Source organism: Typopeltis vanoorti, chromosome 17, assembly GCF_054136105.1.
Source record: "Typopeltis vanoorti isolate ZY-2024b chromosome 17, IOZ_Tvanoo_1.0, whole genome shotgun sequence".
NCBI lineage: Eukaryota > Metazoa > Arthropoda > Arachnida > Uropygi > Thelyphonidae > Typopeltis > Typopeltis vanoorti.
Window position 1 is genome coordinate 17,579,941 of NC_143565.1, and position 252,000 is coordinate 17,831,940.

Below are 252,000 nucleotides of genomic sequence, written 5' to 3' on the forward strand. Positions count from 1 at the left end.
ATGTGAATTAAAAATCAGAGTATTTGAGAGAAAGAACACTACTTACCTGTGCCTGAGATTAGCTAGAACTTATAATCATTTTTTTTTTCAGACAGTCTTGCGATATGGAGACGAATGCAACTGCCAGAAGAATACACGATACTTCTTGCTGAAAAATTGTTATCATTTTCATAATTATTATTTCATGCCCATGTAGTTTCATAGTAATTACAGAAACCCTATATGAGTTGGAGAACAGTTACAGGTTGTTAGATTCACGCCATCTTACAGAACATGTTATTATTATTATTATTATTATTATTATTATTATTATTATTATTATTAAAAATAAAAAATAAACACCCTTCATTTCCTAAGAGAGTATGAGGAGCTCTTATCACCTTTTTTGAAGAAAAGTGGCATCTAGTCTCCAACCTACAGACTTCACTGAGAGTTGTCTGAGGGTTATCAACAAATCAAGACATTTAAGGGAGAGGCAGCAAACTGCATCAGGCTCTGGATTTAATTCCATCCTTCATATTTCTAACTGTTGTTAGTTGGCCAATACGTTTCATCGTCTGGTTGGTGTGACACCATTGATTTTCTTACTGAAAGCCAGAAGTGGGTTGAAAAGCTTCATGTTTGATGTCTAGGACAGAGTTTCCTGCTTATTTTATTTAGTTTTTACATTTTTTTATTTTTATTTCTTAAAAGAAATCAGCTAACGCCTAAACCGGCTTTGCATACTCCCTATATGCATTCACGTATAGGGAGTAGACGAGGCCGTTTTAGTTCTATCTAACTTTTTGGAAACTGAGTGAGTCAGTTTAATGTCCAATGGTTGCCAATCAGAGATAGCTGGCCCAAGGCTACCATTAATTAAGCGGCACGCAGTGCCGCCATCTCGTGGTACGTAACTCTAACGCAATATTTTTAATATGTGAAAATAGTGTGGGTTTACGAGACGAAAAACTCGAGTTTATGGAGAAAAAACCCGCTTGTCCGTGAGAAACTAGATCGACTAATTCCGGAACCGATCGAATAAAAAGGCTTAGAAAAAGTTCCTGTAGTCGGGAGACTAGAACCAATCACACGGCGTTCTTTCTCGGGTGGTTTAATGGGTGTTTAACGCTGGGAAGTGTAGACACCACTTCCACTGAGCTACACTGGCTCTTTTTTTTTTTTTAATTTCTATTTATTGTTTAATATATTTTATTTGCTAACTACAGTACCGCGGTGCTCCGCGAGTCGGAGCACCCCGACTGCGACGCAGTCGAAACTCTGAGAAGCGAACGCGGCAGTGGCGAGGCCGGCCGCGTTCGTTGCATTCGAACGTTATCGAATTGAGCCTGTGTAGCTCAGTGGATGTGGCGTTTGCACACCATCGCGCTAGGCCGCACGAAGGAAGTCTTGGTTTCGAGTCTAGTCGGCGACTAGAGGAAATTTTTCTAAGCCTTTTTTCGACCGGTTCCCGAGTTAGTCGATCTCTGGCACGGGCAAGCAGGTTTTTCCTCCCGGAAACTCGGGTTTTTCGTCCTGTAAACTCAAGAAAATCGACCGTAGAACCCACATTATTTCAGACATTAAATATATTGTGTTAGGGTTAGAGACCACGAGATGGCGGCACATTTGAGCCGTCTCTCTTCACTGCGTACCGCTTAATTAGTGATAGCCTTGGGCCATCTGTCTCTGATTGGGTACCAGTGGAGATTGAACTGCCCACTCAGTCTCCAAAAGTTAGATAGGGCTAAATGGCCTCGCCTACTCCGGTATATACGGGAATAAAAAAAGGCGTTAGCTGATTTTTTAGCTGAACTACAATAAAGAGCCAAACGGCTTTAGTTCAGCGATGTAAAATTATATGGTCAAGTGGATATTAGATCCAGCATTACTTCAAAGCCTAATGCAGAAACTATGAAAGTTTCATAAGGTAAGTTGACAGACTACATTACCCCGCAATCACTATTGCCATAATGATGGAGAATGTATTCCTGTAAGCTCTCTGGTCAAGTTACCTTAAAAATTTTCATAGTTTCTTCATTTGGCTTTGAAATAATGCTGAATCTAATATCCACTTGACTCATATAATATTTTATTTATTTTATTGTTTACTTTTGTTTGTTGTTTGATTTATCTTCACGTAAAAGGATAAAACCTTTCCCTAGAGACCAAAACATGGAATTCTTTCAAGCCACTTCAGGCTTAGATTAAATTGGGTAGTAGTCTCCCACCAGATGATGAAATTCATCTCATAACAAATAATAACAATCTTAAACCTCCAAGTTGGATTTAGATCTACAGCCTGATGGTCGGAGAGCACATTTGGCAACTGCTTGGCCAACCAGATTGCATATGCTGAGATAATTACAAAAAAGGTTAATTCGAAAGTGACTAATATCGTAAAATATTGTAGAAAGTTTAATAATTAGGATTTACAATGGGCACATCCCCGAGTAAGGGGCGTCTGCATATATAGCACTAGGCGATCTGAAGAAAGAAGTTATGAGTTAGAATCTAGTTGCTTCATCACCAAAAACAGCTGTCATACTTTCCCCTTAAACTTTTTCTCACTGGATGCACTCACTACTTCAACAGGCAAACTATTCCACATAGTCAATGGTCTGTAAGATAGAGAACTCTAGCTCTTTCCCGTTTCTTAACCGCAAACAAACTCAACTTCCATAGATACCGCCATCTTCTCTCACCCACTTGCTGTATAACAAAAAATTTCATCACACAATATCCTATAACACCATTGAGATGTTTACAGGCCTTCATCATATCTGCCCTCTTTCTTCTATTGTCTATAGTCTAGCATCCTATTAATCTGTCCTGATAATCTAAATTCCATAATCCCGATATAATCTTTGTAACTTTTCTTGACATCCTTTTTGACAGCTTCTTTTTTCCCTCGGAACCCAAGAGACCAAAATCTTCACATCACAGTCCAGATGCAGTCTATTAAGACCTTATAAAGAGGCAAAATGACGTTCTTATCCTTACATGCCAAGATTCGCTTCAACATAGCAATTATCTTCTTATTTGTATTTGCAATATTTGACGTAACCTTTTACGGAATACCAGGATAGCCAGCCTCATCAGTTTCTTATATTATAATCCCGCTAATATAATATATCGTGGAAATCTCATCATGCCAAAGTGCATAACTTCATTAAATCAATCAATCGGTTAAACACCATTTATTCCTTTATAGGTTCAATTTTAGCCCTATCTAAGTTTTGCAGACTGAGTGAGCAGTTCAATCGCCCACAGGAGCCAATCAGATATCATTGGCTCTAAGCTAGAATTAGTTATACGCGGCATTCGATGAAGAAGCGACTGACAAGTGTCGTCATCTCGTGGTCCCTAACGCTAACAGGATATGTTATTGTCTGTAATAGTGTGGAATAGTGTGAAATGAAATTTATGGAATGAAAAACCCGAGTTACAGAGAGAGAAAAAAACCTTCTTGCCCATTTCAAAGCTCAACCAACTTGGGACCTAGTCAAAGAAAGACTTAGAAAAAGTTCCTCTAGTTGGCAACAAGAATTGAACCTAAGCCTATCTTCTGGGGGCTTCACGCTTTGGAAGCAACGCCACTTCACCAGAGCTATGTATGCCTTTAGTGCATAAGTTTACACCTACTAATAATAAACTGATAACGTTTTTCATTTTCCCAAATTCCAGCCTATTCAAATCATCTGAAAATGCTAGATATCATTAGCATCTCTGATTACCCTGCTTATCTTTGCACAGCAAACAATGAAATCTCCTGTTACATCTTTCCAAATGTCATTAAACAAAAAATCGAACAACAAAGGTTTAAGGATGGAGTATACCACTAGTTACCTTAAATCTGACAGATTCATACCCCTTGTATACCATTGATGATACCTGTCTGTCATCCATTTACTTATTTAAGACGAGTTTATTTATATTCCATACTAGAAGCATCTCAGGATCACAGCATGGCACCAATGCTATTTAACTTATGCCTGGATGAAGGTATTGGAAATTGAAAAAGACAACATAGTAAATTTCATATATATATAGCTTCCATAGCTCAGTCGGTATAGACGAAGCCCTTGGTCGGAAAAACCTGGGTTAGATTCCCGTCCAGGAGGTCAGGAATCTTTACCTGGTCCCTTTCGACTAAAGGTGAGTTAGCAGGATCATACGGAGGTATGGGTATTTTCACCCGGAAACTCGGGTTTTCGTCCCACAGAATAGGAAAACGTGCGCTATAAACACACGCACCTACAGACATAGGGCACACCAGGAGGCATACGGGCGGTCGCAGTTTCAAATCGTAATAGGCCATGCCTAATTGAAATGTAACAGGCAACTAGGCCTAATATATGTATAAGGAGGTGGAGGATATATGTGTGTGTATATATATATATATACAGGGTGTTCGGGATAAATTTGACATATTTATAATTAATTATATTTTTCCGTAAGTTACATGTATTAACACACACTTCTCTTCATTTAAAAGTTTGGACCCTTCTTCATTCATATACAAGATGTCAGAAAGGATGGATAGCTGGAACCCACCTGAATCATGGAAGAGAATAACTTGTATCATGATGATTCGTGCCCGCCATCAAAATAAGGATATTACGATTGCTGCCCAATGCTCCCTGAATACAGTAAAAACAATCAGGCATGAACTAGAGACTTGCAATGGTGACTACGAGGATGTAGCAAGAAGAAAGATCCCTAGCAGACGATCTGATTGCGTTCGTACAGCAGAATTCCTCGCAAATCTGCAGGAACAGGTGTTGAAGAACCCTGGCATTGGAATTCGGGCTTTGTTCGTGGAGTTGCTAACTGTAGTCAAGCCCTGGATAACAAGGGTAGCCAATGGTAGGCCGTATGTATGGCAGCAGGATTCGGCCCCTTGCCACACCTCTAGGAAAAGTCAAAAATGGTTGTCTGAAAATTTCTACGACTTCACCAGTCCAAATGTTTGGCCTCCAAACTCCCCAGACCTTAACCCCATGGATTATTTTGTATGGGGCGCAGTTGAAAAAGACACCAATCGCACTTCCAGTAATACAAAAGCCCAGTTAATGGATAAAATTAAAACAGTTTTTGCGGCCCTTCCCAGGGAGACTGTAGCATCAGCTTGTTCGAGGTTCCGAAGCAGAATTGAAGCTGTGATCGATGCTAATGGTGGTTATTTTGAGTAAATCTTGTTGATAGTATTGTAATTAACTCTGCCTGTAATGTTTTTTTGTCAATTCATTAAATTTAATAGATACAAAGAAGATTTTCTTTTTCCTTACGAAACTGTCAAATTTATCCCGAACACCCTGTATATATAAGCAAGGCCGTTTTAGCCTATCAAACTTTCTCTGGTGACTGAAGGGTAATTCAGTCTCCACCAAATGCCAATTGAGGATATCTGGCCCAAAATTATCATTAACAATATTTGGTATTTGGTAAAGAGAGGCGGCTGACAAGTGCCGCCATCTCGTTGTGCCTAATCCTAGCGACTATTATTATTATTATTATTATTATTATTATTATTATTATTCCTGATACCTCCAAGGAGTCCGAAGACTCATCGTGGGAGGACATCTACAATTCTCTCTACACCTAACCTCTACTACGAATCATCTCCATCAACGCCATCTACCGCCCACATCCAACACCACCACAACTAGTAATTTTTGTCAGTAAATTGCGTGTGTTCTGATGGGCCGATTTGTATGTATGCGGGATGAAAAACCCGAGTTTCCGGGAGAAAAAACCCTGCTACCTCCATATGAGATCGGCTAACTCTATAATTCTTTTCTGAGATAATGAGGATTCTATGGTCCATTTATTTTCTTGAATTTATGGGAAGATAAAACCTAGTTTTCGGAAGAAAAAAATCCGCTTGCCCGTGCCAAAGATCGATTAACTCGGGAACCGGTCGAAGTAAGGCTTAGAAAATGTTCCTAAATGTTCATATATCTGATTTTAAAATTTAAAATGAATTTTAGAATTTATTTTGGTAGGTGACTAAGCAATTTTGTAAAAATAAAATAAATAGATCTTCTAACTTCTTTTAAACCCCAAAGCGAATAGGCAGTCAGGCTTCATTCTTCATATAATTACTGATAGTGAGTCCAAATTATCAAAAAATTACAGCTTTTACAAGACGAAATTAGTGCATAATGGCTCTAAATTCTAACACTAGCATTATTGTGGTATGATAGTGTGAGTTTTACAATACGTTTTCTGGAGATGGGCGATTAAAAACAGAGTTTTCGGGAGAATATCCTTATTTGCACATACCAGAAATCGACTAACTCGTGAACCGCCGAACCTAGAAAAAAGTCCTGTACAAAGTGAATAGAATCGAATTTAGTGTAGACTTTCATTGGTGCTGGTACTTCTATGCATGCACGTGCCATTTTTATTACTACGTAAGCACCCAAGAGATTTTGTCTATGCAAAGTGGTATATTTGTTCTATATAAAATAAAATAAAGACTGAACTCAAAGGTGTTCACTTACTTTCAAAGTTGTTCACTTTGAAATTAAGTGAACAACTTAATTTCAAAATTAATTTCAAAAATAATTTTGCAAGAAGGGACTGGCAAATTTCAAATTTGAAATGGAACAGCAAGCAAATGAATATCTCAATTTCTTTTCATTAGTTACTTTCTGCTGTAGCTCAAGTAGTTCTGGCTTTAGGAAATATAAAGGAAGAGGTTTAAAGGTTTACAGAACAGTGCTACCCGTGTTTAGACAACTTTGATTTGTTGGAACTCATTTCCATTGTAACTGTGAAGGACATGAATACTCAGATCTAAAAATGATGGGGGATTTCATGTATAGAATGATAATTTCATAGGACCAGCTTTCTGCACTTCTTAATGCAGCTGGGAATCTAAATGTGAAGGATTTTAGATACTGTAAGTTGTGGGTCAACATTGGAATGCTTTCATGTGTTAATCTATAGGATGAGTGCGATTATCGCTTGAGTACACAGGCCTCGCTTCTTACTGGGGTGCAACAAAACAAACATGGGCTAGAATTGTTACCACTAAGCAGGTGGAACAGAAGGAAGCCTGGAAAATGTTTTTTTTTCTCTCTCTTCACAACCAAGAATAAAGTAGCAAGGGATCCGGTGATGACAAGAATCATAGGCCTAGACATATCAGAGATGCTTCAGGGTTTTAGTCAGAAGACATTGACGATTACAAATGAAAGAAGTTAACAGCACATAACTTTCCAGTAACTATTATGGTTTCCATTCTGCATTCAATTCAAATGTATACAGTAGTGCAAATCTGAAATCACTTCCATTTCTACAAAGTTCTGTTAAAGTAAAAGGATCGCCAGCTGTGACGATACAGTAGTTGAAATGGTAAGATGATGAACCCAGATTGTGCATCCATATCTTCCGACTTTCGGCATCTAGGTGGCTCATGCGTTTCGATTAATAATAACTAGTTCATTCAGAATGGTGTTGGATTAGTTGACACTTAATCTCATCTCATAGAATTAGAGTCATGTTGAGATAGTCGAGCATCGGTTTCTTGTACTATACTAACCATGCACATCAAACAAATTTCTTCAAGTATACAGTACACAAAAATAAAGTTCTAGTCTTATTTGAAGAGCTTCATGTTGCAGCTTTTTCTGATCCTTCATAACCAAAATATTTCTGTAATGAATGGTATATGAGCCTAGTAATAATCATTTACATGAACAATAAACTCAACTACAAAGTTCGAATGTTGTCTCAGAAAAAGCTACACAAGTTATTTCATCATTCTTAGAAATCCTACTCACAACATTAGTATCAAGTTTGCTACAGATGTTATGCCATGAAATCCAACAATGAAAAAACGTCTGAATATTATATCAAGATGAATGAAAACAGAAGATACGCATCTTCGTGTCAGATTTCGAATCAGAATAAGCTTTGTGGCAGTGAGTACTTTAGGGCAAAGCCTTGATGCTTGGAACTGCCATCTTTTTCTTCCACTCCCAGAATTGATTCTATAAAACTGTGAAATTAGGAAGACAAGTAGACCATGCTTTCAAAAGAGGATTTTGGAAAGAATTCGCGCTTGCCAGCCTTCTCTTGTGAGGACGATCTGCTGTTGTTTTCTGTCCCAGTACTATTAAATTTTATTCCAATTTATTCCAGAGAGAGAGAGAGAGAGAGAGAGTCAGCCAGAAAGGAGACAGAAGGTAAGAGGTCTAATTTGAAGACTGTGAATGGAAAGATTGGGAGCTTGAAATAAAATTAGCTGATACAAGAAAAAGTCATGAAAATTAGAGAGAGAACAGGGAAGAGATCTGGTGGAATATAAAATAAAGGGCATTGAAGTGCAAGGGAAAGAGAAGAAATGAAAATGCATTCAAGGAAACATAAGATTAAAGGAAAACGGTATGAATGGAAGACATGAAGACGTGTGGCCAATTCGAGAGTATTAGAGAGGGATGGGCATTCTAGTGGCATGAATTATGTAATAAAAAAGTTAGCTGTCCTTCATAGGACGAAGCACGGGCTTATGAGATTGCAGAAACTTTTGGGGAGTGGTACTAGTGAGAAGAAAAGGAACTAAGAAGCGCAAAGGAAGAAACAAAAAAGTTCATCTAAGTGGGAATAAGGAGAGATTTTAAGGTGTTTCCATAACAATAAGAGTGCTTGGTGAGAGCCATACTTCTAACATGCGAAGACAAATGATGTTAGTGATTCTATTAAGATGCCGAAAGATAAGTCAGTTGGTGGTGATGGCAGGTACTGAATCTGCAAGGAGACATGATCGTACTTGGGATGATATCTACACCCTGGCCACTAATATATAACTTCTACATTAATGATATAGGAAATGGTATGAGGGAAAATTTTTTTTGTTTTTGTTTGTTTGTTAAGCTGGGTAGAACAACAGTTAATAATGATGATGTAATGATATTGCATGGTAATTCAAATATAATAACAGTCTGGGCAAAAGATAATGAATATACCAGTTTAAAGTGTAGTGCTGTTCATTTTGAGGGTGAAATATTACCAGCTATGTGCTGCATATGCAGAACATGGTGTTTTCCCATTGGATGCTATGACTAGTGTTTTAAATTCCGTATTGTGCTAGCCAGATTTGTATGATTTGATAAGCTAGATGTGGTCTTAATGTTCAGAGGTATGTTTATTGACAGTCTTCCTGTTTGTTCATAGTAAGACAAGTTGCACGAACAACACCAGGTAGCATCAGTGGAGAGAGCTTGTCTTTTAGAGAATATAGGTTATGCATTTAGGTTAAAGATTTATAGGTAACGGCGAGTTTATATTTTTTCATAATTTTGCCACCCCTTCAGAAATGCCTTTAATACTTGGTATATGAATCCTAGGCGCTTCTTTTTGTTTGTTTGCTGTATGGGAGACTGGTTAGTTGTTTTTTTCAGTTATTCTAGGGGTATAGCGACTTAGCAAGGCTCTTTCTGTGACAGTTTCAAGTTATTGTTTTAGAGATTCTTCGGAAGAGTCCTTCTAGATCAAGAGCACACAAGACTTGTTCTACTCACCACTTTGCCTATTTTGCGGATGAATAAAAAAACAAACAAAAAAGTTCCACTTTCTAGAGGAAATCCTCCCACTTAAGTATAAGACCAACTGTTTACTTCATCTGAAAAGTCCTTATGAAGGTTCACTTCCAGGTCTTTTTCTCTTTAAATAAAACCCATCGTCATTGGCTACTTGTTTGGAAAGTAGATCGGTTCACTGAGCAATGAAAAGATGAATAGATAAAATCATCATCCAAGACAATAGAGAACCAGTATTATAAATTTAAAGTTAAATGTAACCATCATAGATCTGTTTTTTTGTTGTCTTTGCAAGGATAGATGAGAATCAGGGTAGTTCACTGAATTTAAAGTGAGCTTGAAAGTAAGAATACTCACTTGGTTAAAGTGAGTATTCTTGGAATCATAAGGCCATCCATATAATGATCAACTAGTTACAGATCACTTAAGCGTAAGCTGACCATATTTCCTTGAGACAAAAACGGAACATTAGGATTGCAAAAACGGGACGGAAGTTATGTAATATTCTGTATTCATGAAAAAGTAATGTATGCGATAAAAAAGTTTTACTTTGCCCGCTATGTATGGTGATAAAATGTTGGTCATTATTGCTTCTGATTTGATATGTGCTGAAAAAAATGTTGGTTCATAAATTTCATTTATCAATGTCGACAACCAGTCATTTGCCCAAAAACTTTGTCCGTGATGCACAGCATGATAAGCAACAAGAGCTTGCCTTGCTTCAATTTTATCGTTTTCACTATCACCATCACGTCTCTCCATAAACAAGCTAATGTTTTTAAATTGAAGCCTGAGTCTTTTCAGCATTCTTATGTTTTTGGCTACGTAGATCTTGGTTGAAGTCGCTTCTACCAAGGGGCGTGCCAGTAGTGTCCAGCGCCTGTGTGCAAAACGTTAGTTGGCGCGCCTATACCCAGTAGCACTTCAGTAGTGTCCGGCGCCTGTGTGCAAAACTTTAGTTGGCGCCCCTACCTCCCCACTCCAATAAAAAAATCACTTTAAAAAAACGTTTTTTTTTAAAGTTTTTCCTCTTCTTTGGCGCCTTTACTATCCTGGCCCCTGTGTGCGTCGCACACATTGCACATGTGGCCGGTGTGCCCCTGCTTCTACCTCCATGAGCAACGGAAAAATGGACATTGCAATGTTGGCACACTGCTTTTGTTCCATCATTACACAGCTTATACAGTTAATAAATTGGAATTCTTTTAGGAGATCGTCACTAAAACTGCAGTTTAGCCTCTTTGACATTGCAAGTTTAGACTTGAAGCTTTAAAAAGCTTCAAGTCTAAACTTCAAGTCTAAACAAGTTTAGACTTGAAGCTTTTACATTTTATTACAAATAAAATGTAAAAAATTTAAAAACTATGAAATATAAACCACCCGCATTAAATAACAAAGCCACTGGTTAGCATACAGGCAAAACAAAAACTAACGCAACAGCAGGACAGACGCCGCGTCTGAGACGCGCAAGTCTTGCCAACATGTGTGTGTGTGTGTGTGTGTATATATATATATATATATATATATATATATTTTTTTTTTTTTTCCTGAATAAATCCTTGCAGATATCAATATTTAGCATCGAACAATGCGACTGCATGGTTATACAAATGAATGGGATCCATGACATTGATATAGGATTATAGGTTATGAATAATAATTTATGATTGACCCAATATTAAAGTATATTTATAGGTTTTATTAAAAACAGGACAAAATTGATATTTTTATTAAAACGACGGGACGGCCGGGAAATAAAAAAAAACGGTACTGTTCCATTCAAAACGGTACGTATAGTCAGTCTACTTAATTGAGAATGAACAGGACGCAATTAAAAAACATCCAATTAGAAATTGCAAGTTTTTTAAAAATTAATTTTACCTATTAAGTTTTTTTTATTGTGACTGTGTATTAATTATTTCCACTGGTATCCCTGTGGAAAATACATATGCTTCCATAGTGCCAAATCTTCAGAAGAAAGAAACTGATTCTAGTTTCTAGCTTCTGATCAGAGACACTTTTTTCTAGGCTTTCTTTCTGCCCTTTACAGATTTATTCGATCTTTGGCAATAGGAAAAGTAGGGTTTTCTTTCTCTCTCTCTCACCTGAAACTCGTATTTTTAATCAGGTAACTATTTTTCGTGTTAATTGAAGGTTACAGAATGAACTGTCAGTGATAAACTATACAAATATCTTGTAAAATTTTGTTTAATATCTAACACACAATACCAATGTCATAAAAATAAAAGACAAGGATGACTTCGTGATTTTCTCAATTCGAGTCTGGATAAATAGGTAAAGAAACAATTAATTTTTTCAGTAGATGTTGATTTTTCTTAACTTTTCACACCACAGAACATTTCTATTTCCCAAAGAATTAAGAAGCCAGTGAAAGAGGAGGAATTTATGAACAAGTACTTTGCAACTTCATCGGAAAAGATAACTCATGCTATATATTCCATTTATTTTAGTAACAAAAAATAGGATACAGAGTAAAATAAAGTAAAAAAGCCGAACTTGACTGAAACATTTCATAAAGTGCATTTACTATATATATACTCATTCATCGTTTTTTGTGAAGAATCTATCTCAGCTATATATATCCAATTTTACCAGCTTGCAGACGATGCACCATTCATATCCATACACAGAGCCTTCAGTATTCATATATCGTTTACTTTAATTCCAGTTTTGTTTTTTCACATCTCTCTTATAAATGGGAAGTCACTACCTTTAGATACAACTACAGGAATGAAAACAGTCCTCCTCATGCACATAATTTAAATATCATATCACAATTATATTATGTGTGATATGATAACAAATAAATAAATCCTCTAAGACTTTTTATTTTCCAACTGGAGTAGACGGATGTCCTTTAGCTCTAATTAATCTTTTTGAAAAAAAGCAAGAAACAGTCTCCATCCCTCAAGGTTTCACTTATATTGAGCACAAGCTATCAACGAATCAAAGCATATTGAGAGAGAGAGAGAGAGAGAGAGAGAGAGAGCACATCAGAAAACTGCCGCCATCCCGTAGTCCTAAATCCCGAGTTGTAATTGTCTGTGATAGTATGAGTTCTACGGTCGATTTTTTGAGATGCAGCATTAAATTCCGAGTTTTTGGTGATGAACCTCACTTGGTTGTTCCACTGATCGACTAACTCTGGAATGGGCTGAAGAAAGCCTCAGAAAAAGTTTCTCAAGTTGATTACTAAAAATGAACCTATAACAGTCTTTCTTCATGCAGCATAGGGTGGATGCTAACTCTATTTCCACTACGCAGCTGTGGAGATGGAGATTTCCAAAACTATAATATTCTTTGCTCATTCTCGATTTGGAGAGTTATGATTTAGATGCTCTAAGAATTCCGCTCTTGAAATCGAATATCGAACTTTTTCAAGCCACGTGAGGTGTTCAGTAAGCAGCGTGGTGTTCTTACACTGGCGATGAAATTCAACTATCAATTAACGTCCGCAGGATTCGATCCCACGACCTAGCTATCATATCTATTGGCCCAACCAGGCTAGCAGTAGTAAAGAGAGAAAAATTCTTCGTTCTGCTGTCGGTAAAGACAATGCCCTTTGGTTGGAAAGACCTGTCTAGGGGAGAAAAGAAATTCTTTAAGGATTTTTCTCATCTGAAGGTAAGTTAACTGGGCAAGTACAGGTGGTAGCTTTTCCCCTTCCGAAAACGTTTTTTTTTTTTTTTTTTTTTTTTTTTTTTTTTTTTCCCATCCCAGAAAAGAGGAAACCGTACAGATTGAAGAATTCCGCACATAAAACACGGCCTAATTGCTTCAGTTTGCTTCAGCTGCAAGTGACAACATACATTAAACAACATGTAATTTAAAAAATGAGTTTTTTTAAATCAAGTGGCTATTAGATCCAGCATTATTTTAGTAAATAATAAAAGTTATTTATAATCAGAACCGGGTAAACAGGGCCTGTCGCTTGCACTGAAACGGATGTGCAAAATATTTTTATCTCGCGTTATTACTGCTATTTCACGAGCAGACGTTTGTTTGCGAATGCTTGGAGTTCATTAAGAACGAAAATAAGAATATGATTTCTTGTCAAATATTTCAAAATCTAGGTTCCGGGTAGATTTTTATTTTCATAGGTGGCGGTACAGAACTTCTCTGTGTATTTTGAGGTCAGAATTTTTTAACACCGTGTTTAAATTATAAGAGTTTATTTCGTTAATCGTTGTTCAGTTTCATTTCATTCCTAGCGTTAAGTGTTATTTGTCTGGAGCATTAGTAAATGGAAACTGTAATATTAATATCACAACCTGCTTCCATAAACCTGCTAGATAACATTACGCAATTACTCAGACAGAAATAAGTCTTGTGACTTCACTAATAATAACTCTAATAATGACAAAAACATTTTCCACCCCAAGCCTCTGAAATCAACGCTTTCGATGTTACATCATGTTAACGTACGATGTAATATAATATTGTGCGTTACTAAAATCATTGGATTTTCACTTTTAAATGAAAAATTTCGGTTCTTTAAATAACACGTAGTGACACAACACTCCGATTGTTGAGGTAGTCTAATAATAAAATTGAATTAATTCTCTTATTAAAGTACTTTACCATCAGTAACCAGAAAGTACTGATGTAAAAGAATTTTAATAAGAAAGTTTAGGAGTTTTATTATTAAACTACTTGCCCTCAACAGTAGTGTTGTGTTATTTAAAGAACTTTTTTTTTTGTTGTTTAAAATTAAAATCCAATGATTTTAGGTTATAAGTGTAAGAGTTATAAAATCTTAGCGAAACGTGATATTTTAATTTGGAATAATTAACAACTCGCAACTCAAGTTAATACATTGTGTTCCCCCCCCCCTTTTTTTTTGTTTCTTTCACTTGTGATGACTCTTTACAAAAAACTGGGAGACTTCACTACAAAAATAGGAAAGGTAGAAATATATATAAAAAAAATCATTGGAGGCCAAAGTTTTCATGAAGAAATAGATATTAATGGAAAAGGACTGATTGATTTGGCCATATATAAAAATTTAATATTAAGTAGTATGTTTATGAGGAAGCATGTACACAGACATAGAAATTACTTGATGGATTTACATTTAAACAAAAAGGCCATATTGTAATTACTAAGTCATTGAATTGCATCTAGAATATTCAGAGGTGCTGAGTGCAATTTGATCATTTTGTAATTGGAACCATTTCTAGTTTCAAAATATAGTAAATATTTTTTCAGTACATATGAATCACCTGAGATCCAACATTAGCAAACTCGATAAAACAGAGGACAGAAGAAACTTTTAATTTTAAATTGAATTTAAAATTTTAAAAAAATGACAAAGAAATAACTGAAAGAGACTGAAAATATTGAAAACATTTGGAGCCACATCAAGGATAGTACATAAGTAGCAGCAGAAAATTCAGTTGGATCCAGAGTGAAATATAAAAAAAAATGATTTAATGAAGAATGTGAAATGGTGGTAAAGGAGGGAAAAAGTAACTGGCTTAATAACTCATCTGATATTCATACTGCTCAAGTTATTTTAAAAGGGAACAGAAAGGAAGCCAATAAAGTAATCAGACAAAAAATAAAATTTTCACATGAACATATTGGAGATGGAAACTGTTTATAATAAATAACCAAAGAAAATTTTCATATGAAATTAGAAACCAAAAAAAAAAAAAAAGGTCTACATATGAAAGCAATAACAATCAGCAATATTAGTGAACAGATATTAACTTCTAAAAATGAAAGAGCAAACAGGTAGAGAGAGATTTAACCATCTTCTAAATTGCAAACTTGCTGAAACTTTTAAATAGAAAACTTATCATACTTGTAACCTAGGGGTACTTGAACTACTAGTTGAAGCAGAAGAAAGTATAAAACAACTTGAAAATAAAAAATAAATAAATAAAAAATACCAAGTAGTGCCAAACTTATCAAATATGGGCAATGAATTAACTACAGAAATATAAAGACCAATAAATTTAATATCAGAAAATGAAGAAATATCCTCAGAATGGAAGGAATCGCAGTATGTATAAAATAAGAAACAAAATGAATGGTAAAATTACAGAGGGATATGACAGCTGTCTGCAGTTTAAACAAAATTTTATCTATTATTATAATAAAAAGAATCTTACCATAAGCTGAAGGCAACATAGGCAAATATTCATCCAGAATTCCAAAGAAATAGGCTCACAGTTGACCAGATTTTTACATTATGATAAATTTTAGAGAGAGAGAGGAAGAGAATATAATTATTATTATATGGGTACCTCCATGGAGTCCGAAGATTCATCACAGGAGACACAATCTATGATACCCCCCTTCTTGAACCCATTAACAGACAAAGCACTCACAGCTTGACTCTGGCAGCCCATTCCACTCATTCACAACTCTCCAAAGCAAAAAATGCAGTCCTCACACTCCTACTAACCACACTTTGTTCAACTTCCAGAGATGACCCCTTGTTCTGGTCTGCTGAAACATTTCTCCTGCATCTATCCTATAAAACCGTTTAAGCAACTTAAATGTTTCTATCATATCCCCTCTTTTTCTCTTATCTACCAACTTCTGCTATCCACACACCTTCAATCTATCCTCATAAGGAACATTTCACAGGCCACTCACCATCTTGGTCACTCACCTCTGAATCCTCTCCACTGCTTTCTCATCTCCAACAAACCCAGGGGACCAGACTTGAGCACAGTAATCCAGATGTGGGCATATCAAGGCCTTATAAAGAGGAATAACAACCTCCTTCTCTCTACTTGTTAATGTGTTCTTCAATACCCAAGTAATCTTATGGGCAACCTTAGCAATATGTCCTCTAAACTTTAACTCTCTGTCTACCACTACCTCTAAATCTCTGGCTTCATCTATTTCCCAGAGTACAATGCCATGAATGTGATGCATGGCTTGTAATCTATTTATCCCAAAGTGCATAACTTTACGTTTCTCGACTGACCCATTATCTTTTGCCCATACTGACAGCCTATTTAAATCATCCTGCATGCCTTCATATTGCTTTGATTAATTATTACTTTACCTAATTTTGCATCATCAGCAAACAACTAAATATATCCTTTCAGGTTATTTCCTGTATCATTAATGTACAAATTAAACAGCAATGGTCCCAGCATTGAACTTTGCAGCACACCTGTTTTTGCCTCGATTCTGTCCCTCCATACAGTGCCGTAACGAGGGTGGCGAAAGAGGCACCTGCCACAGGTGCAACTAGGTTTCGGGTGTGCAACGTAAAAAATTAAAAAAAATAAAAATAAATTAATTAATTAAAAGTCTGCTAATTTTATGTTATATTTTTAAATTTCGGCAATACGCCGCTTTAGACGCACAAATTCTGCAACACACTGCAACTCATTTTGATGGGGTTAATAGTAAGTATTTGCCGGCCTGGCTGGCCGAGTGGTTAGTGTATCCGCTCTTCAGTCAAGAGGCTGCGGGTTCGAATCCCGCCTAGGCATGGATGTTTGTGATTGTCTTTCATCTTCATACATACATTTATACAAGTGAATAAACACTCCCCATGGACTGGGTCACCATGGGGGTAGTAGACCCAACCCTCCCGCAATGGGAGAGACCTTCCCCCCCTGCAGTGGGTAGAAAACAGGCTGAATATCATCATCAATAGTAAGTATTTAACATATTGCATTTAGTAAAATTAACTTGTTACATTTAAATTTTTCAAAATTTTTGTCATTTTTGGGTTGGGGGGGGGTGCAAGTTAGACACTTGCCACAGGCACTTCGAACCCTTGTTACTGTACTGCCTCCATATACCACTTTTTGATATCTGTCCAGCAGCCACCCTTTTATCTACTTATTCAATGTCATATCCATCCCCATTTGTTCTAATTTGCATAATAGAGTTCTATGTGGTATTCCATCAGATGCCTTTGCAAAATCATCATGTAGCCATTTCCTTTATCCAACTCAGATGTTACTCTATTATAAAAAGTTAATAAATTACTAATGTACACTAGTGACCAAAATTGTGGAAACCTTTTGGAAAAAGTGTATTTTTGAAGTTTGATGGCTCATAACACCACTTTTTTTTGGTGTAATACCATAAAATTATATATCAATGGAAAGATAATTTAATCAAGAATGTAACACAACAAAGTTTGTTCGGTTATCTGTATTATAGCCATATGTAATATCTGTTATAGCCAAATAACCAGAAAAAAGAAGCACATCCTGCTTAGGTTGATATGAAGTAGCTTTCCTTCATTTGAATGTAGCCAATGAGCATGAGTGTTTAGAGAGCTAATCAGGCATCATCTTGTTTTGGCAATGAGACAATAAGGTCACAGTAGGATTTAGCTATTGATGTCATGTATTGAAGCTGAGAGGAAAACATTTGTCAGTGTGTTATGTGATTGCTATCAAGTTGGTTGGTTTTTTTGTGTTCTTTCATTTAGTGAGCTTGTAAAACGTAATACAATTAAAGAAATGACACAAAGAATTGACTGGTCACCCAGAAAGCGATGTAAAATAGTACTATTAAGTGAACAAGGCTACAGTTATGAAGAAATTAGAAGCAAAATTGGTGGACTGGAAAAGGTGCACAACAGCAAGTGATGATAGAAGAATTGAGAGACTGTGCCTACGTGACAGAAGAAAATCATCTGGGTGTATACAAGGTGAAATGGTGCAATACAATGTGAAGTTGAATGCAAAGACTGTTCGGAGCAGACCGCAGGAATTTGGTCTAAATGCTAGAATTCCACGAAAAAAGCCATTTTTATCTCTCAAACGAAGGTTGAAAAGATTAAACTGGGTTAAAACCCATGTTACATGACAGCAGAACAATGGAACAGTGTTATTTGGAGTGATGAGACCAAAATCTCCCTGTTTGGTAGTGATGGCATAAAATATGTAAGGAGAAGAATCAGAGAAGATTTGCATCCTGATTGCCCGTGAAACACCCACTTAGTGTTATGATCTGGGGTTGTATGACATCAAAAGGTGTGGGTAGAATTTGCGTGATTAATGGGAATATAAATGCCCAAAAATACATAAAAGAATTACTTGAGCCAAAACTGAAGCCTTCCGCACGTGATCTTTTCCAAGATAATGAAGCATTTATATTTCAACAAGATTCATATTTCAACAGGATTCAGCTTTGTGTCATGTTGATGCTGTGTGCAAAAAAGTGGTTTCAAAATAATCATATTCCACTGCTGGAATGGCCTGGGAATAGCCCAGACCTTAACCCAATCGAAAATCTGTGGAGATGACTAAAGAAACTTGTTAGTCAGAAGCAACCTGCCAATAAAACCTACTTAATAGATGCAATAATTCAATCTTGGTTTCACATTATAACAGCTGCAGAACTAAAAAAACTTGGTTCACTCCATGGGAAGGCGTTGTAAGGCCATAATTAATGTCCAAGGTTACCCAGCTAAGTATTAACTCACATTGTGAGAATTTTTGTATAATTCATTTTTTCTGTGTGTTTCAGGTTTCTTCTTTATAACTGCTGTTCTAATAAAAAATCCTTCATAAAAATTATTGCATTGCATTCTTGATTAAATTATCTTTCCATTGATATATAATTTTATGGTATTACTCCAAAAAAAGTGGTGTTATGAGCCATCAAACCTCAGAAATGCACTTTTTCCAAAAGATTTCCACAATTTTGGCCACTAGTGTATGACTGACCCTTCACAAAGCCGTAGTAGCTTTAACATGATCAGCTTGTCATATTTATATTTATAAATATGACAAGCTGATCAAATAAGACTATAAATATTAAAGGAAAAAAAAAAAAGGCTATTAGACTACTGGCAGCTGAAACATAGTATTAGCTAATGGAATTAGATTTGAACCTTTCATTCAGTGGTGCACCCAAGGAGGGGGCCAAGGGGCCCTGGTCCCCCCCCCCCCCAAAAAAAAAGAAAAAGGAAATAAACACTGAAAATTTTCCAAAAAACTTTTCCTAATTAAAATTCATTTTTTATTTATGTTGTGTCTTCTATTTCTATACTACTTATCATGTATTGGCGATCATTGCAGATGCTCAGTCATAGGTCGTATGCAATGCGTAGTGTGTATTCGTAAATCATCTACTCAACTCCCCCCCCCCCCAAGATTATATCTTGAGTGCTTGGCTCCCCCCAACATTAAATCCTGAGTGCACCACTGCTTTCATTATTAGGACAGGAAGGACAGGTTTGAAACAAGCAAATGCTCTTTCATGCCTATTTAATTTAGCTTTAGAAAAATATATTGGGGAAAATGTTAAAGATAACGCTAGTTCAAAAGCAATATTAGATTAAATGTTACGGTAAGCATCTGCTACATTACAAATCAACTAGGTTAAAACTGAATATTTAAAAGCATGGAGAAACAATAACCAAGGGAAATGATCAGTTTATTACTGATAACCAGAAATTTAAAAATGCTACTTCATCCAAATATTATGGAACATTAATTACTTGAGATAATAAAATTAGTACTGGATATACAAGTTAGAATGCATGCATCCAATAGTTATTATCATTTACTTCACCACTTATCTTCCAAAATTCTCTCAAGCAGAGTAAAATAGAAATATACAGGGCAGTCATTAGACCTATAAATATTAAGCAGTAATGTTTCATGCTATGCTCCACACACACACACACATATATATATGTTATGGTTAAAGTGATAAATCCGGTTATTATTAATAATAACCGGTTAAAGTGAATAATTTACGAGAATTAATCACTTTATTATTATTATTATTTTAACGGTGTCTACATGGAGTCAAAAGACTCATCGCGGGAGACGTGACATTGACACGCTAACCATTATTTACACAATACCTGTCATACCTCTCCTTAAATTCATTCACAGTTGAAGCATTCACAACCACCTCTGGCAAAGCATTCCACACATTCACAACCCTCCAAGTAAAAAATCTAGTCCTAACACCCTTGTTAACCACACTCTTACACAATCTCCAGGGATGGCCCCTCGTTCTCTCACATCCTGCACTGGTCTTAAAAATATCAACAGTATCAATCCTGTAAAATCCCTTTAACAATTTAAATACCTCTATCATATCTCCTCTCCTATGTCTATCAGCTAGTTTTTGGAGCCCACAGATCATCAATCTATCTTCATAGGGAACATCCCACAGACCTGCAACAATCTTTGTAACTCGCCTCTGAATCCTCTCCACCACTTCCGCATCACCAAGAAATCCTGGTGACCAGATCTGTGCACAGTAGTCAAAATGAGGTCTTATTAATGCTTTATAAAGTGGGACAATCACTTCTTTATCCCTGTTTGTCAGTGTTCTCGTACAACACGAGCTGGTATACCACCCAATCCCACAGATGTATTGACATTGAGGTTATGCAATAGACTACTCACCTCCACATCATTCACCACAATTCCTGTATAATTTACTGGTACATTTGTTTCTGTAATGTCACCACCTGGATGATATATTCTTGCAAAGTGCTCACTCAGTAACTCAACTATATCAACTGATTCAGTTATCTCCCTACCATCGGCATTCTTTAAAATCATTCTGCCATGTACATTTTTCCTTTTACTTATTACATATCTAAAAAACTGTTTAGGATTCTCTTTAGCCTGCATGGCCAATGTTCTTTCGTAATCCTTTTTTGCTTTTCTTACCACACTCGTTACCTTTCTGGCCTGCGCTTTATACCGTTCGTGTGCCTGCCGGTCACCTTTCTCCTTAAATTTCCTCTATAGTTGTTTCTTTTTTCGCAGCTCAAGCTTAATGGTGTTATTCATCCATTTAACCCCTAGTTGATTTATTATTCGGACTCTAGGTATACAGTCAGCCATTGCTTCATGCAAACACTTCTTAACTACTTCCCATGCGCTATCGACTTCTAGTCCTTGCAGTTGTACATGCCATGGCACTGAACCAATCAAACTCCTAAGCTTGTCATACTTTCCAGCCCGATAATTCCACATGTACCCTGTCTTAATTGAAAATTCTACACCTTTAGCCACCTCCCAAGTCAAGACCCTATGATCACTCTCACCGATTGGTGGCAATGTGGTCATATTTGTTACAGCCAAATCCTCAGATGTAATTACTAGGTCAAGCACTCTCTGACCCCTAGTATTTTCCATTACATGCTGTCGCAGATAGTTATCCCTTAATAACCGCATAAAATCCAATTCCTTCCTCCCGTGTGTCCTCTCCTCACTCCAATCAATGTGATCATAGTAATCACCTTCCTTCCACTCATTTCTTCTATTTGCTTGTGCATACTGTCACCACCATCTTTTCCATCACCTGGTCTATAGCAGCACCCAATTGTATAATTAGTTCTGCTAGTCACAATCTCACACCAAATGGCCTCAAATGTGCTCTTTTCTCTATCCTGCAATTCAACTTCTATTCTCCTTGGCTGCAGCTCATCAGCTATCATCAACAATACTCCTCCCCCCATTTTATTCTCCCTGTCATTCCTGAACACACTATACCCATCACATTCAATCCCACTAGCTATATCATCTACAGTCAGCCATGTTTCACTAATACCAATAACCTGTGGTCTGGAAGTGCCAACCATGACCAAAAACTCTTCTTTCTTGTTCCTAATACTCCTAGCATTAGTGTATATGAATTTAAGATCCCCATTAGCCCCAACCCTACCTTGATGCCTTATATTAACTATCCCACTCTGATTTGTTGTCCTTATTTGCTCGGGCATATTATATTCATTCTTACATTCAACTGCCTCCCTAAGGACTGTATATCTACTCCCCCCCCCTTAATAAATCTAGTTTCCCTGAATTTGCACATCTACCACATTCAGCAACACTTTCTCAAGTCTTCTTAAACCGTAACCATTCAAATGCAAGCCATCCATCTTATATAGATCCTTTCGCCCATCGAACTCACTCCACACATCCACAAATTCCACACCATTCATCATACATAACCTACGCATAAAGTCATTCGCAATTATGTCCCTCCTTTTAAACATTTCACTGTCATACCGTGGCAAAAGACTAATCATTCTAACTCTCTCACTCTTTTCTTTTGCTACCTCAAACAATTCATTCAGGTCTTCTATCATTTCTATTTGTCTTCTTTCAAATCATTCATACCTGCCACAACAATCATTTCTTTCACCCTTTCCTTTTGCTCTCTACTAGACTCAGTTACATCCTTTATGGTCACACCAGGTTGGTACGATTTTGTCAAATCCTCTACTATCACACCTCGTACTAACGAGTCTCCATACAGCACTCTATCCTTCATTTTGTTCATGTTCCACTCATACGCCTATTTTTCCTGTCATACTTTTTAATTATTGGCTGGTTCATTCAGTCGACTTTTGCTCATATGCTCTAGCTGCTGTTTTGCCCTTTGTATCGCACCATTCAACAACGCTATCTCACTCATTGCGTCTATCTCATCTTTTTTATTCTCAGTAAAACCATTAATACTATCATTCACACTTTCTACATTCACACTCTCACAATTCTCTGGTACAACCTCGCCGTTTCTTGTCATAACCCTATTTTCTTCATTCTGAAGTTTGACAAAAATATCACACTCACGATCCGAAATACTCTTCAATTTCTCATTCTACCTACATTTTCTAACTACATTCACTCCTTTATTATCATCTAACCACACTCCGACCACACTCCGCAAAGCGTACATTTCGCAGCTAGTACACTGAATCATCTCTTTTATACTACCATTCTTTGATAAAGATGGCGAACCATCATTACTGGCCGCCATTTTCCTTCATACTGGAGCCATACTTACTTGCAACATATTTTATCAAATTATAAATTATAACACACCAAAAACACACAAAAAGATGCACTAAGAGACGCAAGGCAAACAAAACTACGCAATATTAAATAAATTTATCAACGATAACTGAAAATAATACTTATCTTATCCGGAGCTTTCATGAACACTACACACTACAAATCCCTCTAGCAGCAACAGCCCCAATAAAATATGTTATAAAGACACACAAAATACTCTAAAAACACGAAAATCATTCTAATATACTATAAAACCAATTTTCTAAGGAAAAAAACACACACAAAAAACACCAAAAATCACCAATTTTACAAATTGGTGACTTTTGGTGTATACTACTAATACTAAATTACACCGACCACTGACCATATAACCTCGAACCCCAATTATAGCAACAACCAATTACATATTTAGCCTTGTTAATCTTTATCTCACACCAAACAGCCTCTAATGAACTGCCTCTACATACCTGTCACAGTGAGGTACTTCTATCTTTTTTGGCTTTAATGTTTCGTCTATCATTAATACCCCCCCCCCCCCCCCAGCATTCTGTCATCTCTGTCCTGCCTGAAAATACTGTACCCCTTACATTCAATCCTAATAACTATATCATTCTTGGTTAACCAAGTTTCGCTAATTCCTATAATTTTTGGCCATGTTGTACTAAGTAATGACAAAAATTCTTCACACTTATTCCTAATACTTCGAGCATTAGTATACATAAACTGCAATACTCCCTTCCTCCCATAATCTCCCTGTGTGCAAATTAGCCCACTCTGTATACTGTTAACATTCTGCAAACAATTAATCCCAATTTCACAGCGACCTTAGTACTATTTACAGCTGACTCTATCACCTGCCTCCCTAGCAAATCCCTTTAACCGGTTAAAGTGAATAATTCCTAGAGGAGTCTGGTACATGTAATAAAAACATGTTTATAGGTTTTCATTGTCAATAGAAATTATAACAGCTTAGGTTAGGTTAGGTTAGTTTATAATGAAAAAAGTAAGGAAAGTACTTCTTTTGCTCTCAATGAAATCAGAAATCATTATAAACTAACCTAACCTTTATCGGTTGGGAATCATAAACTAACCTGGATGTCGCATGTCGAACCAGAGTGTGGTCGTAGTTTGTCGTGGGTAGATTAATGGGGATGAAAGATTAATGTTGTTGTGGGCCGAGCTTAATGATTGCAGGCAGTTAAATGGGGATAACAAATAAACGTTGTTGTGGGCAGATGAATGGGGATAATAGATAAATGTCATTGCTGTACCTCTTTCCTCATCAATGGAGAAAAACACTGATCAGTTCCTCTCTGATTTATCTATCATCCCCATTCATCTGCCTACAACAACTTTTATTTGTTAACCCCATTTATCTGCCTGCAGTCATTAAGCTCGGCCCACAACAACATTTCGATACAAAATTAATAATGGAAAAACTCACGTACAAAGATTATTTAATAGTATAATTTTCACCTGTGTGTCACAGGCATCTTCAGTACATTAAGCTCAAATTAAATAATAACTGACAATTCCAAAAAGCACCACCTAAGTAGCTGGCGCTTTTTGGAATTGTCAGTTATTGTTTAATTTGAGCTTAATGTACTGAAGATGCCTGTGACACACAGGTGAAAATTATACTATTAAATAATCTTTGTACGTGAGTTCTTCCGTTATTAATTTTGTATCAATATGTCTACTCACGGTATACCTCTTTTAAAACTCACAACAACATTTATCTTTCATCCCCCTTATCTGCCCACGACAAACTGCGATTACACTCTGGTTCGACATGCGACATCCAGGTTGGTTTAGGTTAGGTTAGTTTAGTTTAGGTTAGTTTATAATGATTTCTGATTTCATTGAGTACAAAAGAAGTACTTTCCTTACTTTTTTCATTATAAACTAACCTAACCTAAACTAACCTAACCAATAAAGGTTTAGTTAGTTTATAATGATTTGCAACCGATAAAGGTTAGGTTAGTTTATACTGATTTCCAACCGAAAATGGTTAGGTTAGGTTATAATGATTTCTGATTTTTGATTTCATTGAGTGCAAAAGAATTATTTTCCTTACATTTTTCATTATAACCTAACCTAAGCTGTTATAATTTGTATTGAGAATGAAAACCTATATACAAAACCTATAAACATGTTTTTATTACATTTACCAGACTCCTCTAGAAATTATTCACTTTAACTGGTTAAAGTGATTAATTCTAATTATTCACTTTAACCGGTAATTATTAATAATAACCCGATTTATCACTTTAACCATAACACACATATATATTTAGGGTGGTTCAAAATTCCATGTATGAACTTTGAGGGGAGGTAGAAAACATCAAAAATGAATGATATTCACTTTGCAGTGCAATATTTCATTTAATAGGGAATCAAAATGGCCATGGCTCTTAATTCAATAAGACTACTACAATAATATATATTTAAGGAAGTTTTTTTTTTTTTTACCCTAGAATTTGACATAATTTTCTTTCTTTTTTTAATTACTTTTTTTTATTAATATCCAGGTGGATGTCCCATATTCTGAGGACATGGATAGCAAGTTTTCGCAAAAAGAAGTATTTTAATGATATTGGAAACTTTTGTTTACAGCCATCAGTTTTAAGCTTAATATTACCATCATCAACACTTAATAATGATAACAGAAATGATTCACAGTCACATATCATGGAAGAAAATTCTCTGCTGGAAGTATTATCAGGAGAAACAAATAATGTGCAGCTTCAGCAAGTTCCTTTAGTTAGCAGAAAGATTATTCCTGGTAAAGGTCCTCCTCCTGAGCCACCACAAGACTGTTGCATGAGTGGTTGTGCAAACTGTGTTTGGATAAAACATGCTGAAGAACTAGTAACTTATTATCAAGATGGAGGGACTACTGCCAGAGAAGCTATTGAAGAAATTCAAGATGAGAATTTGAAAGCCTTCCTTAAGTTGCAATTGAAATAGTTATTTAAACATGTAAATTGTATAGTTAGTTTGATAAGCTAGAGCAAATGCTTTTTTTCTCTAATTATGATTAGTTCTAGTCAATGGGTAGTCAGTCAAATGCATTTTCAAGCAAATCCGTAGTGATATTTTTTGTGATTGTAATTGCTTTCTTGAGAATTCCCTGAGTACTCTGTTTTAATGAATTTCATATATTTTGTCTTTAGTCATAAAAGTGTAAGCCAATATTATAAGTTATTTTTGACATATGATTATGCTAATTTATTGAAAAGTATATAACTTTTAATAAATTAAAAAATCGATTTGTCTTAATTGAAGTCTAATGTATTATTTTTTTATGATCCCCCCTTTCCCCCTCAAATGAAAAGGCGGTGAACATATAGTACATAAGTATCATAGATGGCCTGAGAGTTTTTATTTATTTATTTTATTTTGTTTGCATCATTATCTGAGCAATGAATAGTTAAGATCAAATTTTTTAAAAAACATGCAAAGTTGAAAACAATGTATTCTTTGTTATTGCATTGGTTCCACATAGTGCTTGATGAGAGATTGTATGATGCTTTTCCAGATATTAAGGCTTTAAATTAAAATACCAGCATCATTGATACAAGGACTGTTTATTAGTCATTAACCTCTAATAACATACAACATGTTCCAACAATTTTGCATACTAAGGACCAGTGGCTTCTTCAAGGTAATAGTTTAAGTAAAGATTGCAAGTTAAATTTAAAATCACTGACAAACCATTTGAGTATTAACTATCAAAGAACCGGTAACTAGTTATGTGTGCATTGCTTCACCTGTCTTTTCTGATTGTTTGAAAAGTTGAATGTTGAGAGAGACCTAATTAATGATTCCCAGACACATTAATAGAAAAGATCAAAAGAAGACAACTTCAGTGGTATGAACATGTCAAGAGAATGCCACCAAAAAGGCTACCCAACCTCACTCTGTATGCAAGATTAGAAGAAAAAAAAGGAAGACCAAGAACTAAACGGATAACATCAATAAAGGTCAACTCTGGATTACAAACCTATAGACAGCTCACCAGCCACACAAGAAACCTAGACTCCTGGAGGTTGTTGTGTAAACATGGAAGACTCAATCCGTCCCTGATGAAAGAGGACAGTAAGTAAGAAAGACATCACTTAAAGGGCCTTCTGAAAGAACCACATAAGTGAACGATGGCAGTGGATTTTTTGATTTCGATGTGAAAGGAAGTTTCTTCAAGAAAGATCATGGTGGTACCAATCAGTGGAAGAGAAATTAACAAGTACCAAATTTTCTTCTCATCTGTATGCCATATTGCTAAGATATTCCATCTTTCTTATTTTGAAACTTCTACTTGTCTAATCTATGAAAAGTAAACCAAAAGAACATGGAATTCTGTAAACATCCAGATGTGTACAGAAAGGGTTACTATCTTTTGGCAATCATATGAGGCTATGTATTGTTGCTTTCTGTTAGAATGACATCAGAAGAATCTTGAAAAAAATCTGGATACCAAAAAAGGCAACTGGTCCTGATAGAATCCCACCAGTTATGCTCAAGAGATATGTTAGTTCAAGACAGGTGTCTTGAGCTAACACCTGTTCTTTACCATTTTATCATCTCTACACTATATTATACTCAGCTTGCATCCATTCTATAGCACAGAGGCAAGCCCATAGACTGCCAGTTTCAAAAAACAAACCAAATACCAAGTACACCTCAGAGTTCTTCAAAGTAGTGGAGAAGGAGAAAAAAAAAACTTTTTCTCATATATAACTAAGGCAGATTATATATGGGAGTGAATAATTAAAGCTGTGTATGGCAAGTTTCTACATTATCACCATCAAACATATATCTGATCTGATCCTGTGGCTTCCTCTCTTTGAGAAGGTTGCAGCTGATTACTAGGGGGATAGTGACGCAAGGTGGTTTCCTGTTGCCTTCCCTGCCGTATTTTTATGACTGTAGCCTGTGTGTTCACGGGTCCAGCTTGCCTGTTTGTGGGATGAAAAACACCAGATAAACTGGTGGAAAACACCCTGGTGTCCATGCCCAAGACCGGCTAGGTTCGATTCCCGTCGACGATGGGAATCGAACCTAGGACACTCTTTCCCCAGGCATATGGGGAAGGAAAGCCACTCGGCTAACCGCGCGGACTCAAACATATATAAAAGTATTAAAAAAAATAGAAAAGAAAAAGAAAGAATTATAGAAGAATGTAATACTTTAAAGTATTACATTCTTCTATAATGTATTACTAAAATTCATGCATGAGAGGGTGATTAACCCTCCCATGCATGAATTTTTATATTCATTTATAAAAAATTATAATGATGATACATTACCATTTAATCTTAGAGTATTACCACAAATTCATTAATCTTGCTAAATTTGTGCTCTATATATGTTAAAAATGATGTCATCAGATGAGGACATCATTTTTATGTGTCTTCATATGAGCCCCTTATGCATGAGAGGGTTAAGGCCAACTTTAGGAATCAGTGGATAGAGACATGGTACTATGTGGGAACATCTTTAGCAATTATTAGCAATATCATAAGGGACTTTGTGGCATGCAGTACTTGTGGCATGTATGCGTCTCGGGAATTAAATATGTGGCTTGTGAAAGAGAGCGGAGAGCGTATATGTGCAAAATGCAGGCAGTTGGAGGAAATAAGTGCATTAGAAATATCGATATCCGACTTTGTTGCTCCAGGAACAGGGAATGAATGTAGGAAGACAAGTAGTGTGATAGGAGAGAATGAAAAAAAAGATATATATGAATGAGAAAATAATAGTTGATAGTGTGGAAGGTGTGAGTGACTGTGAAAGTTTAGGAGATGGTTTTGTTTGGGAGAGTGAATTTAGATTAAGAGTGACTGACCTGCAGAGGGAGATAGATGAGTTGAAAGAGGAGGTGGAATGTCTTGTGAATGAGAGCAGAAGTATGAAAGATAAGATTAGGAGAATGGAAGAGATAAATGCAAGTAGAATCAGAGTAGGAGAGAGAGAGAATTTAGGGAGTATGAGTGAGAGGTATGGGGGTGCTAGAAGAGGAGAGAATGGAAACAGTAGAAGAGAGGGAATGAGAGAGAGGTATGGGAATGCTAGCAGACAAGAGGATGGAAACAGTAGGAGAGATGGAATGAGAGAGGGATATGGAAGTGCTAGAAGTGGAGAAAATGGAAACAGTAGGAGAGAGGGAATGAGAGAGATGTATGGGAGTGCTAGAAGAGGAGAGAATGGAAACAGTAGGAGAGAGAGGTATGGGAATGCTAGAAGAGAGAATAACAGTAGAGGAGAGGGAATGAGAGAGACCTATGGGAATGAAAGAAGAGGAGAGAATGGAAACAATAGGAAAGAGGGAATGGTAAGAGGTATAATGTATGGCGACTCAATGATCCGTGGTGTTCAAGATAGGATGCGTGAGGAGTGTTTGCCAGGAGGAACAATAGAAAGGGTGGCTATGGCAATTAAGAGAGGTGAAAGGGTGGATGAGATGATTGTGATGGTAGGAACGAATGACTTGAGTGGTAATGTAAGTCGGGCAACGAGAGATATGAGGTTTTTGCTTGAGACTGTACGGAAGAAGACAGAGAGAGGAAAAATAGTGTGTGTGTTGCCTAGGTATGATAATGATGAGCTGAGCAGAAGAGCGGTGATATTGAATGGTATAATAGCAAGAATGTGTGACAAGAGAGAGGACTGGTATAATGTGGATGCTTGGAGTGCGTTTGAGGAAAGAGAGGAATTGTATGCGAGAGACCGTTTACATTTGAATGAGGAAGGACGTAGGCATCTGGAGAGATTGCTGTTCTGAAAGAGTTAGTGTGTCCCAGGGAGGATGATAGCAGGGGTGACCTCTTGTGGGAATGGATACTTGGGAGAAGGGAGACGATGTCAGGTAACACTGAGCCCAGTGGAGTCTAGAAGGGATAATGCTGGGTATAGAAACAATGGCATTTATATGCTTTATACTAATGCCAGGAGTATCCGGAATAAGGGAGAGGAATTGGTGGCGCAGATAGCATCAGCCTGGCCAAAAATTATTGGGATCACTGAGACTTGGTTGACAGAAGGGGATATAATAATAGGAATAGAAGTCGCTGGGTATAGCATTTTTCGTCAGGATAGGAGGGGAAAGCGTGGTGGTGGGGTACTGCTTATGACAAGTGATGACCTATGTCCTCTAAGAGTGGAGGCTTTGGAAGGAAGTGAGACAAATGATTTTGAGAGCGTATGGTGTGATGTAGAGGTAGGCAAGACAGGATATTTAGTGGGGTGTTGCTATAGACCCATGAGCATGGAGGATGGGGACCAGGAGATGTTTAGACAGCTTAGTTTGGCAAATGCAAGAAGAATGATTGTTATGGGAGATTTTAACTACAGTAGTATAAATTGGAGAGAGGAAGATGCATGTAGCAATAGGGGAATGGAATTTCTAGAATTCTTGAGGGACAAATGTCTTAGGCAACATGTAACAGAGGGAACAAGAGGTTCAAGAGTTTTAGATTTGGTTATAGCATCAGAAGAGTTGATAATAACTGAGATGACATCTCTCCCACCAGTTGGAGAGAGTGACCATATGGTTTTGACTTGGAAAATGAATAGACATGCAGGAGTATCAAAGAGATGAGAACTTATATGGAATTATAATGCAGGTGATTATAATAGTCTTAGACGTCAACTTCGGGAAGTTTCATGGAGGGAGGAATTGGAAGGCCGGGATATCGTTAGTGCGTGGGAAATTGTGAAAGAATATTTGTTAGCAGCAATGGTAAGTTGTATACCACGAGTGAAGAAGAGGACACAATTTGGAGTAAAGTGGATGACAAACAATATTAAACAGGAATTGCATGTGAAAAAGAGGCTATGGAAGAGATATAAGGAGACAGGTGAAGAGAGGATGCGTGAAGAATATAAGACACAGGCCAGAAGAGTGACTAGTGTGGTAAGGAAAGCGAAACTGGAATATGAGAGGAGATTGGTCCTAAGATCCAAAGAAAATTCTAGGGAATTTTTTAGCTATGTGGCCTGACTGTGGAAGAATGTATTGTGGGATAAAAATGGGAATAGAGTGACTGATGCAGAGGACATAGTGGAATTGTTCATTGACCACTTTATTGGAGTATTTCATCCTGGAGGAGTCAGTTTTAATGCTAGAGGGATAGGGCAGGTTCAAGGTTTAGAGGTACAGGAGGAGAGTGTGTTTCAGATACTGAGAGCTCTGGATGTCAATGTATTTCACCATTAGTTTTGAGAGAATGTGCTAGGGAACTGACAGTGCCTTTAACCTGGCTTTTCAATGAAAGTATGGTTTCGGCAAAGGTGCCCAGGGAATGGAAGGAAGGTAAGATAGTGCCATTGCATAAGGGTGGTAACAGACTGGAAGTGTCTAATTATAGACCAGTCTGTGTGTCATCAGTAGTTGTTAAGATCTTGGAGAAAGTAGTGAGGGACCGTATACAGCACTGGGCAGATGAGGGTAATATTATCTGTGAGAGTCAACATGGATTTGTGAAAGGGCGCTCTTGTTTTAGCAATATGCTAACCTTTTATAATAAAGTTACAAGAACATTAGATGAGGGAAAGGCATATACTGCAATTTTCTTAGACTTAGCAAAGGCATTTGACAGGGCGCCACATGATAAGCTGATATTTAAGTTGCAACACATGGGTCTGGATGTCAGATTGGTCAACTGGATTCAGGATTGACTGTCTGATAGGTATCAGAGAGTTGTGTATGGTTGAGCAATTTCAAGGAGACAGAAGGTTACAAGTGGGGTCCCACAGGGCTCAGTACTAGGACCTATATTGTTTAACCTTTATATCAATGACATTGCCAGTGGATTGCAAGGGGATATTCAGTTGTTTGCAGATGATGTGAAGCTGGGAAGGATTATTAGTAGTGCAGATGTGGTAGCCCTGCAAGAGGATTTGAATAAGCTAGATAGATGGTCAAATGAATGGGGGTGTCAGTTTAATGCAGCAAAATGTAAGGTCTTGAGGTTTGGGAAACATCGATGGGATGCTGCATACTCTATGGGAGGAGTTATACTGGAGGAAGTTGGGGAGACAAGAGATCTGGGGTTGATGATTGATAGAAACCTGAAGTTTAGGGGACATATTGCAAAGGTGGTGAAGGTAACACAGAGGATTGCTGCAATTATGAGAAGGACACTGACCTGCAGAGATAAGAGGGTTATCATTCCATTGTATAAGTCTCTGATCAGACCAAACTTGGATTATTGTTCTCAGATTCGGTCCCCAGGATTTGAAGGGGATAAATTAACTGTGGAAAAGATACAAAGACGGATGACAAAGATGGTCTCAGGACTGTACAAGGATAGTTATGAGAATCGGCTGAGGGAATGTGGAGTTTGGCGGATAGAAGAAGGAGAGGTGATATGATTGAGACTTTTGTGATGAGTTTGCACTCCATGGAAATACCTGTGTAGTAATATAATCATAATAATATCACTGCAGCATAACAATGAGCCAATTAACAAACATTTAGGGTAATATGCTACTCACAGGCTTCATAGGTTTGACTCAAACCATCTCATTACCTTTTTACCGAAGCAAAACAGATTCCTTTTCCAAAAACCAGTTCTTTGAAATAATTTCTACAATATAAAAAAATGCATGGACCAAATCAGCATGGATCTAATTTCTGTTAGATCTGAAGTTATTCAGTGTAACTTCAAATAGATAGTTCAATACAATGTGTTTTTCTAAAATACATTAATAACATGATCTTTCAGACTACATATCCAAAAGAGATATCTGTAAACTCAGTTGGATTATCAGTGTGATAAGGAATCAGATAAATTATTAGAATGACTAATGTTTATTTCACTTGCAATCTCTTCAAAATTCTCACAGTAACATTAATATAAAAATGATTAAGTTGGTTAGGATACATTCAACTCTCACTGTAGCAAGCACTGATATAAACTAGCTCAGACAATCTGTTGAAAAAAATTCTGACCAAAGTTACATGGGTATAATGCTAAGCTAACAGAAATTCTCTATAGCAATTGAGTAATGTGTTTTCCAACTAACAACTGGTACAAATGTTTGTGAATATCTTTAATTAGACAGTTTTTGTCACTTTGTGTGGGATATTATCCTGCTTACTTATTGGAAGGTTGAAGTGGCTCGAAACACATTACTCTTTAGTCATTAGATGTAATCAGGGTTACAGATTATGCATTCTTATCCCAACCATGAGCACTAAGTTGTTGACAACATTTCATGAATAGGATAAACATGAATAAATATTGAATAAAAAAAAATAATAAAAAGTCTGTTCAAACTATTTCAGATAACTGGAGTAAGGAACTCACATAATTGAGATAACAGTAGTAAACTCATATCTTGCAGTTTGGATCAGCAAACTGCAGGATATGAACAGGAATCAGTGTTTCCTTTTTGGAATTGAAAAAGCATAGATGTTTTTTACCTTGAAAGTGAGATGTGCTCAAGTTGAATCCTTGGGAATTCTAGTTATTTGCACAAATGAAGGTTCATAAGAAGCAGAAAAAAAAAAGACAAAATAATACCTCTCTTTACAAGCATTGTTCTAGTACAGAGGTTTCCAGTTTTTGACAAGTCTGTATATCTGCAGTTGTAGTCAAGGTATTAGAGAGGGTGGTTAGGAGTAGAATGCAGAGTTAATGGATATAGGATTCTTTATGATGTTCAGCATGGGTTTCTGAAAGGCAGGTCTTGTTTTTGCAATTTACTTGCATTTTATGAGAAGGTAATGAGTGTGTTTGATAAGTGATATTCTTGTGATATAAGTGATACACAGTGATATTCTTGGACTTTCCAAAAGCATTCAATAGGTTACCTCATGATAAATTAGTTTACAAGCTGCAGAGTAAGGGAATGGATAGAATATTAACTTTCAGAATGATACCTGATAATGATGAATCAGTGTCTCAAAAAAAGGACGGTAACCAGTGGTGTTCCCGAAGATTCTATTTTTGGGACCCCTGCTGTTTAACTTACAGTATTTGTTAATGATATTTCATGTAGATTGACTTGAGATCTTCAGTTGTTCGCTAATGATGCAAAGTTGGGAAGAATTACAAGAAGTGCTGCTGATGTTGATTCCCTTCAAGAAGATTTGAATAGACTTTTAGCTGAACATTTTAGAAATTAAATTTGATTCTAGTCTATGACTTATTGAATACCAGTGATACGATAGAACCAAAAGCTCATGTAACAGGTTGTTACCTCTGTTTGATGTGCCTCTGGATTTTTTATGAAAAAACAAGCCTTTATATCATACTCAAATTTGGATTCCCTAAAAACTGCCTCACTTTTTAGATCATCCAGTTCCTGTTCCACTATTGCTTCAAGTCACTGCAGTACTGATGAATGATGAACCTTTTTTTGGGGATGAATTTTCTATGAAAAAACAGACCTTTGATATCATACTCAAATTCAAAATTTGTTCTAAAACTGCCACACTCTTTAGATCTTCCAGCACCTGCTCCACTACAAATGAATGATGAACCTTCATTTGGTATAGAGAGAAATCATCTTCATCAGTTGAAGCATTTATGAAGCCATCACCAGACCTCATCTAACTGAACAGAAGTAATATGATAATTGACAGAAGAGCAAAGGCTTTAATTGGCCAAATAAAACTCTTTAAAGAAAGGATATGAAATTTCCAAGCTTATGCAAGTAAAACCTTTAGCATTGGGGTTGCCTAAATATTGCACTATTCAAAAGACAATTGAATAGTGCAATATTTAGAGTGCTTGATTAAGGTTTTACTGACCTGATTTGAAACTGCTTGATTCTCCTTGGAAGCCAGGTAGAAACCTTATGAGGACAAGAATCCCCATCTCAGTACTGCAGCAGATCCATGCTGGAAAGTTGTATTGCTCATAAGTGAACTCTCAGACTATGCAGATGATAAACATTGACAAAAAGACTTAAATGTTAAGGCGCTTTTACTAAATAGTATTACATACCCATTCTTTTTTCAGCCAAATATATTGAAACTAAAGTTTCAAAAAGTGATGACAGAGAATTAATATTTAATATCCTTTCTTTAAATATTATTAGTTGGTCAGTTAAAGCTCATAGGCTCTTTTATGATGTGCATTCACCAGGAGTTCCTTATGTAAGATACAACCTCTGACATGAAAATGCTTTAGCAATTAGGTCAGTGAAATGAGAAGCCCATAGAAGATCTGGGCTTCTTCTGAACAAAGTCTCTTTCTAAGTAGTGCAGTAAGTAGGCTGCAAGTTATACTTTCAAAACTTGATGGTTTCAGTATATTTGAATGAAAAACATGAATGTTTAATATTCTTTCTTTAAATAGAATTAAATAATTTTTTACATGAATATGTCTAAACTGTTTAGACGTTATCTTCAAACAGTGGATCTTTCTTGGTCTACCATACCAAGTAATTTGACATCATGTATACTTAATCAAGTGCACAAACAATGAAGAGGAAAATTTGTCTTTTGTGCAGGATGAAAAACTGAAGTTTCTGGAAAACAAAATCCTGCTACTGCTAAATGAGATTTACTAATACTTCATTAAATAATCTTTACATCCTTGACAGGATTCAAACTGAAGTCTTTCCAAGTGAAGGGCATTATCATTAATGACTGAGCAGATGCTCATTATTAACTCCAGGAACAAAAATTTCTGTTTTGAGGAATAGACACAAAATTCTAGCTTGTTATTTTCAGATGAAGAATTCAATTAGTTACCACAGCGACAGTCTCTTTAGAGAAATAAATGAATTTCATCAGGTGAAAGATCTGGCCATTATTTGTGCACTTTATTTTTAGTGGACTCCCAAAACAAGCTAACTAATACATACTCGTAATAGTAATGAGAAGCTTTACATACCTCTTATACATGCAATAAGTATGAAGAAGGCTTGTGAAAATATGTCCACATTCATGGAAGTAATAAGGTAGAAGGATCACCATAGGAATATTTGTGGTGATTTAAAATAAAGTGCTGCACTGATGGAGAATATATATAAGGAGGATTTACAAAAAAGTTAATTCTTTTGGTGCTTATGGGATAGCAGGGCAATGACAAACATTGTCAAAAATAATATTGTTGTGGTTATAGCCTTTTGGCTGTTTAGGGGCAGCTATATATGCCGCCATCTAGGGAAATGACTATGAGCAAGGTGGTTTCCTGTTGCCTTCCTTGCCGTACTATATCCTATGACTGTAGCCTGTGTGTGTGTTCACGGGGCTGGTTTGTGTGCTTGCAAGATGAAAACCCCCAGATAAACTGGTGGAAAAAATCCTGCTGCCCAAGACCGGCTAACTTGTCTATGGCTGAGGAAGATCCTTAAGCTCCTCATGTCATCGACAGGAATCAAACCTAGGACACTCCTTCTCCAGGCATATGTTGTGAAGCGCAAAGCCATTAGGCTAACTGCGCAGACTCCAAAACTAATATGGCCTTTCAAAAATAAAAAAAAAAATCATACTAGGAAGAGAAAAGAAATGAAAGATCCCAAGGAAATATTTCTAGATGGGGCAATTTTTAGCTTCTAGAAACACGTTGAACAAAACTGAACCTACATTATACATAATTCAAAAGTTTAAACATTTCAGAAACCAAACTCCATTCCGCAGCATGTAAGCAAGGTCATATTCATCCAATTAAAAAAAAAAAAAGATAAGTTTTTCATCAAACAACCATCTACCTATTGTTCTAAACCTCAGTGCTTTTTAAAGTAATTGAGGTCACCAATAGTCAACTTCAACACCTGGAAAGTCTCAACTAATTAACGACCTCCAGTAGGTTATCGACAGAGCCCACGTCAAAAACTGAGGTTAAGTATCGTCTTAACTTACAAAATACTTTTCTTAAGTTTTTCATTATTATTTCGAAAATACTTAAAAATATTCCCATTAATTCTACTGAATACATAAAATAAATTAATCTATTTACACAGTGTCTTAAACTCAGACCTTGTTGTTTAATTGTAGTATATAGAGATTTTCTCATAAATAAAATTTTTTGTACTTTAAATATTCTGATTTGATAAAATAAATATAAATTATAAACTGGATTGATATTGTAACATTTTAATTCCAGTTAATTGCAGTCATTTTAGCACAAGCTAATAACAATAGGTGGAAACCCAGCTTACCTATTTTTGATTAGTTTAAAATATTAGAGTAAATATATTTATTCCTATTTTTAGTAGCATAGAATGGAATTTCTTTAATTAGTAGGTGACGTCGTGGTAGGGATAACAAATCTTAATTCTGTGTCATTATTTCGTCTGCTTATTTTCTGATTTTTGTCGATTACATCTTTCGTTATCTAATGAATTTTATTTGGCTGTAGTGAGTTGCACTTGTTTCTGATTTCTTTTAGACTGGTTTAGGTGCTTAAACTTATTAAGTTGTATATTTGCCATATATTGTGAAATTCGAAAAAGAATGACATTTGTTTATTTTGCTGTGTGCTGACTCAAGTTTAGCAATTTAGTTCTTTCTTAGAATTATAATACTAAAATGGATGACTTAGACACCTTCGCATTATCTGGGATTAATTTGAAAAACAGAGAATTCGAAGTGATACATATTGTCAGGTTTGCTTGCTATTTTTTTTAAATTATATATATATATGTGTGTATGTATATCTTTTATTTAAAGTTTTATACAAACTCTAAAATTAATATATATCTATCAGCTTTCTTTCTTGAGCTCAAATATAAGAATATTAGTCAATGAACTAATTTTAAAATAACATTGGTTTAGGAAGAAGCAGCATTTTTTTCATTACGTACTGTGCAGATATGCTTAATTGTACAGCTACATTGAAACATTTTTCACGCATAAAGCGGGATGATTTTGAAGTCAAGTATAACGTATTTCAAAAAACATTGTCATTTAATTTTATTGTTACATTACATTTACGTATGTTTACGTTAAAATTTTATATTACAATTATATTCCAGAAAATTACAGACCAATCATCATCCCGGGAGTGGTGGTGGTAAAAGTATTGGAAAAGTTGGTTAAAGACGAATCCAGGAAATGGGTGGATAAAAAGAATATGATACTCTATGAGGGCAACATGGTTTTGTTAAAGGTCGGTCTTGTCTTAGTCATTTATTAACTTTTTATAATACAGCGACAGCTGAGTTGGACAAGGGAAATTGATGCTGTTGGATTTTGCTGTGTTTTGACAGGATACCAAAATTAGAACAAATGTGGATCGATTTTAAACTGGTGATGTGGATACGAGAATGGTTCATGGACAGATACTAAAAAGTAGTGTATGGAGGAGCAAAGTCCAGGATGAGTCAGGTAATCAGTAGTGTGCTGCAAGGCTCTGTGCTTGGAAACCATTATTGTTTAATTTGTACATAAATGATACAGGAAATTATCTGAAATTAGATATTCAGTTGTTTGCTGATGATGCAAAGTTTGGGTAGCGCAATAATTAATCAAGCTCATGTAGAAATCTTACAGGATGATTTAAATAAGCTGGCAGTATGGACAAAAGGGTTTGTCAGATGTGTCGATGTGCTGACATTAAAAAAGAAAACGATTGAAATCTGATGCCAAAGAACAAGAGAAAAGACTCATGCCAGCTCGGACATTGCCTGGTCAAACAAGGTATGCATCCCCAAAGAAAAAAAAAAATCAACTTCAGGCCTGTAAAGGATAGAATATCAATTGGTACATGGAATGTCCATACACTCTGGGCAACTGGAAAATTGCAGTTGCTTCAAGAAGAAATGAAGAAATACAGATGTGATATATTGGGTATTTCAGAAATGAGATGGACATTGTCAGGAGAATCAAATTGTGGAGGAGTTCTCTGGTCAGGAAATGAAAGCAAGCAAGCATGAAGCAGGCGTAGCTTTCCTGCTAAATAACAAGGCTTGTCAGGCAGTGATAGGATACAAACTTCTTCAGCAGCTTTCCCCACTTAAGTAGGGTCGCTGTTTGTGGTGAATCTCCTCCACAACTTCCTGTCTTGGGCTGTAGCCACATCCAAGCTTTTCATCCTCAAATCCTCCTCCACCATTTCCCTTCATCTCTTCTTTGGCCGTCCACACCTCCTCTTCCCCTGCGCATCCATCTGCATGACCTTTCTTCCCACATACTCTTCCTCCCTCCTCATTACATGACCAAACCATCTCAACCTTGCCTCCTGTATCTTTGCTCCTAAGTTCGTAACTTTCACCATTCCCGTTACATAGTCATTTCTCAGATGATCCTTTCTGGTCACACCGCACATCCACCTAAGCATTCTCATCTCCGCTACCTCCATCTCCTGCTGATGTTATTTTTCCTCAGGGCCACAGTTTCCAAAGCATACATCATAGTTGGTCTCACTACTGTCCTGTAAATTTTTCCTTTTAGATTGATCGGCACCCTCTTATCACATAGCACTCCAGCCATCTCTCTCCAGTTCCTCTATCCTGCATCCCACTTCCTTCTCAGCCTCACCATCCTCTTTCATTGTTGAACCTAAATATCTAAAGTCACTGACCTTCCTGATGACATTTCCTTCCAGCTCCAGATCTGTCTCCTGGCTGCCATCCACTTTGCAACACATATACACGGTCTTCTGCTCAGTCTCATACCTCTCTATTCCAGTACTTTCCTCCAACTTTCCAGTTTGGCTGCCACTTCTCTTGATTCTGCACACAGTACGATGTCATCTGCATACAGCATAGTCCAAGGTGCATCTTCTCTCACTTCCTCCATCACTATTAAACAGGAACGGACTTAATGCAGACCCTTGATGGAAGCCAACTGTCACTGGAAACTCTGTCACTCCCAGGTAGGTTCGAACACTTGTATTCACATTTCTGTACATCTCCTGCACTGATAGGATACAAACCAGTTAGTGAAAATGGTTGCAAGAGTCAGTGCCCAACCATTTAATATCATGGCCATTCAAATATATGCGCCCACTGCAGAGAGTGCAGATGAAAACATTGAGAGATTTTACAGGGATCTACAACTAGAAATTGATGAGGTGCCAAAGCAGGATATACTCATCATTAAAGGAGACTGGAATGCAAAGATTGTCAAAAATAACATAGAATGGGAAAAGGTTATGGGAAAATTTGGATATGGAGAAAGAAATGAACGTGGAGAAATGCTTCTGGAATTTGCCACAGATAACAACCTGATGATTTGTAATACCAAATTCCAACAAAAAGATTGTTGTAAATGGACATGGCGCTCTTTCGATGGAAAACACAGGAATATGATCCACATGATATTAATAGACTAGAAATGGAGAACCTCAGCTCAACAGTGCAGATCATTCCAAGGAGCTGATATTGATTCGGACCACAGCTTAGTGATTGCGAATATGACTAAAACAAACAGAAATACAAAGGAAAGTTTCAAAAAGCTAGAGACATCTCAAAACTAAATGAAGATAGGCTAAGAACAGCATATCAGAACATTGGAAACTAAGCTTAAGACCCCAAGTGAAAAACAAAATATAAATACAAGAGCAGAACAACTGACTACAGTGTTAAAAAAAGCAGTAGGGGAATTATTTCCTGAAAGAGAAAAGATCAACAAGAAATGGATAACTCAAGAAATCCTAAAATTGGTACAAGAGAAAAGAGAACTGAAACTTAAAAGAGATAATTCAGAGGCAGCAGATGAGTTTTACCGTCAAAAATGCAATGAAGTACAGAAAGCAGCAAGATATGATAACTGATGGTTGGAGGACCACTGCAAAGACATTGAACAGTACTATGGAGAACACAAAACTAGAGAGGTCTACAAACTTATAAGAAACGTCAATAGGAAGTGGCAAACAAGATCAGTAGCTGTCAAAGATGAAGATGGTCAAGTATTGATGGACAAGACCGAAATCATACACAAATAGACAAGATATTGCAGCGAACTATACAAAAAGCAACTAAATAATACTGCAACAGAAGCAATCTCTCCACCAGCAGAGATCTTTGAAAATGACAATTTGGAAGAGGAGGTGAATAAGGCTATAAAACATTTCAAGAATAAAGATTCCTGGAGTTGACAACATAATAGGCGAGATGCTAAAATATGGGGGAGAATCAGTTGTAAAAGAAATGCTTAAGCTGTAATGAAATATGGAGATTAGGGTATGCTCCCGAAGAGTGGAAAAAATCGGTCCTGGTTGTTCTTCATAAGGTTGTTCTTCAATAGTTCTGTAATTGGTGCATTAGAATGCACCAATTACAGAACTATTGCATTAATGAGTCATCTTGGCAAAGTGCTGATGAAAATACTAACAGAACGCCTGAAAGGTCATATGGAGGCACATATTCCTGATGAGCAAGCCGGATTTCGAAAAGATCGAAGTACAGTGCAACAAATACTCGCACTAAGACTAATAGCAGAGAAAGCTCGAAGAAAGAACAAAAAAAAATACTACTGTTTCGTGGATTTCCAAAAAGCATTTGATAATATTGACCAAAATATAACATGGATGTCTTGGAATCCTATGGTGTGGACAAAAAATTGATCTACCTGCTGAAAGATATAAACAGTGCCAAGCATAAGCAAAAATCAGGATAGCAGGTGCGACTGGAGATTGGTTTGCCACTAGACAAGGGGACCCAATATCACGTCATCTTCACCACACATCTGGGAAGAACACTAGATAAGATTAAAGAAGGAGGTGGAGGTATTTCAATAAATGACATGAGAATGAACTACCTCTGCTTTACAGATGACATCGTCCTGATTGAAGAAGATGCAGCAAAGCTGGAACGGACATTGCAAACACTATACACAGAAGGAAAAAGATATGGACTAAATGTCAACTTTGAAAAAACTAAAACAATGATATTTGCTAACAGGAGTTACTCAACAGAGTTACCATAGACAGATTTCAACTGGAAAATGTGGAACACTTCACATATCTTGGATGCCAAATGACGCATGACTTGGACCCAAAAAAAGATAAAAATTTGAATAGCCAGAGCAACAACTATTTTAAAAGCCATGGACAAAATATGGAAAAGCCGAGCTATAAAGATGCAAACTAAACTGTGCATTGTAGAAACCTGTATCTTCAGTAGCAAGCTCTATGGATGCGAGGCCTGGATACTCCTGAGAGAATCTGAAAGGAGGATATTAGCATTTGAGAGGAAGTGCTATAAAAAGATCCTGAGAATAAGCTGGATCCAGAAAGTGAACAATGAGGAAATCTACAGACGAATACAACCAAAAGAAAACCTGATCCAGGAAATAATCAAAAGGAAACTACGTCTCTTTGGCCATATACCGGGTGATTATAAAATAACGTCAAGTGTTCAGAGCCCTCTAGCGAGTAATGTATTGGATGAAGCACGCCAATATTCGGTAGACGTACACAGTGGAACATGGGGATTCGATTTAACGAAAAAATAGTAACAAAAGTTTGTTACTATTTTTTTCGTTAAATCGAAAAATTGGCAGCCAAAATTTTCCCGACAGGGAAAATTTTGGCTGCCAAATTAATTTTAGTAGGTGTGACTAATGAATGACTAAATGGCAAATGAGAGCACACATCAATTTCATGATGTTTATTGTTAATTACAAATGAGGTTGAATATGACCACCATTCTGATGTCCCAGGAACTGTATATGGTGCATGACATTTTCCACAGTGGCTTGCAACATATCAGAATTGATTTGTCTCACGTGTAACGTTATTCGATCTTTCAAAGTTGGAATATCAGGTACATGTCCTTGATACACAATGCTTTTAAGAAATCCCCACAGCGAAAAGTCACAACGATTGAGATCAGGCGATCTCAGTGGCCATGGCGTGGGAAATGCATGACTAATGATTCTTCTGTCAGAGAAATGTTGTCACAAAACACGCTGTACCTGAAGTCCGATGTGGGGTGGTGCTCCATCCTGCATCAAGATGGTCGAATCGAGACATCCTCTTTGCTGCAGTTGTGGAACCACAGAGTTCTGTAACATATTGGCATACCTGTTAGCATTGATGGAGCAGGTCACTGGTCCATTTTGGCGATTTTCCTCGTAAAAGTATGGACCGATGATAAAAGATGCCGTAAATCCGCACCACACTGTGACTTTGGGCGAGTGGATAGGCATCTGGCGGATTAGTTGCAGCCCAAATGCGACAGTTGCGTGTGTTAATATCGCCGTTCAAATAAAAGTGCGCTTCGTCACTCCATATAATCTGCCACGGCCATGCATCATCCACTTCCATGCACGCTAAGAATCTCAAAGATAAGTCGATTCGTGTGGTCGCATCACTAGGGCGCAATTCTTGAACATGACTGATTTTATAGGGGTAAAACTTCAACATCTGATTTAGGATTTTCCACCGTTGTGTACGCGATATCCGTTTGCCAGGATATTGCTCGTGCACTGCTGGTCCCCTGCACATTCGTCATCTCCTGTTCCACAGTAGCAGTTGCAACTTGTTCAACTTGTTGGTGATTGATTAATTTGCATCCTCTGCCTACCTGCACTGCTAGAGTTCCAGTAGTTTCAAATCGCCGAATCAGTTTTCGTAAGTTTGTAACGCTGATCGATCCTTTTCGTAAATTTTTCATATGCCGAAAATCACGAAGACAAGCACTGGCATTATTGTTCCGCTGATAATAGAGTTTGACTGAAAAAGCACGCTCGCATAAGGTAAGAGACATCAAAAAGCAGTTCGTCTACGAATGATAAGAAATCTCACAGGCTTTCCTTTTATTACATGATCGCTCACAAGAAACGCGATAATGCAAATTAATACATTTTACTCGGCAAACAGCGCCGAAATTTCCCCAGTTGGCGACTTTTGGTTCTTTTTTTTTTTCGTTAAATCGAATCCCCATTTTCCACTGTATACGTCTACCGAATACTGGTGTGTTTCGTCTAATACATTACTCGCTAGTGGGATCTGAACACTTGACGTTATTTTATAATCACCTGGTATGTAGAATGAATGGAAAATAAAAATGCTGCTGTTTGGGATGATTGAAGGAAACAACAAAAAAGGAAGACCGAACAGAGAATGGGGCATTGACATTGTCAAATGGTGCGGAAAACACTATACACAAACTGAGTCATCTTTCATAAAATAGAATGTAATGGAAGAATCATATCGAGATGGCATCAGACAGCTACGGGCATTGGACCCATGGTTGTTGATGATGATGACAGACAAAAGATAGTGGATGTCACTTCAATGTGAGGAAGTGTGTAAAGTTATGCATTTTGGGATTAAAAGATGTGTAACACTGATGGAACTGTACTCGAAGAGATTGATGAGGCTAGGAACTTGGAGGTGTTAGTGGATAGGGAGTTCAAGTTCAGAGGGTATATTGCTATGGTGTCAAGATAGCTCATAGGATTACTTGGCTTTGAACAACACACTAACATGAAGAGATTAAGAAGTTATTATTCCTTTTTATAAGGAGTTGATCAGCGTCCACATCTGGATTACTGTGCACAAGTCTAGTCGCCTGGATTCTTTGGAGATGAGGAAGTGGTAGAAAAGAATCAGAGGCGAGTGGTCAAGTTGGTGAGTGGTATAACGAATGTATCCTACATCGATAGATTGAGAGTTTGTGGGTTACAGAAGTTGGTTGATAGTTGGAGAAGGAGTGGGGTATGACAAACATTTAAGTTACTAAAGGTTTTTTTAAGATTGATTCAGGGGAAGTATTTCAGCAGCGGGATAGTGATCAAAGAACAAGAGATCATTCCTGGAAATTAAGTAAGAGTGTGGTTAACAAGAGCGTGAGGGCTAGATTTTTCGCTTGGAGAGTAGTGTGAATGGAATGGATTGCCAGAGTCAGTTGTGAGTGTTTTGTCTGTCAATGAGTTCAAGAAGAGGTATGATAGATATTGTGTAGATAGTTTGGGTCTCCTGTGATGAGCCTACTGGTTCCATGGAGATGCCCGTATGATAACAATAATAATTTTTTTTTTTCTAGTCATTAAGTTTATTATTTATACCTACTTATTTACATTATATACATGTGTGCATATCAACATACAAGTACTTTCACATAAATTATATGCATCTACATTGTAATCTTATGAACAGTGAATCTTGACAATTTTACAACCTTACAATTCTGTACTAAACATCTGTACAATTCAGTACAATAATTTTGTATCACTTTACCTTCACTTTTTATTACCTCTCAGAGAAACGACATATATATTTTATATTTAGCTAACAGCATATAATTTCTTATGTGATACATTTCACTCTTAATATCTTTATAATTTCCACAATGTGGAGTTCATATAACATAATAATGACAATCACAGTAATCCTTTGCAAATAGTTCACAGTTACACAAGGTAGATAATATGATTGCATGCTATATATATATATATATATATATATATATATATATATATATTATTTTTATTTTTATTTAAATTTTTTTTTAAATTTGACAAAGTATTATCGTTATCCTACAGGTTATTTACATTTAGACTATTCACATATTATATTTTCAGTTTAGTACAGAATGTTATATAATAATAATAATAATAATTTTACATAAACATGCATTCATTATTTATTTTATATACAACTAAGATAATGTAACATTATTTCGTCTCTATGGGATTAAGTGTACAATTCTGATTGTATTCTTTTTTGTTTTTTATAAATATACATTTCACAGAGAGAGATTATTATTATCATTCAGGCTATTTACAGTTATATGGATAACATATTTTTAGTCTCTTCGAAGAATTCAACTATGATAATGGTGATTGTAAGGATTAGTTGGTTGAGGCAGGCTAATCCCATCTACTTCCAAGCTAGAGTTAGATTTTATGAAGACAGTAGGGTTAGCATACATTATTTATGCTGTTTGGAACTTTTTATGGATGGAATGTAGGCGTTGAATGCCGATGATTTATGAAGTGTTGTATAGCTTCCACAATTCATGTTTTAATGTTCTGTAATTGTCTATGTGTTTTAAATTTTGTGGTAGATTGTTGAGTAGAGTGGGTATGAGATGTGCTCTCACAGAAGAACCGCATGAGTTGTTGAAGGGTCTAGGAATGTAAAGAGTTGTTGTGGGTCGTGTTATGTGATATGTGTCTGTTATTATGATAGATGTTGAAATAATTCCTTAGTAACATTATGTAGTGTTTCAGATTTTTAACGCTCACGATTCTGTGTATTACCATAAGCGTTCTGTTAATTGGCTGTTGTATATGAGGCCTCCAAATCGCTGTTGAAACAATTTTCCTATGTAATGTTTCTAATTTCGGTATAACAGTCTATGTTTGCATAGACTGTTATACCGTACCTAAGTAGATTCGCAAATTTCGCAAATTCGCAATCATCCAGTTTGCATGAAAGTACCATTGCAACTATTGAACAAGATAACAAGACGCATGATTTAAGTGAAAAACAGTTACGAGAAGATTTAGTTGAAGTTGACCACAAAACTAACACATTGTTAGTCTCTTAAAATTTAGAAGATCCAGGTGAATGGAGAAATATTGATGAAAAATTACGAGTTGTTTTAATTGAAATGGGGCCTGTTCAAAAGAAAAATATAATATATCCAAGAGATACATATGTCGTAAATTTGGCGACACGTATTATAATAGAACAATGGAAAACGGGCGGCTCGTGCCAAGAACATGGCTCAATTATTCCGAAACTTTAAATTCTGGTTTTTGCTTTTGTTGCAAACTTTTCGCACCTACTAACTTTGCATAGACATGAGACTAGTTTAACTCACATGAAATTTCCTTAAAATGGAAGGAACTTGATAAAATTTAAAAAACAAAACTACTATTGATTGCCAGTCTCAAAGCATGTATGAAATGGAATAGAAACATTGTACGAGTGTTTTAGAACGCTTGAGTGAAATTATAAAATTCCTTGTTGTTTTAAGGATACTTGCGACATAAGACTGAATGATATAATCACGTAATTGACGATGATGTGATTATATCATCGATGACGATGATATAATCACATCCAAGACGATGGTCTGCTATTTCCAGACCGAAATATTTGGTTAAATAAATATCTTTCTTGTGATTACGTGATTATATCATTCATAAAATTCCTTGGTAACCAAAATTTAGCTTTTCGCGGATCACCTGATAAATTACATGAAAGGAATAACGGTAATTTATTGTTTGCGAAGTTTGATCCCGTTATGGAAAATCACGTTGAAAGGGCCCTACAACGAAACAATAGAGTACACTATTTGAGTAAAGACAGTCAAAACGAAATATTGGAAACTTTAAGTAATGCAATCAGGGATACAATTTTATTATCAATTCGAAAATCTAAATGTTATTCCATAATTTTAGACTGCACACCTGATGCAAGTAAAACAGAACGAATGACCATTATTATTCGCTTTGTTTCCTGTGACAATGGAATTGTCAAGATCAGGGAAAACTTTTTAGGTTTTGCAGATATATCAGATTCCACAGGAAGTGGTTTATGTGCAACAATAATGGAACAACTGGAAAAATGGAACATTCCTATTGAAGACATGCGAGGGTATGACAATGGGGCAAATATGAAAGGGAAAAAATATGGGCTGCAAAATTTGTTTTTGAACAAAACTCCTCGAGCTTTGTACGTGCCATGTGCTGCTCATACTCTAAATTTAATCATTAACGATGCAGATACAATTAGTTTCTTTGCAATTATTCAAGAAATATACAATTTATTTTCATTCTCTTACAAACGTTGGGCAATCCTTTTAAAGTTCGTAAAATATTTAACATTGAAACAGCCATCAGAAACGCGATGGGAAAGTAAAATTAATGCAATCTGCCCTCTATTGAGACATGAGACTAGTTTAACTCACATGAAATTTCCTTAAAATGGAAGGAACTTGATAAAATTTAAAAAACAAAACTACTATTGATTGCCAGTCTCAAAGCATGTATGAAATGGAATAGAAACATTGTACGAGTGTTTTAGAACGCTTGAGTGAAATTATAAAATTCCTTGTTGTTTTAAGGATACTTGCGACATAAGACTGAATGATATAATCACGTAATTGACGATGATGTGATTATATCATCGATGACGATGATATAATCACATCCAAGACGATGGTCTGCTATTTCCAGACCGAAATATTTGGTTAAATAAATATCTTTCTTGTGATTACGTGATTATATCATTCATAAAATTCCTTGGTAACCAAAATTTAGCTTTTCGCGGATCACCTGATAAATTACATGAAAGGAATAACGGTAATTTATTGTTTGCGAAGTTTGATCCCGTTATGGAAAATCACGTTGAAAGGGCCCTACAACGAAACAATAGAGTACACTATTTGAGTAAAGACAGTCAAAACGAAATATTGGAAACTTTAAGTAATGCAATCAGGGATACAATTTTATTATCAATTCGAAAATCTAAATGTTATTCCATAATTTTAGACTGCACACCTGATGCAAGTAAAACAGAACGAATGACCATTATTATTCGCTTTGTTTCCTGTGACAATGGAATTGTCAAGATCAGGGAAAACTTTTTAGGTTTTGCAGATATATCAGATTCCACAGGAAGTGGTTTATGTGCAACAATAATGGAACAACTGGAAAAATGGAACATTCCTATTGAAGACATGCGAGGGTATGACAATGGGGCAAATATGAAAGGGAAAAAATATGGGCTGCAAAATTTGTTTTTGAACAAAACTCCTCGAGCTTTGTACGTGCCATGTGCTGCTCATACTCTAAATTTAATCATTAACGATGCAGATACAATTAGTTTCTTTGCAATTATTCAAGAAATATACAATTTATTTTCATTCTCTTACAAACGTTGGGCAATCCTTTTAAAGTTCGTAAAATATTTAACATTGAAACAGCCATCAGAAACGCGATGGGAAAGTAAAATTAATGCAATCTGCCCTCTACGATATCAGTTAGGAGAAATTTACGATGCACTTTTTTGAAAATATAAATAATCAAAATTTTTATAAAGAAACTCAGCATGAAGCACAAACATTATGTGCTAAAATAAAGGATTACAAATTTATTTGCTTTCTTATAACTTGGCATGATTTAACAGAATAAACCCTGTGAGTAAAATGCTCCAAGACGAAAATATGAACATTACACTTGCTTTAGAATCTATCGAAAACTTAAAAATATTCTTACAAGAGTATCGATCAGATACAAATTTTAAAGAAGTTCTAAAAACGGCAAAAGAACTGAGTGAAGAGGTGGATGGAGAACAAGAATTAAAAACTGGTACGGAAGTTTGACGACGAAAGAAGACACGACAATTTGACTATGAGCTTCATTACGAAACGCCACAATCGCCGGAAGATAAATTAGAGTGAATATGTTTTACACACTTCTAGACGCTGCAATGTGTTCGTTAATAGAATGTTTTGAACAACTAAAATCATATTATGATAATTTCAATTTCTTGTATAGATTACTACAAATTAACAACGAAGATTTACGAAAAAATTGTGACGATTTAGAGATTCTCTTGAAGGACGGCGACAATAAAGACGTAAATGCAATAGAACTATATGACGAGTTATGTGCTTTCCGGATATTTTTCGGAAGGATAATTTAAATATTCAAAACTCTTTCGATATTCTTAATTTTATTGTGCCCAATAATTTATCTTTCCCTAACTTTTCAATTGCTTTAAGAATACTATTAACCTTACCAGTTAGTGTAGCGAGCGGAGAACGTTTCTTTTCCAAGTTGAAATTGATTAAAACCTACTTAAGAACAAGTATGTCACAAAAAAGGCTTGTTAGTTTGGGGTTAATAGCTATTGAAAATGATATATGTGCGGAATTAGACGTTAAGACCATTATTTCTAATTTTGTGAATATGAAATCAAAAACCCTAAAATTTGAATTTAAAAAATTTTAAGTATATTTATGTAATTTAATTTATTTTCTGTTATTCTGTGAAGATTTTATTTTTCGAATACTTATATTACATGTTCTAATTATTTCTGAATTCTTTTCTTATTTTCTCATCTATCTTGAGTTTCTTTTATTTTCCTAAAAGATAGTTCCACTTATAAACATTATTAAAAACCTTTTACAAGTTACTAAGAATTTAATAACTTGTAAAATGCAAAAATAATTTTAACTTTAGTTCAAATAAATTTTAACTTTAATTAAAATTCATTTTAATTTTGTTAGCGATTCGGGTCGGTGAGAAGGCTATAATTCCTGTATCATTATATTCAACGATTAAAGTGAAGTGGCTTTATCAAAATTTGCTTTAAATTTGAGAATTTTTCGAATATTCGGGTTTTTAACAGTTATCCTGCCTAGCCAACACCCCCTTGTTCGTTACATTTAACGAACCAACGTGTGGCTGTTCTGTCAAAATTTATTTAAGAAATTTCAAATAATTAAAATTTTTATTATCGTAAAAGAACCACACACGCCCGGATAGTTGCAGGGGTGCTTAAATTGCATGCGGGCGGCAAAGACCCTAGCGTCGGCACTGGTCACCTGGATTCATGGAGATGGGGAAATAGTCGAAAAAGGTCCAGCACCTGCTACCCAAATCACATGTGGCTTGTGAAGCTTTGAATATGGAGACAGGTAGAAGAAGTATATGTTCTAAGTTTGAGAGAAATAGAAGGAGGAAAAGAAGAAGAGATATGATGAAAGCATACAAGTTAGTCAAGTAAGATACATAGAAAATTTTGTAGCTGATGGCGGGTAGGGAGAGAATTCAGTGTCATCCATGTAAGGTGTAGGACAGGAAGAATGTGAGATCCAGGTTCTTTTCATGGTGTGCAATGAGAGAATGGAATAAACTGCCCGTGGACATTGTGAATATTAATATTTTTAAGAAGAGATATGATACCTGTTATTACATCTTACACCTTCCAGAAGGTGCCTATATATTTTTTCCATCGATAATAATAATAATCGTCTTTATTGGTCTTCGAGAATAGGTACAAATACTACTACTAATAAAAATAATAGCACTGAGTATAACAATAATAATAGTATTAATAACAAATTCACATTAAGAAACATGCAATAAAGACATATTAACATGAATAACATGATGATGTGCAATAACATTTGCGTCGATAGTGTAGTTGCATTTTAACATTTGCATTAGAAATTATACAACTAATATTTAAATATATTAAAAGTAAAATTGTTATTTTTAAAGAGTGAAAAAGATATGCTATTACACATTTACAATATTTATTATATCTACACAGTTAACATGTTTTATCTTTTATTATACATTTATTCATTTCATTTATTTATTGATCTTTGCAATAATTACATATGTACAACAGCCTTGAGTAACATTCCAAGGTGTTCCTTTATAAATCTGATCTGTGATTTATTTTTTTTAATTAGTAAACTTAAAGAAGTTAATCAAAGAAGCCTTAATATATATCGGTCAAAGATTATCAATAAAGTATTTTTTTTTACGATGACAAACATGTGTTATCTTTCATATAAGCCAGCGTTTCTCAACCTTTCTAAGGCCAAGGACCAGTAAAATGCTGAAAACAATTCTACGGACCACTAAGTTATAGAGGCGTAGCTATGGGGGGGGGGGGGGGTTCGACCCCAGCGGCACACTTTTTTGGCGTTTATGAAATCTTGCCTTACTATCTATAAAACAGCAACTGAGTCATGAAATAGACTTCGACAATGTCATCGACGATTTTCCGAAAGAAAAGCAAGAAAAACAACATTTTAGAATGTTGGAATTAAAGTTTTACTTCAAAAATAAACATAGTGTTTTTAATTTATTTCCCTATACGTCATTTTGACTTTTCGTAATTTTTTTTAAAAACCGAAGTAGGAATTACCAATATTTCGGAAAAAGTGTGCTTTATAACATAATCAATCTAAAAGCATGTTTTGAATATAATAAATTTAGTTTAATCCTTTATCCAAGTGTGAGCAAACAAAGTTTGCGCCTGAAAGTATCTTCAGGACTGGGGTAAGGTGGTACAACACCAGGGCACTCCTTGCAAAGGTGGAGCAAGCTACCAACACTCCTTTCTCAGTATCTCCCATAATGCAAAACACATCTCCTTGCGGATATGTCTAATGTTATGCATTAAGGGATAAGAGTGCCCTGGTGTTGTACCACCTTACTCCAGTCCTGAAGATACTTTCAGGCACAAACTTCGTTTGCTCACACTTGGATAAAGGATTAAACTAAATTTATTATACTCTAACCAAGTGAAAAATAAACTTTCAACATGTTTTGAATACATATGGAAACATAATTAATTGAATTCGAAGTAAACGATTAAAAGTGTTGGAAGTAAACGATTAAAAGTGTATCATCATTGAACAAAGTTTTAATTTTTATTAAACAAATAAATAATATGATCTAATTATGTTACTACTTACTTTTAATGAGATGGTTGAGCTTCTCGGCCTTTGCAGAGTTTTGGTCAACTTCAGTTGAAGATCGACACACACACGAAGACGATTTCTGTATTTTGTTTTTATTTCAAGGAGCGATGAAAATCCTTTCTCACAAAGATAGGTTGCAGAGAACTGTATGACGATTTTCAATGCTGCATCAGATAATTCGGGAAATTCACTTCTCACTGATGGCGAGAACCAAACCAAGATCACGGAATTGCATTTTAAGTCCACTGCCACTTGAAAGCTCGATTAACTGTTCTTTTTTCGATAACGAAAGGTCGTTCTCCTGACTGCAAGCTTGAAATGGGTCGCAAACCCACAGAAATTCCTTATAAAAGTTATTCGGAAAATATGTTTCAAAATTCCGTTTCAGATTTTTGAGGTGGTCACAAACCCTTTCCAGAAACTCAGAATCAATAAAAATATCATTTTCCAATGTTGGAAAAGGTGCAAATTGTCTGTCTTTTACTTAATTAATCCATAAAACCAGTTTTTTTCTCGAATGCCTTTATTTTGTCGTAGACATCAAGAACAATTAAAGAATTTCCCTGAAGGGAGAGATTTAGTTCATTTAATTTCGAAAAAATGTCTGAAAGATAGGATAGTGTTGATACATGCTTCGTCAACAAGGAGTGATGCAAAATCAGAATTACGTTTACAAATGATAAAACTTCGTGCCTTAATTGAAATAACCTTGTTAGTACTTTGCCCCTGGAAAGCCAGCGAATTTCACAATGAAGCAAAAGTTGTATATATTCACTGCCCATTTCATCGCAGAGTACTGAAAATAACCTGTTATTTAACGGTCGAGCTTTAATAAAATTAACTAACTTTACAGCATTATATAGCACAGTTTTAAATTCTGGTGGTATTCCTTTGGAGGCTAATGCTTCCCTATTTATGAAACAGTGTACCCAATTCATATCCGGAGCTACTTCCTTGACTATAGAAACAACTCCACTATGCCTGCCTGTAAAGGCGCGAGTTCCTTCCGAACAGAAGCCTATACAGTTTTCCCACTGGACCCCTTTGTGTATTATGTAATTATTGAGAGTGTGAAATATTTCTTGGGATGGCAAAGTTCTACAAAACAATATCATCATGAATGTTGTTGTCATGCGCATATTAACTGTGCATCAGCAGTCTCGTCTATTTGTAACGCATAATAAGGGCTCTTCTTAACTCTTTCGATTAACTGAGATTCTACGTCACTTGCCATATCATTAATTCTGCGACCGACAGTGTCATTTGAAAGAGGAATCAAATCAGCATCTTTTAGTGACTTGTTGCGAAACATCGTTTTTATCACATCTTTTATATCTGGAAGTAGCAAAATTTCCCCGATAGAATGAGGTTCCCCTGTTTTCGCTATGCCAAACTTAAGAGATAGGATGCTTCCAGTGCCTTGCTATTAATGGAACCCATGGCCGAAACTATATCTTTCCCATGATTTAATGTCCCTAAACGTCGCTGAAAAAGTTCAATTGGCTTATTTTTCACATCACAATGTTTAGTTTCTAAATGTCATCATAGTTTCGCAGGTTTCATGCACTCGTTCGACAACACTTCATAACACAAAACACATTAAGGTTTCTGTTCACTTTCATTTCCACACCAAGTAAACCCGAATTCCAAATATGAACTGTTATATTTCCTACTGTATTTTTTCTTTGAACTGCTTGTTTCTTCTTCTTTAATGGTATCAGATTTACTCGCCGTTATTACAACATTTGTATCACAATTAGGGTTAGCATCACCTGCTTCATTTGCCCTTCTTTTCGAAGTCTAGTTCTAAGCCACTTTTCCATTATGAAAAAAAGTTTCCGAAAAATATATAAATATATAATACTGGGGTTAACTCAGGACACACTTTGTCCAAGTATCACTTAGCACTTCTCAAGATATACTGAGCATTGGTTGAAGGAGGGAAACCTTCAATAATAAAAATCAATAAATAACAAACCATTGGTTGAAGTGTGGTAACACATGTTCACTTCAAATCTGACAAAACAGCAAGGGAAGGCGGAAGGAATAAAACTATATTATTGTTCACTTCACCCCTCTTTTATTATTGTCATTCTGCTGCTACAAATTTAGCGGCAGAATGACGAATAATAAAAAGGGTGAAGTGGACAACAATATAGTTTTATTGCTTCCGCCTTTGAACATTCTGACGATATTTGTTTTTTTTAAGTCTCCATTTCAATAATTTTTACTTACTTATTAAATTTTAATTTGTTTAGATAATTTAAAAAATATTTATTTAATTAATTTAAATCTGCCTGCGGACCACCTGTCTTATCGTCGCCTTTAATTGCAACAAATTTATTACCGTTGTCGATTGGTAGAGCCTTTGCTACTAATGGCTCACGAAAAAAGTTAAGCAAGTTTGAGCGCGGTTAGTAGTTGGAAGGGTACAATCGTTCGATGTTGTTGGCACACTCTCCCTCGATGAGTCTTTGTTCTCCCTGGAGGTGTGACATAATAATAATAATATTTTGATAGCTGTTTGAGCTAACATAATTAGAGTTCAAAATACCGTGAAAAGTAGAACATAACTATTAAAACTAGACGAAGCGAGTGTGTTACAACATGATAGAAATGCAATTGCATGATTTTAACAGCAATATGATCTGAAGGTATAGAATGGTATATAATATATACTGTATATTACGTGATTTTTAACGCGCGCGCGTGTGTGTGTGTGTGTTTAAATTATGTATAGGATAAAAAAAGGAAGTGATAAATTTATGAAGTGAGTTGGGCGCTAATATTAGTAGTGAAAGGATGATGAGGCAGATTAATAATAATAATTCTGTTAGTGTTTGCAGTGGGATTCAAAATCATGAATCATTTCGTGGAGAGTGAAGCCCTATTCCACTCGGTCAAACAGATCTACAATTAAGTTCCTGTGAATCCCGCTAGTAAATCAATAGTTTAATTGCGCTATTAAGATTAAGCTTTTAATTAACTATTAAGATATTAAAAATTGTATTTATTTATTATTATTATTATTACTTTTTTTGTGAATCCTATCCACGAAACATTGTAAATATACTATAGTATAATATATTATATTATAGTATTAATATTAGTACTATGAACTAAGGGTTAGATTTTTTTTTCTTTTCTTTATGCTATTCCCACCCACGAAAGGTTGTAAATTTATACTGTGGGTGTAATATTATTAGTACTGTGGATGTGATAAGGATTTTTTTAAATATTTTTTATTATATATATGAATATTAATTATTTTTATACGATCCGTAAGCCAGACTCTAGGGCCTAAGATGGAACTTTTTGAAATCATTTCGGACCCCTCAATTAATCAGGGTAGTAGCCTCATAGCGATATGATGAATTTCATCACTGCTGTGACTCCCACCATTGGCATAGACATACATTTATGCCGATGGTGGAATTCGAACACGCAGACTCATAGATGGAGAATGGGTCACTATCCACTTTTCCAATTATAAGACAGTAATCTTTTTCTCTCTTAAATGTATTTGTCAAGTGGCACGGTTATATATATATATATATATATATATATATATATATATATATATATATATATATATATATATATATATATATATATATATATATATATATATATATATATATATATATTCAAGATACCAAGTAATTTTATATAAACTTGGTTTTTAATCCTATTTTCCAAGTAAGCAAACAGACAAGTATGTCAAGTTTGCGCCTGCACGTAGTGCAAGCCTAGGCAACTCATGGTAGTGCCACTCTACGCAACTCGTGGTAAAGGTGGATTAAGAACTGATCACTTTCCTTAGTATTTTTCCCTTAATGTAAAGCACATTCACATTTATATAATATTACTTGGTATCTTGAATACATAATATACCCAAGTTAAAAACTTTCTCTCTCTCTCTCTCTCTCTCTCTCTATATATATATATATATATTTTTTTTTTTTTTTTTTTTTTTTTTACTTCCATCCACGAAAGATTGCAAACCCGTAGTAGATTAATACCGTGATTAGTACTAAAGTACTATTTTAATATAAAAATAAATAAAATTTAGTTTTTAATATTTTTTTCACATAATCCTGAAACCACACTAGAGATCAAACATGAGACTTTTTTTTTTGGTCTTTTTCAAGCCGCCCCTTAAGGCTTCACTAAATGGAGGCATCGGTCTCACACCAGGCGATGAAATTCATCTTTTACTTAAAGAGAATCACATGCATCCCTGCCACCATGAAGAAATTCAAATCCACATACTGTTGTTTGGAAAGCGTTAATATTCTGGCTAACCAGGCCGGTTAGCTTCGGATTAACCGGCTAATCCAGACTAATGGATTCACCCAGCCGGGTGAATCCATTAGTCTGGTGTCTAATGGTGAATCCATTAGACACCAGAATCCAAACAACAGTCAAAACAGTGGACGGAAGCCGGTTGTTCAGCGCCAGAGAAAGCAACGTCGGTTCCATCAGCAGGAAAGGTCATGGCATCAGTGTTTTGGGATGCTAAAGGTATTTTGTTTATTAATTATCTTGAAAAGGGTTAAACAATAACCGGGGAATATTATTCCGATCTTTTAACCAGACTAGACGAAAAAATTCGTGAGAAAAGACCTGGTTTGCAGAAGAAAAAAAAATAATTTTTCATCAGGACAATGCACCTGCCCACAAAGGTGTTTTAGCAATGAGAAAATTAAGGGATCTACACTATGAATTGTTGGAACATCCACCCTATTCCCCAGATTTGGCTCCCTCTGACTTCTATCTCTTCCCAAAACTAAAACTCTTCCTCGCTGGTCTTCCTCGCTTCATTCTTCGAATGAAGAGGTGAATGCAGCTGTAGAGGGGTATTTTGCAGATCTTACTGAGAACCACTACAGGTACGGGATAATGACACTGGAGTATCCCTGGAATAAATGTATTAGTCTTAAGGGAGGTTATGTTGAAAAATAAAAATAATTTTGAAATTATAAATTCGTTTTTTCATTGTTAGGCTGAGAACTTTTCAGACCACCCTCATAAAAAGTGTGTGCATATGTTACTGTTATGATTCGAAAGGTTTTTACATTTATGTAAAGTAAGTCGTTTTCATTTCGTTTGATCAAATATTCCCTTCAACATCTAGTTATTGTGTGTGAAAATTACATCTTAAATAGTTTTTTTGACTAGTTTGACACGAGAATATATCTTCACAGCAAACCAGTAGACCTATAGTCGCTGCTCCAGCAGAACACTTGGAAATGGTCAACATTGGTCGGTTCACTTTTGCATAAAATTGAGAGATGATTGTGGCCGCAGAAATATTTTAGAACATGTCTCTTTAATTTTAAAAATATTTAATGTGTTTAATAAATATTAATATCACACACACACACAGCAGCCACCATCAGCATCGGCAATGAAGGGTAGCTTTTGCGCAAGGAATGGAAGACTATTCCTATTGCAGCATATCAGAAATTGGTTGAAAGTATTCCCCATATGATAGTTACTATTATTCAGACCAAAGAAAGCGGGAAGAGAGAGAGAGAGAGAGAGAGATAAAGAGATAGATAGATAGGTAAAGGATAATAAAGAATTTAAGTTATTTTATTCAAACCTTTATTGGGAAACGCAGGAAATATGCTTAATAATAATACACTTGGTTTCAGTATTTTGCAATTTTAGTCAAGAAAATAACATAAACAAAACAATGTTTTCATTTGTTTTTATAATGACCTGTCGTCCAAAATATTTCTTTCTTCACTTATCCCGGTATCTTTCACTATTATAGCTTTGGTTGTAAGGTTTTAAGACACTGTCTATGTTGACAGTGTCGTTTGGGTGGAGAGGCGCGTTTTAATCTTGTCTTGGATGCAAAAAAACTTTTCTGAAGCTGTTTTCATCTGAGTGTAAGTAATCCAGTCTTTTACGGAAGTGGCAGAGTTACGGAAGTGACTAAAAATTTTTATAAGAGATTTACAAATAGCAGATGAACTGGCTTGTCTAAAGCCTCCGTAGCTCAGTGGGTATAGACGAAGCTTTTTGGTCGATTCCCGTCCTTGACGTGAGGAACCTTTATCTTGTCTCTTTCGATTAAATGTGAGTTAGCCGGTCTCATACCTGCTAACTGGGGGAGAGTTTCTTCTCTCGGAAACTCGGGTTTTTCGCCCTCGGCAAACTGGCCGCGTACACACACACTTCTACAGACAAAGCCTGAGAAGTGTCTACAGACACTTCTCAGGATTTGCAACAAGTCGATTGGGGGGGGGGGGCGCATAAGGTCGCATCATGTAAGGAGGCCGACCCCAAATAGATGGAATAAGGCACAAGAGGAAGAAGAAGAAGATGAATTAGCTTGTCTGTTACAGCGATGATAGGACTTCATATTGCAAAACATTCGTCAGAAAACACAGGCATTTAACAAGACTTTATATACTGGCCTCATCGCTTTCGTTGTTTTGGTTTTAATTTTCCAGCCAATCCAACTTCCTATTTTCAGAATTTTAGTTGTTTTTTTTTTATATCAGATTTGTTAAAGCATTTATTTCACTTGGATTGAAGACTCCTGAAGACTTTTCGTTGGTTTATTTTAGAAGATAATGTCATATGCATAGAACAAAGCTTAATATTTTCTATTTGAAGTTTAATGCTACTTTTCTGAACGATATTATCTATAGATTCTAAATAATAGTGGAGATAGCGTATGCAGTCTTACCTTCTAGTCAATTTAATATAATCTTTCTGAACATTCTTATGTATTTTATAAGGATGTAATTATATATTAAGCAACTTAATATATATATATCAATCATACACGCGAGAGGTTGCGAAACCTATAGTACAGTAGTTCCATGTGTGGTCAAGAAGAAAGAAGGAACCTCTTGATACTTTTTTACTGTTTTTACCTGTACTTGATACTTTTTTTACCTGTTACTATTTTACGGTTTCGTTTTACACCATATGGAATTAGCGTTTTATCAGTTTTTCTCTTGGTATGTTATCATATGCTTTTGCGAGATCAGCGAAACATGCGTAGAGATCCTAATTTTATTCCCATATTTATGGACTATTTAAGGTAGAAATCTGGTATTTGGCAACTCCTGTTGCTCCTACATACAGCATGCTCTTCACCAATTTTTGTTTTCTTGAGTATTCTTGAATACTTGGGAAAAAGTATTAAGAAGTTCAGGAGCCGAGATTTAGTGTAATACTGAATAAATGGGCAAAGCTTGGATGCAGAGGCGTAGGAACGCTTTGGCCTGGGGCAGTTGCGGAGGGCGTTTGTGGCAGGATATTTTACCAATTGTCGAAATTGTCATACTATAAAAGGCGATTAGCTAAGAATTTGCCAAGGGCTCTAAAAGCCTAACGCCGCTGTATGGAGGTATATAACTATTATTGGAGACGACATAAATAATTGTCGAAATAATAATAAAGATCCTGGCAAGTAAAGAGGAATAATTAATGAAGTGTCAAGATTATGGAATGTTGACTATGTAGACAGCTTTAAAAAGTGTTTATTTTACACTTTTCAAAGGGGTAAAAGAGATTTTATAATTGGCAATTTTAGGTGAGAGATGAGGACCCGTTAACGAAGATAACGGGTACTGGGAGAACAAAAAAAAGTGATCTTTGGATATCAGCATTATGAATACGCAGTGAGAAGTAGATTTTTTGATGGAATGCCCTGCTGGAGAGGGTGGTGAATTTTGCGCCAATATTGAATGATATATGTATGACAGATATTGTGATAGTGAATCTCTAATGATGAGTACTATGACTTCATGAAGTCTTGAAAATATTAATAATAATAAAATAATGAAGGTTTTCCTTAATTAAAATATCAACTTGTGATAATCTGTCGTATTCCTTTGAGAATATGTACATACTCCTTGTTCCCATTTAAAACGAATATAAATTATATACATCCCATCCCCCATCTGCTGTATATGCTTCAGTCATGTCCACTGAAGAATAAGGCACGAGAGGAAGAAGAGGAGATGAATTGGCTTGTCTGTTACAGAGATGATAGGATTTCATATTGCAAAACAGGAATAATTCTAAGCTAGCCCTAGTAGTAAGAAACGGCGTCTTTTTAATTGAAATTCACGGTTGATAATTTAATTATTTTTTAATTTGGTTCATGGATTGCTGGTTAACCCCCATGCCCACCACTGGTAGTGGTTTTATTGATGATTGTCATCATATTTAAATGTTTACGAAACATTACATAATATTACACAATTTCAGATCTCTCTCCCTTCCTCTTTCTCTCTCTCTCTCTCTCCTTTAATTTCACGTCAAAATTAAAAAAAAGTAAAGTTATGATTTGTTTTGTTGGCATAAAATAGATCCTTGAATTAGCCTTCCTAGTTTTGTTTAAGCAGAGGTCTACATTAGCATAAACATACATCTGTGTCGGTGATTCCATTAAGGGTGTGGTAAATAAATAATTACCGGATTGTTTGGTATTCAGTAGTTATCCGATAAGGCTAAGGATAGAAAAATATTTTTTTAAGTTTTTTTTTTTTACTTTTAAAATGTTGAGAAGCTGCATTTAAAATCTAAAAAAAAAATCGCATTTTTTCTAAGAAAATACATTAGCTTCTTTGGGCACCATTCCAAATATCCCTGATCACAGTGTCATTCCCTAAGAATGACACTATTACAGTGTTTTTCCCACCAATCGTGTCAATTTAAATAACCTCCATTTCTAACTTGTTTGAAGATCAAGAGACGGTTACTACTGTTTTTCTCAAGTTTTCTCCTCCATCTTGTTATTTTTTTTCACCTCCTTCTCCATATGATATTCATCCCGGTTTTAAAAAAGTTAATATGTCCTCCTGCCACAAAACTCTAAGGAGACCAACTCCTTGTTCTTTTACTATCTTATAATAGCATCATTGACATTCTTAATTCTAGAGCTGGTATCAAGACTTCGTTTTTTTTTTTTTCAGTACTCATTAAAAACGGTCTGTTCACTTAAAATTAGGTGTTAACTTCATCTTAGCATATTACTACAAAAACTTTATATTTGGGTCTGATTTGATTTATTTTTCTTTCTTTGAATTAAAGGAACGACTTCAGGTTTAGTAATTAACATCTTCTAAAAATCTCGGAATCCGAAACTAACATCTTCTTTCGGAACATATGTCACAGATTCTGACTCTTGCCGGCTTTTTTTTTACCATACGAAAAAACATTGCTGTGTAGTTTTATTTCATTCTAACCTTATCTTAGGCCGTCCTGATATCAAAGGTGAGCTCGGTTGCTGAAATCCCGTCCAATATTCCACTGTTATAATATTGTAGATTCTATTCGTTAAAATATTATAGATCATTTTAAATTTTGTGTAGATTTTTCCAAGCATAAAGATTAATAAAGATTCAGTAAATATGGGTTATTAATTAAGCTTTTTTTCACCCATTATCTTGACACCGTATAAACTTCACAGCAATCTCAACTAGCTTTTTTTTTTCCTTTCTACAATCTGGTAATGAAACGTACTCGAAACCACATTGTCATCGATTCTGCTATCTTGTCACGTGTATTAGAAGTTTTTCTTTCCTAATCTTTTTATAGATTTTCATATTCACAGTTATTTTAAAATGTAATGTTTAATTCGTTTATATTCGTATTTGTTATTTCGAATTTCTAACTTGCATTTTTATGCCATCATCCATTTTTTGGTTCTTCACTTACCATATTATGTTTTCGATGGAAATGACTTCTATTGGGATTTATTGATCAAGTATATTTTGGAAACAAATATGTTATACCAACTAGTTTCACCAACTGAGGCTGTTGGCATCTTCAAGGTACATATATAAGGCACTTAAAGCTAAAAACTGTTACAAACTATAAATCAACCGATTCTAATTATGTTTGACAAAACAGAACGCGTACAATATATGCAAATGCATGACTCACTTGTTGTTATTTAGGAACGTTCTATAGTTGGCACTATAATTCAGTTCTGGCGAGTTGAGGGATCTAATAAGGGTCTTCCAGATCACGGGCAAGATTAGTCCTTGGTTCCTTTTAAGGTTTTGTATACAGCGGGCAACTGTTGTGGCTTCTGTCCTATTCTATTCGGGAGCGGAAATCCTCCTGTAAGGAATGGAGCTTTTTTCCCATTCTATGATATGGTTAGTTCTTGAGAAATGAAACGATAGACCCGATTTTTCTTCTCTGTTATTTTTTACGTCTCCGATGTGTTCCTTTTGTCTAATCCCAAGGCTTCTTGAAATCTAGCAGATATAATTTAAACCGCACGAGCACGGTATGTTGTAAACTCCAGCATATTTGAAGAAAGGATGGCTATCTTTTGGAGATTTTAAGAGTTGCCTAATCGTTTCTGTAGGTTTAAAAGTCACTCTTATTCTATGGGGCTTGAGGAATCTTGCAACCCTATTAGAAACTCTCCCCACGCATGGAATGACGATTGTATTAATATACTGTATGTCGTCTCGTTGTCTTTGTGTGTGGGGGGGGTCAGAGAAAAGTATCTTGTGGACGAGTCTCCGAGGGCAGCCATTCATGGTGAGGTTGTTAGATATCAGTGATAATTCATCTTGGAGATCTTGTTGATCTATTGTAATGCGGAAGGCTCGCTTTTTTAGCATGTGTACAATGCTAAGTTTCTGAGAAATGTGGTGGGAGGAGCTAAAGTGCAAATAACGTCCTGTATTTATGGGTTTTCGGTAAACTAAGAGGCTGAGACGACCATTCGTTTGCTTCTTAATTAGGGTGTCCAGAAAAGATAATTGGTTATCTTTTTCAAGATCTAGAGTGAATTTGATTCTATGGTGTAATGAGTTGATTTTGTTTAGAAAATCAAACAGGTCCTTTTTTGTGTGGTTCCAAACTATGAAAATATCGTCCACGTATCTTCACCATATTGTGGGTTTAGGGTCTACTTGAGATAAAAAATTTTACTTTCAAGATCTTCCATAAAAAGGTCAGCACAAGATGGTGAGAGAGGGCGACCCATTGCAAGGCCAGTCAATTGCTGATATATGGTTTTATTCCATAAGAAAAAGTTTGATGTTAATGACGGATCAGGGAAGTGATATCTTGCGGAAACAAACTTCAGTCCGGTGATTTTAAGCGATATAAACTCAATGCACAAAAATTCTTTCCATTCAAGGATGTTCTGGTATATCTCCATATTAGTATATCTTTTAAAAAATAAACTTCAGTTAGTAAATTTTTAACATTTTATTTGCCTTGTGAGTTGACAAAGTTACGATAGTTACTGGTATATACAGTAAATGCACATATAGTTTATTACTTTTCTATTCTATTCTATTATTTATTTTGGTTTCTTTAAATGGTCATTATATATATATGCATCCGATAAAACTAACGTAAGTGAATATTAAGCTTGAATTATGTATAGATTTTCAGAGAGAGAGAGAGAGAGAGAGAGAGAGAGAGAGAGAGAGAGAGAGAGAGAGAGAGAGAGAGAGAGAGAGAGAGATCTTTCGACACCTGATAAGCGATGTTTTAGCTTTAAATACTGTTCTATTAATATATTTTGATTAAAATAAACCGCTGAAACAAATAAGCCATGCATTTACGTGAAATTGATTTCTTGTTTTGTAATATAAAATGAAACAACAAGCATTTTCACAGCCCAGTACCCTTTATTTGATAATTAAAAACTTGATCCAAATGAAAAACAACAAAATATTACACAGCCATGGGTTAGTACACGCTGCCAACACAGTAGAACAGCAACTAGAATACTGTATTCCCACACCACTAATCTGTGCTAGATGCAGTACAAAATCACCCAGAAGCCACGTTTGTTCCCTGAAGAGACTACGCAAGCTTTGGAATGGGAAGGAAACCTAAGACTGTAGCAGTAAGCTTTAATAAATACAGCTAGAGCACAGATTATATTAGAGACAGAAATGAAACAAGTCACATCGTTTATACAGAGTAATTCACAGGATTTTTTATTTTCCTTTCGAAAATATCAAGTGAAATACATTCTCACTTCTTTACTCTGTAAGAAATGAATAAAAGCTGTCATATTGGGGCTGCTCCTCCCGTCGTCAACCTTGTGTGTCTCTTATGGATTCGATAATCGTTATGCAAAGATGAGCTTTTGGATTCTTTTGCTTTATAATACATAAAAGATGATTTTTTTTTTTTTTGGTAGATTGAGAGGATAACACTTTACATATATTCTACTCTATCGGTAACACCCATAACCAAGCGAACTAGTAGCACAGGCGAACACAAGGAACGGTGAAACGTGTGGATTGGATGAATAATTGGTAATGCCTGGCTGGTTTAAAAGTCGGTATCGTCCAGCAATTCATGTGAGGCTATTTTGCGCATTGAGTAAGGCATTCCATGGTAGCTTGAATAGGCATCGGGTATCTTGGTATGCAGGGAAGGCTAGAAAAAATAATAAAATAAAAAAATAAAATAAAATAAATTATCCACTGAATTATTATTAATCGACTATGTCAGTTCTTATTAATTCATTTAAAATCTCACCTCTAAAACTTTAAATTTCATTCTATGTTTATTGAAATACATCTGAGAAACCTGAAATCGAATTTCAAGTTTCTCGCAGTTTTAAGCATATTACACTGTACTGTTTTTTTCTTCGGTAACTCGCGTGGTCAATTGTTACCTAAATCCAAATGGTAACAGTATCTATAGGTGTAGTCATGAATTTTATTTTGTAGATGGTTTGAACCACGAACTTGCAGAATGTTGATCTTACAGTAGGTATCGTACAGTCACGAGGACGATGCGTTACTTGCATTTCGGTTATGGAAAGATCTAGATTCAAATGTCATCTCTGACTCAAGGAATCTTTATAAGGGTTATTCAACTGAAAGTGTCTTCCAGATGGATGGTTTTTCTTTCCCAAAATATTGGTGTTTTTTGATTCTTTAAAACATAAAAATCGGCCAGAGAACATAATAATTGGCCTCATGTCCTTAATTGCTTCTACCAGTTGACACTGCTAATACTATATCGTACTTGAATGCTGGACTATGCTTCTAGTATTGCTCGTTTAGAAGTCGAAACAGTTTCCAGTTATCTGTATAACATGGAAACGAGCTGTCTCGCACTACAACTACACTAGTGCATTTTACTTATCACAATATTGTTTTAGCAGGTGTGCCAGGCTCAAAAAATCGAATCAAGACGAGTGAAATGAAATTCGATTTTTAAATATTTCAGTACTTGGTTAAGATACAATTTATATCACTCTCAAGAGATTTACTGTCGTCACATTTCTAATACCTTCAGATTCGTTCTGATACACTTGCAGGTTTTTATTTATTTTTTTTTAAAATATGGGTTATAACTTTCCATAAACAGTAACCTGCTTTTCATAATCTAGAACCATAGTCTTTATATTTCCAGCAAAATATTTAAAATACCGTATATTCCGGCGTACAAGTCGACCTGGCGTATAAGTCGATATTGGAAATTTTTGAGTTTATTTGAGTTTTTATAGTATACTCGTCGCATAAGTCGACTCGAAAAATTTCTTTAAAAATAGAAATTATCACAGTTTTTAAGTAAAATGTTTATACAGGCGTCAACCACTAGGATCATAACTGCCTTTTTAGTCCTTCCATTCTTTGTTTTAGCAAAAGATATAAAATACCTAGTTGACAAAAGAAATTTTATTTAATATTGACCAGTTCACCAATAGTGAACTAAAGTGCAATGGCTTCTTTTAAAAGAATGAAATATGACGCGAGTTTTAAGTACAAAGTGATTAAATTTGCAAAAGAAAATATTAATTGTGTTGCTGCACGTCAGTTCGGAGTAAACGAAAAACTAGTTCGCGATTGGAGAAAAAATGAAACTTTAATAATGAAAAATGCCAAAAAATAAGTGCGCATTAACGGAAAGGAATTTGTAAGTGGCCTGGTCTGGAAAATAATGTTGCGGATTGGGTTCGAGAAAATCGCTAAAATGGACTCATAACGAGAAATAATATTCGTTTATTAGCTTTGGGACACGTTCAAATCTCATTTAACGGAGAGCACAAAATCTTTATTAAGAGAGAATAATACCAATATGGCAGTGATTCCAAGTGGGTTAACTCCACTAGTGCTACCGTTGGATGTTTGTATAAACAAGCCATTTAAAGACAGTTTACAAAAACAGTGGAATGCGTGGATGCAAGAAGGAGAGAAAAGTTACACAAAAAGGAGGACAAATGCGACATGCATCTTTGGTAACTATGTATGAATGGGTAGCGAAAGCATGGGATGAAATAAAATCAGATACAGTAATAAAATATTTTAAAAAAATGTGCTATATCTACAAATTAGATGGCTCGGAAGATGATTTTTGTTTACAATGATGACGAAATTGATGCTAAATCTGATGGAGAAAACGAATGCAATTAATATGACGATATACCGGAAGAAATTACAGAACCAGAGTACAATGAACTTTTCATACATTCAGACAGTGAAAATTAAATTTTAATTATGTAGTTACCTACCTATTTTCTTTTGTAAATAAATAATTATATAACATGTAAATAATTTTTTATGTAAATAAATTTGATATAAGTTATTTACCCATTTTGTATATTGCTAATAAATTTAACAGAGTATGATACATACTAGTTTTTTCTTGGAAACAATCAATTTTTGACCCAGCGTATAAGTTGACCTAAAAAATTTAGTATTTTTTTTTTTTTCAATGCTGAAAAGCCGACTTATACGCCGGAATATACGGTACTTCATCTCCAGCGGTATATTGTTCTTATCACGATAAACGAATTCAGAAAAGTAACTGTTCAGATTGACTAGTAGTATATTCTGAGATAAATAAAGCAACTGCCAACTGATTCGAATGAAATGCAAAATCAGCACTTTAATGTATTATGCTTGCAACTTAGGCATATCCAGAGATTCATTTAGAAGTTCACATAAATATATTAACTACAAATCATTGCCCATCAGATGAGGACATAGTTACCTTCTAAATATTTCTTTTTAGTATTCATTATCTTATCCAGTGCAATTTTTTTTTACATTTGATTTGTTTCTCTCGTGAAAATACGACCAAAGTGAGATCTTAGTTTTCAGAGTAAGTAGCATAGAGCTAAGATCTAATGAGGATAATGCACCTATGTGTGATTCTAGACCTGTCTCTCTTTTCGAGGCTTGAGAAAAATCTATAGGCTGAAAAGTTTGTTTGAAAATCCTGCTTTAGAGATCAAACATTACATTTTTCAGTTTAGCTGTTTCTGGCTTTCCAATAAGCAGTGCAGTGGTTTTCGCACTCCCACCAGAGCATTGAAAATCATCTAAATCATCTTTTGTTGAAGCAGTGTATATAAATATTACATATTCAGCAGAGAGAGAGAGAGAGAAATTAAACATATGGTATAATCAAAACCTTGAAAAATACAGCTTTAAACATACTAAAAAGAACTTTAAATCCTATTTAATCAATTCCTCCGAAATGGCCATTCAAAAATGTACTAAAGAGACTTTTATTTTCTGACGAACCATTTTCCTTGATAATGAATTACAAAAGCATGGTACCTTAAGCATGGTAATTCATACAAAAGCATGGTACTTTTGTATGAATTACAAAAGCATGGTTGATGTACTGCCAACTGTACGTTGGCAGTACATCAACAAAACAGCCAAATATTAAAGGCAGTCAACATCAGAACAGCCCTCAAACCAGCAACACCTTACGAAGCTTTCTATGCTGCCCTAAAGACGAAGTTTTATTTTATAAACATCCGGATATATACAAGATTCCTGTTCTTGTGGAAAGATGTATGTAGGTCAGAGGGAGAAGTTTTGAAATCCGCAACAAAGAACATATAGGCGATGTTGAAAACAAAAAGGGAAGGGAAAAAGAAAGCGTAGCGCATATCCTCAAAGAACAGCATACAGTAAATTGGTATGCATCCTCCATGCTCTGTTTAGAAGAGAATTACTTCGACTGGTTGTTCAAGGAGTCTTCCGAGGTCATTCTCTCAAAAGACACACTAAATAAAAACCAAGGAAGATCCTTCAAGACATTTGTAAGTCATTAATTAATATGTGTAACATTAAAGACGTCTCCTATGTCAGCAATGACATACAGAGTTTACACAACAATGTAGAGACTGTACATAACATGCCTAATGATTATGATGATCATCATCATTTATTTATATTTTTACAATTATAAATAGGGAACCAATCAAAACAAATAAATAGTCTGTGTATACTAAGATATTTGATAAGATATAAGATACTTGGAGGTTGTTATGACGTGAAGGAAAACCAAGCTTCTCTGTCATATGCTAATTGACGGATCTCCGATACAGAGAGTTGGGGGGAAATGGGGGGGGGAGAATATTGCTGATCTATTTCCAATATGGAGTTCGGGGTCTGCCTCTTTTTCTTTTTCCATCTGTATGGGCGTAGAGGACCAGAGCATCAAAGGGTACAGAGGGTGGATGTCTAAGTTGGTGGCCGAGCCATTTTATTTAATTTCTTTGAACAGTCCTGACTCATCATTTATTTATATTTTTACAATTATAAATAGGGAACCAATCAAAACAAATAAATAGTCTGTGTATACTAAGATATTTGATAAGATATAAGATACTTGGAGGTTGTTATGACGTGAAGGAAAACCAAGCTTCTCTGTCATATGCTAATTGACGGATCTCCGATACAGAGAGTTGGGGGGAAATGGGGGGGGAGAATATTGCTGATGTATTTCCAATATGGAGTTCGGGGTCTGCCTCTTTTTCTTTTTCCATCTGTATGGGCGTAGAGGACCAGAGCATCAAAGGGTACAGAGGGTGGATGTCTAAGTTGGTGGCCGAGCCATTTTATTTAATTTCTTTGAACAGTCCTGACTAAAGGATCTTGGTAGGTTTCATCTAGTATAGTAGAGTTGGAAATGTGGTTTTCCCAGGAGTAATCCAGGATATTTCTTAGACAAGTAGTTCCAAAGCTGTTTAAAATATTGGTCGTTGCTTTTGTTGAGATGTTCCAGGTCTGGGAGCCGTACAGAAAGATAGACTGGCTGGTGCACTTGTAAAGACGAATCTTCGTCTTCTTTGAGATGAGGCTCGACTAATGATACTCGTGATTAAACTATCAGTCCAGTCTTTTCAATTTAAGATATTAGTGGCTGTTGGAAAACGTTTATTTTTTTGACGATTTTTTATTCATGTTAAGCAATCTTCTGAAGATGCTGTTTGCCATATAGACAGCGAAACATGTCGAGGAAATGCATCTACTATAAATAAAAAAGTATACGAGTTAAGACCTGATTTTTTAATTATTAGATCAAACATAAAATTTATCAGCCTAATAAAAGATGATTTAAATATGTGATGTTTGTTGCTGCGAAATGTTCGCAATTTTTGTCACTCAAAAATTGCGAGCATTTTGACTTGGATGTTTTGCTCATCACTAGTTCAGAGTGCGAAGTTAGATGATCTCAAAGTTATTTTAATTCTTGCTCGAATGCAAAAGTGTGATGCTCTGAATATTGATCTCTGAATTACGATATTTGTTAATTGTATACGCAACTAGTTTTTGCCTGTTTTACGGGATGAAAACTCGAATTTCATCCCGAATGGAGGAAATCACCCTGCCACCACTATTGTTTTTAATAAAAAATACGGCACAAAACGATATTTGTCAAATTGCTTAGCTTTTCTTCCCCCCCTCCGTTACTTTTTTCTATAAATCTCTTTACACAATTTTCTGTAAAATTAGTAGAAATTCTTCTTCCACCTCTCACAATTTTTCATCTACTCATTCTCGACGGTAGCTGCTACCTTCTAAATTTCAATTTTCAGATAAAATTAGAGGTTTAGGGCACAGTTTTTCTTACTAAGTTGAAATTTAATTGCATTATCTGAAAATTTGGCTTACTTGAACAGTAATAGTTCTCAATTATATCGGATAAATCATTGGTATACTACCGAAAATATTTCATGCAAGAGATAGAGTAGTTGTGAACAAATATGCTGACATCAACAATCTCTACTGCTATCAAAAATACAGAAATTTCAAATGTTTTTCAATATACTGTTATGAAAATTTTTATTAGGTTGCTAAAGACATGCAGAAGTTAACACATTTAATCAGCAGCAATGTAAAAGTTGGCAAACATTATTAACTATAGTAACATTGCTTGAAGACAAAGTTCAAAGGACCTGAAATCATAGAATTTAACGATTATTTATTTATTTATAGGGAGAGAATCCGTGCGAGCATTTATTTTCTCTGTGTAGGAAATTTCTTTTTAAGATATAAGCTGTTTCGGTTTTCTATATTGGGATCTTATTACTTCTTTATGTTTCTGTCATACGCTTATTCATGTTTGTTTAAGTATATGCATAAAAGGTCATTCCAAGTGAAATCATCAGTGGCTGAAGCCGCATAATTTTTCATTTTGATGACAGTTCTTGTGATGCAGAGAATTTTCTCAATTTCAGAATGTTTTTAAATTAATCACAGCTAATTTCCAGATTGTTCAATTTATTATTCTTACTACAATTTTAATGCTCATGGTGTGCGTGCGTGCGTGTGCGCGCGCACACACCATGAATACTTTTTGATTTCGTATTTTCATTTTCAGACAAACTATTATTTTCAAGAAGGCAGCCACTTGCTTTACGTGTTCCGAGTGCTCTTCCCCCCCCCCCCCCCCCCCCCCAATTTTATATTCTATCCTGTAGTCCCTAAGCTGAATTCATAAGTGTGATGTTTTTTTTTTTTTTTTGTATGTTTTATGCATACTTATAGTACAATATGTACGTCCCGAATCACCTTGACAAGCGCTTCTTCTTTGAAATTGCCTCAAATTTTGCAGAAGATTAAAACCGGCTGACTTTTAAATTTCCTAAAAAACGTTATGTGGAGAAACAAATAAAACTTTGAAAATTTTATCACACATACTCTTGATAGGTGGCTATAAATTAAAAATAGTTCCATTATTTTCATTCCTTCGATCTTAGACAACTTTTTGAAAATGAAGAAAAACAATTTTTTGCTTCATCTTTATGCGTTTAGTACATCCATTTATCAAGACATAATTTTAGGTTCTCCTGACTAGTGTGAAGTAAGCAACTTGAGAGCTTTTAATTGTCACCAGCATTAATGTAAAAGTATAATAAAATATTAGAAAGTACTTTTTTATTTTTATCAGTATCTTAGCTATGCAATTTCATAACCGGACACTTGATGTTATGTTAGCGTTATGACGTTATTATTAGTGCATAAATGTTTATTTTTCCTTTTGAATGTATTCATTAATTTATTTTTTACTCTTCCATTTTCTGTTTTCATATGGTAACATCACCATTCATCATCCTAAAGAATATTTCCTTGATAAGGTGAATGTACACTGTATACCAAATTACCAAATATGCAACAGAAAATCGCCGTTTTCTTTATTTTCAAAATACTCAAGAGTTTTTCTTGTAAAAATTTCAAATTTTTATTTGCCCCCCCGTAACTTTTTTTTTAGGCTAATTTTTTATAAAAGAAATACTTTAATTTAGGTGTGGGACATTATGTGTAAATGAAACAAACGAAAATTCGAACTTGTGTATTCACCCTAGGGCCTGCAGAATGCAATGCATAATGGGTAAAATAACGCTTGAACACTTTAGTGGCCTCTATCATGAAAAATGTTTGTCTGAAAATGAAAATAAGAAATAAAAAAATCACGCCTTGGGCATTTCAGTGGTAGTAAAAATATCAGAGATATTGCTGTGACCCTCCGAAAATGAGAACATCCAGTGGATTCGCCAAATCAAAATAACCGCCATAATTAATAAGATGCCTGGAAAAATCTGAAAAAAAAACACAAAAAAGACATTTTCTTCCATAGAAATGATAAGGTAACTAAACAACTTACTGTCATCAAAATACAAAATTATTCAGCTTCAATTTAACTTTTAATTCGACGATTTCGCATGAATGACCCATGAACAAAGTTTATCAATAGTTAGAAATGGCAATTTATCCTACGCTGAATAAGTTAAAATTCTCTTTGATACACAAATTTAGACAGAAAACTAATATTAGTTATTTAGAGTTATATTCGAAGTAAAAGGTATTCATTTTAAATAATCTTTTTTTAAATCTAATTATTTCAGATTTTAAAATAATGAAATAAGTTTTTAAAATTATTTGATCTCTTTAAACAACTCTTTTTCTGAATTATATGAATTATAGATAAATAGTATTGCTAATTTTCCTTAGATTATATATATATATATATATGTATATGTATATGTAGAAAGTATTTTTACCTTGGGTATAAATATGTTAAAGATACCAAGCAATTTTAAACCTGGTTTTACTCCATTTCCCAAGTAAGCAAACAGACTAAAAGTCAAGTTTGCGCCTGCAATTGATGCAAGTCTAACTGATCCCACAGGTAGTGCAGGACCAGGGCAACTCGTGGCAAAGGTGGAACAAGCTCCGATCACTAATCTTAATATTTACCCTTAATGCCAAAACACATCTCCAAGAAGGGGATGTACGATGTTTTGTATTAAAGGCAAGGGGCCACTACCCAGACCGGTTTCGACCTTTATTGAGGTCTCGTCAGTGGGAGCTAGGCTTAGAAATACCAAGATTTAGTAATACCGAGCTTGTAAGTATTTCGCCTGGTCCTGCACTACCTGTGGGATCAGTTAGACTTGCATCAATTGCAGGCGCAAACTTGACTTTTAGTCTGTTTGCTTACTTGGGAAATGGAGTAAAACCAGGTTTAAAATTGCTTGGTATCTTTAACATATTTATACCCAAGGTAAAAATACTTTCTACATTTATATCTCCTCCAGAGATTTTTATTTAATAAGGTTAAAACACCTTATGGTAACTTGTTTTGGCGAAATACTTACAAGCTCGGTATTACTAAATCTTGGTATTTCTAAGCCTAGCTCCCACTGACGAGACCTCAATAAAGGTCGAAACCGGTCTGGGTAGTGGCCCCTTGCCTTTAATTTAATACAAAACATCGTACATCCCCTTCTTGGAGATGTGTTTTGGCATTAAGGGTAAATATTAAGATTAGTGATCGGAGCTTGTTCCACCTTTGCCACGAGTTGCCCTGGTCCTGCACTACCTGTGGGATCAGTTAGACTTGCATCAATTGCAGGCGCAAACTTGACTTTTAGTCTGTTTGCTTACTTGGGAAATGGAGTAAAACCAGGTTTAAAATTGCTTGGTATCTTTAACATATATATATATATATATATATATATATATATATATATATATCTTTTAATGTGGATATATATATTTTTAAGAAATGTTTAAATATTATGATTTTACGAATATAAGCAAATAGGTGAAATATTATACCTAAAATTATGAGCGCCAACTTGATTTCCATAATATTGCAAAATAAATATCTTTAAAACTTGGAATTGGTTTCTATTGTGATTAGAATTAGTCATAAACGTTATTTTTGTCATCAAATCGGAGCCTATCTCACTTAGTATTCACTGAATGTGCAGAAAAAATCTTTTAACTTACCATTACCTGCATTATTTCATGACCTTCCTCTGCATCTACAATAATAAAGATTCTCCGAAATTCCCAATAAGCTTGATTAAATAATTAATTCAGTGATACAGCGATAAATTATGACATTGTAAATTCCTTCACTCTAATAATGGGTTGACAACATATTGTCCATTGTCTCCAACTTCATATTCATAGAAACTCGTCACATACTGCAAGAGTTGTCCTTAAACATGGTAGGTGTTTCACATCTCTTCGATTTTTTTATTACTCTGTGAATGTTGGCAATGAAGTAAACAATATAATACTTGGGCTCTCAAAATCAGTGATTTTGGATTCATTTGATTTGATAGTTAAGTTAGCCAGGATGATCGACCACGAATTGAGATTTTTGACACATGACGAGATATTTTATTATACGCGGAATGTTCATCTTCTTATCTTCTGTGTAGGAATTGTAATGGTCATTCTCCAAAAATTAGTAAAACTGCAGTTAGTGTATTAAATATATTAAATAACTCGCTAAGCTCCTTGGAATAGCGTTATAAATTACCATGCTATTTTGAAATGACACACTTCTAAAACTATTAGAGTATTTTTTCCCTTTTAATTAGTTAATTTTTCTACTTTATAATGGCCGAGGTTAGCTTTTTCAGCTGAACTGCAAACTCTGCGATTTAATTAGGCGGTACAGGTAGTTCATTATGTAGAGCTCATTTAAAAGTTTAAAAAATTCCATCACCAAAATATCTGTTAATGTTTGTTAAGATAATGATATTATTATTAAAATATTTAACGCTTCGGTTGCATAAATATGATTATTTTTCACATTTTGAGCTGTTTTTAACATATCGTGGAATCAGAAACTATGCTAATCACGGATTTAAATTTAAATGAGCTTTTCGAATGAACTCCTTGTATTTGTTAGTGTCGTAAAATCAGCCTCGTGCTCTATATCCATGTTGCTGAGGACGGAAATGATGTCAATCTCACCTAGAGGAAGGCTACAATGGAAAGTTTATTCTTCGTCTCCTACTTTGGCTTTAGCTCGAGGCTTCATAACTGGCTGTAGAGAAAGAGAGAGAGTGAAGACAAGATTGAAAGTATACAGAATGAAAGATCGGAGAGTTGAATAATCATTTAAATTAAGAAACCGTCTCAGTCTGTGATTTTAGTAAAACATGATTCAAATATTTTGAAATTAACAGGATTTTACTGGAAACAAGTGACTTATTGCGACTCGGCGTATTTCTCTCTAATTATAAATGCACATCATTATGATAATTAAAATTGATAAATTTCGGTCAGTTGGCTTTGCGATTTGATTATTATAGTTTGTAAAGATAAGGTTTCTCTTAGCCTGAATCTTCTAGCTTAACGGTTTATTAGGATCTTACAAATATTGTACAGTTTGATGCTATATGATATGATATAATAATAGTCTGTTCGTCCCATCACAAAGATAATCAAACCGAGCTGGAACGCCTTTGGTAATTCTTAAACTTACTATGAAGATATGGTATAAATTATAAATTTGGACAGAGTTCATGAGTTTATGCTTTTGTCGTGCTGTAGAAGGATTTCATTGGCGGTAGGCTATAAATTATGTCGTGCAGAAAGAATAAAGACACATCTATATTACAGTTTTTTTTTTCCTAATAGTTTTTTGTATATCAAAGATTCTACAATAAATAAGAACGAAAATCATCGGCTCGCAATTAGTCGTCACTTGTTTAATTATATGTTCAGTTAATTTCTAAATATAAGAAACTGGTAATAAAATTTTGAGAGATTTCGAAATCGAACGCTTTTGGTTAATGATCTTAATAACATAAAGAAGGCACTCATTTTATTTTATTATATTCAAACTAGAAAGATAAACAGTTTATTGTCAATAAACACTTTATATTTTAACCCATCATTATTCAGTAATACAGCGCAGAAAATATCAGTGGGCTGATGTATGTTAAGGATATTTATTATTTTTAGAGGTCCATTTAGGAACAACGTACATTGGTTCTAAATCCAAGGTGAAGTTATTTTGTCCTGGAAATAGCTAGCTTGAGTCACGGTGCCATTTTCTTAGCAAATAAAAAAAAATAGTGACCTAGGCATGCTACTCCTAAAACAAACAAACAATATATATATATCAATATCAATTAGAGTGTGGTATCATGCAGGATTTTTTTTTCTTTTCTTTTAGCGAATAAATATATTGACAAGCAACTATTTTTTCTTACTAAAACAAAGATCAGTTGCCTATTCTCTTCTCGCTTTGAATTTTTAAACATTAATTTTTAAACTTTATTCACTTAATAAAGCATCATATGTAGTATTACACAAAGTAGAAACTTACCCCTGGACTCATACCCCTTCCAGCGGACGCTGAGCTGCGGTTCTTCGCTCTCAGTTTCGCAAGTGCATTCTCTGCAATGTCGGAACGTTCTTCGGCGTCTTCGAGTTCCTGTTGTACTTTCCTGAACTTAGCCAAGTTGAGAGCTGCGATTTCCTCCTAAAATAAGAAAATTATACCTGTTAATATTAGATGTTCGAAAATGTATACATCTTTATTATTTTCTTTGATTTTATCATTGACACTCTGTGCTTGGATTGGATGGACTTATAACAGTGTTCTGATGATTTATTATACCAGACTTATGCTCCAGTATTATTTTATATCAAAAGGCACTTCAGATATTTTAGGTAGATATTTTATATTTTTCTCATAATAAAATGCTTTTGTTCAAAGCATTTTACAGTTTTTTGTTTTTGGTAAGAATTTTATATTTTAGACATTACGGTAATTATTTTTCCACCCCAGTCAAAGCACTGTTAGAAAAAAGAGAGTAAGGATTTTTTCGCTTTTTCCTCGTATTATCCACGCTTCTTGTTAGCCTAAAGGACCTTTGAATAGAAGCCATGGACGTTTTGGTGAAATTCATGTGGCCGTGCTTGTTCTTTCCAAGTGTTTGCATAGCGATCAAATTACCGTTTGGTAAGTAGTTCGCCTACTATTTTCTTCACATTTGTACACCAATGACAAATTATTTAGGACTGTGCAGTGCTTTTTTTGGGGGGGGGGGGTATGTAATCGTACAACGTGCCGCACCTTTATTAACAGTGACGTGTGACATACGATTGCAATATACTGTATTTAGAAATTTGTAATATTCAGTAAATTTTTCAAGCTTACCTAGTCTGCAAATACGCTTAGTTATGTAATGACTTCCCATTAATCATAAAATTAACTTCCCATTTTAATAACATGTTATTAAAATTATTACATATTCTTGTAATTTTCAATTTTTCCCGATAGAAAGAATGAGTATCTGTACCTATTGTTTTACAAAAAAAAATACATTAATTACTTTCTTTCATTAACCTTATATCCTATCCACAGTTTTGCTAATGGCAGTATACTCTGTTTATCTTCTTCATTTGGCAAACATAGCTAAATGATCCAGGTCTCAAGATCTTCCATGACTGATGCCATAAACGATTTCCTTGCAATTCTCCAGTGAGGGAAAAGATAATTTAGTGAACGTCATTTTAACCAAAACGCAGTCTGTCTTATTTGTCATAAGAAAGATCTCACTTCACTTTTCCTGACGTTCACATCTTCAGTCAAGATTAGATGCCTCAAGTATTAAGATTAAATTTCTCTTCTCAGTTTGACTTTTCATCTCTAGCCTTTCTGGTGCAAGCACATCATATCTATATCCTCCCAAAACATTACTAAACACCTGCACAATTCTTACTTTTGACACTGCATAAATTCTAAATTTGCCAAACTTAGAATACTGTTCTGATATTTGGGATGGTGGATGCATCAAAACCTTCTCTAAAATGGTTGATGCTTTCCAGACAATCCGCTTAATAGATGATCTCTTTCACACACACACACACACACACACACACACACACACACACACACACACACACACACACACACACACACACACACACACACACACACACACACACACACACACACACACGCACTGATATTTGGGATGGTGGATGCATCAAAAACTTCTCTAAAATGATTGATGCTTTCCAGACAATCCGCTTAATAGATGATCTCTTTCACACACACACACACACACACACACACACACACACACACACACACACACACACACACACACACACACACACACACACACACACACACACACACACACACACACACACACACACTACTCCTATCACTTCCTCATAGAAATTTTGTTTTTACTTTCTATAGTTATTTTCATTGGCGGTGCCCCACTGAACTGGCTACCATCATCATTCCTTCTCTTTCCTCTAATGAAGCAAGAAAATACGATCACCTGTTTGTCAACAATCATACACAGTTAACTTCCCGAATGAACTTCTCTTCCACTTCTTTCATTTCATTTACCTCTCTTTTTGGAACAGACATCCTCATACTATTTCCACAAGAACTACGACTTCCAGCTGTTCAAGAAATATTCCTCAGATCGTCGTTCACAATTTTCTCATTCCTAATCTCTTAGATATCCAGGTGACTAGGGATGCACACAGTAATCGAAATATGATGTGATATAATGCTGCATCATCTTCCTATTCCTATTTGTGAGTGTTCGTTACCTTATGATTACAGTTTTCTGAGTCATAACGTTCACAAATTTTGTAATGTATCTATTACAAAATTAAATTAAAATAATTAAATAATTATTTAATTTATCGAATAATTAAAATTAAAGCAAAGTAATTCTAATTACCAGTTACACAATCAAAATTCTTGGTGGAGTAGTAGTGAAAAAGTTTATGTTGTAATTAGTATACCAAAAATTCATGTGGATTTCAAAAAAGTAGACTGAAAAATTCATGTAGATTTAACATGAATTATTACATGTAAATTAATAATGAAAATAAGAGAAATATGAAGCACACGGGAGACATATTCACATCGATAAAACAATATGGCTAAACATACGTATTTTCAGTTTAACCTTCTTTGCTTTACGATCTACTACGTTGGTTTCATGCCTAATAATAGCTCTCAAGTGACTAGAGAAGTTAGGATACATGCAAAAACAATATTCCTTTTTTTTTTTTTTTTCAGAATAATAATAGATAGTTTTGTTTGTTTCTGATTATGTCCTAAATTACTATTTTTTTAAGTTATATAATATAATATTAACTATTGACTTTGATGAGCTGTTTTGTTACTTACAGCCTCCTCAACTTGTCTCTTGTAGGTTTTAATTTTCTGCTGTAGTTTATCTACCAAGTCTTGCATACGTTCATGATTTTTACGATCTTCTTCAGCTTGGAACTGAATTTCTTTGATCTTCCTTTCGGACTTCCTGTAATTCTTGGCAGCATCTGCATGACGACGTTGTTCATTTTCTAATTCATTTTCTAACTCTCGGACCTTAAAACAAAAAAAGAAATATTTTCAATAAGACTAAGAAATTTCTTATTTTGGCAAATATATAAATATTAAGTTCTTATCCATAAAATAATTATTTTAGCTGCAGTTAAGCCGTGAAATATTTGCTGTATATTTCTGTGGTAAATGTTTCAGACATGCTATACATCGTTTATAAATATATATATATTGTGTATTTATATTCTGTATTGTGTCAGCAACGCTCATAATACCACGAACAAGTTTAGATCTCTAGCATGTCTAGGGTGCATAATCATTTAAACATTTAAGCCTTATTTTGGAACATTTTAGTGATTTTGTCTGCATAATGCTCATAAGCATAGGAAATATAGAAGGGAAATAAAGGAGGTAGACCACAAAATTAATCCTTGCGCCAAATCAAACGACACGACACTAAATCCTACTTTACATTCGCAAAAATGACAGTGTAGATGATTGGACGTATAGACGATCGTTGAATGCTAGCAGAGTAAAGGGAATGAATCATAGGAAATATTCCAAAGATATTCAAAAATCTCTACAAGACCTCAACAACAACAACAACAATATTGTTCATCATATGGAAATACACGCGCGCGCTCTCCCCTCTCTCAAAAAGGTGTGTTATGCGTACATCTAGTAAATATGAATATTTAGACCAATTTTCTTTACTGAGAAAGCAAACGCTAATACTGGAACATCAATCAACAGTTTATTTCTATACTTAACAAGACATGCTAATTCAGACATTCTAATGCATAACGCTGTTTAGTTTGGGTTTTTCATAACACTTATTCAATGGTTGTGTGTGTGAAGGTCCACAACAGTGCGCACGGATTAATTTTGTGCTCTCCCTTCTTTATTTTACTGCAGGTGAAGGTTTCAATATTAGTTTTCAATGATAACCATTTCCTCTTCCTCTCCAAAACCTGCTCATTATATTCTTTTAAAGCGATTAATATTTTAAGATATTAATATCTTAAGAAAATTAAAAAAAATGAATTTAAGATGTTATTTCTCCAATAAATAATCTACATTAACGATTTTAATCAACGTACCTTCTGTTCTAGTTTCTGTATAATCTTCTTGCCTCCTTTGAGTGCAGCTTGTTCTGCTTCATCTAGTCTGACCTGCAGTTCTTTTAGTTGTTGTTCCATACCTTTCCTCATCTTCTCTTGTTGTAATGCATGCTCCTGTTCTGACCGTAATTCATCAGCCAATCGAGCAGCATCCACCATTGCCTTTTTAGCTTTTTCTTCAGATTGTTTTGCTTCATTTAGCATCTCGTCCAGGTCGGCCTGACAAAGAAATAAAAACATTTATTCGTTTTCATAATGTAGAACAGATGCACTAAAGACAGTTTGATTAATTAAAAGCAGTTTATATTAAAAACATTAAATAATAAAAAATACTATATGTCTTACATGCAATGCTTGCATCTCTCCTTCCAGTTTGCGTTTGGCCATTGATAGGGAAGCGGTCTGAGCGACTAGTTCGTTCACTTGTTCATGAAGATCATGAAGTTCACCCTCGGCGGAGCGTCTTGCCCGATCAGACTGAAAAAATATATTAAATTTTTTAAATACATATTTTTGTTATGCTGTTCAAGAAAAATAAAGACTAGTTACTAAAGAAATTCGTGATGGGCAACACTATCTAAATAAAAAAATCTATCATAATTTTGAAGACTTTGCAAGCCTTCTTTAAAAGTCTTAAACTATTGAAAAGCATTTTCGCGGGCTGAAGTGACTTATTTGGATGCTTCTCCCCATTCTAAGTTTAATGTAAATTTTTACGTACAGAATACAACACATCTCCCGATGGAGAAAAAATAAGAAAACATTAAAACATTTTTCTCATGTTACCAAATGTATGTCTAGTCACCAAGAGAAAAACGGATTATTATTTTTTGTAAACTTTGTAAATGAATTGCTTAAAATTGGAAGAAATATACTTGGTGAACTTTTTGATTTGCTGTCATACAAACATAACTAGCATTTAATGACACAGGTAACAATACATAACCCTAGTAATTGGTCAACTGTGATCTCTGTACAGTTTTGTCTGTTTGAGGGAAGAAAACCAATCATATCCTCAGGAATGGTTCTGTTTTGTCACCTCTGCCTTAGATCGGTTGAAAGGGTATAGGAATGTTCTCCATATTAATGATGGAGAACATCATTAATATGGAGAACATTCCTTATGGTTTAAAATACAAGTGATTTCAACAAAAGACACAAATCCTACCGGTTCTTTTAAGGATCGCATCGTCTTCCTTTGTCGACAAAAACTTGACTAGCAAGAAATGCTTATAATTTAGAATTGTTCGTATAATGAATTTAAACATTCATTGGAACCTCCATACTCTAGTCGCAAGGATGTCTCGATGTTAGGCTCTTCGGTTGGAAGGACCTGTGTTCGAATCTGTTCAGCTTTGCTGGTTTCGAATGTATATAGGAATGAGAAATCTTATAGGATTTTTCAGTCGACGGTGAGTGAGCCGATCTCATGGGGAATGGCTGGTTTTTCTTTACTGAAACATGTGTTTTTTATCCTGTGGAAACTTCAGACCATCCTAAGTACACATGGGATCTAGAGATATAGCAGTCTATCTGGGATGGAAATTGGACTGTTAATATGAACTGCCCCTTGATCGACTAGAGATTTAATCAGTCTTTACCATTATACGGACAGAGCAGTAAGTAAGAACAGTATCATTTTTATCTAACACAAGCTCGAAATATATATCGAAATAAGAAAGGATTACATACAAATAGATAACAAGTAATCATTACTGTTTGGAGTTGCATACCTGTTCCAATAACTGTCTGCTTTCTTCTAGCTCGCCTCGTAATGCATTGCATTGCCTCTCAGACATGCCATACTGTTCCCTTAGTTCTTCTCGTGCTCTTTGTTCTTCTTCGAAAGCCTGCTGTAGTTCCTTCATTGTTTGCTGATACTTCTTGATATTCTTTTGGGCTTCAGCGTTGGCTTTGTTGGCATGGTCGAGAGCTATTTCCAGTTCGTTGATATCACTCTCCAACTTTTTCTTCATCCTCAATGCTTCAGCTTTGCCTCTAGCTTCAGCTTCCAGACTAGCCTGCATGGAGTCGATAGCACGTTGGTGGTTCTTTCTGTTAAATTAAAATGGCATAAAGTTAGTTGATGTCTTACGTATAATTTCAGACTATTATTTGTATTATTTATTTTGGTATTTTGGAAGAAAGCTGTTGTCTTAGCCAAATTAGTATCCGCAGTGTCCGAGAATGGGTTTATTGGATTTAAATGTATAAAATTAAAACATAAAAATATTGTTCAGTTTATATCAAAATATTAAGCGTAGTCTGATATAGGACTGAATGGTACTAATAGTACTAATAAAACAATATAAATTAAATATCTTTAGAGAGAGAGAGAGAGAGAGAGAGAGAGAGAGAAGCATTAATATCACTTATATAAAACAATGCATTATTTATATGTTAGATGATCATAAAAATTCTCTAATTATATTTTTATTTTTTGTTCAAGTAAAAAAATTATTGGGTACCTTCTAGGTGTAATTTAGCAAGTCAAAATTTAATACTATGAATGCGATAAACTATCCATGCATTATTACCTCGTGTTTTCAAATTCCTCTTCCTTTTCTTGTAGCCTCCTGTCGATTTCTTGTCTTATCTGAGAAAGCTCCAATTGGGCCCTAAGTACTTTATTTTCTTCTTGTTCTAAAGCAGCTTCTGCTTCCTCTAAAGCTGCCTGCAGCTCTTCCTTCTCCATTTCTAATCTCTTTCGTGCCTTTTCAAGTTCATGGGCACTGCGTCCACCCTCACCAAGTTGGTCCATAAGATCCTTGATTTCATCTAAAATAATGCAGAGCATTACTTACCACAGAGATATAATGTCATGCGCGCAATATCAGCGGCATTGCTACATAAACTATTGTATAAGAATAGTAAAATATAAGAAAAAGATACAGCCTAAGGTGGCATGGAGAAATTTCGACTAGCCATAGTATTTACATCGCTAATCTTGTTACATTAATTCACTGTGAAGTAGTCTGTTGAATTGTGCGTTAAATATTATATATTTTATGTGCATCACACCCAGGAAAGGTTGTAAATTTATCGTACATCAGTGAGGTGGACGACTAAGAGTTAGATAATCCAGTGATCAAGCCACTTTTAGCCTTTAATAAGCAGGATGGCTCACACTGGGAGATGAAATTCATCTGCCATCTCAGGTCATTCACAGAGATTCATTCTCACGTTTTGCTGTGTTTTTTTTTTTTGTGTGTTTGTGTGTGTGTGTGTGTGTGAGAGAGAGAGAGAGAGAGAGAGAGAGCTAATTACAACATAATTAGGATAAACCAAAATTCTTATATCTACCACAGGTTATATAATTATTAGCTAATTCGAGATTCGGAACTCCTACTAAATGTAATAGTTATTGGGAGAATTAAGTGTACCAAGAAGCATTAAGAGCAGCGTCTTTTAAACATAGTTTTATTTCAGCCAGAATGGAGCAGCGATTCTAAAATAATTACCCTCAATCTTGAAGTTTCATGAAAATGATGACTGGAGTAAAAAAAAACTGAATAAGGAATTTAAAAAGAGAAAAGAAAACGACTTGCAGCTTATTGTTATTACAGGTTATAACGCTAGGCTTGTAAACTGGTGAAACACCAAAGCATCAGCAAAATAAACATAGAGCAGAAACAACACCTGTGTACCAGGAGTGGAAAGAGTCGGTAACCGTTTTTACTGCCCTCTCTTGAACAAACTAACATTTTTACGGAATAGGTATGGAACACTATTCCAAATGTTGCAATAGTGTTCGATACCTGGGAAAATAGGATTTGCAGAAGGCAAACAGGTGCTCAAACTGAAAGTAGATTTGAAATAATGGAAAAGAAGCTGGGGAATTTTTTCTTTTTTTTGTCCAGAATAGATTAGATGTGATATGCTTTTGCCTAAAAAGTACCAAAGTTATCATTATTCTAAGAAATTATTCTTATTCTTATTCTTATTATTATTATTATTATTATTATTATTATTATTATTATTATTATTACGTGACACCTCCAGGGAGTCCAAAGATTCATCGAGGGAGGATACCTACTCTACAACTCTCTGTCTCCACCACTCAATCCACCAACTGCAACAAACCGTAACTACACCAACGCCATCTACCACCCACCACCACCACCACCATTATTATTTTCACAGACAATCACAAATAATAATAATAATAATAATAATAATAATAATAATAATAATAATTATTATTATTATTATTATTATTATTATTATTATTGAAGACCTAGGTGATGTTAAAAGTGAATTCAGGTGGAGTAGATTCTTTTTCGCAAGAATGAACGTCCGATTTTTGGAGGGATTAGATACAGGGTATATTTTCTACACTGGAGATTGACACCGAGAGTAGCACAATCAATGTTATTTTGATTGGAATAAAAATTAAGCAATTAAACGTCTCCCATTTGATCGTGATATATAATGAGACAATTGAGGATCGGATACTAGTTATTTAATTATGCCGATTAAATGTTCATTTAATCATTTATTTGTTCTCTTGAATCGAAATTAGAGTTGAGTTAGTAAATCTTATATAATCACACTGGTGTGCCTAGTTAGCCGAGTGGTTAGCGTATCCGCTCTCCAGCTCTCAGGCTTCAAGTTCGTACCAGGCCGTGGGTATACATATAGATATACTCGTATATAGATGTTTCTGATTGTCTTTATGTAGGAGATGAATTTCATCACTTATTGTGAAACCACCGTCCTTCTTATTGGAGGCCTCAGGGTATCATCAATTTCCTGATATGTGTCCTCAATAGTACTCCTGGATAGTACTACACGATTTAGTTTGCATTAATCTGGATGGTTTTTTTAAAAAAAAATTGTCTCTATTTAATTAAAATATTGTTTTAATTAAAAACAACATAAATAATTTTTTCTCAAAACAACACAAATAAATAAAAGTATAAAAATAAATAAAATAATTTGAAAAAATCTTCACCCTCCCACAGTATTAATGTACTATAGGTTTACAACCATATCGTCTATTTTTAAGAGTGATATGAAAGGAAGTTCTAAAAGTGAAATAGTATTGAGAGAAAATAAGAAAACCACACAGTGTAGAAGAATTAGTAATATATGATAAGTTATAAAATGCGTAATTCGTAAAACTAAGAAAAATTATGTATTTTATTGTTTACTTTTATTAGAGTTCATCATTACCTTGAAGGTTCTTGTTTTCCCTCTTTACGGATTCATACTGTTCTTGACTTTCTTCGTACTGGGAGCGAAGTTTAAATACTTCTGTAGAATAGTTCCTGCACTCTCGCTGTGAGGCATCCAGTTCAGCAGCAAGATCATCCACTTTCTGTTTCCATTCGGCAATGATCTTATCAAAGGATTTTTGCTTTTTGTCAAGGGCGTTTGCCAAAGCGTTTGCCTAGGTTTAATAATAAAAAAAACAGCATAAATGTCAGTGAATGAAATAGCAGAATATCTGTTATACTGTATGCTATAAAGAGGAAGCAGGATGATTTAAATATTCTCTTCGAGAGTGAGAGAGATAGATGGGGGGGAGCTGTCGTGTACCATGGGCCCGTGAAAATCATCGCGTATCGGTTATCAGTTTTCTCATCGCCAAACATTGCACGAAGAAACAACTTTCTCCGTAAGAATAAGTAATCGTAGCACCTCCTGGCAGTGAAGGTAAAGTCTACAATCCTGTCTCACTTCTAGTAACAAAATCATCACTGATTTAAAAGTCAGTTGAGGCCTTACGACTGCATGTCAATTGTTTAAAATTGGGAAAATATGTCACTGAAGTCTGTTTTGCTTTCTAATTGTTTATGAGATAGACCTTCACTGGAAATAAATTGGTTTGTTCACTTGAAATGGTTAGCGGTTGTACGCTGCAAGTCGACTTACAATTTTGGACCCCCCCACACACACATTCGACAACAAGAAATATTACTGCATGAACAATATTACAGAAACAATTCATTATCATCCTTCCCATCCACCTTAGGGGCAGTTGAGCTACCGTTATTTAACTTTTCGTAAGAGTTCAGACAATTCAATTTACAAACTACAAAGTAGCTGTAAGATAGGTTAAAGCAAAGTAATATTATTCCAAGTGGGAAATCCAAAGAACTAAAGAGAAAGAGAGAGAGAATCTAGGCATGAATAGATTCCCCATCACATTCATGTGCCCTCTCCTATCCAATAGGTTGACTACCAAGATGTGACTCATGGTTAACTACGAGCGTAACGACATGTGGTGAGTACCTTATCTCTTCCACATATTGTAAGTATTCATGGCGGTAAATCCGTGTGTTTACAGGCCTGGTTTGTCTGTCTGAGGGCCGAAAAACCCGTTTCCGGGTGAAAAACCCCCTCTACTTTCTTATGGCACTGGCTAACTTACCTTTAGTTGAAAGACACAGAAAAGGTACTAATTACGAACAGTTATCCAAACTGGTCACAGCTGTGAAATTTAGCATAATTTTGAGTTTAGTTTCCTTCAGAAGATAGGAGAACGAATTTTACAGAATTATGAATGTCATTGCACTCATAAGCTGAGTTAAGGAGTTTAATTCTTTGAAGATTGAAATCTTATGATATTTAGTTTATATCTTTCAACTGATCTAAGTTACGTATTGTTGCAGAATGTTTATTGCAACAATACGTTTTTATTTCGAAAGAATATGCGTTGCCAAGGACGACAGTTATTAACTGCATTTGATTTTTATTTATGAATAAATATTTAGAGTCTCAGCAGCTTGCTTGGTTTTAACGAAGCCCTTTGGTTGGAAAGTCCTGGGCTCGAACTCCGTCTAGGACGCGAAGAATCTTTATCAAGGTTTTCAATTGAGTGTGTGTGTTAGTTAGACAGTCTCATACGGAAGTGTAAAGTTTTTTTTTTCTTTCTCTCTCCCGGAAACTCGAGTTTTTCCTTCTACAAACCGACCGTGTTTGGGGGAGAATATACACAAAAATATAAATTTAGCAGCAGACTAACCACCTTATTCTAAAATTATGGTCACGAAAGTCAATCTGGGCAGGTTATGAATCTTAATGGCATGTAACTACTATCGGTTATTATTATGAGTAAAGATTGAGCTAAATTTAAGAAGTAACTAAAACTGTGAAGCTAATATATACTGTATTTCTGTTAATTTCGTTTATTCTTCTCGTCAGTTTGCCTGTTTGAGAGAGTGGGTTTGCCTGTCGGACATTTGCCCTTTAAGGGTTCCCAATCTACATTATATAGAGGCGTATTCTGAGTAAATTTCTGAGTAAATAATGCATGCATATCAAACAAAAGGATTGAAATATAGAAGAAATGAAATGGTATTTACCTTCTCTGCTTCGATGGACATGTCCTCAAGCTCTCCCTGAAGTCTTGTTTTGGTTTTTTCTAGACCACTGCATTTGGCATTTGCTTGTTCTACAGCTTCTTCGGCTTCTTGAAGCTTGGCTTGAAGTTTTCGCCTGAATGAAAACAAAAATGTTATTTTTTTTTCCTACGGGGGCTTGCCTTAAAATACACGCTGTATGCTGAACACTATTTTTCATATTCTTCACAAAAATGGATATGAAACAGCCGTTTTTGGACTTTTATGACTGATTAACTAAGAACTGAATAACGGATTGTTTATTTAGTATTAAAAAATGTTAACAACGCTCATCTTTAAGCTGAAGAATTTACCTTGGTTTAGGTTTGCAGAATGAGGATGTATTAGAACTATTTTTTGCTGGTATTATTACAAAGAAACAGATGGGATAGAATTTCTTTTTAATAATAATTCTCAGTGTATAGGTAGCCAACAAACACCAGACGGTATTTGCTAGCCACACCCTATCACTATTTGTGTTTCCTTTAGAAAACTAAAGGAAACACAAATCAGGACTGGCAGCACATCAAGTATCAAACAATGAAATCAAACATCAAGTAATAAGGCAACAAACAAAATAAGCATTATTCGTTCCATACGTGATAAAGCTTACAGGATCTCCTCTAGTACAGATAAAAGAAACCTACAGCTCGACTACGTATGCACTATCCTGCCAAGTTACAACAGGACATTAGTCAAGAAAATTGTACATCAACCTACTACACAGATGAACATGAAAAACAAGACTTCAGGAATATAAGGTATATAAGGAAGTTATTCTTCCTTATATACAGTCAGTCACAGACAAAATATCAAGGATACCACGTCAGCAAAATAGAATGGTGGCTTTCTATCTCCTCAACATCTCTAATCTCTTGAAACTTCCAAAACCATATCCTTACACCTCTCAAGAAGTTTGGTGTTTAATAGGTGAACTGTACTTGTGGTTTGTACTACATAAAACAGATAGACAGACAAGTTGGGAGTGGCGCGCAAATCCGAACACATCATGGACATAGAGAACTAAAGGAAACACAAATCAGGACTGGCAGCATATACAACGGAAATCAAACATCAAGTATTATGGCAGCAAACAAAATGCTTCACATAGATTACATTTTTTTTTTCTCAATAGCATTCAAGGAATCAGCTGTAATGATCAAATATCCTTAGCAACTTAACCCAAGGGTTGATTCTACATCGTCTGGTCTTTTTTAGTTCAACACGACACATACACGGCTAACAGTTCGCAGCAGACCATGAACCAGTAAATGCGCGATTTCCATTGTTATTCCTGTTTTTTTTTAAATATTTCGTTATGTACGTGATCTGTTATAACTTGTTTTTTAGTTTATTCACGTATTTCTCCTGATGATGTAAAATACAGGAATTTTTCACGAAACTAGTAAAGTGATCAATAAAAATTATTCCATCCCGTCTATTTATTTCATGTGGAATAACACTGGCAAAAAACATTTCTATAATATTTACATCTGGTCATTCCATTCCAGGAAACGAGTTTCTTAGAATTATTATTCTTTATTGAATGGAAAATTTATGCCATTTTCGTTATAAAGTAAAATCGTTTTTTTTTCTTTTTTTAATTATCAACTTTACACACCTGAGTAGAGCAACTGAACAGAGTAACTGAATTGCATAGGCATGTTTCTTCTTCTTCTTACCGATAATACTTTTTAAAAAAAAAAAACGGTTATGATTAAAACTGCAATTAACGCGTTAAATCTTTTTTTTTTTTTTTCATAACCTTAGTTGCTTACGTCAGTGGTTCCCAGTGTGGGTACCCAGCATACTGGTGTGCCGCCATGCTCATATTAGGGTGTTGGGAGGTTTTTTTCTAAATATGGAATATAGATATACCTGAGCATTTTATAAAACGTATAATGTAAAAAGATATCGATTGGTAAAGGTGGAATTTCCATCTGCAAGATGAAGAGTTTATTGATTTATGAAATTATGGAAGTTTACAAATAAAATGCGAATACGATGATAGCACTGAATGTTTTTGAGTATATGTTGCTAAAGATTTTCCCATTATAAAGACTGCCATGATAATCTTGTTGCAATTTTCCGCTATTTACCTCTGTGAGTTGGGAGTTTCAAGAATAACAAATATTAAAATCAAGAAGAGGGAAAGGCTACTGTTCGTTAAAGAATCAAGAGTACATTTTTTCACAGTTCGACCCCACGAATTAATAACTTGACTAAGAAGCAACAGGCACAAAGCATCACATTAAAATTGTATGACAGTCATTATTAAAATATATTTTTTGTTTTCAGTATAATAAACATTTTTAGACAAAAGTTTTTTTTGTCTAAAAATGTAAGTACTTATTAATATCATCCCTACAACAAGAGTTCACAAGACATGACACGGAAGTGCTGTGTGTGACAAGTGGTTAGAAGAAAGGAATTTCTTAATGTGTTTTTTGAAGAGTCTTCTTTCTGTGTGTCTCTAGACTAATTCAGTAACTCTTCAATATTGTTTTTCTAATAACATTACGTTACAATGACGCGTATGAACATATATTTAATGTTTTCTCGTTCTTCAAATGAGAAAACGTTCCAGTCATATTTGTGTTATAGAACGTCCCACACAGAAAAAGAAAAGAAGAATGAATAGATTATTCTACATGCTGACTTAGCGGAACTTGCATTAGTAGTATGACTAACGTGGAAGTGTTATACACCTCATTTGCATGAATCGTGTATTAGTACACGATTTATGAGCGAATGATACTTCAAATATGGGACGAGAAGCATAAGTATGAAAAGGAGTACGTAGCTCAGTCGGAATCGACGATGCTCTTTGGTTTGGAAAGACCTTGGACCAGGACACAAAGAACCTTTATAAGAGCTTTTCAGCTGAAAATATGTTGACTTGTTTCAGAGTTAACAGTAGCAGGATTTTTCTATTCATAAACTCGGGATTTCGCAAAACAGACAAACCGGCTTGAAGAACAACATTAACAGACATGATACATTCCTCATAAATTTAATTGCTCGGCTAATACAGAGCAACCCAACCCAACCCAACCCAGAAGGAGAAATTTCTTGGGAACTGCACAACGGAATAGAGTTGCAAGGCATCATACTCTCAGAAATATTTACCAAATGGAGACAGTATCATGCTGCACAAAGAAGAGGAATCAGATCCATGAAAACGGCTTTGGATTTCTGTTAAGTTTCATGAACACAGTGACCGATGGCCTTTGGGTTTATGAGGATTAATAACTAGTTAATCTGTTATGTCTGCTTCTACAGCATTCGAGCGTAGTTTTTTTATTTTAATTTTTTAAAATATTTTTTTATCAAGACCTGCATCCTAGGAGCGCACCACGAAGATCTACCAAAGAGGGTATTGTCTTAAGAAATTATTTGTTCCGAAGAAATGAATGCTGCGGTCTAATTGCATATCATTACTTAATTATGGCTGATTGATGATGAGAAGAGTGAAATTGTTTCTGGTGGACAATGTTGCTATTCATGAGACTGGAAATGCGCAGCGGGAGGGACCTTCTATAAACTTAGGAAGGTCTATTTTTTAAACTTAAATCCCACTGTAATACCTGCGACATCTGGAGAGGAATCTCTTGCACAAAAGTACCTGATATGGATATCCAATGGATCAATGCACGATGTTCTTGAATGAATGGTCAAGTTCATGTAAATATTTGATCACTTTATGGATTAGATGCCTCGCCACACGGAAGCTAATATTAGACATCGTGTCTAATAGCAGTACAGTCTCTCATTTTTGTTGGGGGAATCGATATAAATACAGGGGTCAAAAATGTCTCTATTTGCCTATTTTTCACATCGATTTATGATTATTATTTGAATAAAAATGCGTCAGAAATAAACTGATGGTTTAGTAATCCTAAACGTGTTATTAAAATGTGATACACTTGGCATTCATTATAACATACGATTGTAAAGTTTGCCTACCTTGCCTCTTCGATCTCTTCCAGACGGGCTAAACCTTCACTTTCGTATTTGGTTCTCCACAACTGAACTTCAGCATTCATTTTGCTAAGCTGTCGTTGAAGGTCAGCCTTGGCTTCTTGCTCTTCTTCTAGTTGTTCCCTCAGAGTGTCCATATCATGTTCTAAATTACGATACCGTCCCATAGTAGCAGCTCGTTCCTATTAGAAAATGGAGTTGAGTTTAATCACTATTGAACAGTGTTATCTTCCAACTCTAGCCTAATGATTTATGATCTAAGGCTTCATGCGTAATGTATACATCATGTCTCAGACTCGGGACAAAAGTTAAATCACCAGCCTAACACTAAAATTATACTTCATTGTTTCTATGAATGTGTATTTTTAATATGAGTAAGTAAGAGAAACAACTAGGGACTTTTAAAAATATGTCTAAAATAAAAATATTTACCCTGCTTTCTTCATCTGCCGACCTTTTTGACTCTTCAAGTTGGCTACCCATAGACAATTTAAATTTGCTTAGTTGTGCTACTTGACTCTCCGCTTCTTCAAGTTGCCTCTGTAGTTCTGCATTCTCATGAGAAATTTTTTTCTTATTTGTATCGAAGTCTCCCAAGGACCTGTTGGCTTCATCTAGTTTCCCCTGAAGTTCCTGCATCTGGACCTCGAGTTGCTTAGCCTGTTTTTCTGCATTGGCCTAATATACAAATTATAGAAAACATTTGTTTATGCTTCAAAAAATAAAATATTGCATCTTGAAAATAAACTGTGAAGATAATTAAGTAACGATAACCATACATTACGTAGCGGGATTATTTGTAGATTCAGACCATGAAAATAAATAACTGTTTATTTATTTCGCTGTCTATTAATAGTTTTGTCAGGAAGATTAACATATTATATAATACACTAACATATATATGTATAGTTACTGTTACAATATTGCATTCTCTCAATCTCTCTTATTCTAACTAATGGAGAAAAAAATCCTTACGATTTTCTTCGTTGTTCTGTACGCTAACAAACACAAACTACATATATCTGCGAGAAAAAAAGGCGATGTTTAATATTAATATTCCCACGGAAACTGAAGCGCTATTGGTGTGAATATGTGTATTTTTTTTTTTTAGTATGAAGGGAAAAAATATTTAGCTGAATCCTATTTCAAGATTGGTTGACTCGCTATCATAAATTTTATTAATGCACCATAGCAACATTCTTTCAGGAAAAATTGTTTTGTTAAACTTTGTACAGGCCTAAATTATAAACCATCTTTTATAATTGAGTAAATGCATTACATTTTATAGCGTACGTGACTCACATTTAATTAGCTGCGATGAGTATGAATAATGAAATGAGGGTTGCTAAAATCTTTCATTAATCAGTTTTACGCGCGCGCGCGTGTGTCCATTAAAATGAACAGCACTTCTATTAGTAGTCAATTACAAGATTCTAATGTGTGCGCGTGTGTATAAGCTCAAGTCAACTGAAAATTTTAATTGTTACAGCCAAGTGATGATATAACCCATATTCACACACAAAACTAATATTATTATCGCTACATACACACATACGCCTTGTGACGGTCTTTGAGCCGTTTTTAACATGTTTAAAATTCGGGAATTTATAATAATTTTTCAAATAATATTCATAATGCATTCGTATTAATTTAGACTTAAAAATGCAACATAGTGCTACTACACATTACGTAGAAAGAATGTGTAATACGATTGTGTCCCCCCCCCCCGCCTTACGACATTACGCTTTACTACGATACGCTCATGAGATTGTCAGTTATTCACTTATATGACGGTTTTAATGACATATGCTGCTGCACACAATTTTTGTATATTATTCACTACATCGTTGATCGCTGCATGTCTGTGTTTCCGTGTTTTGCCATGAATTACAAACTATTTATAACTATTATTTTATTTTATTGTTGTTAATAATGGCAGATAAAAAATAGCCATTATTAGCTAAGATTAAAATTATTAAATTTAGTGACGATGATGTATCGAACTAACAGAGATAATCCGCAGGCTAAACTTATTCCGTATTACTGTTGTTACAGTTGTTAAAAACAAAGTTCTTAGTGAAGTGACAAGACCAGTTAATACTACAGTTGTCCATAAACATGACAATCTTATTGCGAAATGGGAAAACTTTCTTATTTCTGCGAAAATTATTCTAACTTTTCGTAAATAAATAAAGCATTTACATGATTTATATAGTGAATAAAGTGAATATAGTGAATAAAAAGGCAATGATTAGCTGTACAACGATGCTCTGGATCCTAATGTGTCATATGACTTGGGTACGCCTGTACTTTATGTGTTATGCGTTACACTAAGTTGATGTATACTTTTTCATGAGAAGTATCTTCAATCTAGAAACTGTTCCTTGCAAATTACTAATTTTTTTTTTTTAACACGTAAGTCGTCTCGAAAATATTTCAGTACTAAATGAATTAAAATATCATTCGAGCAGTTCATTTGTTATCTTCATCTAAATATGTGCCTTTGAAAGAGAGATTGGAATTACAACCGAAGCAATAACTTAATTAGGGCTATGAGCCTAGTACATTATGCCTGTTAATTTGTGCATTATCCGGATTTTGCAGGTTTTAAAGGTTGAAGAAGAACCCATATAAGATTAGCTCCATATAAGATTAGCTAACTCGCCTTCGCTTACCTTAAAAAACTCTAAATATCTGCAGTGATACGCATGATTGTTATACCGTTGGTGCAATTTTGGAACATATTTCATGTCAAAACCATATTTGGCATGGTTTTCAGTTCTTTAGTTTAATTTTTTTTTAAATCACTTGCCACTATTGGTGAGTCTTGATGATGTCAGTATGATCGATACCAAAAGACAGTGTAAAATAACGATTACCAACATTAGCAAAGCAGCAGATAGCTCTATAATGAAAAAAAAAAAAAAACGTTCACCGTATTCTTTGATAATGAAAACATCATTGATAAAGAATGCATTGCGCAAGATCAAACGATTAAAGTCAGTGTTATTTATGTGTTGGGAACCAACTACTAACAATGATCCAAAGGGTGACACCAATATTTCATAACAGTAATCTGTTTTGCTTCTTTCCTTCATAAATGTTCGTGCACATGCAGCTACATTTGACACGTCATATTTTGAGTTAAAAACAGTAAACAGTACATTTTTAGCCATTAAGGGACTCATATTTGAAGATTAAGGACATTACGAGGGAAAACTCACTATCTTAAAAACTGGATTTTGAATTTATTTTAAATGTGTTTCAATTATAATTAAGTGTACAGCAGTCGAAGTTACATATTATGAAGAGTATCAAATTAATTTGTCAAACGATATTTGTTTTATTTTTTATCCTAGAAACAGTTCTAGAACAATTGCGCATACCTCATATGCATAGAAAATACGAGTTACACATAATAAAAGCAATGCAGAATTATTGTAAAACATTATCATAAAACATTTATTTTACGCATTATTCGAAATTAAACTGATAATATTGATTTTGAAAGTTAAAAAAACCAAACGCCTTCGAACGTATTATTATTATTATCGTCATCATCATCATAACGAGAGGTTCGAAAAACTTATAGCGCAAGAGTTCCATATGGAGAAAGAAATTAAGAATAAGAAAGAAGGACCATATGAATATATTTTCTGATTAGAATCCCATCCCTACATATTTTTAAATTAAGAATTTAATATTAAAAGGATGCTCAGTAATATCGTACTCATTACAAGAGATTTATATAGTAACAAATGAATCAAACGAATGATTATTGATGATCTCAGTAAATGTCCATCTGCCATTCCAAATTCGCAGCATTGAATTCTTCTGAATTTCAATTAGTCCTTCTATTGGAAGTTCAGCCGGAAGGAGAGAAATTTGTATTTTTCGATCAATACTGTGGCACAAAGGCTTGATGGGATTAAAAGGCATCGCCTACTTCCTATACGTGAATAAAAGGCGCTGACTGATTTTTTTTATTGATTGTGGCGCGCATCATTTTAAAGGATTTTTCCATTATGATTTCAAACCTTTTTGCCGCATATGTGTCGGACCTAGAAAGCTTTTAGCAGTCACTGAAGTGCCCTAAATAGCTAAAATTTTACTACAGTTATTTGTATTTCCCCTGACCAGCTGACAGTCATCTCCTGCTGGACGATACACCCTGATGTGTGTAAAGTATAGTATTTTTTTTTATTTGAACACCATCAAGAAAGGTTGCAAAACCTACAGTACTTTAGTGCTGAACATTAGGACTTGCTCTAGAGACTAAACAAGGAACTTTTTCAAGCTGCTTCAGGCCTCCAAATGAGCAGGTAGTGGTCCTGCACCGGGCAATAAAATAATTTAACAAAGGAAGCATTCGAGTTTAACTGGAAGTGTTTTTTTTTTATTATGTGTATAATAATGAGGTAGATTAACACATCACTGCAATTTTAATACACTGTTTCGAAATTGCTTTCTCTCATAAACTCGGGATTCTCCTCTTGCAGTCAGGCAAACCGGCAAACACGCAATTAATGTACAGAGTATATTTATTAGGCATAGGGCTAAACATCTTGATCTAAAATTAAGTTACGAAATCCAAGGATACTTAGAAGGCCGTGGGTGTTAAAGAGCCCGTTAGAATCACTAATGATGATGATATGCTTTTTTTTTTTTGCTTATAATTCGAAAATTACTTACTAAGTAGAGGTATGTATTGTTTATTTGTCTTTCTTTGATCCTTTTTAATTGCTCAATGATAGTAGAGTAAAAAAATACTCTCTGGCTCTTTCTTTTGCTGTATTCGCAACAGTGGTCTAGAAATCACGCATGATATAAAATTAATACTTTCATTTGCGGACTGTCTGCATTTAACTGTCTAGCCTTGTAGCTTTTGGATTGAGAAACACTTCTCTAAATATCTAGAAAACAGAGCGGGCTATTTTTGGAAAGGAACAATAAAAATCTATCACACTTTACAGAAACAAAACAAAAAAGCAAAGAAAAAAAATGAAAATATGCAGTTAGGTGTTGCGTTTATAGTACATAACATTTAACATTATTATACGGCACATTTATCATGCTTATAGAAATCACTTCATTTCTTACCTGTCCCTTACCGGTGTGGTCTAGAAGAGACCGCAGATCTTCATTTTCAGCAGCTAGGCTAGTACGTTCCTTGTCTAATCTAGGTTACATAAGGGAGGAAGGGAGATGGAGCGAAATTATTAATCACAGTTCTACACACTATAGTACATGCTTTATTCAGTGTTAGCCACAAATATAGGAGTAAAGAATGCGGCAGCACAATGTGTCATCAAAAATATCATCCTGAAAACAAAAATAAACAAAAAAAACTTCTTTCTATTCAAAATAAAATAAAAAATGCTGTTAAAATATAACAGCAGTAGCATATAAAAAAACTACTGGCGCTTATTGCTAGATTCAAAAACCGGAAAAATATACTCAATTTCGTCCAATTTGTTCTCAAAAAGTTTGAAATTTCCCCTTCTGAAACTCAGAATGCTGACACAATTTGTGCTCATGCAGTTTCCTGTGCTTCTGTCTGAGGTCTCCTATATTTTTACAAAAAAGAGTGCAGGTAATGACATGACGAAAGGAAGGGCACATTTGGGAATTCTGCTACTCTATAATCACATGCATGCGTGGGAGGTGTCTAGTTATTTCATGACACATAGCAGAGTCACTTAGGCTTTTACCTTCTCTTTATTTACATGGTCCACACTTGAACGGACATCGTCCAGCTCACCCTTCATCTGCGATTTCTCCTTTTCCAACCTGTAGTCAGTCAGACATTGGAATTAAAATATTCACATTATGTTACAAATCTTTAACTTCCTCCAATAAAAAATAAATAAATATCATACTCATTTTTTTACTTTAATAATTTAAAACGTGTTCGATTTTTTTTTAATTTAAAGCCGAAATCATTCTGGCATCTACCATTGCTGATTGTTTTTTCCCCCATAAAATTATGATTCTTCATTTACAGTTAAGCATTTTAATATTATAAAAATGTATTTTTCAATTATATATAGCATCTTTTTTTTTTTTTTTTGGATCCAATCATTAGAATAGTTTGTCATTGAATGAATTTTAATGGAATTTAATATTTAGGATTTCTGTTAAAATTTATGTTATTTCAGTTTGCATGGACACATTAACCACAACGGCTCGAAATGATATAAAATTATCTTTTATGAATAACAGGATTTCTACAGTCCATCCTAAGACTGTTTATGGTGTAGATTCATATCATGCTGTCCTAAACTGTCTATAGTATGGATTTATACCAAAATACCTCTACGATATTTTGTACACATCTGTATGCTGCTGTCATTATCTCGACAGAGTATAATCGTCATCATGCTCTCTGTGTGACATTTGTCTCAGTACAGCAAGTGCAACTGATGAAAATGCCATACCATGCTTGCAGCATATGTCAGTGGTTCGTCCATGTGAAATGGCTGTCTTGACAATCTCTGATGTAATTCCACAATGAATTGTTAATGAGTTGAGATCTAGCCTACTCGATGGCTATTGCAGTGGCGATGGAGATATTTGAGTTTTAGAGGACCAACCAATTGTCCAGATATGTTATGTTGATTTATTTGATTAGCAAGGTGATATAAAGCCAACTATTAACTCCTGTCCACGTCATCACATAAGCCAAATTGTGTTCGGTCTCTTCAACAAAATGTGAATTTTCCTTGGACTAGAAGAAGAAGTGACTACATCGCGAATCACTTCATTACATCTATAATTAAATGACCGATGCGACATGCATTTTTCACTTAAAAGAACTTTTTCTATGAGATGTCATGTCAGCATTATGAAAGGATTGAACATTTTCTAATAACAATTCATCTGATATCTTTATCCTTCTGTATGAACCCAACTCATTGACAATTGAGTTTATCGCCGACTATGGTTTAATGATTTCGGGAAGGGAATGCAGCATACGGTTGCTTCCATCTCTTGTTTCTAAGCCTTTGTGTTCCGTGATCTTCAAAGATAATAGAGCCATTTATACTCTAGAGCAGTGATTTTCAACCTTTTTCATAATACGACACACCTAGACTAATTATTAAAATTCTGCGGCACACTAAAAATAGATTCTTTTAATTTTTTTGATGATCTGGCAAAACAAATAGGCATAATTTTGATTGATTTACACACACACAAGAAGATGGAAGCCCAGACACTAATAAATAAATGTGCAAATTACGACATTATTTCTTTCAATTAATTTGTTTTCATAAATCTCGCTGCACACCAATGTTGCCGCGGCACTCCGGTTGAAAATCTCTGCTCTAGAGGAAACTGCTACTCATGCATTTTTCTGATGTAAAGGTCTGTTGAAGTGGTTAAGAATCCATCGCAGAAGACGTACTATACGATTTTCAAGAATTCACTTTTGATCTCAGACTCTTCTGAGAAACTAAGAAATCCAAAGAAAACTAAGAAAATTTGAACTGTCTTCAATTTGAGCAAGCAATTTGTCAGCCCATTGCCTTTCTTTTTATCCTCTTCAGAAAGTTTCTGCTTAGTCTGTATATGGTATGGGTATTTCTTGAGATCACCAAGAGTCGTCCTGTACGTTTCTCGGGCGATTCCAAATGATTGACTTTTTCCAAAGAACTGTTTTTATTCTATAGGTTCCCTTACTATTTCGACAACCTTTTCTGTTCGTTTCTTGGAGCATCCCGACTGGCTTATCGATTATATTTTGAATTAAGGTTTACGACGGTCCCATATTTCCTGAATTTGTCCAATAACTTTTGCGTCTTTCAGGGGACGTTTTTATTTGTTTAGAAATTCGCAAAAACACAACTTATTTAATGCTACTCTGGTCATGAATCGTCAAGACCCATATCGGAAGTAATTTTCGACACATAAAACATGATGTTCCAGTTTCCATTTAGGCTTTGATGTGCTCTTTTTCTTTTGTTTCTAGTTTAGCGAAGAAAATGATCTGAAATGAAAAAAAAATAATACTTATTTCTAAAAATAATTGTAAATAGTACTTTTTTGTGTGTGTGTGGGGGGGAGAGTGAGGAGGTCGCTCTGTATATTTCGCGTCGTCGTCCTTTTTCATCAGTAAACATTAACAAATATATGCTAATTATATGATCTAGCATCCCACCAAAAATGGATGCATCCTTCCTTTCCTGTCAGCAGATATTAGCAAAGTTGATTGAGTGTGCTCTTTGCAATAGTGCATAAGCATTTATTTTTGCCTATCCATTCCATCAGTCTTTTAGTATATAACAAACAACTCTATTCTGATTGGACGAATGAATCGTTTGTAAAATTTATTGTTTCATTTCAGTTTTGTTTAAATTTTAAAATAAAATAAAATGTTTCCAAATGATACAAGTTATATGTTACAAAGGAATAATAATTGTCCCCACAGAACAGTTCTGAATTAAGTTGCTGTAATAATGAAAGCTTCACTATAAAAGAATTCCGTTGCATTGCTTGTCGATTGAACTGGAAAAGCTCAAAATCCTCAATCGAAAATAATGTAATAAGAGACAGAATAGGTTATAACGTGTGCAATGTCTATGAGTTGTGTTTCCGTACAAGTTTGTAAGCCATATATATCTTTGGCGATAAAACTTCTTACTAGGGCTGTGAGCAATTCGTGGAAGTACATTGTAAGCGAAATACGACTTGTATGATATATTACATTTATACATAAGAATATGAATTATTGGACCGAATTATGTTTCGAATTACTGAAGGAATAACTAAGTCTATGGCACATCAGCGTTTTATGTTTGTGAATTATTCGAATATTTCCTTAGGTCAAGGCTTGAAATGCATTTTTTTTAGATTCCCCACATATTATTGCCTCATATAGCATAGCTCTTACATAACAGTATAGCTACATGTGACATACATCTCGGTATATAAATTATTTTAGAAACAGGAGGTGTTTCAGTGCTTATCGCAAAATAGTGTATATAAATAAGTTTTAGTGTTAAGCAGTGAGCTACAGATTGAGCACTCGTTAAGAGACGTTCTGAAGAAAGGATTATATGTTATTTTATGTTATTTATAACATAAATAACATAAAATATTTCAAATGCAGCATATGTGTGCTATTATTTCCGTAGTTTTCCCTGGTTCCTTCCTTCACGTGTCTCGTATTCACCATTGTTAGGATTGTTTAAATGAAGATTTATATCCCAGAATTCAAAATTAAAACTGCATTGAATTATTTCTTTTCTCCAGGTAAGCATTAAACCCTTCGTAATAACAGATTATTAAGGAAGGAGAAGAGATTGCTTTTTGCTTGCATATGACACTCGACCATACCTAGTAAGTGCATTTTAGTTCTCCCTCCACTCAGAGCTCTGTGTGAGTTCGCATTCGTTACACATTCCTTTTACTGAATGTATATATCTTGTAAATACCAGATATAGGAATTCCTTGATAATTTCTTTTTTGTGGTGTTACATACATATGATAAAACAAAGAATTTCATAGCAAAACTAGGGAAAGAAAATATTTTTGTCAGTCGGTTAAGAAATCATTACGTTCATTGTGGTATTGTACCTGGCTTTATGTTTGTTCACTTGGTCAAGCTGTTCACTAATCTCCGCCACGACATCATTGTGCTTTTTCCTGAGATTGGATAATGTCTGTTCGTGTTGTAGATTAGCTTCTTCTAAATCTCGCCTGAGTTTTGCCATTTCTGCTTCTCGCCTTCTGTTCATTTCAACCTGTTAAAAATACAGTATTTACATCATTTGTAAAAATAAACACTAATTTTCTTGGAAGAAACTACTTTCTTGACTCATGGATGATTTCTTGAAATAATCGTTTCTTACCTGAGCTGATGTGGCTCCACCAGCTTCGTCTAACCTTTCACTCAGTTCTTCAATTTCGCGTGCCAGGTCGGCCCGCTGTTTTTCTGCCTACAACAAACAAATAAGCAGTATTATGACAGATGCGGTGGACATGTCTGAATACAAATTTAAATACTTTGGTGATTTAACTAATTTTATACACACAATAAATCTCATTTATTTCCGTCGGTCATGCGCACTTATAATTTTTTTGTCAGTTGCATCTATATTACGTTATCTGCCAACTAAAACGATTTCCGCTACAACTAATCGTTATGAATAAATATCTAGTTATAGGTTGTCGAAATAAAGTTATATAAATAACTAATTTCTCAATGAATAAATATACTAACAAACAAATGCATACAATATGTAAGCAATATAAAGTGAACTATAATGTGCATTTCATACCTTTGCCCTAGCTTGCCTTTCAGCTTCTAGTTCCTCTTCCAATTCTTCTATCCTGGCCTAAGGATGGTAAAAATATAGGTTTAATACGCTCACTCTATAGCTGTCAAAATTTCAAAACAGAACATTGCAAAAAAAGATATGGGAGTTATTTTAAACATATACACTTTTTTTCCTTAATGAAAAATAAATATTATTTATCTAATGAAATTTACTTATTTGATATACTAATCCATTGATTGTTTCCAAAATTTGACAATTATTTTCGAATAATAATAAGAAATAAATCATAAATAATCACAAAAAAGCTAATATTTAATTTTAGTTTGCATCATGCTAAATTTAACCATTTAGCATGATGCTGTAGTAATATAATTGAAATAGAATCACTTGAAAACGAAGGTAATAATTTTTTTAGCAGCTAACAGCAGTACGCCATACAATTGGGTACCTTCGTTTAGTTATTGCTATGTGATGAAATGCATAATTGCTGCGCATTTTGGCTATTTGTATTACAGGGAATATAATTCATATTCTTGTGTTGATATTTTCATAATCAACATAATTTGTTATATCTTCTTCTAAGTAGAGCCTTGCTTTGTATTATTCCATCGGAAGGGTAAAGCAAGAAATCTGACGATTTCTGTTACTTTCTCATTCAAAAATATTATTATTCTTGGTTGTAATCATAATTTATTTTCTACCCTAGCATGTGCTTGTAGCGGCCAAAAAGGAGTTTAAAATATCTTCTTATTGAACCATACGATTAAATTATCAATAAGACGTTACTTTTGTGTTATTTTGCTTACCTGGAGTTCTTTGATTTGTTTCTGTAGTTTCGCAACGAGACTCTGTTCGTCTTCCAGTTTTGCTGCAAGGCTGGCCATTTCCTTGTCTTTCCTGTACACAGGAAACAAATCAGTTTTAGTTACACTCGAATACTTTAAATCAAAATAAAATATTAAAAACAACTGAACGAAGATGCGACTACAGATAAGAGCGTTCTAAAAAAGAACTTGACATTATGAAAGACGTTGTGGTCATTTAAACAGAATCTTATATTTAAAATAATATAAGAAAAACAGAGAGGAAGACCAAGATAATAAGGCGAGTTGATGCAATTAAGAGTACTTCAGAAAGTCGAAAGGGTTTATTGGTCATGAAATATTAATTCGGTTAGACTATCATAATATCTGGTGTGCCCATTGGGAGTATATACCAAATGATGATGATCATGATAAAATATTATCTGGAGTAAACAAAAGTTGCTATCCAGTTTTTAATTTTTAATTAAAATCAATGTACAGAACTGGATGGAAGGGGAAAAATTAAATTCTCTCGTTTCAGAAACCATGAAACCATTTGATATGTACCTGAGTCATTTGATCTCATCTCATCAGTGAATCGTATCGTTTGTAAACAAATGTTTGAGGAAGGTCATATCATAATAGCGTATAATATGCAAAATGGACAAATACCTCAACACAAGATTAGATCATGCAGAAATGATTATAGCTATATCTACCGACTTAAGCCAGCTAAAATGAGCAGAATTATTTAGAATTGTAGCCTTTATTATCAAAAATGTTCATACAAAACTTTTGCAAATTTGCCTTTCTTTCACTACTTTTGGCAAATAATTCTGTTTGTTTCCTCCAACGTTTCTCTAGTTCTCGTTAATCCCGCCAATTTCTCCATAACTACATTTATTCCAACCAAGAATCAGAAATTGATTTTCCTTCAATTGAAAAGTCAATTGGTTTGCTAAGCACGGTCTGCATCCTTGCTTGGAATACATGTTATCCAAAAACACATACAGATTAGAATGATCAGCTGCTAATTTTCGGGATTTAGTAGATTTCTGTAGGAACGAGCACAATTATTTTTATATCCCCCCCCCCTCCACACACATAAGTTGTCGACGCACTGTGCGAGACATCTTATGCGCGCGAGGGGGGGGGGATAATATGGAGAGAGTCATTGAGGAAAACATTATGACGAAGGGTGTTCGAAAGAACTGACGTAGAGGGAATGAAAGAGGAGAAATGGAATGGTGGTAGCTATTTCGGTGGAGCATTGTCCATGAAAATACCCATTAAAAGGCATAATTCAGAAACTGGTCATTGCAAGAAAGTCTATGAACGAGAGAGAGAGAGAGAGAGAGAGAGAGAGAGAGAGAGAGAGTATTCTATTAAGCAGATTGATATCTTCTGGATAGCATCAAGCATTCTAAGGAAAGTTTTTATACCCTACTTCGAATGGGAAAGAGTAATATTCTAAGGTGGATAATCTTTTGGTTCATATAGTGTTCGGAGTTGTACAGGTGGAAATGAGTGTCTTGAACGGAAGAGAGCACTAAGTTTTTACGAGACTAAGGAAGATATGAATATAATATGTTTGTACTAGAAAAGTTTAGTAGAGTATGTAACCGAAGAATATAAATCTGATCAGGACAGCTGAATATTATGAAATCTGAGGGTATTATCAACCATATCGACACATTTTGAACAATATTTTGCATTTTTAGTGAATGTGTAAAATGTTGATATACCTTTGGATGACTCCTTCAAGTTCCTTTTTACTCTTTTCTAGATCCGAGACAGCCTCTTGTGCCAACTTAAGATCGCCTTCTATTTTCCTTTTTGCTTTCTCGAGATCTGCCCTGAGTTTCTTTTCCCTTTCCAGGTTATCTTCTAACTGCAAGAGCATGAAAACTGCATATAAATACGACCAATACAGCACATTTTCTTTCTCTGTACTGAACAAATTAGTGTGGACTATATAATTCTGTATTAGAAAGACTTTTCTATTAATTTGACTTACCTCGTCTAATGTCTGTTCTAACTTTAGTTTCACTTTATTTAAGTGGTTTACTTTGTCTTCTGTTGATTGCAAGTCTTCGGATGTTTTCTAAAGAAAACAAATCCAATATTAATATGGATTCATAGCGGTACACCAGTTAGTAATATTGATAAAACTTTATGGAAGTAATGCTTATAAACATTATACATCTTTATTACACAAACGAGATTAATTATTTAAAGTTGAAATATATAATAATTTATTTGAAGACTTGCTTTGTTATTAGATATTATAATTGATATTATAAAATATTATAATTGTAAGATATTATAATGTAATTTTTACCTGGTTAATTTCCTGCATATGCTTCTTTTCCTTGTTGAGTTTGTTGATGAGTTCATCTTGGTGGGCGATCTCATCATTAAGATTTCTAATTTGGTGGTCCTTTGTAGCTTTGTCTTGTTCAGCCTACAATGTAAAAAACAGAAATTATTGTTCTTTATATAGGAATTATAATTCATTTATGATTTTTATGAAGTCAAGTTACTTTCTCCTGACAAGCCATTCCATTGAGCTTAACACTTTTAAGAGAAAGATGAGAACTGTTAATAATATTTTGTTGATAATTGTTTTTGAGATTCATCTAATCGGAATAATGTATTTGTTGTATTTGTATTTAGTGTCAATTTTATCACAAATAAAACTTACCTTTTGCAAAGCGAGTTCTAAGTCTTCTACGTCTTTTTTCAGGCTGCTTATTTCGCCTTCCAACTTCTTTCTTAGTTGTGCTAAGGTGTTATGAGCATCCTCCTCATGGCTTAGCCTGTCTTGGATTTCCTTTTAAATAAGAAAATAAAAATAAATTAATAAAAATAATAATACTGCGAGAAGTAATTCCAATAGGGCTTTAAGATTTTCCAATCGACTCATTTACACATTACATTTTTATTCATTATCCAAATTAAAACATTCATGCCATATTATATCACAATAAGTGCAGTATTATTATGAAACCAGAAATAATTAGTTGTTAACAATGTTTTCTACTTGTAGAATTTTTGTAGTAGACTTTTCTGTTAAGTTTATACTCTCACCTGTAATTGACCTTCGAGGTCTGCTCTCTGCGACAGAGCCCTATTCAACCTCTCTTCCAAATCACCGGCACCACCTCTTTCGGCTTCTAGTTGTAAGAATAAATCATTCTTGTCCTGTAGAAGTTTGACGTTCTGCACTTCCAGATCTTTCCTTAATTTTTCTTCTTTCTCAAAAGCTTCATGTTCTTTCTTCAGTTTCTCCTCTAGAGCTCTTAGTTCGTCCTCTACCCTAGCAATACTAAGAAGTGGTTTGACCTAAAATTTGAAAATAAATGCCATTACTATATGCATGTGTGTTAAACCAATTATTAAATTTTGAAAAAAAAATGTTACAATAATATTCCTTTATTAATGTATAACCTGATTTTCCTGTTTCATTCTGTATACGGATATTTAATAGTTCATGGTACTGACTTGTGGAGTTAAAATCTTTCACCAAATGCATTTAGAGACGGGACTCTATGTATTTGTATAAATCGTGACGACAGGTTTTATAGAATTCGCTTTTTATGTGAATCTCACCAGATATATGTTGTAATCTAATTGTACATTCGTGTCATGGCGGACTAAAGATTAGATCATCTGAATTACTTGTACTAGAGAGCAAACTTGGAACTTTTCGAGCCATTTCAATGCGGAATTGTGGTGGTCTCATACCGGGCGACTCTATTTGCTATCTTAAGACCTAATGACATTCACAAAGATCCATGCACCACTCAGGATTCGAACCAACGCTCTATTGGTTGAAGAGTAGAAGTTACTCACTCAGCTCAACAATAGACTTAATAAAAATTTAGACAGTATAATTAGGAGTTTTGAAATGGTATCGTCTTATTATTAACACTAAAAGTACGATGGTTTTCAGAGCTGAAGGAACATCCATTTTTTCCCCGGAATAAACAGTTAATTTATTCCTATCATGCTTATTCGTTTACATTCTAGAGTCAAGGAATTTGACCATTCTAGAGAACAAGAATGGTCAAATTCCTTGTCTAAAAATTCAAAATTCTGTTATTCGTATTTAACTTAAAGAATGCCTAGGAGAAAACTAATTTCACCTGGTCACAATTCTAGTGACTTGAGCAGTTTAATTAATGAACTTATAGTATCCTTTATATGTGAACTCAAGAAATGAAAGAAAAATGCTAATCAGTATCCTCCTTTGGTACTGAGGAGCATTTGCATTATGTAAAGATTAGTCAGAGAAAAGATAACAAAGAAATGTTCATTCCTTATGCATGCACAATGAATAAAATTGGCTCAAAACGCATTGGACCTTCATAGTAATAGTAGCAATTAAAGGAATCTTTATTTCATATTCTCTTAAAGGGATCATAGAAATTATTATTTTTTTCCTGTCTGCTATTTGCTTCTGTCATCTGACATTCCTTTATATTTGGAATTAATTCTGAAATTCCGATTTTCCTGATCACCTATTCCAGAAATTTCAACCATGGTCTTTAGCACGCTGTCTCTTACCCGTTATCTTTCCATCAAAAACCATTTTCAAGGAACAGATATACTTCAGAAGATCAAATCTCTGTATTGTCCATTTTATGTCCCCCTCTCTCTTTCTTATTCGTGGGAGTATTTCCTCATTGGTCACTTTGGCATCCATTTAATTTCCGGTACTCTTTTGCCAACACCATAACTCAAAAGCTTCCATTCTTCTAATGCGTAGCTTATACAAAGTTAATTTCACTTGCATAAAGAACGATATGTTGATTACGAGGATAAACTGAGAGAATGTGTCTGCAGTGCTTGTGGGATAGGAGGCGAACGGTCGTTATGATTGAGACGGTGAGAGGACCCTAAGACAAATAAAAGCGAATTATTGTATAGGTTAATATACAGTGGGAGAACAAGGTATCATACCTGAAAAATGCGTAAGAGTCATGTGAATAAGAAAGTGAAAAGATTTTATTTTGTCGTAGAGGATGCTGGAGTGCATGTATTCAAATGGTGTGTAAAAAATTTGGCTTTCCACGATGAGTTCTATGAGTCTATGACTGAAAAATAGTCCATAATAATAATAATAATTAATATTAATATTATACGCTTGTTATACTAATAGTATAGTATCGTAGTATAGTATTAATACTGTATATTGTTTGATAACTACAGTAAATAAAAATAGAACGTAGATGCGTAATAACGCGTGAGGTTGTTTTTGTAGTTAGTTCCGCCTGACAAAGTTTTCGATATTTTTGAAAAATAAGCTTTCTGTACAATTAGAAAAAATTCCATTCTTTTAAGTGAAAAAAACTTTTGACATTGATGTTCATATGATTAACGTTCAGAAGTAAAGTACTCATATTAGCAATATTTTCGCTTACCTTGGAATACAGTTTCCACCAGAGCCAGTTCCTGAGTGTAAGGAATTTTCTGAGATTCCTCTGAATAACCAATAGGGCAATTCTGTAAAACAAAAGTTAAAATTCAAATGAAATTTGGAAAAACCGACGCGTTTTAAAATAGCTTCTGATATTTCGCAAAAATATGAAATGAAAAAATTTTGCTACAGAAAAAGTATTGCAGAAACGAATAAGTGTAGTGAATATCATAAATAAAATCACTGTACGATTGTACTAAAGACGAATAACCTTTTGATTCTGTAACTAACAAAAAAAAGAAATTTTAAATGTAAAACAATTTAGTACTTAAAAATAATCTACTAATGCCTTTTATATCCAAAGAGGGTAGATGAGGCTGTCTAATCCTAACATTTTGGACACTGATAGGCACCCTTATCAATCAAAGACGTTTAGCACAAGATAGTAATTTTAAATGGCATCCGGAGAAGAGAGTACGGCAGACAACTGCCACCATCCTGGAGTGCCTAACGCTATATATTATTGTCTGAAATAGTGTGAGTTCCATGGTCGATTTTCTTGAGTTAACGGGATTAAAACCAGTGATTCCGGGAGCAAAATAAATCCTACTTGCCCATACTAGAGATCGACTAACTGGGAAAACCGGTCCAAGCAAGCGTTCCTTCGACGACTAGAATCGCACTTAGAACGGTCTTTCTTCGATTGGTCTAGCTATAAGGACGGTAACGCTATTTTAAAATGGATGGAAGCATTATTATTAAAGCCTGTGTAACCCTCATGGCTACACAGGCTTTAATTCACTAGTTCAACCAAAGAATTTGCATTCCTACAAATAAATAATTTCTGTTTCCTCAGATGTTTAATTTACCATATAAACTTAAGTTATCATTCATTAAAAATCATTTCTCATTTGTCTTTGTTAGTATCTTGATCTAAATAATTTCCTCTTTTTGTTTTTCTATCCGTCAAAAACTTTGTGTTTGAGATTAAAATATGACACATAAAATCATTTAGAAAAATACATTTAATAACCTTTGAAAGAAAGTTTCCCAACTAATAAAGAATGCTAAATTAAATTGAATAGTAAGTAGCTAAAATATACCTATTTGGTATTTAATTAAGTTATTTGTAATAAGTCGCATTACAACTATCCGTTGTTGTAGTTTATTATTATTTTTTTTAATGTTATGTTTGAAATTGTGAAAGTTTGCCTGTGGGTTATTATCATTTCATATGCGTCATAATTATGCACTGTTTTATAAAGAGAGACGAGTCTTGAGTTACGCGTATTGTTTGGTTACAGTGGTGATCATTTAAATGGCCTCGAACACATTTGTTAGTGGTTTTCATATACTGCAATGGTGTAAAGTAATAGTTTTGTTAAATCACAACCTAAGATGGGCCTAAACCTCTAAATAGAATACCCACAATAACCATAAGCCTCTAAATAGAATACCCATAATAACAATAATGTTCTTTACGAAGATAGCACATGCTGCAATTGAATTTTAGAGATTTTTTCATTTCTCCTTCCATGAAGTTATTTATATGGTTTCACTTATATTTTGAAGAAATCATATAAAAATATATGATTTTAAGAAGGGTTTCCACTTAATTGCTTCTTTACTACTGAGTAGATTCACTTAATAGGGATGGTTAGTTTTCCAGCACAAAATCATTTGTATTATGTATTGTTTGTATATTAATTACACGAATATCAAAATTGTTGTTGGACAGCATTTATATAAACGTCGGGAATTATTGTATTCTGATCAGGTAGCCATTAAGATACGCTCGTATTGTTAAACTATCAATGCTAAATTACGTTTACACACCAACAAGTCAATACCTTTGTTCCTGAAGCTTTTTGAAGTCTTTCTTGCATTGATACCATCTGACCCATGACTGAAGCCAAGTAATGATTTTCCCAAGTCGCTCATCACGCATTTCCTCAAGACGACCTAAAACTCCAGCTCGGAAAAATACCTACATTTGTGAAAAATAACAGTTTTGAATTATATTTCAGACAAAATGAGTAGGAAACATTTGACTGACGAAAATGTAAATATTTTAATTAGAAGCAGATGTGTATGACATCTGCAATTATTCTATTCTATTCTAAAACACTAGTTTTAATCTAAATTATGTTAAATTAGATATGTCGTTTTACTAACCTGTTTTTAACCCGTAGAACAACAAGGAATTTCAATTTTGACGGTTTAATAAGCGATCATTATAATGCAACTTTTATTTCTTACAGCAGTTGATAGCAGTTATCGATCGAAGGAAACCATTTATAGAATGACTCAGAAAATGTTTTCTTGGTACAGTACATTCGTGAATTAAAGAGAATTCGAGACTCTTCTTTATCTTTCATATGACTCACTGTGCGCTTCCATACGGTAAATCAGTTATTGATCATTTGCGTTATTACTTTTCCAGAAATTCTACACATCGCAAATTTGGTCTTCGCTCTTTATTAAGAAATTTCTTCGTGAATTTCTCTCGACATCCTGTGATATGATCTCACTGAAATATAACTTTCCATAATAAATATCGCTATGCACGTAAATAACTCATGTTAGTAGCGCACACAGCAATTCTTAAATGACCATTTATGGCAATTGCATTCATAACCATACTGAGAAGCGCCCTAGATACCAAATCGGTCTACATCAATTCGTTCCATTAAAAACACTTACTATTTCTCATTGCAGACTGCACTGTAAATGGATGAACCTGTATAATTTAGATTTATGACATCTGATAATATCTTGAAAGTAGAATTATGGTCTCATCAGGATTTCTCTACAATGGAAATGTTTTCCCATATTATTTCGATTAATACCAACTCCCTGTTGTTTTACAAATAGTTCGCATTGCTTCTTATGAATAGTCATTATAACTGTCATTATTTTTACATATCTCTGATTAAGTTCCAGTGGCTTCATGAGAACTACTGCTTTGTACTGGATATTTGCTACAGAATTTTATTTATTTATTAATTTTTATTTTTTATTTTTGGAGAGTCTGTCGACTTCCAGTTTCAATATAGATGTTACCCCCGCTTAATCATAATAAAGGAAGGCTCATTTCTCGTCACTATTTGTTTTCTTCCAAAAATGTTGAAGATCTTCCAAATTCTTAAATGAATATATAAGGATAAATTTCTTTTCTTTGCATTTTTTGGTACAAAGATTTTACATATTCTCGTTTCAAAACCATGAATTTTATTTCATTTATTTATTTTTTTATGTACATATCCAATAATTCAGAAGGATAAGTTTCAATTATTTCATACCATACGAATCACTTTTCTGTGTGTGAATTGAAGTTGCTGGAAGCCGAATTTCTTTAACAATATTTCTTCTTGCAGTCTCTCGATCCATGAAAAACTGCTGGAAACATTATTTCATCTTCACGAACAGTTTAATCATTTCAGAAATGTGCTTGTTATTTTAACAAGTTGGACTGGAACATAACATTGATGCTCTGTTACAAAACCAAATATCTATCATCTTTCTAATAAAGGAATAAAACGCTGGTTCAATGGAAACTATTTCAAATTGTAAAAAAAAAAAAAAAAAAAAAACTCCCCCAGAAACTTTCAAGATTTTAAAAGTTGATTTTAGGAAAAAAGCAGGGAGAAGAATTGACATATTTAATTGGTCTTTCCAATAAAAAAACGGAGTGACCTCTGAAATATACGTCGTTGTTTTTTTATTTATTTATTTACTTTCCTGAAATTGTACATCATGAATTAATTCCCAAGAATTAAACTGTGAACTTTGTCTAATCAAATAGAAAATAACTCTAGAAATGATACAGTGGGAATTGATTTCTTCATCACGATAATACCTCCCTTCTTCCTCCTCGCTTCGCTTTGACGCAGAAATAGAAATTGCTGTGCCAAAATGGCACCACTGTTGTTGTTCGTTATTCTCATTACTTCAGATATGGTACGCTGTGATTTTTTCTTTTCCAAAACAATTTTGCTCTGAAGAAACCAAATCGCGGGTTCTATCTTACGGATGGAACTCAAAATACAGGACTTCTATAAATCTTTCAACTCATAATGTTTGTGTCAATTTTGAAAACAAAACGATTGCAGCTTGAATCTATTGAAATTTTTTCCGAGATGCAAGTACAACAAGTACAGTCCAGAATTTAATTCTTATTTAATTATTTCAGCTTGCACAGTAAATATTCATCAATATTACTGATTCTTGCGTTTTATTACATCTTTTAACAGCAAAATCATTCCTTTATTGAACTTCTTTTATTAAACCTGCAAATAACAATAATAGTCGAAATAAGAAATAATTCTTAACCGAACCTCATATGTTAAACTAAAATCGTTTCTTTTTTATTTTAGAAAATTACTTCCGCTTCCTTTTATTAATTTTAGAATATTCTTCTGTGCGTTTTTATTTAAAATTCTTTTGTGGAAGGCAAACGTGCATTTGTATCCCATAGAAGAGCACTTGATGTGGATATTCCTTTTCTAAATGTGCGCTACAGATAATACATGTACTGTATAATTTGTTTATGCATTAAATCTTCAAATACTGAAAATGACCGTTCATTATTCATACTGTTCATTCTTTCTGTTATTACCTTCCAGGTACTGCATAATAATATGAAAATACAGGTATGACTCAGTGTACGCCGTTTCAATTTACGCCCGCTTCACTTTCGCGCTTCTTATAGATCACGATTAGAAGGAATGATGAGTCCTGACTCTGCCCGACTTCCTAAATACAGATGGTCCCGACATTGTAATAAAACTTACATTATAATAAACTATAACGCTAAATGATTAAACTACTGCCTAAAATTTAAATAATTAAATACAAAATGGAATATGCGACGAGAAAAGCAAGTGCAAGTGAACTAACAACATACACTGGTGTCTAGACAATAGGACGCAAGGTTAAATCTGATTGGTTCTACTTCCACCCTTGACGGCCACTCCTACTCTCCAATGTCTTCTTTTCCCCTCCTAGTTGCTCTCAGTTCTTCTAGGTGTTTATGTGTTTGTGGTCCATCTTGCACTATTCTTTTTATTAATAATGTCCCCAAAATGTGTGTTATCAAGTGCATCTTTCACCTTTTTTCCATTCGGCGAATGAAAAAAAGGTGAAACTCGGTCAGATGTGTGTCGTGCCTTCAATTTAACCCCATCAACTGTAACAACAATAGTAAAAAATGCTGAGACCACAAAGCAATCTTCTCAGTGTGCAGTCAATACGGTGTGGGATCCTCTTTCAACACCCATTCTCGGAATAAAAACAGTAGAAAAAATGGAAAAGTTGCTTGTCCAGTGGATTGATGAAAGGACCCAGCGTCATCTTCTAACAAAATCACTTATCAGATATAAAGTAAAATCTTTTTTTTTTTTTTTTGATCAGTTAAGCGGTGAAAAGGATGATTCTAATGATTGTGCTGCTAGTAGAGGATGGTTTTTTTTATTCAAAAACAGAATAATTCATAATGTTAAAATGTCAGGAGAAACAGCTAGGAATGATATTACAGCTGCAATGAATTTCCAATTAATTTCCAACTCCTTGAGAGTCATGGTGAAGACGGGAGCTTTCAATGGGAGATTTAGAAGAGCTAATTGAACTACTGTCCAAAGACGACACAGAGAAAAGTGAAGCTGACCGCAATGCCTGTTAGGATACTAACAGTGAAATCGATGCAAAAAGCTATTGCTTTTATTAATAAGGGATGTGAGATCTTCTGTAGCAACTCTGCTCCCTTAATGGGAGCAGGACTCATCCATTAAGTGAGAAATTGAGAAAGTTCGGTAGCCAAACTATAACTTATCAAAAAAGAAGAAATCCAAACAGACATCTATTCTCTCGTTTTTTAAGCAATAAAATTTCTTTATTTTTCTTAAACATTATACAATTTCATTACGTAAATTTCATAAAATAAAACTTTTTTCAAGTATTTTTCGTTGATCACTGAAAATCTTGAAACGGAACTTCATGTTTCAAAACTATAATGTTCCCATTATAGTTTTGCTTCAGTTTATGCCGGAAATCTCAGAAACCTAATCCAAGCGTAAACCGAGTCGTACCTGTATGTGATTTCGGTTTGATGATCTTAGCAGTGTCTTAGGACTTCTGACTAAAATTTCCACTGATGATCATAAATTTAAAACTGGTATAGACGTAGACTTAATCCACACCACTTCATATTTCATTTAAGTACCGGTACATTATTTTTTTTAGGCTTTAATGAAACATTTGAAAGATACTATTTCTCGTATATATATATAAAAAAATAGCCCGAAAGGTCTCAAAAGAATATTTTTTACGATGACCGCACGCATGAAAGGTCACAGAACATGCGACACAACAGCACCATGTCGGGGTGATATGGCCAACAAATAAACACTTTGAAGAAAAAACTTTATTTCGAAATATTCTTATAAGTTAATTCATCGTTACAAAAAAAAAAAAAAGAAAAAAAAAGAAAAGAAAAAGAAAAGAAAAAAAACAGAAACAATATCTTAATCTTCATTAATTTCATAAAATAGTATATTCACTGTGCATATACTCAAATAATTAAACAGGATTATATCATCATATTTTTCTGAACCCCCTTTTTTATAAAGTTGTATCCGTATATAAAGATGTCATTATCAGAAAAATTGAAAAAAATAGTTGATTGCAAATTCCAATAGATATCTTGTAATGCAATATTGTCTTATTCTTTGCAACCTTATTTAGTTTGGCTTGATGTGGCTATTGTGCTAAATATCTTTTAAAAAAGAAAAAGGGAAACGTTTACTTACTCGAGCAACAACAACAAAAAAAAATAGAACAGTAGTTTCGAAACTTTTCATAGATTAATATGAAGTGGAAAATGTTTTGTTTGTTTCTTTATCTGATTCAATATATCGCTGTTGCATAATCATTAGAAGTATTTTTAACGTATGCGATGATATTCTACATTAAGCCAATTACTTTCAAAACAATTAGTGCCCACACACGGCACTATCATGTGTGGGTAATTGGTTAGAAGAAAGAAAGAAATTTGTTTCTCCGTTTTTAAAGACCTGAATGTTGTAATAATTGAGAAAAACATTGGTAAGAAATTGAGAAAACATTAGAGAAGACTGTTCCAAAGAGCAGAAGTGTAGGGAATGAAGTTGGGGGGATGAGAAGTTGGTTCGAAAAGTTTGGAGTTGAACGGTAGAAGTTGAAGTTAACATAATGAGGGTTTACTGGGAGCTGCTCCTATTCGTATATGATTCGAAGAAAGTGGAGGAATGGTAGAGACCAGTTCAGTGATCTGGAAATACCTATAGAAGAGACATCATGCAGCAACAGAGCGTCTATGGGAAAGCAACTGCAAAGAGTCCGTGAGGAAGGAATCATCATTTAGACGAACTGATCACTTCTAAATACAGTCAAGAATTCTGAAGGAGATCTTAGACGCATCACCTGTGTGGGAACAGGATTCTAAGGTTAGGTGGATTTGAACTTCAGAAGATACCGGAGTTGAACAGAAGAGAAGTACTGTTAGGAACGAAAAAGAGTAGCGGGATTTTTTTTTTTTTTTTTGAGACTATGGACCTGATGTGCTTATGCCAGGATAATTTAGATGTGAGAGTTAACCCAAGAAGAGAAAACTGCTCCCATCTGGCAAGAAGAATATTGTCAGACGTGAGGGGAGAAAAGATATGGAAATGAGACAAGATTGCCTTTTTTTGGGGGGGGGGGCATACCTTAATACGAAGTGCATTAACTGCACCAGGTTATCCTCGCCCCAGGAGATCAGTGTTAAAGAATATCTTAAAGCGTAAATTACCGCGCATTACAATGATTTGAAAATGAAAATAAGGAGTGAAGAGTACTGTCTTCATGATTAGAATGAATCCTAGGGTACATCAGCATTAACTGAAAAATCTGATGATAGAAAATCATGCACTATGACTCGCAATAAACGACCAGATGGAGAGAAAACTGACCATCCATTCACAAACGGATGGAAGAATATCATAAGATGGTAACTTGGTAAGAAGTTCAAGTGACAAACTTGATCAAATGCCTTGGAAATATCAACAGTGAAATATCATGTGCATTAGACATCAGCAATTATTGGAATATTTTAACCATTTTGACTGATTTAAAATATGTTAAGGTGTGTCGTTTTTAAGTTTGGAAAAATTCACATATTTTCTAAGCAAATGATTCGCTTCTTCATAATGTCATCTTTTGAATATGGAAATTTTATTATTTTAAATATTAATTTTAAACATTAATTTTAAATTTGATATTATATAAACCTGTATTCTAATTTCGTTACAAAATAACGCATTTTCCCATGTTATATAAACGTATGGCATGATTCTGAAACTGCTGCATTTGTACAAGTGGAGCTTGCTTCGAGAAGATATTAGGGAAATAAGAATGTTTCATTTGTGTTTCATTAATTTCATTATCAGTAATGCATACAGAGAACTTATTTATAACTGTCATCAAATTTCTATTTTTTATACATCGTGTGTGTGTGTGTGGCGGGAGGCTTATTTATTTGTAAGCAGATAACATCCCTTCGTATGATTTATTATTATTATTATTTTGCTCTTAATTTGAGATCAAATATTACTCTTTCTAACTTCTATCCAGAAAGGAAATTAAAACAGAACATTTTGCACATTAACTGAGTACTCAATCTAATTGGATTATCATACAGAGCATCACAACGTAATGTCCTGTATGATTCCCCCCCCCCTCCTTGGATAATTCAAGCTTCACTCTACTAATGCAGTATTCAATATTTCAAATAGATTATTTTTATTTCTTTTAAAATATAATTTATTTCAAAATAAACTGAAAAAATGAAAAAAAAAAAACATATTAAAATAAGGGAATCAAACTCTTACATAAAAATCTTATAAATCTTAAATTATTAAAGATTTTTAAACTATTATTTAAAAATTATTCGTTTAATACAAAAACTTACCTGTAAATATTTCCAGATCTATGTGACAATTGAGCAAAAGAAGCGACAACAATGCGCTTACTGGTTATAGCATGCGACTTACCTTTCCTTAAAGAGCAAATGTTATTGAAGCAGGCTGGAAAAAAATAACAAACAAACAAAAAAAAAAAACATCGAGCAGTGTGCTTTGCTCACATAAAGTTTTTTGCAAAAACAGACATAAAGGGACGAGGGAGCAAGGTTAACATTTGACTAAACAAGTCAGAGAGAAAGGAAATTATAAGTATTGCTGGTTGATTTGAAGAAGTTGCAGTCACTTCAAAGCTCAGAAGGGGAAAAAATTCTGCGTTGGAAATTTACGTGAGAGAAAGAATGCATTGAAGAAAAGCCATTTAGCCTAAGCTTGCATAGAAATTATGCATTTTCTTTTAAGCATTTTCTGTTGTTTGTCCACGAAAATAATTTGTTATAAATCCCTGTTTAATATAATTTTATTTTGAATCTACAATTCAGTTATTTACTGCATACCAGATGGCGCCAATATCCAACATGGATAAGTGATTTATAATAAGCTGTAGTGCAAAGCGTGCATTTAAGTTATTACAAAAGCAGCATTTCTTAAAATATAATCTCTTGGTGGTCAGATTATCGCTAATATCTATCGTAAATATCTACTATTATTATATCCAGAAATTAACAGAAAAACTAGGCAGATAGATATTGAATAAGTAAATCCAAAATTGGATTTGAATGTTGTGGTAGTTTCTTAAAAAAAGAAAAAAATTAACTTCAAGCAGATTGCTTAACTATTCTATCGTACCTTATTTTCACCAAACCGATACTCATTAGTATCGATATTAATTGCTTTTAGAATCTTTTCCGTGGCTGCTCGAGCTTCTACAAATCCTTTGGTGACAGCTTTGGCACAGAGGATGGTGTATCTACAAGGAAAGGGGTAAACAACACAAAACAAGGTTATAGGGAGTTCACACTACTTGCATGCAAAGGTATAAGGTTTGGTTGTGCGGTATTGGAGTCAGACGAATATTAAAAGACATTTCAATTAGTACGAACAACTAAAATACCAATTCAGTACGTTCACCATGCATTGTCTACTTGGTTTGCAGCTTCAATACTACTATTATTATTATTATCATTATTATTATTACCACTACGGACTCAATTGAAAGCGAGTCGGCTGTTCTTCAAAATCCTGCTAAGGAGTAGAATTTTCTTGTGCAGTGGAGATAACTGCTGAGAAGTTCATGTGGAATTTCGTTCTTGAAGTCAGGTGTGGAATTCACAAGTAGAGAAATAATTGTGAGCTTTAGTTATGCTGTGAGTGGTTTTTGTATGTAAATGTTAAAAGTCAAAAACTGAAAAATTGGCTATACACTTCCTTCAAATGAGTCCATGAAGATATAAGTTCTGAATCTAATATTAGAACTACTGGTTGGTAAGGTTGTTAACAGCAACAACTAACTGGTTGTTGCTGTTAAGGCTCATTACTTGGGACTTCTAAGAACAGAACTGTTCTTATTCCATGCATCTTATGTTTTCATGTATGCGCTTTCATTCTAAGTAATGACTAACTAAATAAGTGAAATTAAGTCTTTCTCTCTTTTTCTTTTGAAGGGAGCAGGTGATGATTGGTTTGATATAGAAGATTTAATCATTTCACTCTCTCACTCTCTCTCTCTCTCTCTCTCTCTCTCTCTCTCTCTCTCTCTCTCTTATGATATACCCCTTGGCTATTTAACCGTCAAAGTGATAGTTATTAGTCATCATTCTATATATAAAGTTAGAGCAGTACTGTAGATATTTTCGCTTTCTCAATTTGGAGAGGTTTTCTTACGAAACCATATCCCAGAGATTCACTAAACTATAAAATTAAATCACACACACATAGTTAATTGCATTTTTAGTAAAATATTTATAAATATCAGTATCATCAATAAAATTTTATTACATCAATAAAATTTTATTTTAAATTGATGTAATTGATTTAAAATGTTAATTAGTGTAATTTTATTTTTGTTAAGGCGGGAAAAACGAATTCTTAAAAAATTTAAAATAACATTAAATAGAACAGAAAGGAAATTAATGTTTATTTTTAATCTGACTCTTAGTTAAAAACAAGAGTTAACTTTATGAATGATGATAATATTATGGTTGTGTATAGTTTCCTTATTTGCTCATCATTTTTATGGCAGAATCAATTTGACATTTTGTCTTGGAAGAAAGAGCGAGAAAGACAAAGCGTTTAGCACTTATTAGTAAAGTTTTTCTAATGTAAAAAAAAAGATATTCAGAAACACTTTCAAATTTATGAAGAACGAGAGCGTTTTCTGTTATGGAAATAATTTATGACGGCAATTTCGATTACTTTACTAAATGGAAATTACGTTTTGAATGTGTTTCTAATGTCACAGATGATTCCATTGAAGCATTCGCTTGAAGTATACTTTCTTTGAAGTCCAGTGTATGGTAATCCTTTATAACAGAAGAAGGTTTGCAATCCAACTTATGCGTAAGATATTTTTGTAAGACTGCTGTTTCGCTCTGATGTACGGCCAGCTGTCCTTGTCCTGTTTTTTATACCTTGAACATACCTTGGTTTCTCCGAGTCGATACTCTGTAGGTTCCAGATTAATGACTTCCAGCAACCTTTGTGTTGCTACTCTGGCTTCTACAAATCCATCCCTTAAGACGAAAGCTGCAAGGATGGCATATCTGTGAAAGGAACAGGCGGTGCAGAAAGATAAGGAAATGATAGATATATATATACACTATCTCCACAAGTTAACTTATTAACACAAAACCAAAGTATCAACACATACGCGCACACAATTCAACACACCATGCATATTTTTTTATGCACACTGAACCATGCTTTAAGGGTAACTTAACATAAAACATGTAATAAATATAACGACAAACTTTATCTCACATGCCATAGTTGGTATAAATATTTGAAAGATAAGCAAAAGAAACAAGAAACAAAGGGTATGATAAATACCAAAATTGAAAATATATAGCAGGAAAACATTTTACAAAATCAGCACATATACAACTCATGTTAATCAAATTAGTTGGTTAGAATTTTATATGGAATTTAAGAATGCACACCCAGAACATTTCGAAAATCATAGTGATTTACAAAATGCTCATAATTCAAAGTACCTAATTATAATTGTATATTGTGTTATCGTTAATACTTCTAATGAAGTGGATTAATAGATTAATATTTCACTATTATGAAAATATGTATCCTATCTGAGATAATACTACATTTCTGAATATTACATTTCGGTCAGGCGATGACTTAAAATATTCTTTAATTTTTACTCTCTAATCCTTTCTTGGGCATGTGATAGAATAATACGAAAATCCAAATTTAATTAATGAATAAAGTCCGTGTATATTGGAAAAGAAGCTACCCAACTTTGATCCTAGAATTTAAAGTAATGTTTCATATATAATTTGAAATACAGGATTACGAAAATCTTTTCCTCTCATGACAAAGGATCGAATTATGAAGATATCAAATTACCGAATGATGCATAATGTCATAATTGTTTTCACAATTTGAACACGATTACGCCATTTATCAACTATATTTAATATTTAGGATTTGTAAATACTTAGTAATTTAGTAAATATATAGTAATAATATGATTGTATTTAGAATTATTTTTTTGCTGTTTTGACGAAATTAGATTTCCTTGAATTTTTATATTTAAAATTTTTCTTTTATCGTATCAGAGGCTTGTACGAAATTTACTTTCTTACCCACAAGTTTCAATAAACAACTAATTCAAAACTACGAATTTGGAAAGGTGTTTAGTTACTGCGGGATATTTTTTTTTCCCGATGATATCAGTGTTATCTATCTCGATTTGAGCAAGCCCTTGAGTTTAGAATCGTTAAGTGTCTCTTGTAGTTCGCGATTTTCACTTGAATTCAACTACTGAAAATTCCTCAAAAAGGAATTTCCCGATAAATAATTTGTTGGGTACGCATCGAAGGCGAAAATTTGATTTGGTTGTTAATGGGGAGATATTCTTTAAAACTTTCATTTGTTAATTGCATAATTAATCACGTGATATTAATAGAGCAAAAATGCAGATAAAATTGGTATTAGTTTGAAGAAATTTAGATTAGAAATATATCTCATCACTAAGCAATACAAACTTAGTTTACATAAGCCAGAAAACTTATGATACAGGCAGTTTTAAAATAAACAGATTGCCGATAATGAAGGAATAATCGAACATAAATAAGCACGAATATCGGACAGATAGAAGGCAAGGATAACAAATGTAAAAGCACACACATACTAAGTTTGATGATACAAGTGAACACATCTCAACAGCTGATAATTATAGACGAATTATCAGCAGCACAAGTATAGCACACACATACAAACACAGTAAAAGAGAGACAGATAAGACAGAGAAAATGATGAAAGAAAGCGTAACAGAAGCCAGGCTTTGAGTCAGGTAAAATGGACACATCCGGTTAACTGGTAATACACAAATTACCAGCACAGTACAACACAAATAAGGTCGATGAAAGAAAGAAAGAAAGAAAACACATATCGGGATGGGAGGGGAATGATCTTGGGAGGGAATACGTAAGTTGTCACACCGGAAAGATGTCGAGGCATTCACATTGATTTGGCATTTCACATCACACCCTTAGTGTGCTCATATTACTTACAATACATTTCACATTGGGGATGGGGACTTTCAGGACGATTGAGGCAAGCAACATGTAAGGCGGAATGGAGAGTAGCCAGCTGTGATTAAAAAGATTCGCAATCTTAGCTTATTTATTCACAGCTGCAACATTTGTTGAAACTTAGGATGGGTGCCACAGAAAACTTACCCTCATAAACGAACTCCGTCTTTGATCCCGGAGAGCGTCAACCCCTATATCTGCTTGAGTAACTCACTACAAAAACAAAAAAGGAATAATCTTTGCTATGAATACATGCCTTGGTATGTCCATAACGAAATTCATTAGCATCCAGCTGGATTGCATCCAGAATCTTTTCTGTTACATTCTTAGCATCCACGAAACCTTTGGGTACAGCATTGGGAGCAAGGATAGCATATCTAGGGAAAGGATAGGATGAGGAATCTACACATTATTCGTGCAATAACACGACACCTGTAGGATTGACAGTGAATTTCTAATCACATTAGGTAAATAAGGAAATTCAACGTCTACACGCTAAGAGGATGGAATGAGGATGGTTGGGAAGGTTTAGACTTCATACGAAGAGGTAAATGCGGTACTTATTTTGTTCATTGCTGTTAAAATCATAGCAGCTTTTAAATAATTTTAACATTATTTTTTAAAAAGTTTATATATTTTTTGATATTCACGGAGCTAATTAAAATCATTCTATAACTAGGCACCGCGTTACATCTTACGTATGAATCACATTTTAAAGACTTTTTTAATATTTCTTAATCATTCGAAGGAATTAATACAATAGGTTTTGGTTTCTACATCTACTTCTTATGACAGGTTTGACAACAACGATAGGTAATTGTTTCTCTAATTTTCAGGGTAAGACCTGAGGAAGTAGAACGAAACAGCTTATAAGTTGTTACTAAGTTGGGAGGAAAAGGTATGGATACACAGGGCTATGTTCTATTCTATTCTACGTCTTTCTCTAATCTTGATTTTGGACTTCACTGTTGAAAGGACAGGGTTGGAAATGGAATATTGTTTAATGACAAGAGAATTTACCTTTACTTTAGGAATATATAAATATTTATTAAGAAACATAACAATATAATTCGGAAGTTTCGAGCTGAAAAGTTCTAAGAATTAGTATAGTAGGTTCAGTTAAAACAGATAATTTAGTATAATTAATAGAGATTTGGGATTATTTTTTACCAGTTAAAAATCTTACTCTCGTAGGGCAACGTAAACCAAAGTTTTCCTCCAAATAATCGATTAATTGGTTTGTGAACGGAAAACGTTATTTTATTTGTTTATTTTTTAAAAGAAGATCCTGATAAATTCTAAAACTGTATTATTGTCTCTGAAAAAGATTTATTAACATCACTTCCACGGAGATTTGGCAGGTCAGTAGTTGGATGTTTTTATTTACTATATCCACAGCAGAACCAGAAAGTCTCCAGTTTTATTTCCATTATGACGCTTGATATTTTTCAAAAAATCAGAAACAGAAAGAGAAAATATCTATTAATATTTTCTATTCAGCAGTAATTCATAAATGGAAGATTAACAGCATCAATTGATTTAATATCTTCAAAATGGTGCCGTATATATGGCGTCATCATATTTATGGTTGGTTTTCCATTTCGATTCATATTGTTTCTTCTCAAAGTAAAAAAAAAAGTTTATATAATGACTTATTCATTTATGGAAAAATGTTTTCCGAAAAAGGAATGAAAGAAGAAAAGAAAAAAAGTAATGTAAATGAATCTTGCTATTAATTATCAATAGATATTTTAGGGCATTTAGGTAAATTTATTCCCAAAGTAAAAGTAAGTTCCTGTTTATTGTCGCTATCTGAAACATGCCATGCTGAAATTAAATTACAACAATATCTGAGTTGGGATTTGGGGGAGGAGGAGGGGCAGGAAATGGGATATTTCATAGGAAGGAACATCAAAGGTAGGATTTAGGACTTGTAATATAGGTTTCTATAGATGTTTTCCAAGACATTCCTTTTTTCGTTTATAGGTGGCATGATTTTTTTTAAACACAGTCTTACCCTTGGCGTTGGGAATTCACAGAAAAACCGGTTGCCTCAATATTTTGGTATAGGGAAAGGGTTAGGGTATTCCACGCCTACAATACCTTTGTATGACCCAATCGGTAATCGTTGGCTTCTAGCTGAATGGCGTCAAGAACATTTTCCGTAATTTTTTTTGCATCTACAAATCCTTGGGGACTAGCATTGGGGGCCAGTATTGTGTATCTGGAGGAAAAAAAGAGAGGAGAAACTATAACAGAATGTAATTGACTGTATCAGAAATGCTCTTCTGAGATTTTTACCTGTTTCACATCGATAATAATGGACATTATAGTTGTTGTTACTAGATAAACAGTAATTATGTGAAACTCTAATGTTAATAATTTACGACATGCGTGTAGGCTATGGTTGAAGCGGTTATCATGTGTATGCAAAATAATACGTAGTTCACTTCGCTTCCATCAATTGAATGCAGCATTCCGTTAAAGAATTTTAGATTTTAATAGCCACTGAGGCAAATAGGCACGGTTCATAATATAACAATAGTATGCATATTACGAGCAAAACATGGGTTTTACATCCTTTTAATAATTTTTTTTGGTATTGTCAGTGGAAATCGTGGATCAACTAATCCTCAATTATCTCCCACCACGTACATCTAATGACACCAGTGGAAGACAAGAAATTTACCAGCATCCAGACGATAAATCATCCTTGGTACAACCATATACCAAAGTTTCATCTTCTACTTTTATTAATTCAGGAAGCAGATCGAATATTGGAGAATCATTTTTACATTTATAAACTTTTGTTAGACTTACTACGTTTTTTTTTTCTATTTTAAGGTTATTTTTAGGTAACAGGAAACACGTGCTCATTTTAAATTAAAAATTTTCAGCCACAAGTTTCAACACAAGTTTTGAAACCGAGAAAATGTATTTTTTTTTGTTTTGTTTTATTCTTTGGGTTTCCAGAAGTGATGAAATAATCTCATTATGAAATATTTATATCGAAGAAACAACAAAAAGCCTATGCATGTCTTATCCACTTTAAATTTACTAGTTCTTTTTAATTATATAACAGATAGTGCAGTTTTTGTACAACAGATGTTGGCATTCGTTTTTATTCTGTGATTCAGTAACAAGGATAACTAATCGTCTGTTGCAAAGAATAAGATAACATATATGCTTTCATTTTAATCCACTTATTTTTGCGATCCAACAAGTTTAGTAATTTGAAAGCGCCGTTATCTTTGGGAGGATATTCCAACCTTTCTAGGCTAATAATCCTATTTGTTTCATTTTCTTTAATATTAATAAATGGTTTGACAATACTTCTTCTACAACTTTGATTTAAACAGGTATGTAACCATGTTTCACTGAAACATTTAAATTAAATTAAATCGAGTGCCATTTAATTCATTTGAGAATTAAGAAGAACGTCAGTTCAATTTTAGTTCTAAGAACTGCTCGTCTAACCTCAAAATCTCCCATATTTGACATGAGATAGCAAAAAAAAAAAAAAAGACAAATAAACAGTAGTAAATTGTCCATTGAATGCATACATCAGTGGAAGTGAAGGTGAAGAGAATTCTGATGCAGATTCAGAAAGTAATGGAAACGATTTTGAGGTAAAATAAATGAATTGAAGTTTGTAAATTTCGACTACTGAATATTGTGCATTGCAAGTAACTTTCATTTCTTGTTGAATCATAGAAAAAAAATAGGGATAGCATGCTGCTTTTCTCTGTTATGATATAAAGCGTATAACACTTCATATTAAAAACCAAGAAAATGAAAATTTCGTAAAAAGTAATTTATTCCATTATTAAAATATCAAAAGTAAAAAAGATTTACATTGAAATAAACATTAAAAATTCTAAAAAAGTTACAGCAAAAACTAAAAAAAATTGTGCATTAGTTACACTTGAATTTTCTATTTTTGTATTGAATTTGATTGAAAATAAATTCCCTTCAAATTAAAATTCTGTAATTAATCAAGAAAAAAATATTAACATGCTAATTAATCTAAACTGCAGCCTCTAAAAACCAAAATAGCAAAAAAAAAATAATGCTGTAATGAATCAAAATATTTTTATATAAAATATTAAAATAATAAACAAGCGGTTTTAAAAATGCTCCAAGATTAAAATTATAAAAATATGATATTTGAAATATTGATTCCTTTAAATTAAAAGTGACTAAGTCTTGAAATTAGTATTTGATAGCTATGACGCCTTTAAATTGTTAGAAGCAAACAAGCCTTCTAGAGATTAGAAGTTCACAACTCAGTAGCATGGAATAGCGAAAACTGAACAACACACTCTCGTTATTTTCTTATTTCTCCTTTGGGGAGGAGAAATGTGAAAATATGGTGCTTGAACTTTGAAATTAAGTAATAATGCACAAATACAGTAATATCTGTGCATTGTTTTACATATATTTTACAAGGAGAAGTATTTTATTTCCAAGCTATCTACCAAAATTATAATTTAGAAATATTAATATAAAAAAGTCCCAAAACACTTGTGATTAAGAAACAAATAATGGGCGTAGGTTAGAAAAAACAGAAAAATAATAAAACAAGTGATGAATATTAAATACTTAGGAATTCTGATTACTCATAAAAGCGCAGTCACTTAATGCAAACAGCATTTTTGGATATTTAAACAGAACAATATGGAAAAATAAGAATGTAAATATTGTAACTACGACAAGTATATATAAAAGTGTAATGCGACCAGTTTTTATAAAATAAAAAACATAACAAATTTGCGAGAACACAAAATTTGATAAGATCAGAAATGAAGACTATACAAAGCGGCAGTAAATTAATGGATAGCAAACACGGAAAAAGAAATTTCAAAAGCATGTTTAACAATGAAAAAAAAAGCTAGAACAAGTAGAAAAGGAAGAAAATGAAATCAAAGGAAAACGGTAAAAAGACGGCTTGCAATGAATATGATCACAACAGACTTAGGATGAAAAGAAGCAGACAAATAAAAGGAGACACCTTTTATTAAAGCCCTTCTTTTTTCTGAACTATCAGAAAAAGGACAGTTATAAATTCGATTGTAGTTGCCGAATAGAGGAACTTTTTTACATTGTTGTTCACCGGTTCTCTAGTTAATTGACTCTTACACAGGCAAGTAAGTTTCTAATCTTGCAACTCAAGAAAATAGACTGTAGAACTCACACTACGTCGGACAGTATATAGTGTTAGGAACCACGGCATGGCTACAATTGTCTGAGTACTCTCTATCCTGATGCTTATGATCATCAATAGCCTTGGGCCAGTCATCAACAGCGAAGAATGAAGGTTGGCTGTCTCCGATCTTTACAAAGTTATTCAGGGTTAAATGAGCTTCGCCTACTCTCCTTGCGAATAAAAATCATTAGAGGATTTATTTATTTTGTGTTGTGTTTAATAGTTTTCGATTTTTTTTATCGAATTTTTTATCGAAATTTTATAGAATTTTTAAAATTTGATAAAGAGTTGCAAACTTCTTGAAGTAATATCTTTTAGGTATTCTGCTTGTCAGAAATGTCTCTTATTTCTAATATTCATTTTAGGATAATCTCTCATAATGAGTATCACTTTCTTCAGTGGTTAAACTTAAAGATTCACTTTAGACTTCGTTGGTGCCTCCTGAACGTACTGTAATATGCATTTGATTTGATGCATTTTCTATTCAGACATAAATGAAAATTCAAAGGCCTAAATGAAATCAAACAAATTCTCCAAAGGAAGTAGGCAATATTCATTAGCCATAACTTTGCGGAAATTGTTTGGTGGCTGAACTCTCCTGAAGACTGGCACTTTTTTTGTCATCACCGAAGAGCTAGCTAGGGTGGATAGACAATAACAATGCCATAATATCACAGATAACCACCACTATCTCATGTTACTCATCCTAACTAGTATTTTATGTGAATCTACTCACGAGAGGTTGTAAACTCACAGTACATTGGTTCTGTGAGTGGAGATAATCCCGAAATCCTGCTCGTGAGATCAAACGTAACTTTTTCAAGCAATATTTTTGGCTTCTGATAATCAGGTTTCACACCGGGCGACAAAATTCATTCTGCAACCTAAAAAAAAAAAAAAACATTCAAAACACTATCCACTCTGCTAAACAGGCCAGTATATTTTTGTATGCTAATATACTGTATTGATTTTTTAGTAGAAAATTTTAAAATTCGGTTTACAAAAACTAGATAAACGCTACAAATAGCGAATAATTCGGAAATTGATTGAAAAAGAGGCTTAAAAAGTTTCCTGTAGTCTGTCACTAGAATCAAACTGTAACGTTTCCTTCTGCAAATCTGACTTGATGGGCGTTACTACACTGGGATTTTATCATAAGAACATTACTTCTTGTATCATAATAGAAATAATAATTTTAAATTTTAAGAGTGAATGCCTTTGGACGAAAAGTATGTTAATAACAACCAAGACATTTTGAAGCTCTGAGAAAATTTTCCAAAGAAATTCTACCATCCTGTAGCCCAAAAACTGATCAAACCATGAAATATCGAACACGATTTCACTTCACAGTAAATGGTTAATATATTGAATTGAACATTATGTTGTATTTCATATGCAAAACGGTGCTTATTGACCATCATCAGACGATGAAAACATTTTGCCACCAAAATTTAATGCAAAGAACCGCACTTGCGCTTATGATGCTCAATAATTACAACTAAATTGCTAAGTGTAAATAGCATGCAAGTTCTACCTGTGTTTGAAGTCTGGATACACCATTCTGTTAGGGAATCCTTTTCGGCAGATACGGATTCCTTCTAGTACACCGTTGCAAGTGAGCTGGTGCATTACGAGGTGAGAATCAATCACACCTATCAGATAAAAAAATCATATTAATATAAAGTATGTTTTTTATGTTTTATTAATTCATTTTAACACTGATGATACCTTTTAGTCAGAAATATGACATTTCAATAAGATCATGGAAGAAAAATATAATAAGAATATACTCCGGCAGTGTTTAACAGTTCCTCTCTAAATATGCTGTATGTATTTGTAACTACATTCTCCGCAGTTCAGATTTGGAATTTTCTGGTAAACAAGAAATGATCAGACTGAAGTGATTAAGTGTAGCATTTTCGGTTTAATTTCACGATTTATTACATTTAGGTACGTTTCATCACGATGCGTAAAGAACTATTACTTTGTTGTTTTGTCAGTGCTTAAGTATATGACACTGTTGTCCTTGGGTAGATGTTAGTGATATTTGGTATTCAGAATCCTTACTAAAATTTGTAGAGATTTCAAGTTTAGTTTAAACTAAACAAATTTTAATAACCAAATAATATTAAAATATATGTTAAATTGTAAAGCAAACTTTTATTGTCTATCCAACGCACAATAATATATTTGTTTTTTTTATATTTTAATCTTCTTAATGAATTTTAATAAATTTTGTTATATGGAATTCTTACTATATAATCCACGAATTCGTTTTATTTTGCTCCAGTCGTATTTACGAATTTGTATCCGTCGTTTATATTATTGTGTGTTTGTGCATTTGTGTGCACTCCTGTAGCAAAGCACGAATACGAGTAAATGTGTTTTCTCGTTCTTTTTTTTTTTTCACGATTAATTCACGTATTGCTTTACGCAGTGGCGTTCTCAAGTTCTGGTGAATATCACTGTCAAGGATATAAAGTGAGAAGTTTATCTTATGCACTTGAATAAGGGTTAACCAGACTGTATTTGAAAAAGTTTTGTACAAGTTTTATTGCTTTTATTATTACAATAAAAGCAATAAAATATCACGTAAGCTTTTTCAAGTTTATCCTACAACACTGTCGAAAGTATCGAGATTAGAATTTTCGTTTTACATAAACGTTATATAATGTTTTTTTTATATAACTTTAGTTATGAATAAGGAAATATTCCTATATAACATAGTAAAGAACAGTTCTATATTTTATTTACAGGAGTACACCTTTCCTTTTCTTATTTGTTTAAGAATTAATAAGTAATTTGATTTAGTTTTATTTAGGGTTCAGTTTATTTACAATTAGTCCAAGGCAGCTAAAGCCATGAGACAAGTGCATTATTTCTATAGGTTTTCGTGTATTAACCCATAGAGACAGAAAACTATGTTACTTCATCCAAGACTGATAATTCTGCTTCATCTAAATTATCGGTCATGGCTTGGGACACGATCCTCGTGTCTTTGACAGCAATGAGAATACAAGGGCTTTCCGAGTAATGAGCATACGCCATTCCTCCAACCTATTTTGCGCCATCTTTTGGCATATTGATTTTATCGGTATAAATTATGAAAAAGAAGCGATTTAGAATCTAGCTTGCGTACTTTACGTTAGACCTCGAACGGATTTTTTAAAAAATTTATTATTTATTTATATATTAAAAAATATATCAAAAATATATCAACGAGGCAACTAAGTCTTTGGGCTTGACCTTCGTATATACTGAGATCAGCCGAATTATTTTACGAGAACAAAAATAAATAAATAAATTCTCGCAGAAAATCATTGGTGATGGTATCAGATGGAGAAACAAACTCACCTTGAGTTTAAAAAAAAAAAAAAACGGGTACGTTTTTCTGATCATATCACATCGCATGGTTTTTATTGTGTGCACTCCTTAAGGTTTCTTATTATGCTCTGACAGAGGTAGTATGAAACAACTTATTTCTTTCTTCAACTGTATTTAAAGAATTGAGCAGCTCTGAATTCTGTTTTAAAAGTGATTGTATGATAATTTTTGTATCATTATTATTGAAGTTCAGTTACAACCATTTGCTTTAGAAACCTGAAGACAAGAACTGTTTCATTCACGAAGATTCTAAAGCACTTTATTTATTTTCTTTAGCACATAAACGAGGTCGGCAAGATGCACGTTTCTCTGTTGAAAAACTCTCCCTACTCAAATTTTGTCAAAGTGCACTTTCTGACCCTTCACCAACCGAAATTGAGTTAACAGATCACAGACGTGGCAGGTTCATTTATTCGATGGAATACAACAAGCCAACTTAAGAAACACTAGAATTGGTATAGTATACAAATATCTCATGGCTTTAGTTTTCTCGGTGATAATACAAACAGAAACAGCTGTCACTGCTGTCTAAAATTTTTGTATGTTTTATCTGTCTAAAATATAGCAATTAATAAATACTGTAACAGATATTTATTAACTGCTATAAAATTTCAACAAAATAAGATTACCTTGATCCCATGGTTACCGATTTCTTGAAGAGATGTTATGGATTATTCTTACCTGGGGACTTCGTTTCATTAGGGATGATGCAACGCACGAAATGAGGTGAGGTGCTCCTCAGAGTTGTCATCAGCTTATTTAATTGTTCCTAGTTTCGAACAGCAAAGCAAACAAAATTTAAAAAAAAAGAAAGAAAACCAAACGCAGTTAGTTTGTTGCATGATAGCTTTGCTGATTTATTGCAGAGAAAAACATAAACTCAATGTTAGATTGCAAATTAAAAAAAGAATAAAGCTGAATGAAACACATGAAAAATTAAAGCTGAAACATAAATATTAAAGCCAAAAAATATTTTATTGCACATAACATTATTAAAATGTATTAAAAGCTCTTAACATGGCAAAATAAAGTTTCAAAATCAATTATGCTGACAAATGTTATCCAAATGGCAGTTAATCTCATGTTTCATACACGTACGCTGCTTCTTCATTAGCTGCATTCTTGCGTTCTGTTTTATATCGCTAAGCAGACAAGAGTTCCATCGAGATTTCGCTCTTTCAGCTTAATCAGATGTGTTAGGATTCATTAACCGTTCTCAGCTCTATCTGTTTTGAATATTTTGAAACGTCTTTTGTATGAAATTTTCTTATTAATTTTCCAGCTATATTTGTCTTTCCATCTTCGATGTGTGAACGAAATTCATTTCTCTTATTTTTGTTTCTCGTCAAAGACTGTTCTGCAAAAGGCGAATTTCTTGTTGGAACTCCTGGATTATTAAATTAGCTTGTAATGTCTTCGTACGTGAGACGGAAGCAGTTTTATTTTTCTCGATTTGTAAAGAAATTAGTAAATATTTGGCATTCTAAATGGCTGTTAGAATATTATGAACGTTAGTTGCAGTCTTGATTAGGTATAAGGTAACCCTGGGATCTGAGGAGTACGTCATACATAGGATATAAATCTATCGACACATAGGAGGAGGAGGTGAACTAAGGATCTACCTGGGGATTTGGTTTCATTAGGAATGATGCATCGTACGAAATGAGGTTGTGTTTGCCTCAAAGTCGCCATCAGCTTGTTCAGTTGTTCCTAAGGAAAGTACAGTATAAGTTAATGCTCAGAATCTAAAATCTATTAGAATTTCTAACGTGCAACTAAAATTTACAACAATCACAAAGGGAAAAATCTACTTTAAAACATATATTTGTGTTTCTTGGATAGAGGCTTGGTAATTAGAGAGTGGGTTGAAAACTATCTGTTAAATAAATCTCTTTACGATATCGTTTTTATAGCGATTCTACATACAAAAGAGGGCAGGACGATCAGTCACTGGCATGCATGGATTAAAGGAGAAGAGAGAAAAAACACCGATATTTAGTCAAAATACCGGTAGATTATAATTGTTTTGAGAAATACCAAAGAAGGAAGGCTGTTCAAAAACTATAACGAGAGGAGGTGAATGGAAAAAAAAGAAAAGGAAGTAAAGAAAAATACTGCGTGAGTATTTTAACAGATTTAGAAGAGAGTCGAGGAATTATAGGTGCTAACTTTTTCAGAATTTCCCATGAAAGGATCTAGATTGATTCCCTGATTAATGATCTATTTCACTGATTCCCTACACTCTCCAATCGGTGAATGGAACCATTCACTGATTCCATTACTTTTCTCTAGAAAACGAATAGGGAGTGTAGGGAATCAATGAGATTATTAATTCATAATTACTTTGTTATTTTTCATTTATCCCACTATAATTTCATGGGCCCGGCAAACGTAAACACTGTTTCTATTTAAGTTAAGGGAAAAATTAAGGGGATAAACATCCCTTATTGTTTTTCAGCGAGCTGAAAAACAATAAGGGATTTTTATCCCCTTTATTTATCAACTTCGCCAGAAAAAAATAGCCGTTTGGCTTTTCATCTAAGTTAAGGGATATCACATCCCATATTGTTTCATAGCCGAATAAGAAACTCAAAGAGTTTCATGCTGAATATAGAAACTATATAAAGTTCGGCGAGTCCAAGCGTAAGCAAATACCTGGATAGTGCAACACTGAGGCAACTCATAGTAAGGGTGGAGCAAGCTCCGTTTACTATTCTTTGTATTTACACATAATGTGAAACCCAGCTCCTAGGAGCTGTATTACTGTTCTACATTATGAGAGAAGGTCACTACTCAGACCGGTTTCAACCTTTATTGAGGTCTCATCAGTGAGTTGGTAGACCTAGGTAATACCAAGTTTGTAGCGAACAGAACTTACATACCCTACTATAAGAATTGCCAAGAAGATGTCCTAATAAATTACTAATTATATGAAGAGCCAAAGCCTTCAATTCGGCGACGTGAACTTATTTAAGTTAAGGGATATCACATCCCATATTGTTTCATAGCCAAATAAGAAACTCAAAGAGTTTCATGACGAATATAGAAACTATATAAAGTTCGGCGAGTTCAAGCGTAAGCAAATACCTGGATAGTGCAACACCTAACCCATTTGGTAGTGCAACACTGAGGAAACTCTTTGAGTTTCTTATTCAGCTAAGAAACAATATGGGATGTAATATCCCTTAACTTAAATAAGTTCACGTCGCCGAATTGAAGCCTTTGGCTCTTCATATAATTAATAAAACTGTCTTTTTAACTTCCAGGAAAACTATTTCCTTTCTCCCATAATTTGACTCTATTCTAAAAAAAAAAACAGATTTTTTTGAAGGGGGTTTAATAATCGCCCTCTCTTCTAATGTGGCAGCGCAGATCTGGCATTTAAATACAATTAGCAGTTGATAAAGTCTCCTTTTTTGGGGGATATTGAAATAGCTACAGAAATGATATAGAGTATTTATGCCAGGAAAGCAGAATATTACGATTATTCTGAAACAAGCCATCGGCATCTGTGAAGAACTGAAATGATCACCGGTAAGGAAATACAGAGAATAAGAATACGTTGACGTTATCATCATTTTCACGCTGTATATCATGCAGGAGGTGGTAGGTTTGTTTGGATGTATAGGTCTCTGATACATCAAATGGATCAGATACAGCAAATTTAGACTGCGAAATTTCTCTTCAACACCGATAATCTTAACCATTAGCCGAATTGATGGTATTTGTTACCCACATATACATTCACATAAATCTTTTCGATTGAAACCTGAAAGAGTTTCAAGTATATGCGAAATTATTTGCATTATGTAAAACACAGACAAATAGTGAAAACTTTATAACACTGAATACTGATCCAGTATAAATTATATGCCAGAAATTGAAATAATGAACCATAGAATGATTCCAAAAGTCAAAAGTTTCAGGAAAAGTGAGCGTAAGCCGCGAAATAGGTAGGCTCCAGTCCCGTTGAGATTACTTCAAAGAAAGCAACGAAAGCCTCAAAGAAAATATCCTTTCGGCAACTGCAAAGTGTGTGTGTGTGTGTGTGTGTGTGTGTGTGTGTGTGTGTGTGTGTGTGTGTGTGTGTGTGTGTGTGTGTTAAAAAAGAATTATAAGTTTGGCAAAAAAATGAGAACATTGTGAAAAGAATATGTGAATATAAGATGCAATCAGTGACGTAACTACCATTATTGGTCACTTCCCCAGAATAGCTGGATAAAAATGGCAACGAACGATTGATGTTCTCTATGTAGGCTGACGAATTACGAAATGAAGGTTCTTAAAATTGATAAAAGTAAAAAATTCCAGGCAAATGCCAACAAGAAGCAAAAACCGCTCCATAAGGAAAAAAAAAAAGAGCAAAAAATGGCAACATTTCATTAAAGTACCTTTTGTCGAAATAGATGATAATGATGCTATAAACATTATTCGATAATTGTAGATATTCTGATAATATCAGATGTTTACAGATATACATTGATTATTTGAAAATACCGTTGTAAAAGATGGGCATTCTAAATTTAATTCATTTAGAAATTACAGTAAAACTGTCGAAAATTAATTATAATCTAGTGTTTATTGATAATGTTAATGAAATCACACGTGATTCATAATCTGTATATAAACAATGTTGTAAGCATGTCCACAGAAAGGATTCAAATTATTCTAGAGAACATATTGGCTATGAGAAATATTCTAGCATTTTGTGACCTAATGCTTCTAATTCTAAATAAGAATCACATCATATTCAATGTCTGAAGAAAATATTTCATTCATAAATGATTTCAACCGACTAGTTAGTCTTAAGGTAGCATTTTGTCTTCTGAGAAACGTTATTGTTGAACAATTACCTTCTGAAAGGCAAGACAATATTCTTAAAGCATTATGCTTTGCTTCAGAAGCAGTCGCTAGAGAAGTTCATCATGACTAAATGTCCTGGAAATATCTTCAAATATATTTTGTTCTGCGAAAAACAGCGCATCTATTATAATGCCGTTGGTGGTTTAGGCACAGTACATAATATGGTTTTGAACTGAATGAGACAAATACATAAGGGACAGTTAGATGTTTGAAAGGGACTATCAAAAAGCGGTAATCTCAAATATATTGTTTGTAATATTGTATCTTTCATCTCGACAGTGAGTTTACTTATTTGGCTTTCGTAATTCGTAATCCAATTATTTGTTAATAAAAAAAAAAACGTTCATTTCATGGAAAAATAAATAAAAATGATAATTTGACTTCTCTGACGCAGCACTCGCAACGTTATCTTTTCACAGATAAAAATTGCAAGTAGCATTCAAAGAGAGATTATCGGTGGATAGTATGAACGAAACAGGAGTCGAACAGTCCCTAAAATCCTCTCGCGAAGGTTTTAAAGTCGAAGACACGTATCGAACGAAGTTCAAGCAGAGGTAATCATTTTGAGTGGGGAGGGGAATGCAAAATCAACTAATTTTTAACTATAACACTTTATAAATAAATTATAAACTATAGTTGTTTCACACTGTGTGTGTGTGTGTGTGTGTGTGTGTGTGTGTGTATAAACTCAATTTTACGCACTTGAACTTTTACTCCATTTGGGCGATTAGTAGTGTTCATTATTTAAGACATGTTTTTTTTTAATCATTATTAAATTGAGAGTAGTATAAATCTAGTTGAATCTCACTTTAACTAATAACTGAAGTGAACTAAATACAATCAAATAATTTTTTTTTTCATTTGTACTAAACATTGTTCAAATTTCTTATATGTTATTCTATAGTTATGACACACATTAATAAACTGGCACAACAGTCCACTCAAGTATTTAGCTTAGAAAATAATTTATTAAATTAATAAGTTAATCAATGCAATATTATATTTTCAATATGCGAATTAAATAATATATTTTATAAATCTAGAAACATATATAGCATGTTTCGAAAAATATTGCTTATCAGTTTTTAAATTTTAATTTATGTTTTTGAGGTCTCTTTTTGAAAGAGCTAATATTTTTCCAGGAACCGTTTTATTTTACCACTGATAGGATTTTGTTTTCATCTAGAATAAATTAACATTCAGAATTTGTTAAAAGAAAATAAATATATTAGTCTATTTTCAAACCAGGGAATCAGCCTGTGTGGCTTCTTGCCTACGGAAGGTCGAGAAATTCAGTCCATTATGGACTGAAGCGGGGCATTAATTAATATTTTTAAGTTCTACATAATAGAAAAGTAACTTCGATTTGTAAAATTCAAAAATAAGACGGTAATTTTATATAATAGTTGAAAATAAATTATAGTCGAGGACAGAGAAATAAATATGCTATATTGTCTAAGATAGAGCACGTTTTGACATCACAGTTAAATACTTTTCTAAATGCTTTATTTTAGTGATGGTTAAAGCTGTTCTTATATCACAGTAATTCCTGTATTAAATAGAAAATAATAGAAACTAGAAATATAATAGAAAAGTCTGTTATTTAAATTTTTTAAGAAAACCGACGGGATTTCCAGTTTAAATTTCTTGTAAAATATAAATAGGAGTTCCACTTTACATTTCATTTATAATAACCAAATCAAGTATTTACCCAATTGATTTAAAGCAGATTGATTTTATATTTCAGTATTTCACTATGAAATAATGACATTCAAATGAAACTTACCCTGTACAGAGCGGACACAGTTTGGAAACCTGAGCCCTTCTTACGTTGGCCTAAAATAGAAAAGATCTCCCTATATCAGATAATTCGTGCATTTTAAAGGGAAAACTCAAATAATGTTTCAAATATATGACAGGTTTTGTATAAGATAGAAAACAAAGTTTTAATATCATGGTAGGTATGCTACGATACTCGAGACTTCGTGAAAAACAACTGAGAATTTTGCACTATTTAAAAAGAAATAATGTTTCTTTGTATTTTTATTTTGTATGAGACAAATTGTATATTTTGTATGAGACAAGCCTTATAACCAGTCGTCTAGAATCTATAAACTGAGGAAAAAAACATCATTAAGCTGAAAGACTGCTACAATTTATATGTACTGATTCATCAATTTACTTGAATGCTGTATAGCACACAGAAGTTAGATACAATACTTTGTTGGCCACGCGATTGCATAGTAAAATACGCATAGATTTTAAAAATTAGTTTACAATCCTATGTGCATTTCTGTAATTTAATTTAAACTCTTATAATTTACACCGTTATGTAATATTTTAGTGTGTAATATTTAGATTAAATTTATTTTAGGTTCTAAAAAAGAAAACTTTAAAACAGCTAAATATTGCTATATATATTCTCTACATAAAAATATCAATACTACATTTTTATGAAATGTCTGTTTTTTTTTAATATTCATATGCTTACCTCCTTTCTTACTGGAATCATCGCCCAAACCTGGATGGTCCTCGAAAATTCCAATGACTAGTTTGTTTGAAGCATGTTTGAACTGCTCAACCACCGTGTCGTTTAAAGGATCTTTGTTCTTCTCTAGCCAGCCGGTTAGGTTGTATGGTACCTGGGAATTGAGAAATCGAAATTTCCTAGTTAGGCATAACTGTACGCTAACTAGTTAGTTTAAAATATATTAATGAAAATATCGAGCATATGATTACAAATTAAAACGTATTATTCCCTAATGATTACTCAGAGAGAGAGAGAGGGTTGAATTAACTTTCCTGAAATAGCTCATCTGTATATTTCGTAGACTGTTTTTGTTCTGAATGTTAAGCTAATTCAACTTTTTAGATTGCCTGAAACGTTTACATCTCTTAAGATCAAATATAATAATCAGATTAGTTATATGCAGAATTTTGTATAAAATTTGGAAACTTGTGGTTATACATCTTCACTTCCATGAATTTTTTAATGTGGTTTAAGTATTAAAAAAGCTGGTAAAGCCTTGAAGGTGATATCAAGATTGCGAAATGATTACAAAAGAGGCAAGAACTCTATTAGTCAAACTTTCATTCTGTTGTCTTGAACAGAACAAAAGTTTGACTAATAGTTCATGCTGTACTAAATAACTTAACTGTTATTTAATTCTACTAATAATGCTTCATGGAACTAGTAGAGGAATATCTATACTGCACTTATTAATAGTTGGTTTAAAACTATTTAACCGTTATTAATGTGGTTTTCATCCAAGTTATTGCTATAGTCGTTGCGGTTTTTCCAAAAATAGGTCATTATTTGTTCTAACGTATTATTCCAAACGCAGTGCTAACGTTGCTTAAAATGTCCATACGCAGCAGAAAATTCCGTTTCTTTTGTCTCTTTTTCTTCTCTCAAAATGAAGCCTCATTTCAAAATTAGGGGATTTCATTAGTGAAAGAAGTTAAGGGAATTGCAGTGTTCATCGCAACTAAATACAATATTCGGATGTGATAAAAATTATTATCAAAAATGTGTTATTGCCCTCAAAAGTAACTCTGGACACAGCGGAGTAGCTAGAGCTTTAGTCGGCCGAGACAGTTCCTCAGTTTGCTACCCCTCTCAATACACACCAAAAATACTACAAAAAGTCAAAACGACGCATAGGGAAATAAATTAAAACACTATGTTTATGTTTATCTTAGTTGTAAGTATAGTTAAAAACTAATTATTAATTAAGTAATAAAAATTACTAAGTTAACATAAAACGAAGAATCGTAAAAAAATTATGACGGCCTGGTTGGCCGAGTGGATAGCGTATCCGATCTCCAGCCAAAAGGCTGAGGGCTCGAATCCCACCCTGGGCATGGATGTTTGGGATTGTGTGTGGAAATACCAGTGGTTGTTGCCGGTAGATGGCGTTGGTGCAGTTGCGGTCATTGGGTGATTGAAAGGTGGAGACGGAGCTGTAGAGCAGGTGAGTCCTTGGACTCCCTAGAGGTGTCTAATAATAATAAATAAAATAAAATTGTGTCTCACGTGAAAAGTGCTGTCCGGGGTGGGCCGCCTCCACCCCCCCCCTCGTAGCTACGCCACTGTCTGGAAAGACGAATTTTCATATGCGAAAGTAAAGGCAACAAATATGATTATAGATTAATCAGATTACTTATTTTTTATTATACAATAATTTTTTTCCTTTACCAAATTGCTCAATACTTACAGTTCCTGCATAATGAACAATTGCAAAGTGAGCATCCTGTTGACCTGGTTTGGGAGGTTTTGGTTTCACGAAATTTGGAGACTTTCCAAGGTGGTTGGTCTTTAATTTCTCTTCAAAGGTTTTATCTGTGGCTTTAGGGAACATAGACTCTTCCTCAAGGATGGATAATATACCCATGGGCTACGGGAGCAACGTGAAATAAGGTATTAATACGAATACCAGCTATAAAATGTAATTTTTCATCACAAATCAAATTAATTTCTCAGTTAATTATTTCAGAATACGATTAATCAAGTTAAAATTAAACGGTAAATCAATTAAAGTATATTACTTATTGTAAGTTGACTTCGCTTATTATTAATGAACATTTTAATAAATAGCTTACCAGGCTTCAGATCAAAAACAAAGTTGATTTAAATGTAGCTAACTTCAATTGTGAACCTTGAGTTGAGATCAAAGATATTTTGTTCATTCCTCTGTAAAGCAGTTGTTCAGCAGAACATCTATTACTTATCTTTCAGAGGCTCATTTGTTGTATATTTTTTAAACTGCTCTTTCATATCCATTTTTTTTCTTACTACTACTATTTATGCAGCACTGCTTACTGCAAAGAAGTTCGTGAACGTCTCAATATTAATTTTGGTGTCTGGATATCCTGGCTATCATGATGACATTAAGATCTTCGTTTTTGCTTAGGTGTACCAAACATCTTTTTTCTTGTAGTGATTTTGTTGTCTTCTTCTGTTAGATAGGTTTTTTTTTCTTCATTTTTTCTTCTTCCGATAGTGTTATTTTAGCATTTGATAGGACATCTAGAAGCACGCCTTTCATTTTTTAAAAATTATTCTTTTATTTATTTATTTTTGAGTTCAGCGTTATCATTTTGAGCATGAAGATCTTGTAATATTTTGAGCAATGAATACAGTCTAGTCCAGCATCACATATTGGAATTGGAAGCTGAGAAGGCGACTTTTTTTTATTCTTCATATATTTAATTTATTTTTCAAATTTGTCTTATTGAAGACAAAAAAAGTGATTGATAAAGCCATGTCTTGGTCCTATATATTATGATATCTCCGATCTGTAGTTCATCTGGTCTCCATCAGCGATGAACATTTGAAACTCGAAATGGTTTTACTGTGGCATTCTCTATCGGTCTCTCCTTTTTAATACTTTGTCTAATTATCGCTTTGTCTCCTTATTAATTCTAAATGGAAGTGTGAAAAAAAATTATTAAAATCACTTCCTGTAACTGAAGAATAGGCTCTGTGACACAAAGATAGGTGAAACTATCTTTGTGTCACAGAAAGCAGCGTTTTTCAAAAAAAAAAAAAAAAAAAGTCTTAGACTTTATTTGGAACCGATCATAGTGCAAGTGTAACATGAAAGAAACTTAATATTTATTCAATATTTAATATTTGTTCTGTATAACTTTATTAAAAAAAAGAGAAATAATAAAATAAAGGTATATGCATTTGTGCTTTATATATACCTATTTATAACAGGTGTGAATTACTAGGAGAAGGTCCGTTAAATTATTTTTCATTTGCTTTCTATTCTCATTAAGGTTATATTGTTTGTTTTCCTCTCTGCATTGGATTCTCTCGTTTATCAAATCTTCCAATACTTATTGATTTAAGAATTAATTAGTACCTGAAATAGATCTCAAATTCTTCTTTTAGCATTGATTATTGTTTTCTACTCTGCATGTTCTCCGTCTTCCCTATATTCAACGTTCTTTACAAAATATGCGTAATATAAAATAAAGCATTGATTTTGAGTATGCGTTATGGAGATTATACGTCGTTTACCTATGACCTGGTATTAGAGCAAAAGGTATTCGACAAATTTTGATGGAATTTGATGTGGGGAAATTCGTTACTCTTAGTAGTATAATATTTATATGCATTAATAAATATTTTATCGTGTGGATTTTCATGAAATATTTTATAAAGTTACTTATTGGAATTCAATATTAAAAAATAAGGTTTAAGTTTGCTTTCTTTTTTTGAGCGAGCGGATAAAGATTTCGCTGCGAGGTTCGAATCTCACCGGACATGGATGTTTTTAAGTGAATGATGCTTTTGATTTTCTCGTATTTTATTTCAAAAGAAAATATAATGGCATATCGCAATTAATAAATAAATATCGAAATAAATATAGAGATAACTTGGCCAGCCCTGGCTGACCGAGTGGTTAGCGTATCCGCTCTCCAGCCAAAATGGCTGCGGGTTCGAATCCGCCGTGGACATGGATGTTTCTGATTGTCTGTGGAAATACCGGTGGTGGTGGTGGTGGTGGTGGTCGGCAATAGATGGCGTCGGTGTAGTTACGGTCAGTTGGTGGATTGTGAGTGGTGGACAGAGTTGTAGAGCAGGTACCCTCCCTCGATGAATCTTTGGACTCCCTGGAGGTGACAAATAATAATAATAATAATAATAACAGATCAAAGTGAGTTTCTTGGCTTTAAATCTCGTTTAAACCAGAGTTTTGAGAAATTTATCAATGAACTAAAATATGTATGGATAAAGTTTAGTAAAAAATACGAAATTACACGCATATAAACATAAAAAATGGAAGAACAGTACTGACATATTGTATTAGTATTGCGTTTTGTATTTTAAAGCATAATGAACAAGAAATGTCGGTTTTTCAAAGTTTATGTGATTGATGGAAAGCAGTGCTTCTTATTCTGGAAATTACATGGTACTAATATTAATGTACATAATGGAGATAATCTTGTAGAAAAGGAAGAGCAATGAATGTGGCTAGTTAACTGAAGAGTTTAATTTTCTGAATGTCCCTTAGTTCCTATAGCCTGACTATGCAAGATAGTGAGGCTGTAGTAACAAGGCCCGATTCCCTACAAGAATACGTGTAGAGAATCGAACTCTCTCTCAAGACACGAGGAACTTTTTTTAAGTGTATATCTCAATAGTAAAGTCGGACATTTTTTAATCTTCGGTTCCATTGCCATCTTTCAGTCAACATCGTGACAAGAAAATTAAAACAAATAACGAAGTTTGTGTCTTTGAAAAATAATGTTAAGGAATAAGTCTCTTTCCTATAATCATAGCCTGGGTTGCTTGCCGAAAATATAAATAAACCAAACTATAAGAACAATGTGAATTTTTTACGGAAGCAATTTATTATTATTATTATTATTATTATTATTATTATTATTATTATTATTTAAGATGTAGAAAATGTAGCAAGTTGAAAAATGCTTCTGTTTTAAAAATTCAATTTCCTCCTCCTCCTCTGCTATTCTTTTTATTTCCAAAAAGAAAAAGAAGAGGGGCTCTTTTAGTTGATTCTGGTTTGTTGGGATTACGGCAGAAGCAACTAAGGCTATGAGGCCTGTGCATTATGTCTGTTAATTTTTTGTTGTGTGCGTGCGTGCGTGCCTGCGTGTGTGCTCGCACGTCTGGCAGTTTTTCAGGATGAAAAAGTTTCCAGTCTCCTAAAGTTTTCAAGAGGAGGAAACTTTTCCATCTGCATATAAGACCGACTAACTCAATTGTCGAGCCCTTATAAATGTTGTTCGCCTTCCAGGCGGATTCGAACTCGCATCTTTCCAGCTAAAGGGTATCATTAATACCGATTGAGCTATGTATGCTCTGCTCTTTTAGCCTTAACGTTTGGAAATCGGGGCTGCAAGTATCCACCCTTTAGAGAGAGAGAGAGAGAGAGAGAGAGAGATCGGGGATACAGTACTGCAGATTTTAATTTCATTTCGGTTTCGAATTCAGTGAAATTTCAATTTCAGTTTAAAATGGAATCGCTTAAGGGTCAAAGCCAAATAACTGGGAGGAGACCTCCACATCGCCTTTAAGGAATGCGGAGAACCGACTGAGGCTTCTGACCTAATGTCCAATCCTCACCCTCACGTGATGCATCCTGTTAGTAGGCATCTACTGGATACTGAACAAATGATGATGGACTGGTAATTTGGGACTTAGACGACCAAATTGTACTCTATATTGGCTTAAACCATAAATGCATATGATAGCACAATATCATGCTGGCTCTGGGGTGTCGATTGATTAAACAAGCAGTCCCCACTGTTTTTGTCAAGGCAAACAATGAAACGTCAGCTACTGAAACAAGCTCCAACTCAACATTTAGAAGAAGAATAAACCCAACATCAGAAGAACTGAAGATAGTAACCATCAATATAAGGAGTATTAATGGAAAGGAAATCGAACTTACAGAAGAATTGGAAAAATATCATTTGGATATAATTGGCATTACGACCAAATTGTACTCTATATTGGCTTAAACCATAAATGCATATGATAGCACAATATCATGCTGGCTCTGGGGTGTCGATTGATTAAACAAGCAGTCCCCACTGTTTTTGTCAAGGCAAACAATGAAACGTCAGCTACTGAAACAAGCTCCAACTCAACATTTAGAAGAAGAATAAACCCAACATCAGAAGAACTGAAGATAGTAACCATCAATATAAGGAGTATTAATGGAAAGGAAATCGAACTTACAGAAGAATTGGAAAAATATCATTTGGATATAATTGGCATTACTGAGACAAAAAAGACAAGACATGTCAGATCTTACTAAATAATAAGTATAGGATGTTATTTTCAAGCAATAATGATCATGGAAAAGAAAGAGTAGCGATAGAATTCAACACCAAACATGAAGATAAATTTATTGATTGAAAGGCGGTTTCAAGTAGAGTTATGTGGGAAAAGTCCAAAATGGGGACATTGACAATGAAACTTATTTGTGCCTATAGTCTCACAGAAGGTTCTTCCATGGAAGAATTGGAGGAATTTTTTAAATCATCAGAACAGGCAGCTAACAAAGAAAATGGGAAAAGTGGTCCTTGTTGGATATCTGAACAGCAGAGTAAGAAGTGAATCCCGCCAGGCATATAGGAACATTTTGGGAAATATTCCTATATGCCTGGAGAAACATTTGGAGAAAAGGGCAAAAGCTAATAATAATGGTAAGTATTTACTGCACTTCTGCTCAGGACACGGACAAGTCATTACTAGCATCATGTTTCAACATAAAGATGTGCACAAGTTCACATGGAGAGAAGACACAAGAAATAAGAAAAGCCTAATTGACTATGTCATTGTTTATAGTGATATCTTCATGCTCATTCTGGACAGAAGAGTGTATAGAGGATTTGAAATTGGAAGTGACCATTACATAGTACTGGGCATGATAAAAATCGACATCACATTGAAAAGAACACTATGTAAGAAAGATTTAAAAAGAATTGAAGTTGTGCAGCTTTTACAAGTAAATTGTAGACTCGACTACAAACATTATTTAAGGAATAATGAAACAAACTTAAAACAAAAACTAAACCTTTGAGTCTCAGTGGCAAACACTGAAGAAGATATTGATTGATTCAGTTAGGGAGGTATGCGGTGACGTTGCCTGCAATGATAGAAAAATAAGAACACCGTGGTGAACACAAGAAATTAAAGAAGCACTCCTGGAAAAGAAGAATGCATGCCAAAAGTTCCTAGCAAATAAGTCAGCAGATGCCCTAAAAGAATGCAGAGAAAAATGTAAGAGAGCTCAGCTGTATATAAAAGTATCTGAACAAAAGTCATAGGAAGACTTTGGTAAGAATATAGAAAATAAATATCAGGAAAGTGGCTAAATGTTCTGGAGGCTATTGAAGAAGCCTAGAAATGGAGGAAAGAATATTCCAAAAGGAATCAGAGATGATAAAGGTGACATGAAAACTGAAGATAAGAATATCCTAGACGTCTGCAGTAATTACTTTGAAAGACTATTAAACGAACTAAGCAGTGACAGAACCATACTAGAAAATTTTCAAGAGGAATTCAAACAGGAATATATATAGGATATACACTCTTATATACCTCAATACTTGAGGTAGATAAAGCATCAAAAACGAGAACTTGAAATGGGGAAAGCCAGCTGGAGTACATGATATTCGACCAGAAATGCTTAAGTATGGAGGTATAAAAGTTTTGCAGTGGCTGCACTGCACTGCATAATTCAGAGGGCCTGGTCAGAAGGTCGAATTCCTAATGACTGGAGTAGAGCTCTCATCTTACCCATCTATAAAAAAAAAGCATAAAACTGAATGTGAGAATTACATAGGAATTTCTCTACTAAGTGTTCCACGTAAGATTTATGCAAGCATAATTGAAAACAGGTTAAGAAAGATTGTGGAAGAGAAACTCGGAGAGTATCAACTGGATTCAGGCCAAATAGAGGTTAAGATCAGATTTTCACTTTAAGATAATTAGTTGAGAAATCGTGGGAACATAACAAGAATCTGTACTTAAGTTTTGTAGATCTGGAAAGAAGCATATATGAAAAGGTGCCCAGAGAAAAGCTTTTCAAAACACTACAATTATATGGGAGTGAATGGAACATTATACAGAGCAATACATAGTCTATATTTAAGTTGTCAGTCAGCAGTTAAAATTGAAGGAAATATAGGAAGATGAGGGGTACGAAAATAATGCACATTATATTTACTCTTCTTTATTATCTTTATGGATCACATTATGAAAGAAAGTGGTATCAAGCCTGATAATCGGAGATATCAAACTTAGCTCTTTGCTTTATGCAGATGATAGTGTACTCCTAAATACATTTAGTACAAGTTTCCAGGATTCACTAACTAAATTGAATAAAAATCAGCAATAAAAAAGACCAAAACTATGAAAATAGGCAGTTCTATAGGATCTCCATTCAGATGCATTCTGAATGGAGATCCTATAGAACAAGTAAAATATTTAAGCTGTTTAGGCACAGTTTTTAGTGAAGATGGCAGATTAAATATGGTATGGTTGGTAGCTAGCTGAATAAATATATATGGGATAAGAGAGAAATTAGCCAAAACACCTAACTAACAGTATACAGGACAGTGTTTTAACGGGTTATTATGGATTAAGTTAAGTTAACCAGTTGAGTTATGGATTTGAGAGTTGGGTTAGAAATAAAGCACTTGATCAAAGACTAGAGACCACAGATATGAGGGTTTTGAGAAAAATTAGGAGATTGAACCGATGGCATAAATGGCAGAATCATATTAAAAATGAGGATATTAGAAAGGAACCTGACATTGTTAGCATTCAAGAATGTGTCAGCAGAGCTAATCTCAGGTTATGGTTATCTTGATGCCAAGATGGCAGGAAAGAGACCAAGAGGAAGACCAAGGTGGATGGATTCCGTCAGAAGTGCCTTAAAAGCACGAAATGCTAGACATGACAATAATAGAGTGCTTACGAGTAAAAGATTGATTTGGAAGAAAATTGTTGATAAGAGATTAATAATAATGTAAACTTAATCATGTAGTGCTGTCATAGTAACCTGAACACCTCTTGGGGGTACATATCAGGAAATTAATGACGATGATGATGAAATATTTAAAAACAGTTTACATAAGTGTAAAAGTCACATTATTTTTATATATACGAAATTTTCATGACGTAGTTTTATCGGCAGAAAAACAGGAAATTTCACTCTAGTCACCGAGTAGAGGAACGTTTGTACTTTTTTTACCCCTTAATTGATTCATGTTTCAGTCTCAGTCTATCTTTAGCATATGTAAGTCTCCCCCCCCCAAAAAAAATGAAATTAAAAAAAAAAAATATATATATATATGTTAAAGATGCCAACTATTTTAAACCTGGTTTTACTCCATTTCTCAAGTAAGCAAACAGACAATTAAGTCAAGTTTGCGCCTGCACGTTGTGAAAGTCTAAGTGATCCGTAAAATAGTACAAGTCTAGGCAACTCGTGGTAAAGGTGGAATAAGCTCTGATCATAGAATCTAAATCTCTGAATTTAAAATGCTGTCTTCCTGCCTTTTTTGATTAATTAAATACAGCTAAATACACACATACACACACACACACACACACACACACACACACATATATACTAAATACTCATGTATTCAAAAAACAGATCTTACTGAAGGAGCTCCATTGACACAAGGAAAGTTCGAAGAGACCATGAAAAATCTGAGAATGAAGTTCTCCAAAAGCTTAGTTATGCCATTGGACATTGAGGTATTAATTAAAATTAACATATATTATACCCAAGGTAAAAAACTTCCTACATATATATATATATATATGTAGGAAGTTTTTTCACTAGGCTAACCGCGCGGTTAGCCTAGTGGCTTTGCGCTTCGCAACCATATGCCTGGGGAAGGAGTGTCCTAGGTTCGATTCCCGTCGGAGACGTGAGGAGCTGAAGGATCTTCCTCAGCCATAGCCAAGTTAGCCGGTCTTGGGCGCGGGCAGTAGGGTTTTTTCCGCCAGTTTATCTGGTGTTTTTCATCCCGCAAGCAGGCAAACCGGCCCCGTGAATACACAGGGATACAGCCAAGAATACTTCGAGGCATAGGAGTGACCTTTCTATCCTCGTATTTCGGTTACGAAATCCAAGCATGCTTGGAAGGTTGTGGGCCTTAAAGGCCTGTTAAAGCCATTGGGATATATATATATATATATATATATATATATATATATATTATATATATATATATATATATATATATATAATGTTCCTACTATTGGTTTGTGTTCCATAATTTCAGAATAACAGCAATCCTCATTTGCCTTGAATGGATATAGTACGATTCCAAGGCCTCCACTATTTAAAATGTTAAGTCGTCCTGCCTTTTTTGATTAATTCAAAAAAGGCAGGAAAAAATTTAAATGTATTCAATTTAAATTTAAATTTAAATGTATTCAAAAAAACAGAGCTTACTGAAGGAGCTCCATTGACACAAGGAAAGTTCGAAGAGACTATGAAAAATCTGAGAAGAAAGTTCTCCAAAATCTTAGTTATGCATTGGACATTGACGTATTAATTAAAATTATTGGTCGTTATATTAAAGCAATTATACTTGTACAGTTAACGCTGTTTATCATTTTAGAACTTGTATTACTATTTAGAATTGAGATTGAACTGGATGAGACTCATAGAAAGATTCTAGCACTCTACTAAGATGAAATATTGCTTGTGACGGACTGCGTCTTATTTCGATAGGTACCACTGTATGCCTGAGTCAGCATCTGCTGATAAATGGCTATTTACAGTACTAGTGCTGAAGTAAAAAAAAAGTCGTTTAAATGTACCTTCTTAGGCGAAAAGTCTTTTCAGGAAAGGATCAGTTATATTATAAGATGACAGAATGTTTCAGAAAACGTCTGTTTTTCCTTCTTTTGCACGCAACCATACTCAGAGAACCCACGCAATTAACAGACAAAAATACATTTGGTAGGTGGAGTAGGACGGTGTTTCCAATGACTCGTGAGACTCCATGGAGGTGTTAAATGAAATTTGACGGACATAACACTAAACTGCATTTTCTCAACGTTAATATGTCTTAGCCTAACCTCATTGAGATACTTCTGTTTAATGTCAGTGTCCATTAAATATTATTAAATATTGTTAATCCCGTAAAAGTGTAGTTGTCAAAAATAAAAAAGGTTTCTCTTTGTTGCCTGTTTCTTCTTTTCAGAGCTCGTGGAATTGAATATCCCATTTCCCTCATCACTGTTGTCTTTGCTGAATAGTTTTTTTTTAAAAAAAGATACTATTAGCATAATACACACAATATTTTATAATATCTGAATAAAAGTTATCAAGGTATAAATATATCATAAAATGTTATTTACAGAAATGCATCATTTCAAGCGCAATAAAGCAGCAAACATGCATTAAATGTAGCCAAAGATGTAACAAGAAACAAGAAACACACACACACACACACACACACACACACACACACACACACACACACACACACACACACACACACACACACACACACACACACACACACACACACACACACACACACACACACACACACACACACACACACACACACACACAAATTAGCAAAACGTGTCAGTAGCATCTTATCTGCCATTCTGGGATTACCTTCTCGATGAGTTCAATGCAGGCTTGTAAGTCCAGACCAAAGTCAATGAAAGTCCATTCAATGCCCTCTCTCTTGTACTCTTCTTGTTCCAGTACAAACATGTGGTGGTTGAAGAACTGTTGGAGTTTCTCATTGGTAAAGTTGATGCAGAGCTGCTCAAAGCCATTGAACTATAGGGGGAAGCGACAGTGTGTGTTTAGGGTTAGGACAAAAGGACGATAGGACAAAGGCAAAGGAGGGAAAAATAAGAAGCAGCGATTTAGTGTAGCCTACATAAACACAGCTTTACACTATAGCCCCATATAGCTTAGTACACATCAATACGCATTTTACACATTTGTTTGCTTGACATAATAATGATCGAATACACAATCACACTAATTAAAGGAACAGCAAATATACTAAGAAATGTTTTTCTACTCAATTTGGGTTTAGCCGCTCAATTTCTATGGAATTTAAGCAACTAAACATAATAACACCATTACGTGTCACAATTAATATTATCATAATTCGTCTTGTTGCGTGTTCCTCGAAATTTTGTGATATGTATTCTGATAAGCCATCAGTGCTTTCGACAGATTTAATTCTATGCCTTCCTACCTTCTCAATGAGATCGATACAAGCTTGAAGATCCAATCCAAAGTCAATGAAGGTCCATTCGATTCCTTCTCGCTTGTATTCTTCTTGCTCCAAAACAAACATATGATGATTGAAGAACTGCTGGAGCTTCTCATTGGTAAAGTTGATGCACAGTTGCTCAAAGCTATTGAACTAATTACAAGAAACAGGAGGAAGAACAAAAGGATAAGGTAAAACATAACAGCACAGTATGAGGGTGATCTACACAGGATAATGAGCTATGAAGAAAGGATATTAATTTTTCAATGGTTATTACAGGAAATTCTCTTTAGGGGAAATAAGAGATTTGTAGGTTGGGTCAGGAGGAAGAATATTCTATAAATCGCGCTTTCACATATACTCGTACGCGATTATTGAGAATAAAATTTCCAGAATAAATTTTAATATGCGGATATTAAAATGATTTACTGCTTTACCTAGGCGGATGCTTGTTAGAATTAGTCTTGATTTTTTCAGGATATAATTTAAAAGAATCGCTTATTAATACCTACAATTATAGCTTGCATATTTAATTGACATTTATGACATTTAACTTGTTTTTAAAGAACTGGTGAATATTTTAATATCGAAAGAATTTCCAGAGATAAATATAAAGAGATTTTAGCAGTAAATGAAAATAAAAAAATATATATACTGCAATATGAGATTAATGGACAGACGAAATTTATTTTAGAAAAAAAAAACAAAAAAAAAACAGGAGTTAATGCAAATATCTAACGCACAGTAATTAATTCTTCCTTATTTGGAAAACGCTTTTTTCAGAAATAGATGTACTTTCAAACATATTTTAAATATAAATATCTGCAATAAGATTACTGTTAAAAACTTTAAAATAGACAAATATTTTAAAGTTAGAGTTGAGATGTGAAAATGCATTTAGGAATGTTGGTCATTTTTTATTTGAGACAGGTGAGGATTTTTTTTATAAAAGAAATAATACTCTAAAGATAGGATATGGGAAAATATATGGGAATTGGTTATTTTTATTGGAAGAAAGAAGGGGTTTTAAATTTCTTTAAAAATGGGAAGGAGGAATTGATGATAACATATTTCAATATTTCAGGAGAAATGTTTTGGGAAAAATGGGTGGGCTGAGCTATAGGAACACGTGAGGAGATCTTTATTTTACAATGGATAATGCGGGCAGGTGGAATAGGTGGATGAGGTCAACGCACAAAGGGTGGGTGTAAACTCCGAGCAAACTACAGCGATTTGATATCAAACTTTGCCGAACTACGAAAGCACATTATTAAACTGCTTTTTTTTGCCGGTGAATTTCAATTGTTCTAATATAATTTAAAGGCATACCAGTGCATTGATTTCAGTTAGAAATCAGTACACTAAAATATATATATATATAACTTTAAAAAATTTTAGAAATACAATTGCTCTCTCGTTTAACCATATATATATATATATATATATATATATATATATATATATATATATCCATGCATTAGTTATTACTAACATATTTTGTAATTCAGAAACTGTCTTATTTATTTATTTAATAAAACATCAGCCCCATTATGTTTACTGGAAATTATTATGTCATATTTATCATAATTATAAAACAGTAGAAGTTCCAAAGTAAATCATTTATACGAGGGTGTTCCATAAGTTTCCGGCCTGACTTTTAGAGGTGATAGAAAGAAAACAACTGTGTCACTTTTCAACATAATCTCCCTTTACTTCAATACTTTTTACATTTTTGAATTAACATTTCTCTGCCCTTGAAAAATAATCTGTACGTTTGTTTGCAAAATGGCCTAAAACTGCATCTTTCACCTCATTATCATCTGCAAATTTTCTTCCTCGAAGGTCTTTCTTTAGCTTCGAGAAGAGGTAGTAGTTACTAGGTGCTAGATCTGGGTTGTAGGGAGGATGTCCAATCTCCTGGATGCCACAGTCCTTTACTGCAGCCTTCGTAACAATAGCCGTATGGACTGGAGCATTGTCGTGAAGCAGGCGAGCATCATGATTCAGCATACCTCGTCTCTTTTCCTTTATGGCATCGCGAAGTTTATGCAAGAGTGAAGTATAATATTCTGCATAATATTCTGGTATTCCTTTCCTTGAAGTCAGTCAAGAGAATTTCCCGCCAATCTCAAAAGTTGCCATGATCTTCTTGGTGGACTGAGTGACCTTGGCTTTTCTCGGTGGTGCTTCGCCTGGTTTGCGCCACTCCATGGGTTCTCTTTTGTAAAGAGCATCATAATAAAGGACTATGGTTCATCCCCGGAGACAATGGATTCCAGCACCTCTCTGTTATTCCCTTGCCAAGCTCTAAAAAGGTCACATGATACTCCTTCTGAATTGAAGACAGATGTCGGGGCACCCACCTTGCACTGACCTTCGTCACGTGAAGCTTCTTGTGAATGATGCAAAAGACGGTTGTTATAGAAAGCCCCAATCTTACTGAGATTTCCTTGGGCTTCAGCCGTCTGTCATTGAGCAGTTCCTCCTGAACAAGAGGGACATTTTCCCCAGTCATCACGTCCACAGGCCGACCATCACGAGGATCATCTTCGATGCTCTCTCTTCCTAGACGAAACTGTTTATCCCATTCCTTCACGATGAATATGAAGGAGAGGGTTCCCCATAAACACCATCTGATCTCTGTTTGATAGCACTTGGAGAAAGCCATTATTTGGTGAAATTTTATCACAGCGCGGTACTCAATTTTTAACATTGCAGCTTCTTAGCGTGCCACGTGTTAGTCAAATGAGTGCCTCCAATGGAATGATGCAGGTAGAGAGTTGAAACTGATACACTTATCTCCTCATAGATGGTGCTATCTTCACGCACGGCGTTTTAAAATTGACGCGAATTTTATATGTCAGGCCGGATACTTCTGGAACCTACCTTGTGTATGCATATGCACCAGTCGTCTAGAGTGAACATAAATTTCTCAATCTTATTTTGCGGGCATCAAAAGAACTAACTAAACGCAGAATTCACACGACTATATACGAGATCTTTTTTTTTTTAATTGGCAGATACTATATTTTATTATTTTAACTTCAGATTTAATTGTACATATAAAAACGCAAAGATTTTTATTTTTTTCATTTATTCTTGTTTTTGCGTTTATTCATGAGGTTTCTCATCAGCGGTTAATCGAGAGCACATTGCAGTTTAAAATGTTCAACTGAAATAAAAACTTCTAGTAGATAATGCAGTATTTCACAAGTTTGCTCGCTTTTATTGTTTCCATATTTTGAAGAATAATAAATATTCTTGCCTACGGAGTTCTTCCGATGTATGTGAAGTCCATGATGTCACATGTTTGATTTTGTCTCTCGGTGCCCATGATATGACTAACCTGAGAAGCAGTTTACTGAATAGCTAAGGGAATTCGGGCATCCGAATTCATGCCATGGTAAGAGCTTTTTATTCATTGGACTTCATCACTGTGCAATTTACCATTGTATGCTTCATACCCATATGGATTAACTGCACATTCGACTAGGCATATTCTTGTGCCTTATTTTGCTAGAATCATTTGTCACGAAAGCAGTCAATATGTATTTTATGAAGTTAGATGTAAACTTAAAATTGCATAAAGCATTCGTTGAAAACCTATGCAATATTGTTTTGCAAAAATTCAGTTCTTCATGAATCATGAATCTGCAACTTGCTAGTTGCACTTTGATTACTTTGGTACGTCTGTATGTCTACAGATATGAGCAGCCATTTTAAAAGAATGGTCGAAAGACCAATTCTCTATAATATCACATAACATTTTACTCATGAAACTGACTTTATCTGTCATGGAATGTTTTTATTTCAGTTTATTTCAGATAAAACATTCTGATTAATATAAAAGAATAATTAATAGCACGTGAGAACATTTCAATGATAAAATGAACTATTATTTACCTGTTCACAGATTATCATCGCTTTAAATAATTCAAATGAACAGTTCTCAAAAAAGAAATAAACAGTAATTGATTACGAAGTTTTCAATTAATCGTAACTGATTAAATATGATTGCCGCTTACTAAACAATTATTAAATGATAAATCATTTACCATTGATTGCTTACAGTGTAATGTTTGTAAATAACTACGTAACATCAGTTAATGTTTCGACATTTAAAGGATTTTTTAATGAAAAGTAACTGAAATTCAATTCCTTGTGCTTGTACTAGACTTTCGCGTTTCTCTTCTACAGCGCCCTCTTTCTTACTATTATTTTAATGTATTTAATTTTAGAAATGATATTGTAAAATTAATTGATTGGTTGAAATAATCGAATGAATTGTTATAATAATTGATTTTAATCAATAAATGCTATTATAATATTGAAAACAGAATTGCTTATCTAAATTGCCTCATTCGTGTAAAAATAAATCCATGATGTGTTTACTCATTGCACTGTAGGTAAGATGCTTTAAAAATTCTCAAATCGGCTCGAGTTGTTAAATTCGATGATGTTTTTCGTAAGTCATTGGTAGTGTTGGCTTCTCTGTCGTCTGAGTGGCGGGTTGGCCGGTGTCATCAATGTAGTCAAATATTAACTTGCATTAATATCTTGCATAACGGCATATATCGAGTAGTGTTTCCGGCGATTAATTATGTCAGTGTGACTTCCTAAATAAAATATATTAAACATTTTATTTAGGCAATACTTCTTCAAGAGGTCATAGAATATGCACACGCTTATCGTTTTACTCACATCGAAGATTTCAAAACCGGCAATATCCAGCACACCAATGAAATGTTGTCGTTTCTGTTGAGTATCAAGGGTTTCGTTAACTCTCTTTACCAGCCATTTAAATAGCCTGTCGTACATTGCTTTGGAAAGAGCACCAACGGAATATACAACCTGAAAAAGAAATTTCCCTTAATTAGGAGATTTTTCACATCCTAGTGTTATATTTTATTAAAATATAGAGATAAATAGTGGACATAAAGAGGTCGGTGGCACCCTCACCTGATCTTTGTTCCTGCCTTGAGTTACTAATTCGTTGCCTACTTTGATTTTGGGCTTTAGCAGATTTTTATACATGTCAGCAGCATTTAATCCTAATAAGTGAGCCACACGTTCTCCTTCTTCAGTTCCATCGGCTTCAGCCTGTTCCTCCCGTTGCCTTTGCTTAAATTTCAGCTCTCCTAAATGCATGACTGATGCGGTGATCTTATAGATGCATTCTTTCTCCTCATCTGTGAAACCCAGCACATCGAAGCCTGTCTGTAAATGGGAAATTAAGGTTTTAGTACAAAACATGTCAACAAATCTACTATAATATATTTATGCACTTATAAAGATACATGTAAGGGGTAAGATCAAAAAGTATGAAGACTATGCTTTGAAAATAAAAATGTGGTGATTACGGTCTCCTTTAAATCCTCGGCATACGTATCTTTCGAATGTACTTTTTTTGATGCGATAAAAGCTCTCCCGTTTCTTGCTTCATGTGCCATAATTAATAATCATTTTTCCTTTCAAGTTTTTCTGAAATTGAGAAAAAATTCACACAGAATCATGTTGGCTGAATATGACTGACTTCTTACTAGTGGGATGCAGTATTTTACTAAACTGCATCACATTTTGGGCTGAGGATTGCTGATCGCTTTTATAAAAGAGATCTGAAAAAGTTTTCATCTTTATTTCTTACTTTGGTTTTGAAATTTCTGGTTAATTTTAGTAGTTTGGTTTCATTTTTTAGTAGATACATGAAGTTTTGTATTTATAAGGAATTGCAAGATTTGTTTTCGTCATCCGTAAAACTTAATTCAAACATTGGCAGTTTTAAAGGTTTGAAGGTATGCTCGCCAGTTTCGATGAATGTTTGTCTGCCTTGAATAATGGTATAACCGTCTCACCCTCAAAACCGTTCTGCTTAGTGCACTGCACTGCATCATTAACAACTGTTTGCATTAATTATTGTGTTTCAGTTGCCAACTTTTGTACAAAAGTTAATGCGCTCGCGTACGCACTCTCATCCCACATATATACGGTATATACTGCACCTAATTGTATAGTATCATTCCATCGACTTTTATCCTCCCCCACAAGAAAGGTGAAATGTTGTCAACTTGTATAAACAAGTACTGACTTCTCGAGATATGACTAAATGCTACTGCACTACTGGAATTAGTGATCTATACTTTTTGATCAAACCTTCATTTTTATAGAGATCTATGTATAAGAAGATTGCTTTTTATTAATAACAAAAACTTTCGTTTGCCCAAGGTTGGGCAAACATTCTAGGCTAGAATGCTAAACACTGAACTTGCGGAAACCACGGCGAGCATTACCTAGGTTAGCCCGTGCAGTTTCAAATCGTTTTTCTGTTGGCCATTACATTTATGCTTAAGTATGTGCACGAGGATAAATTATAAAGTACTGCAATGTATTCATCAAAATCAGCATAAAACAATCTAGTCCGAACAAATGCATGTCTTTTTTTTTTTTTTTTTTTTTTTTTAAAGAATTCATTTGTTCCTCCCAAAAATTTCGATGGTATGGCACTAGTGTATTATGTTTGCAAACTATATAGTCTAGCTGGTTTGGTTTAAAAAAAAGTGTTTACGAGAGAAAAACTCTGCTACTTCGAATGAGATCATCTAACTCCATTTCAGATGAAAAGTCTATATAAAGGTTCATTGGAACTCTAGTCTTCCCAACCAACTGGCATCGTTCAATACCGACTGAACTATGGAGCCGGAGGAGCAGAAAATCGCACATGCGCTTGCTTGTCTGGGTAGCTGAGTGAACATGCATATCCAATTTGCAGCTTACACATCCCATTTTGACATGTATGTTTGTGAAAGTTTTTAGGTGGACGAATTTTCATTGGTGTGGGACTACGTGGTTAACCGGATGGTTAGCGTATCCGCTTTCTCTCCAGCCGTGGACATAGATGTTCGTGATTGTCTTTAGGTGAAAGATGTATTCATCGTCGGTGTTAGGTGTGAAGTGGCTTGAAAAAGTTGCATGTTTGGAGCAGGGTTTCCTAATTACGTAAAAAATAAATAAAAATACAAAAATATACAAAATGAATAGCAATAGAAAAAAGCCTTACCCCACTCACAGTACTGATGTACTATCAGTTTACAACCTTAAGTGGGTGGGAAATCAGTTAAAAAAAAACACTCGACTTAGTGGAGACTTGAAGGTGACTTGACAAGTTAAGATGCTTGGTCTCTAGAGAGCGGTTTCTGGATTATGTAATCTCTATCCCACTCGCGGTATTAATGTGTTATATGTTTCATGCATGGGATTGCCATGCATGAAATGTATTATGAAAAATCTCTGTAAAATTCAATGGTATAACACTAGTGCATTATGTTTGCAAACTGCGTATGCTGTAGATCATAGGTGGCCAACCGCGGGCCGCATACGGCCCGTAACGTGATTTTGTGCGGCCCACGGCAGGATAAAAATTACATTAAATTATATGTATTATCAATTTAGTTATTAGTTTCGACCGTAGATTTATGATTTATATACTAGTTATATTCATTATTTCTGATGACGGAAACAATTTATATTCTCAACATGGAATCAAAATTGCTTTAAAAATATTACTCAATTTATAAAATCTATTGCTTCTCTGTGCGAGTTGTAATAGTGGGAGTGGTAGATTTCTATGCCCCCCGGAGTAACGCATCATTGAAAGTCACTTGCTCTGCTCTGGTTGCAGTGATCATTTTCAGAGACTCAGTTTCACAGTTAACAGTGTTATTGTTGCAGTTTGTACCCCCTGGTCAGTTACTTCAGCCTTTGTGTACTATGAGTAAGAAACGTAAGATCTGTGAAGAAAACAGGTCATTTCTGGAGAAATGGGAAAATGAATTTCTGTTTATAAACAATAACGACAACAAACCACAGTGCCTTGTGTGTTTGCAAGTATTGTCTGGGCACAAGGAAAGTATTGTCGTCACAAAGAAGCCGATTGACTGATGACCACCTTCAGGATTTGTTACGAATATCATCATCATCGTTGAAAATCGACTTTGATGAACTTGTTGCTGCACATGAACGCCCACAGTGTTCTCATTAAGTTGTGTTACATATCAAAAAAACAGAAATATGTAATTAAATTTAATTTAACAACTTATATTTAAATCAATCAAGTATTTTATATTGTTCTCATAGTAGTAAAATTATTTAACAAATATAGTAATTCAATACATATAACTATTGCCTCAAAAATGCAGAGTTTATTTTTATTTAAGTTCTGCGGCCCGTGACGCTACCACTCATCATATATTGACCCTCGTATAGAATGAAGTTGGCCACGCCTGCTCTAGATGGTGAAATCTTAATCATTGATAAGGAATATTCAGAGTAGATTTAAATTGCCAACACATGCCATAGTTTGGCTCACAGTACGAAAACGGGCGTTTTCATTTAGTAACAAAACCATTGTAATAACACCTCACTTTATCTTGCACGGTTTACCGTAGTATCCGTTTTCTGATAACTGTTAAAGGCTTCGTTTTGTGAGTCCTAGAAAGCATGCACTTCATCTTTCTCTTTGAAACTTGTAGTTTGGATTTTAAATGTGTGTGTGTGTGTGTGTGTGTGTGTGTGTGTGTGTGTGTGTGTGTGTGTGTGTGTGTGTGTGTGTGTGTGTGTGTGTGTGTGTGTGTGTGTGTGTGTGTGTGTGTGTGTGTGTGTGTGTGTGTGTGTGTTCAGTAGTCAAAAGACCAAAAGCAACCTTTTCCGTTAATGTACGTAAATAATGACAACAGTAATTGTTTTTCTCCCTATATGATAAAATATAATACACCAATAAAATATAATATAATATAATGACAAAATAAACTCGGGTAAGATTTTTAACATATTTATATATAACTATATCACAAATAAAAGTTCAGTAAGATACAGTATAATAAACGTAATACAGGATTCATTAGGAACGTTAAAGAGATTAGTCACACTACTTCATGATATGTTAGAGGAAGAATAAAATTTATACTTACATCAGTAACCATCATCTCCTCACCATCGTCCAGACCTGGTATAGTAGTCTTACCCTGAGACACGAAGTGATATCGCTTGATGTCATCCACCAGCAGAAGGCGCTCTGTTTAATTATGAGATACTTCGTTAGATCTGTTCTTAATAATGTGTTTTTTGGTGTGTCCATATAATGCTGTTTGCTGTAGCTAAATTAGTAGAGCATTAGCACTGCCATAGCATGCAAGTCAGTTCCGTTGAGATAGTCAATGTTTATTATAGCATATTTATCATGTACTGTAATGTGAAGTTGGCGCGTACAAAAAAAAAAAATCAAAACAGATCGATTTGAAAAAAAAAAGTTATTTTTTAGTGCCTCGTAATAGGAGAGTTACTTCTGTTTAATCAATTTCAGTTTGAAATGTGTTATAATGTTCTTTAATATTTGTCGATCGGGCAAGTAGTAGTGAGGTCGAATAATATAAGTTTTAGATATGAATATCAGCCATAGTTGATTTCACTCAAATATCTCCAAGAGAGAGAGAGAGATCTTTTGCGCATAAATAAATTCGAATAATCTTATTTATTTGGTTTCATTTAGAAACATAAATGAGGATTAATAAAAATTAAAGCTGACATAAAATATCGACACCTAACTCAAGCTTAGTAGTATTATTGATTAGCATGTGTTGCAGGGATAGTTCTGAAGATGGTTTTAACAGGAAAAAATCGAAAAATGAAATAATTTTATTTAATAAAATAAATGACCAGGTGACTACGAAGTAATTATAACAATTAAATATCAGACGAATGGTAAATGTGTTGTTTTATTTTGATAGTTCAAAGTGATTTTTTAATTACTGTTATTTGTTAAGTTGTTATATTTATTTTTATTGCGACAAATATTTGCTACCATAGAAACAGCAGTTCTATGCCTGTAGAATATGAAATGAAGAGGATAGAAATATATCATTACTCTGTTGTTGATCATTCAGACTAATCGTATATTGCCATAGGCTCATGTCTTTTCAATATTATTCTCGAGAAGAAAGAACTCATTGACGACTGCGTTATAAATTAGAGGAACTTAGAAATAAACGTTATTTCTAAGAAATCAATATTTCTTAAACTAATGTGAAGTGCTGTGCATGAAAAAGATCCAGTTTCTCGCCGAAACCAATTAATCCCCCCCTCCTACGCTTTACCCTACGAGGCACAAAAACGACCTTATAAAATATCTTTATACCAATATGATAGGAATGAGTGTGTGTGAGGACGGAAAATTTACTTCGTTGCCAAGTTTCTACATATTATTTATTAATTAAGTTCATTGTATCACTGGAAATCGACCTTAGCGCACCAGAGTAGATTAATCTCTAATTTTATTACAGCGGTAGTCGCTATACGAATCAAATGTATTAATATCTCTACTAAAAGCGTAGTACTGTTATCTATTATTGTTCCAGCATTATCGTTTCGCACATTTCCTTTTTTATTTCAAGATCGTTCATTAGTTTAGCCTATGTTAGCAGTTATTGCTTCAACAAGTAAATATTTGATTCATGTTTATTGTATGATGGTAAATATTTGATAATATTTCTTAGGCTAAACCTAACAGATCGGTTCGAGTTAAGATAAAATTATTTAGCATTATACAGAATCAGTCAGTCTTGAATCTTAAGTCTGATTTTAAAAGATAAGTCCGTCTAAATGAAAACAGCTAAAAAGCGATCTTGAGAAAATAGATGTAGTAGATGAAATCAGAGCCATTCTGCTTATAAGGATGACTCCAAGAAAATGTAAGAAATGCATTCTTCAAGCATAACCTTTTGTGATCACGGTGGTAGGAGTACAAGGAAGGTATTTAGTAAGTGACTAGCAGGAAATGTGATCAATATCTACTTGGAGTTTTCAGGAAAAGGAAAGGAAAATTGATTTATTAAGTTGAAATTTCTCTAAGGATTGGAAAAGGATGCTGCATATAACTAAGTGGGGAGGAGAAGGATTTGTGGGGACATTTGGATGGAGGTTAAATTTTGGAAGGAAAGGTTGATTCACTATACAGATTCTTTCTATTCATAAATACATGCTCAGTATAAAGGGATATGGAAATTTACTTTGAACAAAGGTGGATGTAAACAAACTATTGTCAATAGGATTGGGATTAACATTTGGAAGTTTCATTCTATATTTGGGAAGGATTTCAGGGAGATTTAAATTCCTAGGTATGAAAGGAATCAAGCTATATTTTCCAGGATAATACTTAATAGGAACTAAATTTTTTTGGTGAGGATGTTTATGGAAACTACTTCAAGTTTGGTAAGAGCAGTTTAGTGGGAAATGGCTCAATCAGTGGAATTTTTTCATGGGATAGGATTCTATCTTCGGGAAGGAAAAACGAGCAAGGGTGGGGACAAATTTTTTCCATTGCACTTTACGTACCTTTTCAGAACGTTTCTCTCTCTTATTGGATATCCCATTGAAAGCTGGATGAGAATTACCTGATTATGAAGGGATCTTAGAAAAGGAACATACTGATGTTACTTCCTATGCATTGTAACTTTTCCATTTTTAGATTCCATTATTTAGATGTGAATATCAGTCATACTTGAATTTTCAAATATCTCTAAGAGAGACAAGTTGATTTGCGCAATCTGCTTAGTCTTATATTAAAAAAAAACATTTCTAACTGCATATTAATTCTTTAGATTTTGTATATCATTTATTTATCATATCATTTAATTCTTAAGCGATATGAAAAATTTTCATGTGGATCACAACGTGGATTTGAAATTGAATCGTAACTGGAATGAACTGAGGGTGAGAAAGATTTAAATATTATATATTATCTTTCTTTCACTTTTAATGTGTTAAAATTCTGTATAGCTCTACCATCGTCATTACTACAAAGGAGTCTGAACCCAAGGTAATGGGTAAATATAAGGTCTGCCACTAAAGTAATCAGATTACTTATGCAGTAAAAATATATAAATAAATGTTATCATTAAATCATAAGTCGGAGGGATGCTCAAAATGCTCTCTTTCTGATTTGACTACCTCACCACTACAAGCTAGTCACATGGCAATTTTCGGCAGCAATATACCATCACACCCAATAATATCTTCACTTTTTCATGATGGCCTGTTAATCTTTTTTCACTATTTAATTCTGATCAACGGCTCGACCTGTCTTGGTGGAACAAAATATGGAGTTCATGATCATCATGATCAGCATCATATCGACAATCTTTGTTCCAACTGAAACATCTATGAGATCAGATGGATCAAAAAACTCCATCTTTATCTATCCTTCCATATTCTTTCTTCGTGAACTGTTCCACCTCAACTTTTTTTTTTTTCTGAATCTTCTCTTATCGAGTCTTTTCACTTTTTCGGTGATCTTAATCCCTGTATTCATTCTTCACTAGCGGATTTATTTATAACTAAAAGTAAACAAAATATGAAGTTATCCGGAGGGAAAAATAATCTGCAATTTTCATCTGAGACTAGCTAACTTAGTATTGCATGATAATGATCTAATAAATTACTGTAGTCATAGACGAAATATGAACCCATATATCTCAGGAATATGATGAAATCTCGGCCATGTAGACGCCTTCTCTTCATCCTAGCCTAATGATCTTAAATTAATTCTGGGACAATAAGCAATTATCGTTCAAGTATTCAGTTTACGTTTATTTTACGTTTAATTCAATTTAATGTATTTTACGTTTTTATACAGCGCTCCGCTGGCTGACAGCATGATGGCCATCTGGATATTCTTAATTTATAATCTAAAATTAATCATGAGATCAAAATGAGATCACAGAGACTCTTATTTCCCCCCCCCCCCCCAAACTTTAAAAGTAATCCTCTAGTATGTTCCTTCTCTGTACAGCTATTTAAATAAAATAAAACAAATTGGATTTGGGTTAGGAGATGCTACATATGAACTAAAGAAGTTATGTGGTGGGGGAATGGATAATGGTTCAAAAATTGGGATTTTCAGTAAGGAACTATATGTGAGCTCACTATGACTTTTATTGGAAGGACACTGGGAGGGTAAATAGATATTCTTTGGTACTCACATCAGTTAAACCCATTTCTTCTGCATCATCAACCCCTGGAATTTCAGTCTTACCCTGGGACACGAAATGGTAGTCGTGAATATCGTTGCTGACCACAAGTTTCTCTGTAATCGTAAGTTTCCAAGGGTAGGGGATCAGGAATAAAAGAAACAGATTAGAAAGCATTATAAATACATTTAAAGTCTTTGTAATTATATCTCAAGTCTTCTGATAAATATTTAAAGGAGTGATTAATGAAAAGACGTACAAATAAAGGATGCTGAAAATTCAGGCACAGAAGGAATGTTTCACAGGGTTCTTTATAGGAAAGTGAGGATGGATTCAACACCACGAAGTTTGTTTGGTGGTGAGTTCAAACACAGATCGAGCAGGATTTTTTTTTTTTTTTCAATACAACCGTTGGATTCTATGGTAAACCATGTCAGGAAAGTAGTATTGGACACAGAGGACAGGATCAATGCACAGGTAATGAAAAAAATAGCAAAGGCGATCATTTTATTCTGGGAATTACTATATCAGCTTGGTATTTGCTAATGAAATGTAATGCAGTTTTCAAAGAACTATAAAGCTCATCTCTTCCAATAATTTTTGGTTAATCGAAAGCCCACAAAAAAAAGTTCGTAGATCGTTTTTGAGATGTGTTCACAGATTCATTTTTTTCCCGATCATCATCGTTCACGCAAGGTATTTCTCTGTTCTGGCACAGATCGATTTTATTAAAATTCGGTGATTGAAATCGTTTTGGGAATTCTTTTAACCGAATCATTAGCACGTGCAATATTTGATACGGTTCGAAATTATAAAAAACAATAACTTCGTTCCGGTTGGATGGAATTTAATAATATTTAGGATTTATAACACTCACTAAAATGTATTAATTCAATTCATTTTGATTTTGATGAGTTCAGTTTTACTGACAAAATTTGAAAATATTCGAAATTATAGTAATGATTCCTCTTTGACAAACGAGATAGTGATCTCAGTTAATGATTATCTAAAATTTTTTCTCTGCTTTTTGATGTTGGCAATGCAAGTTTAGTCCTCTATTCATAATGAAATTGTTACCTTGAAATTCTTCCACTGACTGCTGCATTTTCTCCACAGATAGATCACCTCAAAAGCCTTTTTTTCCTTGTATTCTCTCGCATCGCATCTGTCTACTCCACGCTCTCTTCCATTGATTGAAATCATTAATAAAATCAGTTGAAATTTCATTTTTGGGAAGATGTAAAAGTTTCAGAGTGAATTGTGTAGTCTTACGGATTCTTTCGATCAACTCGTGGCACATTCTTTCTATTTCATGGTTTACATTGGAGAGTTTACGGTTCAAATATACATTGGATAACGTATGTTGCCTAACAATTCCTTACAAACCATTCATCAGCAAAAATTCTGTCATCCGTGTATGTGCTCAGGTTCCCAAGTTTCGTTAAGTAGGTTTTATTCCAATTATCATCTTAAAGTTTTTTTTTGCCTTCAAATTACTTGAGGCATTTGAATGTATATGCACTCGTTTAGAATGTTTTTCATATGCTTTTTTTCTTCGTTTAGCAAGATTCCTCTGGTGAATTCCATAAATTAACACACAGTTTCCCATTTTCATGCCATTCGACATCAACCATTCTGACTTACATGACATCTGGTTACTAAAAGGTGTAATAAAACCAGAAAACGATAAATAACAAAATTTTCCTTTCACGATTTTGAGTATTATCTTCTTACCATCTCTTGTAATAGGTTCATCTCTCACACACAAAATAGTAAAGAAATAATTAAGGTTTACTGGAAGAAAAGAAATCAGTCTACGAACTTTTTTGATCAGCTTTCGTACTTTTATATTTCCTATTATACCTGTTTATAATTTTAAGAAATTGAAATAAATGAATAGATATGAGCTAATAGCAGACTTTGCCTGCTGTTCGGAAACTGAATATGAATATTTCAGAATAAGAGTAGATTTCTCAACACTTTATACATTTTATAATTTAATCCACTTATTCAGGTAAATTATTTTTTTTTTATCATGGTTGTTCTTTTGCTTTCATATTCCCCAATGAACGAGTTCCTTAAATAAAATGATCTTCCTTTAATATTTAGGTATGGGAAGAGAGTGAAGAGTTTAGAATGAAGATTGTTTAAAATAAAATAGGAAAAAGTATATGATACGTCAAATTTTCCTTTCACGATTTTGAGTATTATCTTCTTATCATCTCTTGTAATACGCTCATCTCTCACACACAAAATAGTAAAGAAATCATTAAGTTTCCATTAAGAAGTGAGTTCATCTTCGTTCACATTTAATCCTTAGGAATGTGTTTTAAGGTAGGCAAATATTATGACTTGGGAGATAAACTTCTATTTTTTTTTTTTTTTTTTTTTTGGATAGGTACCACTCAGGTAATATCATTCTATGAAGGAGGGATAAGGAAATAAAGGGAATTCTTGCAACCACTGCAACCAGGGCAGGCTGGGAGACAGGTGGGATTATCTCACGTGCATCTTAGAGATACTCACGTCTAGGAGGCTCATTTCATCCCCATCTACATACGGAATTTCGATATTTTTCCATGGGAGACGAAGTGGTGGTGATGATCATAGATATTGTCACATAGCAACAGCTGTTTTGTGTGGGGTTGGGTAAAAAAATGCAGGAAAGAAAAAAGCATCTGTACTAAGTATATTGAATAGCAAAATAAGCTCGAAATGTGATTTTAAAAATGCAGAAGCAATTTAATTATTGGCTTTTTTTTATATAGAGGAAAGAACTGAGCACAGAAAGACAGAAATATTATACAGTTTGATCTGTGCAATAATAGGCCAGCACACACTTACGAAAGATTGATGTAAGTTTACTTCTGATGCGAATTCTCTAGTTTATTTCGAGATTAATGTAGAATTTTTATTATTTCTTAGGAATCAATCTTCCGTAAGTTTTGCTTTAATTAAGCTCTTTAAATTTGCTGCGAGCGTAAATAGCAGCTTTAAATTTGTTTTCACTTTGAGTCACTTCTAACAAAAAAAATAATCACTTCTAAATTATATAAAATCATTAGAAATTGTAATTTACTCTTAGAGTGTTTGAAAAACCGAACTACTGCACTAGGAGCATAATATGGTGTTGCAATCGCATAAATTATTATTATTATTATATTTATTCTTAATTTTATTGTTATTTATTTTTTGTTTTGAAAATAAGTTTTGAAATTTGTTTTATTCGAACTGGAAATTTGAAATAAAATTCAGGATAATTTGACTAGATTTGAAACTTATAAACCATATTCGTATAATCTAATTTATTCATTATATGTTTTATATATAATATAAAATATATCTTTAATATATTTTTAATATTCAACTCGATATTTAACATTTTAATAATGTTATAAATCTATCGAATTCTCATTTCTCATGTATCGAAAATACAGGATTAAAAAATTGATAATTCATTCTTTAAGTAACGCTGTATTTTCTCATTTTATGATAAATTTAAAATATAAACCGGAGTTTAAAAAAAATCTCAAATTAAATCACGCAGAAATACAATTGCGCATTTAAATAAACGGACTGTAAATTTTGTAATGCACAAACAGAAACAGAAAAAAAAATTAAAAAGTGATATTTCTTGGTGAAATAAATTTTGCCATAATTGTTTATATGAATCTCAAATAAAAGTTTATACTCAGCCCCATAGTTGGTTATGTAAACCGGTTTCCACCTGGATAACATGCTGAAGAAACTAAACGTGATGCTTTTTAGAAGTTTCGGAACGGAACCTAGCGTTGGTTGAACGAGCGGTCCAGTGACCTCCTGACGGTTAATTTTTTTTTTTTTTTTTTTTCTTTTCTTCATTGCGGGTGCCAGTTCTGATCTCTGCTCCAGGCGCGGAGGATAACTATCTTTTTTTTTTTTTTCCACAAAAGTAATGCATTTATTTATCCATAAATCTGTCTGCCTCGGTGCGATACTATTCCATTTCTCATTTAATCTCTATCTTCGAAGATAATCCGTTTTTGTGGGTTTTTTAAAATCTCATTTAGTTTGGGCTTTCTAGATTTGATATTTGCTTTCCAAAGTTTTTTTTTTTATCATGAAATCTGAGAGTTTCAGCTTATTTTGTCAATTGAGAGCAACTACACGTTATAAATTGCATATTTCTTGGAAAATATGAAAACAAGAACTTTTCTTTAAACGAATATTTTTTTTAAATTTAAACATTAATTAGCAAGCCACTTATAAACTCCTAAGACACTTCATTCTAATCGCAATTTAGAAATAGAGTATATGGCTTCTGGAATACTGAGCACATATGATAGTTTGTTACAAGCTATCACTTATATTCGCAACCATATGCCTGGGGAAGGGGTGTCCTGGGTTCGATTCCCGTCGCCGACGTGAGGAGCTTAAGGATCTTCCTCATCCATAGCCAAGTTAGCCGCTCTTGGGCGTGGACAGCAGGGTTTTTCCCCAGTTTATGTGGGGGTTTTTCATCCCGCAAACATGCCCCGTGAACGTCTACAACCATAAATACTTAACCCCCCATGAGGGGGCTCAACTCGCCCAAATAGGGACGGGAGAGAAAGGGGAGGAAACTCCATACGAATAAATAAATAAACGTATATCCCATTATTATCGCGATGTCCATAGTAGTGTAGGTTTTTCAAACACCCAATACATATAATCCTATATATAATAATACATTTTTTATATTGTGAATTTTTCATAGAAACGTTTTTTAGAAGTAAATTTATAAAAAGATATGTGGGATCGTTCATATAACTCATTTATTATTTGACAATACAATACATGATTTTAGCTATTAAAAAGTGAGGTAGGCTTCTTTTAATAGATTTCATGATTAGTCTGTTGACTTAACATGAATCATCATGTTCAGTAGATCGTTGGATTACTATTAGACATCCTTCCTCTTTCCACATTTCTGAGAAAAGTCTGAATTTTCATATTTTTGGATTTACGCAGTTCATAATTAGATACAGTAGCAGTAATCATCTATACGTTGTTAACGATACTGCATGAATAGTAATAATGTTATATTAACGGATTAGGCCGTTTTTTGAGAGAGGACAGATCTTCGGGAAAACTGACTGCATTAAAATTAGTTTGAATATACTGTATGTAAGAGAACGAAAGTTAAACACTCTTGATATGAAACTAATAAATAGCTATATCCTGAACACGAATTAAAATTTCCGGAGATTTTTCTTGCGGTAATTTTTCTTGATGAAATAAATTTCGCCACTAGACATGTTCAAAGTAATTTCAACTTATTCTTCTTTGCTTGCGTAAAGAGATTGACTTTAAAGTGGATCTTTCACGGTCAGTCTTGTGATTAAAGAGGTCGAATCATAGTAATTTAAAAAATATTTTTGAGTGTTTTCTTAAGGAAGGATATATTATTTTAATCTCTTTGATTATCATGATATCGCACACTTTATTGTATGCAGATACAGATACATTTACGTGAATGCTTTGAGACTTCACAGATATCTTATCGGGGAAATCTCTCGCCATAGACGGACTACTACTGAGTTTTACCAGTCCTTCTGGAAGCAGCTTGGACCTGCTCTCCATAGAATATATCGAAGCAACTACCAACGGCCGCCCATCCGGTATGAAAACGTCTGTCATTAAGTTCATTCCAAAGGAAGATGACCTTACAAAACTAGAAAACTAGCGATCCATTTTATAAACACCAACTGTAAGATGATATCAAAAGCGATCGCCAAGAGACTCAAGTCGCTCTGAATGAAATAATAGATAGACACACGAGCTATTCTATTCCAAAATGATCCATCCATGAAAACGTATACCTCATAAGCGATCTGATAAGTATGACTAACAACAGGGAAACCACGGGCCTTGTAACACTTGACCAAGAAAAAGCTTTCCCCACTTATTCAACTGCTTGAAAGCCTTCGGTTTGGGCCCAGACACCATTCAAGACATTAAGATATTATATGCTAATGCTCACTTTTGCATGAAGATAAACAACAAGCTCACCATATCTTATACCATGCAGCAGAGATGTTAAACAAGGCTGTCTGTTTTCTGGTCCTCTTTGCGCAATTGCCAACCCTTTCTGCTCGGTGTAAACAAGTTGCTTTGGCCATCCTAAACTTTCTTACCAAGCCTCACGTACAAATAGCATACCAACAATATCAAGCAGCATCAGGAGTCAAACTAAATGTAATAAAATTACAGGACTGTGGTGTGTGGCAAATGAAGAAACCGAACCGATTCCCTAATGTCTGGTCACTGGTCTGCAGAGGAAATCAAATACTTAGGAAAACACGCCCTTTTATGTGGATAAGAACTGGGAAATACTTATTAAACGTTTCAAACAAGTACTAGAAAAGTGTGCGGCAGTATGAACATCTGCGTCCGTTAGAGGGGGGAGGGGGGCGATTATTATCAGTCAAACAGTTTCCAGTGTCCTTTTGCATTCAGTAAAAATTCTAGTTTTTTCTCCAGAAGAATTAACAAGGAAATACAATCAGAAATTTACAGCTTTATGTGGAACAGAACCAATTGGCTGTTCTACAACAAGCTCTGTCTTCCTCTTCATATGGAGTAGGGCTTGGTATAAGTCGACTACAAGTTGACAACCTTTTGTACCCTGTTTTGCATAAACAGTCAACGTCATGAAAAGTAACATAAACAGACTGAAGAATATATCTTCTCTTCTGCCATCAGAGGTCTCTTTCTCTCCGCTGTCTTAAGAATGACAATGGCGCATGTGCCGACACAGTTGGAGCAGAAGGAATTTCCTACTTATATATATATAATGAACCAAAATCGTGTGAACGGCGATCCAAAATTGACTGTACTATTTTAATAATTTCTTGTAAATGTAATATTTTAACAATTATTGTGTACATAAACTCTCTGCCTGAATGTAGAGCGAGCCCATCTATTTAATTCATTGCGATCATTTTGTACATAAGGTCGACTATTGATGACTGACTCGCCTACTCTAGGGCTCAAATTCAAGCTAGTGAAATATGAGCCAGTCATCCTTTTTGTACCATTCAGATAAAAACAAAACAGATTGTTGAGTATTATTTCGATTAATACATTAAATTTAAATCCTTAATCCTTTACTGACTTTCTGAAACAGAAAATATACAATAGAAGTGTTATTTGTCTTATTAACATATATTCTAGTTCAATTTCATAAAGAAGTTGAACAAGATCCAGGTTCATTAAATAAAATAAACTTAGAGCAATATTCCAATATATCTATGAATGCATAAATATTTATGAACTATTAAAGATCTTTTTTACGGAATTTTGTCAAACTTTAACTATACAAATAATGCAATTTTTTTTCCAGAATTTACTGTGCAAAAATTAAACCATGCTATTTTTACTAAGTTTCTCGTATTATATAAAACAAAGAAATATTTTACCTTTTAAGCCTTTAATGTGACCAGACATAATTTGATAAAATACGTGGTAGGACCGTTCAAGTGGCTGTTGAGAGATTACTCTGGCCTTTTCTAGTAGATCTACATGCAAAAGAATGATAGTTTTTTTTTTTTAAAGGATAAATAATAACACGAATATTTAAAATAAAAATAAAAGTGTGGTCTCCATGATGAACATACCATAGATGTCTTAATAATAATAATTTTAACCACATAAAATGTCTAAGATAATAAGCCGAAAGGCTATTTTACCGGCGAATTTGTTAATGTTAATTTCTATTTTATAGCCGGGTCCGAAACTCGGATTGAAATCCATAGAGTTTCATGCTGAAAAAACTATCGGCAGGCCCAAGTGTAAATGATCACTTGGGTAGTACAACACCAGGGCAATTCCATGCAAAGGTGGAGCATGCTTGCTCTGCATGGAGTTGCCCTGGTGTTGTACTACCCAAATGATCATTTACACTTGGGCCTGCCAATAGTTTTTTTTGCATGAAACTCTATGGATTTCGATGGATTTCGATCCGAGTTTCGGACCTGGCTATAAAATTGAACGGGATTTACCATCCCCCTTTCAATTTACACATAAAATGTCATTTATTAAGTAAATGAAAGAGTAAGCAGTAAATTTTATGTGGACTCAGACAGAAAAAAATGATATAATGTACACAAAGAAAATGAAGTAAATGCAACCAGGGTTAAATTCTTTGTCGTATGAAAAAATATAATAGTTGAAGATGATACTATAAATGCAAGGGCAATGTTATGTATAATATCTGTGAAAGAAATGTAAGATAATTATAAATAATATCGGATTTAAGGTAATGCAAGTTGAATGATAATTGTAGTGATAGGATTATGCATAGTGTAGCATTATAATCTCACCGTTTTCAAAATTAAAATAAGTATTTATGAAGAAACTGGAGTCACTAATTAATGTTTACTGTTTGTGTTTTGATGCATGCGCGCGCGTGGTGTTTTCCTTTTAATCATCAAGGTAAGTGATCATGTTTAGCCTCACGGTTTTGTGGATCGTGAGGTCCACAAAACCGTGAGGTTTGTACAGCTACTACAAAACCGTAGTAGCTGTACAATTAATACAGCTACTACGTTTGTACTAACTAGACGGATTTGTATCATATCTTTTATTTGGAACATTTTGATGTTAATAATTCGAAGTTTCTTATAAAGGTATACAATGTATTTGGTCCATTTAAGGTTGCAGTGATTGGATATTTAGCATTTGTTACGAGTGTGATTTCAAGACAATAATGATAATAATAATAATCCTTCATATAAGATTTTCTTATTATTTATAGCTACTTTAATGCTTTAAGTGTTTTAAAACGTGATAAACTTGTATAATTAGAAAACTCAAACTACTACGATTTGGATATATCCAGAAAGCAACTTACATGTTTCGATGTCAGCACCAGCCAGTTTTCCCATTGGTCCGAAGTGGATACGAATGAATTTACCCTATGAACAAGATTAAATACCATTAACCATTAAGGAAATTCGAAATATAAATGCTCTTTTAAATTATATACATTTCTCTGCCTGTGGAGGGCTAGAAGACAGACCCTTTTTTAAAATCATTTCCTTGGAATATGTCCATAGTAGGTAATTTCCTCCCTTAAAGTGTAAGAGTAAGGATCTGTAACCAAGTACTGAATTGATAGCGTCTCACCTCCCCAAACCACAGGTGATAGGTCGAATCCCACAAGGCATTTTTGAGAATAAAAATATTCTCAAATCCCACAGGGATATTTGAGAATATTTTTAGGTGATAGATAATCTTCATTGCTCGGTTGGAAACTATCATCTCGCTTATTGGGGGTTTTTCATGTGGCTTGAGAAAAGTACGGTTTGGTCTTTAGGGCAGGATTTCCAGATAATCTGATCTTAGGTATTAATGCACAGTAGCTTTACAGCCTTTCTCAGGTGCGATTCACATAAAAAAGTAACTCGACTTACTTTAAGCCTACTTACTGCCATGATGGAACAATTAATCTTATCTCCATAATCTGTTGTCAGTTGCATATGTAGCATGTTACCAAATAGATAAAGAAATCTTCTCTTAATTGGTATGTTTTTATTTATATATGTTTTTAATGCTAAACAAAGGCTAGAAAAGTAGCTTCTCGTAACTCGTAAGGCTTAGTCTCAAGAAGAAATATTATAGGTTTGATTCTATTTTGTTTATTTAACATATTATATGTTAAATAAATATATTATTTTATTTAACTATATATAGTAAAATATATTGTTAAAAATATATTGATTCTAGTCACTGACTAAAGAAACGTTTTCTAAGCTGTTTTCAGCCGATGCTACGGTTAGGCAATCTCTGGCACACATAAGGTTTTTTTTTTCTTCCGAAAAAGAAAGATTATATATTTTTTATCCTTTTAAAATTTAATGCAGGTCATTAAAGTCGATCGTGTGCGCACATATTATTAAATAAAGTAAGGGCTTATTTGGTTCTGGTTTTGGATAGTCACTTTTTTTGTCACCGACACCGCAGAAATGTTCTCAACTCTTCGGACAGTGCTGAAAAGTAGAGAAAGCTAGCTACCGGCTTGCAAACATTTATACCTAAAGGGCTGCCACCTATTTCCTTAGATTTAGAGCATTAATTTAAAAAAAATGAAACGTCTGTCTATTTATTTTATTTTATTTATTTATTGAGTTCATCGGAATTACGACTAAAGCAATTTAAGACTATGAAGGTAGTATATTATGTTTTGGCTCTTAATTGCATGTGCTCCCCAACCAGTTTACATGTATGGCATGATGAAAAAAAACAAGTTTCTGGGGGGAGGGGGGAGGAGAAGCTTTCTACCGCCGTATGAGACTGGCTAACTCATCCTTTATTTGAAAAGCCCTTATGGAAGGTTCTCAGTATCATAGACGGGATTGAATCGAAGGCGCCTTGAACATTTTGCATAATTAAAAAATATATTGTACTCGTTAGTTTTATGGACTTTTTTTATTCAAATACAGTGTAGAATCGTCACAGCGACAGATGATGTCGTGCATGAAAATGAAAACTCTTCTATTAAGGTTGAAAATAATCAAAGGAAAAGCGCAAAGCAAGACGTACAGGCTATATGGAAACGTCACCTTGCCTGCGTTATTTCTTCAAATTAAATGCTGCATATTTGCATATCAATTGTAGGCCACCATCGTTCATTCCGTGTCGACGATGCCATTTGGCTGGACGTTTTAAGGTCCGAATCGCATACCCTTCGGCACTGCTTAATGACCACTCAGCCAATCATACAGGCACTTCAGATCTCTATTAAAATTTGGCCACTAAGAATAATATATATTACAATGCAAGTAAATTAATTAATTGAAAATCATACTACACACTTTTCCTTCTATTTAAACCACTTCTTTGACTGGACAGATTTTATTGAAATTTGTAATTGGAGTCTTTACAGAATTATTATCATTCCAATAATTCTTTCAATCGGACCACTGTGCAAGGATACACAAAAAAAAGCAAAAAAGTAATCTCTAAATTATAAACTCTCTCTCTCGCTCTCTCCAGAATTTATTGAAATTTATAAGTTGGGATCTAAGATGCATTAATGACAATGCCCACGATGGTCAGTAAATTTCAATTGGATCATATTTATTAGCGAAATCTGATAAAATGATTCGAATTAATCTTACGGATTCTTCAAATGTATGGGTGGAACTTAATGAAATTTGATACTTTTTTTTTAAATAAATCCCACTCATAAGGAAAGGCTGCATATCTACAGTATATTAGTACTGTGTGAGGACTAAGAATTAAATAAATTATAAAACTGGCTTTAGAGACAAACATGAAACTTTTTCAAGTCATATCAGGATTGAAAATAATAAGCAGGACGGCCGGAATGCATTTGTCAACCATTTAAATACTTTCACAAACATTGCTATAACTTTTAACATACTTCGATAGTGTATGCTAAAGATTATTAATAGAGTAGTGATACTTCGCAGTATCACTACTGCACATCTCTTACAAAAATTTGATACAGAGATAGGGTGATAGAAATGTGTAAAATTGAAATTCCGCTCTGAGTAGTATAAAAAGTGTAGTTTAGGTAAACAATTTAAGAGATGCTGATCCTAATGCCTTTCAGTCTAATAGGTACGCTGATTTACAGAAATTTTCGATATTATGTTCATCCTGATTAGCAGAGTGGTTAGTGCATCTGCTCTCCAACCAACAACGGATTCGAATACCTCCGTGGGCATGGATGTTTATGATTGTCTTTAAGTGGGAGATGATTTCATTGCCTTTTGTAAGACCATTGCCTCGCTTATTGAAGGTCTGAAGTGACTTGAAAAATTTCCATGTTTGGTCTCTTAAAGCAGGGTTTCCAGGACTCTCTAAAAATCAACGAAAATACAAAAATATATAAAATTAATAAAAATAGAAAAAAATCTTAGCCAACCCAAGCTACGAATGTACTATAGGTTTACAAAAACGTTTCGTAGTTGGAAGCTGCATAAAAAAAAAATTAAATTTTTCGTTTCGCAAGTGTTTGGAGAAAGATTCATTTTTTATTTATAATACTGTTTTAATTAGCAAAAAATATGAAACGATAATAATGTTCTTATTTTAGTTATTTACTTAATTTTCTAGTCATTGAAACGTTTTAATAGCAAAATTAGACAAAACGAAATTTATGTGTAGAATTCATATGCCAGAAATGTCTCTAGTGTCAATTATGATAAAGTATGGCCTCAGTGTATGACAGTGTTTCCCAATCTTTCTTTAGTAATCTTCCTCTAAGGGACATTTTTAAGTTCGTTTTCCTAATTGTCCTCAGATACTTTTTTCTCATCTTCTCTATACCTTTTCTAATCGCCTCTGAGGTTTTTTCACCATGTTGTGAGATACAGTCAAACATGAACAAGGAAATCGCTATATTAAAGAGGGACTCTTAGAAGCCAGAACTTTTCTCGTTTCTATTGGATGATATATGTGTATATCAAACATAGAGATAAAGAAGTAGTATATTTTTAAGAAATTAATATATTTCCTATGAATTATAAAGCACGCCTCAAAGTGATATGCTATTATTTGTGATGACCGCTTTAACTGAAGATCCAAAAATTTCAAAAACTATTTGTTTGGAATTTCTAAATACATCGAAAACAAGTTGAAATATAAGAAACATAATTCTAAAATACTCACAAAACGGGATGAGTTGTCGTTCCTTACAGTCTTAGCATTGCCGAAGGCTTCTAGCACAGGATTGGTTTGGATGACTTGATCTTCCAAATTACCCTGAAGAATTCATATGGAAAAATGCATTCATTATTTGTATACAAATCAAAATATTTTCCAAAGAAGCTAGAGACGTGCTAGTTTGCAATAAATTCTAATTATGTTAGACCGAAATAAAAAAACGGAGTTGCGATTAGCATTCTGGAAGCAAATATTTTCTTGATATTTCAAGACGTTGGAACTTTCGGCTAACTATCGAATAAAGATTTACTTGAATATATCGTAATGAATGCTGTGATCTTCAGTATATAATTGAGATTCCTGTTGAAATGTCGCCTACAACCATTTAGAGAGCCATTTGATACATTAATTCGAAAGTAGTTATTATGTAATTCCAAAGCGTTCAAACAAACACGCATTTTATCAAGCACAAAGTGTCTTTCAGCAGAATTCTGCTCTATCTGTTGTCTTTACGCAAAAGACAATATCTTATTAATTTTTGAAAACTGTATGTCCATTCCAAAGAATGGTGTACTACTACAGGTCATAAAGTATTCAATTATTTCGTGGTATGAGAACTTGTGCAATGCTTGCAAACAATATCTTTAACTAAAACATATGCATGATTTTAGGATTCAATAGGAGTATTTGATTCATAGTTCTAATTTTAATTTATACAGCATGATAATTAATCACTGAATTCGCATCGAATGATGTTTTTCCTATTATACCCGAAAGGACATGTAATAACAGCGAAATATCTTAGCATACTTTACTGTAAATGTTATAGAAAAGAAATGAGTCGGTCTCCTATTATTATTGTTTTCTTATCACTAACCCACATTAACTTGACTACTGTTTGGATATCGTAAGTAAAGGATGTCACGTGTTTACGTTTTTAAGTTATATAATTTCAAATTCGTGTAATTTTAAAAATAAAAACATTAACAAAAATTTTATTAATTCTTAAAAAATCTAGCTGCGTTTTTCCAACATGGTCCAAATCCTACAGCGAATGCTAAAACACCGCAATTTTTTTGTTCTTATTTTTATTGCATTTGGTACCCTCATCAGCTTCATCAGCTTCATACCGTCATCATCATCTGCTGGCACGTCTGTTCTTTTCCTAATTTATCTAAGATGAAACATATTAGAATTCACAAATAATCGCATTCGTGTATAGCCTAATGTTAGATCCTCTTTGATAATTTTACGAGAAAGAGTTGCATTCCTGAAGTTTTAGAAAAATTCTATGGTGCAATGTTCATGAGAATAATTAATTAATTTTCGTGTTTTTTGTACAGGTAATGATAAGTATGCATTGGCATTCGTGGATTTCATTGTAATGTAAATAAAGAAATTTTGAAATAATTGTATAAAATAATATAATATCCGAAAAGACTATCATTAATAACATAATCTAAAATTAAATGAAACAAATTAATATCAAACTATACAAAATTTTAATTAAATTAAATTTTAATGAATGAAATTTAAAAAAATCCAAACTTGATAGACATTTTTACATCTGTTAAGATTTCAGCTTATAGTCAGTCCATTATTTTTTTTAAATCTTTTAAATTGAAGAAATCTTCTGTACATACCCCCAAGTTTATATCATAAGACATTCCTAGATACAGTACATGCAGAAGTATGAAAAACATGCTGTGTTTCATTCTAGTTGTGTATATTATAGAATGAGTTACATTCCATTATGCACAGCTAAATTTTCTCTCTAAAATATTGAAACTGTAAACGACTACTGCAAAATTAAATATCAAAAGTATATATATATATATATATATATATACAAGGCTTCCAAAAGTTTCTGCGGTTGATTTATTTTAATAACTATGTGAGGGGAGCACCTTTTATATTATTAGACATTTTATTTTGAGCCTTCTAAAATATGTAATAATTTCTTAAATTTATTTTTTCACTTAATATGAAGCTACTTTGAGATTTTCCCTCAGCAGGAAAACCATGTAAGATTAAAATCCGCAGAATATTTTGTTCAACCTTTTTGATTCAGTATTAAGCGATGCATGCAACTATTTCTAAGGAAGATGCAAATGGATTTACTGTCTGTCAGGTATTAGAAAAGATATTTGGGTGTTTTCCATGCTATTATACCTCTTCAGCGTACTCTGCCTCTTGACTAATATTTCGCACATAATCTTAAAAAAAAAAACATTTTTTTAAATAAACGGTAGGCGCATTTTACTGGGAATAAAAAAAAAAAATTAAAATATATGTCTGACGAGAACTAACATGAAATTAGTAGGAACTGTATACTGCATATTTGATAGTTATTGTTTAATTAATAAATATCTTAAATTGGTTTTTGCAGAAAATAAACAAAATGTTGAGCATGAATCTCATATTAATAAATCATATTTTGTTCATTTTACGTTTGGCATTAATATTGCTAATTTGTCAGGACGTTTGATTCTTTTGGAATCAAACATCCCGACAATTAGTAATATTAATAGGAACTGCGTGAATAATAATACAGTATTTATTATTTACAAATGCTTCTTGGAATTAAGATTCATCGTGCAATAAAAAAAAATATATAAGTCATTTTTAAAGTATTAAAGTGCTTTTTTAACATAAAGAAAATTTAATTAGGAAAAAAGATAATCATAATTTATAATTATATCAAAATATAAAATTGTAATTTTATAAAAATTACAATTAAATTTAAATGTCATGTAAATAACGAAAATTCAATGCATTTGGAAATGTAGGAATTTTTAAATTTTATTGTCAAGAGGCAGAATAAAGAGTGAAACAATTGAATAATTAACTTCTAAGCTACGTTTTCAACTCTTCAGTCATGCTGGATTAGGAACTGGGTGGGATCTTTCTCTCTAACTGGTCACAGGATTCCACACGAATCAAACATCCTGACAAATACCTTCTTGGACGCCCCTTCTTTCTTTTCTTTTCCTTTGCTAGCGGCACCGACATTAGCGAAATAAGCAATTACTTTCTTCGTGTTTTCTGTCTTACCGGCACCAGATTCACCGCTAAGTTACAAAAAAAAGAAACATTGTTCTATAAGCAACGAAAGTTCACAGGCTATTTGGCTTGGACATACACACAGGTAGGCCAGGAAGAGGACGGGCATTAAAGATGTGAGGATAGAGACAAACTAGGCAAGGATAGTAGGTTATCTAGGTTAAGGATTAGGATAGGCGAAAAATGAAACTCTTTTATAAATGTCCGTCTTAATGTTCCCGACTCTCTTAGCAATTAACAGCCCACAATGCGCATGCGTTGGTTAAACGTGACCTCTGCAGACATTCAAATCTTTGGAAAGCTCAGTGGCTTAAGAGCTAAAACGGAAAGCATAAAACTGCTCGTTTTTGCATAAATACAGATTTGATTTGATTCCAAAAGGAAATTATATTCGTCTTCATTTACCGTTGCTGTTCCAAAAACTATCATTAACGCGACTTTGCTTCTCAACATTACCTAGTTTATTCTACAGATAAAATAGAGAAGTAAATCTTCGCTATGACAATTTTTGGGACGGCAGCTATAGGATTACTTTTGCATAGTAAGTAAAACAAACTCATCATGAACGTTCTAACTTACACCAGTAGATACTTTTTGCTTATAACCTGAAGCTGCAATGTGGGCGAAATATTGTATCACTTTCTTGGTGTTTTCAGTTTTACCTGCTCCGGACTCGCCTCTACAGGAAAGAAATGAGGATATCAAAGGTTGGGACATCGTTATATGATTGGGAATATTAATATCATCTACAGGATCAGGAAATGTTTTAAAAGTTCAGAAATTTTTCTGATATGCAAAGGAGATAACACAACAGGGAGGAAAACAAATTGACATTATAAACAAATACTATTGAACAATCTCGTCCATTTTTAACAAATTAAGCTTTGTGTTTTCTATTTATTTAGGTAGTTTAGTAAAGGTTACAGAGAACTTTTTTAATTGCAAATTTTCGTAATTATTTTAGATTTACATTATTTTTTTTTCTGTTGTTTTGTTTAAAGAAACTTTAAATGTGAGGAGTTTTTAGGACATTACGGTTCCTTGCGTAACTTACGTGATCAACATTGACTGGTTTTCACGATCTGGAAATAAAAACAAAAGGGGAAAAAATTAAAAATTTCAACGAAAAAAATCTAAACGATGCTAAAATACAAACTGATCAAAATAAAGCATTCGCAAATATTTCTCAATATGAAGAACATGTAGCACACCTCATACACTACTGATATTTAATTTCTACTGAAGTGCTTTAAACATTTCAGTAGTATGGAAAGCAAAGCTGACAAAGTTAGTTTATGACTGTTATAAGAAAAATGCTGTAAATAAGAAATTTTTCTGGGAGTGAGGGAGAATTCAATGTGTTGCCGGCAGATCTAACGACACTAGTTGATATGGTATTGAAACGTACTGACAAGAAGTTAAACTTTTTGGCAAAGTTTAACTTCTTCATGCTAATCCACAAATAGTTCTTGTATTGAATAGGGAAGTTAAATCTTCTTATCATTATTTATTATTATTTTTTGTTGCTGTTGTGTTTTTAAAACATAAATATAGTTTATGTTTTATTATTTGAAACAACCTAAAAATTAACTTTATTGAAAGGCAGAAACTTAATTAGTGATATAAGTTTTATAATTATCTATGATGGCTTTCCATCTCAAGATAAGATGGTCTCGGTTTTCCTTTTGAAGAACTGCATTTTTTACAAGCAATTCTGTGTTTTTTCATTTTCAAATTCTTTTACATTAAAAAAAAGGAGAACGCCGTTTCGTGTATGTAATCGACACACTAGAAACATTGTTCCAGTATTTAATCGACCAACTGTTGACATTAGTGTCAATAGCTGGTCGATTAGTTGTTTTTTAATTTGTTAAAGGTTTCTCCAGAAATTCAGCAATAGACTCTGGTTTCAGCTGATGCATCAATGAGTGATAACGTTAAACGAACGTTTATTGCATTGTTTAGCGAATAAGAGTAATTGATGAATTTCTTTTAACCAAATCGTTAATAATCGATTCCAAAGGTGAAACCATTATTGATCATATCGATCATTTAAGTCGACAGAAACTGAGCATTGTTTGATGTTTATTTATTTACACGCCGTTAATCATATAATCTTTACGTGATCACTCATCATTGATCACATGCTTTCTTTTCAATTTTTGAAGCTTTAAAGAATGTTTTATATTACTGAAGAGGTTGTTAGATTCTTATTAAAGTGGTTAGAAATGACCAGAAGACTTACTTTGCAACATATCACCATAGGCTCCATCAGATACAGCGAATATGTGAGGTGGCATTTCTCCTCTCCTCTTGCACTTGTACATCTGAACTGCACGATTTGTGTAAACAGGAAAGCGTTTGTAAGGATTGATAGCGACGCAGAACAAGCCGGAATATGTCTGTGAGACATAAGGAATTGAATTAGTGATCCAGTATTGAAAACTATATTGCCTCATTAGAAGCATTTTAAACCAATAAAATATAATCATACACGAATTTATCAAGTCTTCTGCCTTGCTAACGAATTCTTTACCTGAATGGAAAGACAAATATTCACGATGGACTTCTTGAGAGATGTACCATTCAAAGTGCTGCATTTTAACAATGACTAACGTATTTCTTCATGGCACATTGCATAACTCTCCGATTATATATGGCATCATTATTAGGTTATGTGCTCTTCGTGAACTTCTTAAGACATTTTTCTTATTATTTTTGACTCTTGCACAAGACTTGATTTATCTCGCCAAGCAATGAGAGAAACTTGTTTAAGTTAAGGGATATTACATCCCATATAGTTTCTTAGCCGAATAAGAAACTCAAAGAGTTTCATGCCGAATATAGTAGAAACTGTATAAAGTTCGGCGATTCCAAGCGTAAGCAAATACCTGGATACTGCAGCACTGATCCCAAAGGGTAGTGCAAGCTGGGGCAACTCGTGGTAGAAGTGGAGCAAGCTCCGATCACTATTCTTGATATTTGCCCATAATGTGAACTTAGCTCCTAGGAACTGGAGCTTGCTCCACTTCTACCACGAGTTGCCCCAGCTTGCACTACCCTTTGGGATCAGTGCTGCAGTATCCAGGTATTTGCTTACGCTTGGAATCGCCGAACTTTATACAGTTTCTACTATATTCGGCATGAAACTCTTTGAGTTTCTTATTCGGCTAAGAAACTATATGGGATGTAATATCCCTTAACTTAAACAAGTTATATGTCGCCGAATTGAAGCCTTTGGCTCTTCACATATCTAATAATGAGAGAAACTATTCTTTAACTCATTTCCCATTTATAATGAAATTAACCCCTGAATTATTTATTTTATTAAATGTAGAAAAAAAATCTTAATATTTGGCTCTTACTCGTCACCTGAAATTATAACCAGTCAGCGATACCTATTAGCACATTTGGTTCAAATTGGTACATTAGTTATATATTTCTTGACGTGAATTCATGGTTCGCATTTCTGATATAATCTAAAAAGCATACTCTTTCTGCAATTTTACAAAAGATTTTGGATTTTGACTGTGCTTATTTTCAAAATTGAAATTAATAGTAAATAATAATGGAAAACTTGTACTTTTAATTTATATGAACTGTATAACCAAGTCGTACAGTCAATGTCCTCGTGCACACATCGACTCCACGAGGTTCCTAAAAGACACTCCGGAGGTATTGTGCCATCCAGACAGGTATACTGAATTCCTAAGTCACTAACGGATTTGCTAGAGTGAATCTCTGTGACCAATATCTCATTCCACTGTTCCCAAAGATGCCTAATGGGAATGAGTTCTGGTGATTGAAATGACAATCAATTAAGGTAAATTGATTATCATTTCCTTAAATCATCCCTGGACTGCATAAGCCCTGTGGCATGTCTCGTTATCCCGGGTAAACCCAGGATAACGAGATTCAGGGCAAACCTTCAACATGAATGAGTTAGTCTCAACAATGTTCATCTAGATCGCATCACTTGGATCTTGTTCTGCTAATATCAAGAGAGAGAGAGAGAGAGAGAGAGAGAGAGGAGGAGGATTAGGAATGACAGGGAGATATTTCTTGGATCATAACTTCACTGCCTTGTATTGTTGTGACCAGACACGGTAGGCTCATGGATTTGTGTTATTGTCGCCAAACCATCGTCTTTCCGTCTGCATGAAATAATAATGAGCTGGAAATTGTGCCCCCCCCCCCTTGTCTAATACCGATGTTTCCTTGCCACTTTTTCCGCAGTTGCTTGTTCTTGTTAAGCATGCGTGGCATCCTGATTAGTCGCCTGTTGTTATATCCCATGCGGAAGTGTGCAAAGCATGGCTTGTCCTAATAAACTCTACACAGTCCCTGGTTATATCACCCATGTTAGGACAGTTTTAGCATGACCATTGGACTTCATCTTGGTGATACTCTCTTACATATGTCACTCAGATCGGCCATATGCCTAATGTTGGCTTTGTGCTTTCTGCTTATTCGGATTCTTCGTCTATCATCTTCCGTTGAAAGTCGCTCAAGGTCAAGCTTCGGTGCCTACCACATGTGATTAGAAGAATATTAATTTTGGATACTGCATAGGAATTTATCTCTAATATTTTGACCACCTAGTGTATGATTGCGTGAGAGTGTTATCACAAATAGTTTTAAAAGTTCTCAGTAGTTCAATATTTTAAAACTATTTGCAAAAATCACTTTCACAGCAGTTACGTTTAGAAATTAGCATAAGATGCAATGATTATATATTTATTTAAATTTATTATTCGATTTTTTTAATCCACAAGTGAAAAAGGAACCTTTTGGTGTTGTTTCACTTTTCAACCTCACCCTGAGGCGCATCTCACAGTCTGAGAAACTTTTAGTTAACGATCCCGATTTTTGTATTGAAATATTGATAGCCACAGTAGTTAATATATTCATAACAACATTATGACTTTTCTTTTTCTCATGAAATGCGGTTTTAGAAAGACCGGGTTATGTCATACCCGACAGTGTTCCAATCACTCTAAGAAATGAGCAATTTTAAAAACGAGACTTACTTCGTTGGCTAGATGAAAATATTTTGTTAAATGTTTGTGTTTCGACATCTCTGGCGATACGCCGATCTTGATGTTTTTTATTGAGTTGAACTAAAAGTAATACAGAGTAAAAGCTGTGTCAAATACTTCACAAATAGCTGTGGAAAAAAAAACGCTTCACAGTCATAAAGCTGTGAAGTATAGAATCCATAATATAGAGTTTTTTGAATTATTAAATGAAATATTTTTTCCATGGAATTCGTTACCTGCTGCAATAAAGAGTGAAAGCACCTGTCATATTTGAAGTGCTTTGCTTATTTCTTCTCTTAAAATGATATTCTACTTTCATTTTTATAAAAATAAGATGTAATTTCCAGCATGAAGCTTTTGTCCTAATAGGAATATAAAGTAATGTAAAGGGTTATAATGCGTGCTGATTCCAAACAATGCATCCATTTTTAGGTATCACGAGCAGATGTTTCACAAAAGAATATATTTTATTTTTCCTTTTACATAAAAGTAAAAGTAATTTTTTTAGTCTTTACACAGTGGTAAATTCACTATGGAACTCTATGGTCTCATGAAGTTCACTACAGCAGGTCCGTCTCACAACAAAAAAATTCTCTATACCTCCTTGACTAATTTACAGGCTATGAACCTACAATTCTCAATGAAACAACAAAAACTGCTTCCTGCTCCTTTACTCACCACTCCTTGTGTGCACCTTCCAAAGATGGCCTCTTGTTCCTATCTCTTCCTCTTGTGCTCCCAGTTGTGTTCATACGGAAGATAGTTCTCAGCAACTTAAATATCTTAATCCTCTCACTCCTTCGTTTTCTGTTTAGGTTCTGCAGATTACATACTTCCAGTCTGTCCTCGTAACCAAAATTCCACAGTCCTAGCATCATTTTTATTATCCGCCTTCGTGTCCTCTCTAAAGTTTCTTTATCCCCTTTTAATCCCGGGTCCGGCACAAGTAATCCAGAGTAGTCTGATCAAGGCCTTATACAAGGCCTCTACTAGTTAGAGTCGGTTCCCTTGCACTGTAGCAATCCCTGAGATAAATTGTCTTTACTCTATTTTGAAATATGTTAGAACTTCATATTTCTATCCACCATCATTCCCAATGTTCCTTACTTCCTTCACTTCCTTCAGTACTGTTGTTCTGAAGTCTAGTCTTGTCTCCCATCTCTGGATGTAAGTTCAAAATAAGTGCCACTTGACGTTAAACTTTTATTCCCATTCACGTACTGATTCTTCGAACAAACGGCTAGATTTACAATGGAATACATGCACCCATATTTTAGTATTTTGAACAAAGAGCCTTAAAATCTTCATCGTGGCAATTAAACTATTTTAGAAGGATAGATATTCGTGTTTCTCACTAAATAGCAAGCTGACATTTTACACCAAGAAACTGAAGTTTCCGTGATAGTATCATGGCCATTTGCAGACTGTGCATGATTCTTCAGCATACGTGGCCTTGGTATTAAGGCTTAAGTAATATGATCCTGAACAGCACTGTAACTTTTATTACAGTTTTTAATTGTCTGGCCTAAGGATAAAAAACAGTTCGAAAAGGCGCTGTCAGCTCAATGAAAAAAAAACACAAAAAGAAAAAAAAAACGTTCTGCTTCGAGATCATATTTAAAGGCAATTCATGCCAAAGAGCATGCACACTTACTGTCTCAATCAGAAACCCGTTAGTTAAAGCAAACTATAGTTTGCCTCCTTAGAGAGAAACAGAAATATCATGTTCACTTTAAATACATATTCGATGTTTAATTAGATTTAGTTTCTGGATTATCATGGCTGTTTCTTCCGATAATTTCGCAAATAATCGAACTGTGTTTGAATTTTGATATCATTAATAACACAATTAGATATAATTTTATATCAACGAAGCATTGCTGTCATAGACTTGTACTTTTCCATTTCATTTATTTACATCCGTATGTCCCATCTCCTCCAGCATTATCTCTACATAGAAACGGGAAGTTCTTTGGGCGTGACAGCAGTCTCCGAGTGCTAAATATAGCTCAAGGAAAGCCACCCTTTTCTTCTTATTTATATTCACTCACACTTCTGTAAGCGTTACTGCCCATGTTTGGAAAACTAAAATTTCTTCATCTTACAGAGGAATTTAAAATAACGTGGCTTTAGTTTCAGTGTTATGTTAACGATATTCTCATTATTTTAAGACACGCCCAGATGGCCACATACTTGCTTAATTCGTAACGCTGAAACATTCTGACGCTTAAAAAAACAACAACATAATATTGGAAATATTGCTACAAAGCAAAATATCACGAATTCAACTAAATTTACAAATATAAATCATGAATGATTAATTACAAATATTTACAAATATAAAATTACAGATATATAAATATAAATTTTACAAATATAAAATATAAATGAAAAATGATCAAACAGGAAAAATGAAAAATAAAGAAAAAGAATAGTTAATAGAGTAACAGACTGATGGTTGGAAGTAGGATCAAGAAATAGAGAACATTGAATTTATGGAAGTAATATGCCTTACGTTTCCTTTTTTTTTTTTTCATATAGGAAATGGGGGAAAGGCGACGGTGAAAGTGATACATTTGATCTCAGCAGCTATCCAAAGGAAATGCTCTTGCGAAACCCAGATCGTCCATATATGTTTACCTCGTACTTTATTTGAAGACGATGACGTAGTTTGAAAAGCAAAAGATTAATCGAAACATTTGCACATGCAAACGATAAGCAAGCTGCCAATTGCCACACCATTAAGCAATATCGTATTGCAACGCCAGGTGAAAACAACAAGCAAAACTGAAATTAACTATATTTACATTTAACAGAAACTTATGACAATTCGATATTTACTAATCGTCATATCTCTAGGCGTACCAATAAATTCGTCAATTTTACGAACTGTATTTGTAAATTACGAATACTAAATTTCCTTCAAAAAATTTGAATATTCAGCACATATTCAAAAATTTCGCGCGCACGCTTATAAAGCAAAATTTGCCTTTCGGGATATTTTGGAGTTATAGCTAGGTCACTTCTTTTCTTAAAATGGAAGTATTCAAAATATTAAAAAAATAAATTAAAATGTATGTCAGACGATGGAAGAAATATAGCATTTCAAGTTTTGAAGTTTATCTGACCTATAAAAAATTCTCTGCTATAAGAAACTTTGAATTATAAATATGACACCTTCCTGGAAGATTTTATTTTAATATCCGAAACATTCGAATAAATGTATTTCTCTAGAACAGGGGTTCTCAACCTTTTCCAGTGGCGTACCACTATATTTAATTCAAGATATTAGATGTACCAGTAAGGCAGTGGCTCACGTAACACCAGTGGTACGCGTACCACAGGTTGAGAATTCCTGCTCTAGAAGATAATGGAAGCGATGGAAAGAGATACGCCTGGTCTTACTATTGTTTGGGGGAAATATTTTAGATATTTACTTAAAGTTATCTAATATTGCTGACTAGTTGTATATAAATTCAAATCTGCATTAATTTTGAAATGTTTTCTCTAAATATTTCCGAAGAATCTTTTTTTACAGATTATAACTGATTTTTATAGAACTCATTGTGAACTATTTATTCGCCATAAAAATAAAGTCCAGCCTTCTAGATTCGATTCCATTGTCGCAGGTATTGCAAGAGAAAGGAGAACAACTCACAAAAGATAATTATTTAAGAAAATTTATAGATGATATAGTTCGTCAAGTTTATGTTATCTTTATTGTGCTCATTTATGAATGTTCGAAAAGTTTTATGAACAGAACTATAAGGAAATTTCTATTTTTAGAAGATAATAACAAAAATCGCCTACGCCTGCGCTTCAAAAGAAGACGATTGAAAAGTTTTATGATCAACGGGAACGTGTTATAACTAAAATCTTCGAAAAACATTGAAGGAATATTTTAAAAGTTCAAATTGGAATTTATACCCTAGAATGTACTAGAACGTAACCGAAGAGGCATTCTTTATGTATCTTCCGGAAGTAAATTATACGACCTCCATAAAGCTAATATATTCCAGTATTATGGAAGTTAGCTATTCAATTTATATCTGTGGTTTAAACCGTATGTTTATATAGTGGCTTTTAATGTTACTTCACATGGAATAATTTCATCAGAATTCCTTAAATACCTTAGGTTTCTTACTAAATTACTGACCAAAGGGGCTGCCTCCAGTAAATTTGTAAAGACGCTTATATGAGCGAAGCCGCAAAAGCTGCCAGAAAGCTTAAGAAAGATGCAATGTTTGATCTCCACAAAAACACACATACGTGCACCGTTGTAGAAGTAAGAGGAAGTAGAGGAAATTTTTATCAGCATATAAGCTAGTTTATAATTCATATAAAAATCAAAGCATTTCACCACAAGAATTCTGGTTTAAAAAAAGTATCGAGACCAATTGATTTATAGTAATCAGCAATTCGCATCCTGCTAATGCACTAATCACCGTTTTATTACAGGATACTAGTATTTTCTTTTCTTTTTTTTTTCTTCTCAAATTAAGACAAAAGCAAAATAATCATCACGGCTAATTCCAAGAATTCAAATGCGCAGATACAGAATGTATCCTTGTACGGAATTATCCCCTAGACTTTATAAATACAAAATTTCAATTTCGGTTTTCATAGTTGTCTCGATACTTTTTAATAAATTTCAGTTAAAAGACTTTTGGTAGCATAGAAAAGAAAGACTTATGCCATGAAGCATTATTGCATTTGCTTCGCACTCGATAATATAAACAATTGCAATAGAAAGCAATTTCACAGTAAAGTGAACTTTCTTAAATGATTGATTAAAAACCATTCATCTTTAAAATAGGCTTAAAAATTCATTGTTATCAATCCAATAACTTTGTAAATTTCAGGTATATCCTGAAAATGAAAAATACATGCGGTTAGTGTACTTATAATTAAAGTTATGTAAGCGATTATGGCTAAGACGCTACGAGTTGGCAAAGCAGTATACTTACGTAGATGAGACTGGCATAGTAACGTTCCTTGAGATTATACAGTACACTGGCATCATTCAAGTACGTTAGATTGGACATGTCCTCTGTTTTTTCAAATTTAGGTGGGTTCACTTGCTGCAACTGGTCCTTTTTCACTGATCTCTGATGGAAGGGAAGAGGAGTTGGGAGTGTTGGTTGGGGAGAAGTGGAGGGTTAGACAGGAGGATGGATTCGATGGTAACATATTGGTGAATAGTACATTGATCATTATATGAATGGGTCAGAATTATTAAATAAATAAGGGATAGGTACACGTGGAAGGGAGAATTTTTGGACATAATGCAACAGAGTATTAAACCATTGAGTAAAGGGAGAAGGGATGAGATGATCGTTGTTTTATTGTTGACGGGACAGGGTCAGATGATAGAACATTTGAATGGATAAATTAATGTAGTGGTGTATAAGGAGAGGATAGATAATATGCGTTAGAATAAGGAAATGATAGGTAGTGTACGTTAAAATAAAGACAGGAAAGATAATATGCGTTAGAATAAGGAATACATGTGAAGACGTTACAATAACGACAGGAAAGATAGTACACATCAGAATAAGGAATAAACGAGAAGGATAAGGTAGAGGAAAGATAAGGAGAGAGGAATGGAGAGAAGAGAAGAGAAAAAGAAAATTTTTATATTAGATATGAAATTGCTGTAAAGTGGTATCATAGTTATTTTTACTTACATAAATAAGATGACTGAAATACCGTTCTTTCAGATTATGCAACACACTAGCGTCATTCAGATAAGTTAAAGATGACATATCCTCGCATTTTTCGAACTTTGGTGGATTCACTTGTTGTAGCTGATCCTTCTTCGCCAATCGCTATAGGAATGCAAAACTCAGAAATCTAAACATTTTAATATAACCCGTGAAAGTTGAAGACTTGGATGAAACAAGGAAAAATAAAAATTTTATTGATTAGAAATCCCATCATTTAGTGTTTTGTCGCAATTTAAACGTGCATTTATCCATTAATAATAAATGTATATTTAACTGTATACAGTATATACTGCATATAACTAATTCCATGAATATTTCTTTGTAGTCTGACATTGACAAAAAAGCAAACTATTGGTGAACGTTTCATTTTGCCACTGATAAGATGATTTATTATTACTAATGATTATATTATTATTATGAAATCCTTAATTATTGAATTACTATTATTATCAAATCCTTAATGATTGTATTATAGCTTATCATTGAAGAAGATATATTTCTAGTTTACTGATTTTATTTTTTATTTTATTTTTTAAAAATTACGTATCAATGGCTATCATTAGTGGCAAATGGGAGCTTCCGTATCTCAGTCGGTATAGACGAAGCCTTTTGGTCGTAAAGACCTGAGTTCGATTCCCGTCCATGACGTAAGGAACCTTTATCTGGTTCTATCACCTTTTGACTAAAGGTGAGTTAGCCGGTCTCATACGGATGTAGAAGGTTTATTCATCCGGAAACTCGGGTTTTTCGTCCGACCCGTGAACACAGACATGAATCTACAGTCATAAAAATAGACACACTTAGTCCCTCAGAGGATTCAACCAGTCCTAAGGGATGGTTGAGGTAAGGGCGGACCTTACACGAATAAATAAACAAATAACTAAATCAGTGGCAAATTTCACTAAAATCCTTGGAAGTAGCAATTAGGTTTGCTGGCTGGTCTCAGGCACAATTATCATTCCTTAGTCATATTTTTGTGTGCAGTTCTTTGAAAAATAGAAAGAATGAAAAAAAAATGCTATCGGATCTCTCCCTGGCTCAACACTGTTTCTTTGCAAACAAAGATCTCTAATGGGTTTTGCGTATGTAACTAAATAGTGCTCCAGATTTTCAGTGTTGTATTTCTAAGATGACAGGGGCTTCTCTGTCCTCAAATTCTCTTATTTATTAAGTTTTTAAGCATGCGATTTCTAAAGCTTGGGCAGCGATTCCAACATTTCTCTAAGGAGCAAAAAAAAAAAAAAAGAAGCCAATAGAAAATCATATGCTCGATTTAATAACAGAATGAAATATTAAATGTGCAGAGAGAGAGAGAAAGCTTTTACTAACTCACATACTAGAATAGTTAAGTTAAACGAAATGAAAAAAAAAACTCAGCATTTAGACAGCGCGATCATAATGAAAAGGAAGCGGCTTCTTCTTGTAACATCTAAAATAAGAAAGCTTTTCTCTTATACTAGTTAACGTGATTGCCGAGTGTGTGTGTGTGATATGAAATAAGTAGGGACTCTCGTACAAAAGTACTGTAAAATGCATCTGATACTAAGAAAGACTTCATGGAACAATAACCAGAATGTTGTTAAAGTAATATTGTAGAGAAAAACAACGAAGAAGTTGCACTGAATGCAAACAATATAAAAGAAAGAAAGAACATGATTGCACAAATGTTAGACAAGCGAAGCACAACTCCTTCAGATCATTTTGAATTCCTTTGCTTGTTACGGGCATCTCACCAAAATATACAAAACCAAGAAGAGATACTTTGCTTAACCATTATAACATATGTATATATATATATATATATATAGACCAAAAATTCATAATTTCTAACCGAAATAACAAATTGATATCGTTTTCTGTATGTTTTGCAAAATACGTAAATATCGTTAGATTAATTTTGCCAATTCTTCCGCAGGCATGTTACTCTTCAGCTATGGTTTCTTAAAAATCTGTGGTACTCTCTCTCTCTCTCAAATTTTTACTTCGGTCAGATCATTTGCAGAAAAATCTCTCAAAACCCTTAAACATATACAACTTAGCGGCAGAATACAATTTAATAAAATACGGTATTTTTAAGATGGCCAAAATTAATCTTGAAAATATGCCCTTGTTCATTTGAATTTTAAATTGTTTTTATTGACAAAGTAAGTCGAAATAATAGTTAGAATTATCATGCGTAACATTTTGTACCCGAAAACTGAATGTCTCGACAAAAGTTTCAAAAGGAACTGAAATAACGAATGTCAGTTAAACCCATCCTGCTAGAGATGCATGCAAACGAATGGATTAAACCAATATGATAAGTGCTAGGTGCGAAATACACCTAAGACAGTTGTTGAAGTTCGTTAGAGAACCGCGAGTTTTCAGTCCTTGAACAAGCAATGCAGGTTTATCTACATCATCATCATATGATTATTACATTACTGGAAAGGATGACGCACTGTCTCTCATATCTCATTTCCTTTGGATTTTACTGTTCCATTACAACAGACCAAATATAGTTATGAATCATGCCTTGACGTTTGTTACACGTGTGGGAGTGCGTATCATTTCAACCGCTTTTTTATTTCTTTTCTTTTCTTTCTTTTTTTTAACCCTTCTTAAGAAGCGACTAAAATGATATGCATTCCCACACTCAACAAAAAAACCAAGGCATGATGCCTAACTACGATACCGTAACTAGGATGTCGTTTTGAGATCAGAAAAGTTGGTGATGTGACAAGCTATAAAAATGCTGGAAGAAAAAATATTTTTATTATTTTGTGTAGTAATTTTTTATTTTGAGGAATTTATCTTTACATAATATTAAAAAAGAAGCATTCTTCAGCTATAGCAGGGCACATAACTGCATTACGTTTTGGGTCATGCTTAAAAATATCTATACTATATTTGGTTGGCCCTTATTAAGCAGTTTAACCTAGAAGAGATGGGATACGAGCAACAATAACAATACTTCATCCTTACCAACATTATAATATCATATGATAAATGTAATGTGGACACACACAGTACTTGTTGGAAGACTAGAATTTCATTTTCTCGTTTTTAGTAGTGATATGTGTAACCACCTCTGCTCTGCGTATATAACGTATATATTTAGTATATCTTTGTATCGTATGGATCCTGAGAGAGTCAGAGAAACAAGTGTGTCTAATAAAAACAACATATTAATGTGGCATATACGATTACCTAATTAACAGAAGAACCGTACTCCACTCATTAAGTTAATATTGCTGAATCATGGATACTACCCAAGTAAACGACTTATGTACATGCAGAAAAGTTAAGTGCCACAGATTGGTCCGCTAAACATCTCTGTTTGTTAAATTGTTGTTAATGTAAATTGTTAAATTAAACGTTTTTTTAAAAAATACCTTTCTGGTTGTGAAAAAAATTGGGCATTGATGAGCCGACATTTCTTTCCATTTGTTTCCTAGGATTAAGGAAATCAAAACCCGATGTTCTCTTTATTTCCTTCTTCTCCCTTTCTTGCACTTATTTTTACTGACCTTTTCATTTATTTTAACCACATCTGTAATTTTTTGATATTATCAATGGACTTAAACATCTCCATTTAAATTTTTAATATACTCGTAAAAAGTTCTTTCCAATAAAGAAATAGATGCTCCAAAAGCAGGCCATTTTGTAGTTATCAGTTTTGCTACCTCTGCCAAAATATATGCTGATAAAAGATCTTTATATTTTTTTAAGAATATGATAATAAGCAAACTTTCCTTTAACCAAAGATACTGTTCAGATCGCTGAGGTTGTCCTTGCGCATTTCCATCGATTTTACTGCCAGACATTGGTATTATTTTAGATGGTCAAGATAGGTTTTTTTATGTGTCCCGGTTTAAAGATGTCGAAATATGGTACTCCTGATTCTTTTAGCACTGCTATGTGATTCAGAATTCATTGTCTGTCAATTTCATCAAGACCACATGATGATGATGATACAAAAGAATCTAGGATTCTCTCCCGTGCACTGTGAATATCAGAAGGCTGACTACCGCACCCCATTGCAACACTTCAGTAGAAATCTCTTCCTCTGCGATTTTTAAATCAATCCAAATATGAAGTTTGTCCTCATGAGTCAATAATGGAAGTTCCGCATAAAGTGGGCCATGCAAATTATTTCAAGCGGCTCCACCAACTATGAGACTTGAGAACATTTTATTAACACGTTTCATAAAGGTTAAGCCTGCAAAACTTAATGCGATTCTATTGAATATATTAGAAATTATCTTGTAAGATTTTCTTTCCCTTTCTTGTACTTATTTTTACTGAATCTTCAAACTTATTCTAACCACAGGTATAATGTTTTGATATTATCAATGGACTTAATGATCTCCATTGAAAATTTTAATATCATAAGTTCTTTCCCATTCTTTATTTTTGTATTAGATCTTTATAGAACAACGTCAGCGTTATTATATAATTTTTTGAAGGAGTGACAGAATATTTTTTTTTTTTTTTAATTCCGTTTTGAAAAATGTTCGTTGATAACCATTTCAACTTATCGAATCATTTGCTTTGGAATTGAAATACTTTAACTTTTTAAGAATAAAAAAAATAAAACTAATAGAAAATATAAAACCATCCACAATAACATTTTCATATGATCCAAACTCATCGGTAAAAGAGAATATAAAATATAAACTAAACTTTCCCCATAATCTTAAAATATAAAGAAAGTTTATAATCAATTAAATACTATTTTATGCTTTTATAAAATGCCTTTTAAATAGCGCATCTATTATTGAACAATCCTTTTGGATTGTTTCCAGTCTTCACTATTAGTAAACCACTTAAGATCAGCGATAATCTGTATGGACTACAGCCAGACCTCTTCTTTAAATATCTTCACAACAAAAATTTTAAGTCTTAATTTATTACATGTTACGGTCAAGAATAGCAATGTTTATTGGCAGAGGTTGTCGTTGAAAAAATAGGTTCGTAAATTTCATGTCACGAAGGAAGTAAAAATAAGTGTTGTTGTTTATATATAGTCCCCGCCTTGTATTACCGAAAATGTGATATTTATTCTCATAAAAGCCCTGCTTTGAACACATACAACTATTCAAAAACGTTTGTTCAGATTATTACCAAGATAATTTCGTGTGAAAGCGACATCTACCGATTCTTATAATTTCCAGATTCTATCTATAATTATTGTTTATGATATATGTAAAAAAAATTATAATTTTAATTTAATTATAATTTTAATTTAAATTATATTTTGATTACAACAACTATATTAATTATTAATGACTATAAATATGTATTATAAATTAGGCTATAAATTAGTATATACTTGTAATATTATAATAATTTCTGAAATGAAATAGTAAAATTATTCAAGCGAATATATTATTGATGAAAATGAAATGCATTGATCTATGAAGTGGAATAAATATTCATTCATTTAGAAACTTATTACAGCATGAAAGAGAGTAAATTTGTATAATAATAATAATAACAACAACAAGGATTTTTAACTTATGTCCTTAAAATTTACGATTGCCTACCGGATTTGCTGTTTAAATTATTAAAACACATGGTTTTTAAATGACGACTCATTTCTATGCATTATATTGAACAATGAATAGCAAAATAAAAATAGTTAAGTTAATAATTAATCAAGGTCCTTAATGGACCAATTTATTCCGATGTAGTTTATAGAAATGGCAGCATGCCTATAGGAAGTCTGAGTAACCTGCTCGATTCACTTAGGTTAAAGAAAAGACAGAGGCTTAGCTCGGCTGGATGCAGTGAAAGTGGGAATCCTTTGTAGGTTACCATTACCATAGTGTGTGTGTGGGAGGGGGGGGGACATTTAGTTTAGATAAGCAAATGAGGTGGATGAGAGGAATGAGAGGAATGAGAAAGGTGGAATTGTGGAATTTGTCAGCATAGGCGATTTGTTAATCGAAAGGTAATGCATTGGAGTTTTCAAAGAAAATATATCCCTAATATAATAACAGTTTCATTCCATATATTGACTAAATTTTAGTTTCGAGGAACCTTTCACTATTGCAGACGGTGTCCCGTTTTTTATTGCCTAAAAAAAAATCACGTATTCGGAGAGAGTGAGAAGGTGAGGTTGTAGTTATCTTTTGGTCACCTCTCTCTTTATTAACAAATCTCCTGTGCTAATAAACTCCTCAATTTCACCTTACTCATTCCTCTCCTCCAAATCACCCACCTAATTATTTGCTTATCTAAAATAAATGTCCCCCTCCCTCATCGTGTTCTCATGAACACGGTCATTTCTATCTATCTCATCTCAGTCACATTACTTGATCATTCCTATAAAATATGAAACAAGCATTCTTTTTTTTTTGTAAAAGCTTAACTAAATATATATAACTTAAAAGATATATTTTTAAAAGACTATAAATATTATTATAATGTTAACGTAAGGCAAACAAAAGTTAACATATGCAATCAACTTTCTAATTATCGAGCAGAGAGGTACTTGTTAGACGATGTAACTTTTTTATTTTATTCAATTATTGGGTAGTTGTTGAAAAAAATTATATTTCAAGCAAGAATGAAATCAATTGTAACTGTTCTTGTCTATAATTTCCTCATAGTTATTTATATGAGAAAAAATTCTCTCAATAGTCTCTCTCTCTCTATCTCTCTCTCTCTCTCTCTCATTTTCTCAAAAGCGTTTGTGCAGATAAACAAAAAATATAATGTACAATGTAATGTATAATGTACGACATCGGAATGTCGGGAAGGTCTAATATTATTATTTCTGAAATAGCAAAGTCATTTGGAATGACATCTTTTCATCGGCAACATTTGAATATAAATCAATTAATCATAGTTTTTTTTTGTCAAATATTATATAAAATATTTTGTAGTAGGTTTTATATAGTCTCTATTGCAATATGTAATATGTATGTAGTATTTATGCAATAAATTCAATAAAGACCAATCCAAACTGCTTCATAGTTTTATAGGGATTATTCTTGTGTTTCTGCACACAGTAGTCATTTGATTTCTTGACATCAGACCATTTTAAAATGTTGCATAATGAAGTTTTCAGTAGGTGTTTTAATTCTTGAAATATATGGGTGCATTCATACTGTAAACAATTGCCATAAAATCTACCACATTTTCCTTAATTTTCAAATATATCGAACTATTCAGCTATTGTTTCTTATCTCTACCTGTTATTCTTAGCTCATTCTTATATCGTATTTTCTTGGATAAAAGATTCTCTCTTGAATTACTGAATACTTCCATCACTTGAACAGTAGCTGTATTCTGTCCCTCGATATCTTATAAATTAGTGCTGAGTGTTGCAGCCTGACTGTGAACAAAATTCCACCGAGAGATCTGAAAACAGGTTTAAAAAAATTCCCTTTTGATTTTTGGATGATGTCTTGACTTACGAAATAATCTTTTAGACCTGGAAATGTTTTCAAGCCGACCTGGTTGGCCGAGTGATTAACGTATCTGCTCTCCACCCAAGAGGCTGCGGGTTCAAATCCCGCTAGGGGAATGGATGTTTGTGATTGTCCTAGTAACTCTTTGTAGAAAGGGTATCTGCCACCCTACCATTTCTTCTTGCAGGATTCTCTCCCCAAATCCAGTGAAATACGGCGTGAAAATGACGTCACATGTGAATAACTAATTAATATTTTAAAAGTCTTTCAATAACTTGCGTTAACATAAGCCCGTGATCTCATTTACCCTTTGCTTTTATTACTTTATAAAGGGTGTCCCAAAATTCACGCAAGATTTAAATTTAGCGCCATTTGTGCGGTAAAGTGTTGCCAACGAGAAAAAAAAGACAGCGTGACAGCTGACAGTTCAGGGTTATTTTTATTAAAAATGGAGCTCTACACGAAATAACAACGCATTTTCATTGTTGAGCAATATTTTAAAAATAATGAAGGCTTGGCAGCTACAGTTTGCAATTTTCGTACAAAATATGGTCGGAATAGTGATTTAACTTCATCAACTGTGAAAAGATTAATTAAAAAATTCAAGGAAACTGGAACAATTAGTGATCTTATACACTCTGGCTATCCTTCAACAAGTTGTTCAACAGAAAACATCGAAGCAGTTCGTGAGAGTGTTGCTGAGAGTCCGGGAACATCAATTCAGCACCGTGGTCTTGAATTGGGCATTTCGAGAAGCTCTCTACAGCGTATTCTCACGAACGATTTGCATCTTTATGCTTACAAAGTTCAATTGACTCAAGAACTGAAGCCTACTGACCACACACAGCGAAGAGAGTTCGTTGAATGGATTATGGAAACAACAACAAGTGGATGCTTATTTTCCGAACAAAATCATCTTCAGCGATGAGGCTCATTTTCATCTTGATGACTTCGTTAATCGACAAAATTGTCGCATGTGGGGTTCAGAAAATCTACGAGTGATTGTTGAGAAACAAATGCATCCACAACGTGTCACTATTTGGTGCGGATTTAGGGCTGGAGGCATCATTGGTCCATTCTTCTTCGAAAATGCGGCTGGTAAGGCAATAACAGTTAATGGTGCTCGCTATCGCGACACGATAATCCAGTTTTTTTTGCCTAAATTGCAAGATATGGATGTGGACGACATGTGGTTTCAACAAGACGGTGCCACATGCCATACAGCCCGAGAAACAATTCAATTACTGCATGAGTCATTTCCTGGTTGTGTAATTTCCCTTTTTGGTGATCAGAATTGGCCGCCCAGATCATGTGACTTAACGCCGTTGGACTTTTTTTCTTTGGGTTTTTTGAAGTCCAAGGTTTATGCCAACAAGCCCACGACCACCCACGCCTTGAAGGAGGAAATTGAGCGCTGTATCAACGAAATTCAGCCACATTTATGCAAAACGGTCATGGAAAATTTCGACAAAAGAGTGCGTATGTACCAGCAAAGCCGTGGAGGCCATTTACCCGATATGCTATTCCATGCAGAACCCTATACTGTATACTTTATGAATCAATAAGAAATTACAATTTTTAATTAAAAATCGGTGTTTTCTATCAAAATGACTTCTTGCGTGAATTTTGGGACACCCTGTATAAACTTTAGAGTAAATGAGCCCGCTCAATGTTAGGTAACAGTCATTGTTTCGATATCAATAGTTAAACAGTCTGAAGTCATCTAAAACCATGTTGGATAATACGAGCTGCATATCCAACACCGACTATTTCTCTTCTTAAGTAGTGCTGACTTTTAAAATATGTTATTTATTCCTCGTTCATCTGTTACATCAAAATTACGCTTTGTATTGATTGTCTACAAAAAAAGGGAGACTGTTTTATTATGGAGGTTCATATTTTCAGTAATGTCAGTTGAATAGTCAACCAGGAAATCTAGACGTTTTGGAATTCAAATCGTAGATTTGAATTCAAAAACTTTTGCAAAAACACCTTCATAAAATTAAAACGTTCGAACCATAATCGAAAGTAATTTCCATGATTTGATGATCTGTTAACAGTGTACAAAGAATGTGAGCACAATTCATTTCTCTGGCCACTTGTCCATTTTAGTAACAGTTGCTGCGAATTTCGTCCTTGCTGATCAAAATGTAGATTCGAAATCGATTTGTAGAATTTTTCTCGAACACTCTTCAACTATAAGCTTTTATTCTTATATATAGTCCGCTCATAATACTGATGTGTTATTAGTTTCTAACCTTTTATAAAGCATTATATGTTTTTTGACTTATGTCTTTTCTAAAGTTACTTTCACCGAACTTCATGACCACGAGCGGCAGCAGCCCAACATCCATTTACATCTAACTGTTAATAACCGAATCGGCTTCTTTCTTCCCGGCCTTCTTTCATTCCTGTCAACTGCGTTTTTTTCCCCAAGGACTAACTTGGCATTTTTTAAATCTAATGTTGGGATTGATGTCGCGTTTAGTATTGTCTTCATAGTTTATTATGCTTTTCCAATTTATGAGATGAGACCGGCTAACTCATGTAGAGTTTTGTAAACACTTATAAATGCATCTCTTATCCTTCATGAAGAGTATTCGAATCCAGAATCTTTCCAAAGTGAGTCATCGATATGGACTGCTCTCTTTATCTTTTCTATAATATCTAAATTAGGCAGGTTATTCAGAGTTATTATTTTTGCTACCATGTTTTAAAAATTAGAAATAACTAAATAAATTTTATTTTAAATTAATTATTTAAAAATTAATAGACACATTTACGTCGTTACGTTATAAAGGGAATAAGTTTCCTGTATTTTCCTCGAAACGATTTTATGATTTGTGAAATATTTCTTGTTTTTAAGCATAATTATAAACTACCGACAAGGAAAAGATTAATGATTATAAGTGAAATTGCATGTTACGTAGCTACGCGATTTACTTACCAAATAGCAATCAAGTTATACGGCATTACATTTATGAATTGTTAGACATTTTCTCTAAATCTCTGTAAGAAGTGTTGAAACCAGAAGAAATTCACTGAAAGGGATTTTTTTTGACATTTTTAAAATTACCACTGTACAAAAATAATGGATTTATAACATGTCCAAAAACAGAAGCGCGTAAATAACACACACACACACGTGTGTGTGTGTGTGTTAATTTTTAAAACAAATTAACAAGTGAATAGCGCTAGCATTTGGTCATGGGTTCGAATGCCATTGCAGGCATGTATATTTTATAAAACACCTTGAGTATTCTTCATGATACCTCATGATTAAATGTGTAGATTTATATCTTTCGTGGATGGGACTCACATAAAAAAATAAATAAATAATACATATTTTAATTCCTCTGGAATATTAGCTGATACTGAATAATATCATGCGTATATACTCTCCGATTTCAACATTTCTTCCAAGAGATAATTTATAATAACCATGAATTGGTGAATATGCCAAAGTACCACTTCACTCGTGGCTGATATCTACTTTAAGACAGTTCAATCCCCCTCTCTGAGTAATTTTAATTTGTCTTACCTCTCCTCCAGGAACGTCCACCGTGACCTGATCTCCCTTGGTGCTGACGATATTACCAAGTATAAAGCCGTCCTTTTCGTCTGGCACCCATACCATTTTTTTGCCATCGTAGGGCTTTGTCTGGTCCTTTCGTTTCTGTTCGAGGGAAACGAAAAGGTAGGGTGTTGGATCCGGGTCCTCTTGAGGAGCAGACATCTCGATAAGTTGGTGGCAGAAGAGCTGTGTAAGCGCTTACTACAGATGATCGGATGGGATCGACACACAAGGTCAGAGTTCAGAACAGCCCAGGAGCCTTCCTGAAATGAAAGAGCATTGTATAAAATAATGACTTAAAACCTCCCTCACCTACTAAACATATGATGTCATTAAAATATTTACGGCATAGTTTACTGGGAGAGGAAGTACTGCGTCTACTGCTTACTGTATTATGTACATAGTTTTAGTCATTTTAACTTAAAGAGATTATGGGATACTCGTAGGGATATTTTTTACAGCAGACCTCGTTAGTTTAAACAGATCAGCTATTTACATTTCATGTACATAATTGCGTACAGCACATAATACTGTTTCGAAACTACTCCCCTCCTTTTCGCAATAGACTGTTAAATGCTATAAATTTATTAATAATAAATATTTATGAAATAAATATTAATCATTTTACAGCAAGAAATAAAAAAGCAGGAAGAAAGATAAATAAAATGCAAATGATAACTAGCTAAATGGTTACTATAATCAGAAAATTTCATTTAAAATAATTATAGGATTTTTTATTAATAAGTTCTATTTTATTTACAAATAATCTCTGGCGCTAGTGAGAAATGTAAATGCCAAACGATAATTTTCTCCGAATTATATTATGCGACATTGCCATAAATGCGAGCCTATTAGCAAGTAATTATAATCTGTTTACTAAGTTAAATTTGCAGAGTCAGAAAAGAGTCTTACCAGGTTTGTAGAATTTTTTTCTCCTTATAATGAGTTATTTGCAATATTTATAAAGAGTTTAAATCACCGTGATCAAAATACAGCGAGTTTATTGAGCAAATTTTATTCAATTCTCCTGCGTACATTTACCTAATTTTCGAAGTATTTAGCTGTGATAATATTAATTAAAAACGTACACGCCTTATTTTAATATTTTAATCTCTAAAGCTTTCCGAAACAACAAATGATCGATGCCATAGACATAATAAGAAAGTATGCTATCCCGAAATAACTTTTATTACTTTTAATAAAAATATTAAAAGATCATTTTTGATCAGATGAAAAACTTTTATATCAGTATGTTCAAGAGAACACAACTGCCTCGATCAAACATTCCTACCGCCACGAATTGGAGGAATCTAAGTATATATCTTATATGACAGACTCGATCCTTTCAGAAGAAATACTACTGCGAATGCTAATTAAAAGTTGCAAATTTACAAATGATAAAATGAAAAAATCTAATTTTGATGCATCTCAAAAATTAATAAAGAATATTCATATATATATTTAAAGTGCACGAGTTTCGTCTAGTACTAGTAAGATTAAGTATGCATTCTTCTTGCCCTGCTTTTAGGTCAATTTTTCGCAAAATGCATATGCATCTGTTGGAGTCGGATTGTTTGTCTCTCTCTTTGTATACGCATATTTAACAGAGCCTCTCTGGCTACATGGATTTCTATGAAATTTTGTATTTAGGAATATTTGAAATTACTTGAAAACTTTATCTAAATTTTCAAGTCATTTCCACTTATTGGTCTTAGTAAACAATGTTAAAATTAGATACTTTACCAACAGAAATTTATTGATGCTTTTCAATAAATTTGCTTTAGATAATTTTATGTTGGCTCGTGTGCATAAAACAGCTCTGTTTGCGCACTTAAGAATTTTTCCGTTTGGAAGCAGTCTTGATTCAGATTTGGAAAAAATTCGATTGGTGGGTTATTTTTGGCTCTTTATAGCATCATCGAACACTATAGAAACACATGCATTATGCTTTTGAATTACATATGAGCTCCAGCCTTTCTTTTTCTTTTTTTTCTTTTTTTTTTGATGGGGGAGAGGAGAGAAAAAAGAAAGGGAATAAAATCCGAGTTTGCCATAGGACAAATCATGTCACTTTTGTTTAAGATCAAATGTCTCTCTAATTCGAAAGAGCACTTATAACTTCCTCGTTGAATTCGAGCTCCGGTTCGGATTTCAAATCTCTCAAATTCGAATTTGAGAAATTTCGTTTTTGGTTTTGATTTGGGTTTATTCAATTTAATTTCCCGGATAATACAGGAATAACTGCAAATTTTATTTCACTTGTTGATCCTGACATTTAACCTCTCAGTGATCCAAATTTGAGGTTTGTTTCTCAGGGGTGAACATCTCTATTGACTCCATACTTCTCCATACATCTCCATACTTGTTTTTCTTCTGGTCTCCTACATACGATACTGCAATTATCGCTGAAAACGTTTTGATCAAATTTTACATTAGGCTGTTTATTAAATCTGTTTTATACATATTTGATGAAATATGGTACATAAAACTTTTATTATATATGTATATATCATAAGACACACAGTGCCTGAGTAGCCTTATGAAAAAGTTTCTGACGCCATAATGTTAAACTGCCAGAAGAGCATTAATTACAGGTGCAATTTTAATCGCCAAACAAAGGTCATTTTGCTTGCGATATTTTGGAAACTCAAGTTTTTAAACCCGCAGCTCAAAAAAAAAACGACCGTAGAACTTACATTATCTCAGACAACAATACGAGTGTTAGGATTTAGGATCACGACTAAAATCGTCGATAGCCAGGGTGCTTAACTACTGGTTATAGCTAATGATGGAGATTTGGCTACCTGCAGATTTCCACCTTATTTTGTTTTGTTATGATGAAAATAACTCTGCCTACTCTCTTTAAGGAATAAAAAAGATGTTAAAAGACATGATATGCACACACACACACACACACACACACACACACACACACACACACACACACACACACACACACACACACACACACACACACACACACACACACACACACACACACACACACACACATATATAGATACATAGCGTTGTTTCGCAAATGCATAATACTCTGCTTCTTTAGAACCTAATACAAGCTGTGGATGTGAAGCGTGTTGCGATATGTCTTTAGTGGTTAATGATTTTCACTACCTGTGCAAGACCACCAAGCGATGGAGATTGGAGCTCTGAAGTGGCTTGAAAACCATGGTTTTTCCCTTAGAACAGGGTACTCGATTCTAACCTTAGTCAACGTACAAATGTACTATAGGTTTGCAACCTGTCATAAAAATTATACTTATCTTCCATAAAATTCACAAAATTAATCTAGCATTTGAAAGCAACACAATCCACTTACAAAAACAATGCAGTCGTTGTAAAAAGTGTGCTCATCAAGATTTTGGGTCCAAGAGCCCATCGTCATTTGAGCTCTAGGCTCAAATGACGATGCTCCCTCCCTACTATATCAAAAACATAGAAACATTCATTATATTTAATATATTATAACGAAGTTTTATATATGAAGCCCATTTTAATTCGCCAGAGGCGCAAACGCTCCTACATATGATCTAATATATCCAATTTTAATACAAATATCGTTTGATTCGTTATGGTTTTCATAATTCCGATAGACCGAATGACTATATATTTGCGACAGTTACAGTTATGCAATTCATATTCCCAAGAGCTGGAAAGAAATTTTCTTTTATGTTGAAAACTTCATTTAAACTTACTGGTCACCTCCGGCCTGTCTGGCCGAAAGGTTAGCATATGCGTTTATCCAAACAACGGGCTTTGCGGTTCGAATCCCACCGTGAGCTTTAGGTTGGAGTTGAATTTCACCGACGGTATGAGCTATAGTCTCCTTAATGGACTCCTGAAGTGGCTTGAAACAATTCCATTTTTGTATAAAAGAGCAGGGTTTCAGGATTTTGTAAAAATCCTTTGGGAGTCACATAAAAAACAAAATAAAAAAAAGAATCTGTGATGGTCGTTATCTCTTATTGAAATTATAAAGATTTTCTTAAAAAGAGTATATTATATTTCGATTCTTCTACTCTCCCCACTCTCTTCTATAATTGGTGTGGTAGCATGCTACGTTTACTAGAAATCGTTATGGAACAATGGATTTTCCGTGGCCTTCCTTGTCGAATATCTATCTTATGTCTGTAGATATGTGTATATTCACAAGATGAAAAAACTCCAGTTTTCCGGGGGGAGGGTCCACCTATGTATGGGACCAGCTAACTCACCTTCAATCGAAAAGAACTGATAACGGGTCTTCGCGTTCTAGATGGGATTCAAACCCCCAGTATCTTCATAGAGATAAGCTACGGAGACTATATATTTCGATAACATTAAATTTATTTTAATATTTCTTTTAATCTCTATTCTGACTAAAAATTAAAGTACACTGAGTATATCCCAGATCTTTCTTTCATTTCCCTATTTTCTTTTCCCTGCTTTCATGGCACCTTATAATCCAAAAAATGACGTTTGTAGTGGGGGAGGAAGGAAAAGAGGGCATTTTCTAATTCTCTACCATTTTTTTTTACCCCTTCAGTCATTTATTAGTTATATAGCCATTATACAGCAGAGGAGGATGACTTCATTTTGCTAGATCAACAGATGGAGTATTTGAAATGTTAAAAAACGAGTTAAGTTTGATTGTATGGTATAATATGATTTCGTGTTATTTTCTAACCTTCCTGAATCTAATTTTCACTAAAATCGTATACTGAATTGAAATTAAACTAATAACAATAGTAATCATCATATCCTGTTTGACATAAATATGATATAATGATAATTACGGAAGGAGTTTAGCAGCGCTATTCGAGTGATAGGGCGAGTTTTACAATTTAAATAAGTTACTTCGTCTTTTCTTGTACTGTAGTAGAATTAACGACGTAAACACATACACAGTACTCCCAAAACTCTAGATTTTAAAATCCTATAATGATGATTTTATTTTTAATTTGATTCTATTTAAAATAATTCATTTAAAATGACCTCCAAATAATTATATTTTAGCATAATAAAAATATTTCAAACATTTATGGATCAAATTATCTGCATAGCCAAATAATCAGACTTGTATTTACGTTATGAAAACTTAAAAAAGTTTTGAAAAGTAGCCATTATATGGTAATCACTTATCCTTCGGCTGGAGTTATTTTAATATTGCAATTTTAATAAAAGACAAGAATTCTGAAGAGTACACATCTCACCATCCATAAAGGTTATAATTTTAATTTTATACTTTATTAATTACATTTTAATACCGAATGAAATCTTTTAAGGCTCTTCATAATAATTATATAACAAATACCTGCAAATTTAGTTTTGTGGTCGTTAACTGTCGGTTGATAATTATACTAGCGAACTATAAATGCGGAATGACAATTTTTTCGCTTGGCATTTATTTTATAAAAAAGGTTTGCTCTATTTATAGTTATATGTAATATTTTACTTATCATTATAAATAAACATTATTTATGCTAAGTTTATATCTTATAAAATGTACATTATACATTGTTTTTATATAATAAGAGGAGAAATATCCGTGGTTATCTAGAAATTAGAATCATTAGGTAATTTTGCGATTGTAATCGTTTTTCGGCAGGCAAAACATACTGCACAGCATAAAGAGCTTTAAAAAATATTTCGCAGTCCAGTATATCATTTTATATACAGCTACTATATCTTCATTTATAACTTTTTCTTTTTTGAAAAATCACAGACCTAGATAGGTGTTGCTCTTTTCCAGAATCGCTCCATGGATTTTAACGTAATGACTTGAAAATTCCATTTTGATTTAAAGTTTTACACTGATTCTTTCCTTTGAATAAAAAACGACAAAATGTCGTTTTTTTATGAAAGGTTTAATTTAAAAAAATTAGAATGTAATATCAATACTATTAATTTTGTTATTACTATAACTCACAATAACTCAACTCAATCCAACTCTGCGTCCTCATATATCATGTACAAAATGTAAAAATCATGCAGTTTGAAGACTGGCGGCATTTATCTAGCCCCAGTGTTTCTCCAAATGGAATCTGAATATCCCTGAGGGTTCGTCACAGTACTCTGAAAGATCCCAGGTACCATGTTTTCGTAAAATAAAATTTGTTATCATATGTATTATCATAGAAAAGTAATGTAAATACATATGATAACAAATTTAATTTTACGAAAACGTTGTGTTGTACCCGGGATCTTTTAGAGTACTGTGATGAACCCTCAGGGATATTCAGATTCCATTTGGAGAAACACTAGGGTTAAATAAATGCCGCCAGTCTTCAAACTGCATGATTTTTCCTTGATTTTTACTTTTTGTACATGATATATGAGGACGCAGAGTTGGGTTATTGTGTTATAACCAAAGCAACTAAGGCGTTTGAGGCGACAAAAACAGATTACTTACTTCAGACGATAAGATTTTGTTATGTGAGACAGCTTTGTAACAAGCTAGCCAGATTAAATTCGTTTTCCGAAAATTCGATAGCAACTATTTCGCGAATTCTTTCTATATCTTTCCACCTTATTTTTATATACTTTGCAGTCTATGGTCTGTAGCTATAGAATAATCAGGTCACATATAAGTGAAGGTAAAAGGAAGCAAAATTTGCATCAAACTAACCAATACACAAGAATATATGGAATGCTGTTTAAATATTTGCCAGTAATTTATGATAGATACGCTGCAAGCATCTATTGCAATTTATAACAGAATGCATCGCAGTGTTAGTATTTAGGTTTATAAAAAGTTCAGGCCTAGTTATGCTCATGAATAATTATATACTTATATTTATATAGTTAATTATCCTGTGAAGAATTAGGATTCGATATATGTTGATTTCATTTACGGTGTTCTTGCATCTTTACCTTCATTTACTCAGAGCGTTTAAAATATTATTTAGCACTCCATACAAAATCAGATTCCCTTTTCGGATAAATGCTAGCCTTAACCTATGGCAAAAACCACATCACATCTAAATCCTCCTGGACATCTATCAAGGTATATTTCAGGCTTTATTATTTTTTTTTCTCAGACAACTATTAATGGAAAAAAGTACTAAATTTTGTCATAGAATACTATTCCCACATTTGTTACAAGACAATTTTGTTTATTATTCGAGGAGTGCTGGATTAATAGTATAACCAAACGTTTGGGAGGGTGCTAGGCTAAAACGCTTTTGTGATTTTGCTAATTTACATCTATAATTTTCTATACATGCAAAAAAGATCTTTTTATTTATTTATTTATAATTTTTTTTAGTTTTGGGGAGATTTAAGGGGCCCGTAGTAGAACATTTAACACGTCCCGAATAGATATTAGGGTTATCATTTACATATATTTATATTATCATGTTAAGCGAAAGACTTGGATGTCTTTGAAAATTTGACGCTAGTCCACTTGCTTGATGATAAATTCAGCTCTGCTCAGACTGTTATTTTAGCTATTCATTAAACTTAGGCACGTTAAGAGAGCATATGGGATCGCACAAGGCATCTAAGCCATCTTATGGCGATCAGAATTCTCATGTATTCGGGATATATTGAAGATTGATCATTCTAGTAACGCGCACAATCAATCAAAGAATTTGAGATCGATTTATTCAGAGAAAGTTTTTCTGGAACAATTTTAAAGTGCGAACAATAGTCAGCTGGCATTTTCTAATTTGACTCGATACTTTCTTTAAGAATACATATTTCTTATTAACTATCAGACATTAGTAATAATGGTATTAATTAAAGAATATGTTATATTAATAACATTAGTTTTAAAAACAGAATCTATTGTGTAAAGTCATTACGAAGAACAGGTTCCATGGTATTAAATGTTTTAAACCTAATTTTAAACCTATACAATAGATACAAAATATTACTAGTTCGGTATTAGGCTAGTTGTTATTTCCAAGCAGAGAATATAATCCACAGAACTTGATAGAATTTAGGCTTCAGCACACGAACTCCAGTTTTGCTCCAGAAGCAGCAGCCGACTAGAAATATCACAACGAGTATCCGTAATGATTTGAAAGCTTTGTTAGGCCTAATGAAACGAAGAATCACAAAAAAACGACAAATACAATGGGCAAAGCACTTACGTTCGAAAGCTGTTCTGTAGTCTTAAGTGAAAAGTTTGGCTTTTAAACTAATGCAACCAGATATCGCTGCCATATGCGATAGTCAGAAACGTAAGCCGAACACGTATTGGTTCTTTTAACACGTGAGTTAAGTCTCGTGGTATTTTTCAATCAATCCCACCTCCCCATGCAAAGTCAACGGGTCTTAGTGATACGACTGGGTAGTCACGTGTTATAATGCTGCCATTTTGGGCCATAGTCATGAGAGTTACTCTTGGAATCCGATGTTTCTTTCCATTTTTCCTCTCCACCCCCAACTTTTCCACTTACACGTGGACCCTTCCAAGCTTCTCTCTCTCCCTCGCATCTGCAGAGGGTCATCTTTGCCAAAAATAACACCCTCTCATGTACAGTCCGTCATTGGCTAAAAAGCCTTATAGCAAATGTTCCTAATGACTCAAGCTGGTACGTGTATCATGAAGCATATCCAAAGTGTTTCATAAAAAAAAAAACTTAGTGAAAAGATGCAGTAGTGGGAAGAAAGTGATAAGTAGATTAATTTTACTTTGCACAGTGTGACGATCGTATCTTAAAAATTACAGAACCCACGAAATCCGTTGTCATCTTTTGCATTCCGACCGCTCTAAATATAGCAACCTCCTAATATCTGTTTTCAAGGAAAATGCTACAGCTATCTGCTTGCTCACCTTACGCGAGGTTAACCGACCTTCTTCACATATGTTCCGTGTACGAGTGAAGATAATATATACAGAGAAAGAACGTCTTTCCTTCCTTGAAAGCTCATTACTTAATATGTCGCACACTAAAGATAACTTGGTTTTCTACTGAAAATGTTCCCGTAAAAGGATGTATATTTAATTGTATATCGATAATCTAAAAAAAAAAAGAAATCTGTTTCATTGACAGACTGATGTTTTAATCAAAGCTTTGACTGATTATTAGGAAGTTAAACTCAATGTAGAGTTAGGAATTGCAATCACCGTCGAATATGTCTCTTACCAGAACTAATTTATAATTCTGAAAGCAATCAACAGGGAATCCTTATGAAAAACCAAAGCGAGATCATTCTTTCTTCTGCTGGCAACATCGAGATTCACTTTGCATAATAGCTTTTCTAATGTTATTTCTTTACAAGTAACTCCATCGCAAATCTAAATAACTTCACTGCATATACACGCGTGGAAAGCCTGTCATTTGTGGTAAGGCTCGACTCACTTTATGTAAATGATGAATTGAATTCACGTCAGTGAGTTATGAGACCTTTTTACTCGTGTAAAACTGATGTCTCTTTTTAAGGTATTTATATATCAGGCTTAGTGTTATATGTAGATTTTCGCTGCCTCGTGTATTACAATTTTCACTCCCTGTTGTTGTTTTTTTTAAATAAAGGTTTCCTTTTATCTTGGATCCCTTTCCTTCTTATCCGTCCCTTAGGATGGGTTGAGTTCCCTAATGAGGGGGTTATCAACAACTTAATGCAGTCGGCTCGTGGCTCCTCTGCTGCATCCCCTAAGGACAAGTATTCATGGCTGTCAATCAGTGTATGTTCACAGGGTCGGTTTGCCTGTTCTGAGGGATGAAAAAACCTCTACCTTCGTATGAGACCAGCTAACTCATCTTTAGTCGATAGAGACCAGATGACGGTTTCTCACGTCACCGACGGGAATCGAACCCAGGTCTTTCCGACCAAAGGGCTTCATCTATACTGACTGAGCTGCGGAGGCTCTTATCTTGGATGGTTCGGTCTAACAGTCAATGTTAGAATTTTTTTCCGCTTAATTCGAATTATTATTATTATTTTTATCCTAAAAACAGAAGAATCCACCATGAGAGTATGTCATGCACAGAATTAACAGAACTAATGCGACACTAAGGTTGGTCTTATCACTCATACTGGTTGTATTCTGATTTACGCAAGTTTGAAATCGTTAATGCAGTTGAACTTACTCTTCTAAAAATGAAAATCAGTCAGCATTTTCTTCTTAAATATCTCCTGTGCATGCAGCCAAATTCGCGTTGCAACGCGTGCGCGAACATGTGTTCCCACAGCCTTAAATTTGTGAATTTGTGTCGTTTCTCAAATGAAAATTTAATTTCGAAGCGAAATACAAAAGGTATGCTTGCGTTCCCGAAAGGCTCGTTATGCGATCAATAGATATATCTTCTCTCCTTGCCTAATACTACTTTACTAGGGCATAATAATAGAACAAGGTTGTTTTACGTTGTTTTCGTTTATTTGATTTCCAAGCAAAAGAAATAATTATGATAAAAATAAGATAAATCCTCCAACGCCTTTTATTCACCAAAGGGAGTATGAAGAGTTCCTTTAGCCCAAAACAACTTTAATTATAATGAAGGATGAAGAGATAGCCAGTCTCTTCATCCTTCGGCCTTCCCTGATAGTGAGCTCACGCTATCAATGAAAAGAAGTATTCAGGAGAGAAAGTACAACGAACAATTGCTGCCGTATAGTGGTCCTACTAACACTCCTATTATTGTCTGTAACTGTGCAAATTCTGTGGTCTGTTTTTTGAGATTTGGAGTTAAAAACTGCATTTCCGGGAGAGATGGGGGGGGGGGAATCTGCTTGCCTGTCGACTAATTCAACAACTAGCAAAAAACGTTCCTCTAGTGACTAGAGTCTAGTCGATGACTAGAATCGACCCTATAATGGTGTGTCTCCAGGTAGCATCACTATGGAAGGAAATGCTATTTCCACACACAAGCAATAAAATAGACGTATAACGTAAGAGCAAGTTTGCGGTAATGAGTAAGTTTTCATTGCTTGTGATACGTTATATCAGTGGTTCTTTTTTTTAATATTTTATAATTTTCGAAGTTTTTCCACTTGATTTTACTACAAATTAAAGATGCCAAGAAATTATATTCTTGGTTTAATCCTTTATCCAAGTGTAAGCAAACAACGTTTGCGCCTTAACTATTTTCAGGACTGGGTAATGGGATGCTAAGGCAAGTGATGTGAAGTCATTAGCTTCTTTATACGAGTTGCCCAGTCCTGAAAATATTTCGGGCACAAACTTTGTTTGCTTACACTTGGATAAAGGATTAAACCAAGAATATAATTTCTTGGTATCTTTAATTTATTTTATAATTTTTTATCTATTCATTAAATGAAATTATATATCTTTTTCTCTGGAAAGGGCTGTACTCCATATCGAATAACTTAAATATGTATGTAAAAGAGGATGGCACTTTTGTGCACTTTTCGCAAAATGCGTAAGCATTTATTAGATTTATCGTATCCATTATAGGAAAGTTATTCCAACACAGTAGGGTGGACCAGATATTAATGAAGTTTTTGATATTTGGAATTGCGCAAATATATATTTTAAACTATTGCAAGTTTGTTTGTTTTTTTATTTTAGAATATATCCATCTGGTTAAGTTTTGGTTTCAATCGGTGCATTTTTGTTGGCAAAATTGTTAGGATTCGGACTATATCAATAATTATGTATCGGCTGAGTGGGATTTAATGTAATTTGTTATTTTGAATCTTTAAAATTTGTGAGATGACTTCAGTTTTGCTTGCAATCGGACAGTTAGAAATATTACGCAAAACAAAATTATACATTTAAAATACATAACACTTTAATAAAATACACTATAACTTAAAACATATTCATCGGATTTTTAACGTAGACGGCAAGTCATCCCACTCATGCACCGCTCTATGAGAGAAAAATCTTGCTCTCATTCCTTTTTTGAATGCATTCATTCAAACTTCCATGGTTGTCCTCTCGTTCTCTTCACACTCTCCATAAAATGAAAAGATTGGTATCTTGTATGACCCTTTCAGAAGTTTGTAAGTCTCTATCATACCGTCCCTCTTTCTCCTGTATGTCTGCAGCCACAATTCTCAATCTTTCCCATAATCTACATTCCACATTTCCGATATCATTACCACTTTCCTTTATACCCTCTCCACTGATTCTGCATTATCTCTGAAACCAGGAGACCAAATTTTCCAAACTAGTACAGATGAGTCCAGATGAGAACGCATAAAGCCTTGTAGAGAGGAAAAATGACTTCCATATTGTTTCATGTCAATGTCGGTTTTGTAATTATCCTCTTCGCAATCTTTGCATGGATCCCTGAATTTAAATTTTCTAGTTGAAATATGACGGTATATAATTTTCCTTTGTCTAACTCAAACTTCGCATTATTATAAAATGTGAGCAAGTTACTCAAACATGACATTCCCTTAGTAAACCCATTCTGTTCATCGCAAAATATAGATTTTCTGTCAGCTCATTTCCGCATGCGATTTCTTACCAACTTTTCGGAAATCTTCACCACCTTCTCCAGAGATACTTATAGGTCAATAGACACATCAGTCTTTGCACTACGTTTGTGCAATGGGATTTCCACTACTGTAAAGAGATCCAAATTATACAATCAGATCAACGGCACAGCTAGTTCAGCTGAACACTCTTATAGCACCTGTGCTGATATCCCATTGGCCCTTATCGCCGCATTCTTATTCAGCTTGTGCAAAACTCTAGTATCTCCTCCTCATACACCTGAGTTTCTTGATCGAATGAAGAGATAGCAGTGAGCTCAATGTCTTGTACACCAGGTTGGTAGCTTTTAGCAAAATGGACACTCATTAGTTGAACAGTCTTCTGCATCTGCCACTCGCGTACAATCCGCATTGACGAGAGTTGTTCTTTCACACTCCTTTCTTTTACTCACAACATAACGATAGAATTCCTTTGAGTTGTATTTAGCTTGAAGAGCCAGTTTCTTTTCATACTTAGACTTATCTTTCCGCTAAATAGCTGTAACTCTTCTGATTTGCACCTTATAATTTTTATAACTGGCATCATCATACTTATGTACACGGTATTCCATCCACGTAATATTTTTCATAAAACTCTCTTGCTTAATAAGATTGCACATCCATTTGCACTCTAGGGACGCACTACAATACTACATCACTGAACGTATTTTTTAAATATCTCTCATACACTACCGATCTCTCCCTCACTCCCTCATCAAGCAACCGACACCATGGGATGGGATCAAACTTAGTATTCTCTTCAGTTGGTCATAATTTCCTGCTTGGAAGTTATGTAACCTCTTTTGAATGGAATATTCATACACATAGCAACACTCCAGTTCAGTAGAGCAAGATCTCTGTCACCAACAGTCAGAGCAGTCTATTAAAGAGCAATTTTCACGGTGGTTCCACATCTTAGCAGGTTTTCCGAAATTTACAGAGAATTTGCCATTATTTATAATAATAATGTTATTATAATTATGATTGTTACATTGCATTATTATAATAATTATATATATGTATAATTGAAAAAATTCACGATGGTTAGCAGCATCGTTGTTGCCGCAGTAATTTGAGAGTGATGATGATGATGCTCAAATAATAATCTCTACCGTTGCTTTACTTTTCTCATAGGCCAAACAAATCACTTCTTTTTCGTGTGCTATTCTATATCAGTGATGTAGGCAATAGCTTGGTACCATTTTTAAATTTTAAATTTTCTGTCAGTGCTTGAAAGCGTTGCTTATGGAATCATTTCGGATTCAGTCTCATCTTTCGGCTTCAAAACCTTTCGGTTTTGAAGCTGAAAGATATTTGAAACTGAATACAGCCTTCTTTTCTAAATGTCTGAAATCCATAGATACTCAAATTACCTTGTCTTTTTTCTTTACTATCCCAATCTAAGATTCTGACAGTAGACAGGGATATCAAGATCAGTTCCTGCTGCGTTCTGCTGTTTGGCGAATCTTCTGTGGTTGCTTCACATTCATCCAGTATCTGATCTCTAGCAAGAAGCCAACTATTTTTTTATAGAGATGTTCACAGACTAGTTGGCATATTGTGTGGCATATTGTTATACAACAAGTTCTCCATTTCTGCTGAACTTCTTACATGATTGCTCTTCATTGCTTTCTTGATGACGCTACAAAATATGCGCACTCTAGTACAGAAAGCCTGAAATCAATCTTCGTAAACAGCAGCTACCCCTAATAAAGTAGCCTATGGTAAACTATCCAGTAAGCTATTTGCATTATTTCATGCAGAAGACGTATAAGAACACTATTTTCTATATTGTTCGAATAACAACGGTATTATGAATTTCTGTGAGTTTCTACTCTGATGATTAAGCCCTTTGAAGATTAAGGCCTGTGTTAATGCCTTTACTGTTGTTTACAAGCACGGCAATCCGGAATTTACCCAAGGACAGCATACTTTTTCAGAAGAAATTAAAAATCGACGTCTTTCGATACGCGTGAATGAATTATCCTTCTGGTTATAGTCTCACCTATGAAAGATTCTATCAGTTATTCTCACTTCTTCCTGAGATGCTTCTCCAGCTTTGAGAAGGCATTCTGCGAACATCTCATGAAGGCAACGAGTAATAATTGCGTTTGCAAGTGCATTCATCATATCAGAATAATCTATGAATAATCTTCGGTTTGTAGTGCAGTTAGGAGAATAGATCCTGTATATCCTCAAACTGTTGTCATGGTATCTGATCTCTTCAAAATGGATCCAGGCCATTTATATATCCTTTTGCATTGTGATACAATATATATTTCATCTGACTTCAGAATTCGTCTACACTGTGCTCAAGTTGATGGGACTAATGCATATCGGACGACACTGTTATGGCATTAGTTATGAGATGAACACTTTAATAATGCATGCAGTACAAATTTGAAGTCCGAAATTAACTGTTGAAGCACTGTAGAAGTGGAAGACAGAGTGGGATGCTATCATGGACTCGAAACTTGCCAGATCATAGTTTCAATAATAATCAAAATAATTTTAATAATAATCAAAGTCTGTCAGGGAGTTTTTGGTGTACAATAAATACATATTACTAATTTTTAGAAAAGAAAAATATATTCATTATAAATTAAAACGAGGAGCCTTCGTGGCTCGGTTGGTAAGGATGATGATCTTTGATTTAAAAAAAAAACATGAATTTGATTCCAGCCTATATCTTGAAGACTCTTTGTGAGAACTTTTTAACCTTGGGTGAGTTAGCTGGTCTCGAACAGAAGTGCAAGAGTTTCATTTCATTCATTCATAGCAAGTCAGCTACGGAATACACGCGCTTGACAGATATAACAGACAACTGAGTTAGGATTAACTGCCTGATCATAGTATTAATTAGGTTTCTATACCTCCACGAAACTTGGCTGTATAGAAACCTAATGGTTCATTCGGTGGTTGTTTTAGATTAAACCAATAAGGCAAGTGTATTATCTCTGTAAATTGCGTTTGTTCGTAGACCGGTGTGCGTCTGTTTTGCGAGGCCAAAAACACAGATAATGATCTGTGTTTTTGGTTTCAAAAACATTAAACGATCATTAGTTGGAAACGCAATAAAGGTCCCTCTCTCTCTCTCCCCCTCTATGATGATGAGAATCGAATCTAGGTCTTCCCATCTAAAAGGTATCTTCTGATGCTCTAGGGAAGCATTAAATGGTACGACGTGGAAAATTACCAAATAAGAAACATAAACTATTATAGTAATGTATTAATGGCGATTAACTTGGGGCAGAATAAATCACCAAACATTAATTTCATCTCAAGATATTTAATAAAAACATATTTTATATAGATATATTTATAGACTTGAGTTATATTGTGATTTACCCGTTATGAATGGAATGCATAGAATTCATTACAGCTTTTGAACATCTTTTGTGATACATGAATATTTGAATGCCCTACCATTTTATGCAATTTGATCTCTCATGTATCTTCAACAGGAACATATTCTCCGTGTGATTAATGATAGGGAGAGGGAGCAGTTTTTTGTACTTTGTTCAATACAGTGTGATTGCTTATTTTTATTACACTATGTAACCACCATACCTGAGGTAGGATTCGCCTGATATGACCTCTCCAAAACCTACTAGAGCCATACAGCTGACACTTATATAGCTGGAGGATTTTCAAGTTGTACATCTGTGTCTGTGTGTGCGCGCGAGAGTTCTTCGTGTACGTAAACTATTTGAAACATGTATCCATCCGGTTACGAAAATCATATCTTAAGAATCTTCATAAATTAAAATTAAATTACGAATTAAATGAACGGAGGGTCTTATGCTTTACAGGGTCAAGGTAATCTGGGTTTAGTTGCCTCAGTTTTCTGAGAAATGCTGCTTTTTGCCAAGTTTATTTGGCCAAATTCCATTAGTTCCACTCTTGTCACACTGTCAGCATAGAATGCTTCTACTATGTATTTACCTCAATAATAAATATTTACTTACATTTATTTATATATATCATTTGGTAAAGATACGCGGCACATCTTTAAACGATTTATTCGTATTTTATATAATTCGCTCATAGATGGTAGATTTTTTCCTTAATGGGGATAACTCTTGACGGTAACTAGTCTTTGTGAATGATAAGTGGTAAAGGTTTGAATTAATCAAATTCAAAAACAAAAAAACAAAACACGTATTTTTTTATTTCAGAACGATTGCAATGAAAAATAGCCCACATATGAAATGAAAACTAAAACCTATTGGAATGCATTGTATGAATTAGTGTGAAATATCTTGTATAAACACATGCATTTGTTAAATTAAAACATGAGTGTTGAGTCGATATACATTTTTTTACCAATTAAATATGCGAGACGAATTAGCAATCAATTGGATTACAAGACTTCATTTTGGTTAAAAAAAAGTGCTAATTACAGTATATTAAGGAAGTATTGTGCAGAGGAGGAGGACTACAATGCAGAAGTGAATTATTATCGTTACAGAAAATTAATAATCTGAGGAATCTCTCAAAAGTTAAGAAATAAATTAAGAAGACATTCCTCCGAGTAACGTTCACTTTTACACAAGATTTTAAGCTAAGCAATATCATTAATTTAATAATTACTAACCTGAACCTTCATATCTCTGAACATTTCAAAGATCGAAGTTCAATCACATCACGTTTGTTGCCCTGGTCAGTAGAATGTCTGTTTAAACTAAACGCGGAAGTACTTTGCATCCCACTGTTCATCTAGCACGTTGAGATGCACTTGGCTAAATGTGTTTCTTTGTTTCTCTTGCTGTTGTTAGGGTTGAGCGTCTTAAAAATAAAACGAAGCAACATTTATTTTCTTGCAGGCATACCAACTTTACAGCAACTATTTGTTTTCTTGCATGCGCACCGACTTCTATTAGGTCGGTGGTGTAGTTAACCTCTGTAATAGACAGTAGTCCAAAACCCTGGAACCTCGCCCAAATATTCAGCCTGGTTGGCACTTTTGTAGACAACACAGGTCAGAAACAGAAGCTTTTTTTCCCATCATTGAACCTTTTGTGTTTAGCTAGTTAATTGCTGCTATTGTTAGATGTACACTTTTAGAACCTTTTTTTCCACTCATAGCTCAGACTATCCTGTTTTAGGTTAAAGAAATACCATTCGTGTGTACTACAGTTTCATTGATGGTGTGCATTTTAACAACAGAATACTCTCTGTCTATCTTGCTAATCTTCTTGTTGGCACATATGAAGAAACTAATTCTGTTTTCACTGTCAGCAGTAATTTGACTGTCTCTTTGTTGTAGAAAGCGGATCTGGGAACCATGACACAATACTTTTTCTTCTTGTGCTATTCAGCTATATCAGTTGTAGTCATATAGTTACATAATTGGCTAGGCACCTGAAGTAATGAGGCACATGTGTTATATCTCTCTCTCGACTGCATGTTCCAGGCCTTCTTGTTTATAAAGGGAAATATCTTGCCACTTTTGCCTGGGACTAGTAAGTCCATTTTAGTTGAAAAAGTTACCTAGTTCTTAACTGGATTCAAATCTAGATCTTTACGAAACAAGAAGCACGCATCCTATCGTCTGTGATCCCAAGGTGTGATATTCAGTTCGAAATCCGCAAAGTTGAAAATGGAAACCGGATGGCGATAAAGTAATTTCATCATATTAGGAGCTCAGCTCTCCTTTACTACATAATCCCTCAAGGAGAAGATTCTTCCCTCAATCTGAAGACCGTCATTGCAACAGTTATGAGTATATCTTATTCTTTCATCAAGAAACAACAATCCCAGACTGTTGATTTCATCAGTCTGATTAAATTGCAATTTTAAAGCTGTTTCATTTTAATATTTTGTTCTTAATCCTAATTTGAGTACAACTCATAAATATATAATTAACACAGATACAGTAAATGAAACTTAGCAACGCGGCTGTTTCAGGGTTACATTAAGCCAGCACACAGCGTTAAGTTTTGTGGACTCTATATACGAGTATTATCATGCTTTTGTATATAATTGTAATCATCGCGCTCTTCTTTAATAAGTTTTATGGTGTCATACAGGAACATCTGCACTTTGCCAAATATTATTGGATATTACCTAAAAGGTCTCTTATGAATAGGTTAAAAGTGATGTACTTGCAGTGATTATGATAACTATCGAATCAGCGAACAGGACTGAACAGGCTATGACCGATGATATTTGCCAAGTCAATATTTATTTATTTATTTCATTTTCTAAGAGCAGAAAAATGTCATTTGGGTAACTGATAAATAAATTCTAAATTGTGTGTATTATATTTTTGATTTGTGGAGCCTTTAAATAATATATAACTCGATTATTATCGAAACTTTGTGTACTTTATTTTGCTGAACATGATAATAGGGTCAGCTACTCCGCTGCACATTCGATTTCTGTCTTGTTTCAAAAACTAAAAAAAAAGGAAGGTAGAATAATCTTGACTATTTTTTTTACTTTTATGTTATTTAAAGAACTATTTCCCATATCATGAAGTTAATGTTATCATCCATTTTCTTAGGAGACATCTAACCAATGAAATCTATTCTGAAATAACTGACTAACAAGTCAGTTATTCCAAAATACCTGAGTTTCGCTTTACATATGGTACTGGGAAGTGAAACAGAAAATTTTCTTCAAGACAAATATGACATAGGCTTATTTGTCACTTACAACATTTTTATTGAACTGTTTCGAGGCCACTGTTTGCTCTTCAGGCGTAAATGATATGCAGTTTATGAAATATGTTTAACATAGTTTGCTAACTTAGAACCTTGGAACTTGAACTATTTGCAGTCATCGCTTTTAAAACGGTGGGGGTGTTATGAGAGTGAGTCGTCCTGAAAGCACGGACGTGTATTTGCGGCACCATGTAACCTCGAAATTTCAAGAAGCAGAACTCTGTTTACTGGTACCACAATTGGCTCTTAATCCTCGGTGTCTATGACTTATCTGTTTAGTCCACTGAGCAACCAAAGATGGCGTCCCAGTATGAACAACCAACGGTTGTCTCAGCCAATGGCATTGCAAGACATACGACCTAAATAATCCGACTGGAATATTATATACTGTCTTTTTTAAGGATAGATATCGTTACTATTTCGTTCTCACTAATAAATAATATATCATTTCTCGTAAGAATGCAATTTGTTATTTATTTAATGAATATTTAGTTGCTTTTGGTATAGAGCATTTTCCTCCACAAAATTATAGTCCAAATTTTCATATTCGAACTGTTTGTAGCATATTGTTTAGAGTTAAGTTGGATTCTAAAAATACGAATGTTCAAACTGGCATATTTCGATTCCGAACTTAAAGCCTAGTATATATCCTTTCATGTATGTGTGTGGAATGCAAAAAATGGATAGTTAAACTTTAAAAGAGTTGTCGGTATGGAAGTTTCTTAGGTTAAGGTGATAATACATTCACTGAGCCAGAATTTTTCTCTTGTGTGCATGTGCAGTAAAGGTAATATTGTTCCTTTAAGACGTTGATAGCGATATTCTCCTTACGGTAGAATATATATGTGGAATGGCCCATGATATTAAAATACCTTTTAACTTCCACTCCTAATGTATAAATCTTATGATCCATTTACACGACGGTAAAAGACAGGCTAAGAAAGACCTTATTCAACGTTATCGCAAATGATGAAGCGTAGGAGCTGCTCATTTGGTAACTAGCCAAGAAGTCTGTTTTATAAAAGAGTTGTAAAAATAGCCGAAATGTCTGAAGTTGTTGCATGAAGGTTAGCAGCAAGTCGTCTTCCGAGGTGCTGATTAAACTTTCTTGGAGGTCAAAGAAACGAGGAGGAACTATAATCTGTAATCGGTTCGTTGTTCTAAAAAACTGCGATACATCAGTAATATAACAAAGTTCAAGAAATTTTGTTTTCTGTAAGCATTTACATAAATGCATATTTTCGTCTTTTTCATCCATTCTTCTTTCTATTTGTCTGTCTCTACCCTTCCCCTTTAAATTCCCCATGCTTTACTTTTAACGCTTGTTGTTCGTCGTAGTGGCACTAATGCTGACGCAAGTATGGGATATTTTTGGTGAGTAGGAGTGCTGGTGTCATTTTTCCGGTGGGATTTTAATTTTAGAACGTCACGTTATGTCTCTAGTCAGGCAGAATGGGGAAGTTATGCACCCATGAAGGACTGAGACTATAGTGCTCTCTCCTCTCTCTGCTGTCTTTTTTGTTCATTATTTTTAAAACGCTTCCTGCTGCTGTTATAGATGAAGACAGAAACGAATTAGAAAGCTGAAACTTATAAGCACGTATAAACGTACTGTAAGGAAAAAAATTCTAAACTACTCATTAAGGCCTCCATCTTTCTTTCTCGCTTTTTGTATACATGAATATGCTTAAGAGTATTGGGTTTTAAGAAGATTTTATTTTCCTTATGTCAGCATTCATGTTTGCTTAACGAATAAACAGCCCAGTTAATCTATTAGTCAGGTTACATGTATTTCTTATTTAAATTTCTGCAAGGATATTTGTTTATATATATATGTATGAACTATAGAACCCATGGCATACTAGTAACGTGATTTTTTTGGAGAGTAGAAAAAAATTATAAATGCTATTAACATTGGATTTGCAGAGCCACTGTAGCTCAGTCGGTATAGACGAAGCCCTTTGGTCGGAAAGACTTAGGTTCGATTCCCGTCAGTGACGTGAAAAACCTTTATTTGGTCTCCTTCGACGAAAGGCGAGTTAACCGGTCTCATACGGAGGTAGGGTTTTTTTCACCCTGAAACTCGGGTTTTTCGTCCCTCAGAACAGGCAAACCGGTCCCATGAACACACACATCTACCGACATAGGACACACCCGGAGCATAGGGCTAACCACTTTATCCTCGGGACGCGTACGAATTGGAAGGGCTAAGGACAGCTTCGTAACAGGCCACTAAGCCTAATACGTAAAAGAAAGAAGAGAACATTGGATTTGCATATGCAGAAATTGAATGATTAAGAAATACTCAAAAATAAAGATTTGTTTATTTTACAATCATCTTCAATAAATCAGCATGTTGTCTGTCAGTTTGAGCATTCTCAGACCGGCTTATATCTCCTTCAAGAGAGGAAAAAACTCAAGTTTCCGGGAGAAACTGTTCCCCCCCCCCCTCTTCCTGTAGTGTAGGTAGGATTTGAGACCAATTTATTCATCCTCGGCTGAAACGGTGTTGTGTTGCGTTCCTCATATCCATAAACAGAATGAATGACTGAATGCTATGATTTAAGAGATAAAGAATAAAATGGTAGGGTAGTGTTGTAGATGCTTATTTAGATTAATAATATTCATTGAAGTATGGAAACTTCATACGTTAACAACTCTCTAAGAAATGACATAACTCTGAGATTTTGCATGTGAGATGAGAGAGTGTCATTAATTAATCTATTGATTTTCTGTTATTACTGGCGAATTATCTCTCAAATCTAAAATTAGCTCTATGTAATCCGGCATTCAGAAAGTAGGCTCTAGAAAAAAATTAATTATATTTACTTTGATTCGTGCTGTCGAGATCATTAACATGAAAACAATCCCTTAATTATTGGTTTGATTCCTTTACCAAATGTCTGCTTGGATGATAATCTCCTGATAATTTTTCCCCGCTTTATATACACATAATCATACACATTATGATTATGTGTATGATATGTTTAGTTTAATTATTTAGGAGCATTAAATTTAAAATTACCACCATTGAATTAATTGTCATTCATCTGAATGTGGAAAAAATAAAATTTCATTATTTACTAAAACTCTTTCAACTCCATTGATTTTGTAATAATTTTCTTATTAATTTCTGCATCGAGGAGTTCTATTCTAAAACAGATAATAATGCTGTATAAAATAGTGTTTTATGAAGAAATTTTTAAAAACTTCTTTTGCAACAAAGGAAAGAAAAGTAATATTCCTTTCTTTTTTATTCAATTTGTTACTTTTTTCCCCCCGCTGGATATTAATTAAGCCTATCAGTTAGAGCAAAAAATATCACATTTTCAATCCCAATGGAAAATTCACATTGTGATAGCAGAAATTAACCAAATTAATGTCCATTATTTGTTTTCTTAAGTCTGGGTAAGTGATGAAGGACTATGAAGTGGATTTCATTTTTATAGTGTAATACGAATTCGCGACTCTGTCACAGTCAGTATAGCCGAAGCCCTTTGGTCGGAAAGACCTGGATTCGATTCCCGTCCATGAGGAACCTTTATTTAGTTTCTTTCGACTAAAGGCGAGTTAACCAGTCTCATACGGAGGTGGAGAGTTTTTCATTCCTCAAAACAGGCAAACCGGTCTCGTGAACATACAATGCTATAGTCATAAATATTTATGGCAAGGAAGGTAACGGGAAACCACCTAGCGTAAGTAATCAGTTGCAACCCTCTTAAAGAGAGGAAGCCACAGGATTAGGATTAGGAATACGAATTCACAAGAAGCTAAGTATAGGCTTCTTATCCACAAAATAAACCGACTGTTCCTAATTTGTAAAGTGTAAAATTTTTTTTCTTGCTTGTTTTATCTAGAAATGACTGATGTCGAGCAATTTTAATCCAGCCATTAGAATTGGGAATATTTAATTTTGTCAAACTCTTGTTTGACTCATTTCATTCACATTTTCACTTCCGATACTATAATAATAATAATAATAATAATAATAATAATAATAATAATAATAATAATAATAATAAATAGATGTCTCATTGGTATTCCTATTCTGTTAAGAACGAAATAATCCAGTTTAAAGATAGATGAATAAAAAACTTTATATTAACGCTGATTGTGTGTGTGTGTGTGTGTGTGTGTGTGTGTGTGTGTGTGTGTGTGTGTGTGTGTGTGTGTGTGTGTGTGTGTGTGTGTGTGTGTGTGTGTGTGTGTGTGTGTGTGTGTGTGCGTGTGTGTGTGTGTGTGTGCGTGTGTGTTTTGGGCCCATACACGAGAGGTTGTTTGGCCAACCTGTAGTACATTAGTTCTATATATGGGAATTGATGCAATGTTAAATATTGATGAGTAACCATTATCACCTTTTTAGTTAACATGTCTGTAATTTATTAAGCAGTATACTATTTGATAAAAAACCGATTAATAACACTGCTAGTAATGTTTTTTTTAATAAACATAGGCAACAAAAGAAAAGAGGGACGGAGTATATTACCATGAAGGCTGTAAACATGTTTCGACCACATTTAGATATTCATTCAAAAAATATCATAATAAGGGCTATTCATAAACAGCTTTCGTTACATCGCCGGTACGGAAAGACGGAGTCAGCAAAAGAATTTTGAGAAGATGAGCAGGGAAGAGGAAGGTAGGTTACAGAACTGATGAAAGACGTAATGGGTGACGGTACAGAAACGTTGGCAATATGCCAAAACGAACTTGCATCCCAACTGAGCGGCTCGGTCTGTTTGGAATATATTTTGGGGAAATATGGCAGTTCATGTCACCTTTCAAATGGTTGTTTCTTTATTTGTGAATATTCCTTCACCTTTAATGTAATGAATGACACCAAGCGATTATACTCTAGGATCACTTCTGGCAAATCACATGTCATTGACTGGCAGATGGTGCAGTGTCATCCATCAGCCTCACTTGCATCATAGTTCTGAGCAATCTTTTTTTAAAACTCATCCCATATTACACCATAAAAATCCTTGTTTATTTCATTTACGGTACTGTTGATACTACATAGAAATATTTGTAAAAGCTAATCTTAAGTAAAACTGCAAATCTGCATCGTGCCTATATATTAAGTCAGAATTTTAACTGAACCGAATGCAATTTTCTTTTCTTTTTTTTTCTCTCATCATTTACGCATTAGGCCCAAAAGCATGTCGTAGCCAATTAACTTGCCATACTGTTAAGTGGTAATGATAAGGTAAGCGCGTATGCTATTGCTTGTATGCGCTGCCTGGTTTGTCTGTTTTTCAGGAAAGAAGCTCTGCAACCTGGTTAATTCATTATCTTTTCAATTGATAATGAATTAACCACAAACTGGCTAATTCATTATCAATTGAAAAGATCTTATAAATTTTCCTCCCTTCCTTAGTAATCAATATTCGAACCCTGGCCTATCTACCCAAAGATCATCTTCGCTACTGATTGCGCTAGCTTTTCAGTTTCTTTTTTCAAAAATAATAAAAGCATTCGTTTTCTTTCTAGGAAGCAAAAACCATTTCTGCAGAAATACATTTAATTGCTGAACGGGGAAATGCGTCACTTTCAAGAGAGAGAGAGAGAGTTTAGGCTTCGATAATCATGTTTCTACGGAATTTAGGTGTTCATTCAAAGATAAATAAATAAATACTATAATGTAAGTTCATAATGATAGTCATTTCAGTATACTACTCATTAACATGAATTGTTAATGAAAACTTTTAGTATAATATTAACACATTAAGTTGTGATTATTAAAAGCGTAGTCATTCAATATCCCCACTCATGCATCATTTTACTTGACCTTTTCTTATTCTTACTGTTTAGTGTTTGTTCTTTTGGCTGGAGTTTCCATGTTTTGTGCAATGAAATATTTATATTTATATTATTTTGATCTATGTTCTTGTTCATCATTCGTCTTCATAGTCGTTTTTTTTTATTTTAAGAATAGATTCCAAACCTAAAAAAAAAGCACATGTAAAAGAATAATTTTTTGTTATCCTTAAAAATTGTAAAGATTTCCAGCAAGACTAATATAAAGAAAATTAAATAATGGTTACAGAAGAACAAAGAAGAACCAACTAGGAACAGAAGGCAAAACAGATAGAAATATCATCACTGGTCACTCCATTTTGAAATATTTGCAAATTCGTCAAGTGTGTTGTCAAAAGAAAATAATAAAGGTCAAGATTATACTGAATTCTAGTTATGTTGAAAGATGCTGCTGTTTGGAATTAAGGCCGAAGCAACCAAAACTATAAATACAGGGATTTTCTGCCATCTCCGTATGAGATCGACTAATTCATTTTCAGCTGTAAAGCCGTTATTAAAGGGTTTTTGCGTCCTAGAGAGGATTCAGACCCAGGCCTGAATACCAGACGTTCATAAGCTAAAGACGTTCTGCACGGAAATAAAAATAACACAGAAATCCATCAAGAGGTAAAAAACTAATAATAAGAAAAGTGAGATAAAATGCAGGATGGATGGATGAAGAGGTAAAATGGTTATTACTTACAGTCCTTGGAGTAATTGTTGAATTTTGCAACATACTCTTCACGAAAGGCCCGATTTCTCTCGAAATCACAATCAATTATATAAAAATTGTTCTTATTTATAGCAACTGAGATTATTATCTCGTCAATCATGTTTAGGTACTATTGACAGACATTCTTCACTCGCTGATGGTTGTTATGATTTTCATTATGACACATAGTTCGTTTTTTGCAAACTCGTTAATGATGCTCGTTGATTTAAAGTCATCCAGTTTAAAGATAAGTGTATAACTTTGATGCCTTTGGTTTTTTGAATCCCTCATATAGTATTAATCTAAAGAGCACGTAATAAAGCTACTGCGATCATCTGTCTAGTCACACAGTATTGTGTAGTAGCATTCTTCGGAGATGTGTCAAGTAAGAAGAAAAGAGCAAAATGTTAAATATTTCGAAAAATTCATATTTGAAATGTATCTAAGAGTTATTTATTTATTTATTTTTTTATAATTTTACATCTGTTCACACACACGCGCGCCGCATGTTACGAATCTAAGAAATCTAGTTGCACGACAATATAATGGAACTTGACCGAATATAAGTATTTTATTTTCTTCAGCTTCTTTTAGTACACTTACAAAGTTATTTATCGTTCTGAATCTACCTTATCCATGTCTCCATTGATACACTGGAAAGAAAACAAGAATCTTAATCATTTAAATCAGAAATTTCCGATTGGAATAATACTGGTAATACTGTGATATCATCTTGCTGTGATATTTCTCTAAAGTCTCTGTCCTAATTTTCTTTCATTATAGGTTTAAAAAATAAATAAATAAATAAAACCTCAGAATGAAAGTCATCTTGAATCTGATGTAAAAATATAGCAAAAGATTTCTTTATTTTTTTACTATTTTTGTATATGATTTGACTTGCCCATATTTTGCCAATATCGAAAAATGGAGGTGTAATTATTAGCACTTCATTTAAAGTAAAAAAATAATAATAAAATAAGAATAAGTTGCTGATGGTTGTCATTATGGTTTTGTCACTGTTGCTTAATAAGAAGTTGTATCTCCTCTTTTCTGTCTATCTTTGGACACCAGACTAACTCAAATAATTCTGCTTGATATTCCAGAGTTTGTTAATCGAATATGGTATAGAAAGGTACTCTTCTCTCGTATGGTCTACTTATCTTCCTCTTTGGGTGATAAATCTTAATTTCTGACTGCACATCGCATATGATGGTGAAATGCTCAAGTTATCTTCTTCCATTTTCCATTTCTTCCATTATGCGTTTAAAAAATAAAAAATAAATAAAACTCAGAATGAAAGTTATCTTGAATCTGATGTAAACATATAGCAAAAGATTTGTTTACTTTATTACGTGCAGTTAATCAAAAGAACAGATAACTTCAATTGATTTGTTCTTTCTGCTTTCTTTTGATTTTATTAATTTTTGCCATTTCCCATCTATTTGGGATCGGTCTTTTACGCGATCCTAACCGACTAGTCGCAGAGGCTGACGTTGGAGGGAAATGTATTTATGTCTGTAGATGTGTGTGTCTTCACGGGGATAGTTTGTCTGTTTTGAGGGATGAAAAATCTGAGTATATATATATATATATATATATATATATATATTTAATTATATTATATTATATTTAATTATTATATTTATTTATTATATTTATTATTATATTTTTATTATTATAATATAATAATATTATAATTTATAAATATTATAATATAATAAATATATAATAATAATTATTATATAATTATTATATTTAATTATATAATTATATTATATTTAATATATATATATATATATATATATATATATATATATATATATATATATATATATATATATATATATATATATATATATATATATATATAATAACCAGTGGTTATTATATATATATTATATATATATAATATATAATATATATATATATAATAACCAGTGGAATATTCCGCTGGCCATCGCCTAAACATTTAGCTTATACCGCAAAGAAAGCCTGATACATTTCCATGGTCATTGTCTATTGAGATCGATTCTACTGGTTCATTAAAAATAAATAAAATAATAAATAAATAAGTGGCATTAAATTACTCACTGATTAGAGTGATTAATGTAATGCCACAAAAAATAAATCATTGAAATTTATTACCAGTAATTATTGTTTGTGGTAAAGCAAGAAATTATGCGAACATCTATGGTTATGCTCTAATCGAATGATCCTGACTGTCATATTCACCATAGCTGAGTTTACATGATTAATTCTTATGGGAATTCCTTAAGGTGCGAATTATTCCTTGCGGAATAATTTGTACATGCAGCCGGGCTAGTTTGGCCGAATGGATAGCATACTCAATCTCCGACCAATAGGTTAGGTTGTAAGCTCGGATTCCGCCGAAGGATGTTTGTAAAAGCTTCTTCTAGATGAGCTCCTGTAGCTCCTTGAATTTATAAGACATGTCTCTAAAATAAAATAAAATAAAATATAAATAAATAAATAAATAAAAACGTGAACAATGGAGAGACCGTGGAAGTTAACACTGCACCTCCAGATGGTATTGGATAAACAAATAAATATTAGTTTTGTGATGGCAAAACCACTACCCCAAGTTTGAATGCCTAAATTTCCATAAATGGTAGGTAACTCCTAAGGCCACATGTAAAAACTTAAAGCATATTTAATCTCAACTTATCTGAGTCAGAGTCTTGAAGATATCATAAATAATATATAACAGAATACTCGTTTACCTTACCCGATTATTGCATAAATTGATTAATAAGTTGTATCATTGATGTCGCTGTTAATACATAGTCATTCTTAAAGAAAATGCAGTATATGCGCCGTATTTTTTAATTTTTTTTTAATCTTATCAGCATGTGTTTTTCACCAGCAAAACTGATAAACAAACGTCTTCCTAGCTATTCACAGCATGTTTGGTTTTCTCCCTCTTACACAGTTTGATGAATTTGGTAGAAAGGATATAGTTTCGATTCAAGTTGGAAAACATTATGTACCATTATGGATAAATTGAAATGAATTTGTAATATCTCATATTTCATTGTTGGTAGGTTGGTATATTCGTTTATGAGATCTCGGTGGATGGTATTATGCATCTCTTGTTGTCTTGTGTTGCTCTAATTAGAGCCCATCATATTAATGTTTAGACGATGGTGCTGTATGCTTTGCATTATATAGTTAATATTTATTTGAGTGATAAATTTTTACAAGAAATCATAAAAATCTTCCAATCAAGGACTGATTGGAATATTCCTGTGGGAATAATTCCTGATATCTGTTCAACGGTCCTATTGTGGATTATGGGAAGAAGAAGAAAAAGAAGGGTTGAATGAATTTATAATGTTATCTAGCTCGCCAAAAGATCAGCACGTCTCTGAAACAGTTTAAATGTTATTGTTTTTTAAATGTGTGATTCTCACTCAAGAAAAGTTGTAAAGCTATACTGGACTAAGTTTTTTTAAAAAAAAATTATCGAGTATGGAACCTTTCAAGGCACTTCAGACCTCCAATAAACCCGCCAGTGAAATTCATTTCCCACCCAAAGACAATCACAAACATCTATGTCCAAAGCAGGATTCGAACCCAAAGCCGGTTGGAGAGAAGGTACGTTAAACTACTCAGCCAACCAGTCCAGCATTTCTCAGGCATTTCTCTCTCTTTTTTTTAAATGCAGAAATTAAACTGTGTGATCCTTTATAAGAAACTACGCAATACAAATTTTCTATAAAAAGAGAAATGTGTAGTATATTTAAATACTTTCTAACTTCGAATTCTCCCCTCTTTTTTGTCGCTATATTTCGCTTTTCTGATTTGAAATATGGTCAACTGAAGTTAGTCTTATACGGAGGTGAAAGGGCTTTTCCTTCCGTAAACTATAGTTTGCATCCCACAAATCAGCTAGAAGAATACGCAATTAACAAACGTACAATGCTAAGTAAGCAGAACAGTTTTTGTTCATTAAATGTTAACAGATTTTGTGATAGATGACGAAAATACATATTTGCGGTACAAATTGCTTCGGTACTCAGCAGATACTGAAATGACAGCTGTTATGAACTGTTGGTCTCAACAGAGACTAGCAGAAATCCAGAATACCATCACTGGGGTTCGTGTTTGAAAGTTATGTATTTTTCATAAGTAAAATCTGAAGATACAACAAATTTCTTCTAATGTCATGATTATGACATTAGAAGAAATTTGTTGTAAGACGGAAACTAAAACTATACATCTAAAAATACAATAAATAGAAAATAAAATAAAATGAAAAAAAAAATCTTTAGCGGACCTGTGGTTTCTAATATAATATAGATTTACAGCCTTTCATGGGTGGGCGTTATATAATTTTTTTTTTATTTTTAAAAAAGCTGATCCCTCAGTAGAGAACTGCAGAAAATCTGATATTGTGTGACATTGAATGTTGGAAAAATCTGTATATAATGATGAGATACTACAAGGAATTTTTTTAAAAAGAATTTGAATTTATCTGATGAGAAGAGCAACGCATTGCAGATATGTTTACCGAACTAATATCACTTTTACTTAATTAACTGGAAGCCAAAATTTAAATAAAATCTATCGGGAAATTCACAAGTAAAAAAAAAAAAAACACACATAGATAATAGATACAGTTGAAAAACTATTTAATTAAGATTAGCTACAAATATTATTTATAGCTAATCTATTTTGATTAAATAATTTTTAACTTTGTCTACGTGTAACTTATATAGAATCGATAAAGCACAGTTATATCTCAGTAAACCTAAAAACATATTTGTTTAGATAAAATTCGCCTTTCTTATTTATAAAAGAAATTATGTCATAGAGATTAAGAAACGTCTGAAGTTCTGTGGCTGGGATGAACAGTAAACAACAAAATACTGTGACACCATTTAAGGACACATCCTTGTCTCAAAAGTTGGCATCGCATTTATGATATAATCATAAAAAGGCAAGCAAGCAAAAAAAAAAAAAAAAAAGCTTTAAAAATCATTCAGAAATTTATGCAAGTTTAACGCAGTACAAATAATTTTTCTTAGTTGGATTCGTTGATTAAACTAAATTCATTTTAACAGCTGCCTTCCCCCATGCAATATTGGCTAGCACACAGTGCACTGCCCTTATTCGCTGTTCTCTCGTACCATTCACACACTTTGAGGACTACATTACATTGTTTGATTTCAACCTAAACCAGTTTCGTCCTCTTACGGAACGAGGTGCATCGCACGACGACACAGAAGAAACAGGCGAATCCATTTACTGAAGAGCCGATCTTGTAGCACCCTAAAGGTGACCAAAAAAGGCAACTCACGGGTAAAAGGCCTGAAGCTTGGAATGGCGGAATATATAGAACGGTGATAACTGTTCAGTCAACAGCGTGCGCAGCAAAGCTTCCTGGATGGGAGCAAGGCGCTTGAATCAGCTAATGGGACTAAAATAGCACCGGGTCAGTACTAGGGAGCAGAGCTCATTGTGCCAAACTGGCGTTCGTCCGTGCAAGAAAAGGATAGGAGCTCTTATTAAAGTTATGTGCATCACTGGTACAGTGGCACACTGCATATTTGGCTCTCCTTTCACGTTCTGGGCCAACACTAGTGTTTGTCTTCTTCAGTAGTTTGCAATATGATGGCGCTACGTGCACTTTTAATCGTGCTACTGTAGAATACAGATTAATGCGTCGAGTACATTTTGCCACAAAGATAACATTTTAATTGTATTTTAATGCAGTAATAATTATCACCATTATCGGCATCATAGTACTTAGAAAAATAAAGCAGCAAAACTACATATTCAGATCCGTTATTTTTCTAAGGTCATTTGTGTCCTTACATCATTTGTAATTGAAACAGTATGATTTTATTAAGAGTAAAAAATGTTGTGCGTGCGTGCGTGCGTGTGTGTGTGTGTGTGTGTGTCATCCTTTTTTTGTAATTAGCCAATACTTTCTTTTTCTATTTTGAGTTATTAGACATGGTTATATGTTATGGCTTGTGTGTGATTAATAAACAATGCTAACTGTCGTGTTATTAGTTGGTATTTTAAAATGTATATACTGTTTCCCCTCTGGTACACTGGTTGAGTACCAGAAGAGGAAAGTATATACATTTGTAAATTTCAGTACACGCCTAAGAAGATCACAATGTTCTCTAAATCAAACCATCGCTCGGATATTTTGCAATCATTTCATCAATGAAATAGTATAGTTAAGAGCAAATCTCGACAATGGCAATAAAATCTTTGCACAGCAAACATTTTCTAGACCTTTTAACGTAACCTAACTAGTCATAAACAGAAGTGGAAAAATCTTTTTTAATTCGTAACTACATTTACCCCCCCCCCTCACAGAAATATAAATCATTTGAGAATACATGCAGTTGATAACTGATGTCACATGGTCCTTAGCTGCCTGGACGATAATTCTAAACACCGTCGTATTCATAATTGTTTGCTAATTCGAACGAGTTCAGCTCATCATATGATACACGAGTAGTCATCAAAAATTACCAGAGTCAAATGAATACAATGAACTAATGGAAACACTAACTGCTGATCAGGCGTAAGTCTGGTGAACTTATTACTCTTACGGTTAGAAATACACAGTTTTCCTGATGTTCACAGCTTTTTTGATATTAACAAAAGGAATAGAAACTCGAGGGGAAAACGTATGTACCATCCATGTCAGTGGATAAAATAACAACTGCCTCAATAAACCTAAATCTCATGGAAATACATTCCCAAATCTGAAGGAATCAGATTTAGGAATGCATTTTCCTAAATCTATTATCTAAAGATAATATGTGTGATACCCATTGTCCCCGGAAATAAAATACTACTTCCTCCTAATGTTTCCGCGATGCTATTTAGAATTATGTTATATATCATTTAGTGAAAAAGCCACAGTTCACATTTCTAGTTTTCTGTGTGAACTGTGACTGTTTCTAAAATGAACGTCACATTATCTTCACGAAAACCCTTTCTTTGGAATGAACAGTTAAGTGTTTGAAAGAGGCTAAAGTCAGACAGTGCCAAGTTTAATGAATAGGAAGGATGTAGCAATATTTCATAGTTGAAGCTCACAGTGAATAGCTGGGCTGAACAATCTCTCTTTAAACCTTTTGGAAAGGTGTCAGAAAACGAGGAATCCACCACACTAACACTTTCTGTGAGTGAAAATAATTATGAATTATATCACAGACACTCACCGAATGTAATACTTGCTCTTCAAGATTCTGTTCAAATTCTGTTGATATCTCCAGAGTTTATAAGATTAACGGATGATTTGGAGCTCATTCCAGATATTCAAACGATCCCACCATATACAGCTAACATCTCTTCTTGAATAGTTCTGGCTTCTTTAATGAAAAAAACAAAAAGAATCTTACGTACTGAATACTATTCTTCCAATTTTGCATTCCATCACCTCTGTAGAGTTGTACCAATAGAAGAGGACATTACATAATCCTGATATAATACAATTATTATATAAAATAACACATCATATTATAGTTTTTTTGTTTTTTTTTAAGTGACTCCCACCCACGAAAGGCTGCAAACCTATAATGTATTTGGTATTGTGGGCGGGCTAAGAAATTTAGTTTTTTTATTATGTACTGTTTTGCATTTTTTAATTTATTTCTCATATCACCCCGAACTCTGTTCTAAACCAAACATGGAGCTTTTCAAGCCACTTCTAGTCTAATAATATAATAATAACATTTAAAAAAAACGGTGAAGCGGTTTTTCACTGGTTCATTTTCCATCTACGTACATTGACAAACACACGTACATGCTCACGGTGGAATTCGAACCACAGCCTGCTAGTTGGAGAGCGAGTACCTTGACTACTCGGTCAGCCATTCCGAAAATTTATTGTCATTATTACAAAATGATATATATAAATATCATTACAGTTATATAATTTCAACAGATTCTAGGTTAGAGAAATTAATTTATCAGTATTCCAATAGAAAATAAGAACAAAAGGTAAAATATTAAATTATATAAAAACACTGTCAAGACAGTGAAAGAATTTCCTTGTGATCATATCTAAATTTATTGATGTATTCTTTATCTTATTATAATGAGTAGCTTCTGAACTTTTTTTAGATAGTTCATTGGTTTCAGAATGTATTTTATAAACAGGAAGTTTTTTATTCCCCGCACAGATTCTTCTGATGACCTAGAAAGAGAAAGCATTTCGGTTAACCTAATTTACTTTAGGTTAATTATGTTTCCCTTCATGCCGGAAGAATCTAGCATCAGACTTTATCATGCTGGCTTCCGCTTTTCTTCAAAATTCCAGTGGTGTGTGTGTGTGTGTGTGTGTGTGTGTGTGTGTGTGTGTGTGTGTGTGTGTGTGTGTGTGTGTGTGTGTGTGTGTGTGTGTGCAGCTATCTGATAGTCTGATATCTCTTATTTTAAATAAGAAATATCAGATTAATTATTAACATTTGAGTGTTAAAATATTGCTCATCGTTAGTGGGATTATTTTAAAAAGTAATATTTGTTTAAAAGAATCCCATTAATGATGAGCAGTATTTTTAACAATAATTTTAATCCCCGTGTGTTGTGATAAAAGATGATTGCAATAATCCTATTAAAAAACAGTATATTATTTCTTGGAGGGTTCACTGTTGATATCATATTTGAAGCATGTTGATTTCTTTTGTCATAAAATGTTCTGGTGAGATTCTTTATACAGGGTAGTTCACCTTTGCTTTCCCCCAAATCTCCCCATTTATCCGGGCTTGAGACCGGCATATAGCTGACGAATTAGGCATTTGGCTGGATTTGCATTTGCATTTGCTTGATTTGCACGGTTACAAATACCATGGACAGCTAGGGTGACAAATAGAGAAGTGCTGGAGCTGATAAAACCAGCGACATCACTGGAAGCTAAAGTCACTCGACAACGATTAACTTACTTTTGCCATGTCACGTGTACCAACCCACTAGAGAAGTCTGTGATGTTGGAAATGATTACTGGAACCAGAAGAAGGGGCCGACAAAGAACAAGGCACCTCAACACCATCCAAGCGGATACCAACATGAACATCAAACAACTGAAAAAGCATGGATAACACTTGCTTACAAAGTCGCCAAGAGTCGGACACAACCGAATGGTTAAATCATCATCATATCTCGTGGGGGAATGTCATGCATAGTATTTAGACAACAGTACTACATTTTGTTACGAATAGTTTACAATCGATTGTTGTTTTATTATTATTACAATGAAGTATCATTATGTTAACAACTTCGGAGCATCATGATTTTCTGGGAAATTTCAGCGTATTAAAGTATTGTTTTGCAATTGGTATTTTACTCTTTTTGCATATAGCAGGTAATGTTAAGCAGTTTCTTTCTTTTTAACTTCTCCCTTTTTTTGCAGTAATAGTTTATATATCCAATGATAATAATGTTATTTTTTTGTAATGATCTCAGTTGCATTTTTTACTTTAGCAGTTATAAGTCATCTACGGAAACACAAATATGCCGTAACAGATAAGTATAACTTAAAAGAAAAAGGGTGGGATGACAGGAAAATGAAAGCAAAAAAAAAAAAAAAAGAGAAGAAACGAAATCAAATTTCCTTCGTTGATAAATAAATGAAAGAGTAATGATAAATTTTATAGACTACGGAAGGAAAACAAAATCATATTATATATCAGCTAAGCTAACGCCTTTTTATTCCCGTATACGCGGAGTAGGCGAGGCCATTTAGCCCTATCTAACTTTTGGAGACTCAGTGGGCAGTTCAATCTCCACTATTATATATACTGTATATATATATATTTTTTTTTTGTTCTTTCAAATATTTACATATGTACAATGATCATCTATTCAGTATATTATTTTACAAGGTTCAGCACTTTGTGCTACATATAATGAGATTTAAATAGTAATGATAATAACAGTTTTTTTTTTATTTTTATATAACAATCATAATAATAATTTACAATTATATTGTTCAGAGTTACATAAGTTGTATAATATTACATGTTGTAGTTTACTATTTTTTTTTGCAAGTTTGAAAAGGTGTGATTATACAACAGTATTTACACATATGCAATCTAAATATTATGTTTCCTTATTCTCATAAACATACGGTGTAAACTCATGATTTAGATTTAAAAGAATTTTTTTTTTTTACATTGCATACATTTGTTACAGTTATTATATACATTACATATATTTGTTACAATTATTATATACATTACATACATTTGTTTACATATGATACATTACTTACATTTGCTTACGTGATATTTACATTACGTACATTGGTTACATATAATACATACATTACATACATTGGTTTTCATGTGATACGTACATTACATGCATTTGGTTACGTACATTTGATGCATCTTGGATGAGAACTAATTTCTTTGCTTTCATCCTCGAAGCTTATATGTAAGCTTATCTGAGGATGACACCAGTTGGTTATTATGTATTTTTTTTTTTTGCTGTGTTGGGAAGCTACGAAATTTATGATTGAGAAATTCGCGCGCGCGCACTCACACGCACGCGCGCACACACACACACACACACACACACACACGCACACGCACACACACACACACACACACACACACACACACACACACACACACACACACACACACACACACACACACACACACACACACACACACACACACACACACACACACACACACACACACACACACACACACACACACAATAGCAAACCCCTTTCAAAAAAACACCATTACAAAGACGCAAACATACCATACCATACCATACCCAAATCCAATTCCACTTGCAAAAAAGTTAAACCGCGCACAAGCAGTAACAGTATTCTAAGCACCTACCTACAAACAGTAAAATCAACACCTGGCTTGCGACGGGTATAGAAACAAAACCACGAAACCACCGCCATCTATTATCTTCCTCAGATAAGCTCTTCAAAGCTTCGAGGAAGAAATCAGAAATGCCACCCAAAGAAACAAGTAAATATCATAATCGATTTAATAAAAAGTGACTCATTGTAAATATGTATGCGAAAAAAGATGTAAGACACATCGACATTGTTTATATCATTACCTATGCAATTTAAATAAGATATTTTCCTAGCATTCTGTACAGAAAAAAAAATTATATAGATAGATAGATAATCGTGTAATCTATCCTGCGTAATTGAACTATAACTGGTTGTAAACTATTACAAAAATCGTTATTGCTACTAATAACACACAAATTGTTGTGGTATATGACTTGCGCATTGTACAAAGTATGAGATAAATTAGAATCTGAATTGAACCACGTAAAAAATTGTAGTATTATCTCTTAAATTGTATGTATTATATAAATATGAGTATTATATGTATTACATAAATTGTATGTATAATTAAATTGTATGTATACGTATATAATTTATTAGACAGATAATAAAGCATTATTTGACATTTAAAAAAATTATTTGCAGTTATTTCTTTATTGTTGTAATAGCATTTTTACTGGCATAATAAACTTTGAACTTACAGCTATTTAAATCCAATATAATTAAAAAAATTATTATATAAAATATTCTGAAGAATCTTCATTGTTAACATTAGAAGAACATGTGTTGTAAATACATAATATAGAGGCAAAAAATACTATTAAAAATTTTAGTTGAAATCAATGTAGAAAATGCAGCACTTAGAGCTGAATTCTGTAAAATAATAAGTTACAATGTCACTCAAGATGTTTATTGTATGTGTCAATATTTTAACAATCAATAAATTACTATTACTATTAAAAAATATATTATTATTATCTGATAATATCACTAATATAATCTTACTATGTAACAAGAAAAATAATCTAAGAAAACATTATTATTATTAAAAAATTATAAATAAAAAAATTATTATTATTATTTAAAAATATTATTAACTTGCAAGTATCACAACTGCAATGTATTATAAAGATTATATATTTATACACGTGTATACATAATTATTACTATATCTATGTATGTAATTAATCTGAGACATAATGAAATGTTAAAAAAATTATTCACATAATTGATACACAGTCAAAACAAAATGTCATATAAATAAAAATTTGACTGGTGATACAGAACAACTCAGATTCTACCCAAGAATCTAAGAATAGTCATTCAGGTAACGTCGTAAAATATTGACTGTTCCAAGTAATGCTGTTTTTTGTAGGTCATATGTGGTCACTTCATTGCTGTAAATAGTTGGATAGCTTCTTTGAAGTTTCACCAAGTGCACCGATAACTATTGGGATGACTTTGGTGTGTTTAAGCCACAGTCGGCCAACTTCGATTGCTAGATCTCGATATTTAGTAGTTTTTTCTAGTTCTTTGTTGTTAATGTTGTTATTACTGGGTACTGCAATATAGATAATCCAAACCTGTCGATGTTCGATTATTATTATTATTATTATTATTATTATTATTATTATTATTGTTGTTGTTGTTGTTGTTGTTGTTGTTGTTGTTGTTTATTTTATTTTTTTGCTGAAACGTCATTTATGTTGCTTATTATATGCAGTTCTGATATCTTATATCCCAATGATGTGCTTTCTACTGACATCTACTGCTGAGCCTACGTCATCCTATTAAATGGTAATTTGATTACGTCTATTTTTAATTCCTGCGGCTTGGGATTATTGGATAACTACTATATCTAACGGTGATGTTTGTACAATCATATACTGAAAACCGTTATGTGTGCTACTCTCAGCCGAAACACACACTCGTTATTTAACAAAATACGTGGGTGGTCTGAAGAGTTCTCGGCCTCGACCATAGATGGCAATATTATCAGCAAGATTTTTTTTCTAACTTGGTACATCTGTCTTAAGCATCCATGTGAAATTGCAACTCATTCTATCAAGTAGTTTATTATATATATATAGCTGTCTGAAGCAAAAGTGTTGTCTGTATCCCTTGAAATGGATAAAATCGAGTGTCGTTTGAAGTTCGTAAAAGTTCATGAATTCAGTTCGAAGTTCATAAAAGATTATGGGCACTCTTCTCCTTCGTTTTCGACAATTAAGAAATGGGCTGCCGAGTTTAAACGTGGCCGTACCAGTCTTGAAGATGATCCACGTAAAGGACGTCCAAAAAGTGTAACACCAGAAATCATTGATCAGCAAGTGCTTGGATAACCGTCGAGTCAAAGTGCGTGAAATTGCTGAGACTATAGGCATTTCAAAAGAACGTGTAGGATATATTTTGCATGAAGAATTGCAAATGAAAAAGCTTTGTGCAAGCTGGGTGCTGCAATCGCAATGAAAATCTCTGAACAGTGCTTGGAGCGTTTTAACAAGAATAAAACTGATTTTGTGCGTCGATTATTACTATGGATGAGACTTGGATTCGCCATTAAACATCAGACTCCAAACAGTAGACAGAAGCCGGTTGTTCAGCGCCAAAGAAGGCAAAGTCATGGCATCAGTGTTTTGGGATGCTAAAGGCATTTTGTTTATTAATTATCTTAAAAAAGATAAAACAATAACCGGAGAATATTATTCCGATCTTTTAACCAGACTAGAAGAAAACATTCGTGAGAAAAGACTAGGTTTGCAGAATAAAAAAATCATCTTTCATCAGGACAATGCACCTGCCCACAAAGGTGTTTTGGCTATGAGAAAATTAAGGGATCTGCACTCTGAATTGTTGGAATCCACCCTATTCCCCAGATTTGGCTCCATCTGACTTCTATCTCTTCCCAAAACTAAAACTCTTCCTCGCTGGTCAGCGTTTTTCTTCTAATCAAGAGGTTATTGCAGCTGTAGAGGAGTATTTTGTAGATCTTACTGTGAACCACTACAGGTACGGGATAATGGCGCTGGAGCATCGCTGGAATAATGTATTAGCCTTGTATAACTCGATATTATTTTCCCTCATTCTTTTGCGAATATTAATAGACAACGAAGTGAACCGTGTTACTTTTACTTTTTTCTATATTACTTAACTTCTTTATTTAGTAGCCTCATAGACAATAAAACCCCACCTGACCAATTACAGAACTGTTTCTTTTTTCACAAACCACCGCATGCCATTTGAAATACGTTTCAAATATTAGACTACGCAAATAGGTTCAACGGATGTCTTTACGGACCTGCTTTTTTACAGTGTATACATTTCAATCGTCATGTAGATATATGCAGTATCTAGCTTCTCCTATCTCCAGGGCTTTCTTTAATTCCTAATATTTCTTTCGTTAAGCACGATTATCAGTAAAAAATAGAAGTGTTACGTAGCCAACCGATTAGACACAGAAAATACTGAGTGGAATTAAAGTTCCTAGATTGCTTTAAATCAACTAAAGTGTGCTTAACGAACGGCTCACTGTTTAGGAATGTGTTCTTACAGTAGCCAAGTTACATTTTTGGCGCTGTTTTAACTTTCTGTGTAACAGGGAATGTTAGTGGTGGTAGGGAGAATTGGTGGCCTGAGAAAAATGAGAAAAACTCCAAAGTTGCAGTGGAGTGGAGGGACGAAGGAGGGAAAGAATGGGGAAAGAGAGAGAGAGAGAGAGACTGAGAGATAGATTAAATCAGAGGTTAGGAAACGTTGGAGGAACGCTACGTAGGAGTGTTACGTAAAGATTCAGGCCATTTCGATCTTGCTGACTGGCACATCCTGTTGCAGACGTCTTGTGCTGCTCTTTCAGCTGTTCTAAAAATTGCTCTCAGTTTATTTAACGAGGGGTTTGGGGAAAAGTGAACTTTGCCAAAGACATGACGGAAGCGTCACGTAATTATTTCTAAACATCACACAGAGTATTAAGTTCTCATAACTCCTATCTTAATAGCCAGCAACCATTGAAATCGTGTTAATCGGAAAGCAAACTTCTTTGTGCACAGAAACACGGGATGTCAACTTTCTTTCATTAGATTTAACCCTATCAGATTTATTAGGAGCACATCAGTAACAGGATGAAATAAATAAGATAAGAGAGAGAGAGAGAGAGGCACTTGCATTTCGAGTTATTACCCTTCCCTGTTTTGGAGGTTTTTTTTTTTTTTTAATTCCTTTCATATGTTTCGTTTTAATAGCTTCAGACACCACAGATATGAAATATGCAGAATAAATAAAATTAAGTAATATTATTTATCATTTTAACTATAAATTTAAGATAATTACCTTCAGAAATGTAGACTGATCTTGCTAAATAGTGTATTAATTGATTAATATATTAGAATATTAATATAGGAATAGTTTGGGGTATCAGTGAATGCTAAGGGCGGAAATTAGCTACTTACCTACCTTCAAAAATAATAAATAAATAAATGAATAAAATTAATTGGACTTAAAACGACCTTGGAGGAATAAAAGGCATTAGAAAATTTATTTTTATCTATATTTATTCTCGATATAACTTTTAAGTTCTTTGTTCGTTTTTTCTGTCTAAAAAAGTAACCGAGCTGGAATTTAATTCTAATTCAATTTATAACTGTTTAATTTTTCCTTTTTTTCTTTTTTGAATATTATTTTAGTAATTAAAATTAAAAACTTCTGTGTGGTGTGGTGAGTTCATTTTGTGAATAATTGCTATATTAGGAAAAATAAATAAATTCAAATTGTTGAATTGTTGTATTTTTTGTACTTTATTTTATTTCATTTTTTTTTCAGAGAGATTTTCTGCATATTATATTAACATTGCGTGATCGAAGGAAAGTCCAAATGAATGTTGACGCGTATGACAACTGACATTTATGTTTTCTAGTCATCAATTGTACAAACATAACAAAAGAAAGTTTAAAAAATCGTAATAACATCTATAACATGGACAGAGAGACCATTTGCAGTGAAACTGCAAATGGTCTCTCTGTCCATTTTATAGATGTTATTACGATTTTTTAATTATGAGTTTTTACAGTTACCTGTAAGCCTACGCCACATCATGCAGTTTTTCGAAACCAAATCCAATGGAATTGGGTGGTTAATCCTTATTCCGGGTATCCTATATCTGTATATTGTATAATATGTGTTCTTCTGGCCGGTTTGTCTGTTTGCAAAATGACCTATTGCTTAGGCCGGCTAACTCTCCTTCAGCTGAAAAGTCCTTCGCATGCTGGACAGAATTCAAATCCACACCCTTTCAGGTCCGAAACGGCTGAAATATGAATGCTCCAAATGATTGCACGATACAAATACATAAATAAAAGAAAAAGAAAAGAAAACCGAGCCAGCATTTAGGTTTATGATTTCAAAACAGAGGGAAATTGTGAAAATTCAAAAAAAAAAAGGCAATTTCTGCCAATTTAAATAACATGGCTGTTCAAATGAAACATTACGACGTATGGAAAACAAACCTTTCTCAAGTGTGAAAGCGATTTACCAACAAATGCCCACATCAGCCTGACTTAATGCTAGCATATTGCATCTAACGAGATTCATGTGGGTAGGATTGAAGCATCCTATTCGAAATTGCACTGAAGTCAAAGCTGAAATATTCTTTAGAAATAGCTACTGCTTGATCAACGTTTCATAAAATAATATAAAAATGTGTTTGTGATTGAAGGCATTTAAGTTCGATGCATTAATAAACTTATTGATTGTAACGTGAGACTGTTTACAAGCCACTCTTAAAGTAGGATTTTTTTCCTTTACAATTATTATTATTTTTTTTTCTTTTTTAGACAAGTTGCCAATTTATTCCAGCAATCAAACCAGGAATCTCTGGTACAAATAAAATTTCCATTACTTTGCAGAGATAGGGCAGTACTATCAGTACTGGTAAAGCTAACATCCTTACAGCCACGTAGCTTAGCGGCAGTTCTGGCAGTAACAGGGATTTATCAATTGTTTATTACGGTGGTCATTATTTTAACTGAACAATACAGGGTGTTCGGGATAAATTTGACATATTTATAATTAATTATATTTTTCCGTAAGTTACATGTATTAACACACACTTCTCTTCATTTAAAAGTTTGGACCCTTCTTCATTCATATACAAGATGTCAGAAAGGATGAATAGCTGGAACCCACCTGAATCATGGAAGAGAATAACTTGTATCATGATGATTCGTGCCCGCCATCAAAATAAGGATATTACGACTGCTGCCCAATGCTCCCTGAATACAGTAAAAACAATCAGGCATGAACTAGAGACTTGCAATGGTGACTACGAGGATGTAGCAAGAAGAAAGATCCCTAGCAGACGATCTGATTGCGTTCGTACAGCAGAATTCCTCGCAAATCTGCAGGAACAGGTGTTGAAGAACCCTGGCATTGGAATTCTGGCTTTGTTCGTGGAGTTGCTAACTGTAGTCAAGCCCTGGATAACAAGGGTAGCCAATGGTAGGCCGTATGTATGGCAGCAGGATTCGGCCCCTTGCCACACCTCTGGGAAAAGTCAAAAATGGTTGTCTGAAAATTTCTACGACTTCACCAGTCCAAATGTTTGGCCTCCAAACTCCCCAGACCTTAACCCCATGGATTATTTTGTATGGGGCGCAGTTGAAAAAGACACCAATCGCACTTCCGGTAATACAAAAGCCCAGTTAATGGATAAAATTAAAACAGTTTTTGCGGCCCTTCCCAGGGAGACTGTAGCATCAGCTTGTTCGAGGTTCCGAAGCAGAATTGAAGCTGTGATCGATGCTAATGGTGGTTATTTTGAGTAAATCTTGTTGATAGTATTGTAATTAACTCTGCCTGTAATGTTTTTTTGTCAATTCATTAAATTTAATAGATACAAAGAAGATTTTCTTTTTCCTTACGAAACTGTCAAATTTATCCCGAACACCCTGTATGTATCCAACACACGGAGTGTTGCATACCAATAGTACCAAGAACTAGGACCGTGTGTGAGAGAAGCAGTTTTTAAACTATCTGGAAATTGTAGTGCTTGGGAAACATTGGACTGTTATAGAGAATAGATATGCACCTCTTGGAAAGGAGTCAATGGAAAACCCCATGGGCAAGGTGCATCGTGCCATGCAACGAGTCACGTGTTTGTATCCGGTATAAATTGTAGGAATATGATGCTTCCATGTCAGCGCAACTTGTTGTCCAGGTAAAATGGCTGCGAGAAGAGAAGTGACGGAGTTTGAAAGAGGTATTATGACAGGATGCCATATTGCAGACATATCTGTTTGGCAAACAGTTACCAAATTGGGCCATCCCAGATCAACAGTCATCAGTAATACCATACTGAGGTAGAAGAACTCACTGAACGTGACCGTAGGATGCTACGAAGAGCAATATGCAAAACCTGCCATTCGTCTGCTGACACCTTGAATGCGGAGTTCCGGGCACCAATCTGCACAAAACATTCAGAAATCGAGGCTTACAACATGGATTTTAATGGTATGATCACAGTATACAAGTCTCACATTACCCGAACCAACATGCTCTTCAGTGGTGCAAAGGGCGTGTACAATGGGATGTAGGAGTTTGGAAAGTTGTGTTATGGACGGGTGTGGGTGTGGTAGATGCCCGCTAAACATCTACCAGAGTTTGTAACCCAAACTATGAAATTCGGAGGCGGTGGTATGATGGCATGGTCCTGTTTTTCCTGGTATAGCCTTGGACCTGTGTTTGCGCAGATTGGTGCCCGGAACTCCGAATTGTATCTGAACATTCTGGACAATGTAATGTTTCATACTTTGTGGCGTTTGTACGGAACTGATTCTCTTTCAGCAAGACAATGCACCGTGTCATAAGGCTACTGTTGTAACTGCTTGATTTGAACATGGACATGAACGTCACCACACTTGAGTGGCCTTCTCGGAATCCTGATCTCAATCCTATTGAACATTTGGGGGATGAACTAGAGCGTTGGTTGAGGTGAAGAGACGTTCGCCCAACAACAGTCCAGGATCTCATTACATACCTACAGAAAGAATGGTCCAAAATTCCCATTGTTCGGTATCAGACGCTTGTGGAAAGTACGTCTCATGGTATTCCTAGTCATAGCAGCAAAAGGTCCTACATCTTATTAAGGTGGGCGCCATGGCTGTTTCTTCTTCATACTGGTGTCTGTTAACTTCTTTCCAAGCAGTGTAGATGGAATGAAAGAGGAGAAGAAGGCGTTGTTTTTATTGAAGCCATTTCAGTAGAACAGTGCGCATAATTGGTAAAGATAAAGTATTAGGTGTTAGATCTTTACCTCATGGCATATTGATTCCATCTGATTTTTTTTGGTGACTCCCACCTACGACAGACTTTCAGGGTTAAATATTTTTATATATTTTTAATCTATTTATTTGTTTATTTTTATATAATCTGGAAATCAATAAACATCATTCGGTATGGATGATGTTTATGATCTCTAGAAACCAAATATACCCTTTTTTGTAAGCCATTTCAATCGAGATTTGAATTTCGATTAACCCGTGTGGCGGTCACGCAATGAGCCCTGAAATTCATCTTCAATCTAAAATTCATTTATCGTTATCTCATTTTATCTAACTTTTACATTTCTTTATACAGTAAATACGATTGTGTGCAGTTGCGTGAAAATAGTAAAATGCCCAATGTGACTTGCCCAGGTCTATTGGAATATAGATTGAACTCTTTTTGATATACACTGAGTTAATCAATATAAAGTAATTCTAATGAAATAAAAGAAATTATGAAGTTAGTTTGAGAAAAGCCATAATTGGAAACGATCGTAGTGATTTTATCCTCCAGATGTCTACTGGATTTGGATTTGGCATTAAGGAGCGCCAAAGATGAAGGAATCTGTATTATTACCTGGGTAAATCTGGGATGTAAATCAAGTTAGTCTCATTCTGGAAAAAAACACCCCTACTAAGACTGGTGTTAGTAGCGGTATTATTGATGAGACCGGTATATAGGATTTTCAACCGATAGACAAGCATCATTAAGATCTCACCACAGAGTTTTATTCATAAAAACAATTCCTATTTACTAATTCAACTCAATGAATTTCTATTGAGACAGATGAATCCAAATTTCAGAACTTTCTCAACAATAGCCAGAGAGAAAATAAAACGAAGTAATTTAATCAAAACCCATTTTAATATAACTTGTTTTATTATGAATTAAAATATATCATGACTAATCATGTTGCTTTTCTTTAATTTGCCTTTGTATAAAGAAAAACTTTAATCAATTTAATAAATTTAGAGAAATCTTTCTCTAAATCCAGAGTCATTTAATAATAAGGTGAGACACCTTTTGGCAACTCGTATAGGGAAATATGACTTCTCCATTACTTCCACCTTGGTATCATCACCTCTGTTTCTGGCTCCCACTGATGAGACCTCAATAAAGGTCGAAATCGGTCCGGGTATTGGCCCTTCCCTTAAATGCATAGCATTATACATGTCCGTAAGAAGATGTGCTTTACATTATTGGAGATACTAAGACAAGGACTGATGAGAGCTTGGTCCACCTTTCCCACGAGTTGCCTCAGTCCTGAAGACTCCAGGCGCAAACTTTGTTTACTTACACTTAGATAAAGGATTAAAGTAAATTTATTATAGTCTAACCAACAGGAAAAAACTTCCAACAAAGAAACACTTTATTAAAAAATAATGTAACTCATTTTTAACAAATTATTCAACTTCAGCTGTTCTATTCTTCTACTATTCTTAAAGACGTATTTTCTGCAATAGGAATCCCGTTTCAGTTGGATTCACATATCGATATGAAATGACCCTGGATATCACTGATTAACGCCTTCTTTTTCTAATTGTTCATCATTTTCTAAATTAAGGAACCAATAGTTGAATATTTTTAATATTCAACTATTGGTAATATTCAACTTAATAGTTGAATTAATAATTCAATAATAATTAATAGTTGAATATTATATGTTATAATATTCAACTATTAATATATAACATAGTTCGTGAGTGAATTTAGGTATATTCAGCTAATAGCAGAGAAGGCGAAGGATGTGGAGGAGTGTTCGTCCTTGGTAAAGACAAGAGATTGCCAGAAAATCTCTTGTCCTTGTGCGAATGAAATGAAGCATAATGAAATAACTTATTAAAAGTTACTCTTAACATTTCTTTTTTTTTTTCAGGAAATGAATGGTTGTGCTCGACTCTTCGAGGAATTTCAGCGAAATAATTCCATTGCACTCACTGTAGCATGCTCCAACTTCAAATGAACTCTGACGCATTCAAAAAGGTGCTGAAATCCTGCAGAGAAACAAAAAGAAAGTGGTTTTCTAATGCACTTCAGCTGATTTAGAGTTATTCAGTCTTACACATACGAAGTCTTTATCGCCGACAAAAATCGATTTTTTCTTCTAGAAAAACCACAGAATAGAACACTGGCAACAGTTCCCAATTATTTACTGAAGGCTTTGTCATGTAAATCAAATATAACTAGTAACTTAAATAAGCCCCATCACCAAAAAAATAAACGCTCGAATAGTTAAAGTGGTATGTATTTAATAGTTGTACTCATGGTGCAACTATTCGATATAACATTATCGGTTGTAATATCACAGTTCGGTTATATCTCTAATGCGAGTTATAGCCTGGAAAATGGCTTACGGAAATTACTCGACTTCGTTATGCATCTTGGATTTATAAAAGATTTATTTAGGAGAACGAAATCATCAGAATGTTGGATGCATCTTATTTTGTATCTGGTTTATCAATGCACTTTAATGTTTACATTACTGTAAAAGCTAAGCGGCATTATATTCATATTGATAATTAGATTCACTTTACTTTAGTATTACATTTTAACATCATTAATAAGTTTGAAACGTCATACGTCTTCACTGACTATGCAATTAGCTGATCAAGTAAAATCACGAATTTTAACTTGTTACCGTAAATCCAAAATTCACTCCCTCTAGCGGTATTTTAACTGTCCAGACTATCGCAGTTGTCGATTAAACATGCGAGGTCGTGTGGTTTCAAATGTTCGTATTTGATTAGGGCAATGCAATTTTAACTTTTGTTTATAAATAACTGAAAGTCGTTTTCATGTGTTGAATATGTGCATAAAATATTACTTAATGTTCGTAACAAATTATTTACAACTTTACTTTCCTTATTTTGTTGGATATGTGGAAAAAGATAACATTGGGTTCGGAATGTGAGAATTACCTTGGCGAAGTTACAGTGGTAAGTATAAAATGTAATTTGAATTTTCTTGTTAAGTTAGAAACATTACAGGTCACCAAGAACAAGTTGCTTTCAAAAAAAAAAAATAATAATAATAATAAAATAAAATAAAATAGTAATTGCAGATGTCTGTAAACTCAAAAATTCTTGGTGTTTAAATTTCTGTTTCAACGTTCTAGAATGTTAAGCAGCTGATATTTAAGTGGGAATTATTGCTTATTTACACGATTCTTATTTCTTTTTTTTTAAACAGTGCCTTGAAAAACAGTTTCTTATAGTAAATAATAAACTATGATCGGAAATATATGCAATGATATTCCAATATAAGGGTTATGCAAACGACGTTTCACTCATGGGAGGGAAAGTAGTTGAGAAGATGTGAAATGGAGGTATATATCTGGAATATACCTCCATTTCATTTTAGCGATTGAATAGGCATTTAAACCACACATTTCAAAAGCTACTAAATACAACGAAATCGATTAAATGTAATTAATAAAATAAATAAAAATTTCTTGATAATTAAGTCAAAATAAGCACGTTATTTTTTGTAGCTTTATGATATTAAACGTCGGCGAGAATGTAGATTCTGACGTTCCATGACACTTCGCAAGATAGTATCGGATCACAAGTCCTGTAAAAAAAAAAAAAAAAAGTGTTATCAAGGATTCTACATTCTTGGCGGTACTTAATATAAATTATTACAGGTAACATTTACACAAATATCTTCTAAAATTTAAAACTCATCGTGAAGTGTGTTGTGTGTTCTCTGCAGATTTCATAGCCTTAATTGCTTTGATTGCAATTCAAACTAAACAAATTTCCTCTCAGTTCCCCCCCCCCCCCCCCACACACACACCTCTTTGCAATACGCTTCTAGCGGTTGTGCCCTTAAGAGTGAGCGCCACTAAGCAAAAACGTTTTACCATCGATAGGCCTATGCATGACTTGACTGCTTCTCTTGTGTGATTTCCTGAGTTTCTCGATAACAAAAGTGGTGGTGGTGGGGGGGGGGGAGACGAAGGTCGATCGCTCCTAGTCAAAATAGAGAACAATCACAGTTTCCCAGTGTCATGTTCTTCTTTTTACGAGGAGGTTACTGTAATTTTGCATGCAAAAAAGGGAAAATCCACTCTCATCCAGAATGGATGAGAAAAATGAATTTTTCTCCGTTTTGTTACACAGGTGTTGGATTGAACCCACTGTATGACATGTCTGTTGTGTAAAAAGGGGAAAAAAAGTGATGATTTTTACCTACAGGAGTAACATTGATGCGTTGTTTTTTGAAGGTTGAGGTTTACACAAGTAACCGACCTTTTTTTTCTTTTTTCTTTATGAATGGAATTATCATTAATAAAAGTTACCAATTGTGTATTATGGCAGCATTGTCGCTGTAAACTTATAATAAATGCACGTCATCTGTTATTAATAATTGACTCTCTTAAACATTGTCCAGTTTAGGTAAAAATGGAATTAATAAATTTCATTAAAGATCCCGAATATCAAAGTTCACGAAAATATCTAACTATTAGATCTGTCTTATAAGAACTGTATTTATTTAATGTTTTGCTAAATTTATATCGTTAAATTTAAGTGACTCGAAGTATTCATGAAATCCACCAGTGCTTCCCAAAGTGTAGTACGCATACCTCCAGGGGTATGCATCACTTTTTCCCTCTTAAATAAGAAACGCATTTATATTAAAGGTTAACATTGCATACCTAAACTGCATGCTAGCTTCTGATTACTAATTTGAACACGACTATCGGTACAATACCAGCCAGAGTTGATCGAATACTTGCCTCGAGTAAACTACAAATGTTAAAAAGAATTTTTTTATTAATTTTTTATATTTTATTGGAAGTCCAGAAAAGGGTTTTGGGAAATCTAAAACGTAGATTATCTTCTCCATCCCTCTTCCTATGCTTTGTTGTAAAAATTGTTTGAACATTCAATCAATAAATTTGAAAACCCTTCACAAGAAACTAAAAAAGCTGCCCTCTTTCTAAGTTGGCTTTTCGATTATAGAACATGTTACTGCTGTAGTCGACTACTGAGTGACTGGAGCATGAGATCACTGCTGAGTCACGCATCGAGGTGGATAGTTTGGCACGTATTTCTTTAAAGAAAGTGCAGTAGAAACTGAAGAGCGACGCTCCAAATGTGGTCGGTGGTTGTACGATCTGTTAAACATCACAATCGACAATTTTATTGTTACTTTTAGGTTATAAGTCACTATCGTGATAAATTTAAGTGACTCAAAGTATTTATGAAACCTATTAAACCAGTGTTTTCCAAATTGTAGTACGCGTACCTCCAGGGGTATGCATCACTTTTTTCCCCCTTCAATTTTGATTTTCTTTTTTGTTTTGCTTTGTCGCGGTATTATGGGCAGATAAGTGTGGGTCCATCTTGTAATCCATTCTTCAATAACTAAAAAATCGAAAAGTTTTAAACAAAATGTCTCTTGGCATGTATCAACTGACCTCCAATAGGATCGCGTCTGGTTGATGGTACGATCGCATCCCAACCACATGGTTCAGACTTTTTGCATTAAAAGTTTAAAGTAAATTCGAATCACGTGGTTGGAACTCTCTCCGCTCATTTTCGGAATCATTCGTGTTTCATTCAATCATTATAGATTGTTTCACTACCTCTGTGTGCATCTGTACACGTTTAATCGTGTTTATGTCAAGTTGTGACGGCCGTCTAGGTTATACGCGCGTGGATAACTTTTCTAGCATTTGGGTTGTTGGTTATTAACAAATCTTCAAGTGTAATCCAATGATAATTAATCCTTCTGTATCTTTTGTATTCCTTAAACCTTTGATATGGATAACTAGTTAAAATTGAGATGTGAAACGCACAGTAGAAAATGAAAACCGCAAAGTGAATGAAAATAATCGTGGTAACTGTGAGAAAAGAGCTTTCGTAGCTAATTTGGTATAGTCGAACCCTTTGGCTGGAAACACCTGGGTTCGAATCCTGTTTATGACGCGACAAACTTTATCAGGTCTTTTCAATCAAATGGTGAGTTATCCCTTCTCATAAGTTGGCTGAGGGTTTTTCGTCCCTCAAAACAGGCAAGGACCCACGAACACAGATCTTCAGCCATAAATACTTTCCCTTGGGGGGATGCAGCAGAAGTGTCACCTGCCGGCTATATGAATTCGTCATAACTCTTGATGAGGGGACTACCCATCTAGGAACTGTGAGCAAAATAGTAGAGGAAATTAAAATAATCTACCACATTAAAGATATTCATAACGATATCCATACCACATTGAATTGGAACCAGGGCATGCTAGTCGGCCATTAGCCCATCGATTAACCTGGTGTTCCACATACTGTACGAATTTTTTTTTCTTTTACGGATAAAAAAAATGTTGACGTATGAAAACTGAAAACAGCTTAAGAATAAGCGTTTTCATTCACTTAAATTCTTTTAAAAATGCTTCAGCAATTCCTAGCATAAAATTTTCAGGGATCCGTTTTGAATGAAACGTACTTTATAACTAGAGACGC

The 252,000-nt window shown here is 34.0% G+C and overlaps 2 protein-coding genes across 27 annotated transcripts; one reads left to right on the forward strand and one right to left on the reverse strand.

The window, feature by feature from the left end:
- The first annotated feature begins 13,081 nt into the window (after positions 1-13,081).
- Positions 13,082-26,599, forward strand: LOC150097194 (uncharacterized). Of its 2 annotated transcripts, none has more exons than XM_090407440.1 (2): positions 13,082-13,175; positions 25,849-26,599. In XM_090407440.1, exon 2 carries the CDS (start codon positions 25,853-25,855, stop codon positions 26,285-26,287), a length of 435 nt encoding a protein of 144 aa, XP_090263566.1. In that variant the 5' UTR covers positions 13,082-13,175; positions 25,849-25,852; the 3' UTR covers positions 26,288-26,599. The 2 variants fall into 2 exon arrangements, with proteins under 2 accessions (XP_090263566.1, XP_090263565.1); XM_090407439.1 differs by lacking the exon at positions 13,082-13,175 and adding an exon at positions 13,556-13,684.
- Positions 26,600-64,249: 37,650 nt separating this feature from the next.
- LOC150097195 (myosin heavy chain, muscle-like) lies at positions 64,250-201,101 on the reverse strand. Of its 25 annotated transcripts, none has more exons than XM_090407183.1 (42): positions 200,806-201,101; positions 189,826-189,966; positions 181,345-181,501; positions 180,154-180,181; positions 178,996-179,107; positions 176,043-176,135; positions 172,255-172,318; positions 170,822-170,920; positions 159,330-159,433; positions 155,326-155,583; positions 155,068-155,217; positions 149,748-149,918; positions 139,821-140,000; positions 138,095-138,245; positions 137,390-137,439; positions 131,422-131,509; positions 128,891-129,008; positions 124,254-124,374; positions 110,296-110,432; positions 108,450-108,531; positions 106,114-106,368; positions 105,728-105,856; positions 105,365-105,487; positions 105,041-105,127; positions 104,769-104,914; positions 103,027-103,117; positions 102,221-102,277; positions 101,792-101,878; positions 101,517-101,683; positions 97,652-97,730; positions 92,373-92,618; positions 91,926-92,122; positions 87,924-88,056; positions 85,789-86,005; positions 83,151-83,391; positions 82,347-82,668; positions 80,959-81,090; positions 80,593-80,832; positions 79,337-79,537; positions 76,493-76,648; positions 75,130-75,202; positions 64,250-65,032 (listed from the first exon to the last, which is right to left on the reverse strand). In XM_090407183.1, the coding sequence occupies exons 1-41, from the start codon at positions 200,998-201,000 to the stop codon at positions 75,155-75,157; spliced, it is 5,853 nt and encodes a 1,950-aa protein (XP_090263309.1). In that variant the 5' UTR covers positions 201,001-201,101; the 3' UTR covers positions 64,250-65,032; positions 75,130-75,154. The 25 variants fall into 25 exon arrangements, with proteins under 25 accessions (XP_090263309.1, XP_090263307.1, XP_090263308.1 ...); XM_090407181.1 differs by lacking the exons at positions 131,422-131,509; positions 149,748-149,918 and adding exons at positions 132,363-132,450; positions 150,349-150,519; XM_090407182.1 differs by lacking the exons at positions 131,422-131,509; positions 159,330-159,433 and adding exons at positions 132,363-132,450; positions 163,395-163,498.
- Positions 201,102-252,000: the final 50,899 nt, after the last annotated feature.

What these genes read in the sequence shown, in the direction of transcription:
- LOC150097195 (XM_090407177.1), bottom strand. Translation starts at nt 201,000, where the DNA reads ATGTCTGCTCCTCAAGAGGACCCGGATCCAACACCCTACCTTTTCGTT. An exon ending in GTGGAGCCACATCAGCTCAG is followed by an intron (nt 101,684 to 101,791) that starts GTAAGAAACGAT and finishes TATTTTTAACAG; the next exon opens with GTTGAAATGAACAGAAGGCG. An exon ending in CGGCAGATGAAGAAAGCAGG is followed by an intron (nt 92,123 to 92,372) that starts GTAAATATTTTT and finishes ATTTTCTAATAG; the next exon opens with GAACGAGCTGCTACTATGGG.
- LOC150097194 (XM_090407440.1), top strand. Translation starts at nt 25,853, where the DNA reads ATGTCCCATATTCTGAGGACATGGATAGCAAGTTTTCGCAAAAAGAAG.